The sequence below is a fragment of the Oryzias latipes genome, chromosome 2, assembly GCF_053564925.1.
Source record: "Oryzias latipes strain Hd-rR chromosome 2, Olatipes_Hd-rR_3.1".
In the NCBI taxonomy this organism is placed as follows: domain Eukaryota; kingdom Metazoa; phylum Chordata; class Actinopteri; order Beloniformes; family Adrianichthyidae; genus Oryzias; species Oryzias latipes.
In genome coordinates this window covers 50,336,167-50,562,500 of record NC_136238.1, presented here as the reverse complement: position 1 = coordinate 50,562,500, position 226,334 = coordinate 50,336,167, and the positions used below count along the sequence as shown (strand labels likewise).

General features: G+C 43.2%; 3 protein-coding genes and 2 long non-coding RNA genes across 7 annotated transcripts; 3 read left to right on the top strand and 2 right to left on the bottom strand.

The window, feature by feature from the left end:
• The first annotated feature begins 7,844 nt into the window (after positions 1-7,844).
• Positions 7,845-11,438, top strand: LOC144981370 (uncharacterized). The gene is made up of 5 exons (XR_013653691.1): positions 7,845-8,455; positions 9,331-9,483; positions 9,568-9,744; positions 9,859-9,994; positions 10,993-11,438. It is a non-coding gene; the product is annotated as an uncharacterized LOC144981370 (long non-coding RNA).
• A 922-nt stretch (positions 11,439-12,360) lies between these two features.
• Positions 12,361-208,105, top strand: LOC144988952 (NACHT, LRR and PYD domains-containing protein 12-like). 2 transcript variants are annotated; one of them, XM_078940356.1, is made up of 17 exons: positions 12,361-12,560; positions 16,204-16,334; positions 16,417-16,515; positions 18,861-18,939; positions 19,101-19,299; positions 19,423-21,013; positions 21,090-21,263; positions 32,588-32,764; positions 63,701-63,877; positions 64,149-64,325; positions 86,492-86,665; positions 87,278-87,451; positions 118,023-118,196; positions 157,133-157,306; positions 193,700-193,876; positions 206,667-206,840; positions 207,157-208,105. In XM_078940356.1, the coding sequence occupies exons 2-17, from the start codon at positions 16,249-16,251 to the stop codon at positions 207,182-207,184; spliced, it is 3,834 nt and encodes a 1,277-aa protein (XP_078796482.1). In that variant the 5' UTR covers positions 12,361-12,560; positions 16,204-16,248; the 3' UTR covers positions 207,185-208,105. The 2 variants fall into 2 exon arrangements, with proteins under 2 accessions (XP_078796482.1, XP_078796487.1); XM_078940361.1 differs by lacking the exon at positions 63,701-63,877 and having other exon boundaries at positions 12,362-12,560.
• On the bottom strand, positions 54,940-63,719 carry LOC144989396 (uncharacterized). Its single transcript, XM_078941786.1, has 3 exons — positions 63,590-63,719; positions 59,006-59,230; positions 54,940-58,207 (listed from the first exon to the last, which is right to left on the bottom strand). The coding sequence occupies exons 1-3, from the start codon at positions 63,662-63,664 to the stop codon at positions 58,169-58,171; spliced, it is 339 nt and encodes a 112-aa protein (XP_078797912.1). The 5' UTR covers positions 63,665-63,719; the 3' UTR covers positions 54,940-58,168.
• LOC144989390 (uncharacterized) lies at positions 96,914-98,564 on the top strand. 2 transcript variants are annotated; one of them, XR_013653535.1, is made up of 4 exons: positions 96,914-97,165; positions 97,717-97,896; positions 98,026-98,122; positions 98,279-98,564. XR_013653535.1 is itself a non-coding variant. In XM_078941773.1 (4 exons), the coding sequence occupies exons 1-4, from the start codon at positions 97,006-97,008 to the stop codon at positions 98,300-98,302; spliced, it is 360 nt and encodes a 119-aa protein (XP_078797899.1). In that variant the 5' UTR covers positions 96,914-97,005; the 3' UTR covers positions 98,303-98,564. The 2 variants fall into 2 exon arrangements, 1 of the variants encoding a protein (XP_078797899.1); XM_078941773.1 differs by having other exon boundaries at positions 97,818-97,896.
• A 3,430-nt stretch (positions 208,106-211,535) lies between the features above and the next one.
• Positions 211,536-214,153, bottom strand: LOC144989672 (uncharacterized). Its single transcript, XR_013653908.1, has 2 exons — positions 211,819-214,153; positions 211,536-211,689 (listed from the first exon to the last, which is right to left on the bottom strand). It is a non-coding gene; the product is annotated as an uncharacterized LOC144989672 (long non-coding RNA).
• Between the last annotated feature and the right edge of the window lie 12,181 nt (positions 214,154-226,334).

The following is a 226,334-nucleotide window of genomic DNA, read 5'->3' as shown; positions in this document are numbered from 1 at the left end:
TAATCCTAAAGGGAGAGCTTTCATTACACCATTAAATTCTTTGCTGGTTACTGGAAAACACATTTTACTTAGAAATCTGCCATAATCCAAAATCGTACCATTCTCGTCAAAAAGATCCGAAACATAAATTATTTTTTTGTCAATCCAGTTTTCTTTAAACAAAGATTTATTCTGTATTGTTATGTCTTCATTGTTCCAAATTATACTTTTGTGTGGTGAGAAATTGTGATTATAACACAATTTCCAAGCAAGAAGAGCCTGCTGATAAAAATTTGAATGACGGAGGAGCGTTTGGTGTCTGACTTGATCGCGTGTGACGTCACTGTGGGCGGGGAGTTCCTGCAGGTGTCCCCGCCCACAGTGACGTCACACGCGGGTCATTGTTTCGGGTGTTCCCCCGTTCATTCCCAACGAGGCTCTGGAGAAGGAGCTGCAGCGTTATGGAAAGTTTGCCAGCGGTTTCCGGACTGTAGGTTTAGGATGCAGGAGTGAGAAACTGACGCATGCGCAGTCCTTCCGTGGACAGGCTGCTCAGGTGGGGCAGGGGCTCGCCGCTGCAGACTCTGTGGGTGTGGGGGGCCCTTCCCTTCTAACTGGTACAGATCCTGGTGAAGGTTGCTGCTCTGAAGCTGCTCAGAGCAGCAATAGTGAGGTTAATGTTAGAGACAACGCTGTTGCTCCTGCCTCAGAGCTTCAGGAGGAGTCTGAAGGTGGTGTAAGTGTCAGTATAGAGAATGTTGGCGGTATTTCTGACCACTCTAGTGGTGATAAATGGGCACAGGGGTGACTGGTGAAGGGGTTGAGTGTGCAGATGGACAGTCTGCTGTTACTGATGATTTTTCTGCTGTGATTCCTCCTCCTGTCACCACAGACATGGAGCTGGATTCAGACTCTGACTGTGTCTCTCTGGCAGAGTCCCAGATATCGCCCGATGACATTTATTCACTTGAGGAAATCAATCACTTCCTAGAAGATTCATTTGGTAGACCAGTTAAAGTGGCTGATTATTTTCCAAATTTGGAGAAGTTCATTCTGACGTCACTGACTTTACAGAAATTGGTTGACTTTAATATACTTGATGAAAAGAAACGGTTTCGATTAAAGAAACGTGTCACTACCATTCGTTAACAGTTGAAGGCTTTGAAGGGTAAAAGCTCCAGAAGGCTGAAAATGAAGAAAAAGGGTGAAACACTGACGTAGTTATGACTGTGTGTGTGTGGATGATTCTTTTCCTGTTATTTTCTTCACTTGTCCTCCTTCCCTCTATGCTTACGGTTAAGGCAGGCTCTTTAAACATTAATGGTGGGAGGGATGCAGAAAAGAGGGCGATTATTAAAGATATTTTTGGAGATAAAGCTCTGGATATTTTGTTTTTACAGGAGACACATAGTGATGTACTAACTGAAGCAGAATGGGCTCTGTGGTGGAGGGGTCAGTCTTTCTTTTCTCACGGTACAGTCCTCTCTGCTGGGGTGGCGGTTCTTTTCTCACCTAGGCTGAGTTTTAATATCTTATCCGTTAGTGAGGTGGCCGCAGGCAGGTTCCTTGCTGTGAGGGTTGAACTGAACGGGTTTAATTTTTGTTTGATTAACTTTTATGCAGCTGCAGAAGGTGCTCACAGAATCCCTTTTTTCCTCACTTTAGAGGATTTCTTGAAAAACTGTGATCCAGGGGACGTTATAGTGATGGGCGGTGACTGGAACAGCACGTTAGATTTTACTTTAGATAGAACAGGTGCAGAACCTCATTTCCAGTCATCCTCGGTTTTATCAAAGATTGTTTCGGACTCTTCTTTGGTCGGCTTAATAATCCCCAAACCAGACAATACACGTGGGCCAGGAATGTGGGTGGAAAATTGAGCCTCGCTAGACTGGACAGATTTTATATCACAGACAGTTTTAGAAACAGGGTTTATGGATGTTCCATTTATCCAGTTGCATTTAGTGATCATCATATGATAATACTAGAATTACACCTTGGATCTTCTACAAAAGGAAGTTCATACTGGTATCTTAATGTGAAGCTTCTACTAGATAGAGTTTTTTGTGAGAAATTTGAGTTTTTTTGGGAGCTTTGGAGATGTAGAAGATCTGATTTTGTTTCTGTTAGCCAGTGGTGGGAGGTGGGTAAAGCACAAATACAGGTTTTCTGTCAGCAGTATACAAGTCATTCCACAGTTACAACTAAGAGAGCAACATCTGCTTTGGAAAAAGAAAACACTTGTTTAACTCATAGTGCTTCACAAGGACAATTACTTAAGAGCAGACGGGGTGAACTAAGTTCTTTTCTCCGTGAAAGGGCTAAGGGAGCTTTAGTTCCAGCTCGGTTCACCACCATCAGAGACATGGATGCTCCCACGTCGTTCTTTTTCAACCTGGAGAAGTCTGTTTCTAGGAAGAAACAGATGGTCTGTCTGCGCCTTCTTGATGGGACTGTTACTACGAGTCCGGCTGCCATGAGAACTCTTGCGGTGGATTTTTATAGCGGCTTATTTGGAAAAGAGGACTGCGATAGCGACTGTGTGGATCAGCTGCTGGAGGGGCTCCCACGGCTGAGTGACGCAGACAGGGATCTTTTGGACTCTACAATCTCCATGGAGGAATTGACTGCTGCTGTGGGTCAGATGGCACTCGGGAAGTCTCCTGGTTTGGATGGGTTGCCGGCGGATTTTTATAAACACTTCTAGAAGTGCCTGGGCCCGGATCTACTAGAGGTGTACGAGTATTGCTCAAAGACTGGATTGTTACCTTTCTCATGCCGTCATGCTGTTCTCTCTCTTCTTCCTAAGAAAGGGGACTTAACTCTCCTGAAAAACTGGAGACCGCTTGCCTTGCTCTGTACAGACTATAAGTTGCTTTTCTAAGGTCCTGTCCAATAGACTTAAGAATGTTTTGGGTGTAATCATTCACAGAGATCAGTCCTATTGTGTGCCTGACCGGTCTATTATGGACAATCTTTTTCTTGGACGTGATTTATTTGATATTTGCAAACACTGTGACACCTCAGTTGGACTATTATCCTTGGATCAGGAGAAGGCTTTCGATAGGGTTGATCATTCTTATTTATTTTCTGCTTTGAGAGCTTTTGGTTTTGGAGAGTTTTTTACTTCTTGGTTGGCCCTTCTGTATAAGGAGGCTTTTTGTTTAGTCAAGGTTGGTGGCGGACTGAGCAAACCTGTTATGGTTCAGAGAGGGATTAGACAGGGATGTCCCCTTTCTGGACAACTTTACGCTATTGCCATTGAACCTTTTCTCCATAGGTTACGTACTCGGCTTACAGGATTGATCTTACCAGAAATGTCCCACAAACCGTCTCTTGTGGTGTCTGCATATGCAGATGATGTAACGGTCTTTGTTCGACATCAGGCAGATATTAATTCTCTGTGTAATGTTCTGGATCTTTTCCAAAGGGCTTCTTCGGCTAAGGTGAACTGGGATAAGAGCACCGCTCTATTGTTGGGACGTTGGTCGGGCTCCATATTGCCTCTTTTGCCTGGGAATCTTAATTGGGGAACGGAGGGGATGAAGTTTTTAGGAGTATATTTGGGCAGTGACGTTTTTCAGAAAAAGAATTGGGAGGGCGTCATGGAGAGAGTGTGTGCCAGACTGTCTAAATGGAAATACTTGCTGCTTCAGCTTTCCTTCAGGGGTAGAGTTCTTGTTGTCAATAACTTGGTTGCCTCGACACTTTGGCATAGTATGATGGTGTTGCCTCCTCCTGCAAGCCTCATCACTGCACTTCAAAAGACCGTGGTGGATTTCTTTTGGTCTGGTCATCATTGGCTAAGAGCTGCCGTTCTCTACCTGCCGGTTGAGGAGGAGGAGATTAATTGATTAATTGATATTTCAGCCCGTGTAGCTGCCTTTAGACCGCGGACAGCGCAGCGTCTGCTCCACGGTTTTGGACTGCCGTGGTTGGATACTGCATGTGTGCTGCTGAGAAAAGCTGGGGGTTATGGATTTGACAAACATTTGTTTCTGCCCCAGCTTCATACCTTGGACCTGACTGGACTTTCACCTTTCTACTGCTCTGTCCTACGAGCCTGGCGACTGTTGCTCTGCAAGAGGGAATTGGTTTCAACACCTGGAACATGGCTGTTCGAATAACCTATTTTTGGAAACGACCTCTTCAATTCGCAGACTCTTTTTTCAGCTACCCTGAGGTCGAAGTTGAGAGATGCGGGCTGTGTGAAGCTTGGACATCTCCTACAGACTCCTGCTCCTGAGCTTTCTGATTTAACTGGGATGCGATCTCTCAGAACACTGAATAATCTTGTGAAGGAGATTTGTCTCCTTGCCTGTGTCCTATCAAGCCTATGTGATGGATCCTACTGCGTGTAGCCAGTGGGTGGATGGTGTGGATTTCATGTTTCCTCCTCTGCAGGTTTCTCCGGCCTGCGAGGGATGGCAGGAGGACGGGACGAAACTCCTGTCCTGGACTACTCCTCAAATAGGAATCTTTGAAACGATTGGGAAGAAGTCTTTATATTTTTTATGCGTTAAAGTTTTGAACTTGCGCTCCTTAATGGACGTCAGAGTGTCGAGGTGGGCTGAGTTGTTTGGCACGGGGTCTTCCCCGAGGGGCTGTTGGAGATCCCTGTACAAAGCTCCTGTTGAGAAACGGGTAGGTGACCTCCAGTGGAGGGTCGTACACGGGATCCTAGCCACAAACAGATATCTGGTGCACCTTAATCCTGGCGCGGGGGATGGGTGTCCGTTCTGTTCTGTTGCAGAAACTGTGGAACATCTTTTTTTAGAGTGTCAACGTCTGACTGGACTTTTTTCTCTTCTTCGTTCTTTTTTTGGGGGGCTGGGGGAACAGTTTTCATCTGTGTGTTTCATTTATGGGCCAAAATATTTGGCCAGAAAGCAAAGAGTCCATTTTTTGTTAAACTTTCTTTCCGGTGAAGCCAAGTTGGCGGTATGGTTGAAAAATCGAATACGTGGAGTTGGGTCTGACGATGTCCTGTTTCTTTTTAAAAGACTTTTGGTGGCAAGGTTGAACGTCGAGTTTGGTTTTTATAGGCTCACACACGCACTTGATGTCTTTGACAATATTTGGGCTGTACAAAATGTTTTGTGTTCCGTCAAGGATAACTCTTTAGTGGTAAATTTTTAAGTTTGTTTCTTTGTCGTTGTGTTTTCTTTTAATTTGTAATGTGAATATTTTCTTTGTGTAATGATGATTGGTCATTAAAGGTGTTTTGAAACTCTAAACTCTTTCTTTCTTTCTTTGTTCAGTGTTTTGTGCATCTTGTGTGTCAGAGTGGGACTTTGTTGGTTTTGTGGATCTTTGTGTGTCTTATTATTTTCAGAAAGATGACGGGGAGAGAAGTGATGGATACTTGAAGAACTCCAAGCAGGCTGGACTCTGACCTGCTGCTGAAAACCAGAAACTGATCAGGAATGGAGATCTGTGGCTGGACTGGAGCAGACTGGGAGGAGGAGTCTGGGAATGATGGGAGAGACCAAGGAGAGGAGGAAGGAGGAGCAGGATGCAGTCCAAGCTGGTAAGACGTGTTACCTTTTTTCATTAGTGCTGTTTAGTCCATGGATGCTGCTGGTCCTGTTGCTGTGGTAACGGCAGCATGGAGGCGTGTCCTTGAGTAGAAATAGACTGGCTGTGATGTTTGGACCCACATGTGATCCTGAAGATGAGGAGGTGGTCGTGAGTACAGAGAACTTGAGGTGGGTGAGGTTGAACTTCATGAACTTGGAGATTAGGCAGAGAAGGAGGCAGAGTTCTGTTCCAGAGGAGGTAAACTGGAGGAGAAAACTCCAACTCTCAGATCAGACGTTCCTTCTAGTCGTCCTCCAGCTTTGCTCACATTTTAGGAGGATTGTCTTCTTCTTCACAGATCTTCTCTGTGGTTTCATGGAGGCTGTGATCAGGAGGGTGGAGAAAGTCCTCTCCAACATCCTGGAGGAGAAGCTGCAGAACCCGTGCTGTGATCCTAGAACCTCCAACAGCTGATGAAAGAGAGCAGAACGTTGATCTGATCTGTTGATAGCGACTCCATCCTGAAGCTGCACGGCTGAGTTCCTGTCCACCAGGGGGCAGCACTCCTTCCATCCAGCAGGAAACCTTGATGTTCTGCAGAATCTGCAGCCGTTCAGACACGCCCTGTTACTGAGGAACAAGGAAGTCCTTCAGGAATGTGGTTCTGCTGCAGAACATTCTTCCAGACTGGAGCTGCTCCTCCCTCAACGGCACAGAAAAAGTCCCTCAGATCATCTGGAAGATCCACATTCTTTCAGTTTCCCCTCAGCTTTGGGATCAAATCTCTGCTTGTTCTGACTTGTTCATAATCAGACTTCTAGCTTTTCTTAGCTTTCACCATCCGTCCATATAAGTACAATCTATAACCAAACTAAGAACTCATCATCATCATCAAATCCATTTGTTCTTCAGTGGTTTTCCTTCAGTTTTAGGATCTTGTGGATTTGAAAGGTTGTGATTCTAACAGACATGGAAAGAAAAGCTTCTCAGCTTCACTGTCAGCCATTTTCCTGAACAAACTCTCTGTTCCTCTGATGATCAGTGTCGTTTCCAGGAACTGGAGGAGCTGGTTCCACCTTTCTCAGCTTAAATGGGTCACATGACCAACAACTCTGAACAGGTAGAAGCTTGCATCCATTTTCTTAACCTGCACAGAGTTGCTGCAGCTCGTCCATCTGCTGTTGGATGAAGGAGGGATGCTTCCTGGATGGGTCACCAGGCTGAGGTCGCCCCCACCATAGCCTGGAGGTGGAGCATGTTTAATATCTCGGCCCCCGGGCAGCAGACAGAACACCTATGTGTCAATGAACAGACAGACAGCTCAGGCCTCCAAATCTGATGATGTTTTTCTTATTTTCATCAAGACAGTTATAAAAAGATCCTCTAGTTTGATTCTTGTTTTTACCCCCCCCCCGAACTAATGTGGGTCACAGAAGTAGCAGCAGAAAGTGTTTTTTGCAGAGGGGGTGGAGCTAATACAGCAGAGACTGAATGATCTGATGAACAGGATTCCAGATGCTTTTGTGTAAAATAATGAATGAATCTGATCTCTAAACATCCTCAGTGTCTTCCATGCATCATAATGAGATAAACATGTGAAGGTTTCTGCTGTAAACCAAACCTTAAAGTGCTTTGGGTCTGTAGTAAAGCAAAGCAAAACTGAAGATGAGATCTCATTTCTGTCACATTTACGTCTCCTAGACATGAATGAGAACTGTTTGAGACTAAACTGCTTTTCTCATTCTTCTCAGACATTTCTCCTGAGAAATGAGTCTCACAGTGAGCACAGTTTGAGATCTCAAAATTCTCTCACAACTGTCTCTTCTCCAGATCTCAATGAAGAGAGAAATGAGCCATATTATGTTTGATATCCTTACTTCAAATCCCTTTCTCAGTTACGTCTCAGTGAAAGACATCAATGGTTCTGTCTATCGTTGCTCAATAATTTAGATCTTGATTTAGCCTCTTTTTTTTAATTGTCTCAGCAAAAAGAAAAATGAGAGAAGTACAAGCCCTAAAATGAGTCTCATGAGGACACCATTACAGTTCATCTCCAGAAAATAATATTTTTTTATTTATGTTCAACTTAAAAAAGTTGTTTATTGCTTACACATTTATTTAACTCAATTACAATTTCAAGAAAAAAAAGTTAAATAATTAAGACGGTCATGTCCTCAAAAGACATATTTTTGAAACTTTTTAAAAAACATGAAATTTAAAGACAACGTTGCAGTGTTGATTTAATAAACATTCCTTTTGACTGCTTATATAAACATGAATAAACAAGAATGTATGTTGGGTTAATGATGCTAGGTTTAGTTAAACACAAACACACGCATGCACTGGCACACATGCAAACACGCACAAGTGCACACATGCACACTTATATGTTGGTGGGTATATAACATTTAACACATTGATGTCTGAACTAAATAAAGGACATTTGGGATCAAATTTGGATCACCTTAAAGTGAACAAACAATAGATTGTACATTTGAAACAAACAAATAAAATACACAAATAAAAATAATCAAATTAATAAATCAACTTTAGGGCGGTACAGATTTATGGGGTTCAGTTTGAGTTAATTTATCTTTGTCTTTAAAAATCCCCCTTCATGCAGCCTTACAAGCTGAAAATATTTCCTTTTTTCTTGATTTTAGTCTGCATCATATTGAACAAACAGAAGCCTGGAGTAACCCGATTTGAATTTTAAACTGTATCACAGCCACACGTGACACAGATTTCTGATTGGTTGATCACAGTGGGAGGGAAAACTCAGTGGTGACGTCACCAACGGGCCGGAATCTGCAAGCGGGAGAAGTGCAGAGAACGAGAGACTTTTGACGACCGTTTGTCGTATTTATTCTGCGTTTTAACAAGCCGTGGGATGAATCTCCAACATTTTTTTTGCTTGTCTGGAAAATATTGGAGGAAAATGTTTGAAGTTTGCACGGTAAGTTTGCGATTTCTGTCCTCCAACTCTGAACTCAGTTGAATGCTAAAGGTGTTTAAGCTAGCTCCGCCAGTAATGCAGACCTCTGGGCTACTCGCGGTGGCTGTGGCTGTATAAGTAATTATTAAATGTTAAAAAGGATAACTTGTGCTTTTTGTAATAAAACATAGACACATTGAAGAGTTATTTGCAGTGCAGAGTTTACAGAATGAGCCTCGATATTTTTCCAAACGCGTGAGCGCTAAGTAACTGTTGGAAGACATTTTGCTCTTCAGGGTCTGCAGGTTCATCCCATTCACTGTGTGACGACACCACAGACCATTTACATTATTGCAAACTTCAAAATGTGCAGTTTCACTGTATGTGCATTTTTACGCTGTAAAGGCCTTTTATCTTGTTTAAAAGATCATCTTGCAGACGTTTGGCCTGTCATGTCATCTCTTGAAGCTGGTTATGGACATGTGTTTAGGAGGATTTTAGTGAATCATATAAATCATATTTAAAAACCTCTCCAGATCTTACTTTGTGCTGTATCAAATGTGTGTACGTGTTTTTTTTCCTTTTTGATTCAAGGTGATCTCAATTCTTCACATGTTAAAATGAGTGAATCAGAATCCATGTTCCTCCACTTATGGAAGTCCTACCTGGAGGAACACTTGCAGTCCATTGGAATAAATGGATCTACGGTTCATAGAAGAGGCTGACTTGCTGCCAGCTTAGAGACCTGTTCAAGCCCAGAAACGTGGAAATTGAAATGAGTCTCAAACATTACAAATGAGTTTTTGTAATGCACGGAAGTGGATATGAATATGAATGGGTAACACACTGACAGTACAGTGTAAACTTAATACACTTATACTGTTTGTTTGTTGCAGACCAAATGCCAGAGAACAGAGCATCATCATCTGTTGAGACCTCACCCCCACAATCATCATCACTTTTGTTATTGTCACAGAGAAGTTCATCATCTTCCAGAAGCCAAGGATTGTACATACATTGACTGGAGGACAGCTTTGAAATTCCATGGAGTAAGTTTTCTGAGGAATTTGTGCTGAGGGGAAAGAGACCTGGCCCAAGACTAAGGAAGGAAATGGTTTGCACTCTTGTTGCAGAAATGATGAAAGCAAGAAGTTTTTCCAGACTCTAAAGGCTGCAGATGATGGTAGGAGGGCAGAAGCTGCTCAGAAGAGATGAGATGTTAAAGAGACGCTCTTTCTCCTGCTCTGCTACTCTAATGAGGAGGATGCCATGTTCTTGGAGAAGATGCAGACGAGCTGCAGCTGCAGCAGGTGCTGTTGACTCCAACTGTTATTGTATTTCAAATATTAAATGATTCTAAAGGTTTTGTCTTTGTAAACGGTACATGAGTGACATGTTTACTTCATCCATTGTTCTGTCTTTAGGACAGTCTTGCTTTTCCCCACGGAGGTTCATGCTGAGTTTGGACCGCTCCATCGTACAACAACATTGCAGCACTGTGCCTGATGTTCAGAAGCATCATCCAACCGAGCTGGCTTCAACCCTGGAGTTTCTGCAAAGGTACATATTTATGAGTGCTGCCCTGCGAGTCATTTTTGGGTGTGTTAGTTAATCATGACCTGCAGTTAATTATTCTACTTAATCTAACTCTGGGCTGCTCATTCCTGGTCCTTGAGATCTACCAGCCTGCCTGTTTTCCAGCTCTCCCTGAATTGCTTGCTGCTGATTACCTGGCCCAGGTGTGTTCATTCAGTCAGAATGTGGAGACATCTGGTTTAGCTGATCAGCAGCTAGCAGGACTTGGAGATCTGGAAAACAGTCAGGGTGATGGATCCCAAGGACCAGGAATGAGCAGCCCTGGCTAACCTAAAATTTAGCTGTGAAATCCTTATTTTGGGGTAATCTGATTTAAATAGCAAGATTGTGTCACAGTAAAAGAAATATAAAATACAATTTAAAGGGTGGCTTTATGAAGTTTTCTAGATTTTTTCAAACCTTTACTTTCGTACCACTAAGGGATAATTCTTCAGTCTCAAACAGAACAAAGACCTAAGCCAAAGTGCTCTACTTTAAAACACTAATGGAAATATTCTGAACAATCCAAAAAATATTGACCACAAAATTCATAACCATACCATAATATATATTCGTTGAAATATCTTATTCCACAGTTTGCAGTCTGACACGATCAGCCCTCAGCGTCCCAATTAAGACAAGGGTATTATTTTACCCTTGTTAAGAGCCAGCCATGCAAAATGTGACTTTTGATCATTTCTTAAATGTTTGATCTGGACTGTATCATGAAAAATGAAATGAAACAGATTTGAACCTTATTTGTTAAATAGTTAATGCCCATAGTATGCTGCATTTCAATTATTTTAACTGAAACAGATGTCCACTTAGGCGATGTGTGGCTGCTTTTAGGGATGACAGAAACGTAATCTTATGCAGCTGCTTTTATAAAACTACAGTTTGCTTCTAGCTTGAAGTGTTATCTCTGTTATGTGCAGTCTATTATCAGTTTACTCATGCCAGATTTGAATGTTCTTCTCTTACAGCTGATGTCCTGAGATGTGCCACTCTACCTGGTTGGGAAGAGGCCAAGCTCAAGAAAGCCTTTGTCCACAAATGTAGAGCCAGAACAGGTTCTAAGGCCACTGCTATGATCTACAGTATGTGGACTGGTTTCTCTTCCATCTTTTTTCTTATTTTTTATCTTAATTTGGTTCTCAAATTGGTTCATGGATTTGATAGTCTGCAAGTTTCAGTTTTATCAGGTACTGTTACATAATCGTGTTTTTGTCCTTGTACCTCAGCAGTGCTGTCAGTGTGTTTGTTGGTTAAAATCTGGAAGTATTCATGTCCAGCATGTCAGCCACATTGAGTACGCCATGGTTCATGTACTTAATGCATTTAATATTTGAAAAAGTGTCCAATACTGCTACCACAGTTCCAATGCTGTACTGATGATGGTGCTGCCCAAATAAAGTGTAAAGCATTTCCATTTCTAGTATTGTTGTTACTGTTACTGTATATCAGTGGTCTCCCATCCTGGTCCTTGAAGGTCCCTGTTCTGGATGTTTTAGCTGTTTTCCTGCTCCAGCAGATCTGCTGCAGTGGTTGAATTGCTTCCTCAAGTTCTGCAGGAGGTGGTTCATCAGCTGTTGATTCACATCTGGGGAGCAAAGAAACATCTAAACCTGCAGGATGGTGGCCCTTGAGGACCAGGATTGGCGACCACTGCTATAAAACTAAATTCTCTTTTCTTTCTCAAACATCCTTCTCATTAACTGCTGTGGTAAGACATTCAAGAGAAATGATTTAGACATGAAAGAGGCATCAGACATGAGAGATGAGATCTCTTTTAGGACTCATTCTTCTCAGATTTGTCTCATGAGCGTCTTAGGTTCGTCTCTCCCACTTCTTAGTTATTGCTCAAGCCGTTCGTCTCAACTCAACCTCATTTGTCTCAGTGATCTCTTTTCTCAATATAGCTGAACTCTTCCTCCTAAGGGACCCTTAGGAGGAAGAGTTCAGAAGCAAATGATCACAGAATGATACGAATATGAGACGCTCAAACTGATCTCAAGAGACGAGATCAAGCAACAGATTTTCCCTATGGGAGCGCTCTCTAAGCAAACGCCCTTTACCATTAGTGCCTGTGTCCATGGTGGTGTGGTCATGGGGTCCATGTGTGTGTCTATGGATGATGGAGGGGGAGGGGCTGGTTTTCATTTTTTAGACGGTTTGTAACTGTAAATGTAAATGTATGCTTCTACAGCACTTTTCTACTTAACTTGAAGGCCCAAAGCGCTTTACAGTCACAGTCACACACACACACTGGTGCTGCTTGTTAGTGTTTCCTGTTCCTGTGGTTTTCTTCACATCCTGCTGTCATTTTATATCTGCTGGTTTTCAGATTGCTGACGTGTCTCTACTTGGTTAATAAAGAAAAACAGTTGAACCATTTCCTGTAAAGCAGAGACTCTCTCAGGTGTCTGATTACAGGGAGGGGCTAACACAGACACACCTACTGCTGTTCAGGTGTTTCTGGATCAGGTTAATAAGAATTTGGGAGTTTCTTCCATGTCAGAGCAGAAGGAGACGTGGCTCCAACTTCTTCACAGTGAGTCTTTGATTTATTTCCTTTTAAAAACTCAATAAAATCATCTAAAATTATACAAAACATAAAAAACTGATCTGCTGCCTTAAGACAAAGTATTTTAAAGAAATAAATACTTTAACCTCAGCGATTGTAGAAAATCAACAGGAGAAAAGTGTTTTCAGTGAAGAAGATGTGTTCCTGGGGAGACCTGGTTGTCTTGGTTACAGTGGGGGTTGAGAGTGTAGAATTGTTGGATCACAGCTCCTCTGGAGAATCACCATTCCCCAAAATGGCTTCATCCTTAGCCCCTCCCACACTAAAGCCAGTTTAGACTCGACCAGTCGTTTCCACGATGGCGTGTTTAGTTCACATTCATGTTGTTGGTTTGCCTGAGACTGACCATGAGAACTGTGATGAACTCCTGAGCGGTGATTCTACTTTTCAGACAACACGATCGTCTCCAGGGTTTATTGAAACTTGAATCACATCCTGATCATTGACTTGCTGCATCTGTGAACTCGCTGAGGAAGAGGAGGGTGGTGTGTTTGTGGTCTGAGCAGAAACAGGGAAAAATGGACGTGAACTGCATTCTCTAGTCTGGTGCTAAATAAGAGACATATCTGGATGAGATAGATCTTTCTTTTTTTTTTTTTTTTTTTTTTAACTTGTCCTGTCCAACAGCTGGGCAAACAGATGAGAGCTGAGGGCCTCTTGTGTTGGACATATTTTACTTTAACAAGAGGGGTTATTAATCTTCAGACAAACCAAAGGTATGTCTGAATAAACCCCTTTTGGAATTGAGGCCAAACTTTATTAATTTCAATCATGTTTGAAAATCTTTGGTGTTGGACCGGACGGAAAAGGAAAGAGGGGAAGAAGAGAGAGGGGGGGTAGGAGGGTGATAATAGGAGGGGAAGGGGGGTAAGACCATGAAGCAGCATAGAGCAGACAGGTTTACTGGTTGTTTATCGTTACGGTACGGTTCAAATGTAGTACAAAAAGGTGCGGGGCCTGTTCACACACACTCAAATGTTATCAACACACCTGCTAGCCGCAAAAATGTCCACATGTCAACATGTACACAAAACAGATAGTGTTCACGAACGCATACCTATGCCTTTAAACCAACTAGTGTGAAATATTTCATTCAATCATGCAAACTGTTAGTGCAAAGGTGAGCTAACACCTGTGCTCAGGTGAGTGTTTATGTTCTTCTAAAATGGATGGTGGAATGTGAAAAGAAGGAGGGAGAGTGCCCAGCCACCCCCACACCCAGACCCCCGCCGCAGCAGCAGCGGCAGCCGGAATTCCCCCAACGCCACACGGGAACAGGCAGGGAACAACCGCCCCCCGGGCGACCAAGACCGCCACCCAGGCCAGGGCCAGCAGGACCGCCACGAGGCCCCCAGAGCCAGAGAGCAGGGAGGCGCGAAGGGAAAGAGAGCGCCGCCCCAGCCCAGCCAGGAAAGCAGCCCCCCCGCCGCGCCGGAAGAGCCCAACGCAGGGCCCCACCGGAGAGGGACGCCCACAGCCCCAGACGAGCACCCCACCACCACCCAGGAGTTCCGGGCATCCCCCCGCCCCGACCCCAGGTACGAGCCAGGACCCCCCAAGGGAGACCCGCTCCGCACTCCAGGCAGCCACCCACCCGGCCCACGGTTGGTCCAGGTAGGAGCAAGGCAGGGGCCCGCCGCCCCCGCCCAGGAGGGGGGAACCCCGGGGAAAAAAGGGCGGCCCACAAGGGATGTTATAAATATGGCCCGACCAGGCTCGGCCATGTTGGAAGTTTGGCGGGGCCCAGCGCTCAGGGGCAAGGACCAGGACCCACCCCCCAGGGACACGAACACCCCCGGCTCAGGTGTAATATGAACCCCCCCACCGCGCGGAGAGAGCACCGCCGGGCCCAGGGAGCCGGCACCCAAGGGACACGGCCGCCATCGCCAAGGGGCGAGATAGATCTTTCTACGCTGGCTTTCTTTTTGATCTTGTCGTTTTCTCTAAGTCTGTGTGTGATGTTGAGTATTTCCTTCCTTCTTCTTCAGTGAAGTCTTCATCATCTTCAGTGTTAGAAACTCTAATAAATTCAGCTTAACTGAAACGACTGCAGGACAGTGAATTCATGTCGTTTGTGACGTCACCAACAGGTTTCACGTTCTGAGCCACTATGATGATGATGATGATGATGATGATGATGATGAGCGCTAGCACCGTGGCAGAAATGTGAATGTATTTCCTGTCAATCAAAGTATTGTTCTCATCCGTCTCCTTGGTTTGAATGACTTATGTCAGTTGGATTGTATTTATTCGTTTCGTTAGGAACTCTGGAACTCCGCTGCCCCCAAAAGTACAGCAGGTTAAGAAAATGGATGGATGGATGTTCAGGAGGAGAACTCCTGCTTCCATCCACCATTGGATGGGTTTCCAACCCGCTGTCACTGAAAAAGTCACATGCTCAAAGCCTAGTCCCTGATTGGTTGACATGACGACCTCACCAGAGATCAGATTTTGTAACTGTGTCTCGCCGCGGCACGTCACTCAAATGGCGCCGCAGGACCTCGGATTGCTTCTGTACCATTGACTTAACATTGAAACTGGCCTCCTCTGCCGCCTGTTGTGTGAGGTGTGAACACAGCTGTATGGAAACACAACTTTATGGAAACACAACTGTATGGAAACACAACTGTATGGAAACACAACTTTATGGAAGCACAGCTGTATGGAAACACAACTGTATGGAAACACAACTTTATGGAAACACAACTGTATGGAAACACAGCTACTGTCAGCCATTTTCCTGAGCTGCATGTGAACAAACTCTCTGTTCCTCTGAGTCTGACTGATGATCAGAAGGAGCTGTTTCCAGGAAATAGTCAGGCCCCTCCCTTCAGCTCCATCAGAGTTTCTGCTTCAATAGATGACAGATGAGGAGGGGTCAGGCACATCTGGAAGGAGGAAAGGACTGAAATCTGAGGAACAAACAGCTTTAAAGCAGATGTAGAACTGTCAGAGCTCCAACTGCTGCACATTGTCAGGACACTTAAATCACCTTCAAAAAGTCTCCCTATAAAACACGAGGTCACATGACCTGACCTCCAGGTTTTCAACTGTAACTGAGATCAACAACCTGTCAATCAGCTTGAAGCTCCGCCCCTCCTTTCAGCTGCTGTCAGGTGGTGTCAGGCTTCTTCTTGGACCTGTTATCTGTCTTTAGTTCAGGAAACCTCAGATCTGATTCTGGGTCTGGAGGTTCCTCTAAAGCTACATTCACATTCAGGAATATGCTGAATGGGGTTCTGAAACCCACTTGCAGCCGACTGTAACGACCAGAACATGTAGCTACAGTTGGAAGACTGTTGGTGTAAAACGTTAAAACACAGTGGAGAATCTGCTCCTGGTTTGTCCTTTCTCTGCTCTATTCTAATAAATGGAAGAGGAACATTTCATGTCTTCCTTTCTTTTCTCCTCATTCTTTGATTTCTGTCTGTTGTTCTTGATGCTTCATGTTTCCTGAAGTGTAGAAACAGGAAGTTTGTTGTTTCTTTGTCAAAGTGACTGAATGGAAATGTTGCTGCTGCAGCTCCATGTCTCCACCTGCTGGAGGGAGAGCAGAAGTGCAGCAGCTGATGGCAGCTTCCTCTGATGATGATGAGGGTTTCCTCTGCAGGTGAAGGTGTGTGTGAGCTGATGTGGATCCAGTCAATCCAGCAGCATGGATCAGTGGGAGGAGCCACAGGGGGAAGCCCCTCCCTCTGAAAGCAGAGATGGTAACCATGACAACCAGAGCAAAGCTCAGAGGTGAGATGAAGATCTGCAACTGTCCATGATCTTCTCCATGTCAGAGCTCAGGACTCACACCAGCAACCTTCATTCTCCACAGGAACCAATCTGGACCTGGACCTGGATCTGGATCTGGACCTGAATCTGGACCTGGATCTGGACCTTCTGACGTCAAGGACATCCCTTCAGCAGTGGAACAGTGAGTGTTTGTCAGAGTTAAAGGAGTCTTGTTTCTAGTCCAGATGGTCAACAGATCCTTCCTTCCTGAAGTTCCTCCATGAACTTTGGCTCCATTTGCTGCAGGGAATTTGGTATTTTGTCAGAAGAAAAATGTTAATAACGTTTGAGGAAGATATGGTGTCAGAGATGTTAAACAGTTCTGTTAAAGATTGATCCATTGACTGATTTTTACCCACAATTCCTCACAACAAGAGAAAACTAAAACTCTGAAACTCTTTAAATCTGAACTTCAGATATTAGTCTATAAATGACATGAAGGTCAAAAACTTCCTTTTAGACTTTCACTTCTGTACAGGAGTGACAGACGCATGTCTACAGTCTGACCTGCTCACTCCAGGTGCATCATGGGATTTTCCCAGAATACATACAGGTCTGAACTCACACATGTGAGCCAAACAATGACACACTTGTTACTCATTCATTTTCCCAAAGTCTGCTCATCAGCGCCATCTTCTGACTTGATCTTTCTCAGTCAGTTCCTCCAGGGGGGGTAGAGACGGTCACACCTGAGCTCTGGGAGACCTGCAGCCTGCAGATGGGTGGGGTTACCTGATCACACAGCACTTTGGCAGAAATCAGAAATATGATTTAGTGGATCGACTCTTGATTTTCCTAAAAGGAGAGAAATTGTGGCTTAAAAACCCCGAACAATAATTTAAATGAAATATATCCTCCATCTTTCATATTCTAACTACTCAGTGTTTTATCAGGATGTTTGGATGAACACAGAGCTGAAATCCTGGAGATGGGAAATGATTTTAGATCAGTGAATGAGGGTGATTTCCCACGGCACTCTGGTTGAAAAACACTGATCTAGTGCATCCCCTCTTTGGGTGGGGCTGGGTGGTCAAACTTCTTTGTCCCACAAATAAATCTGGCTGCTGCGTTTTGGACCAGCTGCAGTCTGGATATTGAAGCTCTGGGGATCCCAGCTTTTAAAGGAATGTTATAATTTAATAATAATTTAGTCAAATGTTTTTCTCACGTTTAGTGAACGCTTATTGACATGAAACCAGGTTTTCAGTTTGTCATGGTTACCTTAAGTTCTGTGAGTCTTCCCCATCACAAAAAACATTTGTGTCATCAGCAAACAGAACTAATTGTAGGAGATTTGACGACATAAATAGATCATTTACATATTAAATAAATCATTTAGGTCCCAATATTGACCTCTGTGGGACACCACTGTCCAAACGTTGGGAACAACAGTAACTACCTATCTTTAGAAATGTCTTTCTGTTGCTCAAAGAGGCAGATAGAAGCTTAATCCAAGATAAAATAGAGCTGCTAAACAAATGATATTCCCACTCAGTCCAGTCCTGCCTTTTCTGCTTCCATAGAAAGGAGACACTGATTCACTGACTCTGGGGACACATGAAATGTTAAATAGTTGACCTTCTTCTTCCTCTTTCGGCTTTTGTTGACCAATACTGAAAAAAGAGCGTCTATTCTTAACAAAACCAGATCGGCTGCTGGAAATAAAGCTAGGCAGGACCTCTTCCAGCCGACTGGCTAATAGTTTAGCCAATGTTTTATAATCACTATTCAAAAGTGAGATTGCCCACCACCAGTCACATTCTGAGAGATTTAAAGTAAAGTAAAGTGATACAGGCTCGATTTAAACTGGTAGGAAGACATAAAAAGCTGCAGAGAATCATTCAGCAGGCCATCCAAGCCAGGAGATAGAGAGGATTTAAAGCTTTAATTGGTTCAAAGATCTCGTGCTGCTGTATTGGTGCATCCAAGACTGAAACTTCATCAGTACCCAAGATGGTCATTGATAAATCTGTAAAGTATTCACAAAGAAGGTCAGCAGGGGCTCATGTGGACATCTCCAACCTACTTCTGGTGGACCACCTGAACAATGCAGCTGTAAAAGATGCTGAGTTTGGACACCAACTGGTTCATCAGGTGAAGCCTTTGGGCTTTGGCTCAAAGACAATAAAGACACATTATTGACTCTCTATAGACATGGTCAGAGTGTTGCTATGATCCATTGGTTTAATGTTCTAGATCTGAATATTTAATTGTAAAATTAGAATCATATGACGCTATTTGAGTTCATTTTTAAGATTATTTTAAATATAAACTGGTAAATATCAATTAAAAATAGGAAGCCGTTACTATAGGTACGTTTATTGCTAATGTGCAGACTGAGCTGTTGGTTCACAGCAGAAGTGTTTTTCCACCACAGACACTCATCTGCTTAACTGTTCACATCCACGTCTGACCTCAATGACCTTCACCTTGTGTTAGCCTCTGTGCACTGACAGAATGGATCTGATTGTTGGTGATTGTCCACAGACTGGACCAGCAGAGCTCAGAGACTCCCAGTGGTCCGTCTGTCCAGCAGCATCAAACACAGCTGGACTCCATCTTTCTGGTCTGTACATGAACAACAACTACTTTCCCATCATTCTGTCCACAGTCGTCTCCATGCTGCACTTTGGACACCAGTGGATTGTCAGAGTGTCCAACATGGAGCTGATGTTTGGCTCCATGACTTCACTCTGATTGGCTCATTCATCTGGAATTCTGTTGCAGCTGCTGGAGGACAACATTGTCACTTTTGTCAAGAAGGAGCTGAAGAAGATCCAGAAGCTTCTGAGTCACAGGGAGGAAGAGGAGGAGCTGGAGGATGAAGATGAAGAGCAGAGGAGCAGCAGAGAGTCACTGACGAAGATCACTGTGAACTTCCTGAGGAGAATGAAGCAGGAGGAGCTGGCTGATGGACTGCAGAGCAGTAAGAGGATTTCTCTGAAGGTTTCAGATTTCCTGATGTCTGAACACATGGAACCACAGGGATTCAAACCCTCATCATTCAGGCCTGCAGAGAGTTGATTTACTGTTTGTTGTCTTCATTCAGGATCTGCTGCTGCAGTTTGTCGACATGAAGTCCAATCTGGTCTGAAGAAGAAGTTCCAGTGTGTGTTTGAGGGGATGGCTAAAGCAGGAAACCCAACCCTTCTGAATGAGATCTACACAGAGCTCTTCATCACAGAGGGAGGAAGAGGAGAGCTGAATGAAGAACATGAGGTCAGACAGATTGAAGCAGCATCCAGGAAAGCAGACAGAGCAGAAACAAGCATCAGACAAGAAGAGCTCTTCCAACTCCCAGCTGGAAGACCAGAACCAATCAGAACCGTGATGACTAAGGGAGTGGCTGGCATCGGGAAAACAGTCTTAACACAGAAGTTCACTCTGGACTGGGCTGAAGGCAAAGCCCACCAGAACCTCCACTTCACATTTCCATTCACTTTCAGAGAGCTGAATGTGCTGAAAGAGGACAAGTTCAGCTTGGTGGAACTTGTTCATCACTTCTTCCCTGAAACCAAACAAGCAGGAATCTGCAGCTTTGAAGACTTCCAGGTCCTCTTCATCTTTGATGGTCTGGATGAGAGTCGACTTCCTCTGGACTTCCACAAGACTCGGATCCTGAAGGACCCTAGAAAGTCCACCTCAGTGGCTGATCTGCTGACAAACCTCATCAGGGGGAACCTGCTTCCCTCTGCTCGCCTCTGGATAACCACACGACCTGCAGCAGCCAATCAGATCCCTGCTGAGTGTGTTGACATGGTGACAGAGGTCAGAGGGTTCAATGATCCACAGAAGGAGGAGTACTTCAGGAAGAGGTTCAGACATGAAGAGCAGGCCAGCAGGATCATCTCCCACATCCAGAGATCCAGAAGCCTCCACATCATGTGCCACATCCCAGTCTTCTGCTGGATCACTGCTACAGTTCTGGAGGATCTGCTGAAGAGCAGAGGAAGAGGAGAGCTGCCCAAGAGTCTGACTGAGATGTACATCCACTTCCTGGTGGTTCAGGCCAAAGTCAAGAAGGTCAAGTATGATGGAGGAGCTGAGACAGATCCTCACTGGAGTCCAGAGAGCAGGAAGATGATGGAGTCTCTGGGAAAACTGGCTTTTGAGCAGCTGCAGAAAGGAAACCTGATCTTCTATGAATCCGACCTGACAGAGTGTGGCATCGATATCAGAGCAGCCTCAGTGTACTCAGGAGTGTTCACACAGGTCTTTAGAGAGGAGAGAGGCCTGTACCAGGACAAGGTCTTCTGCTTCATCCATCTGAGTGTTCAGGAGTTTCTGGCTGCTCTTCATGTCCACCTGACCTTCTTCACCTCTGGACTCAACCTCATGGAGGGAAAGAAATCACAGATCTCTCAGCCTGAACAGAGAAGTCCAGTCCAGTTCTACCAGAGTGCTGTGAAGAAGGCCTTACAGAGTCCAAATGGACACCTGGACTTGTTCCTCCGCTTCCTCCTGGGTCTTTCACTGCAGACCAATCAGAGTCTCCTACGAGGTCTGCTGACTCAGACAGGAAGTAGCATCTTACTGTCATCAGAAAAATATCTGGAAGAGTTTGACCTGAAGAAATACTCTCGTTCAGAGAAGGCTCTTCTGAGGCTGCTGCCAGTGATTGAAGCCTCCAACAAAGCTCTGTAAGAACTCTCAGGAAAATCACCTTCAGGAAACATGAAAGATTCCATAACTGCTGTCTGTCTTTGTTTTCTTCAGACTGAGATGCTGTAATCTGTCAGAGAAAAGCTGTGCAGCTCTGTCCTCAGTTCTCAGCTCTCAGTCCTCCAGACTCAGAGTTCTGGACCTGAGTAACAACAATCTGCAGGATTCAAGAATGAAGCTGCTGTCTGCTGGACTGGAGAGTCCAGACTGTAAACTGGAGACTCTCAGGTCAGGTTTCATTTGTTTGTTGTCAAATGTTTGTTCTCTACAAGAAGTTCTGTCTTTTGTTTCTCTGATTTAGGAGAAATTGTCAGATAGATGTTAGTGCAGAGGAAACAGCAGAGGACTGTTGGATAGAAGTAAAAAGAAAACAACATTCTGCTTGAGTTAAAAGTCCTGGTTTTTCCTTATCTAATGGTTACAGATGTCGTCATGTTTTTATGCACCAGACTAAACAGGAGAACCTAAGTCCATCAAGGTGTTGATATCTGGGAGAAGTTCATGTTCTGTGTTCTTTGAAGCAAAACATGAATCCATCCCAGAACTACAGATATCAATGGACAAACAGTTGCAGCAGATTTCTGACCCACAGAGCAGCAGCTCCTTGTGAAGAGATATGAGGAGGTCAAACTGCAGCAGACTGACAGGTCCTTACCACAGACCTGGTTCTGTTGACCATTCAGAACCGAGCCTGGATCAGAACCAGGTCTCTCATTTCACAAAGTCTTTAGGTTAGCTTCTAGCTTTAGGTGCTTAAACAGACACTACGTTTTTGCTAGGTTAGAGTGACGAACCTCTGCATGTAATTGAAGTTCAAGTCTGGGGAGTGGAGCTACCTGGCCAAAGGAAGAAGGTTTAGACAAACAATATATTTAAAACATGATCAAAATAATGAAATAAAACTTTTAAAACTCCAGTCTCGAGTATTTAAAATAATTGACAGTTTCCACCAATCAAATTTTAAAATTGATTTTCAACGATTCTTTCACATTGAGTATTCAGTTACTTTATGAGGTATAAGATGACGACAAAACAACAAGTCACTGATTTGGACCTGCATATGTGCAAACACACACAGGTTCTTCAGAAGCTCCAGAACTGAACCAACTGAAACCCTTAGACTACCAGCAGAACCAGCTGAAACCCTTAGACTACCAGCAGAACCAGCTGAAACCATTAGACTACCAGCAGAACCATCTGAAACCCTTAGACTACCAGCAGAACCAGCTGAAACCATTAGACTACCAGCAGAACCATCTGAAACCCTTAGACTACCAACAGAACCATCTGAAACCCTTAGACCAGGGGTCGGGAACCTTTTTGGCCAAGAGAGCCATAAACGCCACATATTTTTAAATGTAATTTTAAAAGAGCCATACAATAATGTAGCGTCCCTTTCCCACACTGAGCCACGGAGACTTAACCTCTTTTAAGGTTCTTTATTCTGGTGACTGCAGACCGCAACAAACGCCGTACAATTAATTCAGCAACTCCTGAATCTCTCCCGCCGAGACGAGAGAGAGCGCTTCTCCCAACTTTATATTCTCTCACTGCCGCATCAGCCCTCCTATTTCCTTATTCGGCCCATAGCTGAACCCCATTGGTCCAAACTCCCTAACAACAGGCTGAGCGACAGAACTGAGAGCCAATCAGATCTCTGCTTGATGCGTTCCATGAACTCCAGAACTTTTAACGCGACCCAGTCACCCAGTCCAAGTCAGTCCGCGACAATTTGTTTAAAACTAAATATACAAGTGAATGTGTGCATTTGATGTAATTTCAACATTTTTAAAGTACAATAAGTCTGTGGATTCTTTTTAATAACATCATTATGCTGTTGTTAATAAATGATGAGTATTTCTCGTGGTAGTTTTGCTGATTGTCTAGTCTGGTTTATACGTGGTGAGTTTCTGCTTCATGCAGGCGTTGAGACTTTAAACGTGATCTTAGGTATGAATGTTCTTTAGATGTGAGACAGACATGGAACCAAACACACTCACATGCTGCAGTGAGTGACGGACAGCGGGTTTTTTACTATCCCTGCGCGATTCCCCTGTTGCCTGTCCCCCCACCCCCACCCTCTGCTTTCTCCCTCACACATCCCGTCCCCGAAACTGCGCGCTCTTCCTCAAAGACGGGAGCGCGCCGTTTTGGGCACGGCAATTCACAGGTTTCCGGCTGGTACAAACTCTGTGAAGTACCATAATAATAGATAATAGTAAACTGATAGTTTTCTCTCCAAGCACCGCTACTACTCCGCGCCTCTGGCATCGCATCGCGCCCGGGAAGGACTGGTCTAATGAAAAAAAAAAAAGTAAAATTAAGGATTTGTCTGCGAGCCACATGTGACCATCAAAAGAGCCATATATGGCTCGCGAGCCATAGGTTCCCGACCCCTGCCTTAGACTACCAGCAGAACCAGCTGAAACCCTTAGACTACCAACAGAACCATCTGAAACCCTTAGACTACCAACAGAACCAGCTGAAACCCTTAGACTACCAACAGAACCAGCTAAAACCCTTAGACTATCAGCAGAACCAGCTAAAACCCTTAGACTAACAGGAGAACCATCTGAAACCCTTAGACTACCAACAGAACCATCTGAAACCCTTAGACTACCAACAGAACCAGCTGAAACCCTTAGACTACCAACAGAACCAGCTAAAACCCTTAAACTACCAGCAGAACCAGCTAAAACCCTTAGACTAACAGGAGAACCATCTGAAACCCTTAGACTACCAGCAGAACCAGCTGAAACACTTAAACTACCAACAGAACCAGCTTGTGGCAGTTTCCCCTGACTGAAACTCCACACAGGAACTCAAACATACAGACACACACATCATATACTCAAGGACTAAGCTAATGCTGGTTGGGTGGGTGCACACATTCAACCATTTAAAACATCTTAGCAAGTTCCTGATAACAACACACACTGATATACACACTGTTAATTCCTTTATTCCTTTATTATTTTGGGTGCTTTGTTTGGGTGTATTATGTTTATGTATTTTTGTATGTCTTGCTGACTTGTGTCTTACCTTTTTCAGTTTCACTACCTGGGTCAAAGGACCCGATCTCTGGGTTTGGTAAGCTTTTGTAGGGCCTGACCAAAAATCAACAATTAACCTCAACTGGAACCACCTGGCCCAGGGGAGGGGCCATGTCTTATAAAAGTGTGAATTTTGGTTCATGAGAGAGAGGTACTTTGGGTTTCAGAGCATGTATGGACATTGCTGCTGGTTACCTGCTGTAAAATAAAAATAACAGCCATTTTCCCCATTCACAAAAACCTTGTGGAGTGGTTTTTTATTGGTCTTGCCTTGGACCTGTCGGTCTCACTCCAGACGGGAGCGTGACACAGCTGAAACCCTTAGACTAACAGCAGAACCAATGGAAACCCTTAGACTAACAGCAGAACCAATGGAAACCCTTACACTACCAGCAGAACCAATCTAAACCCTTAGACTACCAGCAGAACCAGCTGAAACCCTTAAACTACCAGCAGAACCAGCTAAAACCCTTAAACTACCAGCAGAACCAGCTGAAACCCTTAAGCTACCAGCAGAACCAATTGAAACCCTTAGACTAACAGCAGAACCAATGGAAACCCTTAGACTAACAGCAGAACCAATGGAAACCCTTACACTACCAGCAGAACCAATCTAAACCCTTAGACTACCAGCAGAACCAGCTGAAACCCTTAAACTACCAGCAGAACCAGCTGAAACCCTTAAACTACCAGCAGAACCAATTGAAACCCTTAGAATACCAGCAGAACCAATGGAAACCCTTACACTAACAGCAGAACCAGCTGAAACCCTTAAACTACCAGCAGAACCAGCTAAAATCCTTAAACTAACAGCAGAACCAGCAGAAACTCTTAAACTACCAGCAGAACCAGCTGAAACCCTTAAACTACCAGCAGAACTAATGGAAACCCTTACACTACCAGCAGAACCAATTGAAACCCTTAGACTACCAGCAGAACCGGCTGAAACCCTTAAACTACCAGCAGAACCAGCTGAAACCCTTAAACTACCAGCAGAACCAGCTGAAACCCTTAAACTACCAGCAGAACCAGCTAAAACCCTTAAACTACCAGCAGAACCAGCTAAAACCCTTAAACTACCAGCAGAACCAGCTGAAACCCTTAGACTACCAGCAGAACCAGCTGAAACCCTTAAACTACCAGCAGAACTAATGGAAACCCTTACATTACCAGCAGAACCAATTGAAACCCTTAGACTACCAGCAGAACCGGCTGAAACCCTTAAACTACCAGCAGAACCAGCTGAAACCCTTAAACTACCAGCAGAACCAGCTAAAACCCTTAAACTACCAGCAGAACCAGCTGAAACCCTTAAACTACCAGCAGAACCAATTGAAACCCTTAGACTAACAGCAGAACCAATGGAAACCCTTAGACTAACAGCAGAACCAATGGAAACCCTTAGACTAACAGCAGAACCAATGGAAACCCTTACACTACCAGCAGAACCAATCTAAACCCTTAGACTACCAGCAGAACCAGCTGAAACCCTTAAACTACCAGCAGAACCAATTGAAACCCTTAGACTACCAGCAGAACCAATGGAAACCCTTACACTAACAGCAGAACCAGCTGAAACCCTTAAACTACCAGCAGAACCAGCTAAAATCCTTAAACTAACAGCAGAACCAGCAGAAACTCTTAAACTACCAGCAGAACCAGCTAAAATCCTTAAACTAACAGCAGAACCAGCAGAAACTCTTAAACTACCAGCAGAACCAGCTGAAACCCTTAAACTACCAGCAGAACTAATGGAAACCCTTACACTACCAGCAGAACCAATTGAAACCCTTAAACTACCAGCAGAACCAGCTGAAACCCTTAAACTACCAGCAGAACCAGCTAAAACCCTTAAACTACCAGCAGAACCAGCTCAAACCCTTAGACTACCAGCAGAACCAGCTGAAACCCTTAAACTACCAGCAGAACCAATTGAAACCCTTAGACTACCAGCAGAACCAATGGAAACCCTTACACTAACAGCAGAACCAGCTGAAACCCTTAAACTACCAGCAGAACTAATGGAAACCCTTACACTACCAGCAGAACCAATTGAAACCCTTAGACTACCAGCAGAACCGGCTGAAACCCTTAAACTACCAGCAGAACCAGCTGAAACTCTTAAACTACCAGCAGAACCAGCTGAAACCCTTAAACTACCAGCAGAACCAGCTAAAACCCTTAAACTACCAGCAGAACCAGCTAAAACCCTTAAACTACCAGCAGAACCAGCTGAAACCCTTAGACTACCAGCAGAACCAGCTGAAACCCTTAAACTACCAGCAGAACTAATGGAAACCCTTACACTACCAGCAGAACCAGCTGAAACCCTTAGACTACCAGCAGAACCAGCTGAAACCCTTAAACTACCAGCAGAACCAGCTAAAACCCTTAAACTACCAGCAGAACCAGCTAAAACCCTTAAACTACCAGCAGAACCAGCTGAAACCCTTAGACTACCAGCAGAACTAATGGAAACCCTTACACTACCAGCAGAACCAGCTGAAACCCTTAAACTACCAGCAGAACTAATGGAAACCCTTACACTACCAGCAGAACCAGCTGAAACCCTTAAACTACCAGCAGAACCAGCTGAAACCCTTAAACTACCAGCAGAACCAGCTAAAACCCTTAAACTACCAGCAGAACCAGCTAAAACCCTTAAACTACCAGCAGAACCAGCTGAAACCCTTAAACTACCAGCAGAACTAATGGAAACCCTTACACTACCAGCAGAACCAGCTGAAACCCTTAGACTACCAGCAGCACCGGCTGAAACCCTTAAACTACCAGCAGAACCAGCTGAAACCCTTAAACTACCAGCAGAACCAGCTAAAACCCTTAAACTACCAGCAGAACCAGCTGAAACCCTTAAACTACCAGCAGAACCAATTGAAACCCTTAGACTAACAGCAGAACCTATGGAAACCCTTAGACTAACAGCAGAACCAATGGAAACCCTTAGACTAACAGCAGAACCAATGGAAACCCTTACACTACCAGCAGAACCAATCTAAACCCTTAGACTACCAGCAGAACCAGCTGAAACCCTTAAACTACCAGCAGAACCAATTGAAACCCTTAGACTACCAGCAGAACCAATGGAAACCCTTACACTAACAGCAGAACCAGCTGAAACCCTTAAACTACCAGCAGAACCAGCTAAAATCCTTAAACTAACAGCAGAACCAGCAGAAAAACTCTTAAACTACCAGCAGAACCAGCTAAAATCCTTAAACTAACAGCAGAACCAGCAGAAACTCTTAAACTACCAGCAGAACCAGCTGAAACCCTTAAACTACCAGCAGAACCAATTGAAACCCTTAGACTACCAGCAGAACCAATGGAAACCCTTACACTAACAGCAGAACCAGCTGAAACCCTTAAACTACCAGCAGAACCAGCTAAAATCCTTAAACTAACAGCAGAACCAGCAGAAACTCTTAAACTACCAGCAGAACCAGCTAAAATCCTTAAACTAACAGCAGAACCAGCAGAAACTCTTAAACTACCAGCAGAACCAGCTGAAACCCTTAAACTACCAGCAGAACTAATGGAAACCCTTACACTACCAGCAGAACCAGCAGAAACTCTTAAACTACCAGCAGAACCAGCTAAAATCCTTAAACTAACAGCAGAACCAGCAGAAACTCTTAAACTACCAGCAGAACCAGCTGAAACCCTTAAACTACCAGCAGAACTAATGGAAACCCTTACACTACCAGCAGAACCAATTGAAACCCTTAGACTACCAGCAGAACCGGCTGAAACCCTTAAACTACCAGCAGAACCAGCTGAAACCCTTAAACTACCAGCAGAACCAGCTAAAACCCTTAAACTACCAGCAGAACCAGCTCAAACCCTTAGACTACCAGCAGAACCAGCTGAAACCCTTAAACTACCAGCAGAACCAATTGAAACCCTTAGACTACCAGCAGAACCAATGGAAACCCTTACACTAACAGCAGAACCAGCTGAAACCCTTAAACTACCAGCAGAACCAGTTAAAATCCTTAAACTAACAGCAGAACCAGCAGAAACTCTTAAACTACCAGCAGAACCAGCTAAAATCCTTAAACTAACAGCAGAACCAGCAGAAACTCTTAAACTACCAGCAGAACCAGCTGAAACCCTTAAACTACCAGCAGAACTAATGGAAACCCTTACACTACCAGCAGAACCAATTGAAACCCTTAGACTATCAGCAGAACCAATTGAAACCCTTAGACTACCAGCAGAACCGGCTGAAACCCTTAAACTACCAGCAGAACCAGCTGAAACCCTTAAACTACCAGCAGAACCAGCTAAAACCCTTAAACTACCAGCAGAACCAGCTGAAACCCTTAAACTACCAGCAGAACCAGCTAAAACCCTTAAACTACCAGCAGAACCAGCTCAAACCCTTAGACTACCAGCAGAACCAGCTGTAACCCTTAGACTACCAGCAGAACCAGCTGAAACCCTTAAACTACCAGCAGAACCAATTGAAACCCTTAGACTACCAGCAGAACCAATGGAAACCCTTACACTAACAGCAGAACCAGCTGAAACCCTTAAACTACCAGCAGAACCAGTTAAAATCCTTAAACTAACAGCAGAACCAGCAGAAACTCTTAAACTACCAGCAGAACCAGCTAAAATCCTTAAACTAACAGCAGAACCAGCAGAAACTCTTAAACTACCAGCAGAACCAGCTGAAACCCTTAAACTACCAGCAGAACTAATGGAAACCCTTACACTACCAGCAGAACCAATTGAAACCCTTAGACTATCAGCAGAACCAATTGAAACCCTTAGACTACCAGCAGAACCGGCTGAAACCCTTAAACTACCAGCAGAACCAGCTGAAACCCTTAAACTACCAGCAGAACCAGCTAAAACCCTTAAACTACCAGCAGAACCAGCTGAAACCCTTAAACTACCAGCAGAACCAGCTAAAACCCTTAAACTACCAGCAGAACCAGCTCAAACCCTTAGACTACCAGCAGAACCAGCTGTAACCCTTAGACTACCAGCAGAACCAGCTGAAACCCTTAAACTACCAGCAGAACCAATTGAAACCCTTAGACTACCAGCAGAACCAATGGAAACCCTTACACTAACAGCAGAACCAGCTGAAACCCTTAAACTACCAGCAGAACCAGTTAAAATCCTTAAACTAACAGCAGAACCAGCAGAAACTCTTAAACTACCAGCAGAACCAGCTAAAATCCTTAAACTAACAGCAGAACCAGCAGAAACTCTTAAACTACCAGCAGAACCAGCTGAAACCCTTAAACTACCAGCAGAACTAATGGAAACCCTTACACTACCAGCAGAACCAATTGAAACCCTTAGACTATCAGCAGAACCAATTGAAACCCTTAGACTACCAGCAGAACCGGCTGAAACCCTTAAACTACCAGCAGAACCAGCTGAAACCCTTAAACTACCAGCAGAACCAGCTAAAACCCTTAAACTACCAGCAGAACCAGCTGAAACCCTTAAACTACCAGCAGAACCAGCTAAAACCCTTAAACTACCAGCAGAACCAGCTCAAACCCTTAGACTACCAGCAGAACCAGCTGTAACCCTTAGACTACCAGCAGAACCAATGGAAACCCTTACACTAACAGCAGAACCAGCTGAAACCCTTAAACTACCAGCAGAACCAGCTGAAACCCTTAAACTACCAGCAGAACTAATGGAAACCCTTACACTACCAGCAGAACCAATTGAAACCCTTAGACTATCAGCAGAACCAATTGAAACCCTTAGACTACCAGCAGAACCGGCTGAAACCCTTAAACTACCAGCAGAACCAGCTGAAACCCTTAAACTACCAGCAGAACCAGCTAAAACCCTTAAACTACCAGCAGAACCAGCTGAAACCCTTAAACTACCAGCAGAACCAGCTAAAACCCTTAAACTACCAGCAGAACCAGCTCAAACCCTTAGACTACCAGCAGAACCAGCTGTAACCCTTAGACTACCAGCAGAACCAATGGAAACCCTTACACTAACAGCAGAACCAGCTGAAACCCTTAAACTACCAGCAGAACCAGCTAAAATCCTTAAACTAACAGCAGAACCAGCAGAAAAACTCTTAAACTACCAGCAGAACCAGGTAAAATCCTTAAACTAACAGCAGAACCAGCAGAAACTCTTAAACTACCAGCAGAACCAGCTGAAACCCTTAAACTACCAGCAGAACTAATGGAAACCCTTACACTACCAGCAGAACCAATTGAAACCCTTAGACTACCAGCAGAACCGGCTGAAACCCTTAAACTACCAGCAGAACCAGCTGAAACCCTTAAACTACCAGCAGAACCAGCTAAAACCCTTAAACTACCAGCAGAACCAGCTCAAACCCTTAGACTACCAGCAGAACCAGCTGAAACCCTTAAACTACCAGCAGAACCAATTGAAACCCTTAGACTACCAGCAGAACCAATGGAAACCCTTACACTAACAGCAGAACCAGCTGAAACCCTTAAACTACCAGCAGAACCAGTTAAAATCCTTAAACTAACAGCAGAACCAGCAGAAACTCTTAAACTACCAGCAGAACCAGCTAAAATCCTTAAACTAACAGCAGAACCAGCAGAAACTCTTAAACTACCAGCAGAACCAGCTGAAACCCTTAAACTACCAGCAGAACTAATGGAAACCCTTACACTACCAGCAGAACCAATTGAAACCCTTAGACTATCAGCAGAACCAATTGAAACCCTTAGACTACCAGCAGAACCGGCTGAAACCCTTAAACTACCAGCAGAACCAGCTGAAACCCTTAAACTACCAGCAGAACCAGCTAAAACCCTTAAACTACCAGCAGAACCAGCTGAAACCCTTAAACTACCAGCAGAACCAGCTAAAACCCTTAAACTACCAGCAGAACCAGCTCAAACCCTTAGACTACCAGCAGAACCAGCTGTAACCCTTAGACTACCAGCAGAACCAGCTGAAACCCTTAAACTACCAGCAGAACCAATTGAAACCCTTAGACTACCAGCAGAACCAATGGAAACCCTTACACTAACAGCAGAACCAGCTGAAACCCTTAAACTACCAGCAGAACCAGTTAAAATCCTTAAACTAACAGCAGAACCAGCAGAAACTCTTAAACTACCAGCAGAACCAGCTAAAATCCTTAAACTAACAGCAGAACCAGCAGAAACTCTTAAACTACCAGCAGAACCAGCTGAAACCCTTAAACTACCAGCAGAACTAATGGAAACCCTTACACTACCAGCAGAACCAATTGAAACCCTTAGACTATCAGCAGAACCAATTGAAACCCTTAGACTACCAGCAGAACCGGCTGAAACCCTTAAACTACCAGCAGAACCAGCTGAAACCCTTAAACTACCAGCAGAACCAGCTAAAACCCTTAAACTACCAGCAGAACCAGCTGAAACCCTTAAACTACCAGCAGAACCAGCTAAAACCCTTAAACTACCAGCAGAACCAGCTCAAACCCTTAGACTACCAGCAGAACCAGCTGTAACCCTTAGACTACCAGCAGAACCAGCTGAAACCCTTAAACTACCAGCAGAACCAATTGAAACCCTTAGACTACCAGCAGAACCAATGGAAACCCTTACACTAACAGCAGAACCAGCTGAAACCCTTAAACTACCAGCAGAACCAGTTAAAATCCTTAAACTAACAGCAGAACCAGCAGAAACTCTTAAACTACCAGCAGAACCAGCTAAAATCCTTAAACTAACAGCAGAACCAGCAGAAACTCTTAAACTACCAGCAGAACCAGCTGAAACCCTTAAACTACCAGCAGAACTAATGGAAACCCTTACACTACCAGCAGAACCAATTGAAACCCTTAGACTATCAGCAGAACCAATTGAAACCCTTAGACTACCAGCAGAACCGGCTGAAACCCTTAAACTACCAGCAGAACCAGCTGAAACCCTTAAACTACCAGCAGAACCAGCTAAAACCCTTAAACTACCAGCAGAACCAGCTGAAACCCTTAAACTACCAGCAGAACCAGCTCAAACCCTTAGACTACCAGCAGAACCAGCTGTAACCCTTAGACTACCAGCAGAACCAATGGAAACCCTAACACTAACAGCAGAACCAGTTTAGAGATGTCCGGAAATGCTTTCAGAGGAGAACTAAAGTCTTTAGTTCTCCTCCTTTAGTTCTGCTGTTATACTTCACAACCTGCTTTTTCCAGTCAGGATGAAGTGCGAAAAGAAATTTTCTCTCTGCTTCATTCTTTTCTTGTGAACGTCTTTGAGTTTCTGCAGAGAAACAGCTCTATCGAATAAGTCAGTTCAGGTTTAGAAAATACATTTTTACTGATCAAAAATAGATTTAAGAGAAACAAACTGATGATTGGTTCAGATTTTCTTCATCAATTGGGTTGATTGTTCTGATGATTGATAGAAACTGATCTGTTTCAATCAGGATCTCGTAAATCTGGTCAAACTCTATTTCCTGGACCTCCAGCTGCATCACTGCTCCTGAACACACTTTTCTGTCTGATTGCAGGTTGGAGGACTGCAGTTTGTCAGAGATCAGCTGTGAAGTTCTGGTCTCAGCTCTGAAGAAAAACCCATCTAATCTGACAGAACTGGAACTGAGCAAGAACCAGAACCTGCAGGATTCAGGAGTTCTTCATCTGTGTGGTTTTCTGGAGAGTCCAGACTGCAGACTGCAGACTCTGAGGTCAGACTCCATGTTTCAGTTGTGTTCAGATCAATATGATGACAAAGTTGTGTTGACACTAAACTGTAGATAGAGCTTTAGTCCATTCACTGTGGAAGATCATCTCATGTTTGAATGTTTTGTTCCATCTTTTTTATTTCTAACAGAGATGAGGACTCAAGTCAAAGATTTATTGAATCAAAGTTGAATCACTCTTTTCGCCACTCAGCATTAACTTTTGATTTGACATCAGCCTCAAATTTGAGACTTCACACAAAACTCAGACATCACGTTCGGGAGTTGGTGCAGCTCGGCTGTTGGGATTCTGGTTTTTTTCATATGTCCTATGTTACAGAGTTACAGTGAACACACCAGGCAGAGACACTGATTGGTTCTATGGCCTGTCATTCACTACTTTTGTCAAGACTTGACAAAGACCCAAAGCGCTTTACAGTCATGGTATCCATAAATACACACATTCACACACTGACGGCGACTCAACTGCGGAACACTAGTACCATCCTAAAACCACCAGGAGCAGTGGGGGGTTTCAGTGTTTTGCTTAAGGACTTGTCTCCTCTAGGCATATTTATTAACCATTAAGCATGGAACAAGCATGTCTCCCTCATACATCAGAGTTCATTCATTCAGTGAGTGATGTCATCAACCCTCGACACACAGATACAACAATGACCCATGGGAAATGAGTCATTGCTATAAGTGCTTTGAGCGTCTGGAAAAGCGCAGATAAATCCAACGGCCCCAAGCGGTAGGCCATGGTGCACCCTACCACTGTACCACGGCCGCCCCAAATGTTGAAAACATTCAACACTTGGGGCGGCCGTGGTGCAGCGCTAGGGTGGTCGACCCATGATCGTAAGATTGCAGGCTCGACCTTGCCTCTGGTAGGAGGTTGGCGCCAGTGTTCGCCAGCGGAGCCGCCACCAGTGTAAATGGCGTATACTTCTATAGCGCTTTTCTACCTTCTTCAAATGTAAAACAGTTTCCTCTTTTTTTGGAAAACGTCTTAAAGAACTTTGACATGTTTAGGTGCCAAACAAGTCTTGAGAAAACCTCTTCAGTTTGAACTTGGTGGCTGGTTTTGTCATTACATCAGCTACCATTTGCTCTGTAGGGCAATATTCTAAAGTTATCTTGCCACTCTTTACTGTATCCCAAACAGATTTCCTGTGACATTTTGACTTCACTGTCGGTCTGCTCAAAAAATCTATTCAATTCTATTCAATTCACTTTTATTTGTAAAGCCCAAATTCACAACAACAGTCGTCTCGATGGGCTTTGTGCGGATAATAGTAGGGTAAAACATAAAATCAAAACGACCATGAATACATAGAATTCAATAGGAAAATTCTAAACGAAACAGACTAAGCTATACTGGCATCCCTGCCCTTAGACCCCCCCTTCGCGGTAAGGAAAAACTCCCAAAAAAACCGGATTCCGGAAAAAACGAAGAAACCTCAGGGGTGCCCACATGAAGGAGGGATCCTCCCCCAGGACGGACAGGCGATTCACCAGAACTCATTGAAAAGAAGTAACTTATCTAAATCTACAACTACATATATAAAGTCCAGCAAATTATCTTCATCCAGTTGAAGTTGAGGGGACAGACGGGGGCGCGAGTCGAGCCGGAGACATGATCCACAGCCAGAGGTAGGAGCAGGAGCAAAGACGAGGTACACGGCCAGGCACAGGAGCACAGATGAGCCAACTGGAATCTGGAAGCACTCCCACCCCCCAGGAGGGAAAAGAGGGATAATACATGAATCACTGCACCAAACAGAGGCATAGAGAACTAAGTGATGAATAATGAACAAGAATAGGGGAGAGGAGGAGGGTAGAAGTACTGTCAGGACCATCAATATTTGGACAGAGACACATTCTTTCTAATTTAGTTTCTGTACATTACCACAGTGAATTTTAAATAAAACAACTCAGATGCCATTGAAGTGCAGACTTTCAGCTTTTATTCCATGGGTTGAACCAAAAGATTGCATAAAAATGTGAAAAACTAAAGCATTTTTTAAACACAATCCCTTCATTTCATGGGCTGGTAAGTCATTGGACAATTGACTTCCATGTTACTGCATGGGCAGGTGGGGACAATTCCCTTGTTATGTTATCGAAATCTCATTTCGATGGTGAAGAGGAACCCGTTCACAACAGCCAACCAAGTGAACAACACTCTCCAGGTAGGCGTATCAATATCCAATTCTACCATCAAAAGAAGACTGCATGAAAGTAGATAAGTAGACAAGCTGGGGTCTTGTCAGTAGTCTGTGGGTACAGTCGTGGATAGGTTGTAGTGTAGGCGGTCTGATCCCATTGTAACCACATGAATAGGACCTCCAGATCCCATCCCTTGAAGTGTGTGTGGTGCAAGAGTCAGGTCAAAGATGGGTTAAGATGCAAAAAGGAACCATAGACATAATTCAAAGAGGAAAGCTGGAGGGCCGCATCTGTCCACAAAGAGAAAAAAGTTTGACGGTTTGAAAGCCATTTTTATGAAATGTTTCAGCCTTCCCATGTTCTTCATCTTAAACCTCTCAGTTAGCATCTTTTTCACATTTTTCAGAACCCTCTCTTTGTTTGGTGTCAAAATGAGATCATTAACCCATATTAGTGGATTGACCTTTTCATGCTTTTTCTGTTTTGAATACACACAGTTATCGGCTGAATTTTGTTCAAATCCATTCCCGGTTAAACATGCATGTAACATTGCATTCCAGTTCCTCCCTGATTGTTTTAAACCGTAGAGAGATATTTGCAACAGACACACAAGTGTTTCACCAGTCTCTGACTTTTTCTGCTAATAGAAGCAAATGTTCGCCGGGCTTTGGAGCCATTGAAAGTTATTATTAGTTTTGAAGTCGCTACACTCTGGCTGTTCCATATATTTCACAGTCTATAGGTGCGTGTCAATAGGCTGTTTTGAAAATTCTTTGTATTTTACAGCAGTTCTCACGGATCTAGAGGAATGAGTCTTTGATGTATGGGCTGTTACAGTGACTTCCTCAAAGAGGTTTGGGTACGTGCCTCTGACTGTCTTGCCTAGTGGGCCGTCCCAGGTCTCAGATTGAGCTAACCTTCTGAGGTACGAGTTGGCCTTCTTTGTGGCTAATCAGTAGCTAGATCTCTTTGGGTCTCACGAGGTCTTTGAAGGCACAGCCTGCTTCACTAGTAGACTTTGTGGTCTTTGTTCTAGTGTACTTTATTGCAACCTTTGTCTTTTCTTTGGCAGGGTCGATGTTCTCTAATGCTCTAATTGCTCATAAATCTATTCTTGAGACTGCAGGAATTCAAGCAACTTACGAAAGCGACTCTGGTGGTTCACAGCATTCTTCTGGTCTGCAGCATAGGTCAACCAGTCTTTCTTCAGACTTTCTGGTGGCTTGCATTTGATGGTCTCTCTTCCATCTGTAGTAGTCACGTTGAATGCCGGTAAACTTTGGTAGAGCTGTGGCTTTCAGCTTTATGGCTGCTATAGGGCTGTGGGCTGTAAGCTTGGGCAAGCATAACTCAAGCTCTGAGGTGGTAATCGAAGTCTCTTTGCTCAGCAGGTGGAGCCCTGGATTCCAGTTTTGATGCTCTTTTTTTGGCCTTGTACACCAGTGCAACCCAGGTGATTTTTCGGCCGTCCTCTGTTTCTCCTGTTCTCCCTCTGTCGGTTCTGCCATCTAAGTATGAGTTACCGTGATACTTGCGCACTTCCGAGAATTCCCACAAGACCTTCATGGCTCTGCATCTTGAAAAATGCGCAGTGCAGACTGCCGTGGGTACATGTTGGGAAGCTAGTTGGAGCGACTGCTAAGGCACTGTCTGTGTGTCCAGACATCACGCAATCAGGATTTGTGTTTGAATTTAAGAAGGAACTGGCCAGGTTCTACCTCTATCCCTTGTCCTTTGATGGTAAGCTGCCTGGAATTAAAAGAACCAACTAGAAAACTGCCCAATAACACCTGAGCGGTAAGAGGCGCAGTAGCCCTGTCCTCCCCCACTCAACATCTTACACTGCTTTCATCAAAAACCCAGCACAATCAGTTTCCTCCTGGACAATAAAACCGGACTTAATATTGAAGATACAGCAACCTGCTGTTTGGGCAATCATGAACTATTCCATCTTGTAGTCTTTTGTAAATATCATGTATATATTATGGATGTCTTCATTTGGGGTTTAATATATAAAGGTTCACTTCTTGCACCGAAGCTATTGTCTCTGTGTTTGTTTATGCTCTTCACCTCCCTCACTGAGATAAATCATAGATCTGACACTAGCCTAAACTCAAAATTTCTAAATGAAAAGAAATCTTAGCTTATAACAGATTTGATTCTGCCCAGCCCCCAGTCTCCATCCACACGGCCCCTCTTCACACCTTTCCAGCTCAGGCGTCTCCTACCAGCTGCAGCTGTTATCACCTCAGCACCAAGCGGTCCACTCTGCCCCTTCTTCCGACTGAAGCAAACAACTCGCTGCTCTCTCACTCTACCTGACGGTGTTAAAGGCACCACGACAATCTGAGAACATGGTAGTTATTTTACAGAAAAACACAGAGAGCAGCAGCACAAGGATGAAAGAGCCGCATTTTGGATGATTTCGCTCTTTCTGCCATCGTATATCTTTGGCTGCGTTCCTGTGTGCACTTCCTTGGCTTGTGTGCACACGCACCATGTGCTGTCTCAACAACAGCCCCGCCCCCCGTGCACACAAATAGTCAGACAGACCTGTCCTCTTCAGCGAGAATAGCGACATTAGTATCATCATTAATTAATTGACTGACTTGGTGAGTTAAATATGGCAAATAACGTTTATATTTTGTGGGACATAAAAAAGCGACTTCTCCAGAACCGATAGCAGAACTGTGGAGGTCAGTTCTTAAAGATACTGCAGTCCTGAAGAATGTTGCCCCGGGGCTCGTTCAATACCGGGGCTTGGTACCCATCCCTACTTACATGGTCTAACAACACCATGGCTGTCAGCAGGAAGGCTCTGCAATGCCTGTTCTTCCTGAGAAGACTCAGGAAGAACAATGTGATCCAGGAGCTGCTGGTAACCTTCTACCGCTCAACCATTGAGAGCATCCTGTCCTCCTGCATCACAGTGTGGTTCTCCCACTGCACTGAAGCAGAACGGCAGAGCCTCCAGAGAGTGGTAAAGACGGTGCAGAGGATCATGGGCTGCCCCCTCCCCTCACTGAAGGACATCTACCAGTCTCGCTGCCTCAGCAGAGTGACTAACATCATCACTGACTCCCCCCATCCTGCTTTCTCTCTGTTTGAACTGCTGCCCTCTGGAAGGAGGTTCAGGTCCATCAGAACCAGGACAAACAGACTAAGAAACAGCTTCTTCCCACAGGCAATTACCATACGAAATACACATACCTCCACCAACTACACCTCACTCTGACAGAAATACAAACAGCAAAAAAGTGGTATTTACAGAGGATATAGTGAATTTAAATAAAAATAAATAAGTAAAAATACACAGCAAAAGCAACTGTTAAAGAACAAAAAACAACAACTGGAACAATAAGTATATACATAGAAGAATATATGAATGAAAAGGAACACAGCGTTGCTACATAGTGCATCACTGCAGCACAGTGTTGTACAGTCTGATGGCCGTGGGGGGGAATGACCTGCAGCAGCTCCTTCTTGCACTGTGGGGGTAACAGTCTGGTGCTGAAAGAGCTGGTAGCGCCTCTACAGTTTGGTGCAGGGGGTGGGAGGGGTTATCCATGATGGATGTTAGCTTAGCTAGCATCGTCAGAATCAGAATTCTTTTGTCATATTGTACATCGTGATACAATGAAATTGCAGCAGCCTTGGAGTGGTGAAGAAAAATTAAATAGACTAAAACAAAAAATGTAAACACTGTAACTCACATCTCTAAACAAAAATTGCACAATATGTACAGAAACAATTGAATATTAAATACATATGAAAAAAATAGAATGGAATGAGTTGAGTTGCCATGAGCGCTGCATAGTAGATATTGTGTGTTATTGCACAGAGACCTGGTTATTGCACACATGTGTAGTAGTCAGTAATTTAGCATTTGTGAAAAGTTTTTTGCTGCAGAAGATAAGAGAATTTCCCCATTGTGGGATAAATAAAGCGTATCTATTCTATTCAATTCTATAACATCGGCTAAAAATCTTTCAGTAGCTGACACTGTGTCGCTCTTGGACTAAAATCTCCAAATATGGTGCCTGAATAGTCATCAGTAAAAGATTGCGTATCTTTGTGTCCTTCCACGCTTGGTGTGGGCATTGGACCAGTTAAATCAAGCATGGAGTTTCAAAACATAAATGGTATGACATGATTTCAGTGAAGTTTCAGATAAAGTCTGATCTTAGAGGCTTAACATATTCTGTCCATATAGACCAAGTAGCGTAAAAAACATCCAGCCGTATTTGTAATGAGTGTGAGATTCTTTCCATTATATAAATTCTTTGTACCACATCAATCCAGTCCTCTGTCGTTGGTTGTTCAGGTTTGAGCCATTTTCTGGTTATTGCTTTCTTACTGGCTGCCAGCAGAATGTAGAGCAGTTTCTTATTTTTGTTGTCTAGACCATCAATTTTACTCAAAAACAGACTTTCACAGGACAATGGGAAAACAATAGAAAACACATTTTGCAGATGTTCATGTATGTCAGACCAATACTTCTTGATAATCACACAGTCCCAAAATATATGGAAGTGATTGGCTCCATTATTACCACACCTCCAACATTTACTACTTCCTAGGTATTTTTTCTGAGAGGGTGTAGTAAAAAACCTCATTACGCTTTTCCAACAGAATTCACGCCAAATGTTTGACCTTGTTGTGATCCATTGTTTCCGACATACTTGCTCCCAATCTCCTCTGTAATAGTGAGCCGTCCTTCTCGCTCCCATTTTTCCTTTACATAGTACGTGCCCCCCCCCCAGGTGCGACAAGATACTATTGTATAATTTTGAAATTATTTTCGTAGGGCATATTGCTTTTATTAACATTTCAAAAGTTTTAGGAAACTTCTGGTCATCTGTGGGTATTTTAATTTTTTGATTGAAATAGTGCCGGACCTGTAGATATCTGAAGAAATCTTCAGAATGTAACCCGTGTTTTTCTTTTAGGGTATCAAATGTTTGAAACGCCCCCCTTAACCTTTTTGCAATCCATAATTTGAATCTACCATCATACTTGTTGGGGGTGAACTCTGAGTCGTACGCACACCATCTGAGAATTTTTGAGTCTTCCATCAAGTTGCATTTTTTAACTGTGTCATTCCAGGTTTTAATCATCATATCCAGTAAGGGGTCATCCTGTAAAGGAAGTTCCCCCTGTAACTTGATATCTGCTAATAAAGCTTTTAATGGCATTTTTTCAAAGGCTTTCAGCTCTAGATCTTTCCATCCTGCAGTGTAAACTGGAGAACACATGCAGATAAGAGGCCTCCGCTGGGCAGCACAGAAATAGTCTTGTAGACAAGGAAGATTTCTGCCACCCTGATCTGTTTTTAAATTGTAAGGTTTTATATTTAATTCTGGGTTTTTTCCCTCTCCATATGTATCTTGATAACATCTTATCCCATTCTACAAACTGCTTTTGGGGTTTGGGAAATGGTAAACATTGAAATAAATATAACATTTGTGGTAATATATTCATTCTTATTGAGTCAATCCGTGAGTGAAGGTCTAAAAATGGTATCGCATTCCATCTTTGTAGATCTGACTGTAGTTTAGTATTAAGAGGTCCATAGTTCACATCAAACATCTTTGTAAAGTCTTTGTGCAGAGCAATGCCTAAATATTTAATTGAGTCTGCCTGCCATTCCCATTTGTACTCGTCTTTAACATTTTGAGGAGGGCTGTAGTTTAAAGTTAAAACCTGTATCTTGTTTACATTAATTTTATATCCTGACAGAGTGCCAAATTCTTTGAGGGGTTCCATAATTAAAGTTTTTGTAGGTTGAGATATAGTTAATAGTAGATCATCTGCGAATAAGGAAAGCTTTTGTTCCTTTCCTGAAACTTTTACTCCTTTAATGTCTGCTCTTTGCCTGATCCACTGCCCAAGAGGTTCAATGTATAATGCAAATAAAAGGGCAGACATGTTACATCCCTGTCGAGTTCCTCTAAGATTATCGTCTCAGTGAGGTCTCCATTGATTTTTATCCTGGCCGTTGGTTTGTTATATAACCCTGAAATTGTCTCAATCATTGTGAGACAATCTGTGCTCTTCAAGATGGCGCCACGGACGGCTGCCTCGGTGTTTTGGTGCGCTCTACTTTGTTTTACTTTGTTTTAATTCGGTCTCATGCCTCAGTTCTGGGGGCTCATGAACATCAGAGCTACAACCCCCGTGGACCTTTTTCCAACATTTCTCGCTTCTAAGGTGGATTTACTGGTTATTTTGACCCAGCAAGCACGTAAGAAGGTGAAGCGCCGCAGGAGAGGCGCGCGTTCAGGAGCGCTGGTGCGTCTCCGCCGGCGCGGATGTCGCACTGCGCTGCCCGGAACATTCCTCTCCAACATGCGCTCACTTTGCACTAAAACGGACGAACTGAGCATGCTGCTCAACAAAAACAGAGACTTTTCCACTTCTTGTGTTTTGTGTTTTATGGAGACGTGGCTGTGCGACCTCATACCGGACGCTGCACTACAGCTTCGGGGATTCCAGCTGCACCGAGCGGACAGATGCACGGAGTTTTCCGGAAAAACGAAAGGAGGTGGAATATGTTTCTACATCAACAGCGGCTGGTGCAGCGATGTTTCAAAAGTTTCTCAACTCTGTTCTCCGGACATAGAGACCTTCATCATCAACTGCAAGCCTTTCTACTCCCCCCGTGAGTTCTCCTCATTCTTCCTCGTCGGCGTCTACATCCCACCGCAGGGCGACGTGCGCGCCGCCCAGCGAGCGCTAGCTGAGGAGATTCTGAGCGTAGAACGGACAAACCCAGACGCCTTAGTCATCGTCCTGGGAGACTTTAATAAAGCCAACCTCTCATCTGAACTCCCCAAATATAAACAGTTCATTAAATGTCCGACCAGAGAGGGAAAGGTACTAGACCACTGCTACACCACCATCAGCGGTGCTTATCGTGCCGTTCCCCGTGCTGCTCTGGGCCTGTCGGACCACATCATGGTGCATCTGATTCCAGCCTACAGGCAGAAATCAAAGCTCTGCAAGCCGGCTGGGAGGACCTGCAAGAAATGGACCAGCGAAGCTGTGGGGGAACTTCAGGAGTGTCTGGACTGCACAGACTGGGACGTTTTCAGGTCTGCCACCAGCAGCTTGGATGAGTACACAGACACTGTGACGTCCTACATCAACTTCTGTGAGGACAGCGTCATTCGCACGCACCAGGGTGAGCTACAACAATGACAAACCCTGGTTCACAGCTAAGCTCAGACAGCTGAGGTCAGAGAAAGAAGCTGCATTCAGAAGTGGGGACAGAGACAAATACAAAGAGGCCAAGCACAGATTTAGCAAGGAGGTGAGGAAAGCTAAATCAGCCCATGGTGTGAGAATGGAACAGCAATTCTCAGCCAACGACTCTGCTTCTGTCTGGAAAGGGCTCAAGACGATCACCAACTACAAGCCCAGAGCCCCCCCCCACTGTCTGAACGACCTGCGTCTGGCCAACGACCTGAACACATTCTACTGCTGCTTGGAGCAGACAGCAGGCAGCCCCATCACCTTCCCCCCCAGCCATTGTCCAGCAACAACCCTTCCCCCCACAACCACTCCCGACCCATCCACACAGCTTCACACCTCAGCGCCCCCCTCCCCTCTCCCCTCTCCATCACAGAGGGAGATGTAAACAAACTCTTTAAACGGCTGAACACCCGCAAAGCTGCGGGCCCGGACTCTGTCTCCACCTCCACCCTGAAGCACTGTGCCAACCAGCTGTCTCCAGTGTTCACAGACATCTTCAACACCTCACTGGAGACCTGTCATGTGCCAGCCTGCTTCAAATCCTCAGTCATCATCCCTGTCCCCAAAAAGTCCAGAATTACAGGACTGAATGACTACAGACCCGTTGCCCTGACCTCTGTAGTTATAAAGTCCTTTGAGCGCCTCATCCTCTCCTACCTCAAAGACATTACAGACCCCCTTCTGGACCCCCTGCAATTTGCCTACAGAGCCAACAGATCGGTAGACGATGCTGTAAACATGGCCCTCAACTTCATCCTCCAGCATCTGGACTCTCCAGGATCTTACGCCAGGATCCTGTTTGTAGACTTCAGCTCCGCCTTCAACACAATAGTCCCATCACTGCTCCATAACAAACTCTCCCAGCTGAATGTGCCTGACTCCACCTGCAGGTGGATCACAGACTTCCTGACGGACAGACCGCAGTATGTGAGGCTGGGGAAGCTCGTCTCAGATACTCGGACCATAAGCACCCGATCCCCCCAGGGCTGTGTCCTTTCACCCCTGTTACTCTCCCTGTACACAAACAGCTGCACAGCTGGTCACCTGTCTGTCAAACTCCTGAAGTTTGCTGACGACACCACACTCATCGGCCTCATCTCTGACGGAGATGAGTCGGCCTACAGGAGTGAAATAGCCAGGCTGGTGTCATAGTGCAGCGCTAACAACCTGGAGCTTAATGCTCTGAAGACAGTGGAGATGACAGTGGACTTCAGGAAGGCCCCAGCCCCCCTCCCCCCTGTCATCCTCTGTGACTCCCCGGTGACCTCTGTGGAGTCCTTCTGCTTCCTGGGAACCATCATCAGCCAGGACCTCAAGTGGGAGCAGAACATCAGCTCCATCACTAAGAAGGTCCAGCAGAGGATGTACTTCCTGAGGCAGCTGAAGAAGTTTCACCTCCCTGAAAAGATGCTGGTAGACTTTTACACCGCCATCATCGAATCCACCCTCACGTCCTCCATCACAGTCTGGTTCGCTGCGGCCACGGCCAGAGACAAGGCCAAGCTGCAACGCGTCATCCACTCAGCAGAGAAGGTGATCGGCTGCCACCTCCCGTCTCTCCAGGAGCTGCACATCTCCAGGACCTGGAGGCGGGCAGCCAGGATTGTAGCCAACCCCTCTCATCCAGGACATAATCTCTTTCGGCCCCTCCCCTCTGGAAAGAGGCTCCGGTCCATCAGGACCAGGACCTCGCATCACAAGAACAGCTTCTTCCCAACTGCAGTCAGCCTGCTGAACAGTACCCCAACTCCCCACAGCTGACCCCCCCCACACCAAAGGTCTATCGCTGCCACTTACAGGCCCCACCATCCCAGCCCACCTGCGCTCCCACTTTATTTTACCCTACTCTACTGTATATAGTCTGTGAAGGAGCTAAGCCTACAACTCAGCTACTGAGATTGTTTTGACCCAGGTGAGGTTGACGCACATCTGTTTGCTCCAGTCATTAAATGTCCACTCCCATTTTGTATGGCGATACATTGACATTTATTTGCTGTCGTTTTACATACATACTTGCGTGTGACATTGACCAGCCTGCGTTCTTACGCTCGTGCGGTACTGCGGTCAAAACCCTTTGCCCTTCTGGGCCAAAACACCTAACAAACACTGTGACGTCTTCCCTTACATACAGAATCTCCCTACTGGCAGTAAGGTGAACTACAATCACATTTATGGCTCCTACAGTCTGCATCCACCTCTCTCCACTGTTTATAGTCTGTTGTTGTTGTTTCTGTTAACTTAATTTTTTACTTATTCTTAATTGCACTATACACCAAGTCAAATTCCTCGTTTTGTAAAGTGCGCTCTACTGAACCTGGCAATAAAGCTTTTTCTGATTCTGATTCTGATTGATTTGTGAAAGCCAGATTTGTCGAGTACTTTGTATAAAAAGGTCCACCTCACCGAGTCAAATGCCTTTTCGGCATCCAGGCTTATCACTAGTGTCTCCTGTTTTTGTTGAACAACTTGATGAATTATGTTTAGTGCTTTCCTGATGCTGTCCTGTGTCTGTCTTTGTCTAATGAATCCTGTCTGGTCCTTATGTATCAGCAGTGGGAGAATTGTTTCCAGTCTCCTTGATATTATAGAAGTGAATAGTTTGTAGTCGATGTTTAAAACACTAAATGGCCGGTAGTCAGCACAATCCAGTCTGTCCTTCCCCTCTTTGGGGATTATAGAGATTATTGCTTCATTCCAAGACAATAGTTATTTTCTTCTCCATCACCCAGTTAAATGTTTTTAATAAGGTTGGAATTAGATGAGTTTCCATTGTTTTGTACCATTCTGGACTAAACCCGTCTGCTCCTGCCATTTTTCCTCTTTTTAGTTTTCTGATTGCAAATTGAATTTCTTCACTGGTAATTGCTGAAAGCAATTTTTCATTTTGCTCAGCTGTTAGAGTTGGTAAATCTAAATGTTTTAAAAATGCATCTATTTGGTCACTATTATTAAGGTTTGTTTCTGAGTAGAGATTTTTATAGTATTCATGAAAACTCTGTTGAATTTTCTCCTGGTCCGTTTCAATTTTTTTACTTGAAGGATTTTTTATTTTATAAATTGCTCTCTCTGCTTGTTGTTTTCTCAGTTTATAAGATAGAAGATTTAAAGATTTGCCGCCTACTTCATAATATTTTTGTTTCATTAAAACAAGTTTTTTTTTCTGTACTGCCAGTGTATTAATGTTGTCAATTTCTTTCTTTCATTTTGTAATTTCAGTCTTATTTTTGGACTTTACATTTTGGAAATGCTCCTGTTGAAGTTTTAACAGTTTTTATTCTAAGCGGAGCAATGCTAGTGTGGGCGGAGACAACTGCTTACGCTCCTCCGGGTTTGGACGAGTCTGCCGTTCCCAGAAAGGCAGAATTTGCTTCAGATCGGGATCAGCCCGTTGGAGTGAAGCCATGTCTGAGGGGCTGTGATGGGGCACGGCGACCATAGTGGCTTGGGTCACACTGACATTCTCTGTCTGTTGCACCTGCTGCAACGACTGGGGCGAGCTACTGCCGGCAAGACCATCCTTCCAGGCCTGCATGTCTGGGAAGTGCTGCCTAGACAAAGCGTCCGCTTTCTGTTGCTGCACCCTGAACGGTACTTAATTTCAAGGTCAAACGCTGCCAGCTGAGCTGCCCACCGTTGTTCCATGGCACCAAGCTTAGCAGTGGACAGATAACTGAGGGGATTGTTGTCTGTGTAAACCACGCATTTCTGTCCCAGAAGGTACTCCCTGAATTTCTCAGCCACAGCCCATTTCAGTCCCAGAAACTCTAACCTCATGGAGCTGTAATTGGATGGGTTCCTCTCAGTAGGCCGCAAGCCTTGACTAGCATAGGCTATTGGCCTGACCCTACCCTCTTGTTCTTGTAAAAGAACAGCTCCGAGGCCTTCGTTGCTAGCATCAACCTCGAGGATGAAGGGGCGAGAAAAGTCTGCATAGGCCAGCACTGGTGTTGTTGTCAGCTTAGTTTTTAAAGCTTCAAAGCTGCGCTGACACTCCTCCGTCCAGCGGTCACCTACACCATGGGCTGACCTCTTACAGACCCTGGCACCCTCCAGCTCTGCAACCAACCTGTGCAGGGGTGCAGCCAACTTGGCAAATCCCTCCACAAAACGTCAATAATAGCTGGCAAAGCCAATAAACGACCGTAGCTGGAACACTGTGGCAGGGGGTGGCCAGTTAACCACTGCTGCCACCTTGCCCGGGTCTGTAGAGACTCCCTGGTTTGAAATCACATGCCCCAGGTAATTTACCTGGCGCTGAAAAAAGGCACATTTGGTGAGCTTAACCTTAAGCCCCTCCTGCTGCAGTCTCTCAAGCACGAGCTCCAAGCGCTCCAGATGCTGTTCGACTGTAGAGGAAAAGACCACGATGTCATCAAGGTATAAAAGCAAGGACTGACCCTGCTGCTCACCAAACATTCGCTGCATCAGCCTCGGAAATGTACTGGGGGCGTTGCAGTGGCCGAAGGGCATGCGATTCCACTCAAAAAGGCCAAACGGTGTGCAGAACGCAGTCTTAGAGCGATCCGCCTCTGCCACCGCAACCTGATGGTAACCGCTGGCTAAATCCAAAGTGGAGAACCAATGAGCTCCTGACAGAGCATCCAGAGATTCCTCGATTCTAGGAAGTGGAAAAGCATCCTTCATAGTTCTGCTATTCAACTGCCGATAGTCCACACAAAGGCGGAGACCACCATCCTTCTTGCGGATCAACACTATTGGGGACGCAAAAGGGCTTCAGCTCTCCCGAATCACCCGAGACTGGAGTAAATCGTTTATATGCTCCTTTGCTGCCTCATAATCCGACGGAGGAATGCGCCTGTAGCGCTGCCGGACAGGAGTTTCATCCACCAAGGGGATCTCGTGGGTGATTAGGCTCGTGCAGCCCAGGTTACCTTCATGCATTGAAAAGACAGTTGCATATTTCTCCAGAAGGGCTGTGATTTTCTCCTGCTCTTCCACAGACAAGGCAGAGAGATCTATTGACTCCAAATGGGCCCGGGGCAGGGCAGATGCTGAATGGGCAGCCACTAAGGCAGCTCCTACAGGTACCTCAGTGACCTCCTTGGGCAAACTCACAACGCCAGCTGGAGCCAGCGTGCCCATAAGGGTACGTGGATGAAGTCTCACAGCAGTGGACCCCACGTTGATGACCGGGATATACGCGGTCCCCCGTTCTACCCTCACCAGCGATGGGATTGCTTGAAGGCCAGCAGGGAAGCCTGAGCTACATGGGTCAAACAACACTGCCGAACCAGTGCATTGTTCTGAACAGGTGGCAGCAACGACAGCCAGGACACCACCAGAAATCCAACGAGCCCTTCGACCACGTGTCCTTGCATTGTAAACAGTGAGGATTATGTTAGCTTGAGCTTGGTGGCACCGTTCCAGGGCCCCAAAAATTACATCCGGGGCTGTGGACACCTCAGATTGTCCAAAGAGTGTACTGCCATATTGGGCAAAGAGCTCTTGGTAGCAGCGCCGGATGATGTTCATACCCAAGACACCTGGCGCCTGAATAGGTCCTCCACCAGGGATATCCTTTACAACCAGCACACCACATTGTTGCAATAACTTGCCACACAGTCCCACTTCCAACTCCAGGTAGCCCAGATATGGAATAGCTAACCCGTTAGCCGCCCTCAGTTGTAACCACTGGCAGGAGCGAAGGCGCTCCTGTCCCCATGGCTCAAACTGCTGCTTGAAAAAGCTTTCAGTGATCGTGGATACCATGGACCCAGTATCCACCAAACATGAGATGGGTCGACCCCCCATGAACACCTGTAAATGTGGACAAGAGGCCAGAAGGCCATCGCAATCGCCGCTGGAGCCCGAAGCTTCCCCTTCCGAGCTGTGGCTCTGCAACTCGGCGGGCATTAGTTTTCCGACTCTGGGATGTAATTATTTCTCTGGCGGGACCTTTGGGTAGGCGAGACTGTGCAGGCCGAAGGAGCCACCCGGACGCCATCACAATCCTTGGCAAAATGCCCAGGTTGTTGACACCTTCTACAAATAAGGGAACCACGAGGGGGACGGCTGGTCCGGGTAGGATTCTGCAGACGCAACAGGTCCCGAGACATCTGGAGGATCTGCTCTTGTTGGAGCCTTAACATCTCCTTTATCTCTGATAGTTCAGACACCGGAGGGACTGATTGGGAACTACCCCCAACGCCAAACTGGAACCCAGGGACAGAAGTAACTACAACTCCGTACGCCTCCAGGGAGACCCTCCCGCTCCCACTGTATTGCCTCACCCCTAACCTCTAGCAACGTAGCGGTGGGCCGTCGGCGCACAAACTGCTTTAATTCACGGCGTAGGGCGCAGTCAAAAACATGTTCCACAAATTGATCCCGCAATAAAATCTCAGCATTCGGAACACCACTAGGTGCAGCTCCCTTAACTGAGGCCATTAGGCTCATTAAAGCCAGGGAGTATTCATGCAGTGTCTCACCTTCCTGCTGCCGACGAGAAAAAAATGCCTCCTGCAAGGCAACATAAGAGTCAGTGCAGCCGTACAATTCCTGTAGCACTGCAATGACCCTAGCCGGGTCCTCCCTGTCGGAACTGGGGCGATATTTAATTTCATCGCGGGCCTCTCCCTCCAGGTGATCAAACAAAAAGAACGCCTGATCGGCTACACTTAAATGGCGAGCCCTCATGCAAGCCTGCACCTCCTCAAGCCACTCCGTAAGCCCAATACCAGTCCGTCCTCTAAACATGGGACATTTTCTGTCTCTAGGGACATACAACAGTCTCTCTACTATGGGAGGATTGGTCGAAGGCCCAGCCACAATGGCAGGTGCTGCACTAGGGCCAGAAGCTGCCGCTTGTTGCTGCCGCAGCCTCTCATTCTCAGCTTGTAGCCGTGAAACCAGGTCTGTTAAATCCTGGACCTGTCCTTCCATTACTAAAACCTGAAGGACCAAAGAAACAAGACCACTTTCCAGGGTTATTGGGACGCCAAGTTACCTGTCCCAATCACCTTCCTCGCTTCCAAGCGGAACCAGCTGCTGTTTTGCAATAAAAAATAAATATATAAAAAGTTTAAACAGAACTCCAATATCAGGCCTGCGTGTCACCAAAAACAGAAGTGTGTATATGTATATATATATATATATATATATATATATATATAATATATATATATATATATATATATATATATATATATATATATATTTTTAATAACCACACGTCTCTGCCAAGTGCGCGATCCTGCCGACAACGCCAATTGTGGTCCCGAGGGACACTTTTTCTTGCAATGGAGGCGCACAAAGCACGAGACGGAGGAAACAAGGTTAAAATATAATTTATTTGCAAAATCCTAAAACCATTTAAAATGAAGAAGTTAAAAAGATGAGCACCACAGACACCCGTTCACTGGGCTGAGGATTTTTTCACTAGGCGAGGTGGAGGCTCCCAAATAAAATGTCAACTTATGAGATAAAAATCACCCCACTCACATGATAAAAAAAACACTCACACGGTGAACCCCTCACCCGAAGACACGCCACTGCAAAACCGGAGAAGGCCTCCACCTTACACCCAGGACTGACGCCTGGGTCCTCAGTGCTGGTGACAAAACAAAAAACAGGGGACAATAATTCAATAGTTCGTCTTAAAGCAAAATAACAACGGGTCCCAGCAGTTCGGTGACCCAGAACCAACCCTAAAAATACAAGACTAAAATAAAACACCAGTTGGCTACTCAAGCGGGGGTTAGCCGTTTACTCGGATGCTGCACAGTGCTGTGAGTGCCGCTCGTCTTGGCTTTGGGATAGATGAGGGGAGTCCAGGCCCCAAAATGTCCCGATCGCCTCCCTGGCGAATTTCCGTCGGCGAGCACTCCAGAAAAACCCTCCTTTAAGTCCAAACTGGATCCTTTCCACGCAGGATCAATAAAAGGTTCTGATAAAATCAGTATAAAAAGCCACATATACAAACAGCATAAAAAAAACAGCAGGTGTTCCACTCTTGGGAGCGTTAGAAAGTCCCTGGTAGAACAGAAAAAACAAACAAACATTAACGCACGACGCTGAAGTTAGCTTCCGATTCACAGCTTCCGATTCGCGAGGGCACTAAAGAAACATTCCGCTGCAGTTTTCGCACTAAGACCACCCTAAAACCGGGTCCTGTTCAAAAACCGCTGGACCTGGACTGCTCAAACCTGGATTAAATAATAATTTAGATAGTAAAGAACACAATAAACGCTGTTTCTGATTTGTGAAACCTTCCTCTGATTTGTGAAAATGTGAAAGAGGTTGATTTTTAATCGCATTTTACGCACTAAGTCTACTTCAGGCCTGGTCCTGTGCAAACACCGCTGTGGGAAATATTATCATTTCATCGAATTTTATGCAATTTAAGGATAATGGGGACAAGGGAAGGACAACTTTAAGGAAAACACCATAACAGGAACTTTAAAGTAAATCAGAAAACAAACCAAGAAATATTGAACAAAAAAACAAAACTTAAGTCAGTGGTACATGCTAACCGTGACCATAACTATTTGTCCAATCTGACATCTGTTTCCCAGTTTCTTTTGTATGTTGAGATTTTGAGACACAGTGCGTAAAATGCTATAAAAATCAACCTATTTCACATTTTCACAAATCAGAGGAAGGTTTCACAAATCAGAAACTGTGTTTAATGTGTTCTTTAGTATCTAATGCATAATTTAATCCAGGTTTGAGCAGTCCAGGTCCAGCGGTTTTTGAACAGGACCTAGTCTGAGGTGGACTCAGTGCGTAAAATGCTGTAAAAATCAACCTATTTCAGATTTTCACAAATCAGAGGAAGGTTTCACAAATCAGAAACTGTGTTTAATGTGTCCTTTAGTATCTAATGCATAATTTAATCCAGGTTTGAGCAGTCCAGGTCCAGCGGTTTTTGAACAGGACCTAGTCTGAGGTGGACTCAGTGCGTAAAATGCTGTAAAAATCAATCTATTTCAGATTTTCACAAATCAGAGGAAGGTTTCACAAATCAGAAACTGTGTTTAATGTGTTCTTTACTATCTAATGTATAATTTAATCCAGGTTTGAGCAGTCCAGGTCCAGCGGTTTTTGAACAGGACCCGGTTTTGGGTGATCTTAATGCGAAAAATGCAGCGGAATATTTCTTTAGTGCCTTCGCGAATCGGAAGCTGTGAATCGGAAGCCAACTTCAGCGTCGTCATTAACGCTTAAAATGATCAGCTTAGGCAAACGCAAGGCTTGTTGAGCGACGCCACCTTACCGAGGCTCTTTCTGTTCAGCACCTGGTAATCAAAAAGCGCTAAGCCACGCTATCAGCAGAGCTGCAAGAGCTCACCCTTTGGCCGCGAGTATCCGGCGCTGAAACCAGCATAAAATCATGAAAGCCGACCACACACACTGTCAACAGGCTACCACCGCTACCTTACCTGTGAGGCTAAACCGGATGTATACAATTGGAAGTGGGCGGTCCCAGTGGCCAAATGCTGCACACCCTGCCAGTGACCGCCTAAGGTTTTTTATAGTGCCCCAAGAGGCCACCGCCCGTAATTACTCTCTGAGCCACACCTGAGCCAATTGATCCTACCACATAAGCTCTTCAGTTTCTGTTGACTAGCTTTTTTCTGGTAGGATGAGATGCTAATTATTTTCCCTCTCAGAACTGCTTTTAGAGCATCCCAGAGAGTTCCTGGTGATACCTCACCATTATCATTATGTACTTATTTATTCTTTAATTTCATTTCTCAATTTATCTTTGATATTTGGGTAATTTAAAATGTTATTGTTTAATCTCCAAATAGTGGATCTTTTCTGTCCTGCCAAGTAGAGACTCACTGTAACTGGATTATGGTCAGAAATTGCAGAAATTCCAATCTCACTGTTTTTCACTCTTAGTAGGTCATTTTTGAACATAAATATTTAATCTAGACGAGAGGAAGCATTATGAGGATGTGAGTAGTGAGTAAATTCTCTTTTTGTTGGATTATTTTCCATCCACACATCCACTATGCCCATTTCCTCCATGAGATGTCTCATCTTTTTCCCAATCGTTCTATAGTCACCTTTGCCATTTGAGGAATCGAGTGACTTATTCAATACAATATTGAAGTCTCCTCTTCCTTGACTTGTTGCTGAAATTAATTCAAAAATATGTCTATAGAAAGACCAGTCACTACCAGGGGGAACGGACACATTTAGTAATGTTATTAGAATACTATTGATTTTTCCTGTTGTCATTATATACCTGCCTTCTTTGTCTTTGTATTCTGATACGTGTTCATAATTCACTGCCCCAGCTATCAGGGTGGCCCCCCCTCTCCTCCGCCCTGAGCTATGGGAAGAATAAAAAACGTGTTTAAAACCCATTTTATTCATCTTAAGATGCTCAGCCTCTGGGAGATGTGTTTCTTGTAAAAAGACTATTTCTGCTTTATCTTCCATTCGGTTATTCACTTTAGCAATGTCTTCTTTAATACTCTCCAGTTTTTCGTTGTTTTCTTGGCAAAACGCTCTAAGTTCTTGCAGCAGTACATTGTATTCTGCCATTTCGCTTGTGTTAGCAAACGTTAACTTAGGTGGTAAGCCTGCGGTGATTAGCTTTAGCACCTAATGTTAGCCCGTTTCAAAGTCAGTTTGCTTCCACCAATTCGCTGCAGAACACTGGTCTTTGGTGTTTTCTCTTTCCCCTCGATGTTATATTCAACTTCCGTAGTTGATTTCGCCGTTCCCGGGGGTTTTTATGACCAATTTCTCTGGTTCTGTCGGGAGCTCTCCTACTACACAGCCATCCCGATGGGGTACAAACCGGAAGTCCACAAGTTTCCATTTTCATGGATATCAAACCTGCTACCATCTTTGGTGACCATGGTGCTCTCCCCTCTTTTGAAGGTGATTGTTGCTCCTGCATTGGCTGCCCTTGCCACCGAAAAGATGTCATGTATGATGACAGAAAAAGCGCGTTTCGTGGTTGGGCTGTGTTGATGTCTAGTATGTAGATCATTGCTGTCCCTCTTCCTTCCGCCATTCCACTGCACTTGGTTCCATCTGCTAACTCCACTGAGTGAGTCTCTGAAACGAGTCGTTGAAACTTTAAAATTTATTTTCGTTAATCTGTTAGAAGACATCCATTGACTCTCTGAGAAATTGCGACAGAAGGATTCCTTGTTGCAGAACTACATGGATCTAGCAGGTAGTCTATCCCAGTGGCTAGCCACAATAAAACAAACCCTTGATCATGAGAAACCGGCGTCATGCTCAACACCAAATGCGGGGTCAACATGGTCTGAGGTGGTCGTACGTGGCTATCCAAAAGGTCCAAGCCGTTCCCTCTCAGCCCAGGCTCCTGGATTGAACATCGTCCATCGTGTCATTCGTTCTGCTGCTCTTGCAGATGACAACCAGGCTGGGGAATTCCCACAGTGTCTTCCCCTGAATCAGAAGTTGTCAACTGTGATGCTTGAGGCTGAACCCTTACAGACTGGATCTGAATCCCTCGGCATCTGTGATCCCCAGCCTTCCAGGAGTGGAGAAGCAAATCAAGATGGATACAGAAATCAACATCTCCAGACGATCTCCCATAACTTCTCAATGCAGCTCCACCTCTTCCTAACGGTGGAGGATCCTGAAAAACGCCATACTATGTCATCGTCCCGGAGGGCTCTGGTCCCTGGAGTCACAGAGTAGCGTCTCCCCAACGCAGCAGGAAGACTAGAAGGAATCATCCCTTGTCCAGCCAAGTGGTGTGGACTCAGCAAACTCTGAGCCCCACACTGAAAAAATGCCTTTTTCAATTGACTTAATTTTTCTTCGTCAAGAGTCTTGCACGTAATTATATTAAGTTAATCCAATTTAGAAAAAAAAAGGGCTGCACGGGTGCGCAGTGGTTAGCGCTCTTGCCTCACAGCAAGAAGGCCCCCGGTTCAAGTCCCGGCTGGGGGACCTGAAAAAACAACATCAATGGGGGACCTTTCTGTGTGGAGTTTGCATGTTCTCCCCGTGTATGCGTGGGTTCTCTCCGGGTTCTCCGGCTTCCTCCCACCATCCAAAAACATGCTTCATAGGTGAATTGGTCACTCTAAATTGTCCCTAGGTGAGAGTGAATGGGTGTGTGTTTGTGGACATTCTACCCTGCGACAGACTGGCGAGCTGTCCATGGTGCCCCCTGCCTTCGCCCACAAGTGGCGGGGATAGGCTCCAGCAGCCCCATGACCCCGAAAGGGATAACACGGTATAGTAAATGAATAAATGACAACTTAGAAAAATTAAATTTGCTTTGATTAAAAAAATGTAAGTAGATATAACTTAAAATAGGTGGTTTTAGCTTATTTATTTTAGTCCAGTTTACTATATTGTTTTTATTTGTATTTACTTGTTTAGCCGGGACACACTATTGCTGCGGGGGGCGTGCAGCGCCGGCTAAGATCATCTGCGTTGTGTTTTCAGATGAATAACAAGTCTCACACAGGAATTGCCATCCAAGATGAGGGATTTTACTGTGTTAAACCGAAAAATATACACACAGGTGTGTGTTACTTCTGGTCTCACTCCAACACACACCTGAAGGAAGGCAGAGAAAACCCCCCACAGACACATATGAGACCAAGCTGCATGTTAGCTTGAGTCCTGCCAAGACTAACATACTTCTGAGTGCTGCATTTAAGGGTAACCCTAACCCTTTTCACACGATTAGCAAAACCAAAATGGAATGCCGTGAAAGAACAGGAAGTAGCAGTGAACCATCAAAATAAAAGTCTCTGTAATATTGATGAATCAGGACGACCTCCGATGTTTGAACAGGCTTTAATTCTAACACAGACTCGCCATTAACCTTGTACTTCAGCCACATGTACAACAGCGCCTCCTAGTGTGCATCTCAAGATAACTATCAACTCACATACGTCACATCCCCATTTTTAACAAGTAATGAAACAAATGAAACATTTGCATTATACAAAAAAAATATAACATCCCAAACCATTATAACATTTCCTTATAATGCTAAGTAACTGAGATTTACTCTCTGTATCTAACAGGTAATCTGACTTGTCTGCCAGATCTGGTTCTATAAAAGATAGATTGGTTAGAAGTCTCATTAGCCACGTTTCCATGGGCAAAAGTAATCGGAATGAACGCCTGATCGGAAAGAAAATGCGTCATGTAAACGCGCCATTCGGAATACTCTGCCCCGGTCAGACTCGTTCGGATCAGAATTTCTATCCGATGGAGATAGCTGGGTTATACCGATCGTTTATCCCATCGTTATTCATGTAAACAGTCATTCTGCTCGTGTGTCACTACTGCTCTGGTTTACGTCACGCATAAACGGTGTTTCCCTGAGAGAAAGCTTTGGAGCGCATAAGGGACCGACCAGCTGCTCTGCAGACGCCCCGTGAAAAGCGCTGCTCCGCTCTCGCCCCGCTGGCTCTCCCCTCTCTTTCACCCCTCACCAGGGAGATGCGGGGCAGGAGCACTTCGTGCCCCCCGACGCTCACTCGGTCCACTGGCACCCGAGTGAGCAGAGGAGCTGGATTAATAACTTCGTGTCTGATGGGAGGAGGATGTTTGTTAGGTGTGCGTTTTGTTGTCTTGTTTTGTTATGTGTGGGAGAATTCAGACTGCCAGCCGTCCCGCCGCTCTGGGTTAGCGGCTGCAGGACTCAGGAGAGCCGCCAGCTCACGCAGCGAGTTTGGGGAACCAGAAATCAATGTCGCTCAGTCCTTAGAAACTGTTCAAACAATCACATGGATTTGTGTTTCCAGTTGTGTCCCGACAAAATAAAGGCTGATGTTATTCCCAGACATTTACGTGCAGCCAGGATGCAGATTGCTGCGTTTAATGGTCCTGGATTTTGTGTCCATCAGGCCAATGTTGTTAGCCTGTGTTTATAGCCCGTCCTAACCCTTCTTCCAGCACTGATCACACGGATTAAATAAAACGATGAGCGAACAGGTGCTTCATACTATTCATGACATAATAAAAGCACGTTTGGAAGATCGTCTTGTATATTACGGAGCTGCTGCATAAAATAAATGTCTGTGGCAGCGGTTTGTTTACAACAGGACCTATTTCCTCATCCGGGAGTTTTTAACACTACTGCGCATGCCCAAATGATTCATCCGGACCGAAAGTGTGAGCCATGGGAACGTTTGTTCTAATCGCAAACAGCTTTTCTGTGCCCATGTGCACGGGTGAATTTTAACCCGACCATTGATCCCATCAAGATATTTTGCACATGTAACCGCGGCTAGTGTCATGAGCATGGACAGTCTGTTCATTGTCATTGGGTTGCTCAGTATGTTGACTCTCATCATTGTTGTTTTCCTCATTCAGACTCTGTCCCTCTGCTGGTGAAAAGGTTTCTTCCTCCGTTCTCCTCAGATGTTTCCTGTTTCTTCTGTAAAGTCTTCCATCAGGTGTACGAACCACAAATGAACGTGGTTGCTCATGCTTGTGGAGAACCACTGCAGGCTGCCATGTTGTTCCTCTCGGCATCCTTACATTCTCTCCCGAATGCAAGTCTGGAAGATTTCTTGTCTGTCTGTCGAAGTAAAGCTTTTGCTTCTCCTGTCTTCCTCTTAGGTGTTTCTGTGCTTTAGCTGATCCCTTAGGAGTGAGTAGAGAAGTGGAAGTTGGTAACTTTACTTTGAGTCTTCGTCCCATTAGCAACTGCGCCGGGGATAAGCCCACACTTTCCAGTGGTGTATTGCGAAACTCCAGGAGTGAAATATAGGGATCTCCTTTTCCATTTTCTGATTTCTTGAGCAGATTTTTGATTGTTTGTACTGTTCGTTCTGACTGACCATTGGACTGGGCATGTGTGGGACTAGATGTGACATGCCTGAATTCCCAGCTTTCAGCAAAGTCCTTGAACTCAGCACTGTCATACTGAGGTCCATTATCTGAAATCACAACATCAGGTATCCCGTGCCTGGCAAATATTGATTTCAGAGCCACTATGACACTGTGACTGGTAGTGTCTTTCAGTTTCATGATCTCTGGAAATTTAGAAAAGTAGTCCACACATAACACAAACTCTGCTCCTTTGTAGTGAAATAAGTCTGTGCCTACTTTCTCCCATGGTCTGTCTGGTACTGGGTGTGATAGTAATGGTTCTCTTGGATTACTGTTCTTGTTCTCGTTACAGACTGCACACTTTGACACTGTCTCTTCAGTGTGTTTGGACATGTTTGGCCAATATAAAATGTCTCTGGCTCTTTCTTTGCACTTGACCATTCCCAAGTGTGATTCGTGAATTTTTTCAAGCATTTCTTGTCTCAACCTTTGTGGAGCTATGAGCTTTGATCCCTTGAACATCAGTCCAGCTGTGTATGTGATCTCTTCCTTGAATGTCCAATATTGCCGAATATCTTTGTGAACAGCATGCCAGTCATTAGGCCGTCCTCTCTGAACTCTCTCTTTTAGATATTGTAGTTCTGGATCTTCTGCTGTAGCTTTCTTAAACTTATTCATCTTTTCCTCTGACATTGGCAGTTGAGGTGTAATCATGTTTACCTCCAGCTCTTTTCCCATCAAATCTTCTTCTTTCTCTCTTAAGAATGCTCTGCTCAGTGTGTCTGCAATATGGAGTTCTTTGCTGGGTTTGTAAGTCACTTTCAGGCTGTATCTTTGCAATCTCTGGAGCATTCTCTGTAATCTCATGGGTGCTTGGTGCAGAGATTTCTTAAAGATGCTCTCTAGTGGCTTGTGATCCCTTTCAACCTGAATTTCTTTTCCATAAACGTACTGGTGAAACTTCTCACAACCATACACAATTGCTAGCAACTCTTTTTCTATCTGAGCATATCTTTGCTGACAGTCAGTTAGTGCTCGTGACCCGTAAGCTACAGGTAGTTTCTGTTCAGTTTCAGGTTGTATTGTCTTGCTCTGTCCAGCAGCTTTCTCAGTCTGTGATCGTGTTCCTCTTTCGAGTCGCCCCATACTAGCAAATCGTCTATGATGTTTACAACACCATCCAGATCCTCAATCATTTGTGCTACCGCTCTCTGGAACACTTCAGGTGCTGATGAGATGCCAAAAGGTAGCCGTAGAAACCTGTAACGACCGATGGGTGTGTTAAATGTACAGAGCCTTGAGCTTTCATCATCCAGCTTGATCTGCCAAAATCCCTGGTTAGCGTCTAACACAGAGAAGTATTTGGCTTTTGGCATACGAGACACAACTTCTTCCACAGTGAGCAATGGATAATGTTCTGGTTTTATTGTTCTGTTCAAGTCTTTTGGATCCATGCATGTGTGAATTTTCTTGGGTGTAACTACAGTCACCATGCTGTTAACCCACTCTGTTGCCTCTGTCTGTCTTATAACTCCCATGTTTTCCATTCTCTGCAGTTCTTTAACTACTCTGTCACTCAGGGCTACAGGAATCCTTCTGGGTACAACCAAGACCGTCAAACAAATCATTATAGTCTTTGAGAATGTCTTGTTCTTTTCCAACTGCATATACTCTCTGAACTAAGCCTATTTTTAAGCATGTAGCTCCTCCAACTATAGTGCTCACATCTTCCTGAGTGATTTCAAACTCAATCTTTTGCTTTTTTCCTTTGTACTCACAGACTTTGTACTGCACAAATCAGTAAGGGATAGGTATATAACACAAATAAAACAGTGAAAAGGGCAACAGCAAACCTAAATTGAAAGTTCTAATGCAAACCATGAACATAAAACACCATTAAGGTTTGTTGCCCATTTTCCAACATTCTCCTCTGAATAAGAAACAGGAGCTCAGTCATGACCAGAAGTTTGGTTTCAGCGCTCCACAGATCCTGTGCTCATTTTGTTTTTGAGCCAAGAGTTTTGGGGAAAGCTTTTCTCCATTCACTTGCATAAGCACCTTCTGAATGAACTCGTAGTAGCATCTCAGTTCCTTGGGGTAAGCCAGGTTGGTTGCATAGATTACTCCAAGCATTGCTGCACATGCTCTGGCTGGAGCTCTTAGGTTTTCCATTAGGATCACTCCAACATCTGCAGGATCTTCTCCTTCAGCTTCTTTTTTGATGACATAAACACCCATGCTGTGCTTCTCCATGTCTCTCTGGACATCATCACACTGGATGTCCTGAGTAAGCAATATACACAAAACATTATTAACCAAGTGACATCACTAAAGAGAGGTATCCCGGCATTCCACGTTTTACATCTTGTGTCCAAAAAAAATAAATCTTTCTAATGCGAAAGGACCTAGCAGATTTAGAAAAGACAAAAGGCAATGGTGTTACTGTGAGTGGGGAGAAGTAACCTTTTCACAATATGTTAGAGATATTATTAGTCAGTGTGATGGTAACCATTTTTAAGAAAGAGGGAGGTGTGTGGAATTGTGGCAAATACATAGGAATAAAGCTGATGAGCCATTCGATGAAGTTATGAGAGTAGCTGAAGCTAGACTAGGAGCAGAAATGAACATTTGTGAGTAGCAGTATGGTTTCATGCCAAGAAAAAGCACTACAGATACAATATTTGCTTTGAGGATTTTATAGAGAAGTACAGATCTGGAGAAAGCTTATGGCAAGATACCGAGAGAGGAACTGTGGTAGTCTGGAGTGACAGAGGTATGTTAGAGCACAGAACATGTATGAGGGCTGTAAGACAGTGGGAAGGTGTGATGTAGGGGTGACAGAGGAGTTTGATGGGGGATTACATCTGGCATCAGCTCTGAGCCCCTTCCTGGTTGCAATGGACAGTGATGGACAGACTGACAGATAAGGATTAAACAGGAGTCACCATGTTTGTTATGGTGATTTGTACTTTGAGCAGGGAACAGCTGGAGGAGCAAGAGAGGTGGAGGTTTGCTCTGGAAAGGAGAGGAATGAAGGTTAGCCATAGTAAGACAGAGAACATGTGTGTGGATGAGAGGAACCCAAGTGGAAGATTGAGGTTCCAGGGAGAAGAAATAAATAAATAAGGTGAAACATTTGTAATATCTAGGGTCAATAGTCCAGAAGGATGTGCTAGAAGAGTTTCAGCTTAAATGAAAGGAAATGTGTAGAAAACTATAATGAGATCAGCCATGTTGTTCAGTCTAGAGACACTGAGGAAAAGACATGAAGCAGAGCTGGAGGTGGCAGAGATGAAGATGCTGAGGTTCTCCTTGGGAGGGACCTGGAAGGATCAGGAATGAGGACATCAGAGGGGCAGTACTTGTCAGAGGTTTTGCAGATAAAGTCAGACTGAGATGGTTTGGTCATGCCCAGAGGTAGAAGGATGCTGAGTCTAGAGCTGCCAGAGGTCTAGAGGAAAATCACAGAAGTTTATGGATGCAGTGATTAAAGACATGAAGGTAGCTGCTGTTGAAGGAGAGGATGCAGAAGACAGAGCTAGATAGAGGAAGCTGATTGGATGTGGCGACCCCTGAAGGGAAAAGCCCAAAGGAAAAGAAGAAAAATGTTAAGAAACTCAGTGAATGTCATATTTAAAGTGTTTGTTTCTCTTCAGCGATTTCAGATTTGGGAAGCAATTGTATTGGAGTGATACACATACCTCTTTGTTTTCCATGTAAAAGTCCCAAAGGTCACAGATAAACTACTGGCAAGGGAATTTTTAAACATCATTGATTCTTTTAACCTGGATCAAGCTATCACTGGATCAACCCATATCAAAGGTCATACTCTAGACATTATTTTAACATGTGGGATCTCAGTCCCCAATGTGACATGTATTGATTTGATCACGTCTGACCATAAGTGCATTTTATTTTCTCCAGAACTAAATGGTAATCCTCCTCATAAATCTCAGACATTTGTGAGCACTGTAACAGTAATCTACCCGACAATTACATGCATGCACTATGGTTCTGCACGCCTGTCCAGGCTCTCTGGCAGCAGGTATGTGCCGATCTATCAGTCTGGCTTAAGGTTTCAATCACGGCTTCAACGTCACTTTGTGTGCTTGGTGACATGAGTGCCATCGATGTAGAAGGAGGATTAGCATCTATCATTTTCATAACTCTTTGTATTGCTAAAAAAACTATTTTAATAAATTGGAAAAACAAGAAAAATATAAACATAAGTCAACACAGAAATCTGCTGCTTGATCATATCAGCTTGGAAAAAATGTCAGCCCAAGGTTCAAGTCACTTTGAAAGAATTCAGTCTCTCTGGTCTCCCATAGCTAACTCCATGACTTAGGGGGTGGGGGGGCGTGGTCGTCGCTGCTCCTTGTCCTGCTTCTTGCCTTTCTGCCGTGCCTGCTCGGGGGAGGGGCCCAGCGGCGCTGGATGGGCTGCCCATCTACACTTGGGGCTGGGATCGGCCCTTCCCTGGCTCTGGGACGAGACGGGACAATCCTCTTGGGACCCCCGGTCGCTCTGGGTGTCATCCGCTTCGGCTGCGGGGTCTGGGGTGGGGTGGGGTGGGGGGCTTGTCGGCCCTGTCCTGTGGGGGGGCATTCTGGGGGGGAGGGGGGCCCATTATTGGTACGGTGCAGGGGGGCTGACGGGTCTGGGTCTCCGCTGAGGCAATCGGTGTTTGCCTCGGCCAGTTGGCTGCCTCGGTCCCGTCCAGGCCTGATCAGAGCTCTTCTAGGGCCGGCGCTTGGGGGTGGGGCCTTGGGCTTGCTCCGGGGGGGGGGGGGACGCTTTCTGGCTCCTCTCTCTCTGTGTGGGGTGGGTGGTGCTGGGCCTGGGGTGTCGCCGCCTCCGGGGATGGGGCCCCTGGGCTGGGGCGACCTGGCCCCTTTGCTGGGGGGGGGGGGGGGGGGGGGGGCTGGGGGATGGCTGTTTGACCACCGGGGGGACAGTCTACCAGCTGTCCCCAACTTACCCCCTTCCTCATATAACCTCATATTAGGGTGAAGGGGTGGGGGGTTTAGCCTGTGATGCGCCTTGGGGGGGGGCTACTTGACAGTGGTCCCCCTCACATGGTTGCCGTATGGAGTGGGCCCCCCGCTCTTTCCAACATAAAACACACACACATGCACACACACTCCCTCACAAACACACATACACGCACACACATTTTGCAAGGAAGGGGGGACCTAGGACCATCTGTCCCCTACTCCTTCCCTGGTGGGGGGTACGGGCCCTTGGCAACGGCTGCCGTGTCCCCGGGGTGCCGCCTTCCTGGGCCCGGCGGTGCTCTCTCCGCTTGGGGGAGGGGGGGGGGGGGGGGTTCACATTACACCTGAGCTGGGGGTGTCCGTGTCCCTGGGGGGTGGGTTCTGGTCCTTGCTCCTGAGCGCTGGGCCCCGCCAAATTTCGACCTGCGGCTGAGCCTGGTCGGGCCATGTTTACAACACCCCTTGTGGGCCCCCTTTTTCCCCGGGGTGCTCTCATCCTGAGTGGGGGCGGCTGGCCCCGGCGTTGATCCTCCCTGGACCAACCGTGGGCCGGGTGGGTGGCTGCCTGGAGTGCGGAGCGGGTCTCCCTTGGGGAGTCCTGGCTCGTACCTGGGGTTGGGGTGGGGGGATGCCCAGAACTCCTGGGTGGTGATAGGGTGCTCGTCTGGGGCTGTGGTGGCTGGGGCTTAAAGTAAAATATGTCCAACACTCTACACATGCCTTTCACAGCAGAATGTGTATCAACTCCAGTTAGTCCAAAATGGTGCCGCCAGACTCCTAACCAAAACCAGAATGAGAGACCATTTAGCGTCTCTGCACTTGCTCCCTCCCTGAGTCCCTACCAGTATTTAAATCTCTTGTAAAATCCCTCCTCTATTGGCGTGCTTTTGATGATTAAATCTGGATTTGGATGTAATCTGGATTTCAAAAAGTGCTATATAAATAAAGTTTATTATTATTGGTATTATTAAAGGAGAACTAATGACTTTTGAGCTGTTTTTCTGCACAACCTGTTTCTTCCAGTCAGGATGAAGAGAGAAAGGAAAGTTTATCTCTGCTTCATTCTTTTCTTGTGGTGAAAATCTTTGAGTTTCTGCAGAGAAACTTCTTGTTTTATAGTTCAGGATCAACAGCTGCAGAAGGATTAAAAGAAGTCAAACACTATTTCTTTACTGGAAATGTTATATTTCCAGTAAATATTCCAGTTTTCACACTTATCCAGCACAGTTGTTGTGATGCAAACTGTTGTTGTTTATTCATTGATGCAAAAAAATCCTGAAATGGTCGCCATGCAGAACCTGAAAAGTCATAGAGATCACGTTTCAGTTTATCACCTTTATTATGTATTCTAAGTTGTTTTAAACACACAAAGAAATTAAAAATGATTGCTAATATTCCACTTCTGAGCTCATCAATATACAGCAAATTGAGCTTTTCTTTCAGTTTCTAAAAGTTTGAGATTTTTCACAGACAAGCAGCAGTTTCAAACTGACTCTTCCAGACACATGACATTTTTTTTACTTGTTCTTTAAGTTCACATCTTCATTTTCAGCTGAAAAAGTCTCATGTTGTGATTTTGCGCTTGATGAGGTTCTACTTTAAAACCAGTGGTGCTTTCATGCAAATAACTAAGCTGTTTTCTGACCTGGAGGTGTTTCTGGTTCCGTCCTGCTGCTGAGAGTTTCTTTGAGCCCAAACCGACCTGGACCTCCAGCTGCATCACTGCTCCTGAACACACTTTTCTGTCTGATTGCAGGTTGAAGAACTGCAGTTTGTCAGAGATCAGCTGTGAAGTTCTGGTCTCAGCTCTGAAGAAAACCCCGTCTAATCTGACAGAACTGGACCTGAGCAACAACCAGAACCTGCAGGATTCAGGAGTTGTTCATCTGTGTGGTTTTCTGGAGAGTCCTGACTGCAGACTGCAGACTCTGAGGTCAGTAAAGAAGCTGAACTCCCTGAAGGATGAGAAGAACGGATCAGGTGAAGAACTTTCTGATGTTTCACTGGAAGATTTTCTGTCTGCAGCCGTGTTGGAAACAAACTGATGATTGGTTCAGATTTTCTTCATCAATTGAATTGATTGTTCTGATGATTGATAGAAACTGATTTGTTTCAGTCAGGATCTTGTAAATCTGGTCAAAATCTATTTCCTGGACCTCCAGCTGCATCACTGCTCCTGAACACACTTTTCTGTCTCATTGCAGGTTGGAGGACTGCAGTTTGTCAGAGATCAGCTGTGAAGATCTGGTCTCAGCTCTGAAGAAAAACCCATCTAATCTGACAAAACTGGACCTGAGCTGGAACCAGAACCTGCAGGATTCAGGAGTTCGTCCTCTGTGTGGTTTTCTGGAGAGTCCAGCCTGCAGACTGCAGACTCTGAGGTCAGTAAAGAAGCTGAACTCCCTGAAGGATGAGAAGAACGGATCAGGTGTTATGATGATTGATAATGTAGTTGACTGAGTTTGATCTGTTGGGTGTTCAGTTGTTACTAATTTTTCTATGATCCGTCTTTTGTTTAAAGGCAAAAACGGTCTGTGGTTTGGAGAACAAAGACTTTTAGTGCTGCTCTGTACAATCATTTTAATATTTGGAAACATGTTAACAGAAAATGTAATTATTGAAAGAAGTAGACCATGTAGTCTCAATATGCAGAAAGTACTTTGTTCAAAGATAGAAACCTAAAAAACACTTATAAAGAAAATAACAAAAAGGGAGATTCATGATGCATTGAGGAATAATAAAGTTATTTAATTTTTAATCAGGGGCTGCACTCTTGCCTCACAGCAAGAAGGCCCCCGGTTCAAGTCCCGGCTGGGGGACCTGAACCTGAACCAGAATATCAATGGGGGACCTTTCTGTGTGGAGTCTGCATGTACGCCAGTGCATGTGTGGGTTTTCTCCAGGGAATCCAGCTTTGTCCCCCATCCAAAAACATGCTTCATATGTTCACTGGTGACTCTAAATCAGGAGTGCCCACACTCATGTGACGCCATGTGAGCTACTTTTGAGACGACAATGTCTAGAAGGTCTACCTGTGTGTGTGTGTGTGTGTGTGTGGTATTTTGAGACTAAAATACTGTTTAATAAACATAGTATTATGAACTATTAATACATTATGTTGTTTATGTACTGATAATCAAAAACTACACAGTAGAGTACACAAAAATACTTTTGAATCGACAGATGAGGCATTTCTCACAAAAGCAGAAAGCAATTGGGGGGCATGGCTTTTAAGCCTGCTGGCTGTGTGAGGAGTGCGTGCCACAGAAGGGGGGGGGGGGGGGGCTACGGAGCAGGCAGCAGGAGGAGACTCACGGGGGAAACACTGCAACTGTCCGGAGTGGAAGGATCATAAATGCATAGAATTCAATAAGATAATACTACCCTTATGCATGTCATTCAAGTACCGTACTTCTCAGTGATGATTTTGATTCACTGACGGATTCTTTGGAAGTACTTTTTATTTTATTTTTTGGGTTATTTATCTTTGCTGGCCTGCACTCTGTCGATTGTGATTGACGTAATGAGCACCCCTGCTCTATAGTGTCCGTAGGTGTGAATGTGAGAGTGCATGGGTGTGTGGTTGTGGCCCTGGGACAGACTGGTGACCTGTCCAGGGTGTCCCCTGCCTTCGCCCGAAGCGGCTGGGATAGGCTCCAGCAGCCATGTGACCTCGAAAGGGACAAAACAGTTTTAGAAGATGAATAAACATATCAGGAAAATTGATCGACACTATAGCAGGAGGTGGTGGACATGCAACCAGAACTTTGGTGTCAACAACCATGATAGGTTGATGATGACATTGAGGAAGAGGAATGAGAAGAATGTTTTTAACTTTAAAAACATATTTTACTAGTTTATCACTAATAAAAACATAAACAATTATTCACACAAAAAAGTAGCCATACATAAATCCACCATCACTTACAAGGCTTGGGGCAGAATGGTGCTACAAGGAAACAGGAGCATACGACGGTCGTAGCAGCATGAAGCTGAGAGCAGAGACTGAAGACTGGGCTGAGCAGGTTAACTGGAAGCCAGGCTGAGTGGTGAGCAGACAGGTAGACGAGGTGGCAGAGACAACAGAGCAGGTGAGTTGACTGAATGCTTGCAGTGCAACAATCCAGCAGAAAGTGACGGGCAGAGGCAAAGATTTAGAGGAGCAGGCACAGATGGAGGATATCAGACAATTAGCAGCAGCAGCCCTGACTCCCATGACACCAGAGTCTATTAAAACAGGATAAACGACCCGGTAGTCTAGAAAATGCCTTGAGCAGACATTGCAGAGCCACACTGAGACCCCATCAGCTGAAGGTTTGCCCGCTATTCTGCAGTTCCTGCTGACGAGAACTGCAAGTGTGGCTTCCTGGTAATATGGCTTCAGCGCGAGTTCTCGCATTTTATGGCGATAACTGCGTATATCCCCCCCCATCTGCTATCGCAGAGGTGGCCTGTGAGCTTCTTCACACTGTGGTGTCTCAGCTGCAGACAGCACACCCCCACTCTTTTTTTCCCATATCCGGAGACTTTAATCATGCTTCACTTTCCTCCACTCTCCCAAACTTCACCCAGTATGTTACGTGCCACACCAGGAACAGCAAGACACTGGACCTACTGTATGTAAATAAGATAAGATGAGATAGGATTTTATTGATCCCCGGGGGGAAAACAACAAGAAAAATAGCAGTTGGAAAGGTACGACAAACAAAGTAGCAATGGGTAAGAATAGTAATAATACAAGGTGGAAGTAAAAGTACAGGTCATAAATAACAGATTAAATAAGGCAATAAATAAAAGCAGCGGTTTTCTACAGTCCTAGACCGTGTTATTGTATAGTCTGACTGCTGTTGGGATGAAGGACCTCCGGTAACGCCCCTTTTTGCACTGGGGGTGCAGCAGTCTCTGGCTGAACAAGGTGCTCATAGTCCTCACCGGGCTCATCCTCACAGATGTGAAGGATGCCTGCAGCTGTCTCTCCCCCTCCCCAACTAGGTTATTCAGATCACAACCTGGTTCACATTTACCTGTCTATAAACCCGTGGTGAAACAACAACCTCCAACTACACGATCTGTGAGAAGGTGGACAGAAGAGGCCAGTGAGGAGCTGAGGGACTGGTTTGAGACCACAGACTGGGAGGTTCTGTGTGGATCGCATGAGGACATGGACAGTCTGACACACTGCATCACAGACTACATAAACTTCTGTGTGGAGATCGCTGTGCCCTCCAGGATGGTGCGGTGTTTCCCCAACAATAAACCATGGGTGACCCCTGAGCTGAAGACCCTGTTAAACCAAAAAAAGAGGGGACAAAGAGGAACTGAGGAGGGTGCAGAAGGAACTTAAAGTGAAGATTAATGAGGGCAAGGAGAATTACAGAAGAAAGATGGAAAGTCATGGAAGCGATTCTGTAGCTTAATTAAAAATAAAAGTCAAAACCAGGAATACTTTTCATTTTCAAAATGAAGCTGCATTTTTTTACAAAATTTTTCAAACTTAAAATGAAAAAGCAATCCTTCAAAATGCTCTTTCATTTTCTTCCTCAACACTTCTTATTCTGTCACTTGATTAAAATGAAAATGAAAATGGTTTTTGACATTTCATTTTCAAAAGGTTCTCTGCTAAATGTGTAGCAAAATTCATTTAGAAATGTCTAAATTGACAATTAAAATGGATTAACAGAAATGCTTTTATATTTTGCTAAATGTAGCTGCATCAAATGACTCAAAAATAAAATGAAAAATCAATATTTCAAAATGCTTTTTGATTTTCTACTTAAAACTGCTTATTCTGTCATAACTAGAATGAAAATGCAAAGAGGGGATTGCATTTTCATTTTAACGTTTTAACCCTGCAAACATTGTCACAATAATCAATTCGAATAAGCATTTCCAGAGGGGAGGCGGGCCGATGACCTCACTGCTATCTCCGTGTGTCCGGCTGCTAACAGACACACACAGACACACCAGGAGCAGTGGAGCTTTGAGTTGGTTGTGAACTTCTGATGAGTTTACACAGCTTCTCAGGACTACATAGCAGCATGTCCGCCTTCTGTGGACGCACCGCGGTAACTCCCCCCCGGACAAGCTTTTGTTCTGCGGACCGCCAGTTGCCTTCGCACAGCGGAGTGCGAAGCTCCCGATGATCGCTGAAGGCGGAAATGCTGCTGCGATCTGAGAAACCATCATATGAATTTGTGTTTCCAGTGGTGTCCAGAACAAAATAAAGACTGATGTAATTCCCACATATTTACATCCAAGATGCTTATTGCCCGTTCAGAGTTTTATGTACGTTCACGGCTAATTTTTTAGCTCATATTAGCATAATGCTAACCCGTCTTTTGGTCCTCCTTGTTGCAGCGAAGAAAAAAGCACTGACCTCACGGATTTAGAAAACATATGAGCGAGCAGGCCCTTTATTATAATCACAACAACAAAAGCACATTTAGAAGATAGTCTCCTGCAGCTTCGCGCTGAAAGTGTGTTGGTCCAACCAGCAAACGATTAGCATGGTGAAATCTGCTATCATGCTGTCATTGAACAGCAAAATCAGGGGTGCGTCAGGAGGAGGACCGCACAAGGCGGACATGCCGCTATGTTGTCCTGAGAAGCTGTGGAAAATCATTAGAAGTTCACAACCAACTCAAAGCCGTCTTCTCTGCCGCTAACACAGTCTGCTCCTGGTGTGTCAGACACACGGAGAAAGCAGTGACGTCATCGCCCCGCCTCCCCTCTGGAAATGCTAAATGGAATTGAATATTGCAACAGTGTTCGCAGGGTGGATGTTAAAATGCAAATGCAATTCCCTCTTTGCATTTTCGTTTTAATTATGAAACAGAATAAGCGGTTTCAAGTATAAAATCAAAAAGCATTTTGAAATATTGATTTTTTATTTTATTTTTGAGTCATTTGATGCAGTTACATTTTGAAAATGAAAAAGCATTTCTGGTTTTGACTTTTATTTTTAATTATGCTACAGAATCGCTTCCATAAACAAAAGAATGTGAAAGAGGTCTGGAGAGGCCTGAAAACCATCTCTGGACTCAACACAGACAATAGGTGCAATCAGGGTAACCAAGAGTGGGCTAACGAGCTCAATTCATTTTTCAATAGATTTGATCCAGGGCGACTCCCCCCACAACTACTCAGTCAACATCGGACCATTCCAAATCCCTGTGTCAGTCTGAGCTGCCACCCCCCACCTACTTATCAACGTCTGTGCCATCACACATCCCCAGGACATTAACCCCCCCCCCCAACCCCCTCTACAATCCCCTACTTCACATTGCATAGCTGACAGTACCCAAAAACCCCCACCCAGCCTCAACATAACAGAAGAGCAGGTGAGAAGAGAGCTTCAGAGGATCAAGACCAGGAAAGCCACAGGTCCAGATGGCATCTGCTCCAGACTGCTCAGGGACTGCGCTGACCAACTCTGCCTGGTTGTAGCGTCCATGTTCAACCTGAGCCTCGACATGAGGAGGGTCCCTGTGCTGTGGAAAACCTCCTGCGTGGTCCTAGTACCAAAGACCGCACAGGCAAGGGAGCCCAACCATTACAGACCTGGTGCTTTAACGTCTCACCTAATGAAGACCCTAGAGAGACTGATCCTGAATCACCCCCAGCCCCTAGTGAGCCCAGTGCTTGACGCCTGCAGTTTGCTTATCGATCAGGCATGGGAGCGGATGACGCTGTCATCTACTTGATGCACAGAACCCTGCTACACCTGGAAGAACCTAGAAGTACTGTCAGAGTCATGTTCTTCGACTTCTCCAGCGCCTTCAACACCATTCAACCATCACTGCTGAGGGGAAAGCTGGAAGGTGCTGGGGTTGACAACCGGGTGACCTCGTGGATTGTTGACTACCTCACCAACAGACCACAGTACGCGAGGTTCCAGGACTGTGTGTCTGCCCAGGTCGTCTGCAGCACGGGGGCTCCACAAGGGACAGTGCTCTCTCCTCTTCTCTTCACACTCTACACATCTGACTTCCACCATGACTCAAACAGCTGCCACATCCAGAAGTTCTCCATGACACAGCCATCGTTGGACGCGTTTCAGAGGGAAACTATCTGGAATACAAGAAGGTGATCAAGGACTTTGTGGACTGCTGTGAACTCAATCACCTTCACATCAATGCCACCAAAACAAAGGAGATGGTGGTCGACTTCCGGAAAAAGGCTTTTCAGTCTCCTCCAGTGGTCATTCAGGGACTGGACATGGAGAGGGTGGATGTGTACAAGTACCTGGGCGTCCACATCAACAATAAACTGGACTGGTCAGACAACACAAGGCCACTACTCAAGACCTGGACAAGTTGGTGAAGAGAGCTAGCTCTGTCCTGGGCTGTCCCCTGGACTCAGTGGACTCTGTAGGTGAGAGGAGGATGCTGACCAAGCTATCCAGCATCCGGAACAACCCCTCTCACCTTCTGTATGCAACAGTGAGGACCATGAGTAGCTCTTTCAGCCAGAGATTGCTGCACCCCCAGTGGAAAAAGGAACGACACCGAACAGCAGTCAGGCTACACAACAACACGATCTAGAGGCCCGTACACACCGGGACGAATTTCGAGCGCGATTTTTCGCCGACGTTTAACGCCTCGTGACTAAACAAAGGGCACCAATGAGAGTGTGCACACCGACGCGAAAAACGCCACGCGTCAAAGCGTCATTTTTTAAAAAACGCCTCGGGTTCGTTTTTTTGGTTTTCATTGGTCTAAAACTATACGACCAATGAGAATGGCGCTTTTGCACACGTGTCTGGATCTTCTGAAGTTACAATAAAACACTGGGGGCGCTCAAACACAAAACTGCCTTTCTGAGCACACATACGTCATGGCGAAGAAGATAGACGCCAAGTATTGTCTACACTGCTGCAAAGAAATAATAATGGACATTCTAAAATATCCCCGAAAACGCTCATGATACATTTTCAGCTCTTGTACCAGTCGATAAAACTCCCCATGTTCTTCTCTTCTCGTAACTATGGGATGTACCCAAAATCGGCGTCTTTCATCATTCAACAGAACAATAATTTCTTCATCTCTGGAACTGGAGCTGGAGCTACTGGTGCTAGAAATATTCGTGTTTTCTTTGGATTATTCTGACAAGCGCGTAAATACTCGCTCTCTTCTTCTGAGTGAAAAGCGACTTTAAGAAGCGTAAAGTTGCGCGGCGCCACCTTGTGTACATGAGTATTTCTGTTTACATTAAGCGCCATCTAATGTCAGGGAATGAAATTGCATGTTCGCTCGGCTCATCGTCAGTGAAAATCGCCTGGGTGTGAACACAAAAAACGTGGCGAAAAACGCTGGCGAATAATGGCTGGCGAATATTCGTCCCGGTGTGTACGGGCCTTAGGACTGCTGATTTGCTGTTAAGCAGTAGTCTCTTCAATTTAATCACGTTCTTTCTACCCTGCTCCATAAATTAATTAAAGGATGGAATTAATCATATTATAAAGTGCAAACACAGATGTTAAGAGAGCAAAAGAAACCCTCTCACCAGTAGTGGTTTGGGATTTGGGCAGATGTCCCTTCATTTGGGAGAGACCCACAGTTGAACTGATTCCCTCCACCCCTCCCTCTTTCTCTTCACACACCTTAATTGGTGTGATAATTGGGACGCCAAGTATCAGGTTTCAGGCCATTCCAAATACTGTGACATCACAAATAGAAAACCACAACAGCACGGCTGGAGGAGGAGGCTGCGGGGCAAATTCTAGCTTATAAAATATTTTAAAACTCAGTATTTGCATGACATTCTATAACCCACAGTTTCAATCAATCAATCAAACTTTATTCATAAAATAGCGCTTCTCATGCATTTTGTGCAGCTCGAAGCGCTTTAACATTAAAAACAGAAAACACACATTACAGTAAAAACCCAACCCACCCTTAACCCTTCCCACTCCCCTCTGGTAAAACACATGACCCATGGCCCCCACGTGTAAATTTAAATAAATAAGCAAACAAACAGGTAAGGCTTGGCTCTGCTGTGAGGAAACAGTATTTGGGAATCTCTTTATACCAAGAGCCAGCCTGGCCATGGGGGCATCGCCACAGCGCCCACCCAGACTGGGACAGCAACGGAATCCACTTCACAGCTGTGAAGCTGCAAAGTTAGACCCCAGCTGCCCCAGCAAGGGTAAGAACTGCAGCAACAACCGCTGAGCAAGCCGGCAAGCTCTGGAGGAAAAGATCCCCACAAGAAACACTGGGGCTAAAAACATAAGATACTAAAATTAAAAACATAAGATGTATATAAAAACATAAAACTGAGAATAAGATGCATAAAATGAAAATAAATACATAAAATAGCCTAGACTAAAACTAATAGAATAAATTAGCAATTAAAATCAACTAAAAGCTAAATTAAAAAGGTGGGTCTTGAGGCTCTTCTTAAAAACCTCTACAGCATGGGGTGTCAAACTCATTTTGATTCGGGGGTTCGTTTGTTTACTCAGTTGGAAAAAATGCCTCAACCAACATAGTAGCCTAATCACTTGGGGCCAATGGATCTCAAATAAAATTAATTTCCATAAAAAAAGTTGGTCTCTTCAATTTTATACAGACTGAATATTTTACATCTGACACTGAAGAAATCCAAAAACTTTTCTCTATGGTGATTCTCTTAGTGGTGCTGAATGTCATATTCTTTGAGCACTGCAATGTTGATGACATACAAAGCATTTGGGTTTTGCATTCAGCTTCGTGAAAGAAATAAAAAAAAACCCTGTCCATTTATCCTGGAAGGCTCTTCACTCCACTTCACTTTCTGACAATATTTTGGTCATTAGGGTGTCGATAATGATCATCCTTATAGCAAGATAACAGTGGTAAGGCTCACAGGGAACCAAACTGCATCTTACCCAGACTCGGAGGTGTTGTGTTTCGCTTTTGGCCCATGCAGATATATGCTGTTTCACCAGTTTTGCTTTTCCTTTGCTCCCCCTAGTGGCGGAATTGCGCATTTCGGTTATTTCTTTAAAAAATCATAACTCATAGGAATTATAGGAATGGACTAAAAACCAGCTTTCTTTTTTAATCATCCTTATAATTTTTACTCTTCATGTGTCGGCCAGAATAGACCACCTGGCAGGCCGGATCCGGCCCGCGGGCCATATGTTTGACATCCCTGCTCTACAGTCTCTGCGGCCCTGAGGGTCTCCAGCAGACTGTTCCACAGGCGAGGACCGTAATGGTGGAACAAAGCCTCACCATAAGTTTTGGTCCTCACCTTAGGGACAACTAAGAGGCCAGCACCGGAGGACCTCAGGGTCCACGAGGGCTCACACTTTAAAAGAATATCGTTTAAATAAGAAGGCCCAAGACCATAAAAACATTTATAAACCATTAAAGGAATTTTAAAATCAATCCTGAAACGCACAGGGAGCCAATGCAGCGATTTTTAAAACCGGTGCAACATGTTCCCGCCCTCTGGTTCTCGTCAGAACTCATGCCGCTGAGTTCTGCAATAGCTGTAGATTTGAGATTGACTTTTTGGGTAAACCAGAGAGCAGGGCATTACAATAATCTAAAAGACTAAAAATAAAAGCATGCATTAGCACTTCTGTGCTGGCAAGAGAGAGGAACGGGCGACTCTGGCAATGTTTTTGAGATGATAAAATCCTGTCTTAACGATATTTTTAATGTGTGGGATAAAATTTAGCTCAGAGTCAAAAAGTACGCCCAGGTTTCTCACACATTGAGAAGGTTTAAAATTATGAAGATGTGGTAAAATCATCTCTCTCTTGTCTTCAGGACCGATGATTAATACTTCAGTTTTGTCCTGGTTGAGCTGTAAAAAGTTTTCTGCCATCCACAACTTTATATCTAAAATGCAGTTTAAAAGAGTGTTGACAGGTTCCAGGTCATCAGGAGACACGGCGATGTAAAGCTGTGTATCATCAGCATAGATGTGAAAGTCAACGCCGTGTCTCCTGATGACCTCCCCAAGAGGCAACATAAATAGCGTATGGTAAATGGTGTATACTTGTATAGCACTTTTCTACCTACAAGGACAAAGCGCTTTTGTAGTCACAGACCCATTCACACATGCCCACACACATTCACACACTGGAGGCCGCTCCGCTGCCAAACACAGGCGCCCGCCAACCACCAGAGGCAAGGGATAACATATATAAATGTGTGTAACGTATATACATTAAACAGTATTGGCCCTAAAATCGATCCTTGGGGAACCCTACAACTTATTTCATGGATTCTTGAAGAGCACGTATCCATACTGACATAAAAGTGTAAGTATTGTAGTGTAGTTTAATGATGTCTTACTGTTTTTTATCCAGTACTTGAATTGTTTGTTTGTAAAGTGACTCCAGAGGTTTTAATGCTGATTTTTTTGCCTGCAACCAGGTAGGGAGACAGTATGTCATCTGTGATGGGATCACATCATTTATGAACATTTTAGAAGCTTGCAGTGACACATTTGCCCTAATAAATCTAAAATTAGACATGTTAAACTGAACACGGTTACATACTTTCTGGATTTGAGATTTAAAATTGAATGTTATATCAATTAAATTGCCAAGATATTCAAAATTTCTGTTCTTCCACAAAAACATCAGCCAGGATATTTTTATGGTTTGTCTTTGAAAAGAACATTACAAATGTTTTGCTTACATTGAGACTTGAACTGGACTGTTCCTGCCATTCTGCAACGTGTCCCATTGTTTTAGTGAAATTTGCCATTGGGGTTTTTTGGTTGTTTTTTGAGTAAAATGTCCAAATAAAAATAGGGAACACAAAAAATGAGGTCACCAAAGTGAAAATTGATTTAGTCGATGCCTTTGGTGGAGAAGTTTATTGCCAAGTGCCACAACAGCAGAGAGATGGACATAAGATGTCAAAGTCAACTGAAGAAGAAGAGAAATGAGATAAAGAGAAGGGTGTGTCTTCATAGCCATGGATGCACATTTTCAGCAGCCTTCCACAATGACGTCCACGACCCAAACTTTGTTTTTTTGGTTGATGACTAAAACTGAAGTAGGCCTAGATGTTGCATCTGACATCATTGTTCATCTTTTACACTTTCATTTTCTTCTAAAACTTTTGCTCTACCTTTACTTGCATGGACAGCTGTATGGAACATTTGGGCTAACCCTCAGCACATGATCGTGTGTCTGCTGTAACACTAAGGTTGTTGCGCCGAGTATCTGACTGAGTCACGTGATGTGGAACTGAACAGCTGAGCGTGCTGTGTACATTCATGTATCACTTGTGCTATCCTAGGCACGTTAACATTGGGAGTTGGGTCATCTAGACCCACTAGACCAGGGGTGGGCAATTCCAGGCCTCGAGGGCCGGTGTGTCTGCATGATTTCTAGATAGTCTTGCTCTACTTATGGCTGATTACCTGGTTCAGGTGTGTCCAGCCAATCAGAACATGCCAGAGCAGGGTATCCTGGAAAACATGCAGGAATGCGGCCCTCAGTGCCCATCTCTGCAATAGACAGAGCTCTGAACCTTTTTTCTTCAATGATTTGTGATCTTCACTGGTGTCCATGGATTACATGAAATCCGGGTGGGGTCATAGGATAGCACATGGAGACTTTATCTGAGCGCTAGAATAGCGAGATTACCTTTTTCCTTGTTTGTTCTGTGTGTTGTGGGAACGGAGTGTTTGTGTGTACTTCATGTACCAGTGGGAATTTTCAGTATTAAAGACTTTGATATTTATTTTGTGGGTGTGCATTGTAACTTTTGTAAATTTATAGTGGGAAGTTTATTTATGAATGTAAATTTTTGCTAAATAATTTGATTTTAAAGCAATTCTTGAATGAATTTGGACTTGATAACTTCAATCAGAACGTAATTAAAGTAGATGAGTGAGGTTGCTAATTACCTGAAACACATTGAAATACGTAAATGTTTGTTAATGTGTATAGGGAATTTAAATTTGTAAATATTTATTACTGTTATCGTGAGTGTTTAAGGTTTTTACCTATTGATGTTACGGGGGAGATGGGGAGCACCCAGCCGCAGAGAGGAGAGGAGGCAGGATTTCCAGGAACAAGGGCTTTTAATAACAAACCAAAAACCACTGCTGAGCAGGCACTGCAAAAAACTTGAAACACTATTCAATTCAATTCAATTCAATTTTATTTGTATAGCCCAAAATCACAACAACAGTCGTCTCGATGGGCTTCGAAGTAAAACATGAAATCAAAAGGATCACGAATACAAAGAGTTCAATAGGAAAATACTAAAATGAACTAACAAACTGACTAAGCTATACTGGCATCTAGAATCTCTAGAAACAGCAAACAGAAAATTCGCAATACTCACAAAGGGAAACAGCAAAACTACAAACTATGGAACAGCACAGGAGGAAGATAACATCACCCTAGGCCTGGGCGATAAATCGATCAAATGAATTAATTCGAATTTTTTGTTACGGGCGATTTCAAAAATAACTAAATCGAGTTTTTATGTGGCGCATTTTTGGCTCCCCAGAGCTTCTGTAGCGTTAGTTTCATGGCGACACGCGACAATCGACACACGAAGCAGCTAGCGACAGCATGGCTACCGGTGACAATGGGAAGTTTGTTCCCAAGAAAGGAATAAAATCATCTGTTGTTTGGAACTGGCCTGGGTTTACTGCCACAGATGTGAAGGAAGAGACCCCCCCCCACGCTGCCTAAAGCCCATCAGAGTCAAAGGCTCTCACGCGCGCTCGCGTGGCACGAGCTCAGTCCTCTTACACATGCACGCGCCCTGACACAACACACACATATACTCATTCTACAACTCCTGTATAATTAGTTCATTGGTTAGTTAGTTAGTTGTTACTGTTATTTGTTAATAAAGAATACTGCGTTGTAATTAATACTTGTACCGGTAGATTAATTTGCACGGTCACCCCCCCCCCCGCCCCCCCCCCCCCGCGGCCGCATCCTCCGCAAACAAAATCCTATGGCGGCCGCGAGGAGGGGGTGACCGTGACTCCTGCTGCTTCATCATCTTCTCCGTGAAGTAGACGGGGTTTATTAATTTATTTAAAACCTTAACCCCAGATATGAGCTGTATTGTTAATCCTTTAGAAACTGGTGCTACTGTCAAGGGGAATGTTTACTCCTTTTAGTCTGAACTACGAAGTGGGACTTGAAACACAAGTCCAAAAAGGGAGTAAGAAGAAAAATCTTCTACTTAACTTTGATTCCAAGAGTGTGTTCATTTACTTATTCTTCATCCCAGAAATGGGCGTTACATTTGTCTTGGGGTCAGGGCCGGCCCTGGTCTTCTGGGGGCCCTAAGCGAAATTTTATTTGTGGGCCCTCTAACTGATCAGCAGCACCAAAAAAACGCAACTGTTGTTGTAACATAAATGAGATATCTCTATTAATACATTTGGGAATTATTGTTGCTGCTGAAGAATTGAATACAGTTTATTGCCTGCATGTTGGATGCACATTTAGTGGTGCACAACAAATTTTAAATGCAAAGAAATAAATATGTGACAAATGTATATAGATATATATTTTATTGTAACATTAGGCACTCAACAAATGACATTCACAAAACTCCATCTCATTAAAAACAGCAACTTAATATAACGATATCTCAAATAACGATAAAACAATTATGATTTTGGAAAGTCAGTCCGAAAAGTACCTCTTTGCACCAAATCCATTCTTACTGGATCAGAGACTGTGGCATTCAGCTGGACCATTTGGATTTGAGGTACCGGTAGGTGGAATTTTGGATCCAGTCTGCTCCTCTTTCATACACGCCTCTCTGAGCGTCTGGAACATAAGATAAAGAACTTCAATAAAAGCAAGCAGTGAAAAGTAAAACAGTCAAATGTTTCCCTTTCAACAGTAGATGTGGGGACAGGAGTTTCTTCTGCAGCTAAAAAACAAGAATTATTATTATACAATAATCAATGATAAAACTAATAAAATACCTAAAGCAGAATACTACTAATAGTTTAGTGGCTCATTTAAAATCTGTGTGCAGGTTTTTCACAAATTCATGATCTTTTTATATATATGAGAGATTTATTGTTTGATTATTTGCATGAGGTGATATTTATTAATTTAATTATGAACAACTTCGGACTCCATTCTCTTCAGCTGCTGTTTATAAATATAAGGGTTTATGCAGACACTGTTTTTTTATTACTTTACATGCTGTTAAAATGACCTTAGATTCCATCTGCAGTGATGTCAGGAACATCTTGGGATGTGGACGCTGCACCACCTCCAATACTTGTTGAGAGCAGAAGAGACTGTCAGCTGAGACGGAACTGTGCAAAACATCATCATTATGTAGAATCAAAACTGCAAAATACAAATAAGAAATAAATGTACACAATTATAAATAATAAATGTGAACAATAATTTGAGTATAAATGGAAATATAAGCATTTATACACGTCTTTATCTATTATTTTGTATGTTCATGATTTTAAATTTAGTACATTTATTTTGTTTATCATTTATAAATAAGAACATTTATTTCCTATTTTATTTGGCAGTTTTGATTTTCCATATTTCATGCTAATGCAAGATTTTAAGACACATTCAATGTTGAAAAAGTCAGACTACCTGACCTGCTATAATAAACAGCAGTTTTTTTAACGACATAAACCGGAAAATGCAGAACGCACTAAATATGTGTTAGCAAAACAATTAATCAATACGATAAAACATGAGTTAAAACATTTATCAGCCATCATCATTGTTTACTTTTCTCTGCTCTCCGCCGTTTTGGAAGGTCATGTCCGACCTCATCTTGGAAACTTGGGTATCAGAATTATTTTCAAGTTTTCCATTGGAAATTAAGACGTTTATGTGCAATCTTCACCTCGGATCGATTAGTATTTTACGTAAATCGCGCAGCTGCACAGAAATACTGGATCATGTAAAAAACATCCTTCAAACTTACCTTGTCATTGATGTTGAAGTTCTTCATCTTTTTTCAGCTCCTAATGATGGATAAAGTATCTTTAGCATGAAGTTCTCTTGTTGTCGCTTTGATCAGTGTGGCAAAATGTGCTCGTTTTTTTCTTTTCTCCAACTTTATTGAAATAAAATGCGTTTGTAAATGCACAGTGTGCCAGGATCAGATGCAGTGATGTTGACCAATCGTTGCTAAGAGGGGCGTTACGTCCTTATTTGGGTTGCCAGATTGGTTCAGGTTTGCTGAAAGGGGGGGGGGATCATTGAAGTGCAGGCAACTTTCTTTTGCATAACTTTCAGAGTGCACGTTGGTTCGGAAATTCTATGAAATGGGTTGCCAGATTTGGGTCTTTTTTGTTTTATTTTTTTCGCCACTTCGGGGCCCTGGTGGTGACGGGGGCCCTACGCGGCTGCGTAATTCGCGTATAGGGAGGGCCGGCCATGCTTGGGGTGATTAAATAAAAGCAACATTTGCTTGAACTTGTCTGCCGTTTGTACTTATTGCTTTCCTTAAGTATGGTGGGGGGAAAAAAAAAAAAAATCGGGAAAAAATCGGAAATCGAATTAAAAAAAATAAAATCGGAGATTTTATTTTTAGGCCATATCGCCCAGCCCTACATCACCCCAATTTTAAAATCCCTGCATTGGCTCCCCATATGCTTCAGGATTGATTTTAAGATACTTTTAACAGTTTTTAAATGTCTTAACGGTCTTGCACCTTCTTATCTATCAGATCTTTTAGTAAAATATGAACCCTCGCGGACCCTGAGATCCTCTGGCACTGGTCTGTTAACCATTCCAACTGTAAAAACTAAAAGTTATGGAGGGGCTGCGTTTCAGCACTATGGCCCCCGTTTATGGAACAGTCTGCCAGAGGACCTGAGAGCCGCAGAGAGCATTAATGCTTTTAAGAAAAGGCTCTAGACCCATCTTTTTAACCTGGCTTTCAGCTAATTTTATTTATGTATTTATTTATTCAGTTATTTATTTATATGTGTTTATTTATTTATCCATTTTATCTTCTTTTATGAACTTGAACTAGATTTTTAACGCGTTAGTTTAATTGACCTCATTTGAATGTTCAGCCACTGCGGCTCTAGATGGGGACCTGCATCACCACTTAGCTGTGGTGGAGCGGTCCCCGCCTGTGATGCTGCATTTGGCTGTGTATGCGGCTGTTCACGGAGGGGGAGGTTCCAATTATCAGCATTTCCAGCATCTTGTTCTTGTGCTCAGCCTGTTTCTCATTGTCTTTTCAGTGTCTTTTACAGTGAAGAGTCAGTCAGGGTGGAAGGGACAAAGCAGCTGTCCAGTAAGACCATCAAGATGAGGACTGTGGCTTCCAACTTAGTTTGTCATCAATATAAACCCCTAAGAATTTGATTTTTGTAACACTTTCGATTAAGACGTTATTTATTTCAATTGAGAGCTCTTTATTTGCGTTGTAGTTTCCAAAGAACATCACTTTGGGTTTCTTTAGGTTCAAAGATAATTTGTTGAAACTCATCCATAATTTTATTTTCTTTAATTCTGTGTTTACCACATTGATAAGTTCCCAAAGATTGTCTGTAGAATAGAATATGTTAGAATATTTTCCGGTTCCGGGTTACAGCACGGACGCGTGTGTGGCTCACGGTGGCTATACAACTATCTTTAAATGACTTAAAAAGTTGATTTTCTCCAAAAAAGAGAGCTGACCATTGAACTTTGAACATTGAGAAAAAAATGTTGGAATTAAAAGTTGTAGATTTTGAACAGTACTCGCGTGGCAAGCTAGCAAAGTGGGCCACTGTTATAACTCCTATGTTTTGCCATGCAATACTGTGAAAATTGAATGCATGCATTCCTGCCTGAGACTGAATACATTGAAAAACACTGGATATGGACATATAAGGAATGTGGGCGTGGTTAGCATAAAACTACTGTTGCTAAGGGCAACAAATAGTTTACTTAGTCAGTCAGTTTATCTAGTCAGGGCACAGAAACAACAGTGCCGCAGAGCCGAGCGAAAGTGGCGCAAGTCAAAACTCCAGGTTCATTATGGAATATATAAGGCGGAGTTGTACGCTTATAACCAGATCTTATGCAGAACAAGGGAAAGGTACTTCTCTGAAATAATTGGAAGTTGCAGCAGCAACTCTCGTATCCTGTTCACAACAGTTAACAGATTAACTAACCCTCCAACCCAGCTACCAATAGAATTGGTTTGTACACCTAAATGTAATGAGTTTGCTGTATTTTTCAATGACAAGGTTCAGGGCATTAAAAAAGCCATCAACTCCACAACACATATAACTATCCAACGGCCACCTACTCACTCTAAGCTGACTCACTTTGGACCTGTCACTGACCAAACTGTCCAAGAGACCATCACCCGTCTGAGCTCGTCTACATGCTGCCTTGATGTGTTACCCACTAGATTTCTAAAGTCTGTCCTGAACAGTGTGTTGCCATCAATTACTCAAATAGTTAACATGTCTCTTCAATCTGGAATATTTCCAGAGGCCTTAAAAACTGCAGTCATTAAACCTCTCCTGAAGAAAAGCGGTCTTGATCCCACTGTACTGAATAATTACAGACCTATCTCTAATCTGCCATTTTTAGGAAAAGTCCTTGAAAAAGTTGTCTACCAACAGCTCACTGACTTTCTCTTATTAAACAATTCATTTGATGTTTTCCAGTCAGGTTTTAGACCCCATCATAGCACAGAAACTGCTCTTATCAAGGTAACCAACGACATCCGCCTGAACACTGATGATGGAAAAGTCTCTGTCTTAATCCTGCTAGACCTGAGTGCTGCCTTTGATACTGTTGATCATGGGATCCTTTTGCACAGACTCCAAGACTGGGTTGGCATCTCTGGATCTGCCCTAAGTTGGCTCAAGTCTTATCTAGAAGACAGGAAATATTTTGTTGAAATTGGGAGTTGTGTCTCAGACCACATGGGCTTGAATTGTGGTGTGCCCCAGGGATCGATCCTGGGACCCCTTCTGTTCAACCTCTACATGCTGCCACTAGGGCAGTTAATACGCAGTAATAACATATCTTATCACAACTATGCAGATGATACTCAGATCTATGTGTCACTGACAACAGGTGAATATGGGCCGGTGGATTCACTCAGCCACTGCCTCCAACAGATCAGCGCGTGGATGCAGAACAACTTTCTCCAGCTAAACTCAGACAAGACCCAAGTTATTATTTTTGGCCCACAGAAACAAAGAGAAAGTGTCAGCAGCTACCTTCATTCTCTGTCTCTAAAACCCTCAAATCAAGTCAGAAATCTAGGGGTAATCATGGACTCTGACCTGAACTTTAACAGCCATATCAAGTCAGTAACATCAGCGGCATTTTACCATCTGAAAAACATTGCCAAAATCAAAAACATAGTGTCAAAGCCAGACCTGGAGATACTTATTCATGGATTTGTCTCCAGTAGGTTAGACTACTGTAACGGCCTGCTCACCGGCCTCTCCAAACCAGCTGTAAAACAGCTTCAGTACATCCAGAATGCTGCTGCTCGAGTCCTGACCAAAACCAGGAAGTATGATCACATTAGTCCTGTGCTCAGGTCTCTGCACTGGCTCCCTGTACCTCAAAGAATAGACTTCAAAGCAGCTCTGCTTGTGTACAAGTCTCTCCATGGCCGAGCACCAAAGTACATCTCTGACATGTTAGTGCCATATGAACCAGCTCGTACTCTGAGGACCTCAGGGACCGGCCTCCTGTTGATTCCCAGAGTCAGAACTAAACAAGGGGAATCAGCGTTTCAATATTCTGCAGCTAAAATCTGGAACAGCCTCCCTGAAGGCGTAAGACAGGCCTCTTCTGTGTTCATGTTCAAATCTAGACTTAAAACATTTCTGTTTAGCCGTGTATATGACTGAAAGGTCCTATCTGCACTTTTCTTTCCTTCCTTTCTTTTTAAATCTTTTTTTTTTTTTTTTCTTTTAAAGTAAATTTTATGTTGATTATTTCTATGATGTATTGTGATTTTCATGCATGTTTCTGTTTTGTGAAGCACCTTGAATTACTTTGTGTACGAATTGTGCTATACAAATAAACTTGCCTTGCCTTGCCTTGCCTAATAAAGCTGCAAAAGCCTTTCCTAGGCAGTCACTGGGGTCATCAACATGAATATTAAAATCCCCTAATATTAAAATTTGATCGGAATCTAAGACAATAGTCGATAGGAAGTCGGAAAACTTAGTTAAAAATTCTGAATATGGGCCGGGGGGGCGATAAATAATTATGAATAAAACAGGTTTTGGAGTTTTCCTGTTTGGGTGACTTAAAGACAATATGATGCTTTCAAATGAATTATAAGCATTTTTAACTTTAGGGCTGAGAAGTAAGCTAGACTGTGATATTACTGCCAAACCACCTCCTTTCCCTGAAATCCTGGATTTCTGATAGTTAGCATAAGTGGGGGGGGTTGCTTCATTCAATCTAACATAGTCATCCTGATGGAGCCAAGTTTCTGTTAAGGCTAGAAGACTAAGGTTGTTATCAATGATTAACTCATTGACTAAGAGGGACTTGGAGGAAATGGATCGAATGTTTAATAAACCGCATTTAATGACATAATTCTGCTTGTGAGAACTGCTGTCTGTCACTTTAAGGTTTCTATGACGCGCTCCTTTCATTTGTCTTTCAGCACATAAGCTAAAGCTAGGACCTGCTTGACTTTCCCTGCATGGGTTTTGCACCGGCACTAACCCTAAGGGAGGCTCAGAGGAGCGTTTTACACTGCTGCTCTGCGCCCGGGTCTCGTCTCTGGATTGTCAGGTTAACAGACTAAGGCTAGCAGAAATGTTTCTAGAAAGAAGAGCGGCACCGTCCCGGGTGGGATGGACGCCGTCTCTCCGCATGAGACCGGGCTTCCCCCAAAACGCGCTCCAGTTATCCACAAAACCAACGCCGTTTTCTGGGCACCATCTAGAAAGCCAGCGGTTAAATGATGAAAAGCGGCTGTACATTTCATCATTGACTAAGTTCGGCAGGGGACCAGAGAAAATTACAGTGTCGGACATCGTCTTAGCCAGTTTACACACCGAAGTTACGTTTAACTTAACCACCTCTGACTGTCTCCGTCGGGCATCATTACCGCCTGCGTGAATCACGACTCGACGGAACCTGGACTTATTCTGAGCTAACATCCTAAGGTTCCCCTCGATGTCACCAACTCTGGCCCCCGGATAACACCTGACTGTAGCCGCTGGGAGCTCCACGTTTCTAACTTCAGAAGAGCCTATAACCAGAGTTGAGTGTTCAGCGGGTGTGTCGCTGAGGGGGGAGAACCTATTACTAACGTGGAGTCTCGGGTGCTCTAAGTTTTTGCGTTTAGCACTATGTTTCCTCCCAACCGGTACAAACCCCTGACTGTCTCCTGGCTGTTGGGAGGGCGCTGGGGTGCTAACTAAGTTAGCCCTGGGAGATCACCGTGCACCCACAGCTCCATCCCCCCCCATAACCCTACTCACTACAACCCTCCTCACCCGCCATATTATTTGACCCCTCCTCCCATACCCTCCTAGAGGGAGAGCCCCAGAGGATCCCGGTGAGCCAGCCACCAGGTCTGTCCCATCCATGCACTCCCACACACATACTCACAATCTTCTAGTTGCCCCCCGTCGCCACGCAGTAACCCCCTCTGGCCGACCGACCCCCCCCAAGCGCCGCATGCCAGACTATCACAGCGGCCGCCCTGAGAAGACCAGGCGGGAGAAGACCCCCCCCCCCCCCCCCTCCCACAACCCCACCCATGTATGGAGGTGTGGGTGTGCTGTGTGTGTGCTGCAGGTAAAATAGGAGGTCTCCAGTCTGGGGGGGACCCCACCGCTGCCAAGCAGGAGAGCCCCCCCACTCTGGGGTCCCTCTGTGTGTGGTGTGTTTTTGCTGTGTGTGTGCTGCTAACATGAAGTGTGTGTGTCTAAAGTGGAAGTTAATATTGTGGGGGGGACCAGTGAAAGATGAGTACGGATGTTTCACCGTGCCCCCCTCCACCAGACCCTCCCCACAAGGCTCTAGATGATTAAGGGTGTCTAATATGCAAGTAAAAGCAGGATGGAGGGCGGGTGGGGCACAACCGGGGGAAGAAGGCTCCCCCCGAGCAATAAAGGTTCAGATCTACCACACCAGACAAGACCAAAGATGTAAGCTGATAATCTGATAATCAATGTGCAATTTGGAATTATTGTTTCCCCAAAAGTACAAGAGCGTTTTCTAAACAAAAACAAGATGCTCCTAGTTTTGATGCTTGATCTCTGACACGTAATAAAGATTTCTGAAATAATGTTATGTGCACTGACATAATTAATACATACTTGTTCTTTGTAATTTGATTTTATTAATACTCATGGATCTTTTTTTATCTGCACTCATGATGTAAACTCTAAATCAGTGTTTTTCAACCAGTGTGCGCCGCGGCACACTAGTGTGCCGCAGGAGATGGTCAAGTGTGCCGTGGGAAATTGCCCTCATTAACTGATCTAAAAACATTTTCCATCTCTAGGATATCTGCTCTTTGTTCATCCAAACAGGCCCTGATAAAACACTGAGTAGTTAGGAATATAAAGATCTTAAAATTACTTTTTCTTTGTGTTTATTTAATTCTATTAAAGACATTTTGATAAGAATGACGGTACCGCGATTTACCTGCAGCTATGACAGTTTGCGGAAAAGTCCCGCCCCTTTAACTGTCTCCACTAATCATTCTTGAAGGCTTAATCACATGTCATCAGTCTGACCAATCAGAAGTGCTTAAAGTCTTCACTTCCTTCTTCTTAATTCTGCTGATAAAGTCGTTCAGTTCCAACAAAAATACCAGTTAAAGCTCGTCTTTAGCGGTGTAGCTTTCCACAGAGTTCCAGTGTCAGACCGTGGAACAAGTGAACAAAACAATGAAGCTCAAAGACGCGAGTCTTTCTGCAAGTTTTCGGCAGTTTCACACTACATCTCCCATGATGCATTGGCTTAAAGGGCCAGTGTCCCAGCGCTCAATGAGTTGTCCTTGTGAAACGTCTTGAAACCACAACAAACAAACAGTTTCTAAATTTTCTAATTTAACTTTAATTTCATCTCTTAGAAAAACAGCCGCAACTTCCTGCTTTTCCGGCAAACAATTATCACAAAAATGCACGTGAGATTGTGGGGTGGGGGGGTGGTGGGGGTCGATCAATACAGACCATGAATTTCTGCTTTTTTTTTTTTTTGGATGCTGGTGTGCCGCGGGATTTTTGTCAAGGTTAAAGTGTGCCGTGGCTCAAAAAAGGTTAAAAAACACTGCTCTAGATAATGTAACATAACAGATCCTTACTCTTTTAGTTTTATGTTGATTTCTTGAAATAGGCGTAGGCAGGGGACACAACTTTTCCAGACAAATTAATTTTTTTTACTTGTTCATCTTCATTTTCCGCTGAAACAGTCTCATGTTGTGACTTTGAGGTGCTCAACGAGGTTTTACTTTAGAGTCACTGATGCTTTCAAACAAAAACAACCGAGTTGTTTTCTGACCTGGAGGTGTTTCTGGTTCCGTCCTGCTGCTGAGAGTTTCTCTGAGCCCAAATCGACCTGGACCTCCAGCTGCATCACTGCTCCTGAACACTCTTTTCTGTCTGATTGCAGGTTGATAAGCTGCAGTTTGTCAGAGATCAGCTGTAAAGCTATGGGTTCAGCTCTGAAGAAAAACCCGTCTAATCTAACAGAACTGGACCTGAGCAAGAACAACCTGCAGGGTTCAAGATTCCTTCATCTGTGGGATTTTCTCCTGAGTCCAGACTGCAGACTGCAGACTCTGAGGTCAGTAAAGAAGCTGAACTCCCTGAAGGAGAAGAATGTGTGAAAAGTAGGAACACTTTCTGAGCAAACTAAAATTTTTTGTAAGTAAGTAAATCTTTATTTATATAGCACTTTTCAAGGAGGGCAACTCACAAAGTGCTTCATAAAAGTTCAAATATAAGACAAATCAATACAACGTTACATATTAGATCATTGCAAGAAAAAGATTGCATCTAAAAAGGTGGAGGAAGGTAAAATAAAATTAAAATATCAGCTGAAAGATTTCTTAAAGAAACCTCTTCAGTTAACTTTTAAAAAACTTGAAAGAGTTAATCTCAGGTAGTCCCAACAGGAGGGCGTTCAGAGTTGTGGGGCAACTGTCTGATGTAACCACGACCACAGTTTATCACAACAAGAAAAGACATGAGTGATTATCTTTCAACCTGTCTGGTGAACATGAAAATGTTGGAGACTGGGATGCAGCAGAAGAGAAAGAGAAAAGAGAATAGAAGAAGAGAGATGAAACATGAGGAGGTGACACAGGAGGAACTGAACAAATTAGACTTTGATCTCTGTTTCCTGGACCTCCAGCTGCATCACTGCTCCTGAACACACTTTTCTGTCTCATTGCAGGTTGAAGAACTGCAGTTTGTCAAAGACCAGCTGTAAAGCTCTGGGCTCAGCTCTGAAGAAAAACCCGTCTAATCTGACAGAACTGGACCTGAGCTACAACTATGTGCAGGATTCAGGATTTCTTTATCTGTGGGATTTTCTCCTGAGTCCACACTGCAGTCTGCAGACTCTGAGGTGAGTAAAGAAGCTTTGTTACAGCTTTATCTGGTGTGGTTGTGACCTAGAGCCGCTGTTAAGATTTCATAAAAAAACCTGTAGCAGAACAGTTATAGAGTCTTACAATGTCCAGCAGGACATGCCACTTGTGTCAGATGTAAATCACAAAGTATTTGGCTAACTATGACAAGCTATGCAGCATTATGGCCATTCAGCGAGACAAGATTGACTGTCAAATCCTCAGACAAAGTTCACAGCTAGACAGCAGTGGTTACAAGCAGCAATCCAGCTGGTAACCAGCAGTGCAAATTTGCTCATAGACTCTATGAGTCTATGACTCTATGCTCTATGATAGAGCAGCTAAAAATAAATAAAACAACATAAATTACGTAAAATTGACACCCCACGATTCCCAACTTTGTGAGTTATGAGTGCAACACACTAACGAACAATTTACAGAGAAATAAAACTAGTAAGGGCGGACACACTGAGGTTCACGTCTTACCTCAGCCACGACTCACAGCGATCTGAGTGTGCATGCTTATTAGCACCTGCTAGCGTGCTCGTGGTGAGTTCAAGTACCCTCAGGCAGATAAATACTCTGGTGCAAATGTATGAAAACAGCAGTTTAGTATGGATCTGGTGGAATTAAACTAATAAACTTAACACTTGTTACATCATGGTGAATTTGCATAATCACTGTGCTACCGCTCCTCCTAATTCATGTTGGTCAAGGATTGGTGGGCATTCGAGTAGGTGACCTGATGGTGGACTTTAATATTGGGCATGGACTTTTTGACAACAGCCCAGTGTGTGTTGGACCTGGAAAGAAGTATTCCTAAGGACCCCACAATGAAAATATTTCAACCCACTTGAGCCCAGATTTACGCAGCTTTTTACTTCCTTTGTTACATCAGGTTTATTATTTGGAAAATATGTAACAACTTTCTTTAGAACATTACCATCAATGCAAAAATGGATATAATCCTTAATATTATCAGTTGCTGCATTCCACATAAGTAGTCAGTGCAGGAAACATCCTCTCAGAGTCTTTACATTATCTTCTTTCCAAGTGGTTACAGTTTTCTTGACAGTTTTTGAAAATTTTAGAACAGTTTGTAGGTTGGTAGACCATGAATGGTTACGTGGTTGGAGTTTGCCAGGGGAGGCAGAGCTTTAGTTTTAAATGCATTTTTAATATTACTCTCAGGTTTATGACTTTTTCCTATCAAAGAGGAGAATCATACAGGAAATGAGAGTTTTTGTTAGACTGCTGAAGAAGGAGAATATGTCTGCCACAGCGCAAACTGCAACAGTTCTGTCTTCCCAGTCCATAAAGGCTCTTTTTATTGAAAACTAAAGGTTGCAGACATGGACTTGGGCCATTCAATCAGACAGAACTGGAACATCATGTCTTGTATAGTCAGAACCTTTCATGTCAGTGTTTTCTTAGTGAAAGATAGAACTGAGACAATCATGTTATGGGGATAATAGTGTGTAAGCAAATCATAAAACCCCAACAATTACCAAAACATTTATGTAGCATCTTCTCATTACGCGTGGCACATTTTACTGATGGGACCCTGCAGGCAAGTTCTAGCGGCACGTGGTTAAAATCACCCAATAAAAAGACAGGGGTCCCCAAGGGGAGTGTGCTGAAGACGTCTATACACACAGTCTGACAACTGACTGGTGGTCGCTGATGTGTTCGCACTTGGGGGAATGTAAAACCACACACTCTATAATATTGCCAAAGTCCCTTGGTAAATAATATGGGCGTAATGAGATGCACAACATTTCCAAGTCCAGACTGCAAGTCTGTTCTCCTACTGTGATTTGGCTACACTACTCATTCCGTAAATATTTACAATTCCCTGAAAGAAAGTTCTCTGTCTGCTCTCACACAGGTGAATCCATCTAGTTGGATGTAGCTGTCAAGTGTTTCCTCTCAGAGCCAAGTTTCCATCAACACAATCATACATGACTTCTTGTATTCATGTAGGTGCCAACTGTTACTTTCCTTTACAGTGCATTCACGTTGCTGAGTAGGGGTGTTAGAAAACTCAATTCAGCAATATATCACGATAGTTCATTTGGCGACACTTGTATCGATTTAAAATGCTGTCAGGACGATATTTAATAATTATATATTAGTGTCCTTCGGTGTCTGACTATTGTTTTCTACGGAGTGATATTTCTGCCACCACGATGCACACAAAACTTTCTAAGTTGCATGCGGAAATATTAAATATTTGCTTTTCAATCATTTTTTTCTCTGCTTGGATTTTTTTTTTTTGCTTTCAATTTTTTTTTCTTTCAAAAACTTTTTATAGATTTTGGACTTTGCGTCGGTTCTGTTCGTAGGGGATTCTGCTGTTTTCAACCATCCTGGCCCGTTTCTCTCAGAGTAAAACCCAGAAAGAGCAGCAAAGCAGCTAAAATCAAACAGTTTAGTCAGTGTTACATGTATGTCAGTGTAGAGACCAACATGTTTAAAATGTCTGCAGCAGAAAAAAATGTCTGAGCTCAGACTCTGTCCAGCAGGAAGTTAGACTTTTAAGAATTTGTATCTGAACTATTGTTTGATTTACATCAATAAATGATTAAATATTAAGAGAAAATAGCATTTTTTATGACTAATCTTTTTAACTTTGGACAAACGCTCACAAATTCTAAAACACAAGACACTGAAAATGAACATAAAAAGTTAAAAATGCTTCTTCTGTTAAATACAATGAGGTTCCTGTGGTGATCCATCATTCATTCATCTCATTCATTCATCTTCTTGACCATTTTTCCCTTTCGGGGTCACGGGGCTGCTGGAGCCTATCCCGGCCACTTGTGGGCGAAGGCAGGGAACGCCCTGAACAGGTCGCCAGTCTGTTGCAGGGTAGAATATCCACAATCACACATCCATTCACTCTCATACTCACACCTATGTACAATTTAGATTGACCAATCAACCTATGAAACATGTTTTTGGACAGTGGGAGGAAAGAACCAACGCTACACGGGGAGAACATGCAAAACTCCACACAGACAGGTCCCCCCTTGATGTAGTTTTTCATGTCCCCCAGCCGGGACTTGAACCAGGGGCCTTCTTGCTGTGAGAAAAGAGCGCTAACCACTGCGCCACCGTGATCCATCATTATTTAGCTAATTATTGCTGTTCATCTTATCTCAAAAACGTGTGCAGCATAAAATAACATGTGCTGTAAATCTTTTATTGTTTTGTTTTAGCAAACAGATCTTAAGGAAAATCAAACGTTTTACCAATAATTTGCTCTGCAGGATTCACAGATCAACACACAGACCTGTTGATTTAATGTCAGCAGATGAACTATGCAGTTTCAGGAGATTCTCAGCCATAAATTCACTAAACTGACTTAATAAAAATGAACAAATGCTAAGAAAAGAAAAAATGATGAATTATTGTTAAAATGATAAAAAAAAAAATGTCTTCATCCAAAGAGACAACATTGAGGGTAAAAAGTACTGGTTTGGTTTTTGAGCCTCAGACACCGTGTTATATAAATACAGGGATTTGATTGGTTCCAATCAGCAGCTGTTTGATGGCAGCTTTGTCACGCTAAACTAAAACTTAACTCAGCAAAATCAAAGATAGATAAAAAGTGAGATGACACACAACAGATGCAAAAACTTTTTGGGCGGTGGGAATAGTGGCAGTTTATCACGCTACATCGCGTACAAAAGCGAGATTTGACACAACGCATGCAAAAACGTGTGTTTTGCAAACGCAAAAAAGGTTTGTGAAAGCAAAAAAAGAAGTTTTTCTCTCTCTGTGTGCGGTGGGTGGTGTGGGGCCTGGGTGTCAGTGCCTCGGGAGATGGGACCACTGGGCTGAGGGGACCTGGGCCCTATGCTTGGGGGGGCTGGGGGATGGCTGTTTGACCAAAAGGGGACAGTCTACCAGCTGTCCCCGACCTACCCCCTTCCTCGTATAATCTTATATAAGAGTGAGGGGGTGGGGGGCTTAGCCTGCAATGCATCTTGGGGGGGGCTACTTGGCAGTGCCCCCCCCCCCCCCCCATGGTTGCCGTATGGAATGGGCCCCCCCTCTCTCAGTTTTATTTGCACCTTAGACATGTAGGGGCCTTGGTAGGGGGGTGCTTGTGCAGTATGTGAGCAGGCTCTGGATGGATGACTGGTGGAAGGTCAGCAGCAGGTTGCTGCTGATGTTGTTCTTCCTCAGGAGGTGCAGACGCTGCTGAGCCTTCTTGATGATGGCAGCAAACTTAGATTGGTTTGTTTCCTTGGATTCTTCAGATGGATTCAAGCTGGAAATGTTGTCGGCATAAAGCAAGTTTGGACTAAACTAAAGCAGAAAGTGGCTTTGAAGATGCTCAGGAGAAATGAGGGCTTTTTTCAGGAATTCTGGGAAGAGGAGAACAACCAGAATCTAGAAGGAGGTTTTTTCAGCATTGAGATCAGGATTTAGCATGAGCTTCAATCCCATTTTGGTTCAATCCAAATGTTTACTTACCAAAAGACATTTTTAGCTCTAGTTGTTGAACATTTTAGAAACTCCTAAAAACATTTTCTGTCCACTTTGAAACCATATGGGGCTGACTTGGCCTTGCTCGCTGGGATCTGGAATCCCTGGCGGTGAAATGCAGGCCATTTCGAACGGCAAGGGAGTTCTGCTCTATCCTGATCATAGCTGTTTACATCCCACCTCAAGCTAACGCTAAGCTAGCGCTAGAGGAGCTCTACTGTCTGATCAGCAGGCAGATGAACTCCAACTCAGAAGCAGCTGTGATCGTGGCAGGAGACTTCAATCATGTGGAACTCAAAGCAGTGCTCTTCAAATTTCAGAAGTTTATTCACTTTCCCACCAGAGACAACAACACACTGGATCAAGTTTACTGCAACATCCCAGGTGCGTACAAGGCTGCAGCAGCTCCTCACCTGGGCATGTCAGACCACATCTCTGTGGAGCTAACCCCCACATACAGACCTCTGATCTGCAGGACCAAACCAACCATCAAAACAGTTCAGGTATGCACCGAAGAGGCTTCTTCTGCACTACAGGACTGTTTTGAACTCACTGACTGGGAGGTGTTTAAAGATGGCTCAGACCTGGAGGCCTACACAACATCCGTCCTGAGCTATGTGCAGTTCTGCACCGATGCTGTTCTGCCCACAAAGTCCATCAAAGTCTATCCAAACCAGAAACCATGGTTTGATGGAACAGTGCGGTCTTTGCTCAAAGCTCGGGATGCAGCCTACAGGTCAGGTGACAGGCTGGCCTACAACAGAGCCCGGACAGAGCTGAGGAGGGGCATCAACCAGGCCAAACGCAGACACAGACAACGGTTGGAACAGCACTTTGCTAATAACAACCTGCCAACAGGCCCCAAGTGGTGAGAATCGGGGACTCAACATCATCCACTCTGATCCTGAGCACAGAAACACCACAGGGGTGTGTCCTCAGCCCCGCCCTCTTCACTATGTTCACCCACGACTGCTCCGCCATTCATTCCACAAACCTGGTTTTAAAGTTCGCTGACGACACCACCGTAGTAGGTCTCATATCCAACAATGATGAGACTCACTACAGAGAGGAAGTTAAGCACATAACGGGGTGGTGCGCTTACAACAACCTCATCCTGAACACCTCCAAGACCAAAGAGATCATTGTGGATTTTAGAAGGACTAGAAAGGTGGCACACACCCCCCTCCTCATTAACGGGGAGGAGGTGGAGCGGGTGGACCACATCAAGTTCCTGGGGATCCACATTACATCTGACCTCACCTGGTCACTGCACACATCCCACCTGGTGAAGAAGGCTCAGCAGAGACTCTTCTTTCTCAGGAAGCTTAAAAGGACTGGACTCTCATCACAACTTCTGGGGAACTTCTACAAGGCAACCATTGAGAGCATCCTCTGTCTGAGTGCTACGGTGTGGTACGGGAGCTGCACCGCTCAAGACAGGAAGGACTTGGCCCGGGTGGTGAAAACCGCACAGGAGATTGTGGGAGGACCTCTCCCACAACTTGACTCAGTGTACGACAGCCGGGTCCAACGGAAGGCTGGTCGTATTGCTGCAGACCCCACCCACCCAGGACATCAACTGTTTGTACCTCTTCCCTCTGGGAAGAGATACAGGAGCATCAGAACTCACACTAAAAGATTGAGGAACAGCTTCTTCCCAAGAGCAGTGAGGTCCACCCCCCCCCCCCTCATCACACAACTGGGTCAACGACACCCCCCCTCCCCCCAGACTTGACATAACCCACTAACCCCTGTCAGCACACAGCTGACAATGCTCTGACTGTATTTTAAACTATGTATGCAATATTCATGCTGTATGTGCAATATCCATTCTAATGTGGAATACCCACTCATGTGCAATATTCACCCCACTCTACTGTACAGTATTTATGTATTTATGCCTTAAATAGCTCCTTATTCTTATTTTATTTTATTCTACCTTTTTATATTGTTGGACAAGAGTTGCTGGAAAAAATTTCATTGTGCACTGCAGAATGATAATAAAAGATTCTGATTCTGATTCTGATTCTGATACGGCCAACATCCAGAAATCTACCAACAGACATTTTTAGCTCTAGTTGTTGAACATTCTATGTTTGGAAGAGGCAGGCTCTTCTAAAAGAAACTAGCAGGAGCCCCAGCGCTGGTCTTTGCTTGGATTTGGTTTAGACTTGTTCAGAGTCAAATGCATGTTTTAAGGGGAGGAGGATTATTTGGTTGTTGCTGTTTTTGTTCCTATTCTTACAATCCACTATATGTCCCGTGTTGAATTCTACTATTAAAATGTGGGAAACAAATGTTTATCAAATCCAAATCAATCCAAAAGCCTGGAGACTGGATGGCCGTGGTCCTCCCTTTGACCTGGACACTGGTTGCCATGGCGACCTGCACACTCACCAAGCTGGAACTTAGAAGAAGAAAAAGAGACCAAAATGATTGATAAAGCAGGTTTTCCAGGGAAATCCCACAAAGTGCTTTCCAAGCTAGAACTAAGAATACCCAGCATGCATTTGGAAAAACTCCTTAGCTTCTTGTGGAAAATGATGAGTCATTGGAAAAGCATTCTCTGAATGCTCAGAAAACTTCCTCTAAGGTTGTGGTTGTTTGGAGAAGTCCTCCTCTTCAAAGAAGTTCTCCTGACCGTCTTCAAAGCCACTTTCTGCTTTTTCAAACGCTACTGTTCAACAAAAACTTGGTTTCTGCCACCAAACCAACCTTAGACACTGAAACAGAATGAATCCAATGCAGAAATGTGTTGACACCTTTAATTCAAAGCTTCCATCAGTTTGAATCTCATGAAGAACATTTCAAAAATCCACATTTGGATCAGGCGTCTTCATCAGAGCACACCTCATGTTTCCAGGACTGTGACTCACCAATAGATCCTCATTTCCTTTACACAATCTGTTTCCATCATTTGGATTTTTCATAAAAACTTGAGTTAGAAAAGAATTGTTGGCCCAAAATGTCCAGTTTGAATAGTCTCCAGTTTGTTGTGTTTGGTTGCTAGGTAACAGGGTCTTTAATGTCTCTGATGTCATGGTGGCTTTCAGAGTTGAACTCCTGAATATGACGGTGGTGTTGGCTGTCCAGGAAAGGTCTGCAGAGATGATGATGCAGAGGAACTTGAAGGTGTGGACCCTCTCCACATGCTCCCCATTAATAAGGGGGGTTGGGTCCGCGCCATGTTTCCTGAAGTCGACTATGATCTCCCTGGTTTTGCTGGTGTTCAGGGTGAAGTTGTTCTCTGAGGACCAGGTTGTCAGCTTCAGGACCTCCTCTCTGTAGGCAGACTCCTCCCCCCTGGGAATGAGTCCGACCACCGTGGTGTCGTCGGCAAACTTGATGATGCAGTTATTGTTGTGGGCCGGACTGCAGTCGTAAGTTTATAGGCAGTACAGCAGGGGTCTTAACACACAGCCCTGTGGGGCCCCAATGTTCAGTGTGCGGGTGGAGGAGTGGTGGGGGCAAGTCTCACAGTCTGTGTTCGGTTTGTGAGAAAGTTGTTAATCCAATTGCATGTGAGGGGTGGGAGGCCGAGAGTGAGCAGTTTATTGCAGAGTCTGTCCGGGATTATTGTGTTGAAAGCAGAACTGTAATCCACAAAGAGCATCCGGACGTAGCTCTGCTGCTGCTCCAGGTGGTTCAGTGCAGTGGAGAGCCACGGCTACGGCGTCCTCTGTGGATCTGTTCTTGCGGTATTCGAACTGGTGGGTGTCCAAGTCAATGGGGAGGTGGTCTCTGATGTGCGGGAGGATCAGCCTTAGAAAGCACTTCATTATGACCGGCGTGAAGGCCACTGGGCGATAGTCATTGAGGCCTTCAGCTCTCATCTGTCTGCCCAGCTGTTGGACAGGACAAGTAAAAAAAAAAAAGAAAAGTATTTGTTGTGGAAATCAGACAATGTTGACTGTTCCCTTTATATTTTTAAGTTACCTTAATAAAAGACCTATAAACCTGGATAAAAGCAACACGTTTTTTAAAGCAAAAAAAAAAATCAATATTTTCACTTGCAACTTAGAAAGTTTTGTGTGCAACGTTGTGGCAGAAATATCACTCCATGGTTTTCCACTTAAACTTCCAACCGCTAGATGGCAGCAGTGAACACGAAGCCTCTTTGAGGAACTCTACTCTCCACAAAACAACAAGATCAGCTTGTTTCGTTGGTTGTGTAGCCCATGTAATCAGTGGCGGTTCTACACTAACTTACTCCCTGGGCGAGGGAGTAAGTTAGTGCACACATACAAAATTTGACAACATCCTGTTGTGTTCCCTATCTTCTAATTAGCCTTTTTACACAAAAAATGCATGAATTTTCTAGACTCGTATTACAGGGGGGGTCAAACTCAGTCACACAGGGGCCTAAGTTAAAAACACGCTTAAGGTTTTGGGCCGAAGAAGATAAACATTTACTGAACACACTAAAGCTAAACTTTTAAACCTTTTAAACTGAACTTTTTGAACATAAATATGAATAAAAACAGGAACACAAGTTAAACCTTAAATAACTTGTAATATTTTTCTCTCCATAGAAATATATTCTGTCAAAATTATACAAATATGAACATGCTGCAGAACAAAACAAAGAAAGCCTGGAAATAAGCCATAAGTGTGAAGAGAGAAAAGGATGAAGACATTGTTAAGAGTCTGATGTTTCAAAATAAGTGTGTAAAATGTCGGCAGCTGCAGGCATGTCAAAATAAAAGCTCAAAGCTGCTTCTTTGAGTTTAGTAGCACATTATGTGTAACGCAACAGGCACGGAAAATGCTGCCCCCTACGAAGTGCTGCCCTGGGCCACTGCATGTAATATTGATGTTGATCTCACCAACATCGCCTTTGTTGTCTTTATTTTGTTGTTTACGTGAGACTGTTCTAAGCGGAGACTTTTATTTTGATGGTTCACTGCTACTTCCTGCTCTTTCGCGGCATTCCGATCAGTCTTTTTTTTTTTTTTTTTTTTTTTTTTATTGAACACAATAGACCTTTTTCGCAAAAACCGGAAGTACGTCATCAACGTGTAAACCTAGTTCCGGTTTGTGCTTCGCTGGCGGAGGAATGGCAGAGCCTAGAGTGTTTTCGAAGAGCCTGAGTTGTGTTCCGAAGTTCACCAGCACCGATGTGATGAAGAGTGTGAAGATGCAATCGTCCACTAAAGGAAACAAATTGGACATGGGATATAAATTCGTCCACGAAGAGTTTATCCACCATTACCAAGGTAAGCTTCAGCTAGCTTAGCCATAGCCGCATCACCGGTAACTCTGTGTGTTTACGTCAACTGTAAATCCTGGTGTTATTAATTTGTAATATAAGGCATCGCAGTGAATATGTTGTGTGTATGTTTAAGTGAAAAGGCATGAGATTAAAATAACACCCAAAAATTTGGTGAAGCTGTAAATAAGAAATGTTAAGTTGCCCGTATGCGTGTTCATTTTGCTGCGGTTGCGGCACTTTCTTCACTTACTAGTATTATTTTTCTGAAAGTATGGTGAGCAGAAGTCCTCTTTTCCTGGACATGTCCTCTCTTTTGATACTTATATAATAAAATAACATTGAACATAGATGAAATGTAATTATATTTGCTTCATGTATGCAGCTCTGAACACCAATTACTCTCGATGAAATATCTCACAAACTCACTTCACTCCTCTTTTTTACAAACTCAAATCTGGTCACCCTACTGACAGTTATAGTTTCATGTCATTCTGAACATTGATGTAGCAACATAAGTATGTCCTAATTTTAACCTATATAATTTATTGTTTCCAGATATCACTGGATGCAGAAAGTGCCAACCTGAAAGCTTTCTTCTGCAGTTGTGCGGCTGCTAAAGGATTCTGCAATGACATCCTTTTGCCATCCTGTTCCAGACCGCACATTATTCACAGCTGGGTCTGCAGGCTGCTCCACCCCCCCGGCCTGCACGAGTGGCTTGCAAAGATGGCACAGGTGGGTTTGTGATCATATTGTCATTATTTTTTAAGAACGTATGTGTATCCATAACAACTCTAAATTATTATAAAAACACCCCCAGTAGTGACTACAGACTGTAATTGCTTTTTGCCTTTTATTTATAAGGGAATCCATCCTGAACCGGTTAGTGAGCTGGTGGTGCAAAAACCCAAAACAGTTGGCAGGGACGGTCAGAGGTCCACACTGTACAAGGCATATACAGGTGATTAACTTTTTGTTGCTTTGTGAGCAAGTTAAGTTTTTTTTTTTTTAATCTTATGACTAACCAAATTATGGTTACAGCAGATATAATGAATTAAATTGAAATGTAGTTATGCACTTATGTCTAACTTTTGTGTGTTTTGTTTCTCTTGTGTAGGACCACAGCCAGATCCATATATGATGGCATCTGGAAGCAGATTATGCCAGGTGCAGCCCCAACCTCTCATGGTTGTGTTGGATGGGTTTGTGAGATGGAATGAAAGAGAACTTGGATATATATTGTGGCAAATGCATGAATGCATACCTTAAATTACACTTATCTTGTCTTTAACAATCAGTTCAGCCTTCTGTCTTACTGTTGATCTGTAATGTTATTTTTTATTGTAAATGTTTGATGTTATTTGCATACCAAAAAATTAAATGAGGCACAATTTTGACCAAAATTGTTTTATTTGTTCATCTAATTTTTTCGTGTAGTCAGTCACATTTCAACAGAAAAATATTACGAATATAACAATTATATTTAATTAGATTTTAAGAATATGTGGGAACACTAAATTTTTCCATACTATTTGCACATTATACATTATTTACATACCAAACATTAATTCACTCTTCAAAACAAAAAAGTCCATGATAATTTGCCAAAACACGGCGGTTAAGCCAGATCTGATTCACACTGCCCATCAGTGTGAGCGGCACAGAGAGTTCCTGATGTGAAAGGACTTTATCCTACTGATCACTCTTTCCACCATAATTCTGAGGCGGGTGATGGCTGCGGTTTGTTCTGTTTCCTCCTTGCTGAATTGAGCTGAAAGCTTAAAAGGTGGAATAATGATCTTAGATCCAATGTCAGTTAGGAGGTCTTGAACGAGGAACTTTTGTCCGCCATGACATCGTCTCCTGGCTCCAGCAAAGGAACTTGGCTTCTAAGTCATGGATGTAATCCAAAGCCTAATCCAGAGCACCTGTGAAGATAAAGAAATTAAAAATCAGTCTTAATATATTAATGCTACCTTTCAACACAACACAGTAATCATGTTTTGAAAAGTATGTTAAGTATTTAATTACAAATACATTTCATTTATTTTTGTTAAGGAAATTACAAAATGACAAAATGCTCAAAAGTGATTAAATACATGTAATTAAAATAGGTGAGAGCATGAACATCTTTTATTATAAATATTAATTTGTTCAGGTAGAAATGCATTTATCCAATAACGGTACACATAGTTGACTAACGTTAACCAAACACATTATGAACAACCTTACCTGCAGGTGGGTGTGTCACGTAGTCGTGATCCATCTTTACTGTCTTAGCTTAGCCACCATGTCGCTAGTATCTTCACAGCTTAGCTGCATAGCCTGACGTTTGAGGTTCTGTCATATTCTGACTCCCTTCTCAAAGGATCAGTAAAGTTGTTCCAAGGGAAAATACTCCGGACGACACCACTCTTCAGGCGACGAACGACGCAGCCGCACCACAATCCCGGAGCGAAGTTAGTAAGTGCCGGCAGCAGAGGGTGCTACCTGTGTTTACATTAAAACTATGCCCTTCATCTCTTCGGATCGCCTATATCCATTTGGGTTTCAGGTTTGGATCCACAGGAAAATAATGAAATGAAAGGTAAGGCTGTTTTTGGTTGGAAGACGAACAGCCTGGAACGCAACAGAGACTGCAACTCTTCGACTCTGCCATTCTTCATATCTGCTGCTACGCTAACAGGAAGTTGTTTTACACGTCATTGACGTATTTCCGGTCGAAAAATGCGGAAGTGTGAAAAAGGTCTATACAAAACAACACAAGAACATTTACATAAAATTAACAAAATATGGCGAATACAAGAAATAATACTGCAATTTGAAAGGAAGCAAAAAAACAAAGCAAAAATTCTTATCAGTATGCATATATAAACCTGTCCATAGTCATAATCATAGAGAAATTAGGGAAAAGTATAACATAAGCAAACAAGAATTCCAGAGTTGGATTATGTTATAATAAAATGCAGGGGGGTACAACAGATAAATAAATGGTCTTGAATATTGGGAATTTATCAATATCTACTATGATGATCAGCCAGTAACCGTGTTCATCTGCTATATGGGACACAATTTTGTCTTGGAAGTTTTGGAGAAGTACAGCGACCCCTATTGATCTGAAATTGCCATGACGGAAGAAACTTTGTCCCCCCATTGCTGACACCAAAATGATTTATCTGCATTTGTAGAGTGCGTTTCTTGTAAAAAAATCAAAATCAACATTTTCCCTTTACGAAATAAAAAAAAAAAAAAAAAACTTTTTTCCTTTGTTAGATCTCTTAGACCTCTGGCATTTAAAGAAAGTAAAGAAATACCTGTTTTAAGGTGCAACATGTAACAAAAAGACAAACTTAACAGACCTAAATGAGGCTGAAAGTATTACTGAACAAAAACTTTTAAGCAACAAAACCTTGAATTTACAATAACCATCTCAACTAAATAAATTACTAAAGTCATGGAGTGACTCTCTGACCATTAATGAAAGCATAAGGACCACCAAACATTGTCTTACAACCATTCTTTCTCGCCTGCTCAACTTTGGGCCACACCGCTTTCCTTGCCTCTCTGTCTTCTTTGATGAGGTCTTCTGCAAAGCGGATGTTGAGGTCTGGACAGACTGGATGGTGTTTAGTCATTCGCCACAGCTCGTCTCTGTATCTCCTCCCTGTAAACTGAATGATGATTTGACGAGGGCGGTTGACATCAGTTGGGCCCAGCCGGTGTACCGTGTCCAGAATGTGGTCCACTTTCTCTGTCCAGGGTGGTGCGATCTTTGTGATGAGATCTGCCACAATTCCTCGAGTGTCTTCCCCTTTCTCTTCTTTAACACCATTCAGTCTCAAGTTCCATCTTCTCTTGTATCTTTCCGATTCCAATGTTTTCTTTTCCATCTCTGATGTTCTCTGCTCCAACTCCACATTTTTCTCTTTCAGACGTTTCACTTCTTCTTCTAACTTTTTATTTCTGTCTTTACATTCTTTGATTTCAGCAGAGTTGAATTCCACAGCTTTGGTGGATATAGTCAGAGTGTTTTGCTGCAGCTCCGACTTAAAGTCCGTCATCATGCTTTTGAGGCTTTCAATTGCAGCCAAGATTGCGGCGTTTGAGGCTTCTCCTAGTCTGAGAGAGCAGGTTGCATCTGGTCTTAGCTTTTTTTGTGGCGCAGCTGGCTTCAAAGGTGATGCCACGCTGTTTTTTGTCCCCTTTGCATTTGTTTCCATGTCCTCAGGCGTGCAGTAATCATGTGGAAACAGCATTTTAGCTCTAGCATTAGCTGTAGCTTTAGCATTGGGTTTAGTAGCCATGCTTGTATAGTTATTAGGCGTGTTAGGCAATCTTCAGTTGGCTCATAAACTTGCTTTGTTTTATCTTGATATCCAGTGGAGAGTCGGTTTTGTAACTATTCCGTCTTAAAGTAACATTTTCAAGGTTATGTTGCGCAGAACGCTTACCGGACGTTTGCTCCCATCGCCATCTTGCCGCCTGTATGCATTCCGATCAGTCTCCGTGAGGACTGCAGAGAGGAGGTAAGCAGTAGACTTTGTTTTCACTAGTTTGGCTGAAAAGAGAGTTTAGTTAAAGTTTAAAACATAGAAAAACAATCTTCTGTCCCCATACCATTTTTGTTTTTGCTAATTGTGTGAAAAATGTTAAGGGTAAATGCAGCACTGGAAGGTATGTTAGTGTTAGCAGGACTCTAGCTAACATGCAGCATGGTCTCATATGTGTCTGTGGGGTTTTCTCTGACTTCCTTCAGGCGTGTGTTGGAGTGAGACCAGAAATAAAACACGTGCTGTATTTTTACTTTAACACAGGTATCTGAGCATTTATTTTGATCAATATTTGACACGGAACATCAACCAAATGCTGTATCGGCAAAGCGGGCTAAGTTCTGCAGAACCTCTAAGCAAATAGATTTTAGTTTAGCGCCCTGATGGATCAGAGTGATGTGTCCAATGCTCAGAAAAATGGCCAACGTCTGCGTGTGAGAAAGCGTGGCTGCAGAGCAGATGGTCATGGAAATAAAACATCTTTGCCACAGTAAAGCTCTTCATCCTGTCAGGCTGCCTCATCATCATCACTTATTGTTTGTGGAAAGAATTGTTTCCCCCCACCCCTTTATTATTGAAACACCTTTCAGGCTCCTGAACCGTTTAACACTAGAACGCCCAGGATTTTTCACTCCCCCTGCAGCGTCCAGAGCACAGCCAAATGGCTGGGTGACTCAAAATGACTAATTCAACAGCCTAGAATTAGCCACCTTTCATTTGTAAATGCAGCAACTACTACCTGATCATCTGGATGAAGACAAGTCCTAGCTAACCACATTCTTTACTCTGATCAGGGTGGGGGAGGTTTTTCTGCGTCAAAAGAGCCTCCAAGCTCTGACAAACTTTGACTCCCAGTGTTTCAACTGAAAAACCAAGATGCCTTATTTTTACTACCCTGAGCAGACATAGAAAATTATCCTGGAGCAAGTCAACCCATTTGACTCTGAGGGAGAAGAGATAGTCCTTTAGCTGGACTCAGACTGATATTTCTTTTGATAAGATTTCATGAACATCTTGTTCTCATTTGCTGATTCTAGCAGTTGTCTATCCATTTATTTTCTGTGCCTGCTCATCCTGGTCAGGATCACAGGGGTCTGCTGGAGCACATCCCAGCTAGTCACAAGCAACTGGGGAGGGGTACACCCTGGATGGGTCACCAGTCCATTGCAGGGCCACATAGATAAATAACCAGGCACACTCACATACACACCTAGGAGAAATTTAGTCATTTAATTTAACCACATGTTTCTTGGACTGGGGAGGCAAAGGAGGCCTATTTGACATGTTTTGGAATTTATAGTTTCAACTAGAATTCAACAAAAAACAAAAAAAATTAAAATAAACAAGTGAAACAACATATATCTTTACATTGCTGAAGGTTTTCATTGCTCAGATCTCAGAAATCAGATCACAGATGAGGAGATTTCATTGCCATCAGAAAAGAGAGGACGACAGAGAGGAGACACACTGTGCCAACAGAAAAAGCCAAAGATGGCACGATGTGGCATTCAGAAAAGGTTGGGAGGCCTCTCCATCACAGCACAATTGAATGTTACAGTGCTGAGGAAGAGCCAACTGCTTTGGTCAGAAGTACGGTGTCGACTCGCTTACAGAGTTTCCCGTGTTTCCTCACTCTGAACATGATTCAGACTATTCGGGACTGTGTTGTTCAGCATGAACGTCAGACAGAAGATGACAGCTGGTTCATGGCCCTCCCTGAACTAATGGGATTCATTGCCATCCTCCTTGTGAGGGGGGGATAAAACTTAAGACATTGTAGGTAGAAAAGCCAAATGGCTGCCCTACGGACGTTCTAGTGTTAAAAGTTCTGGAGAAGCTACGTTGATGTCAAAAATAAACACAACTTTATTTACTCAATCATACTTTCTGAACCTTATTGGTTAAAGTACATTTATTCCATTTTAATTCTTATATTGAAAAATATTTGTTGATTCAACCGTGCAGAATGACACCCATTTGGAACAACCCAGACATCCTCATAAACAAAAAAATGATACACTTCCCAGCTTGGCAAGCAGGGGGCGTAACACTACTAGAGCACTTAATTATTGATAAAAAAATCATGCTCAAAGGCAGAGAGCCGCATGCAGCTCAACTACAAGACAAACATGGAATAAATAACTTCTTGGAAAATCAGCAATTTAAATCTATTATTACTAAAAAGTTTAAATACAAAGACATTGAGTTAAAGCTACCAGAAGCAGTTATATGGGATTACATTTCTGCCTTTAATTGAAAGGGCGTGAAGACAACTGAGCAGGCGTATTGAGGAACTGAGTGAGTGAACCTTAAAACCGCGCAGGCGCAATCCTAACTGAACAGTGATCTTGTGCGGTCAATTCCTTTTTGCACACTCACCAGGATTTACGCTCAGTGTTAAGGGGGCGTTTTTGTCACTTGGGGGCAGGAACCTTTCTGGTTGATCTGATTGGCCGAAATTTGCATGTCTTATTGGTGAGGCAGCGGGGCTTTCATTTTTCAGAGAGGGGGGGCTAACAGGCGTGCGTCTCTTGAGCTGCATGCGGCTCTCTGCCTTTGAGCATAGTTTCTAAATACAGTACTTTCACAACCAAAAGGTGAAAGTTTCACGTTTTCTCCTACATGTACAGAGCGGCCCTAATGTGTTGTTGAGTGACTTCGGGAAATAGGATCTAGGAGAGAAGAGCATGAGAACGATATGGAGAGAGGTGGGACGTGAAAGAAGACCCCCCCCCCCCCCCCCTTCATAGCCCCCTGAGCATAATGCAGAACAACTTTGTTTTGGAAACCCTGGAAATGCAAAGAGACACGATTATGAGGCACAGTTTAGACTGCAAGCTATCAGCTAAGCGGAGGAACACGGGAATAGAGCAGCTGCAGTTGGGTTAAATTAGATCTTCACAGATTCGGACTTCCTGCTTCAATAACTTCTGATAAACGTTCAAATGTGTCAGCAAGTATCTAAATCCTTTTGTATTAACACAGAGAGTGAACTACAAAAGCATTTTTATCAGAATTGTTTGTTTCAAGCTGTGGATGCAAACAGAGCAGCGAGCCGGCTGCCAAGGGACCGTCAACAAAGTGCCACCTCTGTGAAACAGCATTATGTAAAAATCAGTGAACTTTTAAAAAATGAATAAATGTCGATATTTATATGAACTGGTAATGAAGACTCGTCAGCATAGTCATGCTACATTATTATTATTATACTAAATTTTGTTAGAAAGTCAACCTATATTTTATTGCTTATAGTTTTTTAAATTTAATAGAGATATGAATCATAACATAAATGCTCAATAGCTCTGAAGATACTAAAGCTTCTGTCACCAAACCTCCTGTACTGACTAATCATGACCTTATTGTCCTACTGCAATAAAGATTATGTCATAATTCAAGTTGTTTATTGTTAGGAATTTTTCATATTTAAATATTGATCAGATTTGGTCAAAAATGCTCAATGGCTTTGAAGATGCTGTAGTTACTGACACAAAACGTCTTGTACTGATTAATCATGACCTTATTTTCCTACTACAATAAAGATTATGTAAAAACATTCTAGCATCATCAAAGCTATTGAGGATTTTTGTCCAAATTGGATTTGTAAATATGAAAAATTCGTAAATATGAAAAATTCCTAAAAATAAACAAAGTGAACTATTTACATTTATGATATATATTTTAGTATAACAATAAGGTCATTATTAGTCCGTACAGAAGGTTTGGTGACAGTAGCTTTAGTATCTTTATAACTACTGATAACTTTAGTCATGATTCATATCTATTAAAATTTGAAAAAGTATATGCAACAAGATAAAATAAAGAGGGACTTTCCTCCAAAATGTTTATTGTAACAAGAATATGCTGACGAGTCTTCATTACCAGTTCATAAAAATGTATAAATTTGTTATTTTTGGTGAGATTATTGATTTTTACACAGTGGTGTTTCACAGTTCACAGAGGTTGCACTTTGTTGACGGTCCCTTGGCAGCCGCTGCTGCATGTCTGCATTCACAGCTTAAAGCGAACAATTCTGATTAAAAGGCAAAAAACAATCTTTTATCTTTAGAAATGCATTTGTGGTTCACTCTCTCTGTTAATACAAAAGGATTGAGATACTTGCTGACACATTTGAACGTTGATCAGAAGAGTTATTGAAGCAGGAAGTCTGAATCTGTGAAGATCTAATTTAACCGAACTGCAGCTGCCAGAGAATTTAAAATAATGAATCCATGGTTCGGAAGTGAGAACGCTGGCAAACCAACTCTGACAAGACAAGAAGACGCAGCAGCAGCTGAGTTTCCGCGGAAAAGGAGGTTGCCTGCATTGGAAGATCGACTCGAGGCTGAGCGCAGCAACCTCCAGCAGTGTTTTTTTTCCAACAGTGAAAATCTGCCCCCCCCCCCCCCCCCCCCCCCCCCCCCCCTTACCGGGACGCAGCAACGGGCGAGTTACGCAAACTTTGGGACTGCAGGACTTAAACTTGGGCGTCTGCTTTCACTGTTCTTTGGAGCCGCATAGCAAAGAGACGGACTCTGATGATGAGGAAAGGGAAGCTGGCGTGTTTGATAGAAATGTAGCCCAGCTGTTCATTAGATACAGAAGATGAGGACTTTGATGGATTATAAATGATGATGATTGAATAAATAAATCACAACCAACTCAGTTTTGCGCTTGCTGCCTTTTTTAAACACACACCAGCGTGCACATTTCACCGGTATGTGTGTTTACGTTACATACAGAGAAAACAGTAAACTGAAACCTTTAATCCAGCGCTGTTGTAAGGAGAAGACGGGGAAATAACATGGCTTTAATTGTGTGTTTGTGTGTGTGTCTGGCAGGTCAGTTTGTGGTGTGGCTCTTTGACTATCACAGTTAGAAATGTCGGCTCTTTGTGTCAAACTTGTTCGCGCCCCCCACCCACCCCGTTAGAGGCATTCATAGAAAAAAACAGCGGATGTAACGTGGATTAAAACGTTAACCAACGACCCAAAACCAAGGTCAGAAAGTGCAGCGGGTTTTTCTGTGCTGTAAGTTTTTCTCATGTGAAATTCACTGCATTTGTTACCTTTTTATTGCTTTTAATCCACGTTACAGCCACTGTTCCTTTTCTATTAAGACTCAAAATGAAAGTCCCGCCCCTCTGCCTCACCGATAAGACATGCAAATTTCGGCCAATCAGATCAACCAGAAAGGTTCCTGCTCCCAAGTGACAAACACACCCTTGATCACCGCCCCACAAGTGACAAAAACGCCCTCTTAACACTGAGCAAAAGGATCTGACCGAGCTAGATCACTGCTTAGTTAGGATTGCAGCCGTGCAATTGTAAAATACGGGGTCGCTTGGTTAGAATTGCGCCAGCGCGGTTGTGAGGTTCACTCACTCAGTTCCTAAATACGCCCGCTTAGTTGTCTTTACGCCCTTTCAATTACTGGCAGAAATGTAATCCCATATAGTTACCTCTCTGATAAATTTTCAATGAATAGAACTCTCTAAAATATTCAAACTCTTATGCAACCTAGATGATTTTTCCCTTCCGACCACAAATGGGATGCAGATTACTTCTGTTCAGAACTTTGTCTAAACACCTTTAAACTGACAAAAAGTCAAAATCTGCAGCTAATCCATTTCAAAACTCTGCACAGAATTTACTAAACTGGACAAAGGATGTTCATGGGTCGGGCTTGTCGGCCCTGTCCTGTGGGGGTCGGAGTCTCCGCTGAGGCATTCGGCGGTTGCCCCGGCCGGTTGGCTGCCTCGGTCCCGTCGAGGCCTGACCGGAGCTCTTCTAGGGCCGGCGCCTGGGGGTGGGGGCCTGGACTTGCTCCGGGAGGGCGGCGCTTTCTGGGTCCTCTCTCTCTGTGTGGGGTGGGGTGGTGCTGGGCCTGTGGTGTCGGCACCTCCGGGGATGGGGCCCCTGGGCTGGGGGGACCTGGCCCCTATGCTGGGGGGGGGGACGACAGCTGTTTGACCACCGGGGGACAGTCTACCAGCTGTCTCCAACTTACCCCTTCCTCATATAACCTCATATTAGGGTGAGGGGGTGGGGGGTTTAGCCTGCGATGCGCCTTGGGGGGGGGGGGGGGGGCTACTTGCCAGTGGTCCCCCTCCCATGGTTGCCGTATGGAGTGGGACCCCCCTCTTTCGGTTTTATTTGCACCTTAAACATGTAGGGCCCTTGGTAGGGGGGGTGCTTGGACATCACTGTGAGTAATCAGGAGATGTCCCCTCAGTGCCCTACCCGCCAATTTTAAATGCACCCCCCTTAGTACACACACCCTTTACCCCTCAAAATATACATTCCAACATAAACACACACACATGCACACACACACACACCCACATACACGCAAGGAAGGTGGGACCATGGACCATCTGTCCTGGTACTGGGCCCTTGGCCGCGTCCCCTGGGTGCTGGTTTCCTGGGCCTGGCAGTCCTCTCTTCATGCAGGGACTGAGCTCCCTGAGCTTTCTGGTAAGGCCAGGAGCTGGGGATCACATCACATCTGAGCCGGGGGGTGTCTGTGTCCCTGTGGTGGGGGTTTTGGTCCTTGCCCCTGAGCGCTGGCCCTCACCAAATTTCCAACTGTGGCTGAGCCTGGTCGGGCCATGTTTACAACACCCCTTGTGGGCTCCCTTTTCTCGTGGGTGCCCTCCTCCTGAGCGGGGGCGGCTGGCCCCTGCTTTGCTCCTTCCTGGACCAACCGTGGGCTGGGTGGGTGGCTGCCTGGAGCGCAGAGTGGGTTAGCTCACCTTTGCACTAATATTTAGCATTAATATTTAAATGGTAAATAGTGTATACTTATATAGCGCTTTCTACCTTCTTTCGAAGGCCCAAAGCGCTTTACAGTCACAGTCCCAGTCACCCATGCACACACACATTCACACACTGATGGCGGCTCCGGTGCCGAACACTGGCGCCAGCCTCCCACCAGAGGCAAGGTGGGGTTCAGTGTCTTGCCCAAGGACAATTTGACACATGGGCGTGCAAGGCGGGAATCGAACCTGCATTATTACGATCATGGGTCGACCGCCCTACCGCTGCACCATATCATAGCTTGATTGAATGAAATAATTCACACTAGTTGGTTTGAAGGCAAAAGTATGCGTGTGTGAATAATATTTGTTTTGTGTACATGTTGACATGTGAACATTTTTGCAGCCAACAGGTGTGTTGATAACATTTGAGTGTGTGTGTGGACAGGCCACACCCCATTATATACTTGTATTACTTTTGAACCTCACTGTAATGATAACCATCGAAAAACTTGCCCCCCCCCCCGTCTAATATCTCTCTCTCTTCCTCCCTCCTTTCTTTTTCTGTCCGGTCCAACACAAAAGATTTTCAAACATGATTGAAATTAATAAAGTTTGGCCTCAATTCCAAAAGGAGTTTATTCAGACTAGGGCTGTGATCATAACCGCATCACCGCGGCATCACCGCAGTTTTTTTTTTACTTTTTGCATATGGTGCGTGTTTAGAACCAAAATTTTAACACATTAAACGCATTAATCTTTGCTGATAATTTCCTTTTTCTGCTAGTCCTGTGTTCAGACTTTCCTTCTTTCTCCCACTGCGCGCACTCCCACTGTCTGCCTCTGCGCTGCACGTGCCACGCGGGTCCCTTTACAGTTACACACACAGGCACGTGCTTTGAGAAGCACACATCCTCATACTACAACAGAAGTTTCCGTCTCGCAAGGAAATACGACAAATTTACTGCGTTCTAATTATTAATTTCCATTACAAGCTGCGTGCGTTCTTAAGTGCGCGACACGGCCGCCCACCGGAGGATTTTGTGTTGGAGGGGGGGGGTATTACTGTTGTCCTTCACTCCGTAAAACCAAACATGAACGTGTGCTGTTAGATTTCCATGAAAATCACTACATGTTTTGTTTGGGAACTATTTTTTGCAGCGTAATGTTACGTGTCTGAATAAACAAAGGCGGAGCCTCCTGCCCGCGTTCTTCATGGGTGTCAGGCTTCACGGCTACCGGAAAGGTGACAGCGTCTGCAGTCTGTTTATTACTGGGCAATATTTAATATTCTGAGAAGATGTCTGTACCAGAGAGCAAAGGTGAAACTTGGGTGCAGCTCCAGAGCGGTCCGCTGCAGAAGAATCAACACACGCCCCCAACACACGTGTGCGCTCCTTCTATTCCTACACAAGACCCTCCGCGCTCACACACAGTCAATCTACAACACCTATAGTTAGTTCACCAGTTAGATATGTAGTTGTTAGTTGTTACTGTTATTTGTTAACTAAGAATAGTACGTTGTAATTGTATTTATTTCTGATGCGGCCGCCAGGGGAGTTTGTGATTTTTTTTTTGGGGGGGGGCTGCGGTTAACCACGACACCACGCCCCCTGGTGGTTCATCACCGCGGTGATGAAAAATTCGACCCCTAATTCAGACATACCTCTGGTTTGTCAGAAGATTCATAACCCCTCTTGTTAAAGTAAAATATGTCCAACACAAGAGGCCCTCAGCTCTCATCTGCCTGCCCAGCTGTTGGACAAAAGTTAAAAAAAGAAGAAAAAAAAGAAAAATATTTGTTGTGGAAATCAGACAATGTTGACTGTTCCCTTTATATTTTTAAGTTGCCTTGATAAAAGCCTTTTGAATTTACCTGGATACAAGCAACTTATATATAAGATACTAGGGGTGTAACTGTACACGTAGTTGTACCAAACCGTTTCGGTACGGCACTTTTGGTTCGGTTCTCTTTTGTACTGTTTCGTTACTTACAACCCCCCCAAATGTATTAACTTTAGGCCGAGGCAGAACTAATGTTAACCGCAAGTTTCCACCGAGACGCTATAAGGTGACGGACAGTTTGAAGGAGATAAAGGTAGAGGTTAGGGTTGGGCGATGTCTCTTAAATTGGCAGTTGACGCTGTTTGCAGTAAACCATTGGGATAGACGATGGTATCGTCGGGGGGGGGTAATTTTTTTGTTATTATATAATTAGGGTTTATAAAAATTATAAAATATATAAAAAGGGTCCCATTCTTGTGCCGTGCGCTGAAGTTCAGTGGCCATTTTCACCACGGTTGCTAAGCAACCAAGTGTTAGTCCGTCCTCCTCCTCTTTATCAACACGTGTCTTCTTCTTCCTCTTCTCCCTCATCCTGGCTTGGTGGCTTTGCCAACCAATACAGAACAGCGTCAAAATTTTATTTCTAGACAAGAGTAAAGCCCCTGAGCCAATCAGGATTCAGAGCACAATGCACTGTAAAAATATCCGCACTGCAAAAAAAATCCGTGAAGCAGCGAAGCCGCGAAAGATGAAACACAATATAGCGAGGGATCACTGTAATTCTAAATGGAAGAAAATGTGTTTTTTAAAGTTTTTTTTTAAGCCAGTGTTACGTATTCTAAGTTTTTGGGTCCTGACAGATAATAATTGTATTATTTTATGTAGCAGATCATCTAAATAAGTCTATTTTATTTATGTTTTTTAAAACCAATAAATGTATTTTGCAAGTAATTTTTGTCTGCCTTTTTTGTACAGAAAATGTACCAAACGGAGCCCTATGAAGTACTGAACCCGAACTGAGATTTTAGCGTAATGTGACATCCCTCTGATATCCCTTTGCAGTGCTTAACATTGTGATCATGAAATAAACTGAATTTGACAATTTGTTTTTACAATGGTAGACGTATTGAAATTCAGGTAGAGTTTTTTCTAAGTCATACTTAAAAAAAGAAAAAAGAGAGAGAGAGAGAAAATGTGTTCCGGTACAATATCAGTATACGTATCGTATCCCCAGACTCTTGCCAATTCACACCCCTATTGCTGAGAATCACTGAAGGCAGAGGTGGTATCCTCTTTTCCTGAGCCGCTGCCGCACGCCTCCTCAACATCCTCTTATACGCCATGTTAGCCTTCGTGTCTGCGTTTTCCTCCTCAAGTCTGCTGGTAGATCTCTTGGTGCAGTGCAGCACCATTTGCGTCATTTGCAGTTGCTCTCTTTCTAATGTTCCCTTCTGATTGGCTGCAGGACAGTTTGAAAGGAGTATTCCTGTCTATATAAGGGTGTGAAATCTACTTTCTAAGAGTGATGCTGAAAAACTCATCCATGCATTTGTTACGTCTAGACTGGATTACTGTAACTCCTTGTTAGCAGCGTGTCCTAATAGTTCCTTAAGAAGTCTCCAGCTTGTTCAGAACGCAGCAGCTAGATTGTTAGCTGGAACCAGCAGAAGAGATCACATCACTCCTGTGTTAGTTTCACTCCATTGGCTCCCAGTTGATTCTAGAATCAAGTTCAAGATCCTCCTGTTAACCTATAAGGCCTTACATGGAATGGCCCCGTCCTATATTAAGGACCTCATAGTCCCTTACCATCCAATCAGAACACTTCGCTCACTAAATGCAGGACTGCTTGTGGTTCCTAGAATTAGTTAAAGTACGGTTGGAGGTAGAGCGTTTAGCCACCAAGCCCCTGTCTTATGGAATAAACTCCCAGCTCATATAAGAGAGGCCGACTCAGTTTCTACATTCAAAGTTAGACTGAAAACATTCCTCTGTGGACAGGCTTATTGTCAGACTAGTTAGTATTCAGAGATTATTTAACTTAATGTTAATTTGTTTAAATTAAACTTAATAATAACTATTTCTTTTAAAAGGCTGCTAGAAGTTGAAGCTGGGGTAACTATGGTGCACTGGGGTTCTGTCCTCTTTTCTCATCTACTTCTACCCTTCCTCTTCTCTATTCTTGATCATAATTTATCATTTAGTTCTCCATGCCTCTGTTTGGTGCAGTGATTCATGTATTGTCCCTCTTTCCCTTTTCACCTCCTGGGGAGTGGGAGTGCTTCCAGACTCCAGTTGGTTCATCCGTGCTCCAGTTCCTGACCGTTTACCTCGCCTTTGCTCCTGCTCCTACACCTGGCTGTGGATCCTGCCTCTGGCTCATCTCTGGCTCGTCTCTGCTCTGTACCTGACCGAGTACCTCGTCTCTGCTCCTGCTCCTACACCTGGCTGTGGTTCCTGTCTCCGGCTCGACTCGCGCCTTTGACTGTCCCCCCAACCACGGCTGGATGAAGCTCGTCTGCTGGACTTTTATATATGTAGTTGTAGATTTAGATAAGTTAATTCTTCTCTAAGAGTTCTGGTAAATCGCCTGTCCGTCCTGGGGGAGGATCCCTCCTTCATGTGGGCACCCCTGAGGTTTCTTCGTTTTTTCCGGAATCCGTTTTTTTTGGGAGTTTTTCCTTACCGCGAAGGGGGGTCTAAGGGCAGGGATGCCAGTATAGCTTAGTCAGTTTGTTAGTTCATTTTAGTATTTTTCTATTGAACTCTTTCTATTCGTGATCCTTTTGATTTCATGTTTTACTTCGAAGCCCATCGAGACGACTGTTGTTGTGATTTTGGGCTATACAAATAAAATTCAATTGAATTGAATTGAATTGTGTTGAAAATGACCTCAAGGTCCTTTGTGACCAAAAAAAAAATAATATTTGCCCCGCAACAGCAGTTGGAAGTTGGCTGTTTTCTTTGGTTTACCTGATTTTAGTCTGGTCCACTCACAGCAGTCTGTGAAACACCCCCGCTATGTTTAGAGAAAGTGCTGGCCACCATTCCCCAACAGGAAGGGCTCATCTGCTTGGATGACATTCTGGTGCACAGGGTCGCATGAGCTTCATCCATCCAGTCCTGAAGCTTGCTGGCATATTCCAGCCCAGGTGGAGCCGCCAGCATGTCAGGGGTTTTCAAACATTTTTTCAAGATCCTGTGTCTCAGAAACTCCAATTATCTAATGAAGCAGCACTTGTCAGGGTGAAGCTTCAGACCTGCTGCTGCTATTCTCCAATTTCTCTCAGCCTTTGTCTGTGACCAAAAAAAGATGGCATAAGGCTGAGAAGGAAGAACAACCTGAGGGCTGAAAATAGGCTGCGTTTCCACTGCATGGTTCAGGTGACCCATTTCGATCTCATTTGGCACAGATCGGATATTACCGGTGAAAAGCAGGACAAAAGCGCATGGATTCCAATTTTCTCAGATCGGATTCAGGCCTCATTCATATGTGGAAATAAATCAGATACCAATCGGATACGTGCATTTGTGTGTGCCTTGTAAGCAGACAAATTGGATATTCCCCAGTAAATGCCAGTCGTACCTCAGTGATGTCAATTCAGGACACCACCAACTGAGATCACATGACTTATTAAGGTGCTTTTGTGTTGATTTTGCTGTTGGAGGACAGCTGGAGCCCCATCAGCGTGTTACCTTTCAGCCTCAGGCTTCAGACCATAGTCGGAAACCGCTGATATTCCCAGTCCGTAAACGGACGCAAACGGTAACTAATGAAGCGGGACACCGTTGCTCTGGAATAGTGTAGAAGCCGTTTATTTCTTTGCTTGGATCAAACTGTTAGTGCAGCACAACGTCTGCAAATACTTCCTCATTCAAAACTCATAGAGAGCACATAAACCGGCTGAGCAGCCCTCCTTTTTCCGCTCCCGCGCATCCCCTCTCCTGCTTCATCCAGGAGCGCCCAAGGCAACGCCTCCTTATGTCGCTGCGTTGCCTCCATGACAACCGCAGTCTTACAAAAGAAACAACAAAAAGGGAGGAAGGGGGCAAGCCATGCTAAACGTTTGCCGTTTGGACCAGCATGCATCTTCTAAATGTCCTTTTATTACTGTTATGAGGTACGTGGAGGTACTTAAAACTCTGTGCGGGCAATGCCGTAATAAGCAACTTGGATGTAAATATGTGGGAATAACATCAGCCTTTATTTTGTCTGGACACCACTGGAAACACAAATTCATATGATGGTTTAGAGCAGTGTTTTTCAACCTTTTTTGAGCCATGGCACACTTTAACATTGAGAAAAATCCCGCGGCACACCACTATCCCAAAAAAAAAAAAGAAAAGCAGAAACTGATAGTCTGTGTGGATCTACAGCCCCCCACCGCAACCTCACATGCATTTTTATGATAATTGTGGCAGAAAAAGATGGAAGCTGCAGTTGGTTTTTCTAAAAGATTTAATAAAAGTGAAGTTAGAGGATTTAAAAACTGTGTTAGTTGTGGTTTCAAGACGTTTAACAAAGACGACTCATTGTGACTGTCATTTTAACCCAATGCATCATGGGAAATGTAGTGATGTCAGACAGACTCTCTTCTCTGAGCTTCATTGTTTTGTTCACTTGTTCCACGGTCTGACACCGGATTCTGTGGAAAGCTACACCGCTAAAGACGACTTTTAGCTGCTATTTCTGTTGGAACTGAGAGACTTTATGAGAGAATCAGAACAAGGAAGTGAAGACTTTAACCACTTCTGATTGGTCAGACTGATGACATGTGATTAAGCCTTCAAGAATGATTGGTGGAGACAGTTAAAGGGGCGGGACTTTTCCTAAAACAGAGCTAAAGGTGCAGCTAAATCGCGGTACCGTCATTCTGATCAAAGTGTCTTTAATAGAATCAAATAAACACAAAGAAAAAAGTAATTTATGATTTTTCATATTCTAACTACTCAGTGTTTTATCCGGGCCTGTTTGGATGAACAAAGAGCTGATTTCCTGGAGATGGGAAATGTTTTTAGATCAGTTAATGAGGGCAATTTTCCACGGCACACTTGACCATCTCCCACGGCACACTAGTGTGCCACGGCACACTGGTTGAAAAACTGGTTTAGAGTTTCTCAGATCTGTGTAGCAGCACTTCCGCCTTTGGCGATCCGGCTGCTGGTCTGATGACGAAGCTAGTCCCGGGAAAGTTTCGACGAACCGCGGTGTGTCCGAAGGAGGACCGCAGAAGGCGGAAATGCTGCTACCTAGTCCTCAGAACGTCTACATTTGATAGTTTCAGCATTGTAGTGTAAATGCAAAAATGGGATATGGGTCACTTTTAAAGCATGATGTAAGCGGGTCATCAAGAAAATCGGATATAGTCAGAAAATTGGATTTGGGCATCAAGACCTGGTGTCGGTGTATAGCCCGAAAAGTAAAAAGGCAAAGCATTCTAAGTTGGACTATCACTGGGGGGGACCAACTAAGATGGTAGAAAATCTAGCAGAACTGGTCTACAGGGTTGGGCTCTCACCTGGGGGAAGAAGTGTGGCCCTTCAAAGGGAATGGTTGGCCACTTCCAGGGGTGATGCACAGCAGCATCTAAGGAGGCCTTAACCCTCTAGAGACCTGACAGCTACACTCCCTTATTCTGGGGATGTTGCCCCACTACCTCTCCACCTTCACCCCCATTGTAGCATCAGCAGGTGGTCTCAGGACTTCTCCACCTGTCATCACTTCAGAGACTTCAGATTGGTCCACTCTATGAGATATGAACGTAAATCAGGAGAGTTCTGTTGGGTGGCTGGAGAGGCGAGATGATGTAACGGGTGTGTTGGGAGAGTGGAAAGAAATGAATAAAGAGATAGAAGCATTGATAGAAGTTGTCTTGTGTGAAGAAACTGGATTTTCTAGAAAGGACTGTATTTTATTAGTTCGTAACCCCGTCAGTTTCTTGCGCACAGAATTAATGAATAATGACTCAGAGACAGTTACTTATCTTTTGTGGAGGTTTTACTTCGTACAAACACGAAGGGGACAGACAGATGAACATGGTGCATTCAAAGTCCGAACCAACGAGCCCAGGGATGGGGTTGGTATAAAAACCCTGCATTTGCATATTCAGAAGATCGTCCGATGGACCTCGTGTGAAAATAACGCCCACAGGTTACTGCTGGAGAGAAGCTCCAAGGCTAAAGTGAAGATAATTCTGCTCAGCAGAAAACACATGCACAGAAAAAAAGGAGTATGAGAATAAACTGTGAGGAAAGTAGCTTGGCTGTGCTTTCTTCAAATGTAATATAATTTTGAGATGACAATACATGCTCAGTGAATTAAGTTTAAACCATTATTGTAATAAAAGTTAGAGGCAGTTTCTAACTATTCTTCAAATCTTGTTACTCTGTTGTATCTGTCGTGGTTGTTACTAGGGTTGGGCGATGTCCCCTAATTTGGCCGTTGACGATGTTTGCTGTCAACCATCGGGATGGACGATGACATCGTTTGGGGGGGGGGGGGGGGGGGTATTTTTTTTTACACTTTTCGTTCTTATATAACTGCTATTCGTTATTTTGCTTTTTTCATTTTATTTCCCAACTAATGGTTAATCTGCGATGATCCAGTATGAACTGAGGGAAGTGACTTTAACAGAAAAAGTAACAAACAAAATAGAAAAGAAGTAGTCCACTCCCGCACTTAGCGGAGTGGACCGGCGGAGTGCGGATTTACAGCTTTGTGTTTGATGGGAAGGGGGGGGGATACATGAGCGGTATGTGTGAGAGATTTAAGACTGCGATCCGTCCCGCAGCTCTAGTGGTACAAGCAACCGAACTCAGAACCGGGTCTAAAAGTGTGTGTCTGAGCACAGCACGGATCGTAAGCAGACAGAGGTTTGAGCATCAAAGCAGAAATGCCGCTCAGTCCTTAGAAAACATTCAAGCAATCACGTGGATTTGTGTTTCCAGTCGTGTCCCGACTAAATAAAGGCTGATGTTATTCACAGGATGCAGCGCCACCCAAAGCTAATGTTGTTAGCCCGTGTTAGCATACTGCTAATCCTGGCTTCGTTCAGAAAAAGCACTGACCACACGGATTAAAATTCAAATGATGAGCGAACAAGTGTTTCATAATAACCGTAACATCATTAAAAGCACGTTTAGAAGATCGTCTCGTATTTTACCGAGCTGACATGTCAATGTATATAGCCGCTCGGCGCTGTTATCGTTTTGTATTGAATTGTTACATTCAATAAAGTTTGGAAAAAAAAGCCGCTCGGCGGAAGTTGTATCCCCTTCCGGTTTTCAAACTGCGCATGTGCGAATGATTTATTCCGACCGAAATTGTGACCTTAGTGAACGTTTTTATATTCTGAAAACATTTTTCTGGGCCCATCTACACGGTTGGATACTAATCCGACCATTGATCCCATCAAGATATTTTGTACATGTAACCGCGGCTTATGGTGTCGACGCGCAACGTGGCGGGGGCGTGGCATCACGATGGTGGTCTCTCCATCGGGATGTCAGTCACCCATCACGATGGACGATGATATCGTCCATCGGCACAACCCTAGTTGTTACCCACAGCAACTGTTAAGATTTCATAAAAAACCTGTAGTTTTAGATTATTATGTCCAACAGGATGTAAAAAAACTCTTCTTCATCTGTGATGATTGATATGAAACTGATCTGTTTCAATCATGATCTTAAAAATCTGGTTAAACTCTGTTAGGTTCCTGGACCTCCAGCTGCATCACTGCTCCTGAACACACTTTTCTGTCTGATTGCAGGTTGAAGAACTGCAGGTTGTCAGAGATCAGCTGTGAGGCTCTGGGCTCAGCTGTGAAGAAAAACCCATCTAATCTGAAAGAACTGGACCTGAGCTACAACTACGTGCAGGATTCAGGATTTCTTCATCTGTGGGGTTTTCTGGAGAATCCAAACTACAGTCTACAGACTCTGAGGTCAGTAAAGAAGCTGAACTCCCTGAAGGATGAGAAGAACGGATCAGGTGAAGAACTTTCTGATGTTTCACTGGAAGATTTTCTGTCTACAGCCGTGTTTGAAACAATCTGATTCAATTCAATTTTATTTGTATAGCCCAAGTTCACAACAACAGTCGTCTTGTTGGGCTTCGTATCGGTAATTGAAAAAGAAAAGGATCGTGAATACATAGAGTTCAGTAGGAAAATACTAAAATGAACTAACAAACTGACTAAACTAAACTGGACATCCCTGCCCTTAGACCCTCCTTCATGGTAAGGAAAAATGCCCAAAAAAACGGATTCTGGAAAAAACGAAGAAACCTCATGTGGAATGACAAGTGGCAATAGTTCGGTGGTTAGCAGCAGACACTTTTATTAACACTCTCCAGACACGCACATCAAACTCTCCAGCCGTAGATCGCACTGTCGCACAGTGTCGTGAACAAACAATTCTGAGCTGCATCATTATTACATGACATCTCCCCTTTTTTTCAAAATAAAATAATTAGTAGAAAGCTAGTTTAGTCTTTTCCGCTGCGTCTCGTTGGAAAACAGCCTTTCTGTCAGGCCATTTTGGTCGGAGGTTCTTCTCCAGGGTGAGAAGTGTTGTGTGGATCTTTCTCCCCATGAGGAGCTCTGCTGGGCTGACTCCTGTACTGGAGCAGGGAGTTGACCTGTAGCACATGAGAGCAATGAGTGGATCCTCCTGCCTGAGAATCTTCTTAGCGGTTTGCACTGCTCTCTCTGCATGTCCGTTTCCTTGAGGGTGGTGAGGACTTGATGTAAGGTGTTGGAAATCCATCTCTTTAGCAAATTCTCTGAATTCTGCACAGGAAAACTGAGGTCCATAGTCACTCACCACTTCGTCTGGAATCCCAAATCTAGCAAATGTAGCTTTTAGTCTCTGAATGACTTGGAAGCTTGTGGTGGATGGCAGATGTAATATTTCCAAGAAACCGGAGTAGTAGTCTGATACTATGAGATAAATATTCTTGTTGTATTCGCAGATATCCAGTCCAATTCTTTTCCAGGGACGATCTGGTAGAGGGGTAGAGATGAGTGGTTCTTTCTGTTGAGAACGCTTCTGTTCCTGACAGGTCTGACATCTCAAAGCCCCACTGGTAGAAACGTGTGTCGTAAGCTATGACGCAAATCTCTGTTGACAGAAATGCTGAAGCCTAATATTGTAATGACCCAGCCGGACCGTCACCTGGGGGGTATTCCAGGAAGCATGTTTAAACTACCCTGACTTTAATCCTGAACTCTGGCTGAAATCCACCTGAACTTGCTTACTCGGGGTATGTCGGTTCCAAAAGACCGGATATGAGTTGGCGTAATTACGCTCGACTTGGTAACCCTGGGTTAATGCACGTGCGTGGCAAGTACATAAAGACATTCTCAATGGATCGCCGATTTCTGGAGTCACTATGGAAACGCGTGGAAAAAAAGAAAGCGCTATACTGCGGTGAGACGGAGTCTGAGATTTCAATGACGGTGTATGAAGATTATACGTCCATCAAAAAAGTAATATGGCTGCATCATCAAAAAGAGTTTCTGCTTGGAGAAAGATAACGGACAAAGTAAACGTACAAGTTTCTGATCTTATTTCCATTTTCCTTGTGACGCATATATATATAACTTATCCAATTTTGCCAACTTAAATGAATTACTTCTATTGGTAACAAATAATTGAGTTAAATTTAATCAAACTAATTTCTTACGTCTATAAAACTCAATAATTTTTCATACAACTCAAATTCATGTATTTATCTAACTAAATGTCATATTACTCCAATCCAATTAATTTTTTCCCCCATCTTAATTAATTAAATTTCTTGATCTCTCATATGTCTAAGTATGAGCCGGCAGATATGCTCATTTTTATAACAATAAAAAGGACGGAAAAAATGCACGTTGCGCACAAATTCATTAAAGAATTATCCGCCATTGTCATTACGTAACAAGGCAAGGCAAGGCAAGGCAAGTTTATTTGTATAGCACAATTCGTACACAAAGTAATTCAAGGAGCTTCACAAAACAGAAACATGCATGAAAATCACAATACATCATAGAAATAATCAACATAAAATTTACTTTAAAAGAAAAGAAAAAATTTAAAAAATTGATTTAAAAATAAAGGAAGGAAAGGAAAGAAAAGTGCAGATAGGACCTTTCAGTCATGTACACGGCTAAACAGAAATGTTTTAAGTCTAGATTTGAACATGAACACAGAAGAGGCCTGTCTTACGACTTCAGGGAGGCTGTTCCAGATTTTAGCTGCAGAATATTGAAACGCTGATTCCCCTTGTTTAGTTCTGACTCTGGGCATCAACAGGAGGCCGGCCCCTGAGGTCCTCAGAGTACGAGATGGTTCATATGGCACTAACATGTCAGAGATGTACTTTGGTGCTCGGCCATGGAGAGACTTGTACACAAGCAGAGCTGCTTTGAAGTCTATTCTTTCAGGTACAGGGAGCCAGTGCAGAGACCTGAGCACAGGACTAATGTGATCATACTTCCTGGTTTTGGTCAGGACTCGAGCAGCAGCATTCTGGATGTACTGAAGCTGTTTTACAGCTCGTTTGGAGAGGCCGGTGAGCAGGCCGTTACAGTAGTCTAACCTACTGGAGACAAATGCATGAATAAGTATCTCCAAGTCTGGCGTTGATATAATGTTTTTGATTTTGGCAATGTTTTTCAGATGGTAAAATGCCGCTGATGTTACTGACTTGATATGGCTGTTAAAGTTCAGGTCAGAGTCCATGATTACCCCTAGATTTCTGACTTGATTTGAGGGTTTAAGAGACAGAGAATGAAGGTAGCTACTGACTCTTTCTCTTTGTTTCTGTGGGCCAAAAATAATAACTTCGGTCTTGTCTGAGTTTAGCTGGAGAAAGTTGTCCTGCATCCACGCGCTGATCTGTTGGAGGCAGTGGCTGAGTGAATCCACCGGCCCATATTCACCTGTTGTCAGTGACACATAGATCTGAGTATCATCTGCATAGTTGTGATAAGATATGTTATTACTGCGTATTAACTGCCCTAGTGGCAGCATGTAGAGGTTGAACAGAAGGGGTCCCAGGATCGATCCCTGGGGCACACCACAAGTCAAGGCCATGTAGTCTGAGACACAACTCCCAATTTCAATAAAATATTTCCTGTCTTCTAGATAAGACTTGAGCCAATTTAGGGCAGATCCAGAGATGCCAACCCAGTCTTGGAGTCTGTGCAAAAGGATCCCATGATCAACAGTATCAAAGGCAGCACTCAGGTCTAGCAGGATTAAGACAGAGACTTTGCCATCATCAGTGTTCAGGCGGATGTCGTTGGTTACCTTGATAAGAGCAGTTTCTGTGCTATGATGGGGTCTAAAACCTGACTGGAAAACATCAAATGAATTGTTTAATAAGAGAAAATCAGTGAGCTGTTGGTAGACAACTTTTTCAAGGACTTTTCCTAAAAATGGCAGATTAGAGATAGGTCTGTAATTATTCAGTACAGTGGGATCAAGACCGCTCTTCTTCAGGAGAGGTTTAATGACTGCAGTTTTTAAGGCCTCTGGGAATATTCCAGATTGAAGAGACATGTTAACTATTTGAGTAATTGGTGGCAACACACTGTTCAGGACAGACTTTAGAAATCTAGTGGGTAACACATCAAGGCAGCATGTAGACGAGCTCAGACGGGTGATGGTCTCTTGGACAGTTTGGCTTTTTTAATGCCCTGAACCTTGTCATTAAAAAATACAGCAAACTCATTACATTTAGGTGTTGTAGAAAATGTACGTTTTAATATCTTATTTTTTATTATGTTACAGCTTTATCTTTAGTGTGAAGTGAACTTATTTTGAACTATCCAGATTTATGGTCGTGTGACATTCCTTTTTACTTTATGGTTGCAGCATCCTGTGAAGAAATAGGATGTTCTTTGTGCAAAGTTAGGAGTTTTCCATAGGTGCAATAAATATGCCATGGACTACATCCGTACCATCTGGGTTGAAGGTTCTTCCCCTGGGAAAGTGTGAAGATTCGTGTTCTCATGTGGAGGTTGGAGCTGACCTTTGCTCTGGATGCCGGTAAAAGGAACCTGGGGTTGTCCAGGAATGATTTACTCTGACCAGATAGGGACTCTTTTGATCATCGGACCGTGTGCGCCGGTAAAACGGGCCCCCGGGAGGCGGAGGATCAGCGGCCATGATCTTTCCGGAAGGCGGAGATTCAAACACATCTTAAAAAGACTGTTTTCAAACTTTTCCATTGTTCTTAGGAAAATCTACGAGTAATTCGCATGTAACTTGTGCGTCAGTAGATCTTTACTTGAGAATCCAGATATATCTGCATTAATGTTTAATCTGTGCTCTAGAACTATTGTCAGGAAAATAAACTTTGTGTATTTTTAATCCGATTGAATCCTTGTTTGCTTTACCACTCTCGACTATCGAACACGCATGGATGGAAAGAACTGAAAAGTGGAAGATTTCTTTCCTACAGTGTGCAAACTAGTTCTATTGGTAGCTGGGTTGGAGGGTTAGTTAATCTGTTTACTGTTGTGAACAGGACACGAGAGTTGCTGCTGCAACTTCCAATGATTTCAGAGAAGTACCTTTCCCTTGTTCTGCATAAGATCTGGTTGTAATCGTACAACTCCGCCTTATACATTTCATAATGAACCTGGAGTTTTGACTTGCGCCACTTTCGCTCAGCTCTGCGGCACTGTTGTTTCTGTGCCCTGACTAGATCATCGTTCCTCCAGGGAGCTTTCTGTCTATGTTTTCTCAACTTAACCTTCATAGGGGCAATGGTATCCAGAACATTCAAGATGCTAGAAGTAACAGAATTCAGCATTTCGTCAACATTGGCACCAGAGGCGTTTTCAGGGTTTATCATTTCTACAAACTGTGCCCTAGTGCTCTCATTTATTTGTCTCCCCTGGACAACTGCAGGGCCAGGCGGGGGTTTGGGAGCAACAGACAGGTCAAAGAATACACAGAAATGATCAGAGAGGGCGACATCAACCACACTGACATTGTAAATATTAACCCCCTTTGTGATGAGCAGGTCCAGAGTGTGCCCTCTGCTGTGGGTGGGGCAACTCACATGCTGAATTAGATCAAAGGTTTCAAGGACAGCATTGAGCTCTTTTGCATTTCTGTCATTGACATTATCAACATGAACATTAAAATCACCTGTAATGACTAGACCATCATAGTCTGTGCACACAACTGAGAGCATTTCAGTGAAATCATCAATGAAACTTTGGCTGTGCTGAGGAGGTTTGTACATAACTATGCAGAGTAAGGGAGGAATTTGTTTTAACTCAATCTTAAAGGACACATACTCAAATGATGAAAACACACCAAATGATAGTCTGCGGGTTGCAATATTATCTCTAAACAGTGCAGAAACGCCTCCACCCTTTTTATTTTCTTGTATTTCCGATTCATGTTTGTAGTTGGGGGGAGTTGATTCGACTAGAACTATGTTTCCTGTGTTTTTGTCAAGCCATGTTTCAGTTAAAAACATAAAATCAAGATTAAAAGAAGAGATAAGATTATTGATTAAAAATGATTTGTTGCATAAAGATCTGACATTGAGTGCAGCAAGTTTGAGATTAGTTTCCTTGGGACTGGTCAAAACCTTCTTGCAAGGGATATCAACTAGATTTCTGTGATTGGACAGTCTAACTGCCCTTTTTTGCATTCTACGTGGTGCAACTACAGGTATAGCACCAGAAGGAAGCTGTTCATCACAGGGCCCCAGTTTGACATAACCTTTCCTAGGACACTGGGGGCCCGTTTCATCCTAGCTCTGGGGGATAGCACGTCTAGAGGCGCGCAGGAGAGGTTGAGTTGAGGGTAGTTTGGGTGATGGACCAGGAGGAGCGGGAGCTGGACGGGATTTGGGTGAACGACGGAGGGGGCGTGTTGGAGGGGGTTTGGATGAAGGATAAGGAGGGGGCGCTGGAGGGGTAGGAGAGCTCCTGTGTGGTGTGAGGCTCACAGGTGTTAGGGGAGCCATCTTAATTCCTGACTTAATGAGGCTATCAAAATGGCTAGGTAGGGCCATGGGTGAAAGTGGGGGGGATGAAAAGGAAAGTGAGTCTTCACTGGAAGTAGATGTAGCTGGAGGCGCCCACAGCTGGTCAGATGGTGGTATTTCTGGGGCCAAATCTGGTGGTTGTTGTTGTGGTTCTGCGGTTGGGTCCTTAGCTGGTGGTGGTTGTTGTGATGCTGGTGCAGCTGAGTCCTTAGATGGAGGTGGTTGTGGTGCTGGTGCTGCTGGATCCAAGTCTTTGACCGGTGGTGGTGGTGGAGGTAGTAGTTGTTGCCGTTGTGCTGTGGTTCCTGGGACACTGGCTCGGTCCTTCCTTACTGCCTTTTCAGGGCCTTGGCCTCTATGCCCCAAAGCGTGGAGGAGGTTCTTCACCAACTCTCTTGCTCCACCTCTGTTCAGGTGTGGGCCTCTTCCCATGAATAGGTCCTTTCGTTTCCAGAATGTATTGAAGTTCTCAATGTAATGCAATCCTCTGGAAGCACACTCTCTGGAGAGCCAATTGTTCAGCTGAAACAGACGGCTGAACTTGAGTGACACCCCATCGATGTTAGGAAGAGGTCCACTGATGAATGCTTCAACCTCTACTTTGTCAATCTCTTCAAATAACTTGATGAAGTCTTTTTTCAAACGTTCAGATTGTTCTTTTCTGATATCGACAGCACCTACATGGATGATTATTCGTTTGACTCCTTGGTACAAGACTTTAGATAAGAGTCCTGTAATCACTGGAACAGTAGAACTTGGGCAACATAAAGTTTGCATTCTTCTGTGGCTGACTCCACTGATAGCGCCATCTCCAAGCAGCAGCGTATCTCTGACCTTGACGTTTGGCACAGATTTTCTTTCTGCAACATTATGACTCCTATTCTGTGGTCCAATTTCACTTTGTTCTTTAACATCACATTGTGTTAGGGGTAAAAATCTGTTTGTGAGCTTTATTTCGGATGTTTTGTCATCTTTACGCTTTGGCTTAACACAGAGTTCCTCCGCACAAAGTTTCGGAAAGGACACAACATCACTCAGGTCTATGTCACTGTTATTCTTTTCATTTGTAGTAAGAGCAGGCTTCTTACCACCCGATGTTACTGGAAGGGTCTTGTGAAGTCCATTTTCAGTTTCCAAAGTAAATATCCGTGTTTGTAGCTCTTTTATTTCTTGTTGGTAGATCCGACAGCGTTCACAGTGGGAGTTTGTTTTTCTTCCTCCTCCGGACATGTCGCTGGCTTGTCAGACGTAAAAATATTGATTTTTATAGGTGGATGTCACAAAAAAGGATGACCAGTCTGATATTCCAGGATTTGTGGATGAGGTAAAATAATTAAAAATGATTAATTAAATGATTAAAATGCAAATAAAGCAGGAAGTGGCAGGAGCAGGGGAAAAAGCGTCTGCACTCTTTTGCAGGGGGAGTGGTTATATTTTGCCGGTAGGGAGGTTATATAAACTCATCATCCTCTCCTTTACTCTCACTCATGGTGCAGAGACGTAAGCTCAGTAGGGCAAAATAACTTGGCGAAACACTGTAAAACAGCTAAACAACTAAACACATTCCTACTTAACTGAATTAATTTGAATGAAAGTAAAATAACTGTCTGAAAACTACATGTAAGTTTTAAACCGACTTATAAAAAAAAAGATTTATTTTAACTGAAACAAATAATTAAGTTAAATCAAAGTAAAAAAAATATTTTTCCAACATCCATATGTGGTCTTATCATCCTCTCACGGTGGAAAAAGTATTATCTGAGCTTCTTCATCCACTAAATCATCTTCAAATGGACACGCCATGCTGCTTCACCTCTCTGTAAACAAACTAAGCTTCAACTAAACCTGATCCAGACCAGGTTATGTTCAGAGCATGAGTTGCCATGGTAACTTGACCTAACCTGAAACATACCTCCATTTCTGGAACCGAAAGCTGAGGTTATCAACTTCCTTAGCCTCAAACTTACCGTGGGAGCTAGCATAACCTGCTTTCTGGAATACACCCCTGAGCAGAGTCGCAGCAGCTATACTGTTTACCAAGAGACTTCTTTAGAGCACTGTCCGTGTCTCAAACAACTCACAACCCCGCATAGTCTCAATGATAAATTACTAGCAGTAGAGTCAAACTCTACTTCTCTGTATCGAGTCCATTTGTTCCAGCAATCACAATCTGCACAAACAGCATGGACCTCACTTTCAGTTCACAACACTCTTACTCAAGGTTTTACCCAATGTTATATCACTAGAGGAGACACGCCCGTTTTAGAAGCCTGGCCGACGGTGGCGGAGCGCGACGCCATCTTGGTGAGGTCGACGACGCCCACATGACAATGATTTCTATGGCTTTTAGGTGTCTAAGTAGCTTTTATATACTATATATATTTTTACATTTATATATATTTATACATATATGTAAATATATAATATTTATATATAATATATATATATATAGATACATAATTTGTTGTTGTTAAAGAAGAGAAACAGTCAGCCTTAAAAGCTCAAACTTTAATGAAAATGCATTGTTGCAGGAATTCTTACAAAAAAAATAATTTGTAAACATTTAGGAGTTTTAGACTTCTTTGACATGTGATTTAAATTTTTTAGAAAAAACCAACAATAAGTCAATAATAATAATAATAAATCAATAGTAAGTCAATACAAACAATAAATAATAACAATACATAGATAATAATTCAACCAATAATAAAAAAAAGTATATTTTTATTATTATTGTTATTATTCATAATAATAATAATAATAATAATAATAAAATAAATATTCAAAAGAAGTCCAAAAGTGAACAATAGATTTATCCTAAAAAAAAAAAACAACAAAGAAAAACAATAGATTTTAATGATTTATCTGATCAATTTGTGTAACACAGATGTTATGGTTTTGGGTTTCAAGCAGACAGTCTTCCACAAATGTTCTGAACATAGCCAGACTGTATTACTAGTTGGTTCCACAGTGATCCATCTGGATTAGCTCTTTTTCTTGCTAAGGTCCACTTTTTCCTTAAGTCTGAATCCATTGGAAACCTGCAAGAAAAGTTCAGTCACTGAGTCAGAAATGTATAAATCTATATTACTATAATAGCCTAGTATGCTGTATACAAGTTTAGCAAAATAAAATGTACATTTATGTTGACAGCAAATTATCCGTACATCATGCAGCATGTTGATAACAGCCCTGCAGCATCATGCATGTCAACATGTGTTCTATTATTGAAGCCCCTGCAGCATTAAAAGAAAAAAAAAATTAGTTCTTACCTGTGAAACGATATACCTTCCTCCTTCATGGACTCAGTTCTCTGATTTTGGCAGTTGAAACCCAAACAATGAACTGGTATTATGCAAAAAATGTGTTCACATGCATTCACTGCAGCAGTAACTGGACCTCACCAAGATGGCGGTGCTCTCCTCCCATGAGGAACCACGTGATGTCTCCTCTAGTAATATATCATAGGTTTTACCCTATAACTCCCATGAGCCTTAGGGGGTGAAGGCGGGGCTAGTGGCGGTCATGTGCATTTTAGGTCTGTTAGCAGCAGGGGATTGTGGGACGCAGTTTCCTGATCTAATTAGGGCTCAGCATGAGCGTTTCTGTTTGCCCACGTTTCTTTTCAAATGGCAGTTTTGTTGTTCCACCGTAGTTTATTCTTCCTGTTATGTTTGTTTCTTTTTGTTGGACCATGAGTGTGGAAGGGAGACAGGTTGATGACTACAGTGCAATGTTCAGCGTAATGCGGGTTAAAACAAATTGGGATTAGAAATTTTAGAAAGAAGAGTATGCTCTCCTCTTCCCTCACTTCTCCCTCCTCTCTGACACTCTGCGGAGTAGTGCAACTTGTTTCGAGCGCAGTCAGTTGACTGACACTTCAACTTATAGCCTGATTGGCTCCCGTTTCCCACCTGCTGGGCATTACATTTTCAATTCTGCAAGCTCTTACAGCATTGGAAAAAATAAAGAATACTTGTGTCTTTTATTTCCTCCTACAGAAACCATATTAAAACAAAAAGTACATTTCTCTCTCCCATCTATTTACATTCTAAAACATTTTTGAAAATGCTCCAGGGAGCCACCAGGGCAGCGCTAAAGAGCCGCATGCGGCTCCGGAGCCGCGGGTTGCCGACCCCCGCTCTGGCCCAATGCCCCATCTTGTGGCAGTTATGGCACTTGGCTTTTGAAGCTGGACATTTCTCCTCCCCTCTGTGTGGCAACCTTCCACATCTTCCACATTTCTTCACAGGTTCCCCCCATTCACTGTGTGCGTTTGACTTGCCTGGTTTATGCTGTTGTCTCCAGTTTGTGTTTTTATTTCTGTGCCGCACCTCTTGAACCGCCGCCGTGCCCCCTTGCAGACTCACTTGTGCTGCGACCTCTTCTGCTTGCCGTACAGTCTGAACTGTGAGCGCCAAAGTTAAATCCGACATCAACTGTAGCCTGCGTGAGAGCTCTTTATCCTGGATCCCCACCACGTGGTCACGGATGTGCTCCTCTCTGGCCGCTCCGAAGTCACAGTGCTCTGACTGTTCATAGAGTGCTCGTATAAAACTCTCTGCTTTCTCCCCTGTCCGCTGCACGCGCTGGTGAAAACACGCTCCTTCGTGGATCACATTCGTCCGCGGGAAAAAATAGTCGTCGAACTTTGCTAGGACGACCTCGATTTTGTCTCTGTCGCCCTCCTCGTTAAATGTAAATGACTTAAAAATATTCACCGCTTCAGCGCCCATTGCATAGATGAGGCAGCTCACCTGCACCGTCCCCTCATCCTTGTTGAGTTTCGTGGCGATTCTGTATCGCTCGAAGCGCTGTCTCCAGTCCGGCCATTCAGTCGGCTTATTAAAGGGAAAGTTGGCGGGCGGATTAAACTTAGCCATTTCGCTCAGTTCTTTGTTTTCTTACTCCGTATTCGACGTTGGTTCTGTCCAGGTCACTTTTGACACCATGTGGAATGACGAGTGGCAATAGTTCAGTGGTTAGCAGCAGACACCTTTATTAACACTCTCCAGACATGCATGTCAAACTCGACTGCCATAGATCACACTGTCGTAAATCACACTGTCGCACAGTGTCGTGAACAAACAATTCTGAGCTGCATCATTCATTACATGACACCTCAGGGGTGCCCACATGAAGGAGGGATCCTCCCCCAGGACGGACAGGCGATTTACCAGTATTCTTAGAGAAGAATTAACTTATCTAAATCTACAACTACATATATAAAGTCCAGCAGACGAGCTTCATCCAGCCGTGGTTGTGGGGACAGTCAAATGCGCGAGTCGAGCCGGAGACAGGAACCACAGCCAGGTGTAGGAGCAGGAGCAGAGACGAGGTACTCGGTCAGGTACAGAGCAGAGACGAGCCAGAGATGAGCCAGAGGCAGGATCCACAGCCAGGTGTAGGAGCAGGAGCAAAGGCGAGGTAGACGGTCAGGAACTGGAGCACGGATGAACCAACTGGAGTCTGGAAGCACTCCCACTCCCCAGGAGGGGAGAGGAAAAGAGGGACAATACATGAATCACTGCACTAAACAGAGGCATGGAGAACTAAATGATGAATAATGATCAAGAATACAGGAGAGGAAGGGTAGAAGTAGAAGAGAAAAGAGGACAGAACCCCAGAGCACCATAGTTACCCCAGCTTCAACTTCTAGCAGCCTTTTAAAAGAAATAGTTATTATTAAGTTTAATTTAAACAAACTAACATTAAGTTAAATAATCTCTGAATACTAACTAGTCTGACAATAAGCCTGTCCAAAGAGGAATGTTTTCAGTCTAACTTTGAATGTAGAAACTGAGTCGGCCTCTCTTCCATGAACTGGGAGTTTATTCCATAAAACAGGGGCTTGGTGGCTAAACGCTCTACCTCCAACCGTACTTTTACTAATTCTAGGAACCACAAGCAGTCCTGCATTTAGTGAGCTAAGTGTTCTCATTGGATGGTAAGGGACTATGAGGTCCTTAATATAGGACGGGGCCATTCCATGTAAGGCCTTCTAGGTTAACAGGAGGATCTTGAACTTGATTCTAGAATCAACTGGGAGCCAATGGAGCGAAACTAACACAGGAGTGATGTGATCTCTTCTGCTAGTTCCTGCTAACAATCTAGCTGCTGCGTTCTGAACAAGCTGGAGACTTCTTAAGGAACTCTTAGGACACGCTGCTAACAAGGAGTTACAGTAATCCAGTCTAGACGTAACAAATGCATGGATGAGTTTTTCAGCATCACTCTTAGAAAGTAGATTTCTGATCTTAGCAATATTCCACAGGTGAAAAAAGGCAGTTCTACACGCCTGAGATATGTGAGCCTTAAATGATAAATCCTGGTCAAGTAAAACCCCAAGGTTTCTGAAGGAGCTAAGTGTAACCCCGATGAATTTCTGCGCTATCACTTCAAATGATACTGCGCTGTCGCTCCTAGTGAAATTCTGCGCTATCACTTTGAATTTGCCGGTTCCCTTGCACTGTGCAAATACCGCGAGACTATAAGTTCTATAGTGACCTGGCTTTCGTTCTTGGGAGACCTGTCAAAGCACTGACAGGTTGCAAATACGAGGGAGCTGGGCTGTGTACCGCTGCTGCAGATCGGCATTCATTATCTGAAGCCGGGATTTAAATCTGAACAGTTGAAGTAAACTGGTGAGTGCAGCCATGATTGAGATGAATTGTTGTTTATAATTGGATGTGGTTAAAATGAACTATTTTTCTGCTTGATAAATAATGTTGAAATATAAATTGTGAGTACTCGTTGAAATGAAATTGATGATCATCTACATTGAAATAGAATTTTGAAATGTTGTACAACTATTGATTATGCACTTAAGATATTTTTTGTAGTTTCCTCCTGATTATGAATTGCATATCAATTTGTTAATTTATTATTATTTGTGAGATTGTTTTGACCCAGGGTGAGGTTGACGCGCATCTGTTTGCTCCAGTCATTAAATGTCCACTCCCATTTTGTATGGCGACACATTCACATTTTTTTGGAGTCATTTTGCATACATGCTTGCGTGTGACATTGACCAGCCTGCGTTCTTACGCTCGTGCGGTACTGCGGTCAAAACCCTATGTCTTTCCGGGCCAAAACACCTGACAAACACTGTGACGTCTTCCCTTACATACAGAATCTCCCTACTGGCAGTAAGGTGAACTACAATCACATTTATGGCTCCTATAGTTTCTAACTGTGGAATTGGGGGCTATACTTATGCCATCCAGGGAGACTATCTAAGCCGACAAAGCATCTCTCAGGTTTTTATGTCATCCTCTAATCTATGGAGTATGGCTCGCAGTCTGAATACTCCCACACATAACAAAACAACAAAACGGACACGTAACAAAGCACCCCAGGGCTCCAGACTGCGACCATTTGGTCGCATTTTGCGACCAAAATTTGAGAGTGTGCGACTGAATTTTACATCCAGTCGCACATGTGCGACCAGTAAATTTGCCTCCCCCACCCACCGTATTTTTTTAAACAGATAGGATTTAAACCACTGGAGAGCAGATCCTCTGATCGCTATGTCCTGCTCTAATCTATGGAGTAAAATACCGTGGTCGATAGTGTCAAAGGCTGCACTGAGGTCCAACAGGACCAGAATAGAAAGTAGTCCCTTTTCTGAGGCCAATAACAAGTCATTAGAGACTCTAACTAGTGCAGTTTCCGTACTGTGGTGAGGTCTAAACCCCGACTGAAAGTCTTCAAAGTGGCTGTTGTCCTGTAGGTGGCAGTAAAGCTGCTTAACTACAACTCTTTCTAGGATTTTAGAAATAAAGGGCAGGTTTGATATCGGTCTATAGTTGGCCAAGATGCTAGGATCCAAACTGGGCTTTTTCAGAAGAGGTTTAACAACTGCATATTTAAAAGACTGTGGCACGTAACCCGTTTCCAGAGAGGCATTTATCATTGTTAATATGGGATCATTAATTAGGGGAAAAGTTTCTTTAAAAAGTCTAGTGGGAATTGGGTCTAACAGACACGTTGAGGATTTGGAGGACGTAATAATTGATGCTATTTCTGCTTGATCCACAATAGTGAAGCAGTCTAATGTTACAGAGGTTTCTATGGATGCCTCCACTTCTACCGCTTCAGCCTGTTCTGGGCTGATAGTAGGAAAAACTTGATTTAACTTATGTCTAATATTTGAGATTTTACTGTCGAAAAATGTAAGAAAATCATCAGAGCTGAGAGAAACAGGAACATGTGGTTCTACTGAGCTCTGACTGCGAGTTAATTTAGCAATAGTGCTAAAAAGAAATCTTGGGTTGTTTCCATTCTCTTATATTAAGGTTGAATAGTACTGGCATCTAGCTCTATGCAGAGCTTTTTTATAATTTAATAGGCTATGTTTCCAGATATCCAGAGACTGCTCTGAACCGGAGCGGCGCCATTCTCTTTCCAACTTACGGGTTTCTTGTTTAAGAGAACGAGTTTCAGCGTTAAACCACGGTGCTACTCGGTTTTGTCTGACGAACTTAGGTTTCAAGGGGGCAACAACATGGAGTGTACTCCTGAGGGCTTGTAAGGCATCATTAACAAAGTGGTCATTTATACTAGGACTGATACTATGGGAGCTGGTCTCAGAGTATTTTCTCAGAATATCACTAAGTACTGGCTGAACTGTGTGTTTAAACTCAGACACAGAACGGTCAGTTAAGGTTCTTCTAAGCTGTTTCTTATTCACTGGGGCAGAAGGATGTTCCAGTGTAAACTGGAAGGTAATCAGAAAGTGATCAGAAATGATGGGGTTAAGAGGAAGGACACTCAGCTGGCTGATCTCTATACCATGGGTTCAAACAGTGCTTCTCAAATAGTGCGGCGAGCGCCAAGCGAGGTTAGGGGGGGCACGTAAGACCCAGAGGAACAGACTTTGCTTTTTGCCGTGTACAGTGTAATTGTACATCCACGACAGCAGGTGGTGCAGTTGTGCGCTTACTGCCAAAGTCTGCGTGACAAAGAGCACCACGTTTCTAACTTCAGAAGAACCGATTACCAGAGTTGAGTGTTCAGCGGGTGTGTCGCTGAGGGGGGAGAACCTATTACTAACGTGGAGTCTCGGGTGCTCTAAGTCTTTGCGTTTAGCACTATGTTTCCTCCCAACCGGTACAAACCCCTGACTGTCTCCCGGCTGTTGGGAGGGCGCTGGGGTGCTAGCTAAGTTAGCCCTGGCAGCGCGGCCCGCGCTACGAGTAACGACCTGGCTAGCCGGCTTAGCTTCCACTGTGCGGAGCCGCGCTTCTAACTGCTCCAGCCTGGCCTCCAAGTCTAACACAAGACTACACTTAACACACCTACCGCTATCTTCACTAAAGGAGGCAGGATCATCACTAAACATATGGCACATGGGGCAGGAGAGAGGAGGAGAGGCGGAAGGAGTGGTGGCCATGGTAGGTTCTAAGCTAAGGCTAGCGGTGTTTAGGTAAAGAGAAGTGGTTTATTTAGCAAAATGAGAAAGTGAACAGCAAGCGGTTTAACAGTGGTGTATTCACTAATAAAAGGTACTAGATGTGAATATTAAACTAGATAACCCTTAGAGTAAGCAATAGTAGTCAGGCTAATGCCAAACAAGAGGACAGCAATCAGACACGACCAGTACTGGAATACGCTCACCCGGAAATGACGTCACAGGAAAAGGATCCCTGAGGATTAGTTCAGATTTTTTTCATCAATTGAATTGATTGTTCTGATGATTAATAGAAACTGATCTGTTTCAATCGGGGCTCTGAATGAACTTATATGGCTACTAGCCCGGTAACATCTAAATTCCACCGGCCAAATTAGATTTGTACTTGCCAAACATTTTTTGGGAAAAATTATTTGTGTTTTTGAAAGCAAAACTTTGCTGCAGCATGAAAGTTCGTCTTAAAGAGACCGAAGGTCATAGTGTCCTGAGCTGGTTGGAAAGGCTTTCTTCCATTCATCTCCTGCTCGAATGTGGAAAAGGTTGTAGGTACTCCTCAGATCCAGCTTTGTGAAGAAGCATGCTGTGCAGAGCTGCTCCAGAGCTGCAGGAGCCAGAGGCAGGGATATCAGAATTTAACAGTCACATCATTAAGGATGCAGTAGTCAAAACCCGCCCTCAGTCCTCCATCTTTCTTTTTGACAATAAAGAAGGTTGAAGCTGAGGTTGGGGTTGGGGATGTAGATGGCCAGATGAAGCCCTTTGCTAACTCCTCTCAGATATAGGCCTACATGGCCTCAGACTCAGGTTGAGAAAGAGGAAACACATGCATAGCTCCGGGTAGAAGGTCGATGGCACAGTCGTTGGACCAGTGTGGAGGGAGCTGTGGGGCACGCTGCTTGTTAAAGACCTCTCGCACGTCCTCCTATTGAGCCAGAAATCTCTCCATCTCTCCAGTCATGCTGATCTTTGTGAAGGTGGTGACTGCAATCGACCCAGCTGAGCACAGTTTCAGAGCTTTCAGCGGGCTGAAGGCTGTATCACCGGCAATGAGTAGAGGTTAACATGAGTGTGTGCTCTGACCAATTTATAGTAGGAACATGCAAGCTGAGGATGATGGGACATTGAGGGGACTCGATGGCAAAGAGCCAGATAAACTTGTGATGGTGATCCGATGAGACAACCGCAATGTCTTAGGTCAGGAACCGTACCTGGCCCGACCCCAGGGGCCTTCCATCTAGGGCAGTGACTGCCACTCGGGCATTTGCGGGGGGCAAAGGGACATCTCGAGAGTGAGCAGAAGCCAGGACAATGAAATTCCCTGAAACCTTCTCCCTAGTTTACCCTATTTACCTTTCTCCCTGGGAGAATCGTTGCTGGTTCTCAGCAGGTTATCCAGCTTGATGATAAGGGGTGTGAGATGATCCAAGGATAATCCCTAATCACGGCACGCTAATTTCCACTGATGCTCTGCGGTAAGTCCCTCCCGGTAAGCTGTCAACGGTGAGCTGATTGTCCAGTCTGTGCACGCCGCCAGAGTCCGGAATTGTAGCAAAGGCTGCGGTCTGTCGCCCCTGCTTGATCCCATGTTGCTGCTCCCCGGGGTCTTTGCCATCTGCTGGATGATGAAACACCTGCTGTGTGAGAGCAGCATACGAGTGGAAGGTTAATAATCCTTCAGTCCAGAGCGCAGCTACTCACTCTCACGCTTCTCTGGTCAGGAGGGAGCACACAACTGAATCTTTAGGAAAGGCAAAGCAAAGGAAAAGCAAAACAGGTGAAACAGCAAATCTCTGCATGTGTCATAAGCTGCGTTTACATGGGCAAAAGTAATCAGAAAGAACGCCTGATCGGAATAAAATTGCGTCATTTAAATACGCCATTCGGAATACTCTGCACCTATCAGACTCGTTCAGATCTAAATTTCTTTCTGATGGAGATAGGTGGGTTATACCGATTGTTTATCCGATCGTTGTTCATGTAAACGGTTCATTCCGATCGTGTGTCACTATTGCTGTGGTTTAACGTCATGCATAGATGGTTCGCTGAGAGAAAGCTTTGGAGCGCATACGGGACCGGCCAGCTGCTCTGCGGACGCCCCGTGCAAGGCGCCACTCCACTCCGCTCGGGTGCCAGTGGACCGAGTGAACCGTGTCTGAGCAGAGCAGCCGGATAATTAATGTGTGTTGGAGGGGAGGATGCTTTGTTACGTATGTGTTTTGTTGTTTTGTTATGTGTGAGAGAATTCAGACTGCGATCCGACCCACCGCTTTGGGTAAGCGGCTGTGTGTGAGCCTTTAAGAGCTGAAATGCCTGTTAGTGCTAAGAAACCGTTGAAACAATCAGGTGGATTTGTGTTTCCAGTTGTGTCCCAACAAAATAAAGACTGATGTTATTCCCAGACATTTACGTACAGCCAAGATGCAGATTGCAGCCTTTCCCGCATGGTCCTGGATTTTGTGTCCATCAGGCTAATGATGTTAGCCCGTGTTAGCCTGTCCTAAGCCTTCATAATATTCATGACATTAATAAAAGCATGTTTGGAAGATCGTCTCGTATTACCAAGCTACTGCATAAATGTATATAGCAGCTGTTTGTATACATCAGGACTCATTTCCTCTTCCGGTATTTTCAAGACTACTGCACATGCCCAAGTGATTTGTGCTGACCAAAAGTTTGACCATGTGAAGGTTTGTTCTAATCGGAAAAAGGTTTTCTGGGCCCATTTACACGGTTGAATTTTAACCTGACCATTGATTTGATCAAAATATTTTGCACATGGAACCCCGGCTACTGAAAACTAACAGCTCTGTGTCTGGGTAAGCCACAGTTTAGTTCCCTTCGAAACAGTGCTTCTCAAATTTTTTTGTCACCGCTGTTATGTTGCTATTAGAATGATCATTAGTGACACCCTAGTGACCAAAATGTTGTCAAACAAATGTTGAATCGAATTGCTGAGCTTTCCAGAAAAAATGGAAAAGGTTTTATTTGTTCACAGAGCTGAATTCAAAACCTGCATGTTTGATATGTCGTCAACAGGTCTCAGTGCTCAAAGAATATAATATTCAGCACATATGAGACTCACCATAAAGAAAAGTTTCACCATTTGCAGTTGAGAAAAGAGAAGATTGACCAACTATTAGCTGGACTGAAAAACAACCGTCTGCATTTACTGCAGCCGTGACATCAGTGATGAAGGAGTGACGGACACCTGATTGCAGACAGTCATTTATTGTTTTTTCAGTCACTATTGATGAAAGTACCGACATCACAGATATGTACAGCTGTGCATATTTATTAGAGGTGTTGAAGAGACCGTCACAGTGGAGTTTCTGGAGTTGATGGACACAACAACAGCTGATGACATAGTCAGCTCTCTAGTTACAGTGCTGGACGATGTTGGAGTGATCTGGTCACGTAATGTCAGTCTGGTCACTGATGGCGCCCATTAAAGGTCAGGAATAAAGCAGGTGTGGCCACAAAATTCAGGCAGAAGCCAGGAAAAGATTCTTGGACATTTCATTGTTTTGCTCACTTGAATGACAGTAAATGTGTTTCTGCTCAGGATCTGAATCCTGATATTGATGGTGAAGTTTCAGGAGAGAAAGGAGGTTAACTCCAAATTCTTACGTTCACAAATGTTTGCAAGTTTAATTTAACTAAATATTTCATTGATTTTAAAATTTACATTTTAGGCAGGGTCTTTATTTTTTTTCCATAGCCCTTCTTGAGTTTATTATTGGGATTGCTTCAGTGTCACATTTTTTTAAGTGAAATTTTTTTTTTGAGATTCATTGGCGTCTGTGAATAAATGTGTAATAATAATAAAAAAATAATAATTATAATAATGAATTTTATTTATATGGCGCCTTTCAAGACACCCAAGGTCACCTTACTGATACAAAACAATTAAATACAAATAAAAGAATGAAGCATTAGCTAAAAAAAAACATTAATTAGGGTGGATATGCTTGTCTGAAGAAGTGGGTTTTGAGTCCATGATCCGTAGACCTGAGGGAAGTGAGTTCCAGAGCTGAGGGGCAGAGTGGTCTGCCCCCCATGGAGACAAGCCGAGTGGTGGGTGTAACAAGCTAGAGTGAGGAGGCAGACCTGAGGGAGCGGGTGGGAGCGGAAACATGGATGAGGTCAGACAGATATGGAAGGACGAGGTCATGGAGAGCTTTGAAGGTCAGAATAAGGATTTTGTAGGTATATCACTAAAATCTAAAAAGATAAGAATCAAAGCCACACCCACTTGGAGAACTGAGGAAGTTAAACAATTGAAGAGACGTTGTAGATCTGCTGAAAGACTTTGGAGAAAACACAAACTTGAAATAAACTATCAACTATAGAACCAACTAAAACTATATAATCAAACCGTAAAAAAGACCAGAAATTCATATTTTGAAAACATCATTTCTGTAAATAGAAATAACCCCAGAGTCCTTTTCACCACAATTGAGTCCTTGATCAACTCACATGTGAACAAAAACACAATGTCAGCCTCCGCCTCATTGTGTGAAGACTTTGCAGACCACTTCAGGAACAAGGTAGATTCTGTCAGAATGAACATCATAAATGGACAGAAAAGCCTCTCTATTGGTTATGATGGCTTGATCTTATCTGAGGAAGCACTGGACAGTTTTGACCTGGTTGAAGCTGCAACACTTGGTCGAGTTTTCTCCCAAGTTAATCCAACGACTTGTTTTTTTAGATCCCATCCCTACTTCACTTTTTAAATCATTTTACGGGTCTTTTGAGAGTGAGATTTTAAATATCATGAACTCCTCTCTACAGACGGGTATTTTACCTGCTGCCTTTAAAACGGCAGTGGTGAAACCATTACTCAAGAAAACTAATTCAGACCCTTCAGTTTTTAATAACTACAGACCTGAGTCCAACTTGCCATTTTTAAGTAAGGTTTTAGAAAAACTTGTTTTTATTCAGCTAAATGAGTTTCTCTCTCAAAACAACATTTTTGAGATAAACCAGTCTGGTTTTAGAACGAACCACAGCACAGAGACGGCCTTGTTAAAAATCGTTAATGATGTCAGATGTGCCTTGGATTCAGGTCAGATCTCAGTACTAGTTCTGCTAGATCTAAGTGCAGCTTTTGATACTGTTGATCACCTGATCCTTGTAAACAGACATTTTTTTTTTTTTTTTTTTTTTTTTTTTTTTAACTTGTCCTGTCCAACAGCTGGGCAAACAGATGAGAGCTGAGGGCCTCTTGTGTTGGACATATTTTACTTTAACAAGAGGGGTTATTAATCTTCAGACAAACCAAAGGTATGTCTGGATAAACCCCTTTTGTAATTGAGGCCAAACTTTATTAATTTCAAACATGTTTGAAGATCTTTGGTGTTGGACCGGACGGAAAAGGAAAGAGGGGAAGAAGAGAGAGGGACGTTAGAAAGAGGGGGGGAAGGAGGGTGATAGTAGGAGGGGAAGGGGGATAAGACCATGAAGCAGCATAGAGCAACAAGTTTACTGGTTGTTAATCACCATGGTAAGGCTCAAATGCAGTACAAAAAGGGCGGAGCCTGTCCACACACACACCCAAGTGTCAAACACACCTGCTAGTTGCAAAAATGTCCATCTGTCGACATGTACACAAAACAGATAGTGCTCACACGCATACTTATGCCTTAAAACCAACTAGTGTGAAACATTTCAGTCATTCAGTCACGCAAACCGCCAGTGCAAAGGTGAGCCAACACCCGTGCTCAGGTGAGTGCTCATGTTCTTCTAATATGGATGGTGGAATGTGAAAAGAAGGAAGGAGAGCGCCCAGCCATCCCCACCCCAAGACCCCCACCGCAGCAGCAGCGGCAGCCGGAATCCCCCCCACGCCACACGGAAACCGGCAGGGAACAACCGCCGCCCGGGCGACCAAGCCCGCCACCCAGGCCAGGGCCAGCAGGACCGCCGCAAGGCCCCCCAGAGCCAGAGAGCAGGGAGGCACAGAGGGAAAGAGAGGGCCGCCCCAGCCCAACCAGGAGAACAGCCCCCCCGCCGCGCCGGGAGAGCCCAACGCAGGGCCCCACCGGAGAGGGACGCCCACAGCCCCAGATGAGCACCCCACCACCACCCAGGAGTTCCGGGCATCCCCCCGCCCCAACCCCAGGTACGAGCCAGGACCCCCCAAGGGAGACCCGCCCCGCACTCCAGGCAGCCATCCGCCCGGCCCACGGTTGGTCCAGGGAGGAGCAAGGCAGGGGCCCGCCGCCCCCGCCCAGGAGGGGGGAACCCCGGGGAAAAAAGAGGGCCCACAAGGGGTGTTGTAAATATGGCCCGACCAGGCTCGGCCACAGTTGGAAGTTAGGCGGGGCCCAGCGCTCAGGAGCAAGGACCAGAACCCACCCCCCAGGGACACCAACACCCCCGGCTCAGATGTAATGTGAACCCCCCCACCGCGCGGAGAGAGCACCGCCGGGCCCAGGAAGCCGGCACCCCGGGGACACGGCCGCCGCTCCAAAGGGGCCCGTACCCCCCACCAGGGAAGAGGCAGGGGACAGATGGTCCTAGGTCCCACCTTCCTTGCAAAATGTGTGTGCGTATATGTGTGTTTAAGAGGGTGTGTGTGTGCATGTGTGTGTGTTTATGTTGGGATGTATATATTGAGGGGGGAGGGGTGTGTGTACTAAGGGGGGTGCAGTTAAAATTGCCGGGTAGGGCACTAAGGGGACATCTCCTGATTACTCACAGTGATGTCCCCTCACCCTCCCCACCAAGGGGCCCTAAATGTCTAAGGTGCGGTTAAAATTGGCGGGTAGGGTGCTAGGAGGACATCTGCTGCTTGCTGGCAGTGATGTCCAAGCACCCCCCCTACCAAGGGCCCTACATGTCTAAGGTGCAAATAAAACCGAAAGAGGGGGGGCCCACTCCATACGGCAGCCATAGGAGGGGGGGCCACTGCCTAGTAAACCCCCCCCCCCCCCCAAGGCCCATCGCAGGCTAATCCCCCCACCCCCTCACCCTATTATGAGGTTATATGAGGAAGGGGGTAAGTTGGGGACAGCTGGTAGACTGTCCCCCGGTGGTCAAACAGCTGTCCCCCGCCCCCCCCCCCCCAGCAAGGGGGCCAGGCCCACCCAGCCCAGGGGCCCCACCCCCGGAGGCGCCGACACCCCAGGCCCAGCACCACCCACCCCACACAGAGGGAGAGGAGCCAGAAAGCGCCGGCCCCCCCCGGAGCAAGCCCAGGCCCCCACCCCCAAACGCCGGCCCTAGAAGAGCTCTGGTCAGGCCTCGACGGGACCGAGGCAGCCAACCGGCCGGGGAAACCGCCGATGGCCTCAGCGGAGACCCCGACCCGTCAACCCCCCCTGCCCCGTACCAATAGTGCCCCCCCCCCTCCCCCAGAATGCCCCCCCACAGGACAGGGCCGACAAGACCCCCCACCCCACCCCACCCCAGACCCCGCAGCCGAAGCGGATGACACCCAGAGCGCCCGGGGGCCCCAAGAGGGTTGTCCCGTCCCGCCCCAGAGCCAGGGAAGGGCTGATCCCAGCCCCAGGCGTAGATGGGAAGCCCATCCAGTGCCGCTGGGCCCCCCCCCCGAGCAGCGCCCCCCGCCAACCCCCCCCAGCACAGGCAAAGGGACCACCCCCCCAAGCCAAGCCAGAACACCACCCCCCCCCCCACCACGCACCCCCACACCCAAGCCCAGAGGACCACGCAGCGCCCCAGCCCGCCCCACCCCGGCGCCGGACCCGACCCCCCGACCAACGGAGCCCCCACCACCCCCCGCCAGGCACCGGAGGCCCCGGCCCCCACCCCAGCCCACGGCAGAAGGGCAAGGAGCAGCGACGACCAGGCCCCCCCATCCCCTAAGTCATGGAGTCAGCTATGGGAGACCAGAGAGACCGAATTCTTTCAAAGTTACTTGAACCTTGGGCTGACATTTTTTCCAAGCTGATCTGATCAAGCAGCAGATTTCTGTGTTGACTTATATTTATATTTTTCTTGCTTTTCCAATTTGTTAAAATAGTTTTTTTAGCAATGCAAAGAGTTATGAAAATGATAGAGCCTAATCCTCCTTCTACATCGATGGCACTCATGTCACCAAGCACACAAAGTGACGGTGAAGCTGTGATTGAAACCTTAAGCCAGACTGATAAATCGGCACATACCTGCTGCCAGAGAGCCTGGACAGGCGTGCAGAACCACAGTGCATGCATGTAATTGTCGGGTAGATTACTGTCACAGTGCTGACAAATGTCTAAGTTGCTGAGACCCATCTTGAACATCCTCTGTCCAGTGTAGTAAATTCTGTGAAGAGTTTTGAGATGGATTAGCTGGAGATTTGGACTTTTTGTCAGTTTAAAGGTGTTTAGACAGAGTTCTGACCAAAAGCTTTCATCTGTGCTGATGCTCAAATCCGCATCCCATTTTGTTGTCGGAAGTGAAATGTTATTATCTAAATTACATAAAAGTTTGTATATTTTGGAGAGAATTTTATTCATTGAGAAATTGATCAGAGTGGTAACTACATCTGGTAGCTTTAAATCGTTGTCTCTGTATTTAAATTTTTTAGTAATACTTGATTTAAGTTGCTGATATTCCAAGAAGTTATTTATTCCATGTTTGTCTTGAAGTTCCTGGGGAGTTATGAATCTTCTATCAATAATTACGTGCTCTAGTTGTTTTATGCCCCCTGCTTGCCAAGCTGGGAAGTGGATAATTTTTTTGTTTATGAGGATGTCTGGGTTGTTCCAGATGGGTGTCATTTTGCACGGTTGAATTGATGATTTTGATATTTTGAGAAATTCCCACCAGGCTGTTAAAGTGGCGTTTATATTAATAGTTTTGAAACAATCCTGTTTTTTAACTGTTTGGCTAATAAATGGAAGATCTGACAGGTTGATCTTTCCACATAACGCCTGTTCCAAGTCTAACCATGAGTTGGTTTCTGGATTATTTTTTAACCATTTTAAGATGTATTGTAATCTATTTGCAAGAAAGTATTTGTGGAAATTAGGTAATTCTAATCCTCCACAGCTTTTTGCAGATTTTAAAGTTTTTAGACTAATTCTTGCAGGTTTATTGTTCCATAAAAAGCTTGATATGGATGAGTCTAATGTTTTGAACCATTTTAGTGGCGGTTGTGTGGGAATCATTGAAAAGAGATAATTAACTTTGGGTAAGATTTTCATTTTTACCGTGGCTACCTTGCCCATAAGGGACAGAGGCAGGTTGGTCCAGCGTGTTAGATCGTCCTGTATGTTTTTCAGTAATGGGGTGTAGTTTAGCTGCACCAGTTCTGATAGTTTGGGGGAAAAATTGATACCTAGATATTTGATATTTCCTGATTCAACTGGTATTGTGAGTCTTTGCTCCGCATTATTGTTCAGTGGTAATAAAACAGACTTATTCCAATTAATGGAATAGTCTGATATAGAGGAGAATTCATTAATGATTGTTGCCGTTTCATTTACAGAATGTAAATTACTTAAAAACAGTAATATGTCATCTGCATAGAGACTAATTTTATGATGGCTGTGTTTAGTTTTGATTCCTTTAATGCTTTCATTCTGTCTTATTGCTGCAGCTAAAGGCTCAATGAATATAGCAAAAAGAGAAGGAGAGAGTGGGCAGCCCTGTCTGGTTCCTCTTCCGAGAAAAAACCTGTTTGAAGTCTGTTTATTAGTTCTAACTGATGCATTGGGGTTGTGATATAATATTTTGATCCATTTGATGAATGCTTCTCCAAAACCAAACTTATGGAGGGCGGCAATAAGGAACTTCCAGTTTACTCTGTCAAAAGCTTTTTCAGCATCCAGTGATAGTATGGACATTTCCTGGTTGTTAATGGTGGCAAAATCTATTATATTAACAAGTCTTCGGAGATTGTCATCCGAGTGTCTGCCTTTGATAAATCCAGTTTGGTCGAAGTCAATTATGTGAGGAGTGATTTTTTCTATTCTCTGTGCTAGTGCTTTGCAGATAATTTTTACATCTGCATTGATTAGAGAAATAGGGCGGTAGCTTGAAGGACTATTGGGATCTTTGTCTGGTTTTAGAAGAAGAATTATGTTGGCTGAGTTCATGTTATGTGGCATTGATTGGCTCTCATTAATAGATGTGACAGTTTTATAAAATGTTGGTGCCAGTTGTTCCCAGAATTCTTTATAAAACTCAGCAGGAAAGCCGTCAGGCCCTGGTGCTTTACCATTAGGCATAAGTAACAGAGCTTCATGAAGTTCAGACAACGAGAGCGGAGAGTCTAAGTTTGTGATTTGATCCTCATTTAACCTGGGTAGGTTTACATTATTAAGAAATGAGTCAATACTTTGCTCTGACGGATTGATCTGCGGTGTGTACAGGTTTTTATAAAAGTTTTCAAATGCGTTATTAATTTTGACCGGGTCATGGGTGACATTTCCTGTTTGGTCCATAATAGAGGTGATTGATGATTTTTCTCTATTAATTTTAAGCTGATTAGCCAGAAATTTGCCAGATTTATTAGAGTTTTCAAATCTTTCAAGTCGTAGCCTTTGTATTTGAAATTGTGTTTGTTTATTAATGATGTCATTTAACTGCAGCTTTAAATTTTTCAGATCTCCCAGAATGTGTTCCTGTGCAGAAGCAGCATAAGCAGTCTCCAGGGTTTGGATTTTATTTTCTAATTCTAATAAATCTGCTTTCTCTTTGCGTTTTTTGTGCGTTGAATAAGAAATGATTTTCCCTCTCATGACTGCCTTTGCTGTTTCCCACAGAATGCACGGTGAGATGTCTGGTGTATTGTTGAATTCTAAGAAGGTTGCCCACTCTTTTTTAAAGAATTCAAGAAATTCCTGGTCTTTTAACAGAGACGTATTAAACCTCCAGGTCGTACATGAGGGTGTGGATTTTTCCCTAGAAATATTAACAGAGACTGGTGCATGATCACTGATAATAATCGGATGAATGTTGGAACTTTTAATTTCTTTTAAAAGAGAGTTACTGATTAATAAATAGTCTAAACGGGAGTGTGAGCGGTGAACTGGAGAAAAAAAGGTGAACCCTTTAGTGTTTGGATGACATGAGCGCCACGCGTCGCAGAGACCCAGATCATTCATGTACTGCTTTAGAATACTTGCAGACCGCCATGTACGCTGGGCTGCTGCTGTGCTGAGTCTGTCAAGTTCAGGGTCCAAAACAAGGTTGACGTCTCCTCCTATAATGATTGTGGAGTCAGAGTGAACTGAGAGTGAGGTGAAGAATCTGTGAAAGAAGGAAGAGTCGTCAACATTTGGACCATAGATGCTGGCTATGCAATAGTCCTTATTCTGAATGGATATATTAATAATTACAAATCTACCTTCTGGGTCAGTAACTGTATCCTTATGAGTAAATGTAACATTTTTATTAATCAAAACAGCAACTCCTCTTTGCTTGGAGTTATAACTAGAAGAATATATGACTGGAAATTTTGAGCTGCACAGGAGGTCCTGAGATTGTGTACATAAATGGGTCTCCTGCAGTAGAGCTATATCTGCTTTAAGATCATCCAGGTGAGATAACACTTTCAATCTCTTTGGCCCAGAGCCAAGCCCACGCACATTCCAGCTAACAATGTTAAGACTGTTCATAACTGCTCTGACCAAGAGAATGTAAGGCTAAATAGAGTGTGTGCCGGTCCATGTGCGCGTGCCCGCTGATCGATGAAGAAACACTGTGCGTTTGTGTGCGTGCGCGTTTCCTGACTGTGTGAGCTGCATGTTGCATGTGTCCTATGTGGGCTTATGTGAGGTGTTTGCGGGATGTCCGCGAGTGTGTGCTGGTTCGCGTGTGCTTGCCCGTGTGCGCGCTTGTCTGCGCGCGCGTGCCCTTCCGTGCATAAATAGAAACCAACTTACCGGGGGACGTGTTACCTTTGGATAATTTACATATGAGGAGGGGGGGAGAGAGGGGAAACTAAAAAGAAGAAAGAGGTAAAGAAAAACAGAAAGAAACAAACATAACAGGAAAAACAACAGAAACATGAGAGGGGAGAAAACTTAAACTGCTTCAGCGAGATGGAGGTGTGGATGATTGATGAGCCGGTTTCATTCATTCAACACGTTTAGCCGCTGTTTTTTCGGATGTCAGATCTTCAGCAAAGCCAGGGGGTGATCTCCGGGTCTCGGAAGAGCCTTCCATCTACAAAGAGTTTATCCACAGAAACCACGGCTCTAGACCCGTTGGCAAGGTGTTTTTTCCTCAGAGGAAAAAGGATCTTTCGGCGCCGCAGGATCTCAACCGGAAACTGGTCATTGACACTAAAATGTGTCCCCCTCAGTTCCCGGCCGCGACCCTTCACCATCTCCTTTTGCTTGTAGTTGTCAAACTTGGCTACAATCGGTCGCGGACGCTGGTTGTCGGACCTTCTTCCTCCGAGCCGGTGCACCCTCTGGAACGCGATCTTCTGCACCTCCTCCTTGGGGAGTTTCAGGTGGGCTTCCATGAAGCGTTTCACCGTCGCCTCCGGGTCTTCTCCTGCCTCCTCTGGAACCCCCGCGATCACCAGATTGTCCCTCATGCTCCTCGACTGAAGATCCAGGAGGGTTTCCTTGATCGAACGGTTTGTAAACAGACTTAAAGTCTTTCTGGGACTGTTCTCAAGTGGTTCGAGTCGTATCTCATGGAGAGAAACTTTATGGTAAGCATGGACACACACTTTTCTGGGGTCCATGAAATTAATTGTGGTGTGCCTCAAGGTTTTATCCCCTTGCTTTTTAACATTTACATGCTTCCTCTGGGGAATGTTATCAGAAGGCACAACATCAGTTTTCTTAGCTATGCTGATGATGATGATCATATGATATATATGATGACACAAGGCGAGAGAAGAACTTTTTAACTGTATGTTAGATATGAAATTATGGATGGCAAATAATTTTCTGCAGCTCAACCAGGAAAAAACGGAAATTTTAGTTATTGGTCCTGAAGCCAAGAGGGAGAAACAGTTTCTGAAGCTACAGGAACTTTCATTAATTCATTCAGAAACAGTCAGAAACCTGGGTGTTATCTTTGACTCTAAGCTGACTTTTATCCCACATATAAAACAGGTGGTTAAAACTGGTTTTTATCATCTCAAAAATCTGGCTAGAGTCCGCCCACTACTCTCTCCTGCTAATATGGAGATGCTAATGCATGCTTTTATCATGAGTAAAGTTGATTACTGTAACGCCCTGCTTGCTGGTCTTCCAAAAACCAACATTAGGAACCTTCAGCTTCTCCAGAACTCTGCTGCACGAGTTCTTACAAAGACCAGCAGGCGAGCTCACATCACCCCAATTTTAAAATCCGTGCATTGGCTCCCCATATGCTTCAGGATTGATTTTAAGATACTTTTAACAGTTTTTAAATGTCTTAACGGTCTTGCGCCTTCTTATTGAGCAAATCTTTTAGTAAAGTATGAACCCTCGCGGACCTTGAGATCCTCTGGACTGGTCTGTTAACCATTCCAACTGTAAAAACCAAAACATACGGAGAGGCATTTTTTCAACACTATGGTCCCCATTTGGAACAGTCTGCCGGAGGACCTGAGAGCCGCAGAGAGCATTAATGCTTTTAAGAAAAGGCTCAAGACCCATCTTTTTAACCTGGCTTTTAGCTCATTTTCACTACTTTTTTTTATTTATTTTGTTATTTATTTATACGTATGTATTTATTTATTTATCCATTTATTTGTTTCATGAACTTGAACTAGATTTTTAATGCGTTATTTTAATTTACCTTATTTCAATGTTTATTATCATTCTCATTTTTCTTTTCTTTTTTCTTTTTTAAACTTTGTTTTTTTTTTTATTGAGTGTCTTTCCACAAAAACATAATACGCATCAATTGGGCAGGTTTTTTTCCACAATCCTCTTAGAATTTTAGTTGTTTTCCACATGTTGGCACCATTTTTCCCATCTTTGCTGGAAAATGTCTAACTTTAGTTTTAGTTGAAACGTCAACTTTTCCATGGAGTAAATGGTCCATATGATTTTCACCCAGTCATCCTTTCTAGGAGGGTCCACCTTACGCCATTTTTTTGTCACTGCTTTCTTGTCTTCTTTTGTAATTGTGTACCATGCAGTTATGCCATTGTCTATCCAGTGTCTAAATGTTGAATCATATTGATTTGGTTGGAAATTTGGGTCACATGCGATCCAATGTAGTATTTTTCTTTCAGTTTGCAGTTTTTATTTTTTAACTACTTTTTCCCATAGTTTTAGTGTAAAGGATGTAATTAAGTCAACATTCCTTTGGTTATAGTCCGTCTGTTTAACGTCTCCTATAATCCTTTGTATTGGTATGTTTCTGCTTTTAGTCTCTATTTCTTTCCATCTTGCTTCATATTCTGGTGTACACCAGCAGACTAATGGCCGGACCTGTGCTACATAAAAATATTCTTTCAGATTTGATAAAGCCAACCCTCCTCTGTTTTTTGGTAACTGGAGGGTGGAAAATCTTATCCAAGTCTTTTTTCCATTCCAGATGATTTTATTCCAAAAGTTAAACTGGTATTCTGTGGTATTCCTATTGGTAAAGCCTGGAAAAGGTAGAGAAATCGTGGGGTGATGTTCATTTGAATGATTTTTACTCTAGAGCTGAGACCTAAGGGGTAACTTGTCCATTTTTGCAGATCTCTTTGCATGTTTTGTTCAATCGAATCAAAATTTGCTTCATATAGTTTGTCAATCTCTCTAGTTAATATGACACCCAGATGTTTTATAGTCTTACTTTCCCATTTCAAATTATAAATTTCTTTAATCTGTTTAGACCGGGAGTAGTTTAGTGTAAGAATTTGGTTTTTTTCTACGTTAATTTTGTATCCTGAGTAGTGACCAAATAGTTTCAAAAAGTCCATCAATATAGGAAGCTCTTTGTCTGAGTTCTTTAGAAAAATTATTACGTCATCTGCAAAGAGGCCAATTATCTGTTTTTGGTTGCCTATCTCTATTCCTTCTAAGGCATCGTGTTGTCCAAGAGCTTGAGCTAACGGTTCGATGTATAATGCAAAGAGCGTTGGACTTAAACAACAGCCTTGTCTGGTGCCTCTTTCTAATTTTATTTTATTTGACAAATCTCCATTTACTTTTATTCTTGCTGTTGGGGCTTGATATAACGAATTAATAATTTTAACAGAATTTTCATCAAGTCCAAATTTTTTAAGCACCAAGTATAAAAATTCCCAGCTAACACTGTCAAAGGCCTTTTCTGCATCTAGGCTAATAAGTGCAGATTTAATGCCCTGCTTTTGTACATGTTTAATGATATGTAGACTTTTCCTAATATTGTCTTGTGTCTGGCATCCTTTAATGAAACCTGTCTGGTCTTCATCTATTAGATCAGACACAAAAAGTTCAAATCTTTTACATAATATTGATAATATAAAATAATAATACATAATATTGATTGATTTTTAAAGTCTACATTCAGAAACAGAAATTGGTCTGAAGTTTTGGCATAGTTTTGTATCCTTCCCTTCCTTAGGGATAAGAGAAACAACTGCTTCCTGCCGTGAAGGGGGGATAGTTCCTTCCTTTAATGTCCAATTGAGGCACCTGAGTGGTAAAGCTGACAGGTCACTTTCAAACATCTTGTATATTTCAGAGGGGAACCCATCACTCCCTGGTGCCTTGCAGGTCTTTAGTTTTCCAATAGCATATTTCATTTCTTCTGTCTTCATTTCTGATTGTAATACAAAAGTAAACCGCTATAACGCGGTTTACTTTTCACGGTTTCGCTATTTCACTGATTTGCATCGTGCATTGTGTTCTGCATTCTGATTGGCTAAAGAGTCACTCAGTTACATGCATATATATGCGTTACAGTTAGAGATCACCTAAAACCGGGTCCTGTTCACAAACCGCTGGACCTGGACTGCTCAAACCTGGATTCCTGGATCTTAATGCGAGAAATGCAGCAGAATGTTCCTTTAGCTCCCTCGCCAATCAGAAGCTGTGAATCGGAAGCCAACTTTAGCGTCGTCTGACCGCACAGATTTACAAACATATGATCGAGCAGAGCAGGCCCTAAATATAGTTCAGTTGGTCAAAAATGTTTCTAGTTTAAATAAGGAATGACAGATTTTTTTTTTTATTTCAGGCACTTTAAGCTTCTTTTCTGTTTTAGACCAGAACAGGGTTTCTGTGGCTAAATAAACTTAGTTTTGTTGAAAGTGGATTTATATTGATTTTTTCTTTGGTTAATGTTAAAAGATACAATTTAACACAGTTTTTATAGATACTGATCTTATTTATTGTCACCACAGTGAGCGTGTGTGTGTGTGGGGGGGGGGGGGGGGGCATTTTCTTTTTCCTAGGGGGGGGCCTTGCAAAAATAATTGAGAAGATTAGATAGAGGGACTTACCAATTAATAAGCAGAATCATAGAAAAGAATAAACTGAATGAGATCACCCCCCTCCTTTTCTGCTTATACTATTTAACAAATTAATATTAACTTCATCTGTACAATTTAATGGAAATACCGGTTATAAGAATACGGTAAAGTAGTATTCTACTTTATTATTTAAATGACCACATTTGAATAATGTGTGACACAATTTTCTGTGGAAGTGTAATCCATTCAGTGGATTGGACTTGACCCAGCCTTTGGCAAAGCACAACAGGGGACACATTTTATTCACAAAACAAACTCCTGCTCAGATTTGACCTTTGTCCTGCAATTCTCTGACTGATGATTTTAATGACAGACTGAAGTCAGCAGCTCCGCTGAAAGCAAAAATACAGAATCCCAAGACACCTTGGAGAAAAGGTGCGGTTTTAAAATTGAAGAGAATTTGCAGGAGAGCGGAGAGAAAATTTAAGGCGACAATGACTTTTTTAAGGATCAGTCAAAAACCTACAACCATGCTGTCAAACAGGCAAGAACTCTTTAGTTTTCAAATCTCATCACAGACCATAAACAAAACCCCAGGTTTTTTTTTTACGTTGTAATAAGTTGTGGTGTTCCTCAAGGGTCAATTTGGGGGCCAATACTTTTTAATTGATATGTGTTTCCTCTCGGTGATGTCATCAGGAGACACGGCGTTGACTTTCAGAGCTATGCTGATGATACATAAAAAACAAACATATTCCTGTTTACTCTGTCCACAGTGTCAACTATCTACCTCATTGCCACCTCTTGCACTTTGACATGTCTACGCACAGTTTTCATGCGACATTTTGCACAATTATCTCGGCACTCTTCATTACAGTTTACAGTTTATATTTGCACACTTATATATACTGTTTGTTTGCTTGTTTGATTTTATTATATTACAATGTTATCTTTACTACTTTTCCCTTCCTTACTGTTCTTGCACTGATGGTGATGCTTAAATCTCATTGTACTATGCACAGTGTTGGGCAGTAACGCGCTACTAAGTAACGCGTTACTGTAATCAGATTACTTTTACAGTAACGCAGTAATCTAACGCGTTATTTTGAAAAAGCTAGTAATCAAATTATAGTTACATGGACGAGTAACTACGCGTTACTTTTGTACGATATTGTCTTAGCAGAATAACACGTTATTTGTACTTTTTGTCAATAAAATGCGTTGCTTTTGCAAGTCGCGACTGAGTGACGTAATCCACCTGAGACGCGACTACCGCCGGTGCGCAGCTGCAGCAGCTAACTTAGCAAAACAAATGCAACACACATCATGGAGCTGGGAGAAAAATACGCATTGTCGAGTTGGAAGTACGCACATTATTTTACTTTAGTTGGTACGAGTGGAAAGAATGTTGTGGTCCGTTGCCAATTATGTGGCGGGAGCAAGACGTTTCTGACGGCGAAAAACTCCACATCAAACCTTTTGGAGCATTTAAAAGGGACACACAGCACGACGCAACTTGTTGAAAAAGAAGTCAGAATAGCGACAGCAAGAGAGTCTAGGGTGAGTCTGCCAGCCAAGCAACCAAAACTGGATTTCTCCCGTGAGCCCCGTGTAACGTTAGAAGAGCTTAATCAACTTGTTGCGGGATACATTGTGGAGGAAATGCTGCCACTTTCTACTGTGGACTCCTCAAGCTTTCGCCGAATTATCGACAAAATTCCCTCAAACAATAATGTACATCTGCCACACAGAAAGTCATTCACCTCATATCTGGAAAACGAGTACAAAAAGATGAAAGCCGCTTTAAAGTTAGCGTTAGATGATGTACAGTTTGTATCAACAACTGCAGATATCTGGACTGCTCATAATAGGAGTTATATGGGTGTAACCATTCACTGGTTCAAACAAGACACTTTGGAAAGACACAAAGCTGCGTTGGCTTGCAAAAGAGTGAGAGGCAGGCACACTTTTGATGTCATTGCTGCTGAACTGGAGCAAATTCATTCATCTTTCGGCTTGCTAAACAAAGTTGTTGCTACGGTTACAGATAATGCATCCAATTTTGTGAAAGCATTTAAGACTTTCCCACCACCTGATTCGATGAAGATGAAAAAGAAGAGGAGGAGGAGGAGGAAGATGTACTTTTTACAGACATAGCAGAAGCCCTCACTTCTGTTTCTGATGAGGGCCACATCACTCTCCCCCCACACTACAGGTGTGCATCACACACCATCAACCTCATTTCCACAAGTGACGTTGAAAAATACCTCACATCTAGTCCAACTACAAAATCTGTGTACAGGGTTACTATTGCAAAAGGCACTGCGCTTTGGACTAAAGCAAGTCGATCAACTGTTGCAGCAGAACAAGTGCAGGAGGTCAGCCAGAGGAAGCTCCTGGTTCCATCATCAACCAGGTGGAATTCATTTTATGATGCAGTCTCCAGAGTTGCAGAGATCCCTATGAATAAGTTAAATAACCTATGCAACAAGCTGGGTATCAAGTGCTTCAATGAAAAAGAATATCAGTTCATGCATGAATACTGTATTGCAATGAAGCCACTTACTGCAGCACTGGACATACTGCAGGGTGATGAGTGTCCATATGGTGCTTTGCTGCCTACACTTGAGATCCTGATGATGAAGTCTCTCAGCCTAAAAGATTTGCTGACCATTTCTCCATTGTGCTCGACAACAAAGATGCTCTTCTTGCTGCCATAAGCTGCCCAAAGTTCAAACTCAGATGGGTGAAAGATGGAGCTAGAAAACAGCAACTGAAGAATCTTCTGGTAGCAGAGTGCCAAATACTTTCTTCTTCAGCAGGAGACTCAGACAAAACTGACAATGTGCCAAACAAAGTAGTAACACCAGTAACTGGTATGGAGTTTTTTGAATTTGAGTCAGAGCCTGAGGACTGTTACTCTGCAGACCAAGAAGTAATGAACTATCTGAGCTCAGGGGGATTTGAACTTGACACCTTGAGCAACTTCCCAGCAGTCAAAAAGGTTTTCCTGATGTACAACACTCCAACCCCTTCAAGTGCACCAGTGGAGCGTTTATTTAGTTTAGGTGGATTGGTGCTGACCCCAAGACGGAATAGACTGTCTGACAGTCGATTTGAGAAGCTGCTTTTAATGAGATACAACCACTGTTTCACTAGCCCTGATCATCTGAAAAAAAGTGAACAGTAGTGTCAAGCCTTTATACTTTTTGTGATTTGTTTTGTTAGTACCTTCAGCAGTTCAAAAAAAAAAGAGTGGCAGTTAAAGAGGTCAATGATTCAATGATTTTACCTTGTTATAATGGCCTTCCTTCATCATTAGTTTACTCAAAGTTATATTTGAATTGATTCATGCATGTTTGAGTAATCTTGTTTTGTTCTTCAGCTGGAGCTTGAGTTTATAGTAAAGCAGCAGGTATGGTTCAAAACAATATAAAGGAGTAATTTAAAAACTGCTGTCTGTTACAGTTAAATTTTAAAATGAAAAACTTTACAGTTCTGCACTTTTGAACAGGAAGTCATCAGAGCCGTTTGTTTTTAAGCCGTTTTAGATCAATTTGGGGTGTTAGAGTGAACAAAATGTAAACTGCTGTGCTGATCTACATATGTTCTAGTTTAAAGAGTTGAAAAAAACACACAATAGGTCTCATTTAAGTTTTGAGATTTAAATTGAACAACTACAAACAATTAAATTTATAAGATTGTCTTAAAATTATAAAGGGAGCTGATTTTATTTATTTACAATATGTTGTATTTTTATTTGGAAAACAACTCGACATTGTTTTAAGTTAAAGAGCCAAAGGCTAAATTTGTTTATTTTGTGAGTTTTGCACTTTACAATAAAGTTTTTATTGTGAAACGCTTCTGTATCAAAGTACTTTGTAATTAGTAATCAGATTACTTTTGAGAAAAGTAACTAGAGTAGTAATTAGATTACTTTTGAAGAAGTAATCAGTAATCAGATTACTTTTCCAGAGTAATCTGACCAACACTGACTATGCGCAATGACAATAAAGCCATTCTATTCTATACTATTTACATCGCCGTGTCCCCTGATGACCTTGAACCTGTCAACACTCTTTTAAACTGTATTTCAGATATAAAGTCATGGATGGCAGAAAAACTTCCTACAGCTCAACCAGGACAAAATCATCATTTTAACTGACAGAATAAGCAGTGTTGAAGAAGAAAATGAAAAAGCATTTTAGCGGATCGCTTTTTCTTTGTCATTTTGAGTCAAAAAGTGCAGCTTCATTTTGAAAATGAAAAATCACTTCTGGTTTTGACTTTTATTTGAATTATGCGACACAATTGCTTCAACATGGAGCAGCCTGCCAGAGAACCTCAGGGCTGCAGAGGTTTTTAAGAAGAGGCTCAAGACCCACCTTTATAATCTGGCTTTACATGAATTTATTAATTTATTATTTTCCCTACTTAATACATTTTTTACTTATATAAGGACTTTTTTTAATATACTATCCTTTTTATTGTTATTATATTCATGATATTTAAGGTTATGTCTTAATCCTTTTCTTTATTTTATTTTTGAATTGCATTGACCCCCATGATCAGGCTGGGCCTTGGAATGAATGGAACCCCCTGATATCGTTTCTGCACAGCAGAACCGAGCCAGACCTTCTTTAAGCTGCAGGTCTTTGTTTCTGTTCAGGGTTCTACTGGGGGAACTGGTTGGTGGAGGGAGGAATATATAAATCAATAAAATTTGAGTTAAAGTCTGTGAATTTTTAAATTGAATTCAATATGCAAGAATAAAACTGTTGGACTGAGAGTTAATTTTCCCACAATTGTCATACATAGAAAAAGTTAAGTCAAGTTCTTATGGCCCACTTGAAAGGGGAAAGCATCCACAGAGTTTTCCAAGCAGCATTCACTCACCATCCAGACACACTCCTCCGTTTTGTTCGGTTTATTCTATTCCTTGAGAGGTTTAAACAGTAATGGCGAAGTGCTGGTTATCTATGGATGTATGGTAAAAAACCTAAACAAGACATTATAGTTTATCAATTTACCAAGAAATACAACAATAAATATACAACATTAATCACCAGTTAAATTCATGGCTCCATAATTAACCCAACTTACACAATTAAGTGACTTCCAGTACAACTCAGAGTCTTGCCATCTTCAGAAGTTCTCTGATGACTCTGCTGTTGTTGGCTGCATTAATGGTGGGCGGGAGGAGGAGTACAGGGATCTTGTGGATAAATTCGTGAGATGGTCTGGAGAAAACAACCTGCAGCTGAATGTGGAGAAGACCAGAGAGATGGTGATGGACTTCAGGAAGAAACCACCAGCTTCCAGCCTCTCAGGATCTTTGGCAGAGAGGTGGCAGAGGTGGAGGAGTACAAGTACTGGGGAGTAATCATCGACAACAGACTGAGCTGGAAGAGCAACAGCACTGCTGTGTATAAGAAGGCCAGCAGCAGACTCCACTTCCTGAGGAGGCTAAGGTCCTTCAACGTGTGCAGCAGGATGGTTGAGATCTTTTACCAGTCTGTTGTGGCCAGCACTCTGTTCTTCCCGGTGGTCTGCTGGGGGGGCAGCATACCTGCTAGGGACAGTAATAGACTGAACAAACTGATCCGAAGAGCTGGCTCTGTAATTGGTTGCAAAATGGACACGTTTGAATCTGTGATGGAGAGGAGGACTTTAAATAAACTGGTATCCATCATGGATAATCCTGAGCATCCTCTCCATCCTGTACTGGACGGTCAGCGGAGCTCCTTCTGCAACAGACTAAGGCAGCTTCACTGTCACACAAACCGCTTCAGGAGATCTTTCATACCTCACTCCATTGGACTCCATAACTTGTCATCCATGTGCAATAGATAAAGTCATTTATGGTCCGTCTATTTTCTCTCTCCTGATGTGGCATGCAATACGACTGTGCTAATTCACTGATGTTTCTTTCCGATTGATTGTTCTGGTTCTCTGTTGTCATCTATTGTGTGTAAGTTTGTATCTTGAGCCTAACGCCGACGCTGCAACAACTGAATTTCCCAAGCTGGGATCAATATAGTATATTTATCTTATCTTATCTTATTAATAGTTCACTTCATAATTACGATGATTCATTGAAAATACAGCAATAAATACATATGTTTCATAAATAGCAGTGTTCTTGTGAATGACATTCAATGATGGACTAAACAAACATTTGCACTGACATGGCAGCTGATGCAGAAGCCTGCAGCCGGCGCTTAACGCACAGTGGATCATCATAATTATGGCGTGCATTATGATGAATTCTTACCGGCTGTCTCCGTGGTTTTGATGCTTTTTAACAAGGTTGTTGTTGGAATAGATTGTTGACATGATCTCAAGTTTTCCGATCTCTCTGGAGATCTGTCTAATCTGGCATGCACCTCATCCAAAAAAGCTCCGGCTCCGATGCGCACAGCTGGGTTTTTGATTGAAGCCCCGCCCACTACCGACTTAAACTTGCCTTTTCTTCACTTTTATTTTTTTTTTTTACTTCGTTTTCTCTCAAATTTAACAGGATGTATTTTAATACATCTTTACTTTAGATTTAATTTGATTTTTACTTTTGTTTTTTTTCTGTCTATTTTTTATTTGCTTTCAAAATAAAATCACTTGAAACATCAGTTTCCTCTAGTTTGACCTAACATGTATTGAAATATGTGCAACATTTGCATTACTGTGTTCTTACAGATCAGTGTGTTTCAGTTGTGAGTCTTAGTCATTTCAAAGAGTTACTGTGACACGGAGCAACAAGTGAGTGTGTGTTTGTGTTTCCTGAGGTCAGTGTGAGCAAATGCTAGAAATTCCCAGCACTCCTGAATGCAGCATTAGTGAGCTAATGAAATCATAAGTGTGAAATTTCCATATTGTCCCTGAATGCACCTCCTGCTGCAGTGAATGTGACCATTAAATCTGTGCGATGAAATCAGAATTCAATATTTAGACTGGGGGGGGGCAAACACAACAATGCATCATCTGCTAAAGTGGCTGGTATTTTATTTTCTACTCACCAGATCAAAGTTTCAATGTTTGACCCACATCTGATGGGTGTTGATTATGAGTCCTGGTTTCAATCATGATCCTGTAAATCTGGTCAAACTGTGTTTGGTTCCTGGACCTCCAGCTGCATCACTGCTCCTGAACACACTTTTCTGTCTGGTTGCAGGTTGGAGAGCTGCAGGTTGTCAAAGATCGGCCGTGAAGTTCTGAAACTAACTCTGAAGTCCAATCTTTCCAATCGGAGAGAACTGGACCTGAGCTGGAACAAATTAAAGGGTCCAGGGCTTCTGCTTCTGTGTGGTTTTCTGGAGAGTCCAGACTGCAGACTGCAGACTCTGAGGTCAGTAAAGAAGCTGAACTCCCTGAAGGATGAGAAGAACGGATCAGGTGAAGAACTTTCTGATGTTTCACTGGAAGATTTTCTGTCTACAGCCGTGTTTGAAACAAACTGATGATTGGTTCAGATTTTCTTCATCAATTGAATTGATTGTTCTGATGATTGATAGAAACTGATCTGTTGCAATCAGGATCTTGTAAATCAGGATCTCCAACCTATCTTAGAACACGGATCCATTTCATGTCAGAACAAATATTCACAGATCGGCCTGTAGAAAGTTCAAGTTGGCGTCCAAATTAGTTTCAGCTTCCAGTTTTCAAAAAACCATTCAAAGGATTCTACATCAAACCTATTTGAAGAAAATAGTTTGAAAAGATCTTTAAGTATTGAATCTAGAACAGACACTTCCTTTGAATGTCGCTAGAACAACAAAAACACACAAAGTGTTCAGAACCACAATCCAGCCAGTTTTCCAAGCTTTGAACAGAACCAGCAGCTGCAGATGATATTTTTGTTGGACTAAAAGCAGGAGGGACTAAAGACTTTCTCAGTCTGTCTTTTTTTGTGGGCGGGGCTGTCCTCCAATGGTTCTTGCCTTCTAGGCCTCTTGCTATGCCCCTCCCTGAGTAAAGCACTGACTGACCTCCACTCCTCTGGTCTCTGCTGGCTCATCCTCACAGGTTTCATCACTACAGATGACACAATGCTGGCAGCACCACTGATCAGGACACAGACTTCTGTCCTCCAGGATCCCTGATGGACTTTTAAGAGAAATATATATCATGAATTTCATCTTAATATAAAAGGGAAACACAGACAGTAACTGAGTTAACTACAATTCTCTAGCACTTCCTCCAGCTTCTTCAGCTTATCCAGTTCAGCAAGGGTTGCCATGGAGACGTTGGTTGGATGTAGGACCATCTGTCAGTGGTTCTGTGACTCATGTCCTCGAAGATCGACGTATTGAGCACCCTTGATATAATGTATACATGCATAATAATGATGTCAAAATGGGTTGTGGCTCCGGGTGCTTTCTTTTCATTAGGGGTGGTCCCAAATGGCTCTTCAAGTAAAAAAGGTTGGTGACCCCTGCAATAGACAGTTGGGTCATCTAGACCCACTAGACAGTGCTCTGAACCTTTTTTCTTCAATGATTTGTGATCTTCACTGGTGTCCATGGATTACATGAAATCTTTCCACCTTTATCCACCTTTGTCATGGTAGGGAGAACACCTCAATGGAAGGGGGGGGGGTTCCTTCTAATGAGGAGCAGGTGTTGCTGATCAACGAGCTGTGTTTCAAGGGGGCGTGTCCATAGAAAGCATGCAAAAACAGGTAGCACCATAAAACATGCAGAGCATGCAAAAAAGAAAAAACACTGGTCACTCTCCCTCTTTCTTTTCACATTCCACCATCCATTTTAGAAGAACATAAACACTCACCTGAGCACAGGGGGGTATTCCAGGAAGCAGGTTCTGCTAGCTTCCACGGTGAGTTTGAGGCTAAGGAAGTGGATAAACTCAGCTTTCAGTTCCAGAAATGGAGGTATGTTTCAGGTTAGGTCAAGTTACCATGGCAACTCGTGCTCTGAACATAACCTGGTCTGGATCAGGTTTAGTTGAAGCTTAGTTTGTTTTCAGAGAGGTGAAGCAGCATGGCGTGTCCATTTGAAAATGATTTAGTGGATGAAGAAGCTCAGATAATACTTTTTCCACCGTGAGAGGGTGATTAGACCACATATGGATGTTGGAAAATTAAACTTTTACTTTGATCTAACTTAATTATTTGCTTCAGTTAAGATAAATCATTTTTTTGTTAAGTCACCTTAAAAATAACACATAGTTTTCAGACAATTATTTTCCTTTCATTCAAATTAATTCAATAAGTAGGTGTAACTTTGGTGCTGCTGTTAGAGCGGCACCGCAAGGGATTGTGGGATACCATTCCCTTTGCCTGTTTGGACGGATTTGGGTTTAAGTGTAGCTTTTTGACCAAATGTGTTTAGTTGTTTAGCTGTTTCACTGTGTGTTGTCTATTTATTTTGTCCTACTTTGCTTACGTCTCTGCACCATGAGTGAGAGGGAGGGAGAGGATGATGAGTTTATTTAGCACCCCTACCGACATGTACTGTAATGATGAACATGGAAAATTCTTTAAGGAATTTATGCACTCAGTGCATCTTCTTTTCGTCATTTTTATTGTTATAAAAATGAGCATATCTGCCAGCTCAAACTTAAACACATGAGAGTTCAAAAAAGTTCATTTAAGTTGCCAAAATTGGATAAGTTATATATATATATATATATATATATATATATATATATATATATATATATATATATATATATATACACACATGCGTCACAAGGAAAATGGAAATAAGATCAGAAACTCGTGCGTTTACTTTGTTCTTCTACTACAAGCAGAAACTCTTTCTTTTGCTGATGATGCAGCCGTGTTACTTTTTTGATGGACGTATAATCTTCATACGCCGTCATTAAAATCTCAGACTCCGTCTCACTGAAGTATAGCGCTCTCTTTTTTTCTCCACGCGTTTCCATGGTGACTCCGTAAATCTGTGATCCATTGAGAATGTCTTCATGTACCTGCTGTGCACGTGCATTAACCCAGGGTTACCAAGTCGAGCGTAATTACGCCAACTCATATCCGGTCTTTTGGAACCGACATACCCGGAGTAAGCAAGTTCAGGAGGATTTCAGCCAGAGTTCAGGCTTTGCACTAATAGTTTGCATGATTGAATGAATGAAATATTTCACACTATTTTTGCAGCTAGCAGGTGTGTTGAAAACATTTGAGTGTGTGTGTGGACAGGCCCCGCCCTTATAGACTTGTATTAGATCTGAACCTAACTGTAATGATAAGCAACCAGTAAACTTGTTGCTTTATGCTGCTTCATGGTCTTACCCCCCTTCCCCTCCTATTATCACCCCCTACCCCCCCTCTCTCTAACATCTCTCTCTCTTTTCTTCCCCTCTTTCCTTTTCCGTCCGGTCCAACACCAAAGATTTGGTGTGGCGTTGGGGGGATTCCGGCTGCCGCTGCTGGTGCGGTGGGGGTCTTGGGGTGGGGATGGCTGGGCACTCTCCCTCCTTCTTTTCACGTTCCACCATCCATTTTAGAAGAACATAAACACTCACCTGAGCACAGGTGTTAGCTCAACAGTTTGCATGACTGAATGACTGAAATATTTCACACTAGTTGGATTTAAGGCATAAGTATGCGTTCGTGAACACTATTTGTTTTGTGTACATGTCGACAGGTGGACATTTTTGCAGCTAACAGGTGTGTTTATAACATTTGAGTGTGTGTGTGGACAGGCTCCGCCCTTTTTGTACTACATTTGAACCTTACCGTAATGATTAACAACCAGTAAACTTGTTGCTTTATGCTGCTTCATGGTCTTATCCCCCTTCCCCTCCTATTTTCACCCTCCTACCCCCCCCCTCTCTAACGTCCCTCTCTCTTCTTCCCCTCTTTCCTTTTCCGTCCGGTCCAACACCAAAGATTTTCAAACATGATTGAAATTAATAAAGTTTGGCCTCAATTACAAAAGGGGTTTATTCAGACATACCTTTGGTTTGTCTGAAGATTAATAACCCCTCTTGTTAAAGTAAAATATGTCCAACCCAAGAGGCCCTCAGCTCTCATCTGACTGCCCAGTTGTTGGACAGGACAAGTTAAAAAAAAAAATAAAAAATAAAAAAATAAACTGTATATATTTTTAGATTTAAATATATTTATACATATATATAAATATATTATACTTTATGTATATAATATATATATATAGATACATCATTTGTTGTTGTTAAAGAAGAGAAACAGTCAGCCTTAAAAGCTCAAACTTGAATGAAAATGCATTGTTGCAGGACTTCTTACAAATAAAACAATTATAATAATTTTTTAAAATTAATTTCTAAACATTTAGAAGTTTTAGATCTCTTTGACATGCAATTTAAATTATTTAGAAAAACCCAACAATAAGTCAATAATAATAATAATAATAATAATAATAATAATAATAAAAATAATATTAATAAATCAATAGTAAGTCAATACGAACAATAAATAATAAATAAATAATAAGCCAATAAATAATAATAAAAAATAATTATATTGTTATTATTATTATTTACAATAATAATAATAATAATAATAATAATAATAATAATAATATTCAAAAGAAGTCCAAAAGTGAACAATAGATTTACCCTAAAAAAAACAATAAATAACAATAAATAAATAATAAGTCAATAAATAATAATAAAAATAATTATATTATTATTATTGTTGTTGTTGTTATTGTTATTAATAATAGTAATAATAATAATAATAATAATATTCAAAGAAGTCCAAAAGTGAACAATAGATTTACTCTAAAAAAAAGAAAAATAATCTGGCCTCTTATCTAAATCTGTTTCCACAAATGTTTTGAACAGCCAGACTGTATTTCTAGTTGGTACCACAGTGATCCATCTGGGTTAACTCTTTTGATAGCCAAGATCCACTTTTTCCTGAAGTCTGAGTCCATTGGAAACCTGACTCAGTCACTGAGTCAGAAATGTATAAATCTGTATAATTAGCCTAGTATGCTGTATACAGGTTTAGCAAAATAAAATGAACATTTATATTGACAGCAAAATAAATGTACATCATGCAGCATGTTGATAACAGCCCTGCAGCATCATGCATGTCAACATATGTTCTATTAATGAAGCCCCTGTAGCATTAAAAGAAAAAAAATTAAAATACTTACCCGTGAAATGATATACCTTCCTCCGGTAGGTATATCATACATCAAAGATCATACATCAAAGAGCTCTGCGGCGGAGCTAGTAGTAGCCTAGCAGGAGCTATCGTATGACAAAGCAGCCTAGTTATCATAAATCTATTGATATTTTTCTTATATTCATTGAGATGGTAATAAAGTGATCATTTTTGTTTTTCATGTTCCTTTTTTGAACGAATATGGGTCACAGAGACACGGAAGTTACCGCTGAAAGCGGCTTAGTTTTGCCGGCGTACAGAGAGTATATCTGCATGAATGACTTATGACGTGAATAATTACTGCATTCGAACGGATTAATTATTGCGTTCGAACGAGTTAATCATTTCGAGGGAACGGGATAGTATTTTGAGGGAATGGAATAGTATCTTGAGGGAATGGAATAGTATTTCTTGCGAACGACATAATAATCTGTGGGAACAAGATATATTTTAATATCTAAATGTCAGGACACGGGCTCCGTAATAAAACGATAACATTTCTCTGAAAAAAAACTGATTTAATTGGTATCATAAACTTGAAAAATGTAAAAATAAAAGAAACAGAAAAAGTCATGTTTAAAATTATTGAAATGGTGCCCATAAATGTTTACTTCTGTAAATATTTCAACGTTGAAAAGAGTTGAATAAATAAAAAAAGCTATTTTTAATATTTTAGAAAGGGTTCTATGTAATGACACATTAGGCCCTTTAAAATAAGTTAATGTAGGAAAAAATGCAAACAAAATGTCAAAATAACTCTACCCTAGGTCTGTTGATAAAAATGATGGCATGTCTACAAATTTAAGTATAGTATGAGAGGATATAAGAGGATAAATGCAGAAGACTTACCGATGCAGCTCACTACTTGATTCTGAGGGAAGGTCTTACAGTGTACAAACTTTAAACTTCTCCAGGATTTCACCTATTGACAGGATCCAGCGGCTGAACTTTCAAAAATCAATGACAAAAAAGGCGATATTTACATTCAAGTATATAAATGCCTTTCCATAAACCTCAAAAAATGAAAGTATGTTTCTTTTAAGCCATAACCAGAAACACGGACGAGTCTGTGGCATTAAGGTAGAGCAGTTGTTCCTCATCAAGGAGTTGGTTCAATTGACAGCATCTCAGACAACATGCTTTATTTTCCTCTACTTCTGTTGAGAGAAGTGATGTCAATCTCTGTTTGTGTATACTTGCTGGATGCATGCAGCCGTTTCTCTGTGCAAAAGGTTATATTTTATTTTTGTATCTACAAGATTGGCCCTTTTTTTTAAAGGTAGAAAGAAAATGCAGATTTACGTCCAGGTGTGTGTTTCTAACTGCACTGAGCCTTTTCCCTGTGTCTGAGCCGTTAGATGTAGCCTATGTTTCTTCATGAAAACTATTAACTACATTCTTCTACATATGTTGGTCCTCCTGTGCTTGGAAGTCTGGACCAGCATGTGATTCTGGCTGTTAACTTCAAGTAGACACATTAGATGTTTTTTTTTTCATATTCATTTAAGTTTCAATGGACATCAGACACAGAAAAGGAACTTCCATCATTTTTTTTCCTTGTGAATACTTGGCCTTGTTGATGGCCAATCAGTAGCCACACAGAATTTTTCACACAGACAGAAGAGGTGTTGAAAACTGTCACCTACTAGTGTCAAGGAAAAGTAAATTTGATAGTAAGAAATCACTCTGTAACGACTTTGTAATTGTGGAGGATAAGTCCATCTAGATCAAAGTCCCTCATATCTCACAGTAATTTTTTTTCTCGGGACAAGCACACCCTTGTTAGCTACAAAGTGAAGTCTGGACGGGAAGAAAAAGTGTTTGGTCTCCACCTGCTTTCTCAGTGTGAATATTGGCTGTTGTTATACAATTGTTGACCTTGTTAAAAAAACATGAGAAAGTTGCTAAAGCTACTTCTTTTTATGTAGAAGATCCAGAATAATTTAAAAGTTATTTCATTTCAGGAATTTAACTTAATAGTTGAAGATATTTAGATAAACTTATAAAGGGAAAAACTGGCCATTGGGAGAGGAGGAAACACCATAGCTTCATTTATGGAACCTGAAATAAAAACCTGCAATTGAGGGAAGATTGAAGTGCTCAAGGTTTTTCTACTGTTGCCTACTTTTGTCTTAGACTTTAGTTTCTATGAGAATGAGAGACAGGAGAGGTGCTGACTTCAAAACACGTTAAAATTTATTTGACAAAAACTATCCAAAGCTACAGTAATGGCCCATTGGGTTCATATTTCTAAAGGGCTATACTAACAAAGACAGAGATATCTGAGACATCAGGCACTCTAAGACATAAAAACTCTATAAGCCCTCAACTTACGGAGAGAAAAAGTAAAATGAGTTATGGGATGAAGTGCTGATGGACTCTCATTTCCTCCAATGTCTGTGCACTGTAATTTTTTAAATCATCATCACACACGTTATTCCATATTTGATCTTGCATCTGCAGGAAAAGACAAGTGAGACCAACACTCACTAGAACCTGAAACAGTCTTCCAAATAAAGAAGAGAACCAGATCCTGCAAAATGTTAATCAATTTTTAAATTATTTGAATTTAAGGAAATTTGAAACCAACAAATTACATGTTTTTAAAAAGTTTTCTCAGCAAAAAGGTAACCATAAGACATATTGGGTAAAATTATATTTAGAAAACAAAAGAGTAAGACGATAAGGTCATGATTAGTCAGTACAGAAAATTTGGTGACTGTAGCTTCAGTATCTTCAGAGCTACTGAGGATTTTTGACCGAATATGATCCATATTTCTATATGACTAATAGAAAAACATAAACAAAGTTAATTTCTGACCAAGTCTTTGTTTTAGTCGGACAATAAGGTCATGATTAGTCAGTTCAGAAAGTTTGGTGACCGAAGCTTCAGTATTTTTAAAAGCTATTGATCACTTTAATTATGATTCGTGTCTCAATTAAAATGTGAAAAACATGTGCAATAAAATATAATAAAGAAAGACACACAAAATATTTATTTTAGCATGAATATGCTGACAGATCTTCATTACCAGTTCATATAAATGTAGAGATGTATTCACTTTTCATAAGAGTATTTTTATAAGAGGATTTTTATAGAATGGTGTTTCACAGAGGTTGCACTTTGTTGACGGTCCCTTGGCAGCCGGCTCGCTGCATGTCTGCATTTCCACCTCGAAGAGAACAATTTTGATCAAAAGGTGAAAAAACGATCTTTTTTTCTTCAGAAATGCATTTGTAGTTCACTCTCTGGGTTAATACAAAAGGACTTAGCTACTTGCTGACACTTTTGAACATTTATCGGAAGAGTTATTGAGGCCGGAAGTCCGAATCTGTGAATATTTTCCTAACTTTACCGAACTCAGACCACCGCCTTTCTTCTTTCCGCTCTGCGCCGCGCTCCGGTCCGCCCGCACCAGCGTGAATCCGTTACCGGAGACCACGGAGTTTGTCATGTCCTGGTTGAGCCACGTCTCGGTGAAACACAGCAGGCTGCTCTCCCGGTACACCCGCTGCAGACGCATGAGCGCCGTTAGCTCGTCCAGCTTGTTAGAGCGCGCGGACGTTTCCATGGTAACGGATGGTAAACATGGCTTGTACCTCCGTCTTCTCACTCCAGCTCTGCAGCCTCGTCGTTTCCTCCGTATTTCAGCTGGAATGTCTGCCTTTCAGGTGGGGGGAATCTCAGCTCGGCTAAGAGCCAACAGCTGATCTCGAGTGTAAAAGTGGAGCTGCATCCATTGTTCTGCTGGGTGGAAGCAGGTCAATCCTTGTTTCCTTGCTACAGTGGTGAACACGCTGAGTCCTTTCAGTTTCCATAAACATGTCGTCAGTAACATGTTCTTCATGAGTTCAGCTCTGACCTGCTTTATTTGTGGTTTCCAGCTTATTTATTATTCAGAGGAACTTGATTTCAGACACTCTTTCCAGAATATGATTATCAATGGCAGCTTTTATTTCTAAATCTGAGGGAATGTGGCGATTTCCAAAAATCATGAGTTTAGTTTTGTTAACACTGAGTGACAGTTTATTTCTGCCAAACCATCGTTTTAGTTTCCCTAATTCTGTAATTACTGTTTTTACTATTTCCCTGAGGTTCTCCCCTGTACAGACTGTACTTGTGTCGTCTGCATATAGAAAGTATTTCAGTGTATTTGATACCAAGCATATGTCATTGATGTAGAGGATGAACAGTGTGGGACCTAATACTGACCCTTGTGGAACTCCACAGCTTTAATTTAGCAGGAATGATTGACGGTCATCCAGTTGGACAAACTGCTGCCTGTTATTAATGTAACTGTTTAACCATTTTAATGCTGGTCCTCGTATTCCATACTTATGTTTACTGAAATGTTATGATCAATAGTGTCAGAAGCATTTTTCAGATCGATGAACACTCCTACTGTGAACTCTTTATTGTCAGTGCCATTTATCATTTCTTCGGTTAGTTGTGTAATCGCCATGGACGTTGATCTGTTTTTTCTGTGTTTGTGTTTTTCTATGAAACTTTCCAGCCTTGTCAGGAACACTTTTTCCAGTATTTTTGAGAATTGGTGGAGTAAAGACACTGGTCTGTCGTTTGTTAGTTGGTGTTTGTGTAGTGGGATTACTTTGGCTATTTTCATTTTGTGTGCAAATGTTCCTGTTTCAAATGATACATTGCAAATGTAGGTTAGCGGGTCAACAACGGAATTTTTGATTTGAGTTTTTTTATTTGAAATGGTTTATTTGGAGCAATCAAATAAGTATTCTCTTCCTGCTCTCGCCGAGGACAGACACTTTTCCTCTCGCTCCTCCCAAAGCTTTTTTGTCCTGTCTGGCCTGGAGCTGCATTTTCAGCCTGCTGCTACTTCTGCTCTTTTTACTCTCTAAACATGGATCTGATCAGCTGGTCTTTGAATTCGATTGACAGAGTTTTTTCCACCCTAAGGAACGGGAAAGCCGACCCTTCCTGCCCAGACATTACCCATGTGGCTGGAAACACCAATGATCCGTGGGGCAAGTGGAGGCTGGTATGCCTGGCCCAGCTGTCTGTGGAAGACGTGTACCTATTCAGATTTATGATAAGTGGATTCCTCCTCATTGGGATCGGAGGATTTCTGATCTATCAGGCAGTCTGGGAGCAGAAGACGGAGAGAGGCGATTCGTCTGAGCTCTGTGGAAGGATTCATTTGGGAGGAGAGACTCAGATCCAGAAACTCTCACAAGTGGATCAGAAGCTCTGTGCTTGTCTTGCCCACTTAAGCAGGATGCTCTCGATCTTTGAACTTGTGCAGAAGATGGATACCAACTTGGAGCGCGTTTCTGCCCGAATTCAGGCTAGACTGGTCGAAATGGACCACTTTTGGATCAAATCTGCCTCTCAGTGTAGACCAGTCAAGGACACAGCCGGCAGAGCAAACAATCTGCTGGCGCCGGGAAATCTAATCTAATCAGGACACCCCCCCCCCCCCCCCCCCTGAGCTGAGACTCCTTGGCTCCAACAAATATAGATATTCGCTCCCAGAGTGTGAAAACCGCTGTTGTGTTCAAGGTTGATGCTGCTGCTCATTCCCCCCGACCCCCCCCTTGACCTTGGCATTCCTGCGAATCCCCCCCCCCCGAGTGAGCACTGCCTGGACTGCCCTTTGCAGCTTCGCCCGAGGTGTAACACAGGGAACCCCCTCCCCTCTCCACCCTACTGCCCACTGAGCCTCATGTACTGTGTGCTCGTGTGAATATATGCTTCTGTGTTTAAACAGTGTTGTTTTTTTGTATCTACACATTTTATCACAGTGTTGAGATACAACTTTTTGTTGTCACCAATGCCCCCCACCCTCCCCATTATATCCCATCTACACCCATCCTAAGAAAACAGGTCCACATTTATTGCTGCAGCCTCAGTCACCTTGAACTGTGTGTGTGTATTTGTTGTATGTCTGATCTTGTTCAAGTCGTACTGGAACAATCTCTTATGTCAGTGTAAAAGCTGTACACATGACAATAAATGATTCTGATTTTGAATAATACACAAAAACAATATAATCATCAGTTATACATTCATACAATAACTAATCAAACTTTGGATAATTAGACATATTCATAAATATTGCTTTAAGGGAGTGGAAGGAAGTGAATTTATATAATCCAACCCCAGTTCTGCCGTAACCATTTTATGACATGATTTATCAATATCTGGTTCATAACTTTATCAGACAGAATTAAGAATCCTGAAATATCAATAAAGCACATGACAAAGATGAGTTACTTAATTATTATGTAGTAACTTTTAGAAATCAACATGGCAAATGCAGATCAGTTATCTAAAATAGATCAGAATCAGAATCGTTTATTGTCATTGTACATGGGGATACAATTACATTGCAGCAGCCTTGGAGTGAAGAAGTTAAATAAAATTAAAATAAAATAGAATAGAAATAGAAATACTGTATTTACAACTCTTAACAAAAGATGAACAATATGTACAGAAACTGTTAAATATTAAATATTGTGGGTAAAATAGAATGGAATGAGATGATTGCTTTGAGCACAGCATAATAAACATCGAGTTATTGCACAGTGACCCGGATATTGCACAGTCAGGATATTGCACGCATTGATTGTAGTAAAAAGTCAGAGTGGGTGTGGTTGGTGGAAGTGTGTGTATTCCGTATGGCGATTTCCTGTGGGAAGAAGCTGTTTCTTAGTCGGTTTGTCCTGGTTCTGATGGACCTGTACCTCCTTCCAGAGGGCAGCAGTTCAAACAGATGGAAAGCAGGATGGGTGGAGTCAGTGATGATGTTAGTCACTCTGATGAGGCAGCGTGACTGGTGGATGTCCTTAAGTGAGGGGAGGGGGCAGCCCATGATCCTCTGCACTGTCTTTACCACTCTCTGGAGACTCTGCTGTTCTGCTTCAGTGCAGTGGGAGAACCACTCTGTGATGCAGGAGGACAGGATGCTCTCAATGGTTGAGCGGTAGAAGGTTTACCAGCAGCTCCTGGTTCACATTGTTCCTCCCAAGTTTCCTCAGGGAGTTCAGGCGTTGCTGGGCCTTCCTGATGACAGTCATGCTGTTGGTAGACCATGTGAGGTCAGCAGAGATGGTGGTGCCCAGGAGGGTGAAGCTGTGGACCCTCTCCACACAGTTTCCATCGATGTAGAGTGGGGGTGGATCTGTTCTGTTTTTTCTGAAGTCCAGGATGATCTCCTTGGTCTTGGTGGTGTTCAGGATGAGGTTGTTAGCCTGACACCACCTGGACAGTTTCAGGACTTCATCTCTGTGGGCCGTCTTGTCGTCCCCAGAGATCAGCCCCACCACAGTAGTGTCGTCTGCAAACTTCACCACGGTGTTGCTGGTGTGGGCTGGTCTGCAGTCTGCAGTGTACAGTGTGTACAGCAGAGGACTCAGCACACATCCCTGTGTGGAGCCTGTGCTCAGCGTCCGGGTGGAGGAGAGGTGGGGGTCAAGTTTGACTGTCTGTGGTCTGTTTGTCAGGAAGTCCTTGATCCACGAGCAGGTGAGTGGGTGGAGTCCTAGCTCAGACAGTTTGCTGACCAGAATGTCAGGAATGATCGTGTTAAAGGCTGAGCTGTAGTCCACAAAGAGCACCCTGGCGTAGGCGGCTCTGTGTTCCAGGTGGCTCAGCGCAGTGTGGAGGGTGATGGATACGGCATCATCCGTAGATCTGTTTGCCCTTTTAAGTGAACTGGAGGGAGTTGAAGGTTGGAGGAACGTAGTCTTTGATTTGTCCCAGGAGCAGCCGTTCCAGACATTTGGTGATGACAGGAGTGAGTGCAACTGGACGGTAGTCCGTGAGGCAGGCTGTGGATGAGGTTTGGGGTATTGGAATGATGATGGATGACTTCAGGCAAGCAGGGATGAAAGCCTGAGCTAGCGACAGGTTGAAGATTTTTGTGAAGACCTGGGAGAGCTGGTCGGCGCAGGCCCGCAGAACCTTCCCGGGAACTCCATCAGGTCCAGCCGCTTTCCTGGGGTTTACCCTGCTGAACATCCGTGCCACGTCCTGTGTCTGCGCAGTCAGGGGTTCAGAGCTGGAAGCAGAGTGGGGCTGACATGGTGGGACTTCAGACTGCAGTGATGTGGTCTCGAAGCGTGAGAAGAACGCGCTCAGCTCTTAGCTAGTGCAGCGCTGGAGTGTGCCACGGTGTTGGTCAGGCGCTGTAGTCCCTGACACACCTGCCGAGGGTTGTTGTTGGTGAGGTGGTCCTCAATTTTCCTTTTGTAGTCCAGCTTGGCCTTCCTGATCCCTCTCCTCAGGTCTGTACAGGTCTTTGTTCCCTGACCTAAAGGCAGAGTCACAGCCTTTTAAGAGCGACCTGACCTCTTTGGTCATCCAGGGTTTTTGGTTTGGAAAGTCCCGGATGCGCTTCACTTCCGTGACAGTCCCCATACAGAAGGTGATGTATTCCAGCCATCCTCTGTGAATACTGTCAGGTCCTGATGTTCAAAAATACTCCAGTCAGTGTGTTCAAAGCAGTCCTGGAGCTGGAAGAGCGCATCCTCAGGAAAAGTTGTGATGGTCTTGATGAGTGAGGTTGAGCTCCTTCTCAGAGGTGTGTAGGCCGGGGTTAAGAGCAGAGAGAGGTGATCTTACTGGCCTAGGTGTGGAAGCTGAGTGGCTAACTTTTTTCACTAGGGGCACTGTGGCCCCCAACTGAAATTTTTAGGGGCACAACCAGAAAATTTAGGGGCGCATACCGTAAATCAACATTCTAACCAAATCTACTAATTTCCACTGTATTACGAATAAATACTTTAATAATAGATGCAGAAATTACAATGTGCTGTTTCTAATTCAGTGTCACATTTTATTCTGCACTTTTGAAGATGCAACAAGAAGGTAAACTGACAGCAGCATCACTGTCATGACAGTACAAATAAGTAAAGAAAACAGATGGAAATTTATCTTTGTGACACCAAATAAGTGCAGCCAAGATGCACAATAAGCGTGTTTGAGATCACCCAGGTGAACTCAACGCTGCACAGATCACCTGGTGTGTGACATATATTTTTGTTTTTGCTCCAACATCAACTGTCAATCATCACAAAAATATCGCGAGAAAGGGGTGGGAACAAGGGGCAAACCTACCCGGACACAGCTGGAAACTGAACTGACTGAAAGCTGCCCTACAGACTACAAAACAATGCATTATGGGACATGTGTCCTGATGGTTTTTGTAGTGGAGTGATTAATTAAAATAATTTAAAAAAAATATTCATTAAAAAAGGCTACATACATCACAAAACATTAAAATAATCATAAAATATATAATAACACAGATCATACTGAGGGGGAGAGGAATATTAAAACTAAATTGAATGTTAAGGACAACTCCAACTTCCTGTTTTCCTTCAGTCTTGCTGCAGATTCGCTTTCATCTCACAGCCCCCCCGCCTGGTCTCCCCAACGATCCAGGCGAGGTGCCGGTTCATCTCAAACACGTCTATCGTTGCATTTTCCCCACGTATTTTCAGTGAGTCTAAAACTAATGTTGTTTTTGCTCGAGCGTGTTTAAAGTTCAAGCCCCGTTAGCTGTCACGCATGTACGTCGGGGGCATTTATTCTCCTCAGCTGACCCGACTCCCGCGGGAGCGGCGTGCTGCCATAACAGCCGTGCATAACCGTTTGATGCGCCGCCGTAACCGTAACCAAAACGTAAACCTTCCTCCGGGTCTGTGCGACCCAGAGAAAAGTTTAGCACGGACTGCATGTAATTAGAAATGAGTATGTGCGCGAGTGTGTGTGTGTCTGCCTGCGTGTGTGTGCGCTCGCGTCTCATTGATTATTTCATTGATCATTGACGTGCCCCTTCCACGTTTAATGTATAAAAAATACGGAGGGTGGGGGAGGCAAATTTACTGGTCGCACATGTGCGACTGGATGTAAAATTCAGTCGCACACTCTCAAATTTTGGTCGCAAAATGCGACCAAATGGTCGCAGTCTGGAGCCCTGGGGTGCTTTGTTACGTTTCCGTTTTGTTGTTTTGTTATGTGTGGGAGTATTCAGACTGCGAGCCGTCCCGCGGCTGCAGGACTCAGGAGGAACCGTGTTCAAACAGAGCTCGGGCTGCTAGCTCACAGAGTGGCTTTGGGGCGGTCTGTGTGAACTTTTCGGAGCAGAAATAAATGTGGCTCAGTCCTTTGAAACTGTTCCAACAATCACGTGGATTTGTGTTTCCAGTTGTGTCCCGACAAAATAAAGACTGATGTTATTCCCACACATTTACGTGCAGCCAAGATGCAGATTGCTGCGTTTCTGGCACGGTCCTGGATTTTGTGTCCATCAGGCTAATGTTGTTAGCCAGTGTTAGCCTGTCCTAAGCCTTCTTCCAGCTCTGTTCTTCCAAAAAAAAAGCGCTGCCCACACGGATTAAATATAACGATGAGCGAACAGGCGCTTCATAGTATTCATGACATTAATAAAAGCACGTTTGGAAGATTGTCTCGTATTACAGAGCTGCAGCACATGCTGTGTGTCTGTGGCAGCGGTTTGTTTACAACGGGACCTACTTCCTCATCCGGGTGGTTTTACACTACTGCGCATGCCCAGATGATTCATTCCGACCGAAAGTGTGACCATGGGAACGTTTGTTCTAATCGGAAAAAGGTTTTCTGTGCCCATGTGCACGGGTGAATTTTAACCCCACCATTGATCCCATCAAGATATTCTGCCCATGTAACCGCGGCTACTGATTGGTCTGCTAGCTGTTCTATCCATTCAGCTACAGCCGCTGAAAGCTAGCTGGTTGTTGAAGCAGTCAGACATTTCAGCAGTGTCCTCTGCGTTGTGGGAGGGCTGAGCCGAGGATTCTGGGAGAGGGGTGTGTTTGGCTAGCAGGTGGTCCTTCTGACTTAATGCGGTTGTACGGAAAGCCACGAGTGCCAAAATTCAAAATCTGGGATGAACACCTTTTTAAAAAAATAGAACGGCTTTAAATGATTCCATACAGAAACAGACCTGCAATGTCAGATAGAAACAAAGAACATCAGCTGATCATCTGTGAGCACAGAGGCTCTGACTGGAGACAGAAGTGAGGCGTTAAACGGCTCCAACGACCAATAACCTGTTAGTAGCCGGTTAAATGCTACTAAAGGGACAACAATGGAAGATGAAAGACTTGACAAGTTTCTGCAGCAGCCAAGATTACAATTAGGAATAATTATTGAACCATTTATGGTCATTTTCACTCATGACACTCATGACACAGTTCAGCTGTACACAGGCTAATGGAGCATTGTACAAAGCTTCAATTGCTTTATAAAACGTGCCATTAATTCCATCCATGAGTATTTTATCATCTAGACCAGGGGTGGGGAAGCTATGGCTCATGAGCCATATATGGCTCTTTTGATGGTCACATGTGGCTCGCAGACAAATCTTTAATTATAGTTTTTGTTTCATAAGACCAGTCCTTCTCGGGCGCGATGCCATGCCAGAGGCGCGCAGTAGTAGCGGTGCTTGGAGAGAAAAAAACTGTACCAGCACCATCAGTTTACTATTATCTATTATTTCACAGAGTTTGTACCAGCCGGAAACCTGTGAATTGACGTGCCCAAAACTGCACGCTCCCGTCTTTGAGGAAGAGCCGGCAGAAGATGTGTGAGGAAGAAAGCAGGGGGGGTGGGGGGGCAGGCAGCAAGGTGAATGGCGCAGGGATTGTAAAAACGTAAAACCCGCTGCCCGTCACTCACTGCAGTGTGTGAGTGTGTGTTTGTCTCCACGTCTGCATGTGATCAGTCTGTCTCACATCTACAGAACATTCATACTAACCTAAGATCACGTTTAAAGTCTCAACGCCTGCATGAAGCAGAAACTCACCACGTATCAACCAGACTAGACAATCAGCAAAACTACCACGAGAAATACTCATCATTTATTAGCAACAGCATAACAATGTTATTCAAAAGAATCCACAGACTTATTGTACTCTAAAGTGTTGAAATTACATCAAATGCACACATTCACTTGTATATTTATGTATAAATTTAAACATATTGGACTGAGATGGGTGGCTGTTGGGCCGCGTTAAAGTTCTGGAGTTCATTAAACGCATCAAGCAGAGATCTGATTGGCTCTCAGTTCTGTCGTTCAGCCTGTCGTTAGGTAGTTTGGACCAATGGGGTTCAGCTATGGGCCGAATAAGGGAAATGGGAGGGCTGTTGCGGCAGTGAGGGAATAAGAAGTTGGGAGAATCGCTCTCGTCTCAGCGGGAGAGATTGAGGAGTTGCTGTATTAGTTGTACGGCGTTTGTTGTGGTCTATAGTAACCAGAATAAAGAACCCTAAAAGAGGTCAAGTCTCTGTGCCTCAGTGTGGGAAAAGGACGCTACATTATTGTATGGCTCTTTGGAAATTACATTTAAAATATGTGGCGTTTATGGCTCTCTTGGCCAAAAAGGTTCCCGACCCCTGATCTAGAAGATCTCCATTTATCCGGTCAAATGTTTTTTCTAAATCCAGAAAACAAATAAATGTGTTTTTACTTTCCTAGAGTCTAGCTCTCACCACCGAGGACTAACCATAATTATGGTTGTTCTGAAGAGTGGACTGAGGCGTTGTTCTAAAGTTCACCACTAGAGGGCGTGGTTGTTTTCTGTGTAGATACAATTATAAGTTGGAAACAGAAATAAACAGAGCAGCAAATGGCAATGTTTCACTGTTTCCAGAGCAGTTCAGTTTTATACGCTGATCAAAAGATGGTGACGCCGCGGCTTCTCTCTCTCTCCAGTAAAAACGGCGTTTCTTTGTTTTTGTAAGTCACAATGTTTTTGTCTTTGTAAGTTTCGGTCCCACAGTTCAGAAGCTCTTCAGACATACAGCCGTGAGTTTCTGCTTGACATCTAGCGGACTACAAACTTGCAGTGGAACCCCACGGACTTTGGCGAGCTATGGGACTGCTCTGGAGGCCTGATTGGTAGGGGTGTAACGGTACACGTAGTTGGATCGAACCGTTTCGGTACGGCATTTTCCGTTCGGTTCACGTTCGTACCATTTCGGTTTTTCGGTTTGTTTATTTTTCCCTCCCCAAATGTATCAACTTTGCCCCGAGGCGAACTAATGTTACTCGCGGTATTCCGCCGAGACTCTCAATGGTTTCTGCACTCGCGCGCCTGTAGGAGGAGGGGGGGTAGCCGCGCGCAGCGTAAGAGTGTGTGTGTGTGTGTGTGTGAGCGCGCGTTCAGTTAGCGTAGCTCAGTTATTCAGTTTTTTGGGGGGTTAAAATTGCTAAATTTCAGTGTCTTGCGATCACAGACGGAGCGGATGAGGCTCTGGAGCGCTGTCCCGAAATGATATTTTAGCGTATCGTTACACCCCTACTGATTAGGCACCTCCCCCACACTGGACGCGCCACAAGCGGGGCGCAAGAAAACAGAAAAGGGGTCAACATGGTGACATTCAAGCTGGTCTAGTGGCCAACCCGTTCAAGCCAGCCATCCCCTCCATCATTCTGGCAAATATTCACTCACTGGACAACAAGCTGGACCACATTCGTCTACTGCGCTCCACTCGGAGGTGGGCTAAGGACTGCTGTGTTTCTGTGTTCACTTAAACTTGGCTGAATAACAGCATCGCGGACAATGCTATTCAACTCCACCAGCTAACATGCTACCGAGCAGACAGGCCGCTCACGGGGAAAACACCAGACTCTGTGTTTACATCAACAACTCTTATTGCCGTGACGCTGTTGTGGTCGCCACACAATGCTCAGATCTGCTGGAGTTCATGATCATAAAGTGTCGACCGTTCTACCTTCCCAGGGAATATACAGCAATACTGCTTGTTGCAGTATATTTCACCCCCAGTGCCAACAATGACAGCAGGAAGGAGGCCCTGCATGACCTGCACCTACAGATCAGCGAGCAGCAGACTGCACACCCAGACGCATTTCTCATCCTGGCTGGGGATTTTAATCACGCAGACCCCAAAAGTGTGTTCCCAAAACTGTATCAACACATGAACTTTCCAACACGTGGAGACAATATACAGTAACAAGACCATCACAGTCCTGGCAAACCAGAAGCCGTGGCTAACAGGTGAGGTCTACCGACTCCTGAAGGTTTGTGCCTTCAGAGCTGGAGACGAGGGGGCCTTGAGGACAGCTAGGGCCAACCTGACCCACGGCATCATGGAAGCCAAGAGACAATATTCCAGGAGGATCGCCCATCACTTCAGTGACAGCAGAGACACTCAGAGCCTGTGGCGTGGACTTCGGACCATCACAGACTACAAACCCCCCCCCACAGACATGTGACAGCTCCATCTCCCTGCTGAAGGATCTGAACTCCTTCTACGCTCGCTTTGAGGCAGCGAACAACACGACGGCCCAGAAAACTCCACCCTCTCCTGGTGACCAGGTGTTGTCGCTGCCTTCAGACAGCGTGAGGAGATCCCTCAGCAGGATCAATGCACGGAAAGCCCCAGGACCAGACAACATCCCCGGTCGGGTGCTGAAAGACTGTGCGGGGGAACTGGCTGATGTCTTCACTGACATCTTCAACATCTCCCTGAGTCAGGCTGTTCTAACCCAAAAGAAGACTCCAATTCTGCAGACAAGAGAAGAACCATTGATGGAGGTTACAGAAACCTCCATCAATGGTTCTTCTCCTGTCTTCTTCTTACTGATGGACCCCTGGCAGCACTTCCTCCCAAACTGAGACCCTCAGTGTGGATGAAGATGATTGTCAGTAAATCTGGACTGGACTTGGACTTATTGAAATTTAAGGTGGAGAAGTCAGAGAGGATGTGCTCCCAATTCTGAGTCTGTGTTGAATGCTTTTTTTTATGTTTACTTTTTAAACCACAAATCAGTAAAGGAGAAACAAAATTCCTTCACCATTTTTGGATTTTCTTTCTTATGACTTTTTGCACATTTAAACCCTGGTCACAAGTTATTGTAGGGCGCTGTTCACTGGAGATCAGAAAAATTGTTACCGATACCTGAGATCACAGAAAGGTTGAAAAACTGAGGAAAAATGTATGTTGGTGACACCAAATATGTGCAGCTAAGATGGACAATAAGCGTGTTTGAGATCACCCAGGTGGATGAAATGCTGCACAGATCACCTGGTGTGTGACGGATGTTTTTGCTCCAACATCACCTGTCAATCATCAGTAAAATATCACCAGAAAGGGGCGGGAACAAAAAGGCCCCAACCTGAGCCAACGCAGCTGTAAATTTAGCACTTCACTGACTGAATGCTGCCCAAGTTCCCTATGTTCTATCAGCATGTGAAATGTGCCACCAGAGGGGATAAGACATTAGACGAGTGTTTACTGCAACACAAAACATGGCTACAGAGCTATACAGCTCCCACACCTGGGCATGTCAGACCACATGTCCCTGCTCCTAGCCCCTGCATATACCCCCCTCAGGAAACGGGCTCCCACCAAAAGAATGACTATCAAAACGTGGCCCGAAGGTGCCTCCCACCAGCTGTAGGACTGCTTTGAGAGAACAAATTGGGAGATTTTTGACCACCCAGACCTGGAGGAGCACACAGCAGCAGTCCTATGATATATCAACCACTGCACAGACACTGTTACTGTGGACAAACACATCTGAGTGCATCCAGACCAAAAACCCTGGATGACCAGAGGTCCAGCGACTGCTGCGGGAGAGGAACACAGCCTTCAGGTCCGGTGACAGGAACCTGTACAGCTCTGCCAGAGCTAACCTGAAGAGAGGCATCCGACAGGCCAAAATAGACTACAAACAAAAAATGGAAGACAACCTCAGAACAAACAACACACGGCAGGTTTGGCAAGGGATCCAACATCTCACCAACTACAGACCAACCCTCGCTACTGTTGATGGGAACCCTTCAGAGGAGCTTAACCTCTTCTTTGCCCGCTTCAAGGTGGAGCCACCAGAGACAGCTGCATTACAGGCATCAGCGAACAACAGCCCCTCCCTCAGGGTGGAGGAACATGAGGTGAGGCGCACGCTGATGTCTGTGAACCCGAGGAAGGCTGTCGGACCTGATGGCATCACTGGACAGGTGCTGAAGGACTGCATGGACCAGCTGTCGGGGGTCTTTACTAAGATCTTCAATGGGTCCTTACATCAGTCCATCGTCCCACCCTGCCTCAAATCCTCAACTATTGTCCCTCTGCCCAAAACATCCACGATCACAGGCCTTCAGGACTATAGACCCGTCACCCTGACCCCGATTATCACAAAAACCACATACGTAACCACGTTACCTCATGCCTTCCAGCTACCAGTTTGCATACAGGGCAAACAGGTCCACAGAAGATGCCATCACCACCACTCTCCACAATGCTTTGTCCCATCTGGAGCAACCGGGGAGCTACGTGAGGCTGCTGGTTGTGGATTTCAGTTCCGCCTAAACGGAGCTGGCCTTCTTCACCAGCTGCTGCAGAGATGCTGCTACACCAGCAGACCGCTCCATAAAAGATGGCTGATGCCACCACAGAGTCATAAAAAGTCTTTAGGAGTGATCCCTGCACTCCAAAAAACCTCGGTCTCCTCAGCAGATAAAGTCTGCTCTGTCCTTTTTTGTACAGTGCTTCTGTATTGTGTGACCAGTCCAGTTTATTGTTGAGGTGAACACCCAAGTACTTGTATGAGTCCACTCTCTCAATGTCCCTTCCTAGGATGCTCACCGGTGCTATTGTAGAGTGAGTGTGCCTGTGAAAGTCTACCACCAGCTCCTTGGTTTTCCCTGCATTAATCTGGAGGTAGTTCCGCTGGCACCAGTCCACAAAGTTCTGAATCAGTTCTCTATACTCTCTGTCATCGTCATCCATGATTAGTCCGACAACGGCAGAGTCATCCGAGAACTTCTGCAGGTGACAAGATGCTGAGCTGGACATGAAGTCTGCGGTGTAGACAGTGAACAGGAAGGGAGCCAGAACTGTTCCCTGCGGTGCTCCTGTGTTACAGACAATCATATCTGACTCACAGTGGCGAGACCTCACGTACTGCAGTCGGTTTGAGAGGTAGTCCAGCATCCATGCAGACAGATGCTGGTCCACGCCCATGTGCACCAACTTGTCCCTCAGCAGCAGCGGTTGAATGGTGCTGAAAGCGCTGGAGAAGTCGACAAACATGACTCTCACAGAGCTTCCAGTCTGGTCCAGGTGTGACAGAGCTCTGTCCAGGAGGAAGATGACAGCATCCTCAACTCCAGTACCGGGCTGGTAGGCCAACTGCAGCGGGTCCATTGACTGGCTGACCATGGGACGAAGATGTGTGTGATGTGTGAGCACCAGCCTCTCCATCGTCTTCATCAGATGAGAGGTCAGCGCCACCGGTCTGTAGTCCTTGAAGTCAGTCGGCCGGGATGTCTTTGGAACCCCCATCTTTAAAGGTTGCCTGTTTCCAGTTTTTGAATCCCTCTTCAGAAGTAAACACGGACTCACCTGAGGCAGGGAGACCAAGGTGCCGGCAAGCATAACAAAATGCTGAGTCTTTACTCTGAGAATACTCAAGCCATCTATGTGCATTGTACCAGTCTTTAGAAAAAGACCTTCTGTCACCTTCATAGGTACGTGGGAAGCATTTTAGGTGTGGCTGTTTGGGGAGTTCGGCTCTGGACTGGGAGATATCTATAATGAACAAAAGTAAAATCAGTTGTTCTGTAATAACAATAATAATAACAATAATAATACCCTTTCCTAGTAATTATTATTTAGACCTGTAATATATCTGTAGACATTTCTATTAAACATGGAACAGTTTCCTTAATAGGGCAAATATCATTCTAGCTTCACCTGTCGGTGCAGGAATAGGTGGAGCCCCTGCTTTTTTCATCACTGGATGCTGACTGTCCCTCGCCCGTCTCATTTTTTTTCCCTCAATGTCTTCTCTTGTTAATGCTGGCTGTGGATCCTGATCATGCTGCTCTGTTTCATCTCCCTCCTTTTCCTCTGTTGCCCCCCTACCATCTCATTCCCTCCTCCTGCTGTCCTTTACTTCTTAAAATAAGAATAAATGTTTGTGGATTTTCTCTTCATCCTCTGAAAATTGACATAACATACAAAAACATCAACTAATGACTTTCTGTAGCTGTTTTTTTTGCACCAAGTATTCGTGCACAATACAGACCAGGTGATCTAAAGTCAGTGGTGGAGTGTGCCGCACACACCTGGGCTTTCAGTGGAGCTACGTCTGAATCCCTCATGAACCATTTTGATGCCTCTAAATAAACTGAATCAACAAAACAGTAAACATATGTGTTAAGCAAGTATGTTGTGGCTGTAATTGTGCTGGCAATTAAAGCCAGCACAAAACATTGAAGATAACCACATAAATCTGGAATAATATTTATTATATTAATCATTTCACTCGTAAAAAAATCTGATTATTTGAAGACATAAATCGTCCTTCTCTCTTTCCTTAAAACAGTCCATCACCCTGTCATGTAGATTATGGTCTTCACTTCCTGTTAGTCTGTTCTCTCCTGCCGCGAGCGCCCCCTCCTCCCAACTTTATATTCCCCCCCTCCCGCTCCAGCCCTCCTATTTCCCTTATTCGGCCCATAGCTGAATCTCATTGGTCTAAACCCCCTAACGACAGGCTGAGCGACCGAACTGAGGGCCAATCAGCATCTCTGCTTGATGCGTTCAATGAACTCCGGAACTAAGAACGCGACCCAACAGCCACCTTGTCCAACACAGTCCAATACAATAACAATGTTATTAAAAAGAAATCCTCAGACTTATTGTACTTTAAAAGTGTTGAAATTACATAAAATGTATACATTCACTTGTAATTTTAGTTTTAAACATATTGTATGGCTCTCACGAAATTACATTTAAAAGTATGTGGCGTTTATGGCTCTCTTGGCAGAAAAGGTTCCCGACCCCTGAGCTAGACCCTGCCTAGCAACAAAGGTCAGCTGAAATGCGATTGGTTAAATGCTCCAACGTGAAGATACTGCATGTCTGTCTGGTAGCAGCATAACCATCATAAACACAATGATAACCTAACTAGGCGTGAGCCTAGTTAGGTTATCAAAGCCACTTGCGCCTGTTGGCTGTGTATTTGGGATGAAATGCTTATCTGATGCTACCACAGTTTACAGTGGCTGGTGGGGTGGCCACTGGGGGTGGCCGGGTGTCCCCCTGGTGGCGCCACTGATCCCACATTTGGTAACTGTGAACTACTTTTCGAAATTATTTCAGATAAATCTATTATAAAAAATTTCGAAGCCGAAAACTAGACAAACTGACAGAGAAGGGCCCAACCCTGCCATCATTCTCTCCCTCCTTGGTTAGAGGACCTTATTGCCTTTCTGACACTACTTGCCCGTCGGACTATCTTGATGCACTGGAAAGATCTTCGCCCACCCACTCACTCAAAGTGGATAAAAGACTCTCTTTCTTTTATTAAGCTGTAAAAAATCAGACATTCTCTTAATGGTACTGCATGTAAAGTCTCTGAAATTTGGTCACCTTTCTTAGAGCATGTCATGACCTTGACCTTAGAAACGACCCAGTGAACTTTCAGGTACATTAACGGTTATGAGGTGTTCAGTGTCTCTGCTGCTCATAGATTGGTAGCACAGTATATTGTTTCTAAGATTTTAGTCATTCATTTGTGTACTTTTTTTTCCCTCTTCTTTTCTTTCTTTGTAATTGTGGTTTTGAATTGTTTTTTTGTCTTTTGTTTTTATTATTTTGAAAAATGTATAAATAAATCATACTTAAAAACAATAATGTGGAACTGACTGCGTTTGAAAATGTCAGAATTGCATCATTAGAAGTGTATTTCTCAGTGAGCAGTCACGTGTGGCTAGCTCTTCTCTCATTGGCTGCATGAATCGCCTGTTTGTGGTTGCCTCAGTAACAGAGTTAAATCATTAATAGTCAGGGGAAACTGCCACATTCACTCTGTCCAGTTAAAAAAAAGGCAAAGTCGGCAGGGTTCGTCCTGCTGGTCTGCCCCAGAAAGCAGATGTGAAAATCAGCGTGCGTGGCTGTCCAAGCTCAGACCCCCCCTGACAATCCGGGCTCCGCAGCGCCACAAAGGCTGTAGCTGATCACTGGCATGCATGCGCATGGTGGCGGCGTGCACATCTACGGTCCCTCTGCTTTTCTCCAGAGGGGGGTGGTGAACAAGTTTGACACCAAGAGCCGAAATTTTTAACTGTAATATCTCTCTCTCTTCTGGTGTCTGAGTCATTCATATTCACAATCAACACATTAAATACATTGTATTTCAGATGTGTGTAGCATAAATGACTTTTAACCAGGGGTTGGCCCATTTGACACGGTTCACCTTCATGAAACAGAGTGTTCCGGCACAATGTTTCGGGGGGTGTGTCAACTAGCACAGATCACGTGGTCAATGACTTATGACGCGCCAAATGCTTTGTTTGGTAGAACCGCGGTTCAGATGTCACTCGTGTTTGAACAGTTGGGTGTGCTATTCTCTAGAAATGCAAATGAATCCTGAACGTTTCCCGACCAGTTCTAGTGTTTCTCCTGTATCAGAATCAGCGTCAGTTCATTTTACCATGGTTCCTGGTAAATAACATACTGTGGCTCAGGATTGTTTCAACTCGGTTCCTCCTAATAAAACAATACACTTCATAAATCTATAACGGCATGTTCACTTGGTTTCAGTAGAAACAGCTCAGTGGGACAGTCATTGGAGTTCGCATCCAGAGGCCCACATTTCACACATTTTTATTTTTTTGCTTTGTGTTTATTTTCTTCTTGTAATGTGTGTTTTGCTGTGTCAAGCACCTCTCACAGAAAACATCACGTGTTGTTTTACGATGTCTTTTTTTTTAATCATCGTTAACAACATTGTTTTGTTTTACGTTTTTTCATCATCATTTCATGTAATAAACGGGGACTGGCAGACATGTATTGAGGAGAACATCACAGCAGCTTGAGAGCAGCTCCTTCACACACGGATATTTGTCCGTCCTCCAAAACGTAACAGGACCTTCTTATTGAAATCATTTCAGCTCAATCATCTCCAGTTCACTCGCTGCCTCATCAGGGACAAGCGGGGATCTCAGGCCGTCAGTCTCTGCCTTAAAGGATCCATGAGAAAAGTGATCTCTGGTCGTTTCTGCTGCAGGTCCTCAAACCACAAAGTCAAGTTTCCGTCCAGCAGCAGCAGCGTCACGTTCTGCTTTATTCATTTGGACTGCAGCTTTCTGCTGTGAGCTCCACAGAGAAGGAAAGTGGAATGATGGCCGTTTGGAATGTTTGAAAAGCTTCAACTTGTTCATAAAGGAGACAATTTGTGTCAGATCAGGAAGAGTTTTTAACATTTTCCGGGATATGTTTTGTTCTTTTCTACCATGAACAATTTTACGGTTTCCAAAAGCTCATGATAATAAACGGTGACCAATCTGTTCAGTGAAAAAGGAAAAATCTTCCCGTTCTTCGCAGAGCCAATGTTTAGTTATTTTTTCCGGTATTTGGCCGTAACCCGCGTAAATGATTGGCGGTCACTTATGTGTCAGGAGCAGCATAAAACACACACACTGCCAAATTACTTTGACTTTTATTTATTTTTAATAACCTCTGATGGATTTGAGTGTGGTTTGAGAGGGAAAAATCTATGAAATGAGCCACAGTATTGTAACGACCCCACTGGTACGTCACTTTAGCAGGGAATTAAGAGGCAAGCTGCTAAATAACTTACTGCATCAGAGAACTGTCCGTGCCCCTTACACAACACAGCCTCACACAGACACAATGACTAAGAAAAAAGCAGAGAAGTGGTATTTCCTTTCCAGCATTAGACCCATTAATTTAAAAAACAGCATACAACTCACTTCTGCTTCCAGCCCTCTCACTCACGGTTTTTCACCCAAGATTCCCCACTTCCCAGGAGTCTCAGGGGCTGAAGGCTAACCCCCATTTTCACATTATACTGAAAATATGATGACACGCAAAGAGCTGTATGCTCATTGGCCAAGAGCCCCATGCGGCTCGAGAGCCACATGTTTGCCACCCCTGCACTAGAAAGACTGGGCGCGTGCATGTCCGGGCACGCGCATCCGCTGTTGTTCTCCCTGATCTACTCAGCTATGTTTCCTGCCATAACCAAAGCTGAGGTGACCTGCAGGACCCCCTCGCACCCATGACTATAGCTGAACGTTAGCACATGCACTCACACAGTGGCGGTTTGCGGATCCACTGCCATTCTGCTGCAATGCCTGAGAAAGGAGCAGGCTTGCGTGCAATTCCGCGGCATGCGCGTTCACAGATCTCATTCTTTCCGTCGAGATTGCAGCTTAAATCTGAAATATGGGCTATGACTGACCACTGGCGCCGGCGATTCTGTTGTTACCCTTTGGACCGTCTCCGTGTGAGCGGACCTGCCTATACTAAAGGCTGGCCGACCCTGGCACAACACCGGCGCTGAAACTTTGTCCTCGACTCCGGTGAAACCGTCAAGGCAGCCCCTGTAAAGGGGGCAATGATTTCGGAAACTGGAGCAACCCTCAGAACTGCCACCCGAGGACGGCCAAATATTTTTGTCACGATACAAAAATATTACGCTTTTCAATTACACTTAAACCGTGAATGTATTTGTTTATAAAATGTTATTTTTCTCCACAATATCTAAAATTACATTACGTAATTACTTACCACACTTTTTTGCCTGTCTTCTTCCCACAATTCCTTGCGCCAAAAGCGGCAAATGAGCGGGAAAATTGTGGGATTGTCTGTATAATGTTGGTGTTACACAGTTGGATCAGAAAATGAGCTGGGATTGGTGAGAGGAGGAACTGCGGGTGAATAGCTGTTTTCTGGATGGGAAGGACGGAGCGGGAGTCGGAGTGGAGGCTGTGGAGTAGAGCCCTGCGCAGGACTATTTTCTTCACTCCGCTTCCGCCCGCGCCCGCCGAATTTCTGACCAATCCCGCCCGCTCCTGCAACATATGCGTTACACTCCCGTCCGCACCCGCAAAACTCAGAGAATTTATTCCCGCACAGTAATAGAGATGCATTGATTTTGTATCGTCCCGCAAGAAAAAAAAACACGTATTTGTATTGATATAATTAAAGAGATTCATGTCCCTCCTCCAGCCTCATCTTTTCATGCATTCCTCTTTTGTGTAATGTGCAACTTCATTATTAAATATATTTTCACTAATCCTGTTCGGTTAAAAGTGTGCGTATGTCCGCGCGCAGACAGACGGCCTGAAGCGCTGAACCAGCTGGTAAAGATGCAGGTCAAAGTCATTTGAATTTATGGAGGAAAAAACATTGTAACGACTTCTTGACAGCCCGCCCCCAGAGGGTTAGAGTAGGGTCACACGTCGACAGCCATCACCCTCAGTACCGGCTCCCCACAGGGCTGTGTGCTGAGCCCCCTGCTCTACACCCTCTACACACAAGACTGCACCTCCACCCACCCCAGCAATACCATCATCAAGTTTGCAGACGACACCACAGTGGTGGGGCTCATCTCTGGGAATGATGAGTCTGCTTACCCGGACGAGGTGGAGCGGCTCTGTGTCTGGTGTGAAAAACACAATCTCACCCTCAACACAACAAAGACCAAGGAACTGGTGGTGGACTACAGGAGGAACAAAACAGACATTCAGCCACTGTCTATTGGTGGAGATTGTGTGGAGAGGGTGGCTGCTTTCAAGCTCCTGGGCGTCACCATTGAGCAGGACCTGACCTGGAGCGCCAACACCACTGCTCTGGTGAAGAAGGCCCAGCAGAGACTGTATTTTCTCAGTCTTTTAAAGAAAAACAAACTGAGTGAGAAACTGCTGGTGTCCTTCTACCGCTGCTCAATAGAGAGCATTTTAACATACTGTGTCTGTGCCTGGTCTGCCAGTTGCACAGCTGCAGCTAGGACAGCTCTCCAGAGAGTCACCACGAGAGCCCAGAAGATCATTGGCTGCCCTCTCCCATCCCTGGAAGAACTGTACAGTTCCCGCTGCCTAAAAAAGGCTCAGAACATTCTGCTGGATCCATCACACCCCGGACATTCTCTGTTTGAACTGCTGCCCTCAGGCAGAAGATACAGGAGAATAAGAACAAGAACAAACAGATGAAAACACAGCTTCTATCCGAGAGCCATCGTGGCCTTAAACGCTGTAGAATGACAATAAAGATATTTCTATTTCCAACAGAGCTGAAAATCTATGAATTAATTTTTTCCTGACGGAAAAATACTTTTTTTAGTTTCAGCCTTCTCCAGTTTTTGCTGTTTTGCGCCTTAGTGGGTCATTGGCACGCAGATCTGAACACCATGCGAGTCTCAGGATGAACCTCGTTTGAGGTTCTTTTCTGCTTCATCCATTGCCATCATGTCCCTGCCAGGTAACCTGCTCCGTCCTGATCCCGTCAGTGTTGGCAGAAGGAGTCACAGCTCTTTCATCCTGCTGCGCTAGAGTACGGTGGCCCAGAAGGGTCGCAACACAACACATTAACTTTACACACAACACATTAACTCACAACACAACACATTAACTTAACACACAACACATTAACTTAACACACAGCATATTAACTCACAACAATGTGTTATGTTGTGAGTTATTGTGTTGTGAGTTAATGTGTTGTGTTGTGAGTTAATGTGTTGTGTTGTGAGTTTTTGTGTTGCGTTGTGAGTTAATGTGTTGTGTTGTGAGTTTTTGTGTTGCGTTGTGAGTTAATGTGTTGTGTGTAAAGTCAATGTGTTGTGTGTAAAGTTAATGTGTTGTGTGTAACGTTAATGTGTTGTGTGTAAAGTTAATGTGTTGTGTGTAACGTTAATGTGTTGTGTGTAACGTTAATGTGTTGTGTGTAACGTTAATGTGTTGTGTGTTAAGTTAATGTGTTGTGTGTAAAGTTAATGTGTTGTGTGTAAAGTTAATGTGTTGTGTTGTGACCCTTCTGGGCCACCGTACCAGAGCGCCCTGACTATCGTGTCAACCTATGATGACCGTATTTTGCGCTCTCTGTGCAGAATACACTGGGAGCACAGGTAAAAACAACTCTCAGCTGCAGAGGATTTGAACAGGTAGAGAGGAAAAGCAGGTAGAGGGGAGGGGGAGGGGCTTTGGCTTCAAACTCTCAGATGGAAACACGGGCGTCAGATTCAGACGCAGCTTTCCCTGCGGGAGTTGAAGCAGAGACTTTCTCTGGGATGATTTTATGAACTCAAACATGGAAACATGATTACCAAGTAGAACTCTTCAAAATAATAAACCAGGGGCCTGTTTCAGAAAGGAGGTTAAGTGTAAACTCTGAGTGCATTAACCCTGAAATCAGGGAAACCCTGGGTTTTCCGTTTCAGAATGGGAGGTTTGTTAAACCAGAGAAAGCAGAGTAAGTCAAACCCGTTTCTGAAAGAGAGGTAACTCATACTCGGAGTCAGTATCCATGGTTACTTATGCTGTGAACCTAACCTGGTCGGGAGCAGGTTTTATCCTCTAAACTCAAGGTTTCTGCCGGTCCCCTCCCCTTTTTAAAAACGAAGCGGTATTTTTCGCTTTAACCTTCATTGCCCACATTTCCGTCACACAGAGACGGTCTAAGTGACAAGAATGGCTTGTCCTTTTTTGGAGGACCCAATAGACGAGGAGGCTGCATTAATTCATAGAGAATTACATTTCCCCATACGTTTTTGTTTGAGCGTTACCGTTTTTCGTTGCAGTCAATTACATATATACAATGAAAACAACATTAGATATGTATTGCTATGTAGATGTTTCATATGTCAAATATTGTCAACAAAGCCTACATCCATGACATGCTCACATTTGATCTGATTGAATTATGTTTTTATACTTCATTTTTAGCTGCTGCCATGTTCTTTTAATTCCTGCAGGATTGCATCTACGTGAAAATGAAATCAGGGACATTGAATTAGATTAATGTAACAATTACTCCAGATTGGTTCTGTACACTATGCAGCATTTCATGCATTTACACCAGGAATAACACTTCAAAAGTACACCTAAATATCGCCATTTTTATTTCACACCGTACGCTATTTAAAAAGTTATTACAGCCAATATTTTATAACAATGATTTAAATGCAAACTTAGGCATTAACTTGAGCAGCTATGTTTTCCACGCTAACTGTCTCTGTTTTGCAGATGCAGCGGTGCTGCTTTTCTTCTGGAATATCTGCTCATATTCACTGTAACTCTGCAGCAGCACGTCAAGTTCAGCTGGAGAAAAATACGCAGACCTCTTTTTTTCACGGTTGCCATGGTGACTCGTTATATCTGCGCTCCATTGATAATGGCTTCTTATAGACGCGGTGCGGACGCTTACCTCCGAATCAGTCCACTCAGAGTTGATTGATCTAACTCTGATCAGCTTCTCTGAAACAGAAAACTCAGAGTTGTTAATCTCTCAATTGACCAACTCAGAGTTCAGGTTTGACCTCAGAGTTGGTCGAACCTCCTTTCTGAAACAGGCCCCTCATCTCTCCACATTCTCTGTGTCTAACATGAATTGATAAACACAGACATCGCTCCATGTAGCGATCAGACCATAACCTCTAGCTGGTAGCTCCGCCCACACGCGGCCGCGGTATCAGGCTTTAAAGAACACAATTTCTTAGAGGCGGGGCGGGGCGTTGCACACCCCCAACAGGTTGAGTAAGAAATGCTCAACATAGTGGAATGCTGGAACGCTGAGGAATGTAAACACGCTGTGGAATGTTAACCCCGCCCACATTGAGCCCGTCTGCTGTGGAATGTTAACCCCGCCCACATTGAGCCCGTCTGCTGTGGAATGTTAACCCCGCCCACATTGAGCCCGTCTGCTGTGGAATGTTAACCCCGCCCACATTGAGCCCGTCTGCTGTGGAATGTTAACCCCGCCCACATTGAGCCCGTCTGCTGTGGAATGTTAACCCCGCCCACATTGAGCCCGTCTGCTGTGGAATGTTAACCCCGCCCACATTGAGCCCGTGCATTTGATTCCCCTTCCTCAGTGCAGTTGTGATTGCAGGGAAGGGGAAGAATGAGTGGAGCACATTTTGTGTCATTGGTAATTGTATGAGGAAGAAAGAGAACAGAGGGGAGGAAAATTTGAATGGTGCAATGTTTTTTTATGTATCACTCAAAAAAACGATTCAAGTCCCTCTTTCATGTAACACAATAAAATTCTGTTTGTTTTATTTAAAAATATTTATTTTAAAAGAATGTATCTACATTTAATTGACCTAACACAAAATGTATTAATAGTTTCCCCTATAACTCCAGTAATCCAGAATAATTGAGTTCAAGTAAGGGGCATGCTGTTGAATGCTGTTTTCCTGTTTCTCTTTATTTAGTCTTTTTGCCGTCTTACGGCTACAATTTTTCACCTATTTTAACCATTCAACTATTAAAATGTTCAACTCCTTCGTCTAATGCCTGGTATGACTTTTGGTCCTTCAAATCCTTCGACTTTTAAGAGAGAGAAAAATGTTGTTTGTTTTTCCACATAAAAAAACGAACTGTGGCATGAAATTGTTTCAACTCGGCTTCTCCAATAAGACGATACACATAAATGTTAATAATTAATCTATTTGTTTATACTGGTGGTTGTCACTAAAGTGTTAGCTCAGTGGACTAGTTAGTGAGTTACACATACAGAGGTTCTAAGTTCAAGGATGGCTTCAGACTGCTATTGCATGTTTTTTTCCTTTGCCTTTCTTGATAAAATTGAGTTCGACTAACTCGATTATATTTCGTTACATGGAAGAATTTTCTTTGAGGTTGGGTTACTCATATTTATTGGATGGAAATCCTGCCCACGATTAAATTGAGTTCATCCAATGAGTTATTTTTTTGAGTCCGTGAGGCCAGACTAAATGTATTAACTCCCTAATACATGCACATGGAAACTTATAAAAGGCATAAGAAGACAGGAATCACTGTATAATTTCTCTAATTCAATTAAATATTTTTTTATTTAGCGCAAATTCAAACTACAGACGTCTCAATGGGCTTCATAGCGGTAATTTTAAGGTAAACACACAATCAAAAAGGGATCATGAATACAAAGAATGCATTAGGAAAATACTACATTTTAACAAAACAGACTAAACTAAACTGATATTCCTGCCCTTAGACTATGGAGTCCTATACTGTTCATAATTAAATAAATAAATATTTAATTAAATAAATAAATATGACCTCATGCAAATACACAATCAACCAATAAATCTCTCATAAATATATAGAAAGATCATGAAATTGTGAAAAACCAGCACACAGATTTTAAATTAGCCATTATATTATTCAATATATTTCATTTTGCTCTAAAAACCTGTTCATTATTTTAAAACAGCATTTTAAAATATTCATTTTATTCATGTGGAATATTATTATAATTCTGTCTTTTTTCCGAACCTTGGATTTCAAAATCAATATTTTCCAAAGTAGCTTTGTTTTTATTTCATGTTGCTGTTTTTCACAATGGCGTATTTATTTCATGAAGAGCTTTTTCAGGAGAATGAGTCTGTCTGTCAATCAAACTAGACAAGGCGGAGACACTTTTGTGATTGGCTCCTCCTTTACTCAGACATGAGCAGCAGCACCCTGACTACATCGATCGAAGATGCTTCAGCGAACGTGACGGCGCAATGCACACTCCTCAACACTAGGGGGAGTATGCACCTCAACACATCCACAGTGTTACCAGAAATTGGGCAGTTTTGGTTCTATATTTGTGGATAAAGTGGCTTTGGGCGAGCCTGAAAAAGCTCTTCATGAAATAAATAAGCCATTGTGAAAAACAGCAACATGAAATAAAAACAAAGATACTTTGGAAAATATTGATTTTGAAATACAAGCTTCTGAAGAAAAGACATAGAATTATAATAATATTCAACATGATTAAAAAGGAATATTTTAAAATGCTGTTTTAAAATAATGAACAGGTTTTTAAAGCAAAATGAAATATATTGAATAATATAACAGCTCATTTAAAATCTGTGTGCAGCTTTTTCACAATTTCATGATCTTTTTATATATTTATGAGAGATTTATTGGGTGATTGTGTATTTGCATGAGGTCATATTTATTTATTTAATTAAATATTTATTTATTTAATTATGAACAGTATAGGACTCCATATTGGACCCCCCCATCACGGTAAGGAAAAACTCCTTAAAAACCGGTGAAGAAGAAGAAGACGGGCTCAATGTGGGCGGGGTTAACATTCCACAGCGTGTTCACATTCCTCAGCGTTCCAGCATTGCACTATGTTGTGCAGTTCTGCAGGCTGCAGCCAGGGGGAGTTGGACAGGTTAGATGACAGAGGCCATTGGGCGTCTCTACCTGGTGCCTTCCAGTGTTGCCAGATTGGGCGGGTTTCCGCCCAATTGGGCTTCTTTTGGTTATGTTGGGCGGGTAAAATTGGCATTGGGCGGGTCTATAAAATTTGGGCTGCTTTTCAAAATATTTAGCGGTTTTATTGTCATTATTATTATTTTTCTTATTATTTAAAATATTAAGTAAAAGTATACTAATTAATATATAGCCTAAAAAAAGCATTGTGAATATATGAAACATTACAGTAATCCCCCTGTTTAGTCCCCCCCCCCCCCCCCCCGTGAATAACAAAAATCAGCGAATAATTGACGCTGTTTTAAAACTCCCAGAGCCTCTGCAGAGTCAGAACCCTATTCTGCCGTTTGGGTTCATTTCCAAAAGATGGAGATGATGCAGGGCTTTTATTGGCTTTTATTAACCTTGTCAGAATGGTTACAGCTCGAACAAAAATAGCGCAGCCTGCTTATACACTCAGCCGGAGTAGAACGTTCAGCCAACGCGCACCCAGGTAGGCCCCGCCCCCTCTAATCCACCAGTCACCAGCCCACCGCTGATTGACATACGCTGTGGACCAGCACCTGGCAGTGGCAGAAAGAGGGGGGCGCCATCAAAAGCCATCTAGAGTACACGATACGAGAAACCTATAACTGGATTTTCTGTACTTATTTTATAAAAAAAATTATTATAACAGACTTATTATATAATAATTTATTATTATTGCGTCATTTTTTATTAGGCTACGGCTATACTTTTACGTTCAACATTAGGTTTTTGCTAGGTTGAGATTTGGGCTTGTTTTTATTGACGTGGGCGGGTTTTACGATGAGTTTGGGCTGGAAACTGTCACTCAGATCTGGCAACACTGGTGCCTTCACGGAGCTTCAGTACATAAGATTCCAACAGCCGCACAGCCTAACGTAGTCCTAATATATATTCATGAGATATTCATGGCAGCACTGATCCCGCGGGTTTTTTTTGCCGCCCGCTCCCGCCCGCAGCACAATTCAAACCCCTCAATCCCGCGAGAATTTGATTTGGGTCCCGCGGGACCCGGCGGGACCCAATCCCAATGCAGCCCTCTACTGTGGAGCTAACGTCCATCACGCTGGTCACATGGAAGCAGAGTCGTGGTCTTTCTGTTCTCTCTGGATCTGACTGGATGATTGCAACAAACTCTATGTTTTCCAAGAGCAACAACAGGCCTGCAAGGCTTTTTCTGGGCTTTAAGGTGCCGGTACCGGGACTAAACTGGACTGTGTGTGTGAGAAAAGCTCTGAAACGGTTTAATGTTCTACGGTTTGGACTTCTGTGCTTTACTTTGTTAGAAACTAAAGGTGGTGATATGTGGGAAACTTTGATGGAGACATTTCTTTGTCATTTGGATGGAAACCAGAGTTTTCTTTAGTTTAGATAGAGACTAAAAGGAGACATTTATGTTTTAGGATCACTGATGTCATTTAGTTCATTCATTTTTAATAAAATGGAGGGTTTTATAGTTAAGGTTGGGGAATTATTCACATTTTCGTTCCAAAAAAAAGTATTTAAATGTATTTTTTAAATAAACCATCCATATTTTTATCTTCTGAACTCAGTGAATTCATAAATGATCATCACTAAACGCTCATATTAATTAGATTTTCACTTTGTGAAATCAATGACGTCATATTCACAGTTTAAATAAAAAGTAGTGATCATGATGTTAGAATTACTCCTAGAATCCAGGACACTAGATATTCCTGCACTAAAGCAGATTGAATACTATTTATCATATTATAGGAGTTTATGTTCATAATGACAGACTCAGTTTTATTGTTTTATGGACTTTATTTGATTGACAGCAGGTCAGTTTGTGCTGTTTGTGTAGTGATGAGAGGATCTTTAGTTGTTTGCAGACTGACTTGGAATAAATGTGGAACATCTGCCAAGTGGAGTCACATCTCTGTCTCCTCCTCCCTGTGTCCTGAACGACCCCCCCCCCCAATCTTGTTTCCTGTTAAACTCCTCCCCCGAATCAGTGACACAGTCCTCCATCCTCAAAGGACGGGAATTTGGACACAGGCTGTGTCTCTTTTTATTTTATGAAATCTGACATTTTTGAAATGGAAGCTTTAAATCTATTGGATTGTAAACATTTAGTCCTGAATAATTCCTGATGATCAATGACATTTCAATTCCTCGTCTGTTTTAACTTCATTTCTAGTCATTTCTAATCTGTCATTTTAATTCCTGATCGTGTTTTTGGGTCCAAATCCAACAGAAATGAGCAAACAGTGAAAATGTCATCTGTCAGTCTGTCATCAGGGCGGGTCCCACCTGACTGAATGGACCAAGTTCCTGGACCTCCAGCTGCATCACTGCTCCTGAACACACTTTTCTGTCTCATTGCAGGTTGAAGAGATGCAGTTTGTCAGAGATCAGCTGTGAAGTTCTGGTCTCAGCTCTGAAGAAAAACCCGTCTAATCTGACAGAACTGGACCTGAGCCTGAACCAGAACCTGCAGGATTCAGGAGTTCTTCATCTGTGTGGTTTTCTGGAGAGTCCAGACTGCAGACTGCAGACTCTGAGGTCAGTAAAGAAGCTGAACTCCCTGAAGGATGAGAAGAACGGATCAGGTGAAGAACTTTCTGATGTTTCACTGGAAGATTTTCTGTCTACAGCCGTGTTTGAAACAAACTGATGATTGGTTCAGATTTTCTTCATCCATTGAATTGATTGTTCTGATGATTGATAGAAACTGATCTGTTTCAATCAGGATCTTGTAGATCAGGATCTCCAACCTATTTTAGAACACGGATCCATTTCATGTCAGAAAAATGTTCACAGATCGGCCTGTAAAAAGTTCAAGTTGGCGTCCAAATTAGTTTCAGCTTCCAGTTTTCAGAAAACCATTCAAAGGATTCTACATCAAATCTATTTGAAGAAAATAGTTTGAAAAGATCTTTAAATATTGAATCTAGAACAGACACTTCCTCTGAATGTCACTAGAACAACAAAAACACACAAAGTGTTCTTTGGTCAGAGCATCATTCAGTCACTGAAACCAGAAATGACTGCAGATTCATTTACTAGAAATGAAAAAATGACTCTTTATTTTTGGAACTTTGGATTCAGAAAAGTTTTCTGCAGACTAAAAACGCTGAAACCTAAAAAGTTCAACTCAAAGACAACCAAAGGACATTTAGAATAGAGTTCAACACTTCATGAACACAATGAAAAGCTGCAAACAACTGATGGACATGAACCAAAAAGAAGTGTCATTGAAAGTTCACTGACTAAATGTTAGACGTTTCCATTCAACTAAAGACACAACTGTGTTGAATCCAGCATGTGATAAATATCTGGATGGGATCAATGGTGGGATTCAAATCCAACCGATCAGAAAAGCTTTTCTCATTAGAACAAACGTTCACATGGTCTCACTTTCACAGTAGTGTTGCAAATACTGGAAGAGGAAACTTAGTTGTCATATACGTTTATGCAGCAGCTCAGTAATCTACGAGATGATCCTCCAAACGTGCTTTTATTAATGTTATGAATATTATGAAGTGCCTATTTGTGGTTGCCTCAGTAACAGAGTTAAATCATTAATAGTTGATTAGCCGTTTGATTCGTAACTTGTTCACTGTGACAGGGTTCTTTTTGGGGTGAATAAATCACTATGTAATAAGATGACCAAACCAGTGGACTCCCAACAAAGGGGGTTTATTGTTCCTAAAAACCAAAGAATACAACCTATTTGGGAGAGGCTGTTGCCTTCACTGCAACCCAGACTGCTCCCTCTCTCTCTCTCCCAACCATGAACCAACATTCACATTGTCTTATATGAGACCTGGCCCCTCCATTTGGCCGGGTGGTTCCACTTCTGACCTCCACGGTTCTGCTATCGGTCCTGGAGACGTCGCTTTTATTGTGTCCCACAGGACATACAGCGGGGAAAATAAGTATTGAACACGTCAACATTAGTGTTGGGCGATGTCCCCTAAATTGGCTGTTGACGATGTTTGCTGTCAACCATCGGGATGGACGATGATATCGTCGTGGGGGGGCTATTTTTACATTTTTCGGTCTTGTATAATTGATATTCGTTATTTTACGTTACTTTATTTATTTTATTTCCCAACTAATGACTCATCTGCGATGATCCAGTATAAACTGAGGGAAGTGACTTTAACAAAAAAAGTAACAAAAAATAGAAAAGAAATAGTCCGCTCCCGCACTTAACTAGTGAAGTGGACCGGCGGAGCGCGGACTTACAGCTTTGTGTTTGAGTGGGGGGGGGCTTTATTACATGAGTGGTATGTGTGGGAGATTTAAGACTGCGACCCGTCCCGCAGCTCTAGATCGTCAGCACACACAGCGGTTTGAGCTTCAAAGCAGAAATGTGGCTCAGTCCTTAGAAACCGTTCAAACAATCACATGGATTTGTGTTTCCAGTCGTGTCCCGACTAAATAAAGGCTGATGTTATTCCTGTCGTGTTATTTAAACTGAAGGAAGCAAATAAGGGTCCAACTGTTTGCTTGTTAGGGCGCTTTATTGGAACATTCGTTAGACAGCCTTCCACATGTGTCTCCCGGTCTAGCCACGCTTCCCCGCTGCCCCACACCGCTGTGACGTCATAACAATGTAGTTCTTTAACAGAATTATGTTTAACCAATGGCATAACACCACATCTCCCCTTTTTGGAATAGAACAAACAATCATTAGACTATCATTGTTTAACAACCCTTACAAAGAACTCTGCATTAAGCTTGAAGAGTGTTTCTATAGAAAGTAGTTATAAAAAAACACAACTACAAAACATTCTTTTTCTCCAACATCCCTGAAAATGTTTCATATTCAAACAATCTATAAGTCCAGTCTGGTTGGTTTTATAACAGCTCTCCCAGTCCTGGTTCTGGGGGTAGATGTCAGTTCAGATGAGTTCTGGATCAGCGGCTCTGATGGTTGTTGTTCTGGAGCACAACCTGAAACAGTTGCTCTGTGTCGCTCTGGCTCTGTTCGGGTAAAGTCTTCATGGCAACAAGGTGACGTCGATTTCTCCTTACTGTTCCATGAGGTCCTTCAACCATGTATGAGTGAGGGGTTGTGTGTCTGCTCACCACAGCTCCACTCGATCCTAGATCTGGTATCCACACTTCTTGTCCTGGAACAAGTTGGTGAAGGTTCCGTGCTCGCTGGCGCTGATTGAACAGCTGTGCATCTTTCATCCTCTTCTTGTTCTCCTTGTGCGAAACAGCCTCCATGTCAGGAAGAGCAGGTTGTAGAAGAGCTGGAAATGTCAGCACTGTGGTGCGAAGCCTCCTCCCCATGAGAAGCTGAGCAGGGCTGTATCCGTTCTGCAGTGGAGTAGCTCTGTATCCCAGCAGTGCAAGATAGGGATCAGCCGCTTTCTTCAGGAGTTCTTTTATGGTCTTGACTGCTCTCTCAGCCTCACCATTACTCTGAGGATGTTTGGGACTGCTGGTTATGTGATGGAATCCATACGATTGTGCAAACTCTGCAAAAACAGCTCCAGAGAACTGAGGCCCGTTGTCTGTCACCAGCTGCTCTGGAATGCCGTGCCGTGCAAAGATAGATTTTAAATGGTGAATCACATTTGCAGACTTTGTGGTTGAAAGCAAAGCAATTTCCACAAATCTGGATGCATAATCCACTACTAGCAGGTAAGTTTTAGCTCCCAGCATGAACAAATCTGCTCCCAGTTTTTGCCACGGTCTTCCTGGGTACTGGGTTGGCAACAACGGCTCTGCAGGATTATGCCTCTCTTTACTGCAGATCCGGCAGTAGAGAACTGACTCATTTATCTGCTGGCTTAATCCAGGCCACCACACCGACTGCCGTGCACGTTCCCTGCATTTCACAACTCCTTGGTGACCTTCATGCAGTGTTGTGAGCACCCCATTTCTCAGCAGTCCATCATGTACTGAGAGTGATGCTCGTTCCGCCCAGTAGGGTCTGATTGCTGGTTCACCGTTGTAGTGAGTCGGCCATCCCTGCTCACAGAGTTGCATCACACGTGCACACACACTGTCCTGTTGCAGCTCTTGTTTCAGGTGATCCAAATAGAAGGTGCTTGCTGGTAGGTTCTCCATGATCCTGTCCACATAAATGTTTGTGTCCTCCAGCAACTCCCTGTCATCCGGTGTTTCATTATTCAACAGGGGAGCACGTGATAGCATGTCTGCCGTCCACAGGCTCTTTCCTGGCACATGCGATATGGAGTAGGAATAACGCATAAGGCGCATTTTGAACCGTTGAATGCGTGGAGGAAGGGCATCCAGTTGCTGGGACCCTAACAAACTCAGGAGAGGTTTGTGGTCAGTCTCCATCTGGAAGTGCTTGCCTATCAGGAAGTTTCTGAACCTTTCACAAGCCCAAGTGAGTGCTAAGGCTTCTTTTTCTATTTGGGCGTATCTCTGCTCTGTTGGCGTGAGAGAGCGTGAGATATAAGCCACAGGACGCCAATGGCTGCCCCATTTTTGGAGTAGGACGCTCCCTAGTCCATACGACGATGCATCTGCTGAGACTTTACTGTCCCGGTTTGGATCATACATGGCCAACACTGGAGGTGAAGCCAAAGAGTCTTTTAAACCTTGAAATGCTTGAGCCTGGTCAATCCCCCACACCCAGTGGTTCTTTTTAGAAAGAAGATCTCTCAGGGGTTTGTCTCTTTCTGCCAGCTGAGGGATGAATTTTCCAAGCTGATTAACTGTTCCAAGAAAACTCCTCAGTTCAGAAACATTTGTTGGTTCTCTCATTTGTTTCACCGCTTCTGTCTTGCTTGGATCAGGACTAATGCCATTGGCTGAGATGACATGTCTTAGGAAGATCACTTCCTGCTTTGACAGCTCACATTTTTCCACATTCAGTGAAATGCCTGCCTCCTGCAGCCTTTTAAGCACAACATGTAGGCGAGTGTCATGTTCTTCCTGTGTTCTGCCCCAAACCAACACATCGTCCATGTGACAAACCACACCTTCCAGACTGTTTATGACTTCTGACATTCTGTTCTGGAAATGTTCAGGAGCAGAAGCAATGCCAAAGGGTCACCGCCTAAAATAGTAACGGCCAAAAGGTGTAACAAAGGTGGTGTATTTGGCTGACTCTTCTGTAAGGGGAATTTGCCAAAATCCCATATTAGCATCCAGTTTGCTGAAAATCCTGGCTCCAGCCAATTTGCCTAGTGTCTCTTCCACTGATGGCAGGATGTATTTTTCTCGACACACAGAAAGGTTGAGGTGTGTGAGATCAACACAAATACGCACCTTGTCTGTTTTCTTTCTGGGTACCACCACCATGCCAGAACACCAGTCTGTTGGCTCCTCTATTTTGGTTATCACACCTAAGTCTTCCATGTGGGACAGTTCCTGCTTCACTTTGTCCATGAGCGGCAATGGAACTCTCCAAGGTGTCTTTAATGAGAAGGGCTGAGCATCTGGCCTTAACTTGATGTTGTATGGCTGCTTCACTTCACCAAGACCGCTGCACAGTTTTGGGTAGCTGACTTTTAGTGTCTCCATGCTGAGAGTGTCTATTCTAGTAACTAACTCCAACTTGTGAATAGCAGGTCCTCCCAGCAATGCTGTGTGCAGGTGTTTCAGGATGTACACATCCTCTCCTGCTTCTTTAGCTCCTTTCCTTAGTCTCATCTCTGTGAACCCGAGGACGTCCAACGTTTCTTCCAGGTCCAAACAGAGGCTTGGTTGGTTTTTGAAGAGTGGGTGGGCGACTGTCTCTGAACACCTGAAGTGGCAATACTGTGACATCAGCTTCTGTGTCTATTTTGAATGACACGCTTCTGTTGTTTATGATGATGTTTACCATCCACGGCTCTCCGTTGCTGGTAACACTGCCGAGGAATAAGGCATTGACATCTTCCTCCACTTCACTCAAAGTCTTCCTATTTTTACACACTCTCATGTAATGTCCCTTTTTCCACATGCATGACACACTGTTTCATTAGCTGGACACTCGCGTTTTGGATGGGGTGATGAGCTGCCGCACTTATGACACTGTGCATTAGGGCTGCACGATATGAGGAAAACTTGCGATATGCGATATTAGTGACCAATATTGCGATAATGATAAATTTGCGGTAAATAAACAAATAGAAAAATAAACAAAAACATCATTCCCATTTCATTGCAACAGTTTAAAAATTATACTCCAAATGACCCTCATCGACATGGGGGACAAACGTCAGGGTGGCTAACCCTGGTCCTCAAGAGCCTCAACCCTGTCTGTTTTCCAATTCTCCCTAGACTGCTCGATAATGATAACCAAAATCAGGTGTGTTCAGTCAATCAGGATGTGAAATCACTTGAGTCAGCCAATCAACAGCAAGCTGGTTAAGGAGAGCTGGAAAACAGGCAGGGTTGAGGCTCTTCAGGACCAGGGTTAACATGATAGGCCTCCATCTGATTGGTCAACAATGGGAAGGCGTCCATCTGATTGGTCAAAGCATAAAGGGATTTATTTAATTCGTTAAATGCTTCAAGCTGCTAGAAGATTGTTTTAACACATTTTGGGTTTGCGATTTATTGCGATATTCGCCGTCTTTTGCGATATGCATATTGCAGAGTTGGATATTGCGATAACGATAAATTTGCGGTATATTGTGCAGGCCTACTGTGCATTCAGTTTATTATGTTGAGGCCTCCACGATTTGCTCTGTTTGACGTCTGGATGTGATTTGGTTTTAAACTTTCTGCTGCTTTTGTGCACCCTGTCAACACATTTAGCATCTCCTGGCTGTGTCCTGGTGTCACCTTGCAGTGAAGACTGCTGCCTTTTCACTTCCTCGCTCTGTCTTGCCATGTTAATAGCTTTATCCAGCGTAAGATCCGGGTCTAGCTGCATGTGTTCAGACAGGCGTTTATCTGACAAACCGACCACCAGTCGATCCCGTATGAGCTCCTCATGAAGTGTCCCATAGCCACAGTGTTCTGCTAATGCATACAGTGCAGTAACAAAAGCATCCACAGTCTCATTTCCTTTTGCTTTCTCATGTTGAATTTTGCACGTTCATAGATAACATTTTTCTTCACTATGAAAAATGCTTGGAAGCCATCTCTCACCCCTTGATACGTCCCTCGTCGGTCTGCAGGTATGTTCAGTCCACGCATGACGTCATCATCTTCATCACCCATGCAGTATATCAACGTATTTATTTGATTTTCCTCCGTGCTTGCATTCAGGTTACTGGCAATACGAAATCTTTCAAACCTTCTTATCCACTTTTCCCATTCTTGCGGCTTTGAAAAGTCGAAAGGCTCCGGAGGTTGTAGATTGAAGGTGGCGCTCGGCCCCGCCGGCACTCGCTGCGCGTTCTCGTCTGCCATGTCCGAAATCGGCTTTTCCTTTCCTCTAACAACTTAACAGGACTTCTGACACCATGTCGTGTTATTTAAACTGAGGGAAACAAATAAGGGTCCAACTGTTTGCTTGTTAGGGCGCTTTATTCGAACATTCGTTAGACAGCCTTCCACATGTGTCTCCCGGTCTAGCCACGCTTCCCCGCTGCCCTCACACCGCTGTGACGTCATAACAATGCGACCCTGTAGTTCTTTAACAGAATTATGTTTAACCAATGGCATAACACCACAATTCCCACATGTTTACGTGCAGCCAGCAAGCAGCACCACCCAAAGCTAATGTTGTTAGCCCGTGTTAGCATACTGCTAATCCTGGCTTCGTTCAGAAAAAGCACTGACCACACGGATTAAAATTCAAATGATGAGCGAACAGGTGTTTCATGATAATCGTAACATTATTAAAAGCACGTTTAGAAGATCGTCTCGTATATTACCGAGCTGACATGTCAATGTATATAGCCGCTCGGCGCTGTTTAACAATGTTTTGTATTGAATTGTTACATTCAATAAAGTTTGGAAAAAAAATAGCCGCTCGGCGGAACTTATATCCTCTTCCGGTTTGTCAAACCCTACTGAGCATGTGCGAATGATTTATTCCGACCGAAAGTGTGACCTTAGTGAACGTTTTTATATTCTGAAAACATTTTTCTGGGCCCATCTACACGGTCGGATTCTAATCCGACCATTGATCCCATCAAGATATTTTGTACATGTAACCGCGGCTTATGGTGTCGACTCGCAATGTGGCGGGGGCGTGGCATCACGATGGTGGTCTCTCCATCGGGATGTCAGTCACCCATCACGATGGACGATGGTATCGGCACAACCCTAGCCAACATTTCTCTCAAAAAACATATTTCTAATCGAGCTATTGACACGAAATTTTCACCAGATGTCGGCATCAACCCAAGTAATGCACACATAGAAAGAAATCCAAACATTTATGTCCATAAATGAAGTTATGTGTAATAAAGTGAAATGGCACAGGGAATAAGTATTGAACACATGAAGAAAAGGAGGGGTAAAAAGATCTGGCAAGACAAGAAAGCAGCTGGAGTTTGTCAGTATTCAGAAGGTTAACCTGCCCCCTATTAGAGCAAAGTAATATCAGCTGGTATAGTCCTGATTGATGCCTTTTAAAAAGGTTTCTCACCAGCAAGGTGTTAGACAAGAAGCATTGCATGATGGGTAAAAGCAAAGAGCTGTCCAAAGACCTACGCAACCTTATTGTTGCAAAACACACTGAAGGCATTGGTTCCAGGCGCATTTCTAAACTTCTGAAAGTTCCAGTGAGTACCATTGGGGCCATCATCCGGAAGTGGAAAGAACACGGCATTACCATAAACCTGCCACGGCCAGGTGCTCCTCGCAAGATTACAGACAGAGGAGTCAGAACAATCATCAGAAGGGTTCTCCAACAGCCCAGGACCACTCGTGGAGAGCTTCAGAAAGACCTGGAATCAGCAGGTACCGTTGTTTCAAAGAAAACAATAAGTAATGCACTCAACCGCCATGGCCTCCATGCACGCACACCACGCAAGACTCCATTTTTGAAGAAGAAGCATGTTGAAGCTGGTTTGGAGTTTGCCACACAACATTTGGATAAACCCATGACATTCTGGGAGAAGATACTCTGGTCAGATGAGACCAAAATTGAACTCTTCGGATGTCATAAGACACAACATGTTTGGAGGAAAAATGGCACCGCACATCACCCCCAAAACACCATACCAACAGTCAAGTTTGGAGGTGGGAGCATCATGGCGTGGGGCTGTTTTTCAGCATGTGGTACTGGTAGACTTCATATCATTGAAGGAATAATGACTGGAGAACAGTATGGAGACATTCTTGATCAGAATCTGCTGTCATCTGCCAGGCTGCTGAAGATGAAAAGAGGGTGGATCTTTCAGCAAGACAACCATCCCAAGCACACAGCCAAGGTAACACTCAACTGGTTGAAGAAAAAGAAAAGAAAGCTGCTAGAATGGCCCAGTCAATCACCAGACTTGAATCCAATTGAAACTCTTTGGAAAGAACTGAAGATCCGGGTTCACAGAAGAGACCCCCGGAACCTTGAAGATTTGAAGGCAGTTTGTGTGGATGAATGGGCCAAAATCACACCTGAGCAATGTATTCCACTGGTTTCTCCATACAGGAGGCGTCTTGAGGCTGGAATCACCAACAAAAGGTTTTTGCACTAAGTATTAAATACATTTCAGTTAGCGTGTTCAATACTTATTCCCTGTGCCATTTCACTTTATTACACATAACTTCATTTATGGACATAAATGTTTGGATTTCTTTCTATGTGTGCATTACTTGGGTTGATGCCGACATCTGGTGAAAATTTCATGTCAATAACTCGATTAGAAATATGTTTTTTGAGAGAAATGTTGACGTGTTCAATACTTATTTTCCCTGCAGTGAAGGTTATCTGCCATATTTAACTCACCAAGTCAGTCAATTTCATTCATTCATTCATTCAGTCATTTCGGGCTGCACGGTGGTGCAGTGGTTAGCGCTCTTGCCTCACAGCAAAGAAGGCCCCCGGTTCAAGTCCCGGCTGGGGGACGAGAAAAACAGAACCTCAATGGGGGACCTTTCTGTGTGGAGTTTGCATGTTCTCCCCGTGTATGCGTGGGTTTTCTCCGGGGTCTCCGGCTTCCTCCCACCATCCAAAAACATGCTTCATAGGTAAATTGGCAACTCTAAATTGACCATAGGCGGGAGTGAATGGGTGTGTGAGTGAGGACATTCTACCCTGCAACAAACTGGCGACTTGTTCAGGGTGTCCCCCCTGCCTTCGCCCAGTTTTCCGTTAATTAATGATGATATTAATGTTGCTATTCTCGCTGAAGAGGAGAAGTCTGTCTGGCTATTTGTGTGCACGGGGGGGGGGGGCTGTTGTTAGTAGGTACGCAGCGCATGTAAAATTAATGAAATATGCTCTAGCGTCTCAACCTGTTGCTATGGTGATCGTATTTTTCCCTCTCTGTGTGAAACACACTGAGGAGAGCAGGGGGGGAGGGAGGATTTCAGCTACAGAGGACATGAACAGGTGAACAGAGGAAAAGCAGGTAGAGATGCGGGGGAGGGGCTTTGGCTTCAAACTGTATAACTTTATATTCCCATCATGACAGAAATATGTCAAAACATTGCTGTTTAGTTTTCTTTAAATAACTTCTTTCTTCATGTATTTTACTTTTCAAGTTGGAAAAATGTATAAAGTCAAATGTTTTGTTAAAAAACATTGTTGCATAATGAGGAAATAAAACACTTTATGTTAGGCCTGCACAATATACCACAAATGTATCGTTATTGAATATCCAGCTCTGTAATACGCAGATCACAAAAGACGGAGAAAATCGCAATAAATGGTAAACCTTAAATGTGTTAAAACAATCTTATGGCAGCTTAAAGCTTTTAACGAATCAAATAAATCCCTTTATGCATTTGACCAATCAGACCAACCAGACATTAATATTCATCCTTTATTAATGTCAGTAATGGTTCCATTATCAGATGATCCTCACATCTCTACATTTCATACAAAAATGTCTCATTGTCATTATGTTGCACCATGATTATCAATGATGTCATGATTAATAAAATCAACGTACATTTATTTAAATCACATTTTGAACTAAATACTAAATCTGCAGTATTCTAACTTCTACATGTATGATTGAACACATTTAATCCTCTTTTCCCTGACTCTGCCATGTTTCTCTGACAGCGTCTGGGATCTTTGTGTTAGTTTTAGTCCAAGTCTGTCTGTGACGTCACTTTTCTTCCACTTTGTCTCAGATGCAGAAACAATGTCTGTCAGCAGCGACTCTCAGAGGGAAAGTCTCTGTAGATCCAGAGAAAATGTTGCTGATGGTTCCACAGTGGGAGTCATCACGTGCTCAAAGCATCACTTTAGCACAGAACGCTGGGATGAATGATGCATTATGGGATGTCTGGCTCAGCTTTAGTGATGGTTGAATGAAGAATGTCCATCATTGATCCTTCCTCATCAAAAACCTTCATTTCTGATGCTCTGAGAAACATTTATGAACATGTAAAGAACATTTGATTGATCAGCATAAAGAGTTTGATTGATTTATTCAGAGAAACTGACTGAACCGTAGTAGGAGAGTCTCTCTGTGTCTCTGTGTCTGAAACCAGGAGTCCATGGTTCCTCCTTCAGTTCAGAGAAACCAGGAGTCCATGGTTCCTCCTTCAGTTCAGAGAAACCAGGAGTCCATGGTTCCTCCTTCAGTTCAGAGAAACCAGGAGTCCATGGTTCCTCCTTCAGTTCAGAGAAACCAGGAGTCCATGGTTCCTCCTTCAGTTCAGAGAAACCAGGAGTCCATGGTTCCTCCTTCAGTTCAGAGAAACCAGGAGTCCATGGTTCCTCCTTCAGTTCAGAGAAACCAGGAGTCCATGGTTCCTCCTTCAGTTCAGAGAAACCAGGAGTCCATGGTTCCTCCTTCAGTTCAGACAAACCAGGAGTCCATGGTTCCTCCTTCAGTCAGAACCACAGATGCTGCAGTGATTTATGCGTCCAGCTCAGCGCCTCAGTCCAGAGTTCTTGATGATCTTCTTCAGCGTTTCAGGATGTTTTCCAGCCGTTTCTGAGTCAGCTGTTGTCATTTCTCCATGTAGACACAAACTTCTGTCAAAGATTCAGGAACAGCTGGAAGCAGCTGTTGGAAGCTGACAGACCGGAATGTTTTTCATCTCCAACCTCCTTCCTTAGAAATGAACACAGAATCCCAATCAGTTTATGTGAAACCAGGAAGATGACTGTATAACTGTAAACTCAGATGATGGATACACTGTAGAATGACCATATTTGAAGAGATTGTCATTTGAAATCTATAGAAATACAAGTTTGATTCAAACAGAACAGCAACACAATTAAAGTAAACTTTAAATGGAGCTATTTTTAGAAGAGGCCTGCAGGCCATTGATGTGGCCCTGGGGGGCCACCTGGTGCCCACAGACACCATGTTGGTGACCCCTGGTTTAGACTACCAGCAGAACCATCAGCAGCTCCTCTTCAGGGCCACATTCAGACATTTTGGGCCCCGTGGATCCTCATGTTTTTCAAGGCCCCTCTACAGTTTAGAGATGTCAGGAAATGATTTCAGAGGAGAACTAAAGACTTTTTCAGCTGTTTTTCTGCAATGTGATCATTTGAAAATACATTTTACATTTTAGGATTCAAGATGAAGAAATACAATTGAACCTGACATTTTTGAAATGGAAGCTTTAAATCTATTGGATTGTAAATATTTAGTCCTGAATAATTCCTGATGATCAATGACATTTCAATTCCTCGTCTGTTTTCACTTCATTTCTAATCTATGTCAGAACTTCTTCTTCTTTTCTTCCTGCAGCTGCTTGTTCTCTGCTCACATCAAAGCTCCCAGCAGCTTCTGACTCTTCATTCAGAGCTGAAGTCATGCTTGATCAGGGATCAATGTCCAACATTTGCTGCTGACTCTTCCTCATCACTTCCTTCTTCTCTCTGCTTTGATCTGTTGGAGCTGAAAGTCTCTGCTTGAAGGGCTGCAGCAGAGAAGGACTGGAAGATCATCTCCTGAAAACTGGGAGGAAGACTTTCCAGCATCCTGCTGCTGAAATTCTCCCATGATTCAGTGCTGTTTGGAGAAGAGCTGAGCAGAAAGAGGAAGTGGACTTTTTCTGCTGTTGCTGCAGAAACATCAGTTGGTTTGGATGCAGCCACAGGCTGATGTTTGACTTTCACACATCTGGACTTCTTTCCTGAAGCAGCTGCATGTTGTCCTGAATGTTCCTGAATGTTCTTCTTCTCTGCTTCTGCTGGACTCTTCTGATCTGCTGCTGTTGCTTCACATCTTTGGACTTTTTCTAAACTTTCTGATCTTCTTCAGCTCTGAACTCTTTAGAAGAAGTGAAGAAGAAAAACAGGAACTTTGTCTCTAAACTCAACTCTTTGTTCTGGATTCAGGTTGATATGGTGCAGTTTGTCAAAGACCAGCTGTGATGCTCTGGTCTCAGCTCTGAAGTCCAACCCGTCCCACCTGACAGAACTGGACCTGAGAGGAAACGACCTTCAGGATTCAGATGTTCAGCAGCTCCAGGATCTGGTGGAGAGTCCAAACTCCAAACTGCAGACTCTGAGGTCAGTAGAGGGTTGGAGTCAGTCCAGCTGCTTCCAGATGTTTGGTCCTAAAGTTAGTCTGAGAGCAAAGATGCAGAGTTTCCTGTGAAGCTGCAGCTTCTCAGTGAAGCTCTGAGGAGAATGATGACAGGCTTCAGGACAACAGTCAGCCAATCAGAGCAGCAGAAGCTCCAACAGGTGAAGATGACAGGAAGCTGCTGCTCTGAACAGGACTGAAGCTCCTGCTGCTCTTTCTGCTGCTGTGCTGCATCACTGTCTGACAGACCAGGATCAGGAGACACTCCTTCATCTCTGTCTCTACACTTTCTCTCTGCAGGTGGAAGGGATGGGACTGGGGAGTCTGATGTTCCTCCTGGAGGAGCAGAGAGGAGCAGCAGCAGCAGCTGGTCTGCAGAGATGTTGTGACTGGACGGTGTTCCTGGGAGGTGGAGAGCAGAGTGATGGAGGAATCAGAGGAAGTGGAGATGAGTGTCAGAGCTGCAGCAGGAACTGATCTGAGATCAGCTCCACTGTCTCTCTCAGCATCAAGTGGACAGTTATTGTGCTGCAGCTCCCCCGGTGGACTGATGGAGAACTGCACTTCCTCTTCTCATTCTAACTTGGAGTGTGGGGAAATCTTCTGCTTCTCTTCTCTTGTGTTGCCATAGTAACTGATGTCATTCTTTCTGTCAACTGATGTCTGTTTCTCTGTTCATGAAGCTGTTTGTGTACATTATTGTGACATTTTCTCCTGATGGTTATAATAGTTTGATTATTCTTTTTTCTTTAGTTTGAAACCTCTTTCCTCTGAAATATTTCATGCAGGATTCAGCCTCTAGGCTCACATTTTCAATGTTAAATCCATCATTTCCACTTTGATACACTTTGAAATTAGGATTGAAACATCTAATGCAGAGTCAGCAGTTTAAAGAACTTTACTGCTGCACTAGACAACAGAGAACAGAGGGGTAAAAACAGAGAAAACTCTGGAGACGTCCACATGTGGATCCCAGGACTTGCTCTACTGTGGAAACATTTTTACAAACTCAACTTTAAGATTATGTTTTTATCAACCTGTTTTCTTTACCAATAATTTGTTTCCATAAGAATGTTTTGTTTTCTGCATTTTATTGTTTTCTTTGGCACATATTAAACCAACTGCATTGAAGCAGGAGGGAGAAGGGAGACACCTGCTGGCTGTTTGCAGAACTGCATTTTCAAACTGAAAGCTGTCTGTCAAATTCCTGCAGCCTGTTTGGATCTAATAAATGCTCTTTTGAATCAACTCTGTGTTTTCTATTGATTTCTGTCTTTGACTCACAAACAGACTTGAATCTTTAACCTTCCCCCTCATCCTGTTCCAGCTGTTCTAATCTTCATGTGTTTGGTTCCTTCTCAGTAGAAATGGGTTGGAAAAGAGCTTTGGAATGTTCAGGTGGTGCTGATGTCTTTCTAGATGGGGGTGGGCAGAACAGATGAGAGCCCCTCCCTCCTGATTCAGAGGGGAACAGTGGGCAGCAGCTGAAAGGAGGGAGTGGAAATGGGAAAAGTTCTCTGCAGGTTTCTCCTTTCCAAGAACAGAGGGACACGACTCCATGAACAGCAGAAGCTAAAGAGTTGGAAAACATGCCCAAAGCTGCAGCACCACCTGCAGAAAGATGCTTCCTCTTCAGGCTCCGCCCCTCCACATCAAGAAAGATCAGAGTTTCTGCTGAGCTGCTGTTGGAGCTTTTAGGGGGTCAGATCTTTAGGAACATTTGCTGTCAATCAAACCAGGAAGTAAAGTGTTTTGAAAGATCAGATTGATGACATCATCAGTTGTGGAAACACTGGAAAATGGAAATCCAGCAGAGAAGTAAACATCAGGAACTTCCTGTTTGAGTCTCTTGATTTTAGGATCATCAAGCCAGAATCCAAGCAGCACCTTCATCCTGATGAAGCTGTGCCCTATGACCTCCATCAGTCATCTCTAGGCTCCGCCCCAGTCTCCAGAGCATCTGCTGCCTCCATCCTCTCTCTGTGAGTCTCTGCAGAGTTTTTCTGCAGCTGCTGGTTTTTCTGCAGCAGCAGCATCAGAGCCAGAGAGCCAAAGAAAGTGGAAAGTCTGAGAAGGAAGCAGCTCTGAAGCTCTGCAGCTGACGGTGCAGCTTCAGGACTCATGAGGAGGAGCACATGCACGGCTCTGATGCTGCTGAACGTCTGACTGAGATGATCCACATTCAGAAGAGAGTTTCAGAGTGAAAGACGTGTGGAAGAAGAGAATCCTGAAGGTTTCTGTGCAGACATGAACTCAGTCAGAGAGCGTCTGAATGTTGGAGGATCCAGAAGAAACCAGGAGCTCATGAAGGTGGTTCTGTTGGAGCAGAGAGCAGAACTCTGATCCCAGTTTCAGGAACAATGCAGGCTCATGTTCTGGACTGAAGAGTTCTCCTGAAATGTTCTGTTCAGACTTCTTCAGGATCACATCTGTGTGTGAATGTGGAGCTTTGTCTGAACCAAGCTGCAGCTAGTTCACTTTGAAGCTCCTTCAGGCTCACACAGCAACAATGACAAAGACTGAAGCTGCTGTGCTGCCCTCTAGTGGCAAACATGGCATCTGCAGCACACATTTCTGCATTTCTCAACATTTTTGAAGCTCATCCAGAGAATGCCAAAAGTCTGCAAAGCAGTAATCAAAGCTAAAGGTGGCTACTTTGAAGAACCTACAATATGACATATTCTCAGTTGTTTCACACTTTTTTGTTATGGATAGAATTCCACATGTGTTCATTCATAGTTTTGATGTCTTCAGTGTGAATCTACAATTTTCATAGTCATGAAAATAAAGAAAAATCTTTGAATGAGAAGGTGTGTTTAAACTTTTGGTCTGTACTGTAAATAAAAATGTTCAGTGTTTTTTTGTCTTAACCTGTAAAAATCTGTGAATTTATTTAAATCTCTCCCAGTTTTTTATTGAAAAAATCTTTTAAGAAGACACAGAAACTAGAAACAGTTTTAAAATCTTTGCAGATTGTCGGTGAAAAATGTTTGCATTCCAAAGATCTTTAATTTTTTAACTTCTCTTTATTATTTTACATCTCAGGTATAATCTTCATAAATGTGTTATTCTAATTTTAATTAAATTAAGTAAATTTTTCTATTGTTTTTTTCACTCTTATAATAAATTCAAAGTTATTGCTTGTCTTTGTTATTAACTATACAGTTTAATGTTTATTTATACTTGTAATTATTCTCTTTAGGAACAGTTTTTTTAGAATCTTTTTCTTAAAATTTCGATTTTTGTAATTTTTGTTTATTTGTTTACTTAATAAATGTCTTTATTCATGACTGTAGTTTAGAAATACAATAAACGAATGTGATCAGGTTTAGTTAGTCTCTGATGCTTTTTGTAGTCAATTTTTTTCCTACAACTTTATTGAATGTAAAATTCAATACAAAACAATTCAAAACAGCAACAAGAAAAGAACAAACCAGGGTGTTATATTAAATTTTTACACAAAGACATTCAAACTGACAAACAGATTGAATGTTTTAATTTCTTACTTACTGTCAGAGTTTCTTATTGTCTTAATGTATTGTTTGAACTCATTGATAAAGATAGAAAAATGAGGGCTATGATTTGTAACTTTGGATCCATGAATGTTCTATTTGCATAAAAACAACAAAAGGTTAATGAGGTACAACTGTTCTTTTTTATGAGATGGACAGTGGGTGATGCCAACATAATATTTTCTAAGTACAGGCGGAAGTCTAGGTCAATGTGGGCGGAAATGAAATGACAAACTTTAGACCAGAGAGTGGTAGAAAAGGAACATGACCAAAATAAATGTACAGCATCTTCAGGGTGTTCTTGGCAAAAAGAGCTGCTAACATCAATATCTTCTTTGAACCTTTGCCGATATAGTTTGGATGGGTGGAATTTATGAATTAGTTTAAATGAGATTTCTTTCACTTTATTAATTAAAAATTATTTTGTTGGTAGTTTCCAGGGGCCTCATTTCTAAAACTTTGCGTAGGATTTGCGTCAGAAGTGGCGTACGGATGAAACATAGGACGTGCGTACGCACAGAAATATTCGGAGTTATAAAACCGTGCGCACGCACATCCTACGCATCTTTCCCTTAATAAATCACAACCAATTCTAAATGCAGCGCAGCTTTTGCGGCTTCATGACACGCCCATAGTTGCCCATAAATAGTCCGTGAAACGCCCACAAATTAATATTCATTGATTGGGAAACCATGGCACACACCGAGAGGAAATCAAAAAAACGTAACTTCACTCAACGTGAAGTAGAAGTTATCGTTGGCGAGGTGGAAAAGAGGAGAATAATGTTGTTTGGAGGGCACAGTGTGGGCATTACTAATGCCAAAAAGGCATGTGAGCGGCAAACGGTGGCAGACGCCGAAAATGCTGTAGCCTCACAACCTCGGACCGTGGCCGAAATAAAGAAGAAATGGTCGGACATCAAAGTCGAGGCAAAAAAACGTCTAGCGCTGCATCGGCAGAGTGTGTCCGCCACGGGTGGGGGAAGGGGGACACCGGAGCTGACCCCTCTTGATGAGAGAGTGGCGGCAATAATTGGGGAATCCCTATGAAGTGGTGACTGAGGCGGAGGGGGACGCCGACGCGCCAGACGCACCGGGTGACACAGGTAAGAGAAATAATTCAAATGAATGCAGTCAAGTCACATGTATGCAGGCTACACAATTACAGTTTATTAATATAGAACAATTTTATTTTAGTTGCTGGGTGTTCCAGCGGGGCCAGTGGTTACGATGCTGCAGCTGAGCAGCCGTCTGGCCCCAGCGTCTCCACGGCACGCGGCTCTCAACCCTCCAGCAGTGGACGCGTCCTCACCGATGCAGTCCTTGAAATGCAGAGGGAAGTCAGTAGTTCAATCAGAGAGGTGGTCAAGGAGTTGGGCGAAATCAAGATCTCCCTGACTGAAATAAACTGCACGATGAGGGAATTCTTAAATAAATAATATTTTCCACACCTCTTGTTGTTCTTTACAAGCGACGCATCACTTCCAAACGCTGGCGCACAGCAGCAGCAAATGGCTCAAATGCGTGGGGATGGGGTTCAGGGTCGGGGCCAACACAGCAATCAGCGCCAGGGGGTAGAGGCACGTTTTTAAGCTGTGCCACATTGTGTAGCACAGCACATGCCGGCACGATTTGGCACACACTGTCACTTTCACGTGTTTCTTCCATCTGCCGACGGTGTCGCCGTTTCTCATTTCACCCGTTTTTGTGCGTACGCCTGGGTCAGAGCTTGCGTGGAGGACCGCACATTTTCCCGTCAAGTTTGCTTTTTATAAATATCAATTATTGCGTAGAGAGTGGCGTACGCCTTCTTTTGTGCGAACGCAACCTTTAGAAATGAGGCCCCAGATCTTTTTCCATTCTAATTGGTAAACTAAATTATTCCAATAAGGAACTACTAGGAAATGGAAACAACATCCTTCTGGAAGAGTGAGCGTATACGGCGATTTGTGTTACATGAAGAAGAAAAACAAATTTGGCCTATTTCTATTTTAGTCGGATCAATTGGTAATAAAGTTGGACTCTGCAATGATGAGCTTTTGAATACCATAGTTATACATTTAGGAATTGCTTTCAAAACAATGTTAAACTTGCTTTTAGTTATTCTGATGCAATATTTGAAGCAGAATTCTTCGTGTGACATAGATCTGTTTGATCTAAACAGCTGATGAACCAGAAGGATGTTTTGAGTAATCCAAGATGGATAAAATAAATATTTATGTCTATCGCTATAAGTAATGTCTTCGTTATTCCATATGTATTATTTGTGTGGAGAATAATTGTGTTTGTAGATGAGTGACCAGGAAATTAACATTTGTTTATGGAAGTAGGAAAGTTTTATTGGGATCTTTTGCACATTATAGTTACAAAATAAAAGAAAGTTTTTGCCTCCTAATTTGGAGAAAATGTAATTTGGTATGAAATTCCAGATTGAAGTTGGATTCTTAATAAAATGTCTTACGTATTTTAAGGTATTATTTAATGTACAGAAGTCTAGACAATTAAGACCACCCTTATCGTAAGTGTTCATTACAACAGTTTTTTTTATATAATGGTTTGTGTTCCTCCAAATAAAATTAAATAGCATTTTGTCAATGGATTTCAGAACTTTGTTGTCAACATTGAGGGATAAAGCTGTGTACCTTAGGCAGGAAATTCCCTCAGCTTTAGTTAGCAAAACGCTGCCTCTCAGTGATAAATCTCTCTGGAGCCACTGGTTCAGCTTTGTCTGTGTTTTATTAATAATTGGGTCAAAGCTTAATTGGCATCTGGCTTTTTATCTTTGGAAATGGTCATTCCTAGGTAGGTGATGGACTCTTTGTTTTGTCGTTAAATCTGAACATTGTAATGAGATACGGTGTGATATTATTATTTTTTCAATTTTCTTTTCTGTATTATATCCTGAATTAAAACTGTTTTAGAAAATACTGAAAGCATGTTGAGCCATACTGAGGTCCAGTTACGCAGTTATTTCTTTTTCAATAAAGTTTCTGCACGTGACCCGGAAGTAAACAGCACGAGGCGCTAGCAGCGTTAGCTTGTTAGCAGGCTAGCAGCGTTAGCTTGTTAGCAGGCTAGCAGCGTTAGCTTGTGTTCAGAGGTCGGTGGTGTTTTGTTGGGACGTTTGTGAGGTTTTTGGACAGAAAGGACGATACGTGGTTCGTGTGGGAACTCTCAGCATTTTCCAAAGTGTCGTAAATGAGTGAAGAAGTGTTGAACGGAAAGACAACGTGGATTGCTGTGATTGAGACTAGCAGATGATCGATCGGAGCTGCAGTGAAGAGGACGGCGGTGTTTGTGGGAGTTGGAGCTGAAGATCGGAGCAGGAACCATGTCTTCAGAACCTCAGGAAGGTTCTGTCAGAGAACAACTTTCTGCTGCTGAAGGAACCATCGTCCAGAACGAGGAGGAGGAGCTCAGTCTGTCGTCAGCGCAGACTGCTGGATTATAGCAGCTGGAACCCGCAGCTGCAGCTCCACCATCTAGGTTCGTTCACTGCATCCACCTGCAGACAAATAGATCAGTGGCGCCTCCAGAAATTTTTCATGGGGGTGGCCAGTGGGGGGCCACATTAAATCTTGGGGTGGCACACAAAAACCATGAGCTATATTTTTAAAATTCATTCTACCAAACGTAGTAAAACAACCTTTAGAAAACCAACAGAAAGATAAATGCCTACTGATATTTTGTAGAACATGAACTTATAGTAGATACTACTAGTATAATAACTAATAGATACTAGTAGATACCATTAGTAGATACTACTACTGATATATATATATATATATATATATATATATATATATATATATATATATATATATATATATATATATATATATATATATATATATATATTTTTTTTTTTGTTTATATTTAATGCTTTGGTGTGTCTGCTTGGGGTGTTCGGCTCTTGACTGAGAGATATCTACAATAAACAAAAAATGAAATCTGTTGTTCTGAAATAATAATAAAAATATCCTTCTAATTATTAATTATATCTGTAGACATTTCTATTCAGACTTATAATCATGAAACATTTTTATTATTAGGGTAACATAATTCTAACTTCACCAGTTGGTCCAGGAACAGGTGGAGCCCCTGCTTATGCTGAGTTCTGCCTTGTTTCTCTGACCAATGATGCTGACTGTCCCTCCTCTGATGCTGTTTCATCTTTGTCTTCCTCATTCTCTTCTGTCATTCATGCTGCTCTGTCTCATCTTCCTCCTCCTCACTACTCCTCTGTTGCTCCCCTACCATCTCTTTCACTCCTTCTGCTGCACTTTTATTCTTAAAATAAGAATATATGTTGAATTTCTCTTCATTCTCTGAAAATGGACAGACACAAGCATCAACTAATGACTATAGGTAACTCTGTGCAAACAAAAACACATCAAAATGTTGCGGTAACACAACAACCAGTGCTTAAATAGTGCCATGAAAATGAGTGGCTTGTGACAGGGACATCCTTTTTTTACTTATTAATAAGAAGTAATGACACATCCACCGCCGCTGATGATGTGGCGTATTTGCACCAAGTATTTGCACACTGGGTTTACATGTTTTGAAGACCGCATGTTTTTTACACCTTTGTAGCTGTATTTATTTAATATTTAATATTTATTTCTTTATTTAATAAGCATCAAATTTTTGATAATAATTTTTCATAATAATTTTCTGTGATATTTTTAATTATTTAATATAAATGTCATTTGTGATGTCCTTTATTGATGTTATATTATACAGATTATTTCTGAATGTCGTGTTGCTGCCACAGATAAATGGAATTTCCCCATTGTGGGATTAATAAAGTCATCCATCTATCTATCTATCTATCTATCTATCTATCTATCTATCTATCTATCTATCTATCTATCTATCTATCTATCTATCTATCTATCTATCTATCTATACAGATCTAAAGTACAGTAAACAGATTGTTAAAGACCCACGGAAAATATTTAACAGGAAAAGAAACGTAGCATTCTGGGATGTGTGATTGTGTGTGCGTGCGTGCGCTCTCGCGCGCACGCGTGTGTGTGCGTGCTGAAACCGGTGCTCGCGCGATGCAGGAAGAGAGGGGGGATAGCGCGTGTGAGGGTGTGGAGCGCATACACGCGCGGTCAGTCGCCGTTTTGGACTTAAGGAAAAAGTAATAAAGAAAGTTTATCTTTAGTGACTGAGACTGGTTCTTTTGTCTGACCGGCCCAGAGGATCTGAGGGTTCGAACGCGGAAGTGAACCACGCGTCTTTTTCATTCTGCGTCCAGCGGCTCCTCTGTAGATGTCTGCGCACTCAAAGGCAGCAGGGAGGGGAGGGGAGGGGGTGAGGGCCGGTTTAGGTGATCAGAGCGACTTGCCGCTTGCTGGCTGTGCATTTGGGATGAAACGCACAACTGATGCTACCACAGCTTATAGTGGCTACTGGGGTGGCCACTGGGGTGGCCAGGTGTCGGAGAGGGGTGGCCAGGTGTCGGAGAGGGGTGGCCAGGTGTCGGAGAGGGGTGGCCAGGTGTCGGAGAGGGGTGGCCAGGTGTCGGAGAGGGGTGGCCAGGTGTCGGAGAGGGGTGGCCATGGCCACCCCTGGCCACCCCCTGGTGGCGCCACTGAAATAGATCCATGAACATATTTGTTTTCCTCGTCTGACCTGCTCTCTGGGTTGCTATTTAAACTCAGTCAGTCGCACAGCCAGGGCTAAATAAAAAACACACTTTAGGTTTTGGGCTGAACAACAAGATAAACATTTACTGAACACTAAGTTAAACTTTTAAAACTTTAACTTGTATTTTCACTATTAAAATGAATAAAAATATCCAGGAATATTAATCCTGAATAAATCAAGTTAAACCTTAATTAATGTATAATATTTTAGTCTCCATAAAAAAGCTTTGTCAAAATTATACAAATATGACCATGCTGCAGAACAAAACAAACGAAGCTTGAAAATATTTATAATGAAAAATAAATCAAATAATTCCATTTTCTTTGCTCTTTTGTCCTTTTTCTGGTGCTGGACTCCTGGCATCATTTTTAACAATAAGTTCATTTCTTGGTGTGTGACCTCCTGAGTGTGTCTTTTTGAAACATATCAGAGGAATTAGATTTTTTTAAACTTTGTTATTGTTAATATCATGTTTGAGTCTTATAAAACATTAAAACATTTATCATATTGCTCACCACTGGGATTACTCCAAAAATAAAACAGCTTCTGTCAATCAGTGTTCCTCCGCACACTAGTGTCCTGTGAGAGATGGTTAGGTGTGCTGCCAGGAAAGAAATCAGCATAATATCATCTCTGTGTTATCAGAAAAGGTTTTGGTTTCAACCTGAGAACCGTATTTTCATGACCATAGGGCACACCGGGTTATAGGGCCCGGTCTTAGTTATGGGGCATTTTTTAGTCTTTGACACTAGCAAAAGGCCCACCGGGTCTTAAGGCGCTGGCACGTTAATGCCCCGTTCGGACCCTCAGAGCCTCCAGAGTGGGTTAATAAAAGAACCAGTCTCTGTTCTTTTAGAGGAAACCCTTATTTTGACTGTTCTCCGTAACTGAGTAACACAAACTGAATGCTCACACACTCACATGTGCTGACTGTCTCCCTCCCTCCTTCCTGAACATGCGCAAAGGCAGACTCCGGTTTCAGCACACACACACACACACACACACTCGGTGTGTGTTTAAAAAGGCTTCAGCAGCAAATCTGAGATGGTTGTGATTTATTTTTTTCATTTTTCAGTCATAAAACAGCATCCTAAAATCCATCAAAGTCCTCAGCTTCTGTATCTGAAAACAACAGTCGGACAAAATTTTTGACAAACACGTCAGGTTCCCTTTTGTCATTGATAAGATAAGATAAGATAAAGCTTTATTGTCATTGTACAGTCACACTCGGTACAACAGCACAACGAAATTGCAATTGTCAGAGTCTGTCTAGTTGCTGCGCTGCTCCAAGCAGACATATTAGCTCAAGCTTCTTCAATCCATTCAACAACTGTGGTGTAACTCGCACAATAATAAAAGCCAACTTTTCCTGCACCCTTCTGCGTATCTCTACCGCGCTGCTCCACGTCTGTGCAGAAACAGGGCGACTAATCTGTACGGATCACTTATCATCCGTTCAGCTCTATTAGCTTCCTGTGGTATCTGGTGTCAGACCGTGTAACAAGTGAACAAAGTAATGACGCTCGGAGACGAGACTGTCCGGCATCAGCACCACTGCTTTTCACTACAACTCCCATGATGCATCGGGTTAATGTGACAGTGTCTCTTACTGCACTGCTGTTAAGTGTCATGAAGCACAACAAACACAAATATCAGTTCTAACAGTTTGCAAATCTTCATTAACAGTTTATTTCTCCTTCAAGGTTTTTGTTGGAGAACAAAGGATTTAAAGTCAGAGATTTCAGTGTTTGGTTCATCTCTATAAAAGAAACGGCTCGTTTTGACAATTTCTGTTTGAAGGAAAAATTCTATTTGAGACTTTATTCGCTTTTGAGAAACTTGAAGTTAAGTTTAAATATAATTAACAAAATGAAAGAAACAGCATTAAGGTGAAGTGACACATTTAATCTAAAAATAAACTATTTAAAAACAAAAAAGAAATAAAACATTTTTGTTAGTTATTTTTTTTATTTAGACAAAAGAATAATTAAAAGCTACGTTTAGTAGAAAAGAAAACAGGAATGAAGGATGTACATTTTCTGCTTTTTTTAAGTTCTTTAGTACAGTAATTAATTCAAATATTTTTTCCCACAAAGCCCTGTCTGCATTTTTATTTACAGTAAAGATTTATTCTCCCCTGCATTTATCTGCATTAGGGGTGTAATGATTCATTCATCAACAATTAGATTTATATCATAATTTTTGGTTACTGATATGATCCATGGTTGATATTGGTTCATTTTGAATATTGTGAATTACTGACCTAAAATTGATTCTGTGTATCTTTAGTCCAAAAACTTGGATTCTCATGTATCACAGAACAGGATGGGAGTCAGCGTCTTATCTGCATGATTTGCAATGCCAAGTTGAGCAACTCTAGCCCCGCCCCCTGGCAAAACTAAAGGAACACTTCGAGAAGCTGCATGGAGACGGTCAATATAAGAATACAAAGAAAGCTGAATTCAAGGTGAAGAGAGTCAGATTCCATGATAATGCCACTCTGCCTACTCTTGTATTTGTATCCATTAATAAACCGATCCTCACAGCATCATATGAAGTTGATCGCAAAGCAGAGCAAGCCACACTCCATTGGTGAAACAGTAGTGAAACCAGCTGCGTTAAAGATGGTGAATCTGATCCTCGGAACAGCGGCCGAAGGTTAATGATCCCAAATTCCTCTTTCAAATGACACCATCAGTGACAGAATAGAGGACATGAGTAAAGACATCTTGGCTCAAGTAGTTGCAGATCTGATTTCAAGCCCGGCAAAATTCAGCCTTCAACTCCACGTGACTACAGACATTGCTAATCTAAGCCAACTTCATGTTTTTGTGCGGTACGTGAAAGACGACATGATAAAAGAAGAGTTTTTATTTTGTAAGCATCTTACAACAACAACAACTAAGGCAGCCGATGTGAAGAAGCAGTTGGAAGACTTCTTTAGAGACAATAATCTTTTGTGGGATCACCATCTTTCTGCAGTTTGTACGGATAGAGGTCCAGTCATGCTGGGAAGAAAGTCTTGTTTTGGTGGGCTAGTAAAAGCCGCTGCACCACATACTGTTATGCATTGTATTCTGCACAGTCATGCATGCGTTGGTAACAAAAGCTTTGAATCCAAAATTGGCAGAAGTATTTAAAACTTTAGTGGAATATATGAACTATGAGTGAAATAGTGCTCTGAGCCATCGCATCTTCAGTGAGCTGAGCAGAGAAATGGGCACTGAATTTGAGGTACTTCTGTACCATTCTAATGTGCAGTGGTTATACCGGGGACAGGTGCTGAATTGTGTTTTTGTCTTGTTTGTGGAATTGCATTAACGTTGTCATGCAGAGTGCTTCAAAAATCATTTTCATTTCGTGTACATGGCTGATATATTCGCAGCTCTCAATCACCTTAATCAGCAATTGCAGGGAGGTGGAGTCAACATTATGGAAGCAAAAGAAAAAACCTGATGGCTTTTCAAAAAAAGCTACTATTATGGAAACGACAAACGGAGAACAATCACTTGGCAAACTTTCCCCTTCTTGACAACTGTGTTAGTAAGATCGAAGATGTGTCTGGAATTGGTGAAATGTCTGTACCCAGGGAAATGAAACAAGCAATTGTCACGCACTTAGATGAGCTTGCAAAGTCTCTCGACGGATACTTTCCTGCATGAGACTCATATCCAGCATGGTTGAGAATACTATTCACGTTTGATGTTGAGACAGCAGAAGTCAATAACGAATACCTCGACGAAATCAGTGAAATTCAGCAGCGCCTACAGTCACAGTCACATTCACCCATGCACACACACATCCACACACTGATGGCGGCTCCGCTGCCGAACACTGGCGCGAGCCTTTAACCAGAGGCAAGGTGGGGTTCGGTGTCTTGCCCAAGGACACATGGGCTTGCAAGGTGGGAATCGAACCTGCAATCTTACGATCATGGGTTGACCGCCCTATACCACGGCCGCCCCATTATACTCAGGGTGTGTAGGGGGAGGATTCTGGGAATACAATACATATCCCAATATTGTACCGGAACACAAAGTATGACTTAGAAAAAAAACTGTATCTGAATATTACTATGTCTTTCATTGAAATAAATTTGTAAAACTCTTTTTGTTGAATGATCACAATGTTAAGCACAGCAACTGTATTTCATGTATAAGTTGTTTTTACCCAAACAAATTGTGCTTTTATTTTGGTAACTTAAAATATATAAAGGGAAAATTGAACATTTTCTGATTTCCACAAAAAAATCTTTTTAAGTATAAAAAAAAAATAGAACGAATATGCCTTAACCAATAATGTTTTAAGAGTATGATTGAGGAAATAAAGTGTTATACCAATATTGCTTAACGCAGCTTTTCCAATACTTCAAGACTTAATCCTAGCACAGAGATTCAGTTCGGTACCCATCCTAACTAAAATCAAAGTAGTGCATGTCTCATAAAAACAAAAAAAGCTGCTTCTCACTGAGATTTTGTTGGTTTGTGTGTAGAGCTGCTCAAAGAGGCTCTGCTGCCAACCAGGGGTTGGAGGTTTAAGTGGAAAACTAGACTCAGACACTGAAGGGCACTCATAAATAATTAAATACATATTGTCCTGACAGCTTTTTAAATTGATACAAGATCAACAAATGAATTATCGCGATATATTGCTGAAATGAATTTTTTCTACCACCTCTACATAAAACCGTTTCTGCACATCAGTGTCAAGCCAGGCTGATTTTTTTGAGCTACAGTTCCTATTTTGTTTTCGGAGTTCTATTGGGAGAACTGGGGGGGGGGTGGAGGGAGGAATCTGGTGAGGGAAGTGTGCAAATCTTGTGCGATTATCTTTTGTTCTCTGCTTTTTATTATGGCCCGCAGCAGCAGTCACTGACTGCAAGGACCATATTGTTTTCGCAGTTGGAACGACGACTTCACCGCCTTTCAGCGAGAATATGACCCCCGCCGCATGCTCGAAAAGTCACCAAAACGTGCACACACCTGGGATAAATTGCAAATGAATTTTCCACAAAGTCAACGTTACCCCCCCCCCCCCCCCCCCCCCCCCCCGAAGACGATGACATCACGGCCAGCGATCCCGTCAAAAAAAAGAATGGGCCGAAAATCGCGTATGGGGCCCAACAAAATGTACTTCAAAATACAGTCGCGAAACCAAAGCACACTTGTCGGGGATATCCCAATGGGACGGCCACACGATCTACGGCTTGGCGGCCATTTTGTGGCGAACTCAGAGAAATGGCGATTTCTTGTGTTTTTGACAATATGGGAAAACAAGACTTTTTTTAAGCGATTTTCCCGAAATTGCACACACATGCCAAGACCTTGATTCTACAATTACCAAAGAAGTTTCGTTGACCTTTGACCTTGGCAAGGGGCGGCCATCTTGAATTTTCATAAAAAAGCACCTTTAGTAACGGATACAAACGAAAACTCGTCCTAGGGATTTTTATCGATCTTTTTGAAACTTCTCGGGCATCAATGGCAAGCTACTGTGGACAAAATGTTGGAATTAGAAGTTGTAAAATTTGAAACACGTGCGCGTGGCGAATTCGCAACCGTCGCCATTTTAGTTAGCTCGCACATATTTTATCGGAATGTCCTGAAACTGAAATATGCGATTCCCTGGCCCACACTGAACAAAACGATGTCACATACGACAAAATCGATAAAGGAATGAGCCCGTGGGAAACAAAAAACGATCGCAAAAAAAAGTGCTGACTCGGCTACAAAAAAAAAAAAAAAACAGATTTTTTTCTAAGAATCGGCTAACGAAACCCAGACAACTTTGTCGGTATATCCAAACAAAGTTTTGAAATCATTACGTGATGGCTACATGACCCACGGTTTGGCGGCCATTTTGTGCCAAAATCTGCCATTTTGAGTTTTTCGCGTTTTTACACAATAGGGAAAATTGAACCATTGAACCTTTTTTCAGGCGATTTTCACGAAATTTGACTCGCATGTCCCTAGCTTAAGTCTACAATCACCTCTGGAGTTTTGTCGACCTTTGACCTCTGGAAAAGGCAGCCATCTTCAATTTTCTATAAAAAACACCTTCACCACTGGATTCAAACTTAAACTTGTCGTTGGAATTTTCATCGATCGTCTCGAAACTTTTTGGGCATCAATGGCAAGCTACTGTGGAAAAAATGTTGGAATTAGAAGTTGTAGACTTTGAACGGCGTGTGCGTGGCAAGCTAGCAAAGTGGCGCACTGTTATAACTCCCATGCATTTCAATACAATACAGTGAAAATTGAATGCATGCATTCATGCCTGAAACTGAATACATTGAAAAACACTGGATATGGACATATAAGGAATGTGGGCGTGGTTAGCATAAAACCCCTGTTGCTAAGGATGACAAAAAGTTTACTTTTATCGATTTGATTGACGTCAATCTGTTCGTCCTCCCAAGGGGACCAAAACATAAAATGGTTCCTATGGAGATAAAATCAACAGAAAAGCCGCCATTTTGAAAAAAGTGTTTTTTTTTAATTACTTATGACATATAGCTCTCACCAATGGAGGAATGGCATTTAGCATTTTTAAAAGTGTGTTTTTCTGAGTCAGTTGATGCTGATCGCAATGGTAGCACTTTTAGCCACATTAGCATAGCTAGCATAGTTAGCATAATTAGCATATTAGATAATGTATTTTTCTGAGTCAATTGATGATGCTGATCCCAATGCTAGCACTTTTAGACACATTAGCATAGCTAGCATAGTTAGCATAATTAGCATTTTTAAAAGTGTGTTTTTCTGAGTCAGTTGATGATGCTGATCGCAATGGTAGCACTTTTAGCCACATTAGCATAGCTAGCATAGTTAGCATAATTAGCATTTTGAGCTATTTTGACTAACCTTTATCAACGTGAGCAGTGAGGACGGTGGTGCGTATAGTTGGGCGTGGAAGGCGGGTTGCGTCTGCGGGCCATACAACGCCGCTTGCGGCTTTAATTAGTATTTATTTTTTATGGCTATTTTTATTGCTTTTATGTTAGGTACTTTGTGTGCTTAACCGGAATGAAAGACGCTATACAAATCAATAAAGTTTGAGTTCATGCTAGAAATGGTAACAGGATTTTTTCCCCATAGATCCTTATTGTTACAAATGTATTAATTTATTAAAACTTAATTATATGTCTGTTTATATGCTATAGTCAAATTATGGATCTCAATGTAATTTTTCTCATGAATAAATTCAGGGGTCAAGAGGTTTAGAGTTTCTTTGATTCACCAAAGACTAAAAGACCAAAATCACTTCTTGATTTCTTAACTTTGAATGACATCTAAGTAGAGTCTTTTTTAAAACTGCAAATTTTATTTATTTATTGCTGTTTAACAAGATGTGTAGTCTTTTGAAAGTATAAAAGGGGCTCCTTTCTGTGTTTATGTCCCTGCAGTTCTCCCCCAGCAATATATGACTGAGAAGGATTTTTGCAACCAGCAGAAGTTTTTCCGAGAACGGGAGGAGTCAGAACCACCACAGATTAAAGAGGAACAGCAAGAACCAGAACTGCCACAGATTAAAAAACAGGAGGAACAAGAACCAGTACAGATTAAAGAGGAGGAGGAACCAGAACCACCACAAATTAAAGAGGAACAAGAAGAACCAGAGCCATAAAGAGGAACAGCAGGAACCAGAACTGCCACAGATTAATAAACAGGAGGAACAAGAACCAGTACAGATTAAAGAGGAGGAGGAACCAGAACCACCACAAATTAAAGAGGAACAAGAAGAACCAGAGCCATAAAGAGGAACAGCAGGAACCAGAACTGCCACAGTTAAAAGAGGAACAGGAAGAACCAGAACCACCACAGATTAAAGAGGAACAAGAGGAACCAGAACCACCACAGTTTAAAGAGGAACAAGAAGCACCACAGATTAAACAGGAACATCGGGAACCAGAACTGCCACAGATCAGAGAGGAACAGGAGGAATCAGAACCACTTCAGTTTAAAGAGGAGGAGGAGGAACCAGGACATTCACAAATTGAAAAGAAAGTGGGGGGACCAGAACCCTCAAAGATTAAAGAGGAGCCAGATGATCTCTTCATCAGTCAGGATGAAGATCAGCTTGATCTGAAGCAGGAGACTGATACCTTAATGGAGATTCCTACAAATGAGGAAGATGAGAACAGAGAAGCAGATCTAAACAATCAGCAGAGCTTTAATGTAAATGACAGTCAGGATGAAAAAGCCACTTCAATTACAGATGAAGAGATAGACCCACACAACAGACAGCAGAGGATCCCAAGTTTTGGTAACTTGTCTCAGTTTAGACTTAATATGAGAATCCATAAAAGGGGGAAGACTTTTTCTTGTAAAAAATGTCATACAAGTTTTAGTGAAATAAGTTCTCTCAAATCACATATGCAAACCCACAAAGGAGAGAAGCCTTTTTCTTGTAAAGAATGTGATACAAGTTTTACTCGAATATATAATCTCAAAAGACACATGAGAACTAATTCAGACGACATGCCTTTTTCTTGTAAAGAATGTGACAAAAGCTTTGGTCAAAAATATAATCTTAAAATACACATGAGAACTCACACAGAAAAAAAGCCTTTTTCTTGTAATGAATGTAACCGAGGTTTCATTCGTGTAGCTGATCTCCAAAGACATATGAGAACTCATACAGGAGAAAAGCCTTTTTCTTGTAAGGAATGTGATAGAGGTTTTAGTCGTATATCTGATCTCCAAAGTCACATGAGAATTCATACAGGAGAAAAGCCTTTTTCTTGTAGAGAATGTGATAAACGTTTTCGTCATTTATCTGCCCTAAAGAGACACATGAGAACTCATACAGGAGAGAAACCTTTTTTTTGTAAAAAATGTGATACAAGTTTCAATTGCTTATCTACTCTCAAAACACACATGAGAACTCATACAGGAGAAAAGCCTTTTTCTTGTAAAGAATGTAAAAAAAGTTTTAATCAAATATCTCATCTCAAAACACACATGAGAACTCACACAGAAGAGAAGCCTTTATCTTAACTGAATGTGACAAAAGTTTTAGTCAAATATCTCGTCTCAAAGCACACAAAAGAATCCATACAGAAGAGAAGCCTTTATCTTAACTGAATGTGACAAAAGTTTCAGTGATGTACAGTGGGGAAAATAAGTATTGAACACGTCAACATTTCTCTCAAAAAACATATTTCTAATCGAGCTATTGACACAAAATTTTCACCAGATGTTGGCATCAACCCAAGTAATGCACACATAGAAAGAAATCCAAACATTTATGTCCATTCATGAAGTTATGTGTAATAAAGTGAAATGGCACAGGGAATAAGTATTGAACACGTTTAGTGCAAAAACCTTTGTTGGTGATTCCAGCCTCAAGACGCCTCCTGTATGGAGAAACCAGTGGAATACATTGCTCAGGTGTGATTTTGGCCCATTCATCCACACAAACTGCCTTCAAATCTTCAAGGTTCCGGGGGTCTCTTCTGTGAACCCGGATCTTCAGTTCTTTCCAAAGATTTTCAATTGGATTCAAGTCTGGTGATGGACTGGGCCATTCTAGCAGCTTTCTTTTCTTTCTCTCCAACCAGTTGAGTGTTACCTTGGCTGTGTGCTTGGGATGGTTGTCTTGCTGAAAGATCCACCCTCTTTTCATCTTCAGCAGCCTGGCAGATGACAGCAGATTCTGATCAAGAATGTCTCCATACTTTTCTCCAGTCATTATTCCTTCAATGATATGAAGTCTACCAGTACCACATGCTGAAAAACAGCCCCACGCCATGATGCTCCCACCTCCAAACTTGACTGTTGGTATGGTGTTTTGGGGGTGATGTGCGGTGCCATTTTTCCTCCAAACATGTTGTGTCTTATGACATCTGAAGAGTTCAATTTTGGTCTCATCTGACCAGAGTATCTTCTCCCAGCATGTCACGGGTTTATCCAAATGTTGTGTGGCAAACTCCAAACGAGCTTCAACATGCTTCTTCTTCAAAAATGGAGTCTTGCGTGGTGTGCGTGCATGGAGGCCATGGCGGTTGAGTGCATTACTTATTGTTTTCTTTGAAACAACGGTACCTGCTGATTCCAGGTCTTTCTGAAGCTCTCCACGAGTGGTCCTGGGCTGTTGGAGAACCCTTCTGATGATTGTTCTGACTCCTCTGTCTGAAATCTTGCGAGGAGCACCTGGCCGTGGCAGGTTTTTGGTAATGCCGTGTTCTTTCCACTTCCGGATGATGGCCCCAATGGTACTCACTGGAACTTTCAGAAGTTTAGAAATGCGCCTGTAACCAATGCCTTCAGTGTGTTTTGCAACAATAAGGTTGCGTAGGTCTAAC

What these genes read in the sequence shown, in the direction of transcription:
- LOC144988952 (XM_078940356.1), top strand. Translation starts at nt 16,249, where the DNA reads ATGGATCAGTGGGAGGAGCCACAGGGGGAAGCCCCTCCCTCTGAAAGC. An exon ending in GGCTGATGGACTGCAGAGCA is followed by an intron (nt 19,300 to 19,422) that starts GTAAGAGGATTT and finishes GTCTTCATTCAG; the next exon opens with GATCTGCTGCTGCAGTTTGT. An exon ending in TGCAGACTGCAGACTCTGAG is followed by an intron (nt 64,326 to 86,491) that starts GTCAGTAAAGAA and finishes GTCTGATTGCAG; the next exon opens with GTTGATAAGCTGCAGTTTGT.
- LOC144989396 (XM_078941786.1), bottom strand. Translation starts at nt 63,664, where the DNA reads ATGCAGCTGGAGGTCCAGGTCGGTTTGGGCTCAAAGAAACTCTCAGCA. An exon ending in GGAACCAGAAACACCTCCAG is followed by an intron (nt 59,231 to 63,589) that starts GTCAGAAAACAG and finishes TTGCTTACTCAG; the next exon opens with GACATCCAGTGTGATGATGT. An exon ending in ACTACGAGTTCATTCAGAAG is followed by an intron (nt 58,208 to 59,005) that starts GTGCTTATGCAA and finishes CGGTCGTTACAG; the next exon opens with GTTTCTACGGCTACCTTTTG.
- LOC144989390 (XM_078941773.1), top strand. Translation starts at nt 97,006, where the DNA reads ATGGCAGAGCCTAGAGTGTTTTCGAAGAGCCTGAGTTGTGTTCCGAAG. An exon ending in GTTTATCCACCATTACCAAG is followed by an intron (nt 97,166 to 97,817) that starts GTAAGCTTCAGC and finishes ATCCTGTTCCAG; the next exon opens with ACCGCACATTATTCACAGCT. An exon ending in GGCTTGCAAAGATGGCACAG is followed by an intron (nt 97,897 to 98,025) that starts GTGGGTTTGTGA and finishes TTTATTTATAAG; the next exon opens with GGAATCCATCCTGAACCGGT.